Here is a 288,358-nt window from a genome sequence, read left to right as displayed (position 1 = left end):
TATAAAATCATTACTGTGCTTTAAATCATATTTAATGCAAAACAACATAGCCTACAGAGGCGTAATTCGACACCTAAACGAGACGAGAGCCGCGTTTGTCTTTTTGCGTGATTGAAACGCTTTGCATAAACACATGACTGACTTTCATAATGATAATGAATATAATTATTATCATTTGGATGATAAAATGTCCTCAGAACTATCACTTTTTGTTTATTGGCAGGTTATGTCAGTCGCTCGCAGTATCTTTCGGCTGTGCCTCAGACAGTGACTGTGAGTGAAACGCAGGACGGCGGTATGAAGTTCAAAGTTCACCCGCAGAGCGCGAGTCTGTCTCCGGCACGAGGACCAGCGCAGATTCGGTGGATATTGGATAACAGAGTGGTTGATTACACTTGAATTAGGCTACCTGAATGTTTAGATATTTCATTTTTACTTGTTAAATCAGTTTAAATGCAGGCAATATTGTATACATGAAAAAACAGTCTAAAATGTGCTGTATTGCTGTACTCATTGAAAATAAAGGCCAATGTAATGTATAATGGTGGTTGTCTGGAGTACTATTTTACAAAGGTTTAGAGAAAATAAAAAAGTTAATATTACTCATTAATAAAAACAGTTAATATTACTCATAAATATTGTTTTTTTAATGTTTAAATGTTAAATTATTTCTACTCAATTTTATTTGTTAATGTACTAGATGCAGTTACTCAGATTTACTTATTTTTTTTACTTGCATTTACTCAATTCATACAGTATATTTCATTGATTTCACAGCTTTAAAATTTACTCAATTTTTTTGAGTGTAAAAATGTTTCACCAATAAAATTGAGTAAATAATAGTTAAACTTTTTACAGTGTAGAAATATGAAAAAGTTCATAATTTTAACTAAAAATATATATATATATATTGTAAAATGGTTGTAAAGTGTAAAAAAAACAACAACATCATATTATTAAAATAAAATAATGCAAAAATTGTTGTAAACATTTAGTGTTATTACCTCACCATACAATATGTAGTATACCATATAAGTTACCTTACCATATATGGTGAAAGGTTAAAAGACTATATAGATAATATCTGATACCTAAAAAATATATATACACAAACTATGTGTATGGATCAAATACTTTCCGTGACATCAGGTAACATTTTTCCCCCAGTGAAAATATTTTGAAATACAAGCAACAACAAAAAAAACCTCGGACATTTTAAATTTGTCTGATGAATTTACACCATAATGTCATTGAAACTGAAATAGAGTTGAAGTTTAGCTAATAAGCTGACATTTAGTAGGCGTTTCCTTTTCCAAAGATGACTCATTTACAAGGCCCCTCTGGGCATAACAAGTGACTATTTTAAACTTATAAAGTACAGTATCTCATAAGTTTGTTTTCAGGAAAAGTATTGGCTGCAGCATGAAGCTGAAAGTAAAAACGTTAAAGGATAACAAGTTGCTAATTACTGTCTGTGTCAGATAAGCTTTGGTCTAGAATTATTTATATAATTCAAAGCTGAAAATAAGGATAAGATGCAAATCTGTAATTATATGTAGAAAAATGTCCCTTTAGAAAATCATTTATGAAGAAATATGTGCGTGGATGGACATTTACAGAACATGACGAGTGATACGTGCCAAGACCTGCACTTTATACTGATAAACACAATGTTCTGTTTTACCTCTTCAAAAATGTCCAAACACTGCAGAAGTTTTGGAGTAATTTTTTCTGACATTTGAAATGCAGTTTCATAGCATTTGTATTCTTATCTTGCATTATTTTCTGAAGTGAGTTGATAAGTCTTTTGGGAAGTATAATTGCCTAATTTGTGAACGAGACAATTTTCTCCAGATTTCTCTGTGCAAGGATTACAAAGATCAAAGGAACTCTCAGATGTGAAAAGGTGAAATGAATGTTTGATGTGGACTGGGAGAGACCATGAAATGAATCGTCCACCAGAGCAATTTTCACACACTTTCAGTTTATATATATATATATATATATATATATATATATATATATATATATATATATATATATATATATATATATATATATATATATATATATATATATATATATAGCACATTTCATACATGGCAATTCAAAGTGCTTTAGAGAGGAATACAAATAATCACAAAATAAAAGCAAAGAAAATTCAAACAGTTATTCAAAAGCTTTACATAGAAAGGAATTATAATAATCACACTATAGCAATTCATGGAGCTTTACATATAAAAAAAAAGACAAAAAATAAAAGCAGGGGAAATTAAAACAGTTATAAAAGGAATTAAAAGAGATAAATGATACAGTTATAAAATGAATTAGAGTAAAATTAATTAAAATTTAAAAAAAAAGATGATACATAGAATAAACTTCTCATCTGGCAAAACACTGGTGTCTTATTTTGACTGAGATTTCCCCATGAGGGTCAGTATTCTTCTGTGGATTTTTAGTTGGCATATAGATCAATTTTCACTTGCTCACAAATTTGGTCATCAGGACAATCGTGGTTTCCCCCACTTTACAGTACCGTGAGCCCACCAGATTAGTAATCTGTACTAGTCACCACAGTGTTCCCTTGACCGTCATGAGTCAATCCCCCTCAAACTCCACAGATTTAGTGCAAAATAGCAGTTATCAATCAGTGTCACAATTGAGTTCAGTTTAGAACCAAAAGGAAGAATACAGTAGTTTAGAATCAAAAGGAGAATGCAGACATAAAATACAGTGTAATCAGTCGGACGCACAGTGGCACAGTGCTCAATCATTTAAATGCACAGCTAAACAGATGTGCTTTGAGTCTGGATTTGAATGTGACTACTGTAGGAGCACATCTGATCTCTTCTGGAAGCTGGTTCTAGCTGCGGCTGGCATAGTAGCTTAACGCAGACTCGCCATGCCTAGAGTGAACCCTTGGTATTTTTAGTTGATGTGATGCTAATGATCTAAGTGATCTGTTGGATTTATATTCAGTGAACATATCTGCAATGTATTGAGGTCCTAGGCCATTTAGTGATTTATATACCAGTAATAATATTTTAAAATCAATCCTAAATGTAACTGGGAGCCAGTGTAAAGACCTGAGGATTGATGTGATATGTTCATATTTTCTGGTTCTGCCCAGAATCCTGCTTAGAATACACACACACACACACACATACATATATATATAGTAGTCAACATTTGAAGTGGATCAAAACCTTTCATCGAAGGTCTGCATGAATTTTGAACAATACCCGTTTGTCTTAGGACAATTTTAATGAACTTTTTTGATCCACTTCAAATATCAAAATATCTCAGATGTCACCACTCAACAAATTCAATAATGTTATAGGCTATACCAGGGGACGGCTAAATAATATTTTTTGTTACCTTGACTTTCTCTAAAGTTTTCATGTCAGGTATTTTTGCCACAATTAAAATCATTCAGAGCAGCAATCTGAACTTAATGTTAATCTGCTCCTAAGGCATAATATCCTATTACAAAGAGTGATCATTTAAATTATTGCAGAGCCTTGAGTATTTGCAGACAACCCTGAAGAAACTATTTGTTGGCTTTTAGAGTTTTGTTGGCTGAGCAAAGCTCCATCCAGCTGTAAGCACCAAATATTTAGACAAAGCACACACAGACTATCCAGAGCCCACTTGCCATTCTTGCAAGACTTTTAAGACATGATGCCACAAACATTGGTAAATCCAGGTACTATTTTAATCTTAGAATGCAACTTATCTGCAAAGTTAAAATACTCTGCGAACACTACTTTCAACTTAATAGACTTGCATGGAAAGCCTAACGGAACACGTTTTGAAGGAAACATTTGAGGTTGAGACAGTTAGCGGGACTTTTTTAGTCTTTTCTCTAGTGATAAAAAAGGGTTACTTAACTAAAATTTCTTCATGAAATATATAATATTCCAAAATTATTTGAAAGCATGGTGCCAAAAGTCGGTCAGAAATCTTGGAGTAATCTTTGATGACCAGCTGACCTACCAAGACATTGCAAAGACAGCTCGATCATGTAGGTTTGCACTGTACAACATCAGGAAGATCAGGCCTTTCCTAACTGAGTATGCAACACAACTTCTCGTCCAGGCCTTGGTCATTTCCAGGCTTGACTACTGCAATGTTCTTCTGGCTGGACTTCCATCGTGTACAATTAAACCTCTACAAATGATTCAGAATGCTGCAGCACTGGCTTCCACTCACTGCTCGCATCAAGTTCAAGGCATTGACACTTGCTTACGCCTCCCTACCAGAAGCCTACGATCGGTCAATGAGCGACGGCTCGTGGTACCATTACAGAGAGCCACAAAATCACTCTCCAGGACATTTTCATTCACGGTTCCTTGCTGGTAGAATGATCTCCCCAACTTCATCCAGAATGAAGAATCCCTGACAACATTCAAAAGACAGCTGAAAACTCATCCGTGAGCACTTAACCTCTAAAAAAAAAAATTCTTTCCTTTTCCTCTTCCTTTAATCCCTCCCTTGTCAGGCTTATGCAATGTCTGAAACTTTGTATTTTGAGCACTTCTTGTGCTGTTTTGCCTCTTCATGATGACTCGCTTGCTGTATTCCTCATTTGTAAGTCGCTTTGGATAAAGGCGGCTCTAATGTCTAAATGTAAATGTAAATACACCCAGTCTGCACTAGGTCTTGAATGTAACTATGTTGTGAGGTGGTTCAATGTGATTTTATTCGGAAAAAAAAACAAACAAAAAAACACCCCTAAACATACACATCACTGGGGCATAAGCAGATCGTACAAAAAAAGTAAGAATGAGACTGTATGAATTTGTGAGGATTAGTCACCAATTTGCCAAATTGTAAAATGTTATGAATTGTCATGAGATTGGGTTGGCAGGAACCGGAAAAATTTGTTGTGTTTCAGTGAGGCAGTCAGTAACGGCTCTAAACTAAGATTAATGATGATTCTGAATCAAATCGCTAATTTAAGAGAAAGACCGTTTCATGAATTTTTGTGATTGGAGAACCATTTTCACTTACCACACATCATGGCTCACGCGGTTAGTTTTGAACGCAAACATTGATGAGCACCAAAAAAAAAAAAAAAATGAACTAATGATGTACGAAAAATATTGTACGAATTGACACAAATTAATTTTCCAAAAATTAAAATAGTTATGAATTTCCATGAGATTATGTTGTCAGTAACCGGAAAAATAAGTCAGTTTCAGTGAGGCAGTCAGTAACGGCTCTAAACGATGACTTGTGGTTACGGCCCTGGACTGTGTTTGTTGTTTGAAACATTGGCGTGCACTGTAAATATGATAAACTACTGACAAATCACATATGGATACAAACAAAAACGTTACTACTTTGTTTAATTACTACTATTGTTGCAAAGTTTTTAGTCACACTCTGGAGCCCTGATGACAGCAGTGGTAGAACACTAAGTAGCGCTTATTAGTAGTTGTGTGAGATAAAGGGTGAATGTTTTGCAGCTGAGACAGGATGTGATTAAAAAACCCATTTGACAATCTCACTCACAAATGGTCTAGGGAAAATAATGACAATGATGGCATAATTGTGGCAACATGGTGATAAAGGCACTCACACGTCACAACTGATGTTATCGGTTTACTAGTCCTCCTGCTCGTAGGGCATTCTGCCTATGCATGGGATTTAAGATCGGAGTGTGAATATCCATATAGCACCTTCAGTTCATGCAGTTATACCTATAACAAGACATGAACCATCTGTTAAGACAGTGTTCCAACAGAGTCTTGATAACTGTATTTGGGCCAATCAGCTCATGATTGTGCCCTTATTTTAAACATCTCTTAAAATAAACACTCGGACCTTGGGAACACTTCATATAATCATGCTTTTAGAGGCTCAATATTTTTAGCAGCGACAAGAGATTGCATGTTCTCTATGGTGTCTCATTTTGGTTTGCAGTAATTGCAGAGGCAGATTGTCTGTCATGCAATCACATTTGCAGACAATCAATGAACAACTTTTAACAAAACACCATTATAGGCCTAAAACTGTATAGGGAAAGAGACAAGACATCAGAAACCAGAAAAGCACAGCAGAAATCAGTGCCAACCTGTGAAAAAACAGATACTGTACAATCAGTTTGAGTTTCCTGCAGAGTATAGCCGAATGTTACACAGAGTTGTTTCGGATATGTTAAATCTTAGATAGATGAAAGCAGATTGAATTAACCAAATAGTATGAAAATAACTTGTCGTAAGCAGTATTCGGACGGTAATTGTTTCTCATTTAGTAGTAAGGTATTTTCAACATTTACAGGGGCTAGTCAGTGATTTTATTGCCATCAAAATCCAGAATGTCAGTGTTTTTCTACTAACACCTGTGTTAAAAAAAAATCCTAGTTGAATCACCTACTGTTTTTTGACACACTAAGGACATGTGGTAATTTAATTGCCGTCTGAATCCACATCTCTGAGATTACAAGAGATCAATTATAAATGTACTGTTTAAATCATTTTTGACCACTGAGGTACACCGGTTACCATGCTTTTGTGAAGACAGACATGTTCCTGGATCATGTTTTGTTGATCCTGGAACAACTTTCAAATTGTCCTAACCCTATCCCCACCCCTGAACCTAAACCTATCTATAACTTATCCCTAAAATCAGGGGGAAATAATAAGCGAATAACACTGGTGTAGAAGCATGGTTGTACGCCTAAACTTGACATAAACTGTTAAGTTGTCCCTCAAATCCGACTGGTTGATTGGAATGTTGTTTCGGGATCAATAAAGATGTTTATCCAGAAACACAAACTTGGTGAAACTACTTGGTGAAATCACATTCACAGAGCACAGTACAGTAACTGTTGCGCTTTGTTGTAATTTGCATGCATTTTAAAGATGTACACTTTTAAACTAAATATAAAACTACTTAAACTGGTCATTAAAAATGTATACTGATCAACCACTATTCTGAATATTGGGAGGAAGTCTATTGTGGTTACAGCCCTGGATAGGGTTGCAGCAGCCATTTTAAGGTTTGTGACTCAAATGTATGCATTTCAATGGTAACACTATCAACGCCGAAATTAATCTGCAGCAGTCAGGTGGTACAGGTCAGTGCTCTTTCAGTTGTTTATGCTCATTATTATCATAATGTTATTTGCTTTGAGATATGACTTAGTTTAATGCCGTCTCTCATCTCCTGACGCTTTGCAAACTCTGCTGTGTGCGTTCATGTGTTTTGAAGGAGCTGTGGCTTTGGAGACGCTCTGAAGGGAGGGTGGGATCTCATGCTTTTAAAGCTAACTTGCTATTGGTAACCACTCCAAAATTTCCCTACCTTACCTTCAAGTTTGGGTTTAGTGTAGGTGTAGCATATACATACAACAACAAACGTAATTAAACATTTCCAGATTCCATTTGTCTGTTGTTGTTTTTCCCCGCAGCAATCCCTGGACTTATTACTTTGCAAGTGTAGAACTTTAATAACTTTAAAACTGTAATTTTGCAGAAATGTCACAACAGGCACGCTTTTCAAATGACCATGTGTATATATATATGAAGACTTCAGGTGCAAAAGGCTCTATGCGAAGGAGATGTGTTGCACAGCATGAGGCAGATGGTGGTCACACCAGATACTGACTGGTTTTCGGACCCCCATATACAGTAAAACTGCACATTTTAGAGTGGCCTTTTATTGTGGCCAGCCTAAGGCACACCTGTGCAATAATCATGCTGTCTAATCAGCATCTTGATCTGTGAGGTGGATGGATTATCTCGGCAAAGGAGAAGTGCTCACTTACACAGATTTAGACAGATTTGTGAACAATACTTGAGAGAAATAGGCCTTTTGTGTACATAGAAAAAGTCTTAGATCTTTGAGTTCAGCTCATGAAAAATGGGGGCAAAAACAAAAGTGTTGCGTTTATAATTTTGTTCAGTGTATGTGTTAATATTTTTTTCTGTTTTTTTATTTATTTATTTTTTACTTTAATACATAATTTGTAACTTACGCACAGCTGGTGCAACTGTCCCTGTTGTTTAACAACAGTTTCTTCAACACAAAATTACACATTTATTATAGAGTCATCATTTTAAAATCAGTGTTAATAGACATACAATGAGTAAATAATTTCACCATTGATTAGAGCATACAGATGCATGTTGCCCATCATTTGACTGGAAAAATCACTTAGGGAATTGGTGCAGAGTGCTCTTCAAAGAGTTATTACCACAGTATGAAACCTTTCAATCCTGGCAGAAGGTTGAAGTGCACAGTTTGCTTATCTAATCATAAACAGCATGAAGGTCGTTTGTTTAAAGACATCTGTGTGTTATTTGATCAGGGTGAAGTTTTTAACTTTGTTAGTCTAACACCATGTGTTCTGCACTGTTGCGTGTCGCTGAGTAACGCACAGATTGGTAGCCTCTCTGAAACACTGAGAACAAACAGTGATACAAACACTTCTGGAAGGAACTTGTCGAAATCAAAGTAGAGGACAGGAAAAAAACAGCTGTATTAAAATAAATAAAGGTCAGAATTAATGAGCATTTTAGTTTTTTCTTTTTCTTTGCCTTCGCAAAACATCAATTTTTGGATACTGCTCTGCATATTAACTGAATTGAAATCCCTTTCAGCTAATTTATTTAATAATTACCATGTTTGTTTTGATAAGGTCCTTTTTTGAATGATTGCAAGGCTCCTTGCGGTTTTTGAACTAGGGGTATATTAACGCAGTCCACAAACAAGGATACACACACAGAGAGAGAGAGAGAGTTACACACAAAACGCCATAATGAAGTCATTCTGCTTCCTCTCAGAAGGAAGTGTGTTAAACACATTTCATACTTGCACTTTGTGCTACATCTATAATTAAGCTGCCAACGCAGCTGTATTATGCCCAAAGCACTAATAGGTGCTGTAATGTCAGAATCCTACCAGGACTAGGTAATTGAAAGTCTAGAAAACTTGATGACTTTATCACCTAGTTTGACTAGTTACATGTTATAATTGCAATAACTCATTTCAAAGCACAGGAACAGCCAAAGGTTAAGTATTAGCTGCAGAGCATTCTGTCAGGGGGGAGGGGGGAGGGGGAGGGGGAGGGGGGGTGGTACTAAAAAATGTTCACAGTCTAGAATTTACTTACTTTTGTGTTTGTTGTCGTGCAGGCATTGGTTTATGGATTTTCATAATGGAATATAGACACATGGAGAAACTAAAGGAGATAATATGTAAAAATAGTACCATTGTAATTGCTAATATTTAGATTACAGTTATTTCACTTTTTATATGAATTAGAGCAGACAATCAAATGAATTACATGATATGCCAGTTTATTCTTCACAAATATGATATGCTAATTAATTAATAACAAGTAGTGTATATTATTATTTTTCTAAGAAAATATTAAGAAAATGAAAGTGCGTAACAAAAATGCTTTACATTTAGGTGGTATTGAATTGTTAAGGTGTGTGTGTGTGTGTGTGTGGGGGGGGGGGATTCCTTATATCAAAATTATGTATGGGGCAAGCATGATTCAAATTATTATTATTTTTTTAAGTATTATAAAAATGTTGGAAAAAATGCATATATGTATAGGTCTACACATTTTACAAAAAAGTGGGGTCGTTATTAAAAAAAATATTCCAGATATCTAAAAATCTATTCTTGCAAATTTTCACTTTAAATACAATCCTTGGTTGTATGTTTTTGGACTTTAGTGTGTCTGTCCAGAGAAATCCTTGAGTCTCTATTCAGTCCTTGAGAGGACTCACCCCCCAGGGCTCAATCATTACATCGATTACAAAACAGGATTACTGTGCATTCTGTGTCCACATGGGAACCATGGCATGAAACGGAGTGAAAATCCACAGCAGTCCAGGAGATATATACAGCAAAAGAGCTCAGTTGGATATCCAAAAATATATAGATGATGAAATCTGACCTTGGTTTCTCCTTGGGCACATCATTAGGTTTGGTACTCATTATACATCACTGAAAACCCATGCAGGAGAAACCTTAAAAGGGAATACTTTTTGCACGTTTTAATGAATACCTAGTAAGGCATCATCATATTCTCATGATAAATGATTGATGTCACATTATACAAAATGAGAAAAGGTCCTGGCATAGTCATCATTTATAATATTTAGGACTTTTCCCCCCTGTGCAGGTATCTTTATCTTATAAATCACTCTGGTCTCCCTATTCACACATCAACACATGGTAATGAAATTAACAGTCATTAATATAGTAAATATAAATTCTGTGCTGTCAGTCAATGCATATGAACCAGGCATAAGGTCAGAATACTTTAGAACTCTACACAGAATAACAACTATTCAAGCCTTTTTATAAACAGAAAAACAAAGAAACGTGAATGCAAATAAGATAAAACGCAGATGGAAAAAAAATGGAGAGCGAACATAGATTTTAAGAAAAACTGTAGCCAAAAAGAATCAGGTTTTACTTTGTTTTTGCATTCAAAAGCAACTCGGAAAAGTATGTCTAGTCTAGTGCTAGAAGCTGAAAAGATAAAACAAAAGGCAGAAGTAAACCGTGCTTTTGTTGGCTTTGCCCATTTAAAACCCAATTATTCCACTGTTTGAATTAAGATGGGAGATCTTTGCACTGAGGAAGTGTTTCTAGCCCTGCAGTCAAGTGTTCATTTGTGTGGTGTGGGAGACGGGAAATAGACAGCTGGTTGCAGATGATCCCTGCAGCTGATCTGAGCTGTTTGATTTGATCATAGCTGGCTACACAGCATGAAGGACAGAAACTGTGCCTTGCAGGACAGACTATCTTCTTCCTTATCAAAGGAAAGGATACTTGAGGCAGAGTGAAATAGGACATGCCAATACACACTTACATAAGTCCTAAATGTACTTGCAGTACGGAGAAGTTTTAAAGGGTTAGTTCACCCAAAAATGCAGATTCTGTCAGTAATTACTCACCCTCATGTTGTTCCAACCCCGTAAGACTTTCGTTCATCTTCGGAACACAAATTAAGATATTTTTGATGAAATCTGAGAGCTGGATCACTCCTTCACAGGCTTATGGACACTATAACTTGCTGGCCCAGAAAATGTATTAAAGACATTGTTAATATAGTCCAAGTGACTCCAGTGGCTCAATCTTAAGATTATAAAGCGACGAGAATACTTTTTGTGCGTAAAAACAAACAAAAATAACAACTTTATTCCACTTTTCATTTCCTTCTCTCTGGGCCTCAAGTCTTTTCACATAGTGTAACTGCGTAGCGCGCCTGTGTTGCACGTCACCACGTAGGCTCACTATTGGGCGACGCTGATCATGTGTGTGATACGTGGTGACGTGCAACACAGACGCGCTGCGCAGTTACACTATGTGAAAAGACTTGAGGCCTAGAGAGAAGGAAATGAAAAGTGGAATAAAGTCGTTATTCTCGTCGCTTTATAAACTTAAGATTGAGCCACTGGAGTCACTTGGACTATATTAACGATGTCTTTAATACATTTTCTGGGCCAGCAAGTTATAGTGTCCATAAGCCTGTGGAGGAGTGAGACAGCTCTCAGATTTCATAAAAAATATCTTAATTTGTGTTCCGAAGATGAACGAAAGTCTTACGGGGTTGGAACAACATGAGGGTGAGTAATTACTGACAGAATTTTCATTTTTGGGCGAACTAACCCTTTAAAAGCAAGTTTTCAGATTTTCAACCTGCTTTGTATTGTATGTGAGTGGTATATTTAAATAAACAATGTTTACACTTTCTCCGTGTTTAATAGAGATGATTTTCAACCCAATCTGTATTGTTAAAATGTCAGTAGTATGAACAATATTTACTCTTTCTCTGTGTTACCGAGAAATTCATGTTTGTGTGTCAACAAAAGACTGTACTTCCGCATTTTTGTACCCCCGCCCATGGACAAGTCGGACAGTCAAAGGGTTATTAAGTTACATATTAAGATGTTTCTTGCCTGTACGTGACAGCAGTTTGCCTCTTCTTCCTAATTAACGGAACGGCAGTTTCTTTCATTTCCCCTCCCACCTCCATTTGGCCTAAAACACTGTTCGTATTCATTCAGTTTGAAATGTTGACTGTAAACATGGAGGTTTTTCTCATTTTCTGTAGCGGTGTTCTCTTTATATTTATGATTTTTTGCTGCCTTTAGCCACTGCCTGCAACGCCCTGGATCCTTCACTGAAAACCAAAGTAACTCACTCCTGCTAAATATTTACTGTCTGAATTCTTGCACCCGGGAACAATACAAGTCGTCACCACTGTGACTAAAAGTTTGCTAAGAAAGACTCCTTCTCAAGTAATGCTTTAATGCTTTCTGTATTTGTGATGATTGACCATATTATGCAATAAAAGCAAAATCTGTCTGCTTTGACAACTTCAAGACCTTAACAAAAGATGTTCTCTATGCAGGACAGGACCATGGACAGCTCTCCATTAACACACCTGAAAAGAATGTTTTCCCCCAAAAGGAGAAAACAAGGTGTCTTGTGCCATGCAACTAATCAAAACACCAAGAATTGTCACAGGAAGTGTCTCGCTTTGCAAATCATTTAAATACGCAAACAACTCCCTGTGCCGCGTGAACCTGAATTGGCCCACTTGTCTGCGAGTTCCTCTTCAGCAGCTTTCGTAAAGCATCATCAGTATTCAGCTCCCGTTGTTATGCTACGGTTCAGCCCTGCCAATCATGTGCTCTCGGTCTCAAACATCCAAAGAGCTCTCAACATCATGCACACGCTGAACTTACTGTACATAACATTCTCTGCCTCATGAGATGCTGCCTTTCATTCTTGTGCAAGGATCTACCCTGATCAATGGCAGCATCATTCATAAACATAAAACACAGATATACTGCAGAAGAAGTGTGGTGAATGCTTTAATATAAAATCACCAACCTTTAGTATTTACTTCAAAGCCCCAAGGGATATGTCCCTATATATGACTACTTTATTTAGTTAAATTTATTCATCGATCATAACAACAGGTGTTAACCAAAGTTCTGCACAGCAATATCAAAATGACATTTCATGCATGGGGACTGCCAAGACACAAATCCAGCAGTCCCACAACACTGGGGAAATAACTGTGGGGGCTTCACAAAGCCTAACAAGTATTGCATGAATTGATTTAAACAATGTCTCTTGATAGTGAAATAAATTCAAATGGATTTTCAAATGACAATACATGCACTCTTAAGATTGCTGCTCGTTTACAATGTATAAATCAATAAGCCAACTTAATTTCAAATCTTAATTTCAAATCATTGTATTGTAGATGCAGTTATTTGACTTGCACAATCTACAGTAGTTGTTTATCTAGTTTTATTTGATGCTTTGCTTCAAACCCACATGCTAAAACAGTTCGCTAAGTTGTGACTGTTAGAGGTGGGGATAGTTGTAATGGTTCATTAAAAATGTTACAACCAACTCTTTAGGATGATTACAAATATAAATCACATCCCCTGTTAAGACAAAATCATGTTTTTTTGGATTTGTGGTAAAAATGACTCCATCATAGTTTATACGAATGTCTTGTGATAAAAACAATATCCACCTCAACATACAATTTTTTGTGCACATTTATAGAATGTATGTGGATCTCTGCGTTTCCATCCAGTGCTTTTTAAATGATATCCCAAAATTCACATAAAATAGGCGGCAACATACAGACAAACACACACAGTCAGCAATTGTTTTTGTGCTAAATATAAAATCCTAAATACAATACAATGTTTTTGTAACTTTAAATTGTTCACTTTATTCAAAACTGATTATTCTTTGTTCTTCAAAAATATTCTTGCACAAATTTAGATTGTGTGGATCTTACCTCAGCAAATTACCTCAATCCCCAGCCTGTTACAACTCACCTAGTGTAACAACGGAACTATTAGTGTTTGACATTAACTCACATATCTGTGAGGGTGTTGTACGTGTCCAAGTGTGTTATATTTGTAGCAGACAAATGTGGCTACCACTGATCAAATTCACAAACAACCACTGAGTTACGATGCTCAAACTAAAAGTCTTACTTTCATACTCAGTCTCCCCCTAAATCTAAACAAATTTGTGTATGACAAGCAGCACATATCTGAACCCTTTTGAGAAACATCATCTTTTATGAGCGATTCTGTATAAAAAATAAAAAAAAAACGGGTAATTTGTCTCTAAAATGTTACATTTTTGAAGCCAATAGCTACAGTCATTTTTTAGTCTGCAGTCCTGGCTTTCAGAGAAACGGTTTATGAGAACACTGCAGGTCCCTGTGGGACTAACCCAAGGTCAGATGCACTGTGATAATGGGGTTAACGTCGTTTGCAAATTGCAACACGCAAATGCAGAAGAGAAAAATGTTTAAAAATAACCTAAATTTCACACCAGTATAAACCTTTCGAGAAGGTAGTCTATCTTTAAAAAATAAAAATAAAAAATAATTTAATAATAAAATAACCTTTTTTTTTTTTTTTTTTTTTGATATAGCCTAGTGAGGGGAATCTTAGTAAAAGACAACCAAAAACTGTAAATAAATGCACGTTGTCTCTAAACTTTCTTCGAAAACATTTAGTGGCCAAAAGGCAAGTGCGGAACGACGGTTTGACGTCAGGAGCAACGGACACCGGAGAGTGTGCTCAGACACATCTGTCAAATATCCAAACAGTGTGTGTGGGGTCTGGCGCACCTGGCATAATGTTCCCGCGCAGAGCTCCGCATTCACCGCGAGCGCAATGAATCACAACAAGTCTGGCAGTGTCAGCGGTCCGTCCCGTAGCAACTCCGGTTCGGTGGACGAGCTTGTGATAACATCGACTTTCGGGACGCTGCTGTCGGTGGTTTACATCGTTGGAGTTTCGGGAAACGTCTACACGCTGGTAGTTATGTGTCATTCCATACGCTTCGCCACTTCCATGTACATCTCCATCATAAACCTGGCGCTCGCGGATCTTCTTTACCTCTCCACGATTCCTTTCGTGGTGTGCACGTACTTTCTGAAGGACTGGTACTTTGGGGATGTGGGCTGCAAGATACTGCTGAGTCTGGACCTGTTAACTATGCACGCGAGCATCTTTACTCTGACAGTGATGTGCATGGAGCGATACCTGGCAGTGACTAAACCATTGGATACTGTGAAACGCTCCAAAAGCTACAGAAAAGCCATGGCGTGGGGCGTTTGGATTTTGTCCCTCGTCCTAACTCTTCCCATGATGGTCATGGTTAACCAGACTACAAAAACAACCGCAGATGGAGGGGTGAAAAGGATGTGCGCGCCCACCTGGGCACCCCAGGCGTATAAATTGTACCTGACTGTCCTGTTCTGCACGAGCATAATGGCGCCGGGGCTTGTAATTGGTTACTTGTACACCCGACTAGCCAAGACGTACCTGGAGTCTCAAAAGACGTCGGCTGTTAATAAAAGCAGCAAGCGCTCGCCAAAACAGAAAGTTTTGATAATGATTTTCACGATCGTGCTCGTGTTCTGGGCGTGTTTTCTGCCCTTTTGGATTTGGCAACTTGTCCCCCTGTACCACAAGCCCTTCAGTTTAGCCTCAAACACGCACACGAGCATCAATTATCTCGTGGCGAGTCTGACCTACAGCAACAGCTGCATCAATCCGTTTCTGTACACGCTTCTGACCAAGAATTATCGAGAGTATCTTAAAAACCGCCACAAGAGTTTTTACCGCTACACGTCATCGTTTAAAAAGCGCCCACCGAGCTTGTACTCTTTGGGAAAGTCTGCGTCATCCAGTAATCAGTTTGAGTTCAACTCTGAGACGCTTGTCATGGCGCAGTTAAAGGTGATGCAGTGAAGAGATTGTAAAGCTTAACCCGTTCGTGTAAAGGTAAGCATGATTCTTCAGTTAAGTGAACTTTACTGTGCCCTGTACAGTGATATTCACAAACCTCAATTCCATCTTTAAATAATATATGAAAACAGATTAACATTTTTTTCCCTCGTGTCCCTTTATATAGCATATAGGCTATAAAATGTGTTAAAATCAATAAAACTATGTCCTCAATAGGCACACCAATTTTTATACAAAATAGATTTTTGACACACCATTTATTATTATTATTCAGAAGCAAATAATTTATTTTTAAGCATTCCATTTTACAAGCGAACTCCAGTATCCACTTAAAAACTGATCAAGGCCATAACCTTATTTAAACGATGAACAATATGTTTGCAGATAAATGCTGAGAATCCCCCCTCCCCTCCATTCACAAAACAACCAACTCATTCATATTTTCCACTTTAGCTTGAACCTAATTTATCCAGTGCACTAATGCCACATCCTTTGACTTGTAGATGGAAACATGTTCAGAAAAGTGACATCCAAAAGCAGGACTGTCTTGGTTTCAAGGCCTAAGAGATACCCCTGTTGGGTATCACTTCAAAAAAATAACTCTGAATGAACATAAAAAAATCATGGAAAGGATTTCCACATGATTATCTTGCTTTATTTCACCATTATGCAATTCTGTTATTCCAATTTAATGTACTTACGTTGGGTCAACTTAATTTATTAAGGTTGATTAAACTTATTTACTATGGTTGGGCACAGCTTAATTTAATAGTGTCAGCCCAACTAATTTGCAATGTTTTGGACCAACTAATTTACTTAATTTGCATTCAACTTAATTAAATATAGTTGAATCCAACTTATTTTACAGTAGTACAATTACACTAGTTAATAAAGTTGATCCAATCTATGCAATTTAAGTTAGCCTAACAAAAGTGCTTAATGCTGAAAGAAAGCCATTTAATCACGTGGAAATCCATTCCATGATTTAACTATATTAATTCAAAGATTAGCTTTTGAGTGTTCAAAGTTAATTAATTAATTAATTAATTAAATTTAATTAGCTCACTTAAATTAAAACCACTTTGCAAAAGAGGTTTAATGTATGTATAGTGTATGCTGAGTGCCCACAGGCCTAAGCTAAACACAGTAGCCACTCTTCTGCATAATGGTAACCACAAAATTCAAAAACATTACAGAAAGTCCTCTAAGTTTCTAACATACCTGAATATTAAACACTAACATTAACTAACAACATCTTTCCATTTACAGAAAAACACTTTAATCCCTAAATTTACCCTCCTAATGCAGTCCCTTGCAAAGCATGCTGGGAACTACAGATCCACTGCCCAGTTAGTTGTCAACAAAAATGATTCATGTAGTTTTCACATAAATTAAGTAAACTTCAGTTTTAAATATATTAAGTTGATTGAACAATTAAATTAAGTTGTGACAAAATATTAAACAATAGTGTTACTTTAGCTTATTTTAATTAATTAAATTTAACAAGAGGCAATTTTTTTTTTTTTTTTGTTTTGAGTACAGTCCTTTTCCCCATGTAACCTACTTATTATAGTAATTACAATAACTGGGTAATACATATTAACCCTGAACCTAGCTAAACCTAACCTTAACCCATTTAGTTTCCTTATATTACCCAGTACTTTCTTAGGGAAGTACACTATAAGTACACTATAAGTACACTATAAGTACACTATAAGTACACTATAAGTACACTATAAGTACACGCAAGTGCACATACTGTAAAAGAAGTGTGCAACCCCCTGCTGAGATTAAATGATAAATCTAACCAATTCTCTTAAACAACAGGCAGATTTTCTAGCACTTGAAGGTTACATTTGTAACTACAACTGCAGATGTGGGAAGAAGGATCTTTCGACAAGCATGTGAAGAAAACATAAGGCTATATACATCTATCATACATATATAGCCAACACACTACTGGCATAATCACTCATTACAAAAAAAAAAAAAAAAAAAATGTAATACCATTGAATAGAAATATTGCTACATTCACAGTCCAGATAAAAATGCATGCTTTCAGAACTATTAATAAAGTTTATTGTGCCAAGAGTAACGTTTCCCACATATTTCTGGTAAGTCAAAATGCTGTGTCTTATCACAGAAATGTTACATTATTTTTCATAGGGTTGTAATTAAGTGGATGACAAGGTTTTAAATCTAGTGTGGGGGGAAAACAGTGTACAACTCTACAAAAAATAAATAAATATGTTTAATGAACCTACACTTAGATATATCATTGGGTCCATATCATTGCAATAATACACAATGACACTATCATTTCTTACAAAGATACCAACTCACAGTGAGATTCCACATAGCCAATCAACAAATGGTCCACTAATCTGAGACATTAGTGCACTAATACTAAGCACACTGATCAGTAGTCCATTCAGCTGTGCTTGCACACTAAGAAATGAATCAACAGATGATCTGGGCTAAAATTATCTACAAATTGCTTTCCCAGTTCACAATCCATATGGTGGCATTTGCCGCTTAGGGCTAAATTGGCCTGTGCATATTCATATATTTGAACTGAGCTTAATGCATTAGTGCTTGAGGAACAGTCAATGAGTCTAGCATATGTATGGGAAACACTGATATAGAAAAGTGTAGCAGGAGGCTACAGTGACGCTTTACACACAATATTCTTAGCATAAAATAGAAACCACGTAAACTTGCCAGGAACACCAGAAGAAGAAAAGAAAAGAAAAAAAAATACCACAAAGGTCATGCTGATAATCTGTGGTCTTCATACATACATATATATGAAGACTTCAGATGCAAAAGCCTGTAAGTGCCATCTGAAATTATCTTTTTTATCAAGCTTGTATGTTCATGTTCAGTTATTTCACTTTAATGGCAATGAAAATGACCTATTAATTGTCATTAAAGTGAAATTACTGAACCTAAATATACAAGCTTGATAAAAATGCTCATTGTAGAAGAAAATTTCAGATGGCACTTAGAGGCTTTTGCATCTGAAGTCTTCATATATATATATATATATATATATATATATATATATATATATATATATATATATATATATATATATATATATATATATATATATATATATATATATATATATATATATATACACATAATGGTTTTTCAGATCAATAATATCAAGATTAAACGGCAAGCCAGTTGCAGATAATCCATTTGGATGGCTAAGAGAACGAATTCCTGCATTGTTCTATTTTGGTTCTCAATGTCAGGAAGGATTCAACAGTCTTTCAATTGTGTAAAGTGAGGACATATTCACCCACTCCATCTATATCTGGCAGATCCAAGGATGTGGAAGGATAAAATTGATTCTCTCAGTCCCCATTTCTCTGGAGACAAAAGAACTGAAGCCATACAACTGGGGCCTGACGCTTTCGTGCAGTCATCAAACTCAAGAGTGGGATATGACGCTCAGACCAAGGTCATATAAGCAGTTATAGAATTTCTTGAGCAGCTCAAAGTGCCAAGCCTCGTGCTGGCAAAACACGCCGAACATGGTTTATCATGGAAAGATTAGCTCAAAAGTGGAAGAACTGAGTGTGGTGTCAAGAGAGAGCGTATCACTTTACTAAATGACACTTTAGAGAAAGCACTCATATTAAACAAAGCCCCCTTTAATAATAAATTGCACCACCGAAGATTGAAGGCGCCGGTCAAACGTTTCACATTTCCTTTTGTATTTATCAGTCTCTTCAAGAAATTAAATAAATCACAATCTCGCCTTGCATGTTATTGTTGGGCTCTTCAAGTGGGTAGTTATAGGAAATTGAATGACTTAAGAGTAAACGGTGAGGAATGTTGTATCGCCAGAGGGAAGCTTGTGTTGCTGTAGCCATCTATCCAAACTTTCTTGCGAATTGCTTGTGGTCAAACTACAAGCTCGAATGTGTCCTCCATTTGTTTTGTCGCATGATTTAATTAGCAACATCTGTTCTTCAAAACCGTAACACCTACTGGCAAACCCTCTCTTCCAAAAGGCATGCTTATCAGCTGTGATTTACATACCAGATTAAAAATCCATATTGACATCGAAGCAGCTGCCAATAATCAGGCAACATTTTAGCTTCAGGACTCTATTACACATGTAAGAATGTAATGAGATTAACACAGATCCTATAAACATGAAAAAGGTTTTAAAATGATTACAATATCTTAGAATAGGACTACTATACAAAAATTAGCACATACTGTAAGACACTCCTACACTTGCATAAATCCATCTACCTGAAGCCTAAATGTCTATTTATAGCATTAAACATTTTGTCAGTAATATTTATGGGAATAATACTTTTATTCAGAAAGGATGCATTACTGTTCTTTTTAACTTTCTATAAAGAATCCTGAAAACTATGTATTAAACAGCACAACTGTCTTCAACATTATTAATAAGAAATGTTTCTTGAGCAGCAAATCAGAATATTAAAATTCTTTCTGAATGATCATGTGACACTGAAGACTGGAGTAATGATGCTGTAAACTCAGCTCTGCCTTCACAAGAATAAATTTAATTTTAAAATATATTCAAATAGAAAACAATTTGTAAGAGCATTTTACAAGATTACCATTATTTAAAACCATTATTTGAATAAATGCAGCCTTGATGTGCATAAGAGACTTATTTTAAAAACACAAGCAGCACATTTATACGCATGAAGCACATCCAGCATGTTCAACCTCATCATCTCATGCAAATGCAGCTCATCATAGAAAAATATGCAACGCCACAAGATATGGATGGATTGTATTTCAGTCTATTGTATACAGTGGCAATAAATCAACGGTTCAGCCTAGTCACTGAGGGGATCTGCCCTGACACACAAGACTGTGATTGCTGTTGGCAAAACTGACTTGTTTTGCATAAACCTAAAACGAGCATTTTATGAAGAGTCTTTGAACACTTGTTAATATTCAGCCTTACAGTAGCTAAAGCATGAATGAATTAGCAACTGAAAAAGGGGCATTACTAACCAAGAGAGTTATCCAATTAAAATATTGGTGCTGCAACAGTAACAGCAAATTAAGCATCAGACAAAATTCATGAATCATCACATATGAGGAGACTTGGAAAAACAAGGAGCCTAAAGAGACTGCTCTTCCTATTATAATAAAGCTGATGCGTGCATTTGAATAATAGGCATTTAAATGTATAAGCAGATTCAGAATGTGTGTAAAATTCTAGGTAAACATGCTAAGTTTTCCTTCGTTATTCATTAAAATTCACCACAGGTTTTGACAGATTCATAGCATAAGGTCTGAAAAAACATACTATTGAGAAGATTTTAATAGTTACCTATGCTTTACATGAGAGAAGTAACAAACTTCTGTTTTAAATCTTACTTCAACTCACACAACAGAGGTGAAAGCATCCAGTTTTGGGCATTGGGTCTGTAAACCGAGACGCCAATTAACTCAAAACAAGCGTGTTGTGATTGGCTGAATGACCACATGATGTCAGTGTAATTAAATCAAACACACTTGAAGGAGGGAATGTGTTTCCAAAAGCTCATCAGATACACAATACAACATTTCATACAGACATATAAAGTCAACTTTCTCTCCTTGAATATTACAACACACTCATTATCAAAGATATCAAAAAAGTTCTCTTTTAAAACTTCCATTCAAGTAGAAAGACATGTGTGAAGGAATAAAATGTTCTTTTGGTAATCTGATATGTTGATATTTCATTAGAAGCATATGTAGTTTTTGAAAGCAATTCTACAAAGAGCTTTCTTTTCAGTTGGTGACATAAGCAGAGATCTTTGACAATCGGGTTCCCAGCTCCTTGTTTTCATTACATACACCTGTTTAATCATCCCATTTGTGTTGCCTGTCTAGACAGTGATTTAACTAGAATAATATAAAAGATTTTAAAGAGTGAAGCACAGCCAGGAAAGACAGAGTTCAATTGTAAAGAAGCACCTTCCAAACCCAAAAGATGTGTGTCTTCAAAATGACAGCAGTTCAAGTAAATCTCCTGAAAACACCTCTTAAATTAAAAACATAAAGATAGACAAAACCCATTTGAGCACAGAAAATCCCAAACATTTTTCTAATGGGACAATAAGGGGATTTTTTATGCCATGAACCTGACTGTTGAAAGTGCCAGATGAGAGCGTTTCAGCATTTTCCTTTGTTTCCCCTAGGTTTCCTGTCACTCATCCGTCCTTTGAGCCAGGTGGATCCTACGGCAGGGAGGGGTCATCAATGGCATAATCGGGGTCACATGTGAAGGACACCGTAATGGCGTATCGTGTGCCCCAAACGACCTTCTCCACATGGTGGAGGTTCTCAGAACCGGATGAGAAGAAAGATACTCGACCTGCAGGAGATGAAAGGAGAGGGACGATGACAGAGAGAAACAGAAAAAAATGTTGAAGTGATACGCGGAAAAACTGCACACGAAGAATGCTAACATCAGGCTAAAGTCAATCATGATGTTCGAACTCTAAGGATTTTCTACAGACTTTCCCCCCTCATGATTAAAAAGTAGTTTTAAGTTGTATCTGAATTTAAATGTTTGTGTTTGACAATTATCGTTGCATTTCATGTTCACAGTAAATCTGAGTGCTTATGGAAAAAGGTTCCAAAGCCTCACAGTTGGTGCTGGGATAATTACTAAAACATGCTAATTTTGCTTGGTTGGATTGTTAAATTCATTTTAAGACACTACATTTTTAAGAAGCAGAAAGGAGGCCTTTGCTAACCTTGATTTTTATGTAAATGACCTTCATTATGTCTGCCTGGTACTGGCCTTTGTAGACCATTATTTATCATGACAGTTGAACAGAATCTCATTAAATGTTCATGTTTTTTGAAAAAAAAAAAAAAAAAAGACTTTTAAAAGTGGAAATGCATGTGTAAAATTCCATGAATAAATGCTGTATGTTGAACCGCACTGCTGGAGGAATATCCATAATGCAACATAGATCCTGCAAGCTGAAAGAAAGCCAGAGTAAATTGGAAGTATTAGGTGATGCAATTTGAATTCTGTAATGGAAAAGGATGGAAGGAAGATGCAATATATGCGAAAGTGGAGAAAATGGTTGATAAAAACAAGCATTATATATAGGAGTGTCAAAGTATGACTTTGTAATGCACTATTCAACATGTTCAGTCCTGAATTTACCAGGGGATAAAACACAATCTAAAAAAAGTAACTTAAACCCTTTCAGTGATGGAAGCATGGTCAGCTTTAAGTTGTTTGTAAATTATTTCAAGCAACAGAAGCATTAGATTTAAAATCCGATTTTCGAAGATCAGTTCGGACCTGAGGAATTTTGAGGTAAAACAGGTCATTTGAATCAAGATTATAGCATGCATTTGTATTCGATAAACAGACACAAATAAGGAGTTTGGATACAGAGATTGTAACTCAAGACTTATATAAAATTCAGCGACGAGTTTGATAGCTACAACTACTAACACAGCATAAAGCACTGTGGAAAAAAAACTATCCAGAAGTTTTTTAGATAGTGTACTGGGCATTCATATGAAGCAAATCTCCATAGTCCAATAGTGGTAAAGAGGTTGCAGACACCAAATATTTCCTTGCAGTGAAAGAAAATAAAGTTCTGTTTCTGAAAGAATAATAATAATAATAATAAAAATATTAACCTTAAGTTTAGAAATGAATTCATCAATATGAAGCTTAAAAGATAAATGACTATCAAAAAGAATACTCAAGTACTTAGAACTTGCAACACATTCTATGTTTGTTCCCTGGTACTGGGATGATGTAGTATCAGAAAGATTCCTTGGTAGAGCTTTGGAATTTGAAAATATCATTCATTTGGTTTTATCTGTATTTTTAACCAGTTTAAGTTGACATAGACGTATCTGTACAATATCAAACACTGATTGCAAGTATTGAAGTGCTTGTAAAGCACAACAATAAATGGCAGTATCATAAGCATAAAGATGATGCCTAGCATTGGGAATGTTATAACAGATATTACAAAGAAAATAAAATGGGTCCCAAAACAGAGCCTTGTGGGACACCTTTAGAGACTTGACACCTTTTTTGCACGGAACACTGATACAGATGAGACGATTTACTCTTATGAGCCGTGGGCCGGTTCTTTTTTGTGAATCAACACAAAGCAAGATTTGATTATTTTTAGAGAATCAAATTGTATTTATGCCACCTCTAAAAATTCTTGAAAAGGTCAGTTCTTGCATAAATTGTTATAAATCAGTTCTGTTAAAATGGGAAAATTGTTTTATAAATCAATACAGTTTATCTACATCTCATCATTGATTCTCGATTATTAATTGAACAAATTTCAATTAATTGATCCAGTACATAAATTATTTTCTTATGGTGCTATTATTGAGATTTACAGCAAGAGGAAACGAGTATTTTAAACTAGCCACATTTTTAATAAAAACATTCCTCCATAAAATGTTAGATTTCACAGTAAACCATGCAGGTTGAAGCTGGACGGATGTTATTATAACCGCATGCTGCCTCCATGCTAATTAGCCAAGTCTAATTCTGTACACTTCAACTGAGCATGCACAAGGAGACATTTGCTAAACAGGATATTTATGCAAATTACCTCCGTTGCGTCTGCTTTATTCTGACCCTCGTTGACCATTTTTTATTGTAAAAGTTACATTGAATCTCATTAAAATGATACAATGATGCTACACGTTTAAGAAAATGAAACGTTTCTGAAGGAAAGTGTATAATGCCTTAAAACGCAAGATGCCTAAGGACATCTAGAGTATTAGGCTTGGAAATTTTAAGTCCTGATTACAGTGTTTGCATGAAAATTAGAAGAGGAATGATATCAAGCAAGAGAGAAACTGGCTAAAAACACCAGGTTCAGTGATTTAACAAAATCAACAAATTAAGCATGAAAAGCTCAGAGAAGAGCACATGGTTTGTCAGCATGTTGTCATTTAACTTGGTTCACAGGGAAACAATAAAAATGGCAATTATTTCAGAGTTTTTAATGATATGATTTGATTGTGTTTCCATAGAGACGTGTTTAATAAGAATATTTTCTCCACACCAATTAGGAAAAAAAGCTACTTATTATGATCTAGTCTATTTTCTTGGTGAAAATAGTTTCTATTTCTAGTTTGGTAACATTTATTCCAGAAACAATTTTTCTCAATACAATGGAGAAATTGATGTGTCTGCATGTTGTCAGATATTATTCCTTTTTAAAATGTTTTTGAAGCTTAAGTCATGACATATAGTTCTGGTCGGACAATGAAATGACTTGCCTTAAATTAAAGAACTTATTATTGGAATCAATAGGTTAAATGCAAAAATTGATATAAGAGAAACTATAGTTAATGTTAAAACCTTTAAATGCATACTATAAAGTCATAACATGACAGTATCTCACCACTTCAAGGTCTTTTGCTTTTAAAAAAGCATCCCTAAATTTGCACATCAAAACAGTGTCACACATCTTAAACTGCACCCATTTCCTTTTTTCTGCCACCACAGATATATATAAAAAAAAGTCCTTTGTTTTTCCACCTGACAATAAAAAATGCACCTGTTGCCTCCTTTAAACTCCTCAGCTGGTTCTAACCGCACTCGCTGGGCTAAGAGCACGTTGCTCCTCTGTGACTTTCAAATCAGGAGATGCAGCTGTGATCGCACAGGATTCATCCAGCGGCAGGCGTCAATTTTCCCAGTGTGCCAAAAATAAAGTGCTTTTTTCCCCCATCCAATCTCATCTTAAAATATGACGTCATCTTTCACACTCTCCTTATGCATGTATCAGCATCCCCCTTCTCACCTCTGTCCTCCTCCCTCGTGTAAAGCACGGTGTATCTCAACAGGCCAATATCTCTCCTCACATCCATCATGGAAGAGGGAGGTTGATTGTCAGCCTAGTTATAATTACAGCCTGTTTGACAGAGTTATCCATCAGAGTAATAATTACCGTAGTGAAGATCAGGGCTCATCAGCCACACCATATGGATAATCAACGCACCAACAGAGCACACTGCTTCTGCCACCCAGTGAACAGGAACATGTTCCACCTCCTACATCTAACGCACTGTATCTCAATTCATTTAAAACTGGAGGCAGGCATTCAAAAATCATCCCCCTTACTGGAGACGGGGCATGACGGGAGGGAGAAATCCAGAGCTAAAAACACTGGGGTCTGATGAATAATGCATTAAAATGGGTATTTTAAGCCTAGAACATCAGATCATTGACACTGATATGTCAACACCTGGGAAACTTTTGAAACAATTTTTATTTATTGTGTTTCACCACAATTTGCTCTAAAATCTGGAAGGAATCTGCTTCTCTAAAATTGCTCACATTGGTTAAGCGATATTCAAGTCAGGTGATTAAGCTGGACACAGCAGATGTTGAAGTTCATCTTGGTGCTCCAGCTGTCCAGGTTTTATGATTATTAATGGCACCATCTTTTCCAAATTTTAGCATTGGAGTCTGAGATTAAAGTTTTAGCAATTGTGGCTCTTTCATGGATGTTGGCTTCTAAAAGTTCTCTATGGTGTGAAATCAGAGAGAAAGAGACAGAGATAGAATGCCATACTTACTGTACCTCTTAAGCTAATGTTTGCTCTTCACACTTGCACACACGTTAGGTTTCCATGAGCTCATGATGTGCTAAAACTGACAAGATTGCATTGTGTGTGATTTGTTAGATTACTGTGAATGATGAAAGAACACTACCCTAATGTGCTTCCAACTCTTCAGCCCTGTCTGTCTGCCTTAATTTCCTGTTTGTCAAGCTTTGACAGGTACATGTTGAACCACCAATTGTATATATATATAAATGTAAACAAATACTGCCTGATCACTCACATAAACACGCACACATATTTATGTCAGCACCAGTGCTGTTCCACAGGAAATAAAAAACACAAATTACATCTCTTTAATATTTCTCTAAGACTTGATTGGAGATCTTAATGTCTCAAACTGTGTGCATTTCTCAAACTGCGTGCATTTGTCACCTAAGTCTCCTAAAATCGAATCATCTGAGCTATATTCACATTCATTTAACGGGTCAGTATTGTGTTTTATCAGTTGTTTCTGTTGTATTTCTCACAAGGAAGAAGAAAAGACTAATTATACTTCTTGTATTTAAAAAAAAATAATAAAATAATCACGTTGCAAGTTTAATTTAGCAAATGTGGTGAACTTATCTGCTCGGAAACAAATTATCACACATTTTTAAATAAAAGTTACATAATACATGAAAAAATAAGTTCAATGTGCAAATATCAGTTGCCAAAACAAACCAAAAAAAATCTCAGCAATGTACTTGCTAAGGTAAAAATCAACTAGCTGTTCATAAATGCATTATTTATGAATAATGAATTACAATTAAAATTGTATGTATTTTTTATTTAAAAATAAAAAAAGGTGAAGTGCAGTGCATTTAGGGATACACTTTTTCTGTAGTAGCTCTGTGTTGTTTGGACACAATCTTTCTTAGTGTTCGATGGTTTTCGCCAAAGCAAGTCTTACCATGCTTTGTGTACAAAACTGCTGTTCTTAAAAGACCAAACAATTGGGCTGTTAAGGTTGCAAACGCTCCTGCTAAACGGGTTCCCATAATCGTCCTTTTTAGAAGTCTGACAAATAACCCATTTTACCATCTTGTACCATTTCAAACCATTTTCACTTGTACTAATCACTGCTGAACACAACTTATACAACACTATACAATATACAACCTAGAGTATATAGAGAATAAAAAGATAATGGCAATCTTTGTTTTTTTTCCCTGTAGCCTAAATTACATTATTTTTGTTTAACCCCTTTACATGCACGTACAAAAGCATATCTCTTATCTGCAGTCACCTGCCATCTTCTATCACCTGACATCAATCTTTAATGGGTTCAGAGAGCACTCCATGATCAAATGTCACGCTGCATGGCAAAACACCTCTAACTGGCCCAGTGGGGATATGTGGGGGCAGATTTTAAAGTGGTGGTTCTCAACCTTTTATAGGCCAGCGCCTCCTATCCATTATCCAGGTCCCTTATCTGAACGCCCCCGCTGAGAACCACTATTTTTAAGGAAGGAGCCTGACAGTTTCTGTCATCATTGTATGACGCCACCGAGTGCACCTTGGAAAATAGCGAACATTATCCACTCAAAAGTGACAGATTCTAATAAAGAGCTGAAGTGTAAATGAATTCACAGGCACGAGTCAAAATAAAAGCTTCTCCGTGCAGACCAAATAATCAGGCAGCTATTCATGGATGGCGTCATCATGGGACCTTATCAAAATGCCAGGCTGAGAAAACAAAACAATTAGTCCATGCAAAAGATATGTAAAACAAGTCATAAAGAGGTTTTGGAGTGTGGCTGTAATCATTGCAATAGAGGAGAGAGCCATAGCGAAATTCCATATTAATTCATGGTGGCATGCAAAAAGTGAAAATTCTTGCTTATCCTTTGGCACTTCAATGCAACTGCAGAGACACTTACATGATTCAGTAAATGGACTCCAGTGTGCGAAAGAACCTCAGCCAAGCCAATTTAATAACCTCAAAGCTTATATACACTACCAGCAGTGTATCTTCATGACAGATTTATTATCAACTGGTTTTAGTACTTAACCATTGTGTCTTTCTACAGGAAGTGCACTTATTGCGACTAAGTTGCAATTCCCCCTCCCAACAGAATTCAAAGACTGGAAACTTACCATGTTATACAGAACTATCATTCTACATTGCACATTATATGCCAAATTAGGCACAGTTACCAGGCAGAGCGTGACTGATCTTAATTTAAGCAGACGTAACACCTTGTCTGGCAAGAGGTCATTTGAATACTCAGGAGCACAGAAATGAAATAAATTCCCAGTGGTCATTAAATGTAAATCCAACAAGGTAGAGTTTAGCTTTAAGCATTTTCATACATATATTCAATATTTTTAATTTATATTAACGTACCCTGCCATTCACAGGTTTGGGCTTGGGCTTAAGATTTGTTTAATGTTTTTGAAAGAAGTATTTTATGCCCACCAAGACAGCATTTATTTGATCAAAAGTCAATGTAAAAAAAACAAACAAAAAAAAACAGTAATATTATTATAATTTTAAATAACGATTTCTATTTAAATATATTTTAAAGTATAATTTACATAATTTGCAGCTACCAGTGTCATCTGAGTATTATCATCATCAGAGTTGAAAACAGTTTTATTAAATGTTGCATTTTTGTCCAGGATTTGTTGATGAATAAAACGTTCAAAGAAAAAACATTTATTTGAAATAGAATTATTCTTTGTAAAAAAAGTTAAATGATGCCATCAATTACCTATTAATACAAGTACAAATAATTATTTTAAAAAGATGTTAATTTTACCATGCCAATAATCTGAAATTTACATCAATAATTTGAATTATTTTGCCAATAATTTGAAATTTAACAGCCTCAACAGATCGCAACAAATAGATACAACTGAACGAAGATATGATTGAAATCTTTTTTTTTTAAGATTTTCAAGTATTGAGACAGAAACTGTAATCAAATGTAAAATAACACTGCACTTTATAAATAAAATATACATTAAAAATATAGTTAGAAAAGTTTTCTGTCTTTTGTTGTTTGATTAGTGTTATCATAGAGATGGCAGCAGGATATTAGGCTGCTATCACTTTAAGAGTTGCAAAGATCCAATATAGTGGTTTAAAATCATACTGATATGCTCAAATAAATCGACATTTTTATTTTATAACAAGTATCCGATTCCTGACCTCAAGTCAACAAAATAATATCTTCATTTTGGTGAATTTCTCATTAAACATATGCATATACTGTACATAATTAATTTGATTAATCAGCATATCATTTAATTAATCTTACCATAAATTCAATTTAATTTTTTTAAATAACTGACAGCCACAATTTAATCCTTATCTTGCTAATCCTTATAATGCACATTGCATTACTTTCATGCTTTTATACAAATCCAGACAATGTGTGTGATATTGTGTGTATTTACCAGCCCGTGGCTCCACCGTTCTGTTGCTATTCGGGTCCATGAAGACAAACCGTCCGCCACCAAACTCCAAACCATAATCAGACAAGTAGAGCAAAGATGTGTAGTCAAAAGATCCATAAGTCTCCTGTTAAAAAAATGCACATTTTAAACCCCATGAACATTTCTTTTCTGTAAAAACCTCACAAAAAAAAAATCTCAGCATGAGCCTAAAGCACTATACTAATTAAGATGTTTTAATAATCTTAGTTGGATGAGGAGAACCAAATGGATCATGACATGATGTGTAATGGGGTTTTTAGTTGTCTTAAAACAATCTAATCTCTGTTGATTGACAAATGTATTAATTAATTAATTTTTAATTGCTGCAATTTTTAGAATGTAGACTAGTAAAAATAAAAATACAAACATTTTTAAAAAAGCCCTCAAGTAAAACCTAAGATTTCCTGGCTTAACGAAAAACAGTGGTAGAATTTAATGGCATCCCTGGGACTTTAAACTCTGCTCTGTTTTATGAGGGAAATCTCTTTAGTGATCCCAAACCACCCAGGCGTCACTTCTCTGCATGTCGGATCACACTTTTAACTACTTTAATCTAATCTAGGGTTTAAGACTGGCAGTATTCTGGCGACTGCACTTTGTTTCCAGTGGTTTTTCAGAGACAGATTAATGAGGAATATTCCACACACCTACCGCAGAGGGAGTACATTCAGCATTTGAGACGCTTATTTGCTTTTATTATTCTACCAATGCCAAAATATCATCCCACAACCCAAATGGACAAACCCTACCAGCACAGCACATTATCACTTTGGCGTAATGCATTTCTGACTAAACACGAGCTGATTAGAGTGAATTGTAAAATTGTATAAGCAAATGACAGATGATGACGCAATGTGGACAATTACATTTCAAAAACAAACCAATAGGTGCAGCCACAAGCTACAACAACCTTCTCAATCTGTTTATCTTTTTGCCTCTCATGCAACATGAAGAAATCCAAAACACAAAAGCAATTTATCTTCAGTGTAAGCAGTTTATTCCTCTGTGTTACAGCCAAGCACGTAAACCTCGCCTGCAAAGTGAAATGACCTGATGGCCACATTCATAAACGCACAACCAACTCCGAGATCAAAGGTACTTCTAAAGACCAGACATAAATGAACTTGAACGCGTTTTTAAATCCCCTCAAGACCTAATTTCAACAGCTAGAAAGTTATGTGGGAACATTACACAGTTTCAAAAATAAATCATGTTGTTGCGATAAATGTTGCGATGGTCAAATAAAGAATTCAGTTCCTAAACGTGCTGTACCAAACATTGTTTTGGGTGCATATATTGCTGAGCACTTCCATCTTTATGCATGAGAAAAATCTGAGAATAGTCTCAAATATGCTAAAAACACAAGAGCCTGTGGCGTACCGCAAGTTCTGGCCCCTCCCGGGGCTCGTTATGCATGAGTAAGCACGTAGCACTAAAACCCTATTGGAATTGTTGTGATTTTCAAAGATCAACATTCTGCTTTAAAAGTGATCAGGCAGACCGTAAAGTCTTAAAACTTTGAGGGATGGTAGTACCCACACCATCTACAACATAACCAAGGCTGATGGTAGTGGTACAACAATCAAAAATACGAACGAAATCTCTCATAACTCCTAAACCGTCAGTCGCAGACTCGCTTATATCATTGGAATCCTCGGCTCAGTCAGTGGTCATGTGAAAAAGTATGCAGCGACTGGCCACTTGGTGAAAAAAAATAATTAATTTAAATTAAATAAAAAAAAACACGAAAACAGCTTTAGCTATGCAACAGTCATTCTGAATGATTTGAAAACTGGCATGTGGTATCTTTGTCCAAGGTGCCGTGATGGTCTATGAGGACATTCACGCATTTCTAAAAACAAGGCCGCTGTCGGCCAATGAATTTTGAGCAACTGTTACATAAGGTTAGATTCGCTCAACCTCTATAACTGCAGTAACAACTCTCTGGGTCAATAATAATAATTTAAACAAAAAATTGAACTTTAGCATTTGGATAGCTATAACAGGGTAATTTATCAAATGGGCGTGGCCAAGTGTACCCAAAAGTCTATCAATCCTAAACGAAAACTCAAAAATTCACAAAATTAGGTGAGCATATGCGACATATGATTCTAAAGAGGCATGCAAGCTTTAATGGAGATAGGGACTTAGGTGACACTATAACTGTTAAAAAGGTGTAAAATGCTTTATTTCTATGGCAAATCACATGATATTGCTGAAAATGGTATTTTTCGTGTTTGATTTACATAGAACATCCACGAAATTAGGTGAGCATATGTGACATATGATTCTAAAGAAGCATGGAAGCTTATGGAGTTTGGGCCATAGGTGGTGTTATAACTGTTAAAAAGCTTAAAAACTTAAAAAGCTGAAAAAAAAAAAAAAACCTGATAAAAAAACATATTTCCTAAGTAAATAACCTATATTGGCTGTAAATAGTCTATTCCATCTATAATCTAGGATGGTGGTTACAGGCTTAAAACATAACACCTTTTTACGCATGTGCTTAAAGGCTTTAAAGCGATTGAATCCTGATAATTATATAGCTGAAAGCAGAAGTTATGTTATATTGGGCAATTTAGCCCGCTCTTAAATAATACTCTTTTATGTTGCCAGTTCGGTTCTGAAATATTTTTTGTTCAGGTTTCAAGTCAGTCTTTTAGAAAGCATAAATGTCTCATCAATCAGCATGTTTCAGTGCAAATCAATAAATGAACATTACAGTGTGTGATTCATTGTTCCCTGTGATTGTGATTCATGTATAGAATACATCAGTGCAGCATTAAAAGTCTGTGTAAATACAAAGTATATTTGCCACTTTAAAATCAAATTCAACCATTATATAAATGGTTCATGAAGCCGGGCACCACAGGGCTGTGGGGATCTCCCATACGCCAGTAATTGGGGTTGAGTGCCAATTAATTTCATATCTGTAATAATTAGCTGATGCGTGGTTACATCATGAATATAATATTAATGTAGTTCCATTATTCATATCCAAATCCCTTTGTGTTTGATATAAATACTTGTCTAGTGAGGCAAATCTTTAAGTTCTGCTTTATTTCAAGTCACTGAACTAATTTGATGTGAAACGTTATTTATTTATAAATGTCAACTTTGTAATAATATGGCCTATTAAAACTAGTTCAAAACATCTGAGCCCTTGCGCATGGAGATATTTTTGGTCCATGTTCTGAGAGAACCAATGTGATTGGCAGTTTCAGAACACTGGTCATAGAGTAAACATTAGCAGTTCTTTCACATTCCTAGGATATGATTTAAAAGCTAGACGTTAAGCGTTTTCTTAGATGTGCCGGTTACCTTATCAATATGTGGGTGCCAGTACTCATCATGAGTGGTTTTGGCAGAGGTGCTGTTGATGCAAGAGAAGAAGGTGGGCTTGGTGAGGTACATCTGTTTGGAGTCCAGACCAAACGTCTCAGCTATCGCCTTTTGAATTCGGCCACGAACATCCCTGGTTTAAAACAGAGCACATTAAAATTCTTTATATAGTTGCCATCAGCTTGTGGTACTTTTATCCATCCATATCCATAATAGGCATTACAAAAACCACAGATTTTCTAAACAACTAGTTGGTGGGCAAACTATTTTTAACTTGACACATTGTCGTAAAAATGCTAATGGTTTAAAACCTACATGAGTCACAATTCAATGATCAAAAATGTCTCTCTGCAGGTGTATAGTTAAAGTGACAATGACAAAGCTAAAAAGAAAAAGCACATACAATAAATATTCATTTCAAAATTAAGCAAAATATAAAAAATGCAATTAAATAAAGTAAAATAAAAAAATATAATAAAATAAAATAGACCAATGTTGGAATCAACCAATATTTAAGAACTGAATGATTTGCGTTAATAGATTTTGTCAAAAGAAATGCTTCAAACATTTCCACATCACTCACTTGTATAGATCAAAATCTTCTTCTGTAAAAACATCCCTTATCTCATTCTTAAAATACCTGTGGATGAAAAAGCATATGGATTGATTTGAAATAAAAATAAAGACCAATATCAAACACCCCACCTTAAACATTTGTAGGATGGCAGCCATTTAAATACTGCCGCCACATCAAAATGGAAGCATCAATAGATACACACCAAATGTCACAACAAGCGTGCCAACACATGCCAGCTGTACAAGTTAACTGCCAGCACAGTACCAGCCTGTGTGTGGGCACCAAAGTGTAAACCTCATAAAAAGACATGAGGAAAATCTCCAGGTGTAAGAGATGAAGACACGATCTTTCACAATCGAAGCTAGAAAGTCATTCCCATCATTGCCACCATTGATTTCTGCTCAGCTCCTCGGGCACAGGGGTACACTTTGATGTTTACATGAAACGCACCTCGAGAAATCTGATAGAGCTGGGATTTGAACAGATCAAGCAGTCGGTGGAGTTCAATTGTAGACGACATCCTGTTAGATGCCGTATAAATCCACACAGAATACTCACCTATAGATATTAACAAACTGCTTTCCCATCGACAACGCCCCAGAGTGAAGATCCAGGATGGAGGCCTGTACACAACAAAAATGAACGGAATAAAGACAGTGGAAACACTTTCAAAGTGGAAACTGTCAATATTTGACTATAAAAGCCCAGCTTTCCCTAGTGTCTCTGGGTCTGACTCAACTCCAAAGACAACCACTGAGGGCTTGCAACTACCCGAGTGCTGGACTGTACCGCTGAGGTTGTTGTTATTCATGCTTCATCGTAAGGTCAACAGATGGACTCCTCTCAGCCCTGGTATTCCCTGCTCTCTGTCTCCGTACACATCATAAATCATCATGATGGGGCTGATCTGCTGTTAAAAACTCAGCGGGACCCTCTTTTAGTTCACTGGTTACACTCTATAAAAGGCCTCTTTGCCTGGTGAGATCCCAGACTAGGTTTCTACCTGAAAAGTTCATTGTATATAACATCATACAGGTATCAGATATTCTCTTTGTAATCCACTGCAGTTAAAATAAAGTGAACACCTCATTAAAGTAATCCACGGTCCTTCCATAAGAGGGGTTCAAAAGTCACCACAAGTGAACATGCTTAAATTTAGCATTTTTCTACACATGAAATGTATAATTACAAATTATATTACCAGTATAACAATGGGTGAAAGGCTTGAACATCAACATTCAAAAGTTTGGGATCAGTACGATTTTTTTTTAAAGAAATGCATACTTTTATTAAATTGACAGAAAGTGTCAGTAAAGACATTAATAGCTATACAAAAGATTTATATTTCAAATAAACGCTGTTTTCTTATGCTTTCCATTCATAAAGCATCCCGAAAAAATATTAGTCACATTATTAATCAATCAGCATATTAGAATGATTTCTGAAGGATCATGTGACACTGAATTAATGGCTGCGAAAAATTCAGCTTTGCTATCAAATACATTTTAAAATAGAAAAAAAAAAAAAAAAACAGTTTTGTAATAATATTTCACAATGTCACTGTTTTTAGTGTTTAACAAGTTCATCGCCACTCCATGCCACTATAGCAGAAACATCACCAACAAGTCACTTAAGGAAAACAAATCAAACTCTAGCTGCTTAACTATTTCACATAAAAGGATCTTATATTCACTCTAAATTGTTTCTGGTGCATTATTCTACAACATGGTTCAGGTCTCGACACCACATGTACTTATTATCTTTTTAGTATTTTTACCATTAAGCCACAGAGTGATGAACTGGTGAGCTGAGCTTAATCCGTCACGAATGTAAAATGCAATTTCACCACTGGCAATGTCACACGCTGTTCCCATCAAACATACAATAGTTGCTTCCAGAATATGCCACCCACTGAATGTGAATTCTCAAACGCACTCTTAATGAAAGTGCTTTCCTGTAGAAACTCAATCATACCAAACAATATGGTGCCATGACAATGGAAAAGAAGTTTGCTTTTGAATTCCAGCTGAAGTCTCAAACATAGTGTGTACTGCCCTCTTGTGTCCTCAAGCAGCTGCTTCCTTTATAGACCAACATGCAGCAATTTTTAAACACGGATGCAAGCATTTGAAGAGTTTCTACTCACACCACCATCTGAGCCAGCAAGTGATATCCCCCGCTCAGCTAACCTGTGGAATTAGAGGAAACACACATGAATTTATACATGTACACTTCCATTTAAAAGTTTGGAGTTAAGATTTTTTTCTTTTCTTTTTTTAAGGATACATTCAATTGATCAAAAAATACATTTTCAAAGACCCGTTCACACCAATAACGAGAACTATAATTATAACGATAACTATATTAGCATCCACACCACCGGACGATATCATTCTGTTTATTATAAGCACGCTGCAGTTTGGTCGTTTGCCGCTTTAAATTCCCAAGCTCTTTAAAGCAGGACGGATTCTGATTGGCTGTCAGTGTTTTTATCATTCATCAGCTGGAAAAAAAAATCATTCTGAAAGTGATTCCAACTATATAGTTTCTCGGTGCCATTATCTTTGTGGTGTGGACTCTGCTATTCTTTTATATCTAGAATGATTTTAGAACTATATCTTTATCATTGTAGTTATCGTCCTTGGTGTGAACGCGCCTTAATGTTATTAAAGATTTCCATTTCAAATAAATGCTGTTCTTTTGGACTTTCTATACACTTTCAGTATCACGAATTCCACAAAAAATATTAAGCAGCAAAACGGTTTTCACCATTTGTAATACTGAGAAATGTTACCAAATCAGCATATTAGAATGGTTTCTGAAGGATCATTTGACAATGAAGACTGGAGTAATGATGCTGAAAAATCAGCTTTGTCATCACATAAATGTATGAATCCCCTAAAGGAACATAGTAATGAAAAAAAATGAAATGGGAGGAAAAATTATATGTAAATGCATTTGCATTGTTTTTGCAAATGTCCCACTGAAAAACGTACCATTCATTTGCAAAACTTTCATTAAAAAAATAAAATAAAATACTTTGCAAGGGAACAAAGTCTGAGGGAATGCAAATATTTTGAAAGCAAACAAATGTATCGGGGGTGCACAAAACTTTTACGAGAGAACACAAAAGCATTGAAATGTATTTTTTCCCCACATCCCAAAGTTTTTCCAGCACATTGTCCCTTTAGGCGCTCGGTAGAAATAAACTACCTTTTAAAATAAATATATATATTTTTTTATATTTCACAATATTACAGTTTTTCCAAATAAATGCAGCCTTGTTGAGCATAACAGACTTCTTTCAAAAACATTAAAGATTCTTCACGACCCCAAGCTATTGAACGATAGTGTATATATTTTGATGTATGTCTGTGTGAATGTGTACCTTCTAAGCTTCTGTGCCTCCTCCAAAGTCACAACACTGTCTGAAATAGCTCTGCCGCATTTTGTTGGGGTGCAACCTGAGGACAGAATGCATTAGCCGTTCATATCGATTCATTAATTATGACACCAATTAAAGTAACTGGCTCTACGCCTCTGCCAAATTTTCTTTTCAAACTGCATATTCAATGACACATTCAGCGAGGCAGCTTGCCTTGCAAAATGTACTTCGTAATGACTCTGAAATTTATTCCAGCATCCTCTCAAAGAGGAAGTGCTTCTGGTCAGGCAACATTCACAGTGGGGTGTTCAATTCACAACAAGGCTCTAAGTCCAATCAAATCCACATTATACAGTATTTTGGCATAGATTCATATGCCACTTGGTAGAATCCAGTAGGAATTCCTAGAGGGATTTGTAAGACCTGCAGCAAAATGGCTACGGTTGGCTTCTGGTCAATATATTTTCCTGAACATATTGTCTCTTTCCCAGAGTTTATTTGCACCCATCTTAAAGAGAGTGGTATGAACTAGAGCCAAGGGAATGCTTGTTAATTCCAAGGCTTGCTTTGTCCGTGGAGCGTAGAGCTTTTTTGAAGCTGGTGTGAGGTTCGGTAATGAGTCCTATGTGGGAGGCTTCAGACTGTCAATCACAGCTCTGGCTCCTCAACAAATATCTCCCTTCATGATTTACACCGATGGAATGCGCAGGTGCTGGCTTTGTTCGAGCAAAGCTGTTAACTCCTAGAAGTTGTTTGGGAGCAGGTTTCCTCTGATACAGCAATGCCCATTAGTTCAAAGTATTTTCATAAACTTTTGGAATAACTTCTGCGCTCAAGAGGAAAAAAAAATTAATGACAGTTTAATTTAAGTACTTAAATACTAAATACTTTCCCCTCTTGATTTTTACACTAACTGGTCACTTTTTAGATACACCTTGCTTGTATCAGGTTGGACCGCCTTTTGCCTTCAGAACTGACTTAAATCCACTTCTTTTCAAAGGTGCTCTATTGGACTGAGATCTGGTGACTCTGGAGGCCATTTGAGTATAGTGAACTCAGTCATGTTATGCCAAATTCTGACCCTATCATCTGAATATCGCAGCAGCAATCAAGACTTCTCAGACCAGGCAACGCTTCTTCAGTCTTCTTTAGTTTTTTCTGACAGCACTCTAATTTTAGTGAGGCAATGCGAACTGTAGCCTCAGTTTCCTGTTCTTAGCTGACAGGAGTGGCACCCGGTGTGTCTTCTGCTGTATTCCTTCTGCTTCAAGGTTGGAAGTGTTGTGTGTTCAGAGATGCTCTTCTGCAGACCTCAGTTGTAATGAGCTGAGTTACTGTGGCCTTTCTATCAGCTCGAACCAGTCTGGCCATTCTCCTTTGACATCAACAAGGCATTTTCCCCTGACAGAACTGCCGCCACCGGGATACTTTGATCCTTTTTTGGACCATTCTCTGTAAACCCTAGAGATGGTTGTGCATGAAAACTTCAGAAGATCAGAAGTTTCGATTCTCAGACCAGCCCGACTGGCACCAACAACCAGGGGGCCAATGTTGCATAAAATATTGAAGCTTCCCTGGGGGCCGCCATTGATTAGCAGACCCCCACCTGCTGTTAGCATTCCATTGACTCCCATTCATTTTGGCGTCACTTTGACAGCGAATAACTTTACATCTGAGGTGTTTAAAGACTCCATTTGTCCATTATTTATTTCTAAAGAAACACAAAAATGTATAAAAGGCTCCATTACCTTGTATCTTACGTTATGGCCCCGTAGATGCAGTTTTTGTAAAAATAGGCTAACGACTGCGTCATAACCACGCGACTCTGTCGCACAGTAGGGAAATTACCGTATAGACAGGAGGAGAAGCCCCCCCCCCCATCGCAGGTAATGGGGGGGGGGGGGTTCAAAATGACAAAATAATTATTCAGAATACTTAGCAAAAGTTGCTCCTGCTGCTAGCTCATGGACACCTCCTACTCACGCTCTCCGTCTCTGCAAGTTTCGGAAGGGAATGATTCAGATTTCTCTTGGCACAGCTACTAGAAGACAGACGGGTTGCTCATGTCACATCTACGTCGTCAAGTTCAGTTTGAGTCTGCGCAGTACGCTCAGCCATCAGGAAGTGAGTGCTTCTAATTGACTTCACTTTTCTCTGTTGAATCCAATGGGGTCGCTGTGTCCAGTTTATATACTGTCTATGCCAACAACCATGCCAAGTTCAAAGTCACTTAAATAACCTTTCTTTCCGATTCTGATGCTCAGTTTGAACTTCAGTATATCGTCTTGACCATGTTAACATGCCTAAATGCTTTGTTACATTCCTGCCATGTGATTGGCTGATTGGATATTTGCATTAACAAGGACAATATCATTATATATATATATATATATAATATGTATATATGTTAATACACATTATGTATTATATTTTCTCAACAAAAGTAACAATACATGTAAATGCATTTTAAATGTCACAGTTAAAAACTATAAAAATACTTGCAAGGTAGCAAAATTATTGTAATGAAATATAGATTGGATAAGTATACAAAAGACCTCTTCCAGTTCAATATGCAAACAATCTCAATAACATAATGGTTGAAAGGTATGGGCACATTCGATCTGTGTTGGTAATAACTTTGCTCAAGGAAAAAAGTTAAATGACAGTTTTAAGTATTAAAACTGTCATTTGACTTTTTATTCCTCATCATTTCTATATTATAAATTATAAATATTACTTATTTATAATATATAATATTATATTTTCTCTAAAAGAAAAAAGCAACTCAGTTAAAATACAGTGAGGAAAATAAGTATTTGAACACCCTGCTATTTTGCAAGTTCTCCCACTTGGAAATCATGGAGGGGTCTGAAATTGTCATCGTAGGTGCATGTCCACTGTGAGAGACATAATCTAAAAAATAAAATCAAGAAATCACAATATATGATTTTTTAACTATTTATTTGTATGATACAGCTGCAAATAAGTATTTGAACACCTGTCTATCAGCTAGAATTCTGACCCTCAAAGACCTGTTAGTCTGCCTTTAAAATGTCCACCTCCACTCCATTTATTATCCTAAATTAGATGCACCTGTTTGAGGTTGTTAGCTGCATAAAGACACCTGTCCACCCCATACAATCAGTAAGAATCCAACTACTAACATGGCCAAGACCAAAGAACTGTCCAAAGACACTAGAGACAAAATTGGCTGGAAAGGGCTACGGGGAAATTGCCAAGCAGCTTGGTGAAAAAAGGTCCACTGTTGGAGCAATCATTAGAAAATGGAAGAAGCTAAACATGAATGTCAATCTCCCTCGGACTGGCGCTCCATGCAAGATCTCACCTCGTGGGGTCTCAATGATCCTAAGAAAGGTGAGAAATCAGCCCAGAACTACACAGGAGGAGCTGGTCAATAACCTGAAAAGAGCTGGGACCACCGTTTCCAAGGTCACTGTTGGTAATACACTGAGACGTCATGGTTTGAAATCATGCATGGCACAGAAGGTTCCCATGCTTAAACCAGCACATGTCAAGGCCCGTCTTAAGTTTGCCAATGACCATTTGGATGATCCAGAGGAGTCATGGGAGAAAGTCATGTGGTCAGATGAGACCAAAATAGAACTTTTTGGTCATAATTCCACTAAACGTGTTTGGAGGAAGAAGAATGATGAGTACCATCCCAAGAACACCATCCCTACTGTGAAGCATGGGGGTGGTAGCATCATGCTTTGGGGGTGTTTTTCTGCACATGGGACAGGGCGACTGCACTGTATTAAGGAGAGGATGACCGGGGCCATGTATTGCGAGATTTTGGGGAACAACCTCCTTCCCTCAGTTAGAGCATTGAAGATGGGTCGAGGCTGGGTCTTCCAACATGACAATGACCCGAAGCACACAGCCAGGATAACCAAGGAGTGGCTCTGTAAGAAGCATATCAAGGTCTCCAGACCTAAACCCAATAGAGAATCTTTGGAGGGAGCTCAAACTCCATGTTTCTCAGCGACAGCCCAGAAACCTGACTGATCTAGAGAAGATCTGTGTGGAGGAGTGGGCCAAAATCCCTCCTGCAGTGTGTGCAAACCTGGTGAAAAACTACAGGAAACGTTTGACCTCTGTAACTGCAAACAAAGGCTACTGTACCAAATATTAACATTGATTTTCTCAGGTGTTCAAATACTTATTTGCAGCTGTATCATACAAATAAATAGTTAAAAAAATCATACATTGTGATTTCTGGATTTTTCTTTAGATTATGTCTCTCACAGTGGACATGCACCTACGATGACAATTTCAGACCCCTCCATGATTTCTAAGTGGGAGAACTTGCAAAATAGCAGGGTGTTCAAATACTTATTTTCCTCACTGTAAAACATAGCCAAATAGCAAAAGAATTGTAATAAAATATGAATACAAATAGAGAAAGAGTTTGATGATAATATGTAGTATAGGCCTAGATAAAAATATAAAAAGACCAATTGCAGTTCAGTATGCAAATTTCACAATAACATCATCGTTATTGCATGTTAAATTTATAAAACCCAGAAATGCACACCAAAACCAAAGCTGAAATGTTCAATAAAGTTTGCAATGTAGTCTGCACTTTGAGGGGATGAAGCTCAGTCAATGGAAGAACCACCAACATACCTGGGAATAGCTTGTGCTTTTTGTAGTCTTCAGAGCAGTCCACCGTGAACACTCTGGGCTGAGTGAGGATTTCACCTCTTGACACCAAAGTGTGTGTAAAGTCGTCTGTCCATGTAAAATACACCAGGCTCCCTAGTCCAGTGACTCCTGTCAACAGCAACAGCATGGACCAGTTACCTCTCCATGAAGAGGCCTGTCTCTGCGCATTTCCCCTGAATGAACACACCATATAAATACAGCCTGAGAACACAAGTCGCATAAATACAGCCTAAGAACACACAGGCCGATGATGGACTGTCAGGTGTGCATTTCCTTCATTCATTCATTTGACCGTCAATTTGCACAACGAAAGGAACATAAGAAATAAATTTATTTTCCACTATGCAGGGAGTATTCTGCATGTAAACAAGGATTTGAAACAACATCACTCATTATTTTTCTGCAAGGCAAAGTCAATGTGAGCTCATAAAGTTTCAGAAATTGAAAATCATTAACGTTACCTCTTAATTTTCTTTTCAATGGCGCTACTTTCTGGGTTTTTACTGATTACTCGTCGTTGTACAGTCATGTTTAATACATCTACCTGTCTGCGTGCATCAACATAACACGTGTATGGTTTCGTTTCACTCAATGTTTGTACTGAACTGCTCCATACAAGTTCAGAGCAGGTTCAGAGTGAAAGCGCCCGGAAGGACGTCGTCAAACACTGGACGTTTATAGTGTCAAAATAAAAGTCTAGCATATTTACGGTATACAGATCAGATGGCACTCTTTTGTATCGTGTGACGGAATTTAAATTATTTTTATGATTCGAATAAATAAATCTATGTTCGAAGCTTGAAAAAAGGGAAAACCAATTAATTATTACAAGACTTTATGCAGGTTTAAGTCATAGACTGTAAACCTGAGGGTCGGTTTTTTCTTTTTCTTTCTTTTTTTCAAAATAAAGGTTTACCATCTACACAGGGTTAAGTTGTATTACTTCTACGTGTTCTTAATGTTATTGTTTTTATCGGTTCTGTTAAAATCTGAATTCATATTACCATAATATTTCAACAGGCTGCCAAAGGTACTAAATCCAACCCAATCAAATTATAATAGTATTATGGTTCATTCAAATAAACTGTAATATGGAAGAAGAGAAATGTACACTACACACTTATTCACCCAACTACCAAGGTTGTTTAGTTGTTGTTTTATTATAATTGTGATCATTTCTTTAGTGTAATTATTTTTTCGGTCCCATCAGTTCTGTCTGCCATCTTTTAGCAAGAAATACAAAATAATACATTAACCCTTTAAAATAAATGGAACTTAAAAAGTATTCTGCTTTAAGCTTTTATATTGTTATCAAATATAGCAATCTGAGCTACAACTGACTAAAAAAAGGTTTTCCAGTGAATTTAACTCATTTGAGGATCTAATAAATAATGTGGTTATAGTTTTTCTATTTGAAAGGGGTGTACATTAATATTTCTTTATTAGCAACAATATTTTGGGTAATTTTATAAAGTTCTCATGAACTAAAGTCCTTGTGATTTAGTACTTCATCTTAATGTACAGTATTTGATATGAAAATTCCCTAATACTTCATCACAAGAAAACACATTGCATAACAAACGTGCATATACTTCCACATAAAGGGAAATTGCCCTGTATTTATACCCATGTACACATAAGAGATAAGGATAATTTCCCTCAAAACCAGTAAATGTAATCAAAACACTTTAATTAGTGAACAGGCCAACTCATACAAAAATAAAACAGTCACTTTCCTCAAACTGTAATATGCCCTTACCAAGATTTCAATGCTTGAAATGTTGAGCTTTGATAGTGGACATTTGTGGACCATAAAAAAAAAAAACTTACTTTCCAAAGTGTTTATTCTCTCACTAAATTTCCGACTGATCAACGCTAGATCGCCACTACAAATCAATCACAATCACATGCAGGAAGCTCTCAAATCAACACTGGACTTTAAAGTCTTTTAAAAACACCATTCTCCCATAAGAACTTTTATAATTGCACACTAAACAGAATAAATGAGAACATAAATTATTTTTTTGCAAAGGATGTGTGAAAGTATACATTTACAAGAAAATCGATAAGATAAAAAAAAAAAGTACAAAACATTGAATTTTAAAATAATATTGCGAGTATTTAACTTATATAATGGTCTATTGCTGGCAAACTAGAAATGGAGTTTGCATTGAGATACTAATCGGGGGAAACAATTTTTGAACGATAAAAAGAATAAACTTCAGTACAGTGGGAAAATGCTCTTTTAATCAAAGATGACTAAAACCTTTGTATGATTGGGCCATTTAATATAACCAACCTAACTTGGCAAACAGTACACTGTAAATACAAAACCGTAAAGACGGTAGGTATACTGTAAAAGTAAACAGCAAACAATACCCTTGATCATACTAAATTTTCTAGTGTGTGTGTGATAATATGATTGGCAACTGTGCTTATTACAGAGCCTCTTCATTACAGGCAAGTTCCTTTGTATCCCTCACCTACATTAATCAGATAAAATGTGCATCCATAAAATGAGAAAAAAAAAAGATATGCACTACAGCAAACAACCGATGAACCATCGACAACCGAAACCAGGAGTCTGTATCACAAAGTTGCTGTAATTAAAAAACTTTAAATGTAGAAGAGCTATACATTTCTACATGACATTTTAGGATTTTATTGTAGTTGTACAACATTCCCTGATGGCCTGTGTTGGCCGTTGAGAGATACAGAGAAGAACAACAAAAAGGTCAGAAGATCAGAAAGATGAAATTGTCCATTTGAAAGAAAAGAAACATTAAAAACTCTCAACTGGGGAACAAGTAGATCTTGCTCAATGTTGTCCCTTTTTGCTGTGAAAAAAAAGTTCCACATGTTGGCCATACACACATACACACGGGCACTCACACGCATACAACCATTTCACACAGCAGCAGCTTCTGATGTTTATTCTGCAGAAGAAGAAAACACAAATACACATCAGAAACTGGTTTATGAAATCAAACTGAAGAAACCAATTACAGACAAACATTTAACACCTCACCTATGTTAACTTCTTAGCCTTGTTGTACAGTGAATCCACAACTTTGCTCATGTTCTGTATGGTTTCTAGAGCTGCCTCATAAGTCTTGTCCACAGGCGGCTCCTCAAATATGATGAGCACTCCTTCTCCTTGGTCAAGGATGCCTGCAATAGTAGAAATCCAACAGACATATGGTGAATAAGCTTAAGACAACCTTTTTCACTCAAAAACTGTGCGTAACTGAAGTGAATTTCATTCAGAGTTGTGTGACAGTCAATCAATGTTTGCAGATACTATAGAAATGAATGAGTGCCATAAACTAAATCCTATATGTCCATGACCTCTAATTAAAACAGCATTTTTTTTTCAGAGTAAGCTCAAAAAAGTAGATAAAACCAAAATTAAACAAACATTTTGAAGATTAGCCAATAGGCTGTCGATTCATTAAATAAGCCGTTTTATGAATTCAGCACATAACAAATAGTAATACATTCAAAATGTAAAATTATACAATCTACTCTACTGCAAAAATGTGGATTCTTTTAATTCAGCCAAGACGTCAAGCCGTGACATCGATCTTCTACTGGTCACGCGTCTTCACGTGATACGAATTCACAGGTCAGAGTTCACCAAAGTAAAATTTAGAACACAGCGGAATGCAAAACTTTTTGCATGAGTTTGCGGTTCCGGTCTGACGCCATCGCATGCGTATGAATGGAAGTCAATAAAACAAAGTGTGTAGTTTAATCGTACCTTTACAAAATAATCACATTATTGGTACACACGTAAACAGTCAATGAGTCCATCGATCAATCAGTTCCAATAAAAAATACAAAACCTGTCTTAATGGAAAAAAGTTGAGAAGACTGAACACAATATTTGGTAATAACATAGCAAATCGAGAGATTTAAGTAATTTTTTGTAGGCCAGTCATTTTTGACCGGGAACACCACAAGAGGGAAACAAAATACTACCAAAAAAAATATCAAAACATTATAGGGAAGTTTTTATATCCTGTGTGAGTCAAGTCAGTAGGTTTTAGTCCAATGTGATAACATTAACTAGCCTTTTCGGGAAAAAGAATATCCTTTTTGGGTCAAAATGTCCAGAACGTAACATGAAGCTTAAGATATTTTGGCGATATCATGACTCTCATTAGATAATTTAGCTATATAGTGCAGAAAAAAACACACAATGAATGGGAAGAGAGGGGGAATGGTATCGGTACACATCTCAGGCTGAACTTCAGTCACCCATAAGCACTATTTGTACAAGATGTCTGCAAAAACCACTACAACATTTTTTAATTTTTACTTGGACTGGTTGCAACTTTTTGTAATGCTCTGCAATAAAATCGTTTTTTTTTTTTTATGCAAAAAGATAAATGACAAATAAAGGTAATGACAAAAAAGACTAACCATGAAACTTTTTGTCCAGGACCATTTGTGACAGTTTCCTCTCAACATCATCCTGTGGGCCACAACAAATAACAGATAGAGCATTTTTTTTTAGAGATCTTAAATGCTTACATATCGATTGTTTCATGTTACAGTTTGTCATATTTTTGGTTTATGGTGACATTAAAGGCATTGTGATTTCCTACACTAATATTACTTTAAATCTATACACAATACTCTGTATGAGAGTGAAAATCTTCTGAAAAGAAAAGAATAGTTCGTACCTTTGAGAGTTTGATGAGACCAGCTATATGTGTAATCTTGAAAAGAGAGAAAAGGACATAAAAATCATAGTCAAATCTTTTAGAGTTGTCAGAGATATGTATTGGTCCTTTTTAAATAAAATATTGAATTTCTTAAAGCTGCAGTCCATTTTTCCTCTTTGTCGCCATCTCTGTTCGAAATCTGCTATTGCAGTTATTCACGGAATTATCAACTTTACGTGGGTTGTGCCTCGGCACGGCACTGCGCGGATGAATCCAATGTTTTGAGGAGAATGTGCGGCTGTCAGTCGCCGCGCCGGTGTGGAAACTGTCATTCGGAATCACAGATTCTACTTTTTGGAAGTATGACCAATATAAGAATTTTCACCAGAAAATGTCATCTGAACAAGTAAGTAACATCCACTTTTGTTCTGACCAACTAATGAAAAAAAAAGCATTGCAGTAAATCGCGCTGATTAACGATCGCTTATATCACGTCAAACCGTGCAAATTATACTTTGTTCTCAAATTGTTAATGTTAACAACATCAGCACTGCGTGACTACATTTAATGCCCTTCCGATACTTGTCCTTGTTTTCGCATGGGCCCGGTTATAGTCTCTTTTTTCTGTAGCCACTTTTCCGAAGTCTTTTGCATTTTACACTGGTGACTGTCATTTGAACCTTTCTGGATCCGCCATCAAATTGATAAGTTTAATTATATCAAGTGCTGTGAGAAAAGGCTATAAATCTCCACCTCCATCATCCTCACACACAATATAGCCTACTAGCCGAGACTCCTTCTTAAAGGAATACTCCACCGTCTTTTCATATTAAACTATGTTATTCCCTTAACTAAGACGAGTTGATACATACCTCTCTCGTCTCAGTGCGTGCACTCAATCGCTCTGGCGCGCGGCGAAACTTTGTTCACTCAGTTCATTCAATACGGGCCAAGCAGAGAAGCTACTAAACACCTCCACGTTTTCCCTATTTAAACACAGTTACTCGCGTAGTGTAACTCGACCTAGGACGGTGACACAAAACAAAACGTTGCGCTTTTCTAAGCGTGTAAAATGGATAACTATATTGTTTGGCGGAATACCATAGCAAGTGCTTATGAGCACTTCGACTTGGCGGAGTAATATCTTCACTCGTGAAAAATCCTCTCACCGGCCCCCGCTCCCTCCGGTGAAGATATTACTCCGCCAAGACGAAGTGCTTACAAGCACTTGCTATGGTATTCCGCCATACAATATAGTTATCCATTTTACACGCTTAGAAAAGCGCAACGTTTTGTTTTGTGTCACCGTCCTAGGTCGAGTTACACTACGCGAGTAACTGTGTTTAAATAGGGAAAACGTGGAGGTGTTTAGTAGCTTCTCTGCTTGGCCCGTATTGAATGAACTGAGTGAACAAAGTGTCGCCGCGCGCCAGAGCGATTGAGTGCACGCACTGAGACGAGAGAGGTATGTATTAACTCGTCTTAGTTAAGGGAATAACATAGTTTAATATGAAAAGACGGTGGAGTATTCCTTTAATGTGTACAGATGTGATGTAATGACGCAAAGACATGCTCGAATTTCCTGAGGAAATCCACCAGTACCACTGGAATTAAAAACATTATTACAAGCTTACCGTTTTGAATCGAGCTAAGGCAAGCAGATAGTTTTGAACACAGGCAGGTTATGTACTTTTAATAATTAATAATTTTTAACCCAAAAAAAGTTACGGATTGCAGCTTTAAAGTATTATATTTACAATAAATAACTAAATGATGCACTTAAGGCTAAAATATCTATGAAAGACACACACACTACCTGTACTCTGGAAAAAGGCTCAATGACCCGAATGAGGTTCTGTTCCAGCAAATTGTCGTAAAGCTTGGTCAAATGCGTGCTGATGATGGGGTCGTCCCTCAGCTCTTTAGTGTACTCTGTCAGGGCCTTCATGTGTGAAAGAGCAAACAGAAAGCTGAGCATGACTGAGACGACCGTTGAAAAATGATATACAGACATCAGTCAAAATCTCACCTTTTCAAAATCTGCTAATGATCTGTTCTTGCTGGCTTGTGCTATACATCTCAGTGCATCGGTCTGATGGAGAAAACAAAAATTATAGGGCACAACTATAAATGAGCACTTGCCTAAAGAGAAAAAAGATTTGTCAGATGTGTAACAGGTTGTTAAAAGCACAAGGCCAAACATAAAAGCCTAGTGCACAGAAGAACCATGAAATGCCTCTGTAGAGCATTTGTTTGTAAGCAGTCATTTCATCTATAAAAAGACACTGGAATTTTAATGAGCTTACCTGTCGCCCAGCATATCGCAGAGCCAGTTTGCCACTGATCAAGGCCTGTACCTCCTCTGGCCTGGAAGAAAACAATAGAAAATGTCTCATATAATCAATCGATCTAAGTGAACAACTTAATTTCCTACATTTGTTCATGTTTATACCCACAATGCACTCTGATTTCAAGCGTACATCCTATGTACACTTGCTGAATCCCTATTTCCCAAAAATTCAACGAGGAGAGGACTGAGTGTGATTAATTGATTTTTTTTATTTTTATTAATCATTACTTGACTAACATTAAAATATAGAGAGACAATATTATACAGATGATTTTAAAATGAAATGAAATTATAGAAAGTACATTTTTGATTTATATATTATTGTTATTAATAAAATATAGTATTTAGGAGTTTACTCAATTTAATGTGTTTTACAAACAGCCAAGTGTTTTACTAACTTGTGGCATTGTTGTTAACTCACAACACAAAGAAAGAAATGATAATTTAGTGGATGATTTAAAAATATTGGATTTATAAATATGTAGGTTGAGTATTAATTCTAATGTAATCATAATGGTGACCTGAGGGCATCTCTGAGGGCAAAACGCTGCTCGGGAGAGTTTCAAGAACTAAAAATAATAAATATATTTAAAAAAAATACACTTAAAAAAATACACAAATTAAGCATGACAAACCAAATTAATATTTACTGTATTAATATATACAATCGATGAAACCTCAATGCTGGCACAGAGGGATGTATAATTCCATTATAAAGTCATTATGATTGTTACTGCTATTAATATTTTCTAAAGTAAGTTACATTTAAGCTAAAAGTAGTTTTATCACTATGTTTCTGTGACAGCTCCAGCTCTCCGACGCAGTGTATACGTCAGTGTCCGAATTTACTCACTTTATTTTGTTCACTCCTTGCTGATATAGCAGTGGCCTTCACTATTTTTTTTTTCATGAAAGCCACACTGATAGGATAAAGTCAGTAGGAAAGCCAATTTTACCGCAAAGTATCAAAAGTTAAATCCAGTCATAAATACCATGTCTGCTTGTCAATCTGTTATCCCTGAACATACAATATGCAATGCAATAAATAATACAGGGTGAAAAAAAAACAACAACACTTTTTATGATTTAACAGTCAAATTTGTAACCGAGACAAGATGATTTCCCTTAATGATAAAAAACAGGATTCCAGAATATATTCATCCCAGAATATATTTAATGACCTTAAGTTATTTTTTCTACAGTAGCCCATCACCATTCCGATTGATGAATCCATGAGATCCATGAATTGTAGTTTCCATGAACGCTAAACACGTGATCGGGTTGATGTGTGTGTGTGTTTATATTAGGGCTGTCAATCTTCCTCTATAATACTATTCGAATTCCATTCCTTATTTTATTTAATATTCGAATAATATTCGAATATTAAATGCTCAAATTCATCCTATTATTAATATTTACGACATTACACAGTCTTATGGATCGCCAATGCGTGATGTTGATCGGTCTCATATCTTCACAGATAAACCATCAGTTTGTCTGTTATTGCCTTTTGGCGGACAGCTGGTAACTTAGCAGTTGAGCCCCGTGATGAGGAGAGAGAGAGAGGCAGAACATAAGTAATTCTTGCCTGTTTTAGCGGCGGTTCCTCGGACAGATCGCCTAGCTTGTCAGGTTGTAAGTTGTCATAAAAAAAATAACGTATATTTTCCTCTCCGTTTTGGCCTTCCGTCCACAATGAGACGGCGTTTTTATTAATGAAAACGCACTCCAAAGTGGATATATTTGAAGACGCCGTTTTCACGTTGTAGTGTGGACTGAGAATCAAATTGTTGATCTCCGTTACCGTGGAGACATTCCTCTCCGCGACTTTTGACAGTTGTGATGATACAGCGTGGATAACGTGCACAATTGTGTTACGATTCAAAAACTTTATTGTTTATCAGACGAAACAAAAGCGTTTAATTTTCACATGTGTGTGCCAAGGCGGCGACAAAGGCAAGATTGCATTTTTTTTTTTTTAAATATACATAAAAAAGCAATATTCGAATAGGAACTTCAGCATTCGAATAGTATTGATTTTTTTAATATTCGAATTATATTCGAATTTCGGAATTCGTTCCAACAGCCCTAGTTTATATGTCACAAGCTTCAAATCGGAATCAATATTTTGACATGCCGCATACTGCACAAATATACAAAGTTTCCCTCTGTTTGTGCTTAATAACCATTCTCCTACATTAGTTCTTTATTTGGGTTACACTTTATTTTAAGGTGTCATTGTTACAGTATATTATATATTTAAGTACTGAGTAATAAAAAGCAACTACATGTACTTACTATAGGGTTAGGGTAGGATTAGGGTTTGGTTGAGGATTAGTAATTATGCATAATTTACTGTTATACTATGGTAAGTACATGTAACATATGTAACAAGGACACTGTGTAAAATAAAGTGTTACCTTTATTTGTTTTAAACAGCAGACTTAATATTTATCCATTTCTGGTCATAATTCGGAGACTATGAACATATGAACTGTTGTGCCGTACTGTTTGTATTTATCACACAGTAAAAATGCCCCTCCCAGCACTCAAAACCAGTTGTCTGTGGATCAGAATCCGAAACAAGGACTGGTGGGACGTTGTCCTGCTCCACTTCACAGACGCAGTGAAAGGAGAATTTAATAATGACGGGACACTCATTTATATGACACTTCATTCAACAGGAAGAACAGCTAGCTCGTTCCAGGCGTCATATGTCGTCCTTTCAGTTTCGGTTTTCAATCCGATCAAGAGTTTACATGTTCTTTCGATCGGATTAGAAAAGGAATAAACCACCCCTTTCAATTCGATCGAAATTATTTGTAATAGAGCTGACACTCTGAGTTATGTTATAGCCCTACTTGTTTCTAATGCTTTTATGAAATATCTATAGTGACTGCATGATCATATCAAAGCCACAAATTAAAGCATGGCTAGCCGCAGGAGGCGCAATGAGCAACACTGATATAGAGTGCACTCAAATGTCATACACTATATAGGGATTAGTGAATGAGTATACAAGGGACAAAGACACAGCTAATAACTAAAAATAACTCTAGAGAGAAGCATTTTGCTTAATATTATTATATGTTTGCTTAACCTGATTTCATTATTTAATACTTGTTGGAATAAATCTGCCGTGAAAACAAAATTATTAAAGCCACCAAACAAACTGGAATAGAAACAATTATATAATTAAAAAGTCAATATAAAAACTGCATTGTGTGCAATATAAATGTTTATATACAACTCAGCTTCCATTTGTGTTGATTATTAAATAAGTTTGATTAATTATTAAACATTGTTTTAGTTTTAAGTTATCAGGTAATTGAAAACTTAAAAAAATAATAATAATAATTTTGGAGCATCACTAGTTTTTACTGTATTATTGATAATAAATAAATGCAGCCTTGAGGAGAATACACTCCTTTTAAAAACATTAACAAAGACTTACCAACCCCAAACCTTTGAACAGTAGTGTATTATTGATTTTTTTAATACATGCTACACTTTCTGTATTTTAGCAACACGGGTCATTAAGCGTAGGTGATGCATTATGGAGATGGATTGTACAGAGGAAATGATAGCCTAAGTATTAGTTAGAAAGTCGGCATTACATAACAGAGCTTGGTGTAACTAACACAATAACTGTTCTATTATCCTGTGGCCTCCCACACACAAACAGGGATAAAATGCAAGCGGTTATCAGACTTACAAGCTGAGCATGATCTTGCAGAGAAGCATGTATTTCAGTGCAGTGACTGCCTTGGGGCTGTCAATGGAATCGTAGCCCTCAAAAGCCTCGAAGAAGTAAGAATAGGCAGTTTTACAATCTTTTTCCTCAGCTGCATGGATGATACCTGGAGTGAAAGGGCGAAAATGTCACATATCAATAAGTACACGTCCGATCTCAAACGCACTTGTAGATCGCTAAACAGAGAAGTGAGACTTGCCTGACTGCATATCAAGAGCTGCCTGGAGCTTTGGGGGACAGTAAATGGCATTGGCGGTGGTCCTGGCTGAGGTGAGGGCAGCCCTGGCTTTGGGAAGGTTGCTGAGAGCGTGGTAGGTTTTACTCTCTAGCAGCTGGACTTCCACCAGCAGAGCTTTATCATCCATCTTCTTCAGCTCCTGCAGCAACTGGGTGCCTGGGGGGAAAGAACAGATCTTATAATGTTCAAAAATAAAATCAAGTGCATCAAAAAATATATAACAGAGTGCAACAAAAATTGAGATATACAGTAGGGTCCAAAAGACAGAAAGCTCATTGAGAATGCATATATTGCTATTTTCTAATTTAATACAATCATACAAGAATTTGCGCAAAAAGTGATTAAATAAACATGATATTGATCATTTCTTATTACTTGGCTCTGACTGATCTCATTGCAAATACATATATTTTTAGATTATTCTTACCTAGATGAAGGGCTTCCTGGTATCTCTTGGTGTCAAAATAGAGTGAAATGAGCCGAGCCTGACAAAAAATGGCAAGGAATAGTGATAAATTATATAGTTGTCTACTGCTAGTTAAATTTAATTTATTAATTTAATTGAGAATATATACACATTTAAAAAAAAATCTATATTATTAATAAACTTAAAGTAAAAGTAATAAGGCCAACAATTATGTTTTTGAGGTATAAGACAATGCAAAGCTCCAAAAACACTGTAATATATGGAATGGCTTGTTGCTTTTATAAAATGTGTTAAAAAAAAATTTTGGCACAGTAATATACAATTCACTTGATGTCACAGTTCTGCATATTTATGCACTTTTATGGCATCCAGTCAGATCTTAGAGTTTGAACTACCCATTTTATATTAATTGTTGGCTTGTGTATTAGCTCTAATCGTCCTGACAGTTCAAAGCTGATGCTCAGTTTACCTCTAGGGCCTGTCTGAGGAAGGTTCTCTTCTCAGCTTTAGCCCATTCAATGCATTCCAGACACAGCTCAACCTCCTGGCCCGTGGCTGCCTCCATGTCCAGAAATAGATCCAGGAGCGAGCGCACCAACCGCGCTGCCTTTGCCTTGCTTATGGAGATCAGGAAAGGCCTCACAAACTTCAGGAGGCCTCCAAGCTCTTAAAAAAAAAAACATACAGAATGATGATGATGATGATGATGATGTGTCAAAACAAAGTAAAAAATTCCCATAGCAGGCACAGAATCGCCCCAGTATGTTGACCGTCACCTGCAGCTTGTCCCGTCTTGGCCAGGAGAGTGCCCAGCTCCAGGATGCTTTGCTCCTTGACACGAACCGCCTCTTCATCATCCTCATGGACATCCCGTCTCACTGAAAAACCCCCCCCACAAAGTTAAGCGGTAACTAAGACCAACCCACCTAAGCCTCCCAATCAATAGAAAGTAATTGGCCTATAGCTTTTGTACATAAGCCGCGGTTAGAATTAAAGATATCCGTAAAAATATAAAATTAGACGTTTTTTTCAGTCTAACACATTTGATGTCAGAAACGGCTGCATACACACACAAATATATATTCTGCTTTGACATCAAATGTGTTGACTGAAAACTTTTCGCTAATCAACGCATCCCCCTCATCAGCCATTGGTGGAAAAAAAGATAACCCCAACTGCGACCTCATGTCATTGGTTGAGTCACTGTTGCCATGTTGGGCTTGTCAAGGTGCTCAAAATAACAGTAATGTTTCACATAGGTCTAGTTGCTGACTCCTTGTAAGACCTCATGTAACAGTTATGGGTTTTGTTCTTGTTGTTGTAATTGTTTTTATTTGATTTTTTTTTCTTTAATTTTTTCTTTTCTTTTTTGTACACAACAAGGAGAGAAAAAAAGTAAACTTTAAAAAAAAAAGTAAAAAAAAATAAATAACAGTAATGTTTTGATAAGGCCATATTATTTACACTTTTCAGCAAAATCAACCTACAAATGACTAGTTATAGTTTCTCTGCGAATTAAAGAGGGTCTGAATAAATACTTAAAAAAATAATTTAATTACGAAAAACATCGTAAAAATAACAAATTAATTATGTCTAATGATCTTAGGTAACGTTAATTCGTTTAAAACCAACTTGTCATTATGTGCGCCATAAAAAAAAAAAAAGTAATAAAAGGTTGAAACGAAAGAAACTTGGGTCTTGGAGTCGACAAAGATTGACAGACATAAGAGTGCAAATAATCGCCACAAGTTTTTATTAGTCAAAAAGGAACTGATTTTACTCTACCAAACTGCTTAAACTAAGAATGCGTGTCATGACATAAACAGAAAGTTCATATATTTACGAAAAAAATTAGTATTTCAGCAGCCAATAAAAGAAAGAAATCTCAGTCAAAGTTGCGACATCAAAAACAAATGTCAAAGATTGTCTTATGGTTGGTGTGAAGTACGTCAAGTTGATCAAGTTAAGATTGTCAAAAAAAGTGAATCTCGAAATAAAATGTCATCGGTTGAGCTTATTATTAATACAACATTAAGATAAATCCCAGATAAATGTGTTAAAATGCGCCTTGGCCTGGAAGGGTGGCTAATAGTGCAGCTAACTGTCCACACACATCGGGCTGTGTCTCAAAACATAGCTAGCTGCCTACCTAGACAGTTCTTTTAGGGAATCGGGGGCGCGTTCGAACGTTCGAGTCATATGTTCGAGCACGCATTATGAAACCATAACAAAAGCTGTCTTCGTTTTATGCTCGATTCGTAAGTTCGAATGTCACCATAAGGTCTAGAAATGCTGTCTGTGTAGGCAGCTTACTATGTTTTGAGACGCGCACACACACACACACAGTACAGTGAGTCAGCACCGCAGCACCGGCTCATGGTACCTTAGCTTCCTAATAATGAAGCATTAAAGTACGCAGAGTGAAAAGTAAAGTTTTATAAAATAATTTAAACATAGTCTTACCTATTGAATGTAAAATGTCAATAGAAGCGTTTCTGTCTGTGCTAATGAGAGACTGAGCTCTCTGAAACTCCACCACTGCCGCGGCTGCCATCTTCCCTATTCAAAAAATCTCACTGCCCACAAGCACTTGCGACCTCACCCGGAAGTGCGTTCATACGTACGTGCGTGCGTGCGGTGGTAGGTTGGGGTTTGTAGTCTTTTGACCTTTACGTTTTCTAGCGCAAGGTGCAGTACTTAAAACATTTACATCTTAAACATTGCTGTTTCTTTTATTTTTCTCATATGTAAGTTGCTGTAAATAAAAGCAACTGCTACATGATTAAATTGACATTTTTTATTATAATTAATGTAAATATTAATCATAATTATTGTAAATATTATAATTAGGCTATTATTCAGATCATGATTTAATTTAGCAGGCTACCATACTGCTTAGAGAATTTGCTTTTGTTGTTGTTGTTGTTGTTGTTGTTGTTGTTTATGGTCAGTAGGTGGTGACAGACCTACCGTCCATGCCATCGACCATCCTGCTTTGTTTAAGGGTGAAATTCAATGCCTTTTTCTGAATGAAAAATCATATCAAGATTTTCTATAGAGATTTATGTATTTTGAATTTCTTACAAAAGGTGTGATGGTGACTTTTCAAACATACATGGCCTACAAATATAGTAATCAAATCCAGAAGGGAATAGCAAAACATCTGCCTAAACTATCAGCCTGTGTATCAATTATTTGAAAAGTTATGGTGCGTTAAGTCCTCCTGGGATGTTTATGAGTTATAAGGGATTCGGAAGTCATATTTACATCAAGTGCATTCAAGTCACATTTTGTTGCAAATAAAAATAGCCTGACAAGGCTACATATCTATAGCACGTACATCTCAGAGATGTCTATTTGATTTGCGTGTTTTCATCCAGAAGATGTATTTTCAGTTTTTGCTCATCTGCAATACATCTCTAAAGACATTTCCTGTCAGATGTTAAATAGACAATTAGAAAACGTCTTTAAGATGTTTATGATTCAGAATGTATGTAAAACTGACTTTTTAAAGATGTTAGGCTAAGCAGGTGCTTTCCAGGTGAACCATCTAGGAGAAGTAATCTTATTCCGACACGTTCCTCACGCCCCAAACTCGTAAACTCGAGTCTTAAAGAAAATCCCGGGTTTCCCAATCGTATTCATGACTTGTATTTATGATGGGGCGCGTTCAACTCGTAAATAAGATCTGTCCGACATGACTTGTAGCACACCATCAGTCAGTCCTCCTGAGCAACAATGTTATACGAGACCATTTAAACTTAAATAATATTTAAAAATGCATGTAAATAAGTAGGCTATACATTACATTTAAATACATATTAAATTTTAAAAATGTTTATTGGTAGAGGATAGGCTATACATTTTTATAGGCCCCAGCTAAATGTATAGCCTAACCTACTAATGAATTTGGATGCATATCATTATAAATAAATAGCCTATTAGTTTTCTCTTTAGTCTGTGATTTGGTCGAAATTTGTTGTGATTGTCAGGTGCATGAAGGCGGGGCAGTGGAGAAACAGACCACAATGAGGCGCTCGAGAACAAGCTTTCTAATAGCAGGACGCAGTGCGCGCGGCTCTGACAGCACAACATCAACCTAAATCCCGTATCTGCTGGTGTGGACCAATAGCACAGCTTCACAGTTCTCAGCATCACCAACCAAAGGAGACATCCAGCATCCCCAGACCTCTGGAGCGCCCACAGAGACCTCCGACAAGACGGGAAGATTGTTTTGTTTGATTAAAAGCTTATTATTTGATTAGATTTTAGGCGTCCTGACAATCTTGAAATTAAATCTTTTACTTGGTGTGGCCGATTCTGCATCTCCTTGATGCGCAGTTTATCAAGGATAAACCCAGACAGCCATTACTGCGGCTCTTGTTTTGCCAAAGCATCGTGGAGGAGAGCAGATTCCTGTAAGTGAGCTGCATTTCATCGAAGCTTCTGTTAAATTTGGTTCATTGTTGGTCATATTTTCAAGGTTTTACAGTATTTATCGAGGAATTGTAAGCTGGTTTGGTAAACATTTATTTTGTAGATCTTTCTTTCTTATAATTGTATTGACGTGATGATGGAAATCAGTGTCGGTTATTTCTCGTGCTCATGTAAACATCGCAGGGAGGATCTCAAATTTTCAGAACCTTGGACAGTGGCTGACATATTTCAGCAACAAATGCATTATAGTGGCGACACGAAAGTTTTTTTTTTCTTCTTCCTTTTTTCTTTTTCGTTTGTTAAATAATCTACAAACATGCATTGAACGAGAATGAGATAGGCTGTTATACTAGAGGTCCCGTTAAATTCAGATTTACGAACGGTGATACAGTGGGATCAGTATTTACAAGAGAGCAGTAAACACTGGACTCTGCCATGATGGCGATGTCTTTATTTATGTTCATTGGCGGGTTTGAGTTTACTGTGTAAAATACAGGCTATATACGTGGGGTGTCACGTATAAATCAAATGTTTTATTTTAGCCAAATGTAGACTACAGTTGAATACGAAGGATTCGCATGTTATTGTGTGCATGTTTGAGTGCGTCAAGAAATAAAGAATTCATGCATCTTACTTGAATCTACGACACAATGCTTGTATGAGGCCTGTTTTCGACATAAAGAAAACAGTATAGGGTAGTACTGTCGTCACATTTAAAAACACAAATAATGGTCTTAAATCATCTTAAGTAAAAAGGTAATTAGGTTCACATGTTCAGAATAGACTACAAAAATATCAATAATATTTCAATAATACGGACATTTTGACCTAAGATAATTATTTTGCCACTTGAGAAAACGCATTGTCCGATTATTTTAATGTAAACAAAAGGCCAAATTGCCAAGTCAACATGCAGCATCACTATTGGACACTACAGGTAGAATATTTGTAGATGACCAGCTAAAATAAAACGGATCAAATTCAACATCATAAATACAAGAAATATATAATAGCAACTAATAGATCAATAAAATAAAGATAAAATGTACTCATATCATATTAAAAATGCATCTTTTAATCTGAAGAGAGCCTATTGCAACATTATACTACATAGGCCTACAACATGCATGCTGCAATTTAAAAAGTCTTTGATGCTAAAATGTTAAAATCAAAATATGCACTACTATTGCTATCAGAAATGTGCCAGGAAAGTACCAATTTAATATGTATGTTTTTTATTGTCTTACAGGCTTTGCAGTGACAGAGTCCTCATCCATCCAGACATCATTCTTCTTTAAATAGAGCACCAACCTAAATTTGGATGTCTTACAGATTTAACTAGTCTCAGGAAGCAGTGGGGCTCCAGTTTGGCACCTTCTTTAGCTGACCCCTAACCTTGAGATTCAGATAACCCGCTCCCGGAACCATGGGAACCGTGCTATCGCTTTCACCCAGCTACCGGAAGGCCGCCCTGTTCGAGGATGGCCCGTCCACTGTGGGCCACTACACGGCGGTTCAGAACAGCAAGAACGCCAAAGACAAGAACCTAAAACGGCACCCGTTCATCAACGTACTGCCGTGGAAACGAATAGTAGCCGTCTCAGCCAAGAAAAAGGGGTCTAAGAAGGTGCAGCCAAACACCAACTACCAGAACAATGTTTCTCACCTCAACAATGAGAACCTCAAGAAGTCACAGTCTTGTGCAAATCTCTCGTCCTTTACGCAGGACCAGTCGAGTCCATCAAACCAAGGCTCCAAAAACTCCAATAACACGGCTTCCTCTGTCAAGAAGGCGCCTCTTTCTAACTCCAACATTGTTCCCGGGACACCCAAGAGGGTGATTGTCCAAGCCTCCACCAGCGAGCTACTGCGGTGCCTGGGGGAGTTCCTCTGCCGGAGGTGCTATCGGCTCAAGCACCTTTCCCCCACCGACCCCGTGCTGTGGCTCCGCAGCGTGGACCGTTCTCTGCTGCTGCAGGGCTGGCAGGACCAGGGCTTCATCACCCCGGCCAACGTGGTTTTCGTCTACATGCTCTGCCGCGACGTGGTCTCCTCTGAGGTGGCAACGGAGCACGAGCTGCAGGCCGTGCTGCTGACCTGCCTCTACCTGTCTTACTCTTACATGGGCAATGAGATCTCATACCCTCTCAAGCCATTCCTGGTGGAGACCTCCAAGGAGACATTCTGGGACCGCTGTCTGTCCATCATCAACTTGATGAGCGCCAAGATGCTGCAGATCAACTCGGATCCTCACTATTTCACCCAGGTCTTTGCAGACCTCAAAAACGAAAGCCAGAAGGAGGAGGAAAGGAGTCGTCTGCTCATCGGCCTGGACCGGTGAGGAGGCTCTGGAGATGTCTTTGGTGGAACTCTTGTCTGGCATTTTGAAAAAAATGGATAGTTCACCCGAAAATGAAAATTCTGAGAAATATACTCACCCTCATGTCATCAAACCTGTATGACTTTCTTTTTTTTCCCGTGGAACAAAAAAGAAGATATTTTGAAAAATGTCTCAGTGTTTCTTAGTCTTGAGAATCAATAGGGTTGTTTTGGACCCCATTGACTTTAACTGTACACTCTTAAAAATAAAGGTTCCAATGGGGGTTTTCACAGCGATGCCATAGACAAACGATGCTCAAAGAACAATTTTTAAAAAGTGTGAACATTTTTATACTATAAAGAACATTTTGTGGAATGGAAATGTTCAATTGGTGTTAGAGGTTTTGGTTTCACTTTATTTTGATGGTCCCTTTAACACATTCTGTTGACTATAAGTAACATTGCACCTACATGTCTATCAGCTCTCATTAGAGTGTTAGTAGAGCATTAGTAGACGGGTAGGGTTAGGGTTAGAATAAGTTGACATGTAGTTGCAAAGATACTTATAGTCAGTAGAATGTCTGTTTGAGAACCATCATGATAGTTAGCAGATATTAAGCAGAAAGTCTACAAATACTCTAATGAGAGTTAGTTGACATGTAGTTGCAAAGTTACTTATAGCCAACTGAATGTTCAAAAGGGACCATCAAAATAAAGTGTTATCGAAGTTTTCATGAAACCATCATTGCCAATAAAGAACCTTTATTTTTAAGAGTGACGTGGATGAAAACAGTTCTTCAAAATATCTTGTTTTGGGTTCTGCAGAAGAAAGAGGTTGAGTAAATGACAGAATTTTAATTTTTGGGGGAACTATCCCTACATGGGTGGACTAATTAACGGGATATTTTTCAGTGGATTATTCGCATTCATAAATATTATAGGAAGCAAAGGGTGATGCTAATGTTGTTTAAAAGGAGTATTGATTCTTTAGCAATGGCAATTGGGTTATTTTGGACCTGAATAAAAAAGAAAATGCCAGACTTGAGTGGACTAAACGCTCTAAAGTAGTGAATATTTAAAAGCACTGACCGAAAAAGACTTCAAAAGACACAACGAGATAAAAAGAACAACACAACCATGAATGTGGACAGGACTCCAGCTGTTGTCTAGCTGACTTCTGGACACTTTGCACCAAGATCTTTGCCACCACTGTCAATAGAACTGGAGGCTGATTCACTCCTATGTCCATGAAACCGAACACACACTGAATGATAAACACATTGCTGTTGCAAATGATTTGTTACAGCCAATTGCAAAAAGGGAAGAGCGTCATAATGTCCGCAAGCCACAAACAAAGAATAAAGGGAAATGACTTTGAGGCCAGCATTGCACAGTGGCTGTTGATATAGAAGGTGAAGAGAGGTTGTCAGCACATTTGTAAGAAAGACCTACTTTATTTTCATCCATGATACAGAGTTAAACAGACCTCTCCTGTGGTTTACGTCTCTGAAGCTTTTTCATTTTTTAAAACAACTGTATTCATCTGAATGCACACACAACCTGGATGAAGTTAAGTACTTTGAGTTTTTTAAGCGACTGTATATGTGTTTAGGGAATGAAATCTGAAACAAAACAAAAATAGTTTATCTTGCTATGCCTGCTTCGATGAGCCATTGTTTTGTCATTTTGTTTTATACTCAGACTAGTTTCAACAGGGGGCTTCTGTACAGAAAAGCCTGTAAATGTATCAAAAAAAAAACAGTGCCATACCTTTGATGGAAATCATGTAGGTCTAAAAACACATACCAAAGGCGGCAAAGTTTGGAACAGTAGGATTGTCATTAACAACAAGTATCTATCGGAATCGTAATTTATTGTTATTTATTAATTATTTTCACACATTTCTCTCTTGCATTTAGAGATTTTAGTAACGTGTTGTACAAAAAAAAAAAAAAAAGTGCAGAAATTAGTTTGATGGCTACCTTTTGGTGAGAATGAAGATTACGGTTAATGCACATTTGCATTCGAATGCATTATTCATGGCGATAACGTCTTATAAGAGCTTAGTTTAAAACCATTTTCAAATCTGAGAAACACCAAGGTAATTCATCATAGTGACAGACGATCGGTTTCAATCGAGGTTAAATACCTGAAACCAATTTCTCTGTGAAGTACTGTTGGGATGTTCTACATATCAGCACTGCAAAAGCAATCATGAGTGATTATCCCATGACAACACGTGCCAAACACAGACGGCATCGAGCTCCGGGCATTCAATTGGATGAGATGTGGTCTATTTCTGGAGATAAGCAACATATTTCTATCAGATTCACATTAAAGTACCAAACAATATTACAAACTGACATTTGCAGGCATATTGATGACATCAATCAAACTGGACATTGGATATTGGGGGATTGTGTGTTATATGATCTATTTGCCCACTTTAAAACATCTCAGCAGTGCTAAATTGTGCATGCTTTCTTTCAGTAGTTATGTATCTCTTTCTTTATAGTCAAAAAAAGAAAAAGAAAAAAAAGAATGTGACAGTCATATAAGCAACCATTATTATGTCTCTGTTAACTCATGCAAAAGCCTGTTCTTCTCATGATATGAAAGTGGGATGGATGGATTCTGTGCGACTGCTCGCCCTGCTGCATTGCTTTATGTGACTTTACGTGCCAGGAGAGGTTTGGATACAGGACTTGCACTTTTCCGTGAGCTATTTTGTCTGAGGAGACCGCAGGGGGTTTGAGGTTGTGGGGGTTGAAGTAGGTGAGCCCTATTTCACCGCTTGCCTGCTATTATTTGCCCCCAGCCCACAACAAATGTGCCATTTTTTTCACTTGCATCACAGAGTAGTCCTTTGAAACCAAGTAAAACACTTAAAAAAAAAAAGAAGTAAAAAAACTCCTGTCAAACTCTCTCTGTATCTGTTGTGTAATTCTTTGTAGAACTGAAAACAGTGTTACAAAAAAAGGATTGCATGAGCGTGCGAGTGCGTGCGAATGCGTTTGTATCGAAGAATGTGACGTGTGTATGTTGATTTTCTAGGATCAGAGCATGGCCGTGCTTATTAGAGGGTAGGACTCTATAGTATCGGGCTAGAGTTTGACAGGCGGGCGGGAGGGAGGGGTTTTGTTCTTTTAAAAAAGACGAAAATCTGTCGCTGTACATTTTTGCATCTTGTTTCTGCTTATTTTTATTTATTTTTGTACTGTGATGAAAAATAAAATGCACTGATCGTTAAAGATACACCACTGTGTGGTTGTTTGAGGAAGGTAGGTTTCAGCTGACATAAAAAAATAATAATAATAATAATTCTTAGCTGGACTCCAAATTGTACCTAGTCACATAGGTTGTCATGAAAACTGTCAGTTTACCAACATAACATCCTTTTTTTCAATTATGTGGTCTCATATTATCATAGATCGGTTTAGTTAGAATACTCATAGCTTCTTAAACAATAACATTTCCCTACTATAATGGATACCACTAAAACAAAAAAATTATTTACAGTAAATGCATTCTATTTTTAAATACTAACCTTAGCTTAACAGCGGAGTCATAAGTCTGTGCCATTTTAACTACAGTATATAGCAATATAATCATAATGTTGATTAAAATGTCACTTTTTAGACGTCTTAAGACATTTGAGCACATATTCAGGAATAGTTTGTGCCTCTATATCAAAATCTACTATTATTTATAATTATATTATGTGGGTTTTTGAATGAATGAACAAACCCAATTAGGGATTGACAGCATCACAGGTGATACACTGTATATATGAGTCGAAGACCTATGAAAAAATATATAAAAAACATAGAGATTGAGTTGGCCTTTCCAAAGAGGTCTGTTTAGGATGAACCGATTCATTAGAATAGTTGTTTCTTCCCTATAGAGTGGTGCAGGTTTGACGTCACTTTGTAGGCCAATCGGCAGTTAGCATCACACCGGTTCCCTCGACAAAAACCCAATAGGATTTTCCCATAGGCTTTTGAATTATCGTAAAAAACAAGCTCTGTGATCAACAAAAGTTTATGATACTTCCACGTTTTGCCCATCAAGATAAAAACACAGATGAACACAGCTTTTATGAATTTTGAAGCCTAAATGCAGTCATCAGAAGTAAAAAGCTAAAGCTAGGCTATAAACTACTCCCACGTCACCACCACTAAGCTTCCCAGAAAGTTTGAGTTAGAATAGTTTATGAGAGCACAATTATAAACATAACAAGGCTGTAAACGCGAACTGAGCTTAACATTTCGGCGTGATGACGTTTAATCTCCTCGACTGGCTCTGTAGTCCCATTTAGCCACTTGTTAGCCACCGCCTTTTTCAAGACACGTCACAGCTTAAAAAAAAATCACGAGTGGACTAATACTGATGTATTTTATGACATAGAATAAAACTTGAAAGTGTCTTGAGCTTGTGTTCACCAGACCTTATTTCAGCCATTTAACAAAAACCTCATTTAAAAACCCATCGACTTCGGGACGATGGGACCGGAAGTGCTAAAATGCTAACTCGTTTTGACCTACAAAGTGATGTCACACCTGCACCACTCTATTGTGAGGTTGGCTACACTGTAAAAAGTGAACAGTTGGATCAACTTAAAAAAATTACTTCAATTGGTAACACCTAAAGAAATTAAGTTTTCTCAACTTAAATTATCACATTTTTCACGATAAAACGTGATAATTTAAGTTGAGAAAACTTAATTTCTTTAGGTGTTAACAATTGAAGTAATTTCTTTAAGTTGATCCAACTGTTCACTTTTTACAGTGTATATCTGAGGCCCAGTTTACATTTGGATGATACTAAGGGGCAATTTACATGACACCATTTTCACCATTTCACTTTTTATGCGTTTTGGCCGTTAATTTACATGACAACGGCGTTTTGGTGACCTGAAAACGTAAACTTTTGAAAACGGGTTTCAACGTGCAAGTTTTTGAAAATGACACCCTTTTCATCTCCGTGTAAACTACAAAAAAGCAAATCTGTGAAAATGGTGACATCATGCACATGCATATTACTTGTTTAGTCTATAAGCTTTTTTTTTCTTTCTTTTTTTTGCATCATACGGACATCATCACAAGTGGTTATAAGAATTACACAAATCAACACAATATAACATTTTGTCATCATGAACATTAAAGGTTCCTCACAACAGACTCAAGGATTTGTTTTCGAAGCCTTTGTGTTCAAAGGATTTGACATTTTCTTAAAGGAAGTAAAAAGGGACTTTAGAACATTCTAAAACTGGGATTATTGTGAATGGTTCGGGCTTTGGGAAGAAGAAATTTACCCAGAAGATAAAGTAATACTGTAGTAAAAGAATGCGTATATGTGAGCGGGCGCATAGTTTATCTTTACAAAGTCACCGCCAAATACTAGTCTGGCATTCATAATACAGCTTTATTAGTCGTTTTCACAGATCTGTGCGAATGGGGATCATTTTGATAATGTTGTCACCTGTAAAAGAAAAAAAACCCTAAATACAGGTGTAAACAGGGTTTGAATTGGCTTTGCAAACAAGAAAAAATGTTGGGCGGGACTTGATTTTGTGATTGGATCGTAAATGGCCATTGCTGTGATGTCATTTGAGTGACAAGTTGTCCTGCCCAACACATTAGTTTTAAAATAAAATGATGTGTACGGATAAATAAGTTATAATAAATACTGCAATATGCCATAAACATTAGGATTGTGTCACAAGCTTGTCCTGTCTTGTTTTGCACTTGGGTGTTTTGTTGTTTTGAGCCATGTGCTCGTGTCCATTGTCTAGCCCCTCCCATCTTGTTATCTAGTTATTGGTTAATTTGTCCCACCTGTTGTGTTCGTTACCCTCCTTTGTTTGCTCCCCTATTTAGTCTCCTTGTGTCTGTAGTCTTGTGCTGTTACGTTGTCTTATGTTCTTGTGTTTTGTTCTTAGTGTTTAAACCTGTTTAGTATTTGTTCTAGTGTTTTCCCCCACGTGGGAGTTTTGTTTATTCTTTGTACTTTTGTTTGGTTTGTTAATTAAAATCTTACCTTTTTTTCATCTGCATTTGAGTCCTCGTTTATGTTTCTTGATTTAAACGTGACAGAACGTAACAGCCATTTGAGGACTCAGCAGTATGGATTCTCGCGGGCTTTCTCCTACCACATGGGACAGAGAGACTTTTAGAGGAACACGGCTGGTCAAATTTAGGGGAACTCGTGGAGGACGTAGGGGAGGAGATACTAGAGGTGAGCACCGACAGCATTTTCCAGTTTGGTCATTCTCTGACCATGGACCGGCGAGGTTCAGCCCCGAGCGTCTTTCTTCGCCTGTTCCCGTGGTTCCAGTGCCGATGGTTCCAACGCCGGTGGTTCCAGCGCCGATGGTCCCAGTGATCTCGGTGCCGGTGGTCCAGAGTTCGGGGACTCCAAAACGCAGGAGGAGAAGAAAGGCTTCCTCTGCAACTGTTCACGTCCAGCCAGAGACTATTCACATCGCGTTTGCCCAGTCAGAGACTGTTCACGTCACGTCTGCCGAGTCTGTGTCACCGGGTAAGATGGCTGCCACTGAGTCTGTGTCCCCTGACAGAACGCCTGCTGAAACGTTGTTGGATTATTTTTCGACGCTGTTTAAGATCCTGGAGGTTCCCGGGAAGGTTCATATCACGCCTGCCCAGCCAGAGATTGTTCACGTCACGTCTGCCCAGCCAGAGACTGTTCACGTCATGCCTGCTGAGCCGGTGTCCCTGGACAAGATGGCCGTACAGCCGGTGCCTGTGCCTGAGCCGGTGGTGTCTGTTCCAGTCCCTGAGCCGGTGGTGTCTGTTCCAGAGTCGGTGGTGTCTGTTCCTGAGCCGGTGGTGTATATTTCTGGGCCGGTGGTGTCTGTTCCTGAGCCGGTGGCGTCTGTTCCTGAGCCTTCAGTGACCGCGACACTGGCCATTATGGCCACAGCCATGTGGTGTGTGTGGGCTACGCACACACTTGAGCCGGTGGTGTCTGTTCCAGTCCCTGAGCCTGTGGTGTCTGTTCCTGAGCCGGCGGTGTATGTTCCTGAGCCGGTGGTGTCTGTTCCCGAGCCGGTGGTGTCTGTTTCCGAGCCGGAGCCAGCGTCTGTTTCCGAGCCGGAGCCCGCGTCTGTTCCTGAGCCGGAGCCCGCGCCTGTTCCTGAGCCGGTGGTGCCGGAGCCCGCGCCCGTGCCTGTTCCTGAGCCGGAGGTGCCGGAGCCCGTGCCTGTTCCTGAGCCGGTGGTGCCGGAGCCCGTGCCTGTTCCTGAGCCGGAGCCCGTGCCTGTTCCTGAGCCGGAGGTGCCGGAGCCCGTGCCTGTTCCTGAGCCGGAGCCCGTGTCTGTTCCTGAGCCGGTGGTGCCGGAGCCCGTGTCTGTTCCTGAGCCGGAGCCCGTGTCTGTTCCTGAGTCGGAGCCCGTGTCTGTTCCTGAGCCGGTGGTGCCGGAGCCCGTGCCTGTTCCTGAGCCGGAGGTGCCGGAGCCCGTGTCTGTTCCTGAGCCGGAGCCCGTGTCTGTTCCAGAGCCAGTGGTGCCGGAGCCCGTGCCTGTTCCTGAGCCGGAGGTGCCGGAGCCCGTGTCTGTTCCTGAGCTGGAGCCCGTGTCTGTTCCTGAGCCGGTGGTGCTGGAGCCCGTGTCTGTTCCTGAGCCGGAGCCCGTGTCTGTTCCTGAGTCGGAGCCCGTGCCTGTTCCTGAGCCGGTGGTGCCGGAGCCCGTGCCTGTTCCTGAGCCGGAGGTGCCGGAGCCCGTGTCTGTTCCTGAGCCGGAGCCCGTGTCTGTTCCAGAGCCAGTGGTGCCGGAGCCCGTGCCTGTTCCTGAGCCGGAGGTGCCGGAGCCCGTGTCTGTTCCTGAGCCGGAGCCCGTGTCTGTTCCTGAGCCGGTGGTGCCGGAGCCCGTGCCTGTTCCTGAGCCGGAGGTGCCGGAGCCCGTGTCTGTTCCTGAGCCGGAGCCCGTGTCTGTTCCTGAGCCGGAGCCCGTGTCTGTTCCTGAGCCGGAGCCCGTGTCTGTTCCTGAGCCGGAGCCCGTGTCTGTTCCTGAGCCGGAGCCCGTGTCTGTTCCTGAGCCGGAGCCCGTGTCTGTTCCTGAGCCGGTGGTGCCGGAGCCCGTGCCTGTTCCTGAGCCGGAGGTGCCGGAGCCCGTGTCTGTTCCTGAGCTGGAGCCGGAGCCCGTGTCTGTTCCTGAGCCGGAGCCCGTGTCTGTTCCTGAGCCGGTGGTGCCAGTTCCAGTGCCTGAGCCGTTGGTGCCAGTTCCAGTTCCAGAGCCGGAGCCGTTGGTGCCAGTTCCAGAGCCGGAGCCGTTGGTGCCAGTTCCAGTTCCAGAGCCGGAGCCGTTGGTGCCAGTTCCAGTGCCTGAGCCGTTGGTGCCAGTTCCAGTGCCTGAGCCGTTGGTGCCAGTTCCAGTTCCAGAGCCGGAGCCGTTGGTGCCAGTTCCAGAGCCGGAGCCGTTGGTGCCAGTTCCAGAGCCGGAGCCGTTGGTGCCAGTTCCAGTGCCTGAGCCGTTGGTGCCAGTTCCAGTGCCTGAGCCGTTGGTGCCAGTTTCAGTGCCTGAGCCGTTGGTGCCAGTTCCAGAGCCGGAGCCGTTGGTGCCAGTTCCAGAGCCGGAGCCGTTGGTGCCAGTTCCAGAGCCGGAGCCGTTGGTGCCAGTTCCAGTGCCTGAGCCGTTGGTGCCAGTTCCAGTGCCTGAGCCGTTGGTGCCAGTTACACCGCCCGAGGGGTCGCCGCCGCCCTGGCCGCCCGAGGGGTCGTCTCCTCTGTCCAGGCCACCCGATGAACTGTCGTCTCCGCCCTGGCCGCCCGTTGGACTGTCGTCTCCGCCCTGGCTGTCCGTTGGACTGTCTCTACCCTGGTCTGTCCCTCCCGTCCCGCCCTGGTCTGTCCCTCCCGTCCCGCCCTGGTCTGTCCCTCCCGTCCCGCCCTGGTCTGTCCCTCCCGTCCCGCCCTGGTCTGTCCCTCCCGTCCCGCCCTGGTCTGTCCCTCCCGTCCCGCCCTGGTCTGTCCCTCCCGTCCCGCCCTGGTCTGTCCCTCCAGTCCCGCCCTGGTCCGTCCCTCCCGTCCCGCCTTGGTCCGTCCCTCCTGTCCTAGTGAAGCGTCTGGTAGCCGCTCCTTTAGGAGGGGGTTATGTCACAAGCTTGTCCTGTCTTGTTTTGCACTTGGGTGTTTTGTTGTTTTGAGCCATGTGCTCGTGTCCATTGTCTAGCCCCTCCCATCTTGTTATCTAGTTATTGGTTAATTTGTCCCACCTGTTGTGTTCGTTACCCTCCTTTGTTTGCTCCCCTATTTAGTCTCCTTGTGTCTGTAGTCTTGTGCTGTTACGTTGTCTTATGTTCTTGTGTTTTGTTCTTAGTGTTTAAACCTGTTTAGTATTTGTTCTAGTGTTTTCCCCCACGTGGGAGTTTTGTTTATTCTTTGTACTTTTGTTTGGTTTGTTAATTAAAATCTTACCTTTTTTTCATCTGCATTTGAGTCCTCGTTTATGTTTCTTGATTTAAACGTGACAGATTGTCAATTTTAATTTCATGGTGATTTGTATTCAGAACAGTAATAAAGATCATTCATACACATGTTAGATCTCCATCATGAACTTAAGAACTATTATTAAAATACCCACGTAGTGTGATTGCTGTCAATGGATGTGCTATAGCCACGCCCACAGCCGAAAAGATTGACAGGTTCAATTGTCGTCATCAACTTCCCAGCGGCAAACAGCTGCTCTCCCTGGATTTATAGCCATGTGCGGCAAATCAATGAAATAATGACAATATATCAGTGTGATGGAGCAAAAGCCTCGGAGTAGACACTTCAAGGGCATGTTTATTTTCACGAGCAGATATTTGGTACAGCGTTTACTTGATTAAAAAAAACAAACTTATGATAAATCAGTTCTAAGATTTCTATGCATTATAATTAGTTTTTAAAGCTTACTTGTTTGGTTTCCATATAATAATATTCATTTCCGTAAATTACTAATGGTTAATTATTGCATTAATATACATATGAAAAGCTATTTTTAAACAAACACTATAAACTGGATTCCCTTTTTGATTTGGTCCAAGCATTCCAACATTTTAAAACATTTTAAAATATATTAATTAAATAAGAGAAATATAAAAATTAGGCACATCATTTGATCAGATCAGGCTAATAGGTAAAATTACAACAAAGAACATAAAAAATCTGGGAACTGAAATTATTCGGCACTTGGAATCACTGGGGATCATGACAAGAAGAAAAGAAATTATTATATATTATAAAATGGTCATATAGGCTATTGTATGTCTATCACTGCCAGAACAAAGCACAAAATAGGCTGGATTGTATGCAAATGAACAATCATATAACGCCTATTATCAAGGTAAAAGATAATTTACACATTGTCAGTACGTTTCAGATTTAGTGTTTGATTCAAGAAAAATAGACCTTTAAAACTTTTAGAAAATGATGTTAGTCCATTTATCTCCTAGCTTTTAACTATTGAGGTAAGAAACGGGGTTGTCCGACAGTGTGTTCATGCTTTTACTGACACACTTTACCAATCCAGGCTAATAGTCAAGAGAGTGAACAGGGACTGAGGAAGAGGATGAGAGAGTGTAGAGAGAGAGGGACAAAACATAAATATTCCTTCCAATGCAAAAGCATTTTAAAGGAAGCACCTGTTTGAAGCAGACATGAGCAATAAAGCAAAATGGAGATTATGTGATCATCATTCACATGCAGACCGGCCGATCACTTGCTCAAAGAGATATTCTATCTTCGACGGCTCACACAAAACTCGCCATCGAATCCACTTTACCCAATTTTAATCACATGCAGTGGAACATCCCTGACACTGCTGATAGAAGCTTAGTGACATTTTTGGCCACGAGAAACGATCCTAATTAACTGATAAAAAAAGATCTCTAGCTACTAGCCATGAACAAAACAATAAAACAATTATGGGAAAACAAATGTATGCAAACACCTGCTTAGAAATGAAGAACAGCAGTCAGTTTTTAGTTTGGCACTTTCTTTGTCAGTTGCGAAAGCTTCAAACTGGGTCAGACATCTTGGGAGTTTCCACTCAGAACTCTGTTGATTTTGTTCTATAAATCAATACTGCTCTCTTTCTCTCTTATTTGAACACATTTATAATGTGCAAATTCGTAATATCAGAGCTTGCTGTTTGCTGCGTTATTCAATGTTGACAAAATATTGAACTAAAAATGGAACCTAATTGAACAACTGGTTGCCTGTTCTTCAAAAATGATGACTTAAGAGTTTGGAGGATTTTTATTATCTTGTGTTTTTTGGTGACAAATGCATTTTTGGCTCATGTAAAATGGCGACTACTATGAATTCAGTCTTTGTAAACAAAATTTTGAATGGCTTTATCAGTACAGAAATTACTTTTTTTTTTTGCTATAAACCAGTGAGGGTGAGTGGATGACTAAAGGGACCACTATTGGCAGCAGGGTCTATTATTTCATAAAATGGCAATTGAAAATAACAGTCGCCATCACTTCCTGCTCTGTGCCGCCCTATCTGATTCTACTCCAAGAGATGTGAAATATGTGAATAAATGACAGTTCTCCGCCTACCTACATTATATATATAGTGCATACAGTACATTACATAAGCTATATCAAATATGACAGTATCCGTATACAACGTGCTATAAATGACCAGCTATATGCAGAAAAATAGAATGGTTTAAATTACGAGAAAGTTTAACGCTCCTCTAAGAGCAGCTGATGAGTTTAAGGATATGATCAACACATCCCGCTCAAGAACATCTGATCAAATTCAGCAGCAACCACAGGACTGCTTATGATCTGTGCAATACGTCGAGACACAAGCAGAGCTGTTCTTCATCCTGCAAGAGGCAATGATCAAAAACCAACATATTCCCTTTCAAGGAAAAACCTCAAAACACAAGCAAGATACTTTTAAAACCCTTCGTATCCTGTTCCTCATAAATATTACATTTATGATTACCCATCATTTGGTTGTAATGTTTAATAAATACACAGAGCTGGGTCTAGTAAATCATCTCCGAGGGTCTATCTCACTACCTTCCTTGTCTAAACTGAAGTTTGGAATTTAAGGATTAATTAAATTAAATATTCTGCCTTGCCTGTCTTCAGGGAAATTTGGTATGGCTTCATTTCTGAGGTTCAACTCAAAAGTTTTGACTAGCACAAAATAGATACCCTGCTGTCAATGTCCTGTTAAAGGGATCGTCTGGGATCCCCGGCCCTCTAGTTGCCTGGCACTGAGAGAATGTATCCCGATCGGCTCTTGGTGAAGTCTGGCTGTGATTGGTTGATCTTGGTTTCCACAATGACAGTGCACTTCCTCCCATTCATACTGCAGTGAATGGGGCTGAGGATGTTCACCTGTAGCTTCCTCTTCTCACTAGAAACAGAGAGAGAGAGAGAGAGAGAGAGAGAGTCATTGCAATACTCCATATGTTCTTGTTTGTGTTTGGGTCCACAGAGCTCTGTGTGCTTGTCTCATCTGGTTGGCTGTTTCTGGGTGGATGGGCATTTTACACCAGACTGTCTCGCTTAGGGGATCAATGAAGCACAAGAGTAATTGGTTGAGAGCGAGAGTGGCTGAGTTTTTAGAGAACGGTGAATGGAAAACTAAAAGTTCGACTGTAACACACACACTCTGCATTTGAAGTCAATAGATCTAACCACTAAAAGCCTCGCTACACCTAGAAAACCCATTAGCTCCATTTATATATATAGAATTTCCACTCGTTTTTCAACTTGTTTTATTTAAACAAAGCAAAAATCTGGGTTCCAGTGAGGTAATTACAATGGAAGTGAATAAGGCCAATCCGTAAATGTTAAAATACACACTGTTTCAATAGTATAGCCACAGAACATAAACATTATGTGTGTTAACATGATTTTAGTGGAAACAATAGTTTACTAACCTTTTTTTTTACACATTTAACATAAGAATTAAAGTACAGTAAATGCTTTTAGAAAAAATATAAACGGCACATAACAACAAATCTGTTAAGACATTTACTTTTAGTGTAGGTGTTTAACTTAATAAATGTCACAAATTCTATCAAACACGGAGCTTACCAACCAAACCCACAATATTCCTTAAATAAACTCGCATGAAGAATTCTTTAACAATATGAAGGTTTTATCTTTGTGTTTATTATTGTAGAACCAACATCTTCTAAATTAGAAGTCTGATTCAGAAGAGTGACCTTTACCAGGCAGCTTATGTAAGAAATCCTGCAGATGATAAACTCTCCATAAGTTACTGTACCAGCAGGTTGCTCCGCCAGATGTTTCTATGGCAACCCAATGAACCCCATCATTTGGTAAGGCTGCTCCAGTCAACCAGCATCAATCTCTCCTATCATTCACAATCTTATTCAAGGGTGTGCAAACTCTGTATTTACTCATTGTATTAGGTATAAAGTACAATCCCTTCAGCTTCCTGTTGAGGCAGGAATGAAAGGTTAGTCGAATTGCTTGGGGTTTAGTTGAGTTTTGATTGTAGCAGCAGGGAACGGCATGAAGACTGTAGATTTCCCCATACTGAGTCTCTCTGTGAGCCGGTATCTCTCACACAGTGCTGGTCGAGCAGACGGCTCTGCATGGCCCACTGGAAAATCAATTCTTTCCAGCCCTCCTCTCCCCTGTGCCTGTGCCCTTCACGCCAACTGACTCACCACCTTTGAGGCCTGCTCTGCTACCCAGAATAGAAGGAGTATTAAGGGAAGGTAAAAGGGGGAGGGGGAGGGGAAGTGAGCACTCAGGAGATGCAGAGGTAACTGGTAAATACAACTCAAGCCCATTTGTCTAGTGCCAGACAGCATCATGACTGTGTCCGTATATATCTCTACACTTTTGCACGTTATTCTGGGATTCTTCAGTTAGGGGAAATTTCAAATGAAACCAACAAAAGTACTTTTGACACTAAAATCACACACTATGCATGTGTGTGTGTGTGTGTGTGTGTGTGTGTGTGTGTGTGTGTGTGTGTGTGTGTGTGTGTGTGTGTGTGTGTGTGTGTGTGTGTGTGTGTGTGTGTGTTAGTGCTCTCAATCAATTAAAAAAAAAAAAACTAATTAAATCGCACATTTTTACTGCAATTAATCGCGAATGATAAAACCAAACATTTTTTTATATTGTAATAATTTTACATTTAATCTTCAAATTAATTTAGCAACTATATAAAGACAGTAGCCTATATTTCTTTTTATGAAAGATGGCATCACCAAAACCGCTACTGATGTCTCTATGAAACTGATTTTTTCCCCCTCAAATTTAGCCATTAATTATAGTCATTCAGCATTACAGTATAATTGAAAGCTATCATTTTGAACATTTCTTAGGCTTTTAATAATATAACAACTTTTAATTTGAGTGAACTTAAAACAATCCTCACATAAATCCATTATAATAAATTCCACATTTACCTGTGCCCTTCAATATATATGAGCAATTTTTTTTCTACTGGCCAAGTCCGATTTTTAACTTGCCCTGTCAAAATGCAAAAAAAAAATATCGTTTTCATTGTTTTTGACCCATGTAACCTTGTAAACAGTGCTTTAAGATTTTTAGGTAGGTCTAACAGGTAGGATACCCAACATACCTGTAAATTAAATAAAGTTATCAAACTCTTCACTGCATCAATTATAAATTAAATATATATTAATCCTTCTTAAAGCTACAAACATTATTCAAGAGCAATGAGTGGTTTTCTCTGTCTTTTGTTCTTTGATTAACGTTAATCACATACATAACAGCAGTGAGTTTAATAGGCTGCTGTCACGATGCACAAGATGCGGATCTGACGCACATCCTATTTTTTCATACATTTATTTTCTGTACATTTACATACATTTAAGACTTCATTTAACTAATTTAACTGTGCTTGCGAGGATACTCGACAAAATGGGCATTTTATAATTTTGTGTGTTTTTGTCCATTCAACATTGTTTGAAGCGGCTTTCTGTGCGCACGAGCCGTATCGAGTCGAGGTTTTAAAATGATTTATATTCGTTTTTATATTGTTTTTACAATGGGAAACCCTATTTTATTTAATGCAACAAAATTCATCAAGTTTAAAGTGTGACAGTGTCTCCAAATACTTTTGGACCACTTTATAATAAAATGACCATCATTGAAATGTAATGCTTTTGTTTTATATGTACTTGTTATAAACATGGATCCTATCGAGCAATAAAATTGAAATAAATATTTTCTCTCTCAGTGTCCATGAGGTTAGCAGGCCAAAAAAGAGGATTTTCTTCATGTAAAAGAGCCCTTACTGACAATTTCTATTCTACTGCCACAACAGCAGATGCAACTGAGGTTCAGAAAGGTGTAAAACGGTCTCTTACGATCACTATTCTGCATCTGTATTTATCTGCAAAGCAATTTTGGCTCTAGTATATTTTGTGGGTCGAGGAAAGAGGGGAAATGGGAGGAGAGAAGAATGAATGCGTGTCTGCAACATAGTCACGCCCCACCTACAAAAATAGCAGATATGCCCTTGGGCTAATCCGTCTTCACATCCTCAAAAAAAAAGAAAAAAAAGAAGCTAAAAAGTATTATGCTTGCTGTGCACTTGAGAGAAGAGAGGCAGCACTGCAGCATCCTTCACTTCATACCGCCCCACTCCAGTAATCAGACTATCTGCCTTCCTCACACACACACACACTTAGACTGGAAGCACCTTTTTGTGGTTGCTATTATTAAACCTTGTCCTAAGGATAAGAACAGAGAGCACATCTTGTGATAGTGTAAATGTTTTTTTCACCATGATCCTTAAATAAAAATAAAAAAACATGGAATAAAATTAGTCAAATTATACCTCGTTGATTTATTAATGAACAATTAAGCTTTGCTACATTTAATTTTCATTGGCATTTAGTTGATTTTCAATGTGTGAAATCTACCAAAAGGAGCATGACGTTCATTGAAGCGCCAGCACATATGATGAATAAGTCAAGTAGATAGATTACTGTAGAAAATAATAATTCAGCTTCCTCAAATCTCTCTGTGCAGTAAAGCCTGCCCTCTAAAACTACTATTTATCAAACACAAGCAGGAGCTTTAGCTTCTAATATGTATCAGATCAGTGGCAGGGCTTCGTTGCCTCTGCTCTTTTTCACAATTTTAAGCTGTTAAGGAGGAGATTACAAAGTAGGTCATTTAGAAGAACAGGGAGAAAAGGCTTAGCAAGAAGAAATATTGATCAAAGCTGGGGCTCTTCTCAGAGAACAGCAGGCATGAATTCAAAAGAGGCAAATAAGAGTGAGGAGGGGAAAAGAGATAGAAGGATGAGCAAGTAAAAATGAGAGAGCAAAAGAATAGGACAGGGAGGAAATAATGGACGGCAAAGAGGCCAGCCCTACAGGGAAAACTGGAAAAATGTGTCAGGTAAGCTAAAAATGTGCTTCATGTGGTAACATCTAACCCCTTATTTACACTGCAAAAGTCTGTGGCGCATCACGGCTCCTACATGTCCACCGGATCTGAATGCTCGTGTTTATACCATCCTCGACACGCCACGTTTCAGAAGCGTCCCAGAAGTGGCTCTCCACACTGCTTCGCTAAAGATAGGTGCCTAGTCTATTTTTGACTGGTTAAAACAGCTTTTAAAATATCAGCAAGATTTCAAGCTTAACAGACACCTGCAGATTTGCTCACTGACTAAAGACAGACCGTTGTGTTCCAGTAATCAGCAACTGAAGTAACAGACAGCAGGTGTTGATATGAATCAGTAATATTTGGCGGTAAATTTGCTGATAGTGTGCAGATACACTTCCTGTTGAGAGTTCACAGAGATCATAGTGGACCCGAGATTACCTGTGCTGAAGGTTTAGAATCAATAGAATTAAATCTGATGAACAGCAGGTGTGTAGGGTGCAGTATGGACCTCATCATTTTAACATCTTCCAGACTTCTCTCCCTTTTGCTGCTAAGGTTGAGGAAAGCCATTCACTGATTCACAGTAGACAATCTGTTCCTCAATGGTCAAACTACAATAGGACAGATGCCCCATGAAAATCAGCACACTTTATACAAACACCACCCATTGTTATATTCCCTTCTGGCTACTGAGGAACTTCCTAAAAGAATCCCCATGGGAGCTGTATAATCAACAAGACATTTTTTGGGACAATACCCTGGGTAAATATCTGGTCACTCAAAGTCATATAAAAATAATCCTTCCTGACTGGTAATGGGAGACACTTTTTAAAACCCAACAAGCTAATATCATGATATTAAGGCCTAATAGCAGGAAATCAATAGTGTTAATGCAGATTTCCCAGAGCGTGGCGGGAAGCAAGGACAGCTTAGCACTTCATTTGCAGCAAGAGGCTGTTGCTTGATCCAAGCATGACTTACCAAACGTCCAGATAATGTCTATATAGCCATAAAGCTCCTTACTGTCATTCATCAGCTTCTGAACATCAAAGTAGAGCCTCAGTAGAGGATCACTGCAAGAGGGTCAGTGTAGGTGACAAGTGAAAGAGGTTAGTTAATAAGAGATGATAGAGATATGAAGAAAGAGAGGATAGACCGAGGAACTGAGAGGTTGAGTGAGGATGAAGGTGCTATGAGTGATTTCAGGTATTTTGCAAACTCCAAACCATTCTCCAAAACCAAGCTTGATATCAGCAAAATGAATGACAGAAAGAGGTTGACTGGACAGAAGAGAGATCGACTGTTTTTCCTATTGACTTAAAAGGCTTTTTCTTTGACTAATGTATTTCTAGCATATACCCTACCGTTAAAAATTCTGGGGTCAGAAAGATTTTTTAAAAGTTTTTGAAGTGCACCAAGGCTGCATATATTTAATTTAATAAAAAAGAATAGTAAAAAGTAAATTTTAAAATGATTTATTCTTGTGATTGCAAACTTTTCCGCAGCCATTACTTCAGTCACATGATCCTTCAGAAATCATTCTAATATTTGGTGGTAGAAAGGAAACATTTATTAGCTATTATTAACTGTGCTGCTTAATTTTTAATTTGTTTATTTATTTATTTTTGTGGAAACCGTGATACAATTTTTTAGGACTTTTTGATGAATAGAATGTTCAAAGGAACAACATTTATTTAAAACAGAAAAGTAACATTATTGATGTCTTTACTGTCACTTTTGATCAATTTAATGCATCCTTGCTGAATAAAAGCAAAAATTACAAAATGAACAAGCAAATATACCCATTAATTAGCAGATATACAAATTTAAAATTTACTCCTTTTCCTCTTGGAAAACTCGACCAAAGTATTGATGACTCATCCTGCACTACACTGATTTTCATCCAATCAAACGTTCTCTAGAATGAAAATGTACCTCCTTCTAACATCACCTAAAAAAAGACTAGTACGGCTAAATATAGCAATTGTGTGTGCTTTTAAATTAAATTTAATTCCTGTATTTCAATTTAGGAAGCAAACAGGAAGTAAAATGAAATTCTAATTTCATTCAATTCAATTAAATCAAGTAGAATTCAAATATAAATTCATATAACTTAAATAAGTTTAATTTTTAAAATGATGGACTACACTACACTATAATGTACACTATATACATATAGAAAAGCCAAAAAATAACACTAATAACTGTAATAATGAGTATTGTAGCAGTAACAAAAGCAAAATAGTCATAATAACAGCTTTAGAAATAGCATATGTAATTGTAAAAGTAATAGTAAAAATAATAGTAGCAATTACAAAGACAGAAACTGTAATTATGGTAGTGGTGGTAAAGACAGCTACACAAACGTAAATGTATAAGCATTTGGTTAGGTTCAATTAGTGATTGGAGAAAAAATGAGAGGACGGTAAAGAAATAGGATGTGAGGTAAAATGGCTGTGGAGACATTAGATGCAGAGCAGGTGAGAGTCACACAGACATGAGCCAACGAAGCATCCTCCCATTATCCCATCTCTGGCTGGTTGGAACGCAGAGAGTGAAAGAATGTAAGACACAAGGGCAGTGGGGGTGGAGCGGTGAGAGAGAGCGAGTGAGACACAGCAATGCAGAGCTAGCACAGGAGAAAGTAGGTCAGATTCATCCACTCCAATTCAAACGCACACAAGTACAATATCATAGCCATCCACCAACACCCCAACATCCATTTAAAACCCCCAACCAGTTCGTCAGCTAAGCCTTTCCCTCCATCAGTTCAGCTCAGGATGACTAAACACACAAACTAATCCAGCTCATTAGATAGCAAAACAAGCTTAATTTAACAGAGAAACAGCTATTTACTGTACATACTTGATGTATTTGAATTTTCTCCAAAGAGAACTTGGAGAAAATTCTAAGGACAAAGTAGTTGGCAGTACAAAAATACGATATAATATATAAAATATAATAATATATAAAATTATATTATTGTGATATTGAATGTACACTCTATAAACCACAGATTTATTTTGAAGCAACACTGTCCAAAAGTGACCCCATGGGTGAAGTTTCCTCCATGAGCTCATTGGCCCTCATTTATCAATCTTGCGTAGAAACGGGCGTATATATTGGCGTAAGATTATGCTTACACTCTTCTCATCGCCTGATTTATGAAGCTGTGCATACGTTTGAAATTCTGGTGTACGCAATACCTGCCCTTGATAAATGCCGCGGCTGAAATCGATCGTCAGTAGAATAACACGCCCCTAAATATTCAAGTCTCCGCTCCCCCCACGCCCTCATTTTACGCCATGGACACACGGAAGACGGCAAAGAAGAGAAACTTCTTTGAGAAAGAGAAAGTGAAACCAGGGAAGTGGAAAGAAACAAAATTGATTTCTAGATTTTTATTATTATTTTTTATTATAATATTTACTATTAATGACGCTTATTGTTATTTAGAAGAAGAATGTCGTTATTATTATTATTTGTATTATTATTATTATTATTGTTTAAAATAAGAAGAATGGCATTTTTATTATTTTGTCAGTCTGAATTATTTTTTTGGGCCTTTCATTACTAAACCCAGTCCGTGCACACCTGCCGGCCCTAACCCTGGCCTAACCATCGTTTCAAAGAATAGTACAACGGCGAGCGCGTCGAGTATAAACGCCTCGTCCGTTTGGGGAGGTGCGCGCGCCTTCTGCGGAGACTCGCGCTGCGGAGCCAGGCGAAAGTATAAACAAGGCTTGAATCGTCAGGTAAAGCGCACAGGCTCGCAACTGAAGGAATACATATGCCTACAATTCAAATGCTTTGGTAAATTCACACAAATTAAACATTTTAGTCCATGTTGCACAAAAATAAACACTGAAGTTTATAATTACTATGTTGTTGTTGTTTTTTACAGTGGGTCATAATATATTATATCTTTTAGTATGTCAATGCGTTTTGTGGTGTTAGGAATTGTTTTTCTGCGCATTCCCGCACTCAAAACGTGCGTACACCACCTCCTGAGCTGGCGTAGGATTTGAGCGTGCCGTACGCCAACGTCCATATTGATAAATCTCAAAGTCACCGTGGTTTTGGGTGTACGCCAGGTGTACGCTGGAAATTTGGTGTACGCACTTTTGATAAATGAGGGCCATTGTGTTTTCGAGTGCTGTGTACATTCATTGAGCTGGTAATGCTGCATGACTGTTAATTAATTGTTCTGATTGATTGCTATGTTGTGCCTGACAGTGTTTAGTGTTCAATGTTTTATGTCTGGGGTTGTTGTTGCTCCACCTACTGGACTGGATGTAGAAGTGCTGGACAGTAGAGCAATGGTGGTTGCTACAACTTTACCGTAATTGTAATATCGTTACTGTAATCGTAATTTACCGTTACTGTAATATTGTTTATAATATTCTTATTACTTTTAATGCAATGTAAAAAAGGCTTAAAATGCAAAAACTTTGTAACACATTGTATATTAATATCGTTCAAAAGAGGTCCGTAAGATTTAATAATATAATACTTTCATTCAAAAGGATCAAAAGTGAACATTTCTAATGTAAATATATAGTAAAGACACATTTATGCTATAAAACATTTCAAAGAATCCTGGAAAAAAATGTCATGGTTTAAACAATAATATTTAGCAGCTCAACTGTATTCAACATTGATGATGATAATAATATGAAATGTTTCTTAAGCAGCGAATCAGCATATTCGAATGATTTCTGAAGCATCATGTGACTGAAGACTAGCGTAATGATGCTGAAAATCCAGCTTTGACATCACAAGAATAAATTACATTTTGAAATATTTGAAAATAGAAAACAGTTATTTTAAATTTCAATTATATTTCACAATATTACTGTTTTTACTGTATTTTTGATCAAATAAATGCAGACTTCTTTAAAATAAAACTGTATCAACTCCAAACTTTTGAATGGTAGTGTAAATACATTATAAAAACATAAAATATTATAATAAATGTCTCTTATGTCAATAGTGTGTAGAATAAAAGGTTCCACCTGTCTTAAAACTTCAAATTGTGTAAAAATCTAAAGTAAATTGTATTATGAATATTACATGAATATCACATGTATTATACTTCACTAAAAAACAAATGCAGAGGGAACTTTACCACTGAAGCGCATATGTGTGTAAATGCACAGTGAAGATTGCAAATTCCCACTTATTTGTTTCGCTCGGATGGGGTGAAATGAGTTTTCCCTCTGCAGGCTACTGTAAGCGACTAATTTACATACGAATTCCAGTATAATCACTGCAACAGGCAATTCATAGCAGCCTTTACCTTGAAAGGGTAGGCAAATGGAGCTATTTAGAGAAGCATCTCTCTCTCTCTCTCTTACTCATTAGTATTCTAAACCGGCAGGCCAACTAATGGACTAAATATCAGACAGACATGGATCGTCTAGTTGCTATGGGAACTGCATCTGCAGCACCAAGAGTGAGGTGAGGTGAGAAATACAGAGGAAAAAATAAACACATGGAATGAGAAACAGAGCAGTGCATGCAGGTTCAGAGAAATAATGGACAAAACAGCAGAAGGAAAAGCAAAAATGAAGCACTGGAAGGACAAGAGGGGTAAAAACTTGACAATCTGGAGGCTGAAAGAGCGTTCAGCATGAAGCATGACCTTGCTGAAGGACACAGTGATTGGAGCCAGCACCTCAACACAGAGTCACTGGCAACAGACTAATGAGGCCTGAAAAAACGTTCACATTATTGTGTGCATTTATAATACAGCACATTAGGCACAGAGTAGCTTCCTGCCCAGCTCGATGCTGTATCATGCCCGTTTCTCATTACACTGGCGCTAGAACACACACTTAAGCCAGCCAGTGACTTTAGAATTAGAAACCTGATCCCATCAATGGAAGAAATTCACTTATGCCTCTACTCGGAAACTCTTCTCTCAGAGTCATGATTGATTTATAAAAAGAATGAAAAGTGCTGCAGCACAAATAACAGTCTGGACAGAGACACTCTTATTATTGGTATATTTTGTGTTTTCTACACTGACAACATAAGTTTATGGAGATTATTGTAACTTTTTAGAAGAAAGAAAACGATTAGCCAGACTGTAATGTACACTACAAAGCAAAAGGTTTGGGGTCAGTAAGATGTGTTTGGATTAAGTATTTTATGCTCACTAAAAACAGTAATATTGTGAAATATTATAAAAAATAAACTTTTAATTAATTTTAAATTGTAATTTATTGGCAATTTAACTTGTTAATTGTCACACAAATAGAAAAAGATGGTGAGGAAGTGGCCAGAACCACTATTATCCCTGTCCCATCATGCCTTGCAATCAGGTATCAACCTCAGGACTATTGCTGGACTACTGAGGATTGCTGTAAATTCCTCTTCTCTCTCACACAAACACACATATTCAGAGTCTTTGTCTAACAGAGTTACAGAGAAGTGCAGATTTGAATCTGGCCCAGTTTCGTTAATGATGGGATGGAGGTCATTCTGAGGCACTCTGGGTAATAAGCACGCAGAATGTGATCAAAGAACAAACGGGGATCAATAAAGAGTAATGGCATGTGATTTTGCTGAGTTGAGAGATTAAACAAAGAGAGAAAAAAGCAATAAAGCGAAGCCCAGAAGCCAAAAGAGCAAATTTCATATCAGTAACTGCTGATTATTGTGTAAGAGCATTTCAATGACCCTGTGACCTTCTATAAGCATGTCAGTATATAATTACAGTGGCCCCACACTTGCTTTCCTACTGCCTGAAGCACAAGTCTTTGCCCCCCTAATCCTTAACGCTATAATGATGTCAGAGGTTCAGAAACGACACTCACTCAGACATCCAAACTCCTGGTCACTCTCCCAGGAGCTTTGAAACAGGATTTGAGTCCAAAAGGCACCATTCATTCCCTCAGAGAAGTGTTAAAAGGAGACAGACTTAATGGATTCCTGTAGAGAACTCTTTCATTTGATTTCACTGGGCCTTTTAGTTCAAGCTACAGTGATCAATAGAGACAAGGGTCTTCATTCAGATGAGACACTAGCTGAGCTGACACCAACACCTTTGTTTCGAGCCCAATTTAAACAGATTAGACCAACACACTGGATTTGGCATCTCACAGAGGAATTCCCTCTTTTGAAAGAGTTACACAGGCTAATAAAAGGAGACTCAGGACCTTTCTTGCTGCAACAAAGTAGTCAACAGAACCTCAAGACTCGAAATAGTGTAGCTAATCCTGATCTGGGTCTTCACACGTTCTGTTTAGTGCATGAGTGAAGCGCTCCTTGATAACTGTGACAGGATGAGTGACAGCTACGGTGATGCGGACAGATGTGTGCGAGCGTGTGCGCATGTCGGCTAGAGAGTGTGTGGGTGTGTGTCTGTCGGGCTGTGGCTCAAATCTCTTTGAATAATGCTTAAAGGCAGGTGTGATAGCTGGAGCGATGAGGCATTCCCTCTGTAGAGAGAAAGAGGTGCAGTGCTTCCTGTGTGCTGTGCATGCCAATGATGAAGAGCCCGGTTAAAAATAGAGCTGCAGTCACACAATCTTAAATATTTAATCTCCTACATCTCATCCCTGGAAAAGAAGAGAGAAAGTAGGGTAGGATAAGAGAAATACTGAGCCTCCACAGGCAGCATTTTAAAGGGATAGTTACTAAGAAAAAATGTAATTGTCATTAATTACTCACCCTCATGTCATTCAAAACCTGCATGACTTTCTCCAGAGCATTTTTTGATAAATGTATTAGTTTTATTTTCCATGTAACTAATGAACAATCAATGGGAAAGCTTTTTCCTCCAAAGCATACATTAGCTTTGTGTGATGAATAGATGGACATTTACAAATGCAGACTGAATTTGGTTATATAACTAAAACTATTGGAAAAAAATCTGTTAATTGAAATATAGATGAAATTAAATATGAATATTAGATGAAAAATATTAGATAAAAAAAAACTAACTGAAATAATTGAAGTTGAAGCACAAACTACAAACTGGAAAAAGTACAATTAAAACTGAAATAAAAATAAAGTTAACATAAGTAGTAATTTCAGTGTGTTTTTTTTTCATACAAAACATTAAGCTACAGAATACTTCCATGTAAGAAAGTAGAAAGTCATTTGAGAGTTTACGATTTTTGAATGGCATGAGGGTGAATAAATGATGACAGAATTTAAATGTTTGTGTGTACTATTCCTTAAGTAGGATCCCAATGCAAAGGTTGCTCCACAAGACAGGCAGCATAAAAGTAAATGAAAAATGAATGTGTACTTCACTTGAGGTTCAATGCTGCCTAAATAGACAGCAGACAACGAGGCAGCTTACTAAGTTTTGTAACTGGGCAAGAGAGATGCTGGAACAATGGTGAGGATAAACAAAGTAAGTTTCAGAGAAAAATAAAAATGTTGAGAGATAAAATGGGCACTTAGAGAAATAATCCTCTTTTTACATAGATTTCCATTTGAGATATCAGAGACTTTGTTAACAACAGTCTTACTGTAGATAAGAGGGTTATGATTTTACTCGCATATGGCACAGACTTTGCCAGTCAGACTGATTTTCTAAACATGGGATGTTCTTCCGATCTATTAATAGCACAGAAAAAAAACGGTTATGTCTGCAGTTTTACCGTAAAGCCACTCTGGCAGAAAGTCAAACTAGTTCAGTGTCAAACCTCAGCGAAACGTGCCCAGAGATCCAAACTCACTTAACGTCCACATCATGCATAATGGCATAGGTTCGGTATAACTGAAAATAATTTAAACTGACTACTATTTTTGTATTACTACCTCTCAAAAGCTGCTGTACAAGCTCTTTCCTAGATGTCACCATTGAAATCGCAATAGTGAACTGAGAGAGGAAGGACTAGTGTCTCTGCGGTGGCTAGTGCTCAGGCTGATGTGCGGGACAGCAGAGGAGAGATAAAGGTTAAGTACACATCTACAGGGAGAGGAAAGCAGCAGAACACAGCAGCCTCAGAGCCTGGCCTTTTGTTCGGCGAATGGATCACGCTGATGGATGGATCCAGAGAGAGCTTACGGCTGCAGGTCATTAGCAACGAAACGTTAGCAAGGTGTTTTCTGAAAAACACCCTGCTTGGGGGACACAGGGCTTTATTTACAGGAAAAGCAGCGAGGCATCTTTGTAAGGAAAGTCGATATCACACGTTTACATGCACAGTTGTAAAACGGTCTTCATCTATCCGGCCAAGTACACATGATACGGAAGGGCCTTATTTTAACGATCTAAGCGTATGGTCTTAAGCGCACAGCGCAAGTGCACTTAGGGCGTGTCCGAAACCACTTTTGCTAGTTTAACAATGGAAAAAATGGTCAGCTGCTCGGCGCATGGTCTGAAAGGGTTGTCCATATTCTCTTAATGAGTAATGGGTGTGTTTTGGGCATAACGTGCAATAAACCAATCAGAGTCTCATCTCCCATTCCCTTTAGAAGGCAGTTGCGCTCGCACCATGGCGGATTCGCAATTAACATGGCGGAATTTGCAAGCGGAAAAACTGAATGCTTCTCTAGAGAGGAAACAGATCTGCTCATGTGCGAGGTTAATGCGCTCAAGCAGACCATCTACGGGACAAAGGACCCGCCTATGGCGCACAATTCTAACGCGCTCTTTAAATAACAAATAAAATATACTGCGCCGTCTATTTCAGTTGCCTCAAAATAGTAACGCGCCAACAATGTGCCTGAATACACCTCGTTTTCTGACCAGCTCTGAAATGGGCCATGGGTCCATGGGTCCTAGTCATGGGCACACAAATGGGTGCAAATGCATTTGCTATTTAAACTATACATGATACGAATGGAATGGCAGGGTGTGAAAATGATAACTGCGTCAGGTTGAAATTAGCAAAACAAACTTGCATCGCGCCTGGCACTGCATTGTGTCGGGTGTATGATAGGTCCCAATGTGTTTTCGAATATTTGAAGGATTGAATACATGTTGTGCTTCACCTCTGTATTTCAGAGCAAGCCTGAGGCCAATTGTAGTCTGATTAATGTGTATACTTTCTGGACAAAGCCTAGGTCTGTTATTGTGCATGTTTTTAAAGGTTGTTTCAGGGCACTGAAATCTCTTGGCTTTCCTCTAATCTCAGTACATAGACAGACACACTCTACATACCTCAGATAACCTTTTGAGTCCATCAGATTTTTTTCGAATTCATAAGCCATACAGAAAAAAAAAACATCAAAAGGGCTGTTATAGTGTCTACCGCCTGTAGATTTCAGGAAGTGTAACCCCTTACCCATCACAGTATGACACACTAGGACATCATTTAGCAAACATCAAGCAGAACATCTATCTCATTTGGCAGCTTCTTTGAAGCATAAAGTAACTCTCAAATCTAGAAGACACAATTTTTTCTACCGCATCATAAAAAGCCAAAGGGGGTACCAATCCAACAGGGCTAAGCTGGCTGCTCTGTCCTTAAAAGCCCTGAACTGGCTCTACAGAGAAGACAGTGGGTGAATTATTATAGTTGGCATTCTTAGCCTTATGTGCCCTGGCCCTGTTCCCAGAGTCTTGCTATCTCTCCCAAATCGCTCTCAGGAGCGCCCCTTGCTGGTGTCACCTACCTTTTGAAGTGGCTGAGCATGGTCCCCACAAGCTCTCCAATGCGGCTGTCCCCCGCTGGCACCATGCCTTGCAGGCACACGATTAGGTCCCGGTTGTCTTTGGTGTGGAAGACGACCAGCTGGTCCTTCCCAGGGGAAACGCTCACTCCGGTCACCTGAGACAGAAAGAAAGGGTGATGCGAGTTAAAACCGCACTCATACAGACACAGCAGACCAGTGTTCACTAATAAGCCCTGCCATAATTTAGTTCTCATTATCGTCAACCTGCTAATGTGGGCCCAGGGTTTTGGAGGTGCACTCACAGGAAACATTACACATCTGTTGGTACACTGAAGTGTGGGAGCAACTAATAATTTACTGTGTTACAATGAACAAGGTGAGATGCATATTTCCAGAGCAGATGACCTTTAAAACCAGTGTTATTTTAGTATAATTAATATACAATCATAGTATTCATAAATATTTCTTATGAACTTGTATTTTTATATTTTTATTTCTATCCCGCTTTAATTTATTTTTTTATTTCCCTTTTAGTTTTAGTAATTTTAGTACATTGACTGAAACTTTTGGGACCATTTCTTATTTTCATTTAAGTTTAAGTTTTACATCTAATGTTTATATTTTATTTCAGCTTCATTTCAATTAATTTGTAACAGTTTAATATTAGTTAATATTACAATAAAAACTGGTCAAAACAATAATTTAACATGGGACTGGTGATAATTAAAGGGATATTAGATGTTTGAGTGTGGTGGATTGGTGCTTGGGACCTTGGGTTCTAGTTCGCCCATGTGTCAGAACAGACTGCAAAGTTCAATGACTTTACGTTTCTATTATATGCTAAATTAAATAATTACAAATATAGTCAGGCAATGACAAGGACTTAACTTGAAAACACCAAAACTATCATCCATTTCAGTGTATGAATTGAATTTCATTTTCACATTTTTTGTAGGGCTTTAAGCAAAAATGTTAAAAATGGCAAAAAAATCTAGAGATTGTAAAATAAAGAAAATCATTTAAAAAACATTTAAAAGACAATTAATAATTATAATACCGTTGTCTGCCATTTCAAAGTCAGTCTGGTTTAACCACCATACAGGAAGCCACTTTATTGTCATTTGACAAGAAAACCGTGAAACAGAATATGATAGAGCTGTAGACTCAGCAAGTCTCTTAAAAATGTCAGATTTTCATGTCACTTTTTATGACATGGAAAGGCTAGTTCAGGTTGGCAAATGGATAAACCACACAAAAAAAGAAGTGAATACAAGAATTAAAAAATTCATGGAATTTGTAATAAAAAATTTTTTTTTAAAAAAACAATAATTGAAGACGTTTCTGGAAATAAAGATTAGAGCATTCACTTTTCATGGTCACACCACTCAACAATTTTTGTCGCAAACTTTATGCTGAAAATTTCATAAATGTTCTTCAAAAGTGTTTGAAACCAACATGAATAATTTCTAAGACCTAGACTTTCAGACATACTTTTTTGACCCAAATACAACAGCATGCCTCCGCACATAGCTGTTCTTATCCAGATGAAGCACTTCAAAATGTGTGATGCAGTTTCCTTGAGGTAAAATTTCTTTGTCTTTCATCCTCTTTATCTCTCTCTCTCTCCCTTATCCACCCAGATAGGGGCTAGGGTTCAACGAACACAGTCTGGGCTAAAGTAAAAAACAGCTAGGGGGAAATCGAGTGTACTGACTCCCCCGTGGATCAGTATTCCTGGGCAAAAATCACTAGCTGAATAGATTAAGAAACTAAGGATACTCTACCACATCCAAAATCTTGGTGATGGGCACATAGAGAAAAGATGCAAGAGGGCGACAGCTGGTGTGACCAAATTAGGACCGCATTTTAATACAGTCATTATGGGATGCCGGATATGAGCAATTTGTCACTTACAGTATGAGTAAATATTTAAAGAACAGTTACGAAAGACAAATGTGAGCATGACACTGATGACCAGGCCAGAACAGGTTGTGATATCCCGATATCCATATAATGCTAATGGAAATATAGAAACCGGTAGAAAATTAGTCACATTACTACTGACTTCCTGTGTTTGAAAATGATTGAAGGAATAGTAGTGCTCCCACTGTTATGTCAAAGATTTATTAATAAGTATTAGTATCATGCAGTGTGATTTTGTGCACTATAGGCTACATATCTTCTTTTTCCCCTTTTATTATTATAATTTCTAATCGTCATGCCGAGATAAATGAACCAAACAAACAGCATTCAGGAAAATATATAGAATACAAAGAGGTCTATGAAGCGTAAACAGCCTGCAACAGGAGAAAAAGAGATAAAAACAAAGAAAGACCACAGAAGTGCGAAGACACAAGCAAGCCCGAGCAGAAGGAACACACAGAGGAGGCAAATTTGTGCACATGCTGGAACGATACTAGACATCAGCTGATCTCCCCTCCTGCTCCGTCACCATGACAACCCCATCCCCTGGGATGTTGGCATGACAACACTGGAGAAGGAGATGGATGAAGGAGGAGGAGCGTAGCTGAGTTGCAGAGTGGATTGTTTTGGGGGGGGGGGATTAACGTGTTTTTTTTTTTTTTTTTGATAATATCTCTGTAATGTTTTTTTTAGGACATGGTTCCAGCCCAACCATTTAATAATGCAATGAGTGTCCTTGATATCCTTTTGTCTTTGAGGTGCTAGCCGTCATATAAATCATTTGATCAATTTCACTGACCTGTGCGTTCTGTGACACTGGAGCAATAAATAAATGTGAGGGGCAGGAAAGGTTTAGCTTGGCAGTGACCTTTCCCTAATCAAGAGATGATAACTGCTCTTTTCCAGCATTAAAAAATCAGATATTTACCCACCCACATTAGGAAATTTCTTATCCGACACACTGTGCATATAGTCAAAGCAATACAAAAATGCTTATAAATGCGGTATTTGTGTTGAATGACGAACAAAAGAATATTTAACTGAACGCTGTTGATAAATTTAATTGTCACTTTCCCAACTCGCTTTTTTATTTTTTTTATAAATATACATTTTATTCAGCAAAGGATGCATTACATTGATCAAAACAGTAAAGAATTTTTTCTCGTTACCAAAAATTATATTTCAAATAAATGCTTTTGATCTTTCTATTCATCTAAAAGATGCATCACGGTTTCCACAAAAATATTAGGCAGCACAACTATTTTCAACATTGATAATAATAAGAAATGTTTCTTGAGCACCAAATCATCATATTAGAATGATTTCTGAAGTATCATGTGACACTGAAGAAGATTCAGCTTTACCACCACAGGAATAAATTACACGTAAAAAAAAATAAAATAAAAATATTCAAATAGAAAACAGCTATTTTATCATTTGTAATAATATTTCATATTACTCTTTTACTGTATTTTGATCAAATAAATGCAGCCTTGGTGAGCATAAGAGACTTCTTTCAAAAACATAAAATTACCGAACCCAAACTTTAGAACAATGGAATATATATATATATATATATATATATATATATATATATATATATATATATATATATATATATATATATATATATATATATATATATGATTAAAAATATAAATATTACTAAAGCTGATATGTTTACTGATACAATATATTTATTGATTCATTCAATAAAAATAAATAAGTAGCTCAAGCACTCAAAGGTCTAAACCCATTTAAAACTAATCCCCGAGACAAAGGGTTTGCTTGACCTGAGCTATATTTCAAGCACAACAGAGAATTAATTTAGTGTAAAGCTATGTTATGTAAACTGACCATGACTGGAAAGACTAGATGATGTACCAGTTTTAGCACAAGATAAAACATTTTAGGTTTACAGATTAAAACAAACTTTATTAACCCAGGAAGTATATAAACACAATTCATTTTGATTTTAACTGTGAAGAAAATTACAGTACTACAATCTGAATAATCAAATAAAAAATCTTGATTGCAACCATTCTTAAAATTCAGTTGTGACTTTTGATATTGAATAATGTGATTATCATTCTCTTTAAACACCAAACTGTATTTAGCACTCTAAATATGATTGACGGTCGTATTATGCTGCTGTTCGAATGCAACCTATGATTACTTATGTAAGAATAAGGTAAATATTTACATTATAGAGTGGGATGCTCTTCATGGGCTTGTACTGCTTGACGGGGTCCATTTTGTAGAGGTGGCGATCGGTGATGAGCAATGCTCGGTTCTCTGCTTTATTGAAGCGATTGATCTGTTGACATAATAATATTGCATAGGTTAACAACATACAAAGCAAACACCTGCGACTTGAGCAATGATACACATTAACTGTGAGTCAGAGAAGTCTGAACCGATTATAATCAAGGACATACTTTGCGGACATTGCAGGAGAAGAGGATTCTCATGAACTTATCTTTCCTCTGCAGATCACTGGACACCAGAGTAAAAGAAGATGCTGTCCCAGGACTGTCCCTTTTCTAAGAACAGAAAAAAATTGGTGTTAAACATTCTATTTATTTTAAACCACATGTTAATCTCAGACACATTGCATGATTTTAAACACTAACCAGGTAGTTGCCCTCCCAGGCTCTCTGCAGTCCTAGATCTGCTCTCTGCCCCTTCAGGCACTCTAATGTGGCCACTTTAGCCCTGACCTGCATCATCTCCTCTGGAGACAGGTCTTTAATGAGCGTCCAGGCCCACCATCTAAAATGATTTCAAATAAATATCCTAAACATAAGTCCATCACCTGCAATATACACCGTAATTGTTACAGGAATGTACTGTAGCTTCAAAAGTCCATTAAAATATACTGAAACCACACTCAAAATGCTATTCAAAATATAACTTAAACCTGGAAATAAGCAGAAAGTTTTCTGGTTTAAAAAAACAAATGTGAACAAGGAAACAGAGTAAAATGAGTTTAAAAAAAAAAATCAATAATTTAAGAAAAAGTGTGCATGTTAAAGAGGTCATGACATGAGATATCAAATTTGCATACATCTTTTGAAATATAAGAGGTCTTTGTATCATTAAAACATCTTGCAAGTTTCATAGTTTAAAACAAAGCATCTAATTAATAAAGCTCCAAAAAACGGCTCGTTTTGATATTGCGGGATCTAATTATTAGCTTTTTGTGAAGTTTCCTGACAAACCCACATGAGTTTGCGAACCCCAGTTTAAGAAACCCTGCATTAAAGCAAAAGGGGGAAAACCAAATACTGACGAGAAATAGTGGAATTTGTGTTAATTTCAGTTAGATTTTACACTCAAGTTGTTATGCTGATAATATAATTTGTATTGAAAAAATTGCTTACATTTTTTTAGATGCTGTAGGTGCAAAACAAATATATACTGATGAGAAATTGTAAAATTCCCATCAATTTCGGTAAGATTTTATACTCAAGTTGTTATACTGTTATATTTTTATAGAATTATTATTATAATTATTTTTTTTTTTATGATGTAGATGCACATCTGCTGTCTGACTAAAAATCTAAACACCAGGAATATTATTTTGACTTTCAGGCCATTTTCTACATTGTTTTCAGGGTCAGAGCTGTGTTAAAGCTCTAGTGAATACATCTCCAACAAGGCTTTGATCCAAAGATCAATATGTGCTTCAGGCTCAACAGCCCTGTTGAACACAAGAGAGCCTTTCCATCCTTAAAGACCTAGGAAATACACAAGCCAATAGACAAAAAAAAGAACATTTCCTTGTCCAACAATGATAAAGAGCTGAAAGCACTGAAGTGAGTCAGAGACATTACATTGTTATAATAACATTAGGCCAGACCATGTTCCCCGTCACACGGCTGACGTTAATGCAGAACAGCTGAAGCCATACATGACTACCCCATGAGTCACGCAGAGCACCAGTGAGCCTGTCCACTTCCTGTCCTCTGTAACTCTGACCTGTTGTAGATGTTCCTCAGCGCCTCCTCAAACTTCCGCAAGACCTTGGGCGGTGTGGGCCATTTCACATGTTTGCCATGATCCTTCATGCCGCGGACATTTTTGAAGCGCCGGTTGACCTCTCGGATGTACGACTTAACCTTGTATCGTCTGTACGCCCGAATGATGATCACAGCGGCACGCATGCGGCGGTAACGCCTTCTGGCCAGTGTTCCACGCCACACCTGAGTGAAAGAGTGAGATAAAAAGAGTGTGAGTGAAAGATCAAGATTAACATTGTGACCTAATGCAAATATCACAATATCAAAGCTGAAAATGTTGGGCAATCTCAAGGCAAATGCAAATAAAGACATGACAAAAGCAATATCAACAACAGACCTTTACTTAATCATCTTCTGTACACAATTTTTATCATTTTCAACATGGTCAACTAAAAATATTTCTTTTTTGACTGAATTTAAATGCTATTTGACAATAAAATGAAATTAAAAATGACATGAAAAAATGTCAAAAGACAAACAAAGGAAGAAGTTTTTTAAAAATGTATTGTAATCGGATTTTTTATAGCTGTATCTGAACACGGTTCAGATGCCATTCCAAGTATTTCCGCTACACCTCAGGTCTAAATATAGCAATTTTTATTTTGTTTATTTGTGTGTGAGAATACCCCTGGTGTAGATACAGTATATCATGATGCCAAATATAACACATCTGCTCCAGTGTGGGATATAGCTGGACTCTCTAATGATACATATAATGTGATCTGTGGCACCCAAAGTGCATTTCTGAGGATGTAAGGCCAGTTTTAGACATGAATAATAGATGATAATGGACCTCTGGGGAGCTGTTTAAGTGGCTCAGTACTCAGAAAAAAAAAACCCACCATATGTTGAATCCACTTTACATTGACTCAGGTGGGAAGAAGTGAAAGGAGCCTTATGTCTGGCAAAAATGACATCATAAACATGAGGTTAAACTTTATGTGTTGTCCAAAGTTATCAATTCCAATGTCCTTTTCTATAATACTGTCTTAAAAATTGTGGATGCTGCTTTTTGGTGACTTGGACTGTCACCACAGATGCCTAAAGCTTGCATTATACGGTATTCAGTGAAACATTCTGTGTTAAATTAAATTAAATAAAAATCAGCGCTGTAGTGTGGGCGAGTACCCCTACATGGTCTCTAGTCTTTGCCTGTGTGCTAGTACTGACCTCGAGGAAGAACTTGCTTTGAGTTCTGTGCTACTGTGACTGAACCCATTACGTAACTTAACTGTATGAGTAATGCAGAGGAGTGCAAGAACAGCAGGACACATTCATACTCAGCAAATCTGCTACCCTAGGTACCACATCACTAAATTGATGCGATGGACATGATGTGCACTTGTCTCATTTCTAAACACATTTCAATCAATCAGTCCGAAAGAAATGCAGGGCAATTCAGAGAATAACTTATTGATATTATTGATTAGGCATTAATTATAATGTATTACAGAGTACATAAAGGTAAATAGCTTTGCTAATTAGAGGTTGAGGGGTCCATTTCAAATATTGTACAATGTTGCATGTTGCCCAGATTTGGATTATGGGTTTAATACACTTAATCTTTTTTAAACACTTTGAAATTTGCTTTAACTACAATTTCGTTTTTAAGTATATGGAAATTAAGATGATGATGATTTGCAATTTTAATGTCAAAACGTATTTACATATTACATATGGTAATAACTTATTGCATAACCAATTGTTTTTGTCAGACTAAAGTCTGAACAGATGTTTTTAGGCTGTTTCTGTTCAAGGGGGAGAAAATGATTCTGAAATAAATATTGACAACAAGGCATGAACAGTAAATGCATGTAAATTTTATGAAAAAAAAAAACAGTTGTAATCTAAATTATTCAACCCCCATTGTAAATCAGGTTTATTGGCAAAATTGACAGACTTTCGGCTGTTTGCAGTGAACAAATCCAACAAAAGTAATTGAAATTGAAACAGCTTTAAACAACAAATGTTTCAAGTGGTTTCCCCAAAATCAAATGAAAATGCACAATTAATGACTTCTGCAGTCTCAAAATTATTCAGCCCCTTGAATAGAATCCCTCACAACAGCAAAAAACTGCAAAACAGGTGTTGTCTCAAGCACACCTGATGCAACAAATCAAGGGCTTCATTAGTTACACCAGGTGTGCTTGAGCTAGAACACATGAAATATCTGAACTGGCTAGGTTTGTTGAGTGTCACATATTAGACTGCATATTAGAAATATGGCTAAGTCAAAAGAATGGTCCAAAAAGTTTAGAGAAGACATAATCGCCCTTCACAACCAAGGAACAAGATACAAAAAGACAAAAAACGTTGGAAACATAGTTTGCAAGTTCAAAGTTAAAGGAAAAGTGGTTACACTACCTGGACGGGGCAGAAAAAGGAAGCTATCAACAGTTCTCTTACGAGAGGTTCTCTCGTATTGCGTAAGTAGCTTACGCATCGGGAAAGTCTTCTTTCTTCGAGATCTGAAGCCAAAAAATTATCCTTAATTTTGTATTCATTGTCAACGCAGTGCAGCAGCCGACAGACCTAGGCAGGCTGTATAAGCGTGCTCATTGGCTGCTCGGCTGCAACTGCTTAAGCCTATCGGTGAGCGCTATGAACGCGGCAACCAATGAGGGCGCTTCGCGCCCTCCGCGCCCTTCTAACCGTCAGAATGGGCGTGGCCAGCGTGTATATATTCAGCGCTCACAGGCTAAAATTCTGATTTTCTTGTCTTCAGCGACGCTCTTCGCATCGCTGGATCTTGAGAGCCGCCGCCGTTGAAACCAGCGACCAGCAAGCTTAGGACAGCGCCTGAGGAAGCCGGCCGTCTTCGCCGCCTTCAGCCATCCGTGCCTGCTACGCTATCCGGCGACATATCCTTTACATTATTACTGTTTCTGTGTGTACTCTAAAAGAGCACGAGGCGTTTTTGTAAAAACGCCTCGTTTTTGCGGCTCGTGCCGCGCCCCGCTCAGCTACGGAGACCGCCACCTCTCTGCGCTCTCCGACTGGGCCGCGGGCACGCCGCCACCGCACTCTCCGAGTGCGAAGAGCTTTCAATGTCGACCCTGCGGGCTCGACTTGAAGCTTTCGACCAAGCTGTCGCTCCGCCTGTCCCTGCCGGGCCGCGCAATAAGAAGCGCCGCTCGCAGCGACCACCGGAGACTGTTGTGACTGAGGAGCTCGCCGGAACCTCTCCCTCGAGCTCTCTCTCGCCCTCTCCCTCCCGGCCGCTCAACCGCCGGCTCTGCCCGCGCCGCCGCCGCGTCAGGAGATGAGGTGAATGTGATAGATACCCGTACTCTCCCTCTGTTCGAGCCGTGCAATACGCCGCTCACAAGGGATGGCAGAAGCGGACGGTCTCGGAGCGAGTTTCCTCTCCCTCTGTTCGAGCCGCGCAAACTGAGCCGCTCACGAGGGATGGCAGAAGCGGACGGTCTCGGAGCGAGTTTCCTCTCCCTCTGTTCGAGCCGCGCAAACTGAGCCGCTCACGAGGGATGGCAGGAGCGGACGGTCTCGGAGCGGGTTTCCTCTCCCTCTGTTCGAGCCGTGCAATACGCCGCTCACGAGGGATGGCAGGAGCGGACGGTCTCGGAGCGAGTTTCCTCTCCCTCTGTTCGAGCCGCGCAAACTGCGCCGCTCACAAGGGATGGCAGGAGCGGACGGTCTGAGCTTTCTTTACGTTACAAGAAAGCTACTCCGTCCTCGCGCGTCACTGGTGAAAGGGGAACAGAGTGTTTTCGTCCCGCCGTGGCCTGGACTATAACCTCCATTCTCACACATTTCTCAGTCCCCTCTTAAGTTCAGGCGACTGGAATTGTTACTATTGCAGTATACGAGCCTGTTATAAATACACGCTCGCCTGCAAGCAAACGCTGTCACAAGACATGATGACGCTAACCGCGTACTAATGTATTTTCCCCTGTGGCTCAGTGGCGGAATCCTAGACTGTCAAGCTAGAGACCCGGGTTCGATCCCCGCTCTCGCGGCAGTTAAAGTTTATGCTGTTCGCTTCTCCGAGCTCGCGGCCAGTTTTTCTTACATACAGAAAACAAGCCCGCTCTCTCCCTCGTTGGGCCGTGCAGATTGCGCCGTTCAAGGGATGACAAAGCGGACGGTCACGAGCAGCGTTCAGCGTGCGCGCCTCACTCACCGGCGAAAAGAGAAGAGAGTGTGTTAGTCTCGCTACGGCTGGACAACCGCCAATCCTCACACATTTCTCAGTCCCCTCTTAAGTTCAGGCGACTGGAAATATTACTATTGCAGTAAACGAGCCTGTTTTAAACACACGCTCGCCTGCAAACGAACGCCGACGCGACACAAGAGGTCGCTTTTTATATGCTCGCGCTAACTGAAAGCCTATGTGATTCCCCTGTGGCTCAGTGGCAGAATCATACGCTTTCATGCGAGAGACCCGCGTTCGATCCCAGCTCTCGGGGAAAATAAAATTTATGCTGCTTGCTTCTCCGAGCTCGCGGCCAGTCTTTCTTACTTACAGAAAGCGAACCCGCCCCTCGCACCACACCTTCTCAGAGTGCTCGAGTATTTTTTGAGCGTCTAAACACGAGAGAAGAAAAGACGGTTAAATCCCGCAGCCCTGCGGCTGGACCACCGTCGAAGCTTAACGCTCTGTCAGTCCCCGTTGCCACGGCTACTGCAGCTGTTTACCCCGCAGTCAACGAGCCGGTATCTACTCGCTCGCCTGCGCGCATCCGCCGTTCTCACGGCAACCCAGAAAATGTCAAAAGAGCATAATGTCTGGTTGCACGGCTGACGCCGTATGTGTTTCTAGTACAGTGAATGTGCCCACGTTCTGTGCTCACCCCTGTACACAAGCACTATACATCCCGTGTCTCTCACAGAGCCCACTCTCATGAAGCAGGCAAAAGCCGCTTTAGTGTTAAAAGTAGGTCACGTGTCCACTTCTCCGTGCCCACACCTACTCACTGTCCGCTCTGTCACACGGCCTTGCACGACCGGTCATGTTTTAAATGTGAGTCCTGTGCCCGCCCTCGAGCGCTCACACATACATTTTCGCGCCTCACACTATATGTTCCCCGTCCAAAGCCACCGGGACACTGTGTGTAAAACGGCCAGCTATCGCTACGTGCGATCCGCCGTATCTAACCACCAAGAGCGCGCGCGCCGCGCCCGCCCCTGAATGTAACTCCTGTGCCCGCCCTCGAGCGCTCACACATACTAACGAACATTTTCGCCCCGACGCCGCCATCGCGCGTCGCGCCTCACACTTTATGTTCCCCGTCTAAAGCCACCGGGACACTGTGTGTAAAACGGCCAGCTATCGCTGCGTGCGATCTGCCGTATCTAAGCACCAAGAGCGCGCGCGCCGCGCCCGCCCCTCCGTTTCGAGCTCTCGAGCCCGCGATGCGCGGCGATCGGAGCCCGGAGGCCATTCTGCCCCTGGCTGCACACGCAAAAGCGTGGGAAACTATTCCAGGCGCATCAGAACGGGTGCTAAGCACAGTAAAACAGGGCTATACTCTGCAGTTCGCTCGCCGCCCTCCGCGCTTTCAAGCGCGTATCGAGACCAGAGTGAATGGGGAAGTAGCACATCTACTTCGAGCAGAAATACACTTCTGTGCAAAAGGGCTATGGAACCGGTTTCCCCTTCCATGAGCGAGTCGGGCTTTTACAGCCGTTATTTCCTCGTTCCCAAGAAGGACGGAGCACTCAGACCAATTTTGGATCTGAGACGTTTGAACGAGGCTCTTATGAGAAGACCGTTCAAAATGCTCACAACCAGACAAATTCTCGCGCAAATTCGCCCGAGGGACTGGTTTATATCTCTCGATCTAAAAGACGCGTGCTTTTCAGATCCTGATAATACCCCGTCACAGGCCATTCTTGAGATTCGCCTTCGACGGTCAGGTATATCAGTACACGGCCCGTCTGTCGACACAGCGCGCGCGCTGCATTCGACGCCTGGCCGCGTCTCTCCGGCCGGGCAGCACCGTACCTCTCAAAACATTTCAGAGGCTACTGGGTTGTATGGCCTCAGCCGCAGCAGTGCTTCGGCTGGGTCTTTTACGAATGCGCCCGCTACAATGCTGGCTGAATGCCCGAGTGCCTCACAGAGCATGGGCTTCCGGCGGTATTCGCATCAGAGTGACTCAGAGCTGCGTTTCAGCTCTGAAGCCCTGGTTAGCGGCCGACTGGTACCAGCGGGGAGTGACAATGGGAGCTATCTCACACCGCAAAATTATCTCGACGGACGCTTCCACCTCAGGCTGGGGCGCTCTGTTCGAGGGCAAACCGGCTTTTGGCCTATGGTCAGACCGGGAAAAATGCCTCCACATAAACTGTTTGGAGATGATAGCGGTCGAGAACGCGCTCAGGCGCTTCCTCCCATTCATACGGGATCACCATGTGCTAGTCCGCTCGGACAACATGTCCGTGGTATCCTATGTGAACCGACAGGGCGGTGTCAGATCCAGGAATCTGTGCAGGCTGACAGAACGCCTTCTCGTGTGGGCTTACCGCTCGCTGCGCTCGCTGAAAGCCGCGCACGTACCGGGCCACCTGAATGTCGGTCCAGACAGACTGTCCAGGGACAACATTCCCCCGGGAGAATGGTCTCTGCACCTCCAGACAGTCCAGTTTCTCTGGCGCCTATTCGGCAGAGCGGAAATCGACCTCTTTGTGTCGAAAGACAATGCTCAATGCCTGAAGTTTTATTTGAAGAGCGAAGACGCGCTGTCCCAGACATGGCCCAGCCTCCCGCTGTATGCTTTTCCTCCGATCTCCCTGTTGCCACAGGTCATTTAGAGGATCAGAGAAACGCACCACTCAGTGCTGCTTATAGCCCTGCGATGGGAAAACCAAACTTGGTACCCAGAGCTAGTGAGGCTGTCGCACTCACCCCCATGGCCGATCCCGGTGAGAAAGGATCTCCTCTCCCAAGCCGCTGGATCGATCTGGCATCCCCATCCAGAGCGCTGGTCGCTGCATGCATGGGTGATCAACGGATACCCGTTGACCTGTCAGAAGGGGTCGTGAACACGATCACGCAGTCTAGAGCCCCCTCCACGAGACGGCTCTACGCGTCTAAATGGTCGGTGTTTTCTAAATGGTGCGCTACTCAAAACCTGGATCCGCGCGCATGCGGGGTTCCGCGGGTGCTCTCCTTCTTGCAAGAGCTGTTGGAAAAGGGCAGATCCCCTTCCACGCTCAAAGTATATGTGGCCGCTATTACAGCGTTCGCTGAGACGACGCTCGGCCGGGCAATGGGAAGGAATGAGCTCATTATCCGCTTCCTCAGAGGAGCTAGACGGATGAACCCCCCGCGGCCCCCCTCGGTTCCCTCGTGGGATCTGTCCTTGGTCCTGGCGGCCCTAAAGGCTTTTCCCTTTGAACCGCTTGAATCCGCGGATCTAAAGTATCTGTCGCTTAAAACCGTTTTTCTGATAGCTCTGTCTTCAGTCAAACGAGTGGGTGATTTGCACGCGCTATCTGTTAGCCCTGCATGTCTCGAGTTCGGGCCGAATGACTCGAAAGTCATTCTCAGACCGAGGCACGGTTACATCCCCAAAGCGATTGGAACCCCGTTTAGGGCACAAATTATTTCCCTCTCGGCTCTGCCAGCATCCGATGGTGGGGACAGTGATAACCTCCTATGCCCTGTCCGGGCGCTGAGAGTTTACATCACGCGCTCCGCCGCTTTCAGGCGTTCAGAGCAGCTCTTTGTTTCCTTCGGCGGACGCACCAAGGGTCTTGCCGCCTCGAAGCAGAGCTTGTCCAGGTGGATAGTGGACGCGATAGCAGCAGCTTATGCCTCCAAACACCTGCAGTGCCCTCTGGGCATCAGAGCCCATTCCACTAGAGGCATGGCCTCGTCGTGGGCCTGGTCCAGCGGAATTTCTATCCACGACATTTGTATGGCGGCGGGCTGGGCCTCCCCGTCTACATTCGTGAGGTTTTATAACCTGGAAGTTCCTGCCCTACAGGCAAAAATATTGTCAGTATAAGTGACATGTATGCTCTGCCCAGCTCCCGTGTGCAGACTACGTTCATATGCTGGCGCTATTCTGGTAACTACTCAGGGTGAAGTGTTTGACTCAGACCGGCTGATCCGTTCTGTTTCCTATTTCCCGTTACGCGCTGTTATCGGTGCTGGCCCGCGCTGCTGGCCGCCCGCATTATTCTCTGCCGCGTGGGAATTTTTCTCTTCATGTGAGACCGACTATGTCGTTTTCTCCTACCCTTATGAGTGCTTATGTACTGTTTGGGCTCGCTCCGCCGGCCCTACTGTTGTACTGCTATGTTTATAGACCGGCCGCGCCGCTCTATTTCATATGCTGCATGAAGTGCATGTACTACGCTGGCCCGTCTCTCGACCGGCCACATTTTCCAGCAGAGTGTTTTCCCCGGTTCCCCTGGGATTCATGGGCTGGATGCTCGGCGCACACGGCGTTGACAAAGGGTTCCCGATGCGTAAGCTACTTACGCAATACGAGAGAACCTCTCGTAAGAGAACGTACTCGGTTACTAACGTAACCTCGGTTCTCTCTAGAAGAGGGAACGAGTATTGCGTAACCTGCCGTGTCGCGCCACGAGCTTTTGCGCTTCAGACTGCGAAAACCAGAATTTTAGCCTGTGAGCGCTGAATATATACACGCTGGCCACGCCCATTCTGACGGTTAGAAGGGCGCGGAGGGCGCGAAGCGCCCTCATTGGTTGCCGCGTTCATAGCGCTCACCGATAGGCTTAAGCAGTTGCAGCCGAGCAGCCAATGAGCACGCTTATACAGCCTGCCTAGGTCTGTCGGCTGCTGCACTGCGTTGACAATGAATACAAAATTAAGGATAATTTTTTGGCTTCAGATCTCGAAGAAAGAAGACTTTCCCGATGCGTAAGCTACTTACGCAATACTCGTTCCCTCTTCTAGAGAGAACCGAGGTTACGTTAGTAACCGAGTACGATTTCTGAGAAGGCAGGTTCAGAATAACCCTCGAGTGATTACTAAAGACTAGGACTGGGACGATACACCTATCTCCTGATTCGATACTATCATGATACTTGGGTGCCGATACGATATGTATTGTGATTTTTTTTAAGAATTGAACTGGAGAATTAAGAATTACAAGAATATCACTGAACTGAAGGCCATTGCTCATGAAGAATGGGTTAAGATTCCTCAGAAACGCTGCACGAAGCTGGTGTCTGGTTATACATCTCGTTTTTAGCAGGTCATAAAAACAAAAGGGTGTTCTACTAAGTACTAAAGATGCTTGCCATGAAGGGGTTGAATAATTTTGAGACTGCAGAAGTCACTAAAAGTTGCATTTTCAGTTGAATTTGCAGAAACCACTTGAAACATTTGTTGTGTTGAGCTATTTCAATTACTTTTGTTTGATTTGTTCATTACAAATAGCTGAAAGTCTGTACATTTTGTCAATAAACCTGATTTGCAATGGGGAATTAATAATTCCAATTACAACTGTACATATAGATCACACATTCATATAGTGTATATACTATTGTATATACATATAGTGTATGTAGATCTACCTTCCTGCAAAGTTCAGCTCCAACCCTGATCAAACACAACTGAACCATCTAATTGAGATCTTCAGGAACACTTGATAATTAACGTTATGTTTATATTTACTATATTATTTACACACACACACACACACACACACACACACACACAGACACACATATTACAGCATTTTTACTTTGTAATGCAGCGCACCAATCCCATCATATCAAATTAGCAAATAAATATTTATGCTGCAGGGAAAAACAATTCACATATATGCAAATATCCAATTTTACAAATATTCCTAACATAAAGTCAACATAATTTGAATTGCAACCAATAGCAGAATAGCAGAAGGTCTGAGTGAAAATCAGCCTGAGCTGTTCAAATTGTGCTTATGGTAATTTAGAGAGTTAAGGCCAACTGCACATTCACACTGGCCATGCTGATGACATTGGAAATGCTTAAACAGTGGGTGGACAGACGGTTTGGGTTTTTTTTTTTTTCTGAGGGAGAATGGTGGTAGTTGACAACACCCGGGGGAAAGTGGGTAAATCAGGCCAATAACAAGACCTCAACTCACCCCGCCCCCTCCAGTCAGCTTGTCTGATCAGCGTTTAACAAACCCAGCACAATACCGCCTCTCCACAGCAGATTTACACACTCATCAAAGCAAAACTGGAGAAAGCTATGACAAAGAAGTCTCATATAACAAATAACTAATGCATAAATCTTTCAATCAAACCCATTGCTTAGCACTTTTTCTTTTTAACTTTCTTTTAAGGACTGCCAAAAAAATTGATTAGAAAAGAAAGAGTTTGACAGGATAAGATCTATGTATTTTAAAGGCTATAACTGGTGTGCAAACATCATCTTTATTGAGATGAAATAAAAATTATATATAAATAAAAAAGGCTGTTGAATCTCTCATCCTGCAGAAAACAGGACAAAGAAATTCTAGCAGAATCAATTCAGTTGTACCATCAGGTGTCAAAAGGCAATTACAGATGGCTGACAGAATGTGAGGTGACTTATCATTAATCAGAGAGGCAGGCAGGCAAATCCCACAATCCCTAAACACACACAATTTCACACACTGGCAGGACAGAATACCGGCCAGGGTATGTGACAGAGTTAAACGCATACACAAAAGATCCTAACCACAGACAATCCCACAAGACAGTGGGGGAGGAAAATGCGAAAGAGCCATTTTCATAAATCAATAACATGTGCTTGGCAAACTTGACTTGGTGATGGAAGCCTCCATCTTCCCTGTGTCTTCTGGCAGATTGTTGGACAAGTGTGTGTGTGTGTGTGTGTGTGTGTGTGTGTGTGTGTGTGTGTGTGTGTGTGTGTGTGTGTGTGTGTGTGTGTGTGTGTGTGTGTGTGTGTGTGTGTGTGTGTCTGGGGTAGATGTTGGGGTGCTGCCACTTTCTCAGCCAAATAACAGCAAGGCTCCTTTTGCAGCTGTCATTGCATTCATGTTTGACAGCTGTAATATTTATCTAAATTTTATTATCTGAATAAAACTAGGATACTGCTATATTTACTAAGGTGTTGTCAGTGTTTTCAGCATGTTGCTATGTGGTAGCTAGGCTATTTTGAGTGTTTTCTAGCTAGGTGGCTACTTACTATATGAAGTAAGCTACTTACTTAATTTTAATTGTACTTAGTTAGGCTGTTCACATCCTAAGAATGAGAAATTCCAGTGGTGTTTGTACCTTATCTGAGTATTTATTCTGAGAAATGAACTTTCCTCCACTACATTTCATAAAAATATATAATTTCTTGTCATTTTGAAATTAATAAATCAATATGCGAATTTGTGAAAGAGCTTTTTAATGAACTGGTTCACAAATCACACTTAATGATTTATTTGTGAACTGGACCGATCCAATTGCAGCTGTTCTCGAGTCAACAACTGTCTGATTCAATGATACAGTCAGAGTGAATCTCCAGTTAACAATTCACTGAATTGTTTATGTCTGACACAAAATACCAAAAATCTGTAATTCTGCAGTTAGTTACTGACTAGGAGTCCCTGGTAGACAAGATACTGTATCTCAACGGGAACTTCCTGATAAAAAAAATAAAATAAATCAATTTAAAAAAATAAATTAATTAAATAAGTTACTACGTGAAAAAATGTTTTAGTGATGGTTGCCGTAGACATGGTTTGTCTATGAAAATCACTGCACATTTCTCATCTAGTCTTATCTCTAATCTTATAGCTCTTATCTCTAAAGTGGTTGAATTAATGATTCAGTGACACACTCTCTGCCACCTACTGGCAGATGTAATGATGTAACCACCAGAAAGAGAGAAAAATCCCCACCACTAACAGTATAAAGAACAATGATAAACACAAACGTCAACCGATTCCTTGATAATGAAAATGGGGTTGAGGAAACAGTAAAGATATTTTGATAGATGAAAGACCTTGAGCACATCTGAACTGGCTCTTTTCAAGGACAGAATGGTAAAGCACCTTCATTAGATAAAGTACATTTCCATTTCCCACTTTGCCAATGATGCGTGTCCCCATTAACTGTCATCTCGTGAGCCATCAGGATGGGGTTATTGCACCAGGCAAACGTTTCACTAAAACCAACAGTTTTTACATGACAAGTATAAAATGTAAGTATAAGACGCTTCATTTTTTTTATAAAACAGTGTTCATCTACTACTGCAATCAGACACAGCAAAAGGAAGATGCAGCAGTAGAAAAAATCTGAGCACAAACAAACAATCCTAGAGGAGGTATAAGGGATTTATGGGGGAAATATAGGAGATTTATACAAGGAGTCTGACATCTCTGTGCATTGAGTGTTTGTTTGCCTCAGCAGATGCAATAAAAATCCACATTGTATTGTCAAGTCTTAAATCTGTTCTATCATTTCAGAAATTAGTGATATGGGATTTAACTCAGTCCATAAAATAAACAGAGAGCTTCTCTCACAGCAGAAACCACAACTAACATGGCCGATGCTGTGGATGCTGGGGCTTGAACGAATGAAATATTAATTAAAGGAAGGAAATTCATGAATAATGCAGCCACTCAATGTTTGTGTTTTGTACAAGCTGATCCGATTTGCTTCAAATTGCCTCCATTCAAAGATACATCTTTCTGATGAACCGAATAGAGGGTCGTATGGCGAGAGTCAGCATTCATCTTGCCTCTGCCCAAAGGAGCTCGCTGGCAGAGCAGAGCATCCTGGGTATTTTCATCACCTACGGGAGAAGCGCTAAAGCATAACGGCTTAGAAATGGCAGTGGAGTGAGGGGGCGGAGAAAGGCAATGGCACAGAAAAATGGCAGGAGATCTGTGAAGCAGTGGTGGGGTGAGACAGACAGGAAATCTGTAGAAAGTGGGAGGTGAGGAATAACAGAGCATTGATTGGGGGATTGGGGGTTATTTTGGTTTACATCCTTAAAAAAGATGAAAGATAAATGCATCCCCATGTGCTACACACTGAGAAATGAGAGACAAAGGAGAGGAAGCAGACCTCAAAAACCTACAAACAAGGAGATTCATACAGATGAGCAGTAGCATTTTCAAATTGGGTTCATTGGGAGCCTTTGGCACAAATGTAAGAACCGCTGGCAAAACCGGTAGACTTGGCACAACTCAGTCCAGTCTGCCATATGCTGATAAAGGGATTGTGTGTGAAAGAAAGATGATCCAAACCTAAAGACACTCATGCACTCATGTGTACGGTTTCAGTTTTTAGGGCTAACCGTAAGTTGTTGGGTTTTTTTGTGCAAAATAACACATTAGCGCCTGTCACTCACTGGAGATAAACTCTGCTGGGACGCCTGGTTATTGCCAGGAGGTTTGCAATATGATTAATACAGAGACAACATTTCCCCCAAATACTGTTTTTCCCCCTTAGGGACCTCAAGATGAACCTGTTTCAGGATGACACCTCTAACTCCGCTCTGAATCCATAAAACAAGATCAAACAATCCATCTCTGATCCAGGCAGAGCAAAGACTCAACACTTTGATATCTGCATCTGCTCATGAAAGTAGCAGTCTGATGAGGCGTGATGAAAAACCATGTCAGTTTGTGTTTAAAAGCATCTCAAAAATGGGTATCACCTGATAACATCCTCTGAAATAGAGAATCTTGCAACAGGGGGAGTGGTAAAAAAGACAACAACACTCAATGCACAGACAGGAGCTGACAGAATAGATGCTTTGATTTCTAGCTGTCAGTCACTGAAGACAGTAAAGTGAGAATGGGGAATATACAGTAGCGTGCTAAGACCCCCCAATCATTTTGTGTGACAGTGAAATGACACTTGCAGTCAATAAATCTGCCATTCAAAATATGTTCCTGAGGAAAATTAAAAGTAGAAACATCCCTTTAAAAATGCCAGAAAGCACTGTGTTTTGTGTATTTACACAGACACAAGAAAATTCCCTGAGCCAAAGGGATTTTTCGTGCCATATTGTTTTATTGTTGCCTTGTTGTTTTGTCTGCTGTGGTGTGAGGTCTGCTGTTTAAAATTAATGGTTTCAATGAATCACAGGAACTAATGGTGCGGATATGGAGCTGGAGCTGATTAAGAAAATACGTGAGTGTGTGCCATAATGGAGTTTTGTCAAATTCCTGATCAGAATAAATTTTTGAAAACCAGCTGAATATCAAATGAAATACGATGAATGTCTTTTATATTTGGACACTTAATGTCTTAAGTGTCCAAATATTTTTTTGAAGCCACTGAATATAATTTATATAACTGCACATAACAAGTCTCGAACCTTCTGCAGAAAGAGGACGATCCTCTTCACCATCTCTGCTCTCTGCTCCTCCAGGCTGAAGATGGTTCGGGGAGTACGGATGAAAACTTTGGTCTTGCCATAGGCCACGTCATGGTCGAATCCGCAGCCCTGTAGGAGACGTTTCACCGCCTCTTTATCGGACGGCAGGTCGTGATTGGGCCAGGTGAACTCGGAGATCATCTTATACCTGAAAGGTGAAAAAGAAAAGATAATGGGTAAAGGATAGAGAACAACACTTGACAGTCTCATACGGTTTATATTATTCTCAGCATTTTAAACTTCTTTCAGTATTCTAAGTTCATGCAGTTAATAATAATGACATAAAACATTTAAAAAATACATTTATTTATTAAATAGTTTTACATTTATTATAATTATTATAACCTCTCTTTAGCAGGAAAGTTAAATATTTTATAACCAATAATCAAACTAAACAATTCTTTTTTTCAATGTTTCTATAAGGCAAGTCATTTCACTCGGCAGTTATTTCAGTCAAGCAAGCACAGCTCATATTTCTTTGAATGGGGAAACATCAAATTCTCCAAAGCTCTTCACCAAGTTTACGATTAAATTCCATAAATCGAAATAACCAATGAAATGTCAACAACCGTCTCATAATTCTTTTTCCAAACACTCGAATCATGACAAAAAAACAGCATTTTTCACAAGCACGGCATGCATCTCAGAACAATGACTGTTTCTCAGAACACTGACTAAAGGCAGCTGCAGTGACGCAATGACTGTACCAATTGGCGATTGGGTCTTTTATTTAGAAGGCAGGACTAATTTCACCATATTGCGTTTTGAACTTTCTCCCATTCATAGTAATATTAATGCACTGTCTTTGTATATCTAAAGTCTTTGGTAATATAATCTTATGGCTGTAGTTCTTTAGCCTGTTGGCTGTATAAGGTTGCCTAGCAGCAAACAATAGCAACTTTCCGCATTAATATAGGCTTTAAGCACGGGTTGTCCAATCAGAATACATAGTCTGAGCAATCAAATTTTATTACAAGTATTAATATAACACACAGTGAGTCTTTATTTAAGAGAGGTATGAGGCTGGGCCCTTAGGATCAAATCCTCATTTGTCCAGTCTCGCATCTTAAGTAGTACATTATATTCCATGCACATCTGCAGCCTTGACAGAGACACAAATCACTCCTGTGAGTGCTGTTAACACTGCATTCTCAATTAGATGCAATTCAGTCTAACTTCCTCTTAGCAACATACATTTTGTCAACTCAGGTGTTGAATCTCATAAACTCATCAGAGTTGTGGCAAGTGTGTTTCATGGTGTTTTTGGGGACTATTTCTTTTGAGCAATATACAGATGCCTCAGAAAGTATTTGGACACTACTGGGACATCAGATAATGTTTTTTTTCTCAAGGATTCTGGTCCCTATATATCAAGATTCATTGTATATTCAGTGACAAAGTACAATGTATGCTCTACAAACTCAAGGCTATTGAAAAAGACTTCAGAATGAACATGGACTGCATGTCACTGTTACATAAAACCCTTCAGTTATCATGACACATGACTCTGAAGGATGAAAGATTTCACATGTTGCGTAAGATCTTCACAATCTGATTGATCAAACTGTAGTTTCAGATGTCAGTAGCAACCAAAGAGGCAACAGTCTCACACAAGCTGTCATAAGAGCATTGAGTTACTATACATGAGCTGAGACTGTACGCCAATGTGACATTACGCAGAGCATCAATTAAAAAAACTATTTAAACAGAAGATAAATAAATGATGATGTAACGCTTTGAAATGGACACAAGAAAAAGAGTAGGATGGTCACCTCTGAAGGAATCGTGGGTAGGTCTGTCGGTTAGCAAAACCAGCTCGTCGTACCCGGACGTTCTCCAGGAGGCCAAGATACTCCACTTGGTGCTTGCAGCGTTCATGTTCAAACAGCAGCGGTGACTTCACATCATTTGGCTTTATGCAACGCACATAGTATGGCTCCTATATGAACAAACAGAGAGCTATGATGAGTAATTGCACATCTACAGAGTGCAACAGTGCAACACTTTTCCTTGGTTCCAAAAGTGTTTTCCTCATAGAGATTTTTAAAAAGTCTTTGTTAAAGAGTTAGAATCCATGAACCAAACCAACCAGCTATGAGGTGTACCACAATATTAATATATTCAATTTAAAGCAAAAAAAAAATTACAATGATACAAGACTGTGTACTTAATGCTTCAAAGAGAGAAAGAACTACAATCCTATGAAATAGATAAATTAACTATTGATTAAAAGATATTGATTATATAAACAATATATGTTACATTTATTGCAAAATATACATATATATGCAAATATTTAAGAATGCTTCAATGGAGTGGGCAGGTGCTAAAGAGTTTTGTCACAATTGTGTGTTTGGTGGAGATCTTTCTGCAAAATCATGGTTTATGTAGTTTCTCACCAGAAATTTATTATTTAAAAAAAATAAGTTGAAATAATGTGGGCTGGTGGCTTCAAAAGCATATACCATTGATTACCAACCTCGTAGCTCACAGTATGTCTGTCTTTAAAGATTTATAAGTTGTCATTAAAAATCACTTCCCCATGGAGAAAATGAATGTGATTTTTACTTTCAGAAGCTGATTGCTGCAATCAGACTCGCTTTGGAATTCTTGACTCTGACATTCAAATGTATGATTGACCGTTTTTCCCGACTTCCTACATAGCTATACTGACATCATATTGTATGATGTGTCTATTTCTTCTCACATAAAAAAAATAAAAAATTACAGAAATATTTAATGTCCATACCTGCCAACCTACCAAATGCGGGTGGATTTTAGCAGTTGCATGTAATACAGTCACTACTACAATCGTTTACACAAAATGATGTCAAAATGCCAGTCTTGGGGACTGTCGGTAACAGTTGAGAAAGAAAAAGCATGTGTTACAGTATAATGGATCCATGTGTTGGGTCTTAAAGTGACAGCAGCCTAATATACCTGCTGCCAAATTATGAGAAAATATTTAAAAAAAAATCTATATATATATGGCAGTTTTTCCCCATGGTATCGATGTCAGAATTGTGGCCAGTGAAAATGCTGAGTGGCTATTAACTTTGGAAAACCACTAGCCACAGTGGCTGGTGAGAAAAAAAGTTAAAGTCAAGCTCTGCTTATTTGGTAAGATGTCGTGTAATAAGCAGGATAACATACATTAGTCTGTCATTATCACAAAACAAATTCTTAAACCCATACATTATTTTGGGATAATGACTGTCTGACTTTACGTTATAACTTCTATATTGTATGCATTGATCTTGGTCTACACAAAAATGCTTCAAACACACTCACCTTGCTGGCCAGGTTCTCCACCAGAGAGATCATGGAGTTTTTGAAGAGTGTTGCAGCAGTCAGGGGTCGTTTGGTGACCTCTGTGATGCTCAGCTTGCCCTCTGGCCACATGGCTTTTAGCACAGGATTTGAGCTGTAAAACAGAAGGAGAAGGACAGATATAAGTCACAGATGTCGTGTGACATCTGGCAGGTATGTAAATAAGGGACATACTTTATGGTAATACTGACCTGTTGTAAAGTAACCTCTTGAAGTCCTGAAACAAGGTGTCCTTGTTCTTGTCAATGAAGCCCACAACGGAGTAACTGAAACAAAACACACAACCAACTAAAATACACAAACATACAGTACACAAAGAGCTTGCACATGGCAAACTGTCTAAGACTTAAAGGTGAAGTGTGTAATTATTTTTCCAATGGCAACACAAAACAAATTTAAAAAAATAATGATTGTTCATAAACAGGCTTATTTGAACACTCCCCCAATCTGCAAGTGCAATAGAGTGCAACAGTCGAGTTCCGGAAGTAAAAATTCTCTCCATAGGGGAATACATTTTTTAACGATAACTTGTAAACCTTTAGACAGACTTACTGCTACAAGGTTATTAATTGATGGTATATGCTTTTGTTGATGCCATCAGCCCGCATTCTTTTATTGTATTTTCTTTAAAAAAAAAAATGGTATCAAGGACCCGCCCACACTCCCGCTCCCCGCAGACTCATTCACAAGCCCAGTTGTCAATCAATCATGATGTTACCCTAAATAACTAACTAAAACCAAACTTATTAAAAAAACTAACACTTGAACAAACATCAACGTGACACGAACTATCAAAAAAAACAGAAACCAACTTTGGAAAAAATTATTTGAAGTGTAATTTGATTTATTTCTTTTTAGTCTAGCTCGGATCCCATTGAATTACATGGAGAGGGAGGGGTTTATGACCTATATCGCAGCCGGCCACCAATATTTTGGCTTCACTTTTCAGGAAGTGTGGGGCACACTTGCAACTGACACAGAGAAAGCTCTAGCTCCTTAATTGAGAATATATATAATTTTAGAATTCATTCCCCCACCCGTTTCTTTCTTTTTTCACACACACAAAGGAACCTGAGCATAAACAAGACGTTTCAACTTAGTGTTACATCACACCTACACCCACAGAATTTTAGCAAATAACTGACAGCCTGCAATCTGGCAAACCACTGAAGTGAGAACATGAAACTGCATTTACATTTGGAATAAACTTGTTTTTGCGACCAGTGTTTACATCATTCGGACTGACTAATAAGTTTGCAAAATGTTTATTTACCAAACCTTTTCAAATGGAATTCATGCCCAAGGGAAGGATTAGATATCTTTCCACTTAGTTAAGACTTATGTGGGTAACTACCAGTGATTGTTAATTACAGCATTTAAGGGCTTATGGTCTCAAACAACAGAGAGTGCACTTACGCCTCCTCTAAATGTACTTACGCCACATCTCCAGCATAATGGCGAATGCGGAAGTCTCGGTCAAACTCCAGGTTTTTGTCTGTGGGGGAAAGCTGTGGAGAAAGAGATGGGAAATTAGGGTCTTTTTTTAAACAGAAAGTAGACTCGCAAAACTTGGCAAGCAAATTAAACAAGCCTGCACAAAGTGCAGCAGTGTCAGAGAAAGAGCTAGGCAACTCAAATGCTGGGAGGGGGAATCTAACAAACTCTGCGCATATGAAAGATAGATGAGATGCGCTCTTCTATCCAGCATAAAACAGCGGAGCTGAAAATAGTTCAGCGAACAACTGTGAAAGAGATGGTGCCCTTTTAACTACACAATTTAGTTATGAATGGCAAGTGTGCCTACTTAAATTACAGTTATAAAAATTATAGTTCTGACTCTAAATTCTGATTTCATGAGCTGCATTCAAAACTGTAAAATACACACCTGTGTCACTGTCAACATGCTATAATCAGCCATGGGTTATTTTTATTTCTATTTTACCTGCCAGGAGAATTGTTCATTCTTAATCATTTTTGTTGATCATTAGTGTCTTTTGTCTTATTACTGATGCCTGTCCAGTTACTTTTTACTAATTTGAGAAATGAGAAATGTCAAATTAGACCGAAGTATTTGTTTTATATGCAAACTTTTTAAATTCTCCTCTATAGGATAAATTTAAGTTTAAAAAAATATATTAATACTAAAATAATTTGGTATTTATGTGCACAATCTTTTATAACGAAGAATAAATGTCCCCAATACCAAGAATGTGTTTTTCAAAAAAAAAAAAAAAAGCAGCAATGATGCTTGCATGTAAAAATACAAGTATATACACATATACACACATACGTGTGTTACATGTTTTCAATTTTGCACGACAACAACTGTGCATATACTCCAAGTTCCAAGACCCTGTTATCAGTGCCAGATCACTGCCTTCCTTGAGGAGCCTCTGCATGCTGGATGAGGGCAGCTAGTGCAGTTATATAAGACTCAGTGTCATTCATAAAATACAGCAGTGACATCAAAGGCAAGCAGCCTCAGCTCTCATTAAGATACAGAATGCTGCTGATCCACTGTGTGAACAGAAACGCCCATTTCTGCAGATTAAAGCAGAACGGAACAATTACACTCAGTCTCCCTCTAGCCACAATCCGTCACATGCCCACATGCTGGATTAATTAAAGGATTGACTATCAGTAAGTTTAAGTGAGCTTTTGTGTCACTGTCCCCATTGTAGTAGATGCCAGCATCTCTATTCTGTGCCGCGTGCCACTTTATGGGTCTCTGTTTGGTTTGTTTGTGGTGACTCACTCACTCAGCTTATTTCAAATGCAATACAGATAAAATGGCCCTCTAAGGGAAAGGATGAGAAGCCACTATCTCTACCAGAAAGGACAAAACTGAATACTTCAGCCGAAGTGGAAGAGCAATCAAAATCAATTTGAATGGATGGCTGGAACTGTGTTGAAAAAAAAAAAAAAACTCATTTACCCATTTGAAATTGCAATGGAGATTCATATTTGATGTGGGATATCTGAAGACTGCATTTCGGAAGAGTTTAAAGACTTTATGGGTAGTACCCAGACCCAGGCTCCAAACACACTCACTGGGTCTCTTAAAAACATGAAGCTGAATAATTTTAATTAACTAAATGCACTTATTATAGGGTTAGGATTATGTTTGGCTTAGGGTTAGTTATGTTTTTTTATGCTAAGACACTACTTTCAAAAACATTGAAGACATCCTACTGGCCTCAAACATTTTAACAGTAGTGTGTGCATATACTGAACTGACAAGAAAAACATATTTTGAATACAATGCATTATTTTATTCTACTGACTGCCCTAATATATTTAAGTTGCAATTTGTTTTTTATAAGGCTTAACAAAGCAAAATCCAAATCTTCCCCAATACATCCTGGAACCTGCTTAATTAGGACTTAGGTGCCTTGTTCAAGGGTGATAGCTCATGAATCCTTAGGGATTGACGCAAACTCACATCATCAACATAAGAACCACAGTTTGGGTCCACCAGCACTAACCACTAGTCGACAGCTTTAAACTACATGCACTCAAATTCTACCCAGTCCAAATTTACAGTGTTTTTTTTTTAAGTGTTTGATTGTACAGACACATTTAATCCTGGATCCTGCTGATCGCACAGATGCCTCCCGCCCTCCTACCCAAAAGCTCTATTCTCACCCCCCAGGACCACACCATCCTGTCTAACACCTGTGCTTCTCAATACAGAGTGCTGGTTAAGCCAACCATATGGACAGCAATGGCAATGGCACCTGCCAATAAAGCCCAAAATCTGCCATTCACACACAAAGCCAACAGCAGCCAGGTATCCAAATCACAGTGCACTCTAGACGTGTAGATCAAACAGATATAATATAACAGTAAACCGTAAAAACTCATTTGTATTCAAAATGTATTTTAGTTGAAAAAAAAATATTGTGACTGCTTAGATACACAGTAGAAAGAACAATAGGAATCATCAAATGTGGTTCACAAAACTTTGTCTCAGGATGCTCATGGTGAATTTAATTCAGTTCAATAAACAAGAAAACTATAACTGAAAAGAACAAAAAAGGAAACAGTTTAGGTCAATTTAGGTTAACAATAAGGTCCCATTAATGTTAGTTAATGGATTAACTAACAATGAGAAATACATTTGTTGCAGCATTTATTAATCTTTGTTAAAGTTAGTTAATACAAATATAACTGTTCACTGTTTGTCCATGCCAGCTCAGGTCCATTAAATAATTTTAACAGATACAACTTTAATTTTAATAATGTATTAAATTAACATTAATTAAGATTAATAAATGCATTACAAGTATTTGCCATTGTTAATTCATGCTTACTAATGGTGTTAACTAAATGTTAACAAATAGAATACCAAGATCTATTCATAAAGTTTGAATGTTTTTAAACTTTTCTTGTTGCTTTATACTCCAAAATACACAAGGCATAAATCATGGACAAAGATATATGTCATGCAAATTGGCTGCACTTCGAAAGGTCAACAGCAAGCAAGGTCAAAGTTGAAATCGCTTGAACTTTGAGTTGTGCTTGACCAGCACTGCAGGGTAAAGCTGAAGCAGAGTTCAATGCATTGGGCAACACTAATGTGAATCATGTGAAAAGAACTTTAAGAAAAACAACCCAGCTAATGCTAAACCTGCAAAGCTGTGCCCAAAAAAACAGGTACAATGACATGTCAACTCAAGTCGCACTGGAAATTCATATATCAATTACCCAGTAACTTACGTACATTCTAAACGTGTGTCGGTGCTTCACAAGTCACCACGAAAACAATGCAATTACTTCCACTGTGATGGAAACAAGTCACAAACTCTTCCTAATGAACAGTTCTGCAAAAGAGCAGGCCACAGAGGCCAGCAGAGCTCTTCTCCAGGAACAGAAACCGACGGCTAATTGACTGGTTGCTCCGGCCTACACAAGCCTGATCGGATAATGAGCCTGGCCTTGCCTTCACACAACCAGGCATCTATGTGCTCCCATAGCAGCATCCGCTCACACAGCCACACCTGCAATCAGCACGTGATGAAGAGAGGGAAAACAAGGGGGGAGGGGGAAACTGGGATCAAAGAAAAGAACAGGAGAGAGGAAAGAAGCCCCCGACGCATACCGCCAGACAGCCGATGTGTCAGCAAATAACAGTAATTAAAAGCTGATGGGAAAAGAGGCATTTTTATAGCACACACCTGGAAGGATCAAAGCTGTTTTAAAGGTGCAATGAGAATGAGAGAAGCACAGTGAACATCAAGAGACTGTGAGGAAGACATAAGCAAGCTGATAAAGCACGGTGAGAAGGTAAAAGTGGTGGTAAATGAAGCACCTTATTAAGAAGATATGGCAGCTCAAAGATAGATCTGCCATTACATCTGATGTTTTCATCTTAGGTAAAACATACACAGACTGAGGCAAACTCTTTATTCAAGCAATTAGATATAAAAGTGGGGCTTCTGCAGTCAAAACACTTTTACAACTAAAGTTTTTGTCATTTGACATTTAAAGAGGGCAACTTATAGGGTAACTGAAACCATCTCCCGTATACTAGACCACAACTCCAGCAATATTTGGTTTATAAATGGTATACATAGGGCAGGGATATTTGGAATGCTCAATAAGCACAATTAATGCACAATGCACTCATATTGTAGCCTCAGACAGTTATCAGTAATGATTAAACCAGATTTTTAAAAACAATTTAAAAACTTGATTGTTCTCCTCTCCTTCATGTGAATTTTTTTTTTGGGGGGGGGGGGGGGGGCTTATTTAATAGCAGTTTTACAAAAAAAATCTGCATTGTTCCTGTCTGCATGAATATAACAGCTCTAGGCCAGTGGAAATGGGCCTAACACATGCAGAATACAGAAGGACACCCAGCATCCATTTGCAACAACTATTAATATTAAAATGTGGACAAGTTACAGAACTGCAATAACTGCAATAAGTTACTGTCCACAACTGCAATAAACTAAAAATAATTGAGTGTGTGTATTTTGAGTGTTCTCCCCCACTCAAAAATCTATGCCAAAGATAATATGATGTTGCTAGAAATTTGCCAGGTCTGACTTAAATGACTATGACAGGCATAGCCATCCACAAATCATAAATTTAAAAGTCCAAAAATAGCGACTTTATGAAATAATGAACCATTTATCTCATCTTCACTGCTGTAATCTGCTATGCTGTACAGCCTGTGTAGCTTATGGCAGAGCAAGTTCCATGCGTCCTGTCAGGACCAAGTTTAGAGAAAGAACTACAGAGAAAGAACTCCGGTCCACGGAGCATACTTTTCATACTTGAAATCAACCAAGGGTGAAGCTTTCCCTCTTAAACAGAGACTGCAGAGGAAAAAAGCACAGCGAATATCCCCAGTGAAGAAATCGGGAGAGACTCGGCCACAGATTTTTAACAAGCGGCAACCATTAATTATGCTGTTAAAGCGGCCTGCACATTTCAAGTTTCAGAGGTGGCTAGGAAAGACAAAAATGTCCCATTCTGTATTTAATTTGTATTTAGACACACAGCTGAACATATTAGAGAGCTTTCTTTTTCTTTTTGACCCATCCGTTTCTCTTTCATATGCTCATACTGCATGTCGAATTTAGTGAGAGTGGTGTTTACATAAACTGACTAGTTTACTATGAAATGGGTACAGATGCAGATGTTTGTGTTCACACACACGCAGCAGGAGAAAGACACATCATCTATCTAGCTAACAGGCCTAAGATTCCTTCACAGTGAGGAGTAACCCTCTGCATTACAAATGAGCTCTGAAGGACACTTATTATTCCTGCATCCAGGGAGACTTCTGATTATTCACATAGCCTGACACCGGGGCAGACGATGCCTGCTAGCTTTTGCTTCCTCCCTTCGGTGTGAATGCAGCTGAGCTGAGGGCAGATTCCGAGCACAGTTTGATAAAGTAGTACCTGAACTGACCCTCAGCTGGGTCTGTGCCCACTGGAATGCATGATCAACCCATCAGTGTACAGAAATCACGTCTAGAGCTCTGCAAGGTGGGTTATGTTTACATTTGGTTTTGTTTACTGCATTTTTCTATCTTTATCTCGGTGCGTCTCTATCCATAACTCTCCTACTCCCTCTCGCATTCTGACACTTTGCCAAGGCTGTGAGACATCAGTCTCACTAGCTTCCATTGGTTGCCAGTGACATCACCAAAGGCTCAGTAGTGAGAAATACTGGAGGACATTTTTTCACTGACCATTATTGCCTCCTTGTGTTGATTCAGGGTAATGCGTAAAATTCAATTAACATTTCTGTAATACCTAGATGAACTACTGGATTTGCCTAAATGTGCATTATTCAACACTGCACTTGGTACTGTAAACTACTGTTCAAAAGTTTGAGGTCAGTAAGATTTTTTTTTACAGAAATAATTACTTTTATATAGCAAGTATGCATTAAAGTGATCAAAAATGACAGCAAATACATTGATGTTACAACAGATTTCTATTTAAATTAAATACTGTACTTTCAATTCATAAAGAATCCTGAAAAATGATACATAAAGATTTCCACAAAAGTATTAAGCTGCACAACTGATTTCAAAATAGATATAATAATTAGTAATGCTTTTAAAGCACCAAATCAGCATATTAGAATGATTTCTGAAGGATCATGTGACACTGAAGACTGGAGTAATGATGCTGAAAATTCAGCTTTGCCATCACATATTTAAATTACATTTTAAAACATATTAAAATCCAAAGCAGTTCATTTAAATTGTAATTATATTTTACAATATTTCTGTTTTTACTTTTTGATCAAATAAACGCATCCTTGGCGAGAATAAGAGACTTCTTTCAAAAACATTAAAAAAAAAAATCTTACTGACAGGATAAATAGCTTTTATCCAGTTATTGTTATTTTCAATACCTTGCGGCTGGTGTAGTGGGCATGTTTCGCCAGTTTCCCATTGAGAGCCTGCAGGAACATCTCATCCGTCACCTTCCCCACATTCATGCACGCCTCATCCAGGACCGCAAAAATGCCCTTGTGCTGCTGTTCCACCAGATCCACGATGATCTGATTGTTAAAGTAGTCAATCTGTTTCACACAAATCACGACAAAATTTATTTAGTTGCAGTAAAGCTAGATCAATACAAAATTAGTTTCTTTTAGTATAATATAAATAGTGAAGATGTGAAAAGTTTGTGGAGAAACCCACATGCTTCCAGGGGATGCCCTCTCGCTGATACTCTTCCTGTTCTTGCTTCAACACCAGTTGAATGAAGAGCTGCTGTAGTTTTTCATTACAGTAGTTTATACAGAACTGCTCAAAGCTGGACAAAACAAGGAAGATATTCAGGAGAGGCACACTTAAAAGCCAATAAAAATCCTCCTACCTTTATGGAACAGCATATTCTCTCACCTGTTATTCTGAAAGATCTCAAAGCCATAGATGTCAAGGACTCCAATGACTGTGTTCTTCCCATGAACCCTGGCGTCATAGTTTTTCACCTCAATGACGTCATTGATTCTCCCCACAATCCAACAGAAAAGCCGCTCATAAATGGCCTGCGAGTAGGAAATAATGAGTGAAAGTGAACTGTGTGGAAGAAGAAACGTAGATGTGAATAGTTTCAGTCTACCAAGTTTATCTGTCTTGGTAAAGTATTTTATTGAAATTTGGATGGCTACGACAACATTTTTTTCCTCTATAGCTATATGGTGTAAAGCATGATAATTTTTTTGAGGATTCTTTGATGAATAGAAAGTTTAAAAGAGTATTTGAAATAGAACTTATTGTTGTTGTTTTTCCGAGAAAAAAAAAATCTAACTGATTCCAAACTTTTGGTAGTGTGTATGTATATATGATAATACGCATTTAAGCAATTTTATTACACTATATAAATAGTATAATATACAAGAGTACAACAAATAATACAAACGTACATTACAGAGGATCAAAACAATCATCTATCATATTTCGGGCCTGTAGAAGTAGAATTTATAGACTGGCATGAAATTCATATGCAAAATTTTGGTCCAGGTGTTTTATTTACAGCTGGGTTACCACAATTTTGTCTGTCTCCTAAAGAAAGTCTCCCAGAGTCCCAGTTCATACCTTGGCCAAGGCATCACGACCATAACTGGCCTCTTGATGAGTATGCTGCTTGTCAATGACGTCACGACCGGTGGCCACAGTGCGATAGAGCATAGCCTTCTCAACATTCTCCTCTTTGGTAGACAGCAAATCCCCTAGCACTGACACCATCTTAGAGTTCTCAATGAGAGTCACATCTCCATCACTTCCAAACTTCAGATTTCCCTGGAAAGATTAAATAATTCATCAGTCAGGCTATACTAGCTGCAGTTGGTAATCATTTTTGAACAAGCTTAGGAAATACTAAACCAGATGCAAGATGGTAGCCAGGATCTTGTAGACTGTCTGAATCTCCTCAACAGTGAAGCCAATGACTTTCATGGCATCAGCGACAGCTTTAAAATCAGCACTGTCATTTATAGACGACTGCAAGATTGGAAAGAGAATCTTGGTGAGTTACGGTCACAAACAAAATCACTATCCTGATAGATTAAATAAAGTGTAGTTAAAACATCCTCGTCCTGATCTTACTTTTAACAGTACAGTATATGCTATTAATTCAGCTTTAGGGATAACAGAATGGTTGGATGTAGATTGGCTAAAAGCCTTTCATTTAGTGAAGGTAAATCAATGATATCGAAATGGGAGGTCATTAAACCTATTTTTTACATTAAATTTATAGCAGAGCAATTAAAAGCTAAACAATTGCTGACACAGCAACTAAATCCCCAGACTTCCTAAAACAAAAGGACAACACTCGAATCGCTAATTATTCTGGGATGCTCATGGCTAACAGCTCCTGCAGAGTAAAGATGATTTCATTCAGCAGGAACCTTTTACAGCCACAGTTGTGCTGGACAGAGTGTGAAGTTTAGCCAGCATGTGCACCTACAAAAGACTTGGGAACTGGCATGAAATGTTCAAAGCACTTCAGGCTGTTTGTTTCAGACCTCTGTGAGCTCAACAATCCAGCTTGTTCCATGACAACACCTTGTTTGTTGCTATAAATTTGTTTTCGTGCCCACTCATTAAACTCCCTGCAGAAGCAATGGAACAGTGCTGGGTGATCTCACCTCCTGAGTCCTGACTCAACAGGCTATTACATATGAGGCAATTACAAATAGGTTTTAATATGCATCAATGGCTACTGTATCCCTAATCAAATTCCCTGCACAATTATTTGTGATTGCCCCTGCAAAGATTTCATTTTCCAGAGATCCCAAAGGTCTTGAGACTCTTTATGATATCTATAAAAATCCCAAAACATGTATAATATTACACACACATTACCACCCATAATAGTCTCTTTTAATCTGTACATGGTGTAATACCTTTATCTGGCCTCCAACTTTAATGTAGGTATATGCAGTGGGATCTTTCTGAATGTGCAGTGACCGCAGCTGAGCATCTGGAGCTCCTTTCACCAGCTGAAAAACACATTTAAAAGCACTTTTGACTTTCCCCACAGGATCATTTCTCTTGCCTTGATATGGAGGAGCATGTAAATTATAGTCTTGATAATAATGGTTTGTAGAGCACTAACAGACAGATGGAATTTTTAGTCTGATGTTTTGAGCATGTTTTGAAGCAATGGGACATTATTTTTGTAGGGGCAATAAAAGTGAGAAATGATTGGCCTTTGAAGGCTCTGACAGTGGAGTCAAACAGGTTTGGTAGGATTTGTCTGGTGTCTGGCAAAATAAAAAGAGCATATCAACTTCTGCGACGAGTTCTTCACTCACCTGGTAGAAAGAGTGGAAACTCCTCTCTCCTTCCTGCTGAAAGATGACTCGGGACTATGCAAGAAATCAAAAAATAAGTGTTCAGGATAAAAATCATATGCATTTATAATAAACGTAAAAATGTCACAGCTTCTCAAGCACACATATCACGATCAAGCAAGACAAAACTGAGTGGTCTGTGCCTGAGCAAAAAAGTCTGTGTTGTGGGCGGTTGCCAGGGTGTTGCTATGCAGTGATTAAAGTTTTGAGTGTTTTTAACATATTTAGTGGTTGATGCTATGGTGTTATAGCTGGTTGCTAGGTGGCTTCTGTTTTGAAAGAATGATATATATGTATAAAAAATAAATTAAAAAGTGCTCTTTAGCACCCCTAACGTGCTCTTTAGCATCCCTACCTTCTCAAGCAGGTAGTTGTTGATATGGCCGCCAATGGGGTCTCCCTTAAAATCAAAGTTGATATCCATGTACTTGCCGAAACGGCTGGAGTTATCATTGCGGTTGGTCTTGGCATTCCCAAATGCCTCCAGGACACAGTTGGACTTCAGCAGCATGTTTTTTACCCTGCATAAACACACACACTGTTTAAATCTACATTTACAAGCCACTTGTGCATCAGTTCACCACTACAGCTAAACGAGCATCAGTTTCAATATGAGGCTGATGGATCTGATTGCTCCTGACATTTGGTATTAGAGTAAATACACTAATCTGTCTGTGTGAAGCTTTAACGAGCCAGTTTGCATGGCTATATCTGGCTATGTTAGTGTATATAGTATCACCATGTGGTATCCCAGCATGGTGGTTAAGAGCGTTTCAGTGGATGATTTATGGGGCCTGCTGCATGAGTCAGACCACAGAATGCTCAGCAATGGTTATCCTGCCGTACAGACATGCATGACCTACACTGCACATTAGAGGAAGGTGCTCTGCTTAGTGCCTAGTGAAGAGGTCCTCACCCAACTGTTACAAGCCTGTCAGTCATTAAGCGGGACACTTTCATCCATGTAGTGACCATAATAGCTACAACATCCTGTAAAATTCCACTTTGCTTTTGCATTGGGCCTATAGCAAAGTCGCCCAACTTCTTTCGCTTTAGGTATCCCAAAAGCCCCATTAAAAGTTAATTATTTTTAATTATCTTGTTTTAACTGCCCTAATAATTTATTTATTTTAAAGTCATCATTTCTGTTTTATAGGTTTAGCAAAGCAAAATCTTATTACCCTTTAAAATCTGCTAAGTACCCCCTCAAGCATACAGTATGTTACCCTGGTTGGAAATTACTAGAGAATACAAAAACCCCTGTTTTGGCAGAGCTTTAGATGCACTTCCTGGAAAATGTCACACTGATGAACGCCCAGTTTGGAAAGAGCTTTAACCTTTAGCAAGCAGAGAAAATAAACCATATCTACAGGGTGCAATAACAGTGATATCAAATGTAGCACAAAGCACTATACATCTAAAAGTGGATAACAGTTGCAAATGAAGGTATATGCAGAATGTTGCATAAGAGAGGTATAAAGATCTTTATGATTAAATAAACATTAAAAGCCCGACATATTTCTATACTGAGTGATCTGTTTCTCAAGTTACATAGATAAAAAAAGGAATAGTAAAGATTCTTATCATTTATTCATCGAGCTTGACTTAGATGACCCAGCACTATTTTAATCTCTGCCCTACATTTCACTTCTATCACTATTGCTCCTTGTGAAGCTAATTCCAATGCATTATTCATTGACTCACTACCATGAGAAACTTCACTTTCACAAAATTCTGCTTTCTTTTAGTCAGAACTAAGCAAAGATTTGTATTATTATGAATGACATCCACATAAAAACATCAAATACTTGTGAAATGCTCAGCGGTTGTTGATTATAACATTAAGGAGGCATGCTATGCAGCATGCTCTTAATATGACTCTTCACTGCAGCAGCGAGGAGAGAGGAACAGAAAGGCTTTTGTTGTACGTACCTCTCCACCTCTGCTCTTTGGCTGGGATTGGTGATAGCAGCGATATATTGCATTATGTATTTACTAGCCTCTGTTTTTCCAGCTCCGCTCTCCCCTGCAAAGTAAAGAAACAATGACTAATCCTTTATAGATATAATAATACAATTGGATAAAATTAAGTAAATACCATTACAATCTACAATGAAATACAATTCGAGACCACTGGTGAAAATGTCTATATTGCATGCAAATTTGTAAGAAAATACATAAATAACATACCAATTTGAATGAAAAAAGAATTGAAAAATTAAAAATTGTAATATTTTTTTTTTATGTAAGTTGTGATAATGAAAATGTTTTTTTTAAGAAATGAATACTCTAAGAGTTTATTAAATTGATCAAAAGTGACAGAAAAGACTATGTATTGTTAAAAAAGGTTTCCATTTTAAATAGTGTTCCTTAGTGTAACTCTTCACCAGAGAATACTGATAAAATATGTATTCCAGTTTTCACCAAAATATTGAGCAGCAAAACTTTTTTATAAAACATTGACAATAATAAGAAATCTTTCTAGAACACCAAATCATCATATTATTATTTATATATTTTTTTTTTTTATTAAAATAGAAAGTTATTTTAAATTGAAATAATATTTCACAATATTACTGTTTTTAATTATCATAAGTATCAAATACACATTTTTACACTAGGACAAGTCTAGGGGAAAATGTAAGGGTACAAACAAAACAAATATCAAAATATCACTATTCTGAGTTGTTTGGTAAGGCCCTTAATCTATTTATTGTGTAAGACAGTATTATGCTAAACCACAAAAACATGCTTATGGAATTTATTTGTTAAATTAAGACAAAATTATGCTGTAAATAAACAGCAAGTTCCTCTATTTGCCACAAGATGGCACCACACATACCACATATTTTTGCAGTGTAGTCACCACCTGTGGTCACTCTCTGGATAACAATCAATGTTTTCTTATAGAGGCTATATCTGAGTGGTCACCAGATTATTCCCCTTGAGCTATGTGCCCCACCTCAGCATAGTTCCACAGCGTCCAAGACAGAAAACAAACACCATCATCATTGTAGAAATTGTGAAACCACCATATTGTCATTAATCTTTTTCACACAATGGACATGTCTTGAGAAAGCAATTTGCTCATGCACTGAGCTCTATTGTGAGCTTCTTCTCAAGCAGTCCACTGTGACTGGAAAACCACAAACCACGTCAGTGCCGAACAATTCTCATCTGACCACAGATCTAATCACATCATTCCCAGTCATAGTGAGACCCCACAAGAAGACCCCGGAAAGCCTGTATTCCAGTAAGGCCTGTTATTTAATCAAACAGAAGGAAGGCTATTTTTATTATTATTTGAAGATGAAGTAATGCCTTTTTCCCCTTAAATTGTAAGATTACATCTGTGACTGCTCCTCAGAATCACCCATGACTTTGATGGTGAGTCACACTCAAAACACATTAAGACATAGTCTACCTGATATAACAATGCAGGTGTCTTTGTTCCTCCTCTTCATGGCTTTGTACGCAGCATCAGCGATGGCGAAAAGATGTGGCGGTCGCTCGTACAACTCTCTGCCTTTGTACTGCTCGATGGTGTCCCGTCCGTAAATGTTCATGGCACGGTAAGGGTTAACCGACACCACCACTTCTCCAATGTAGCTGTAGATACGACCCTTTTCGAACCTGCAGCAGAAAGACAAGCACATAATTGATTATCTGCAGTCACATTCATGAATATTATGGAATATTTGTTTAACTATGACTTAATAAAGATCTGTTTGGTTTGTGGTGTTGCGGCTTGTATAATCAAATTTCAGTGCCTCGTGTAAAGAAAGGGCAGCTTAATAAATTATCTCCGTCAAGAATCAAAAGCAAATAAAAAAGCACAGGATAGTCAAGGTCATGTTTCATGAGCTGCATAATCTGTTTGCACAATAATAAATCCTGCTGAAAAGACCAGCATGAATTTCCAGGCTGGTTAGTGCTGGACCAGCACCAGCCAAATTGACTAGTCATTCAGACAATACAACGACTATTATATCTCCACATCCGCCCAACTCCATGGTCGCATAAAGCCAAAAGTTGACGTTCACCCTGCCTTAAAAAAGCAGGCTGCTTTGAGCTCCATCCTCAGGGGAACCTGACTTCCTTGTTCTTCCAAACAGACCTGGGTCATGCCTGGTAGAATAAGGCATCCTTTCTTTTCAACCTGTGGGTTTGCCAAGCCTCCCTAAGCTCCATCCTGCCCCAGGCAGTGTGCTTAGAAGTTTGAGGCATGACCTCATAATCTCATACTGAACTAAAGAAGCCATATTATGCCATTTTACAAAGTCTTGATTTTTTTTTTGGGGTCTACTAGAATCAAAAACACATTATTTTTCACATATTTGATATTGTTGCAGCACCTCTCTTCCCAGTCTGTCAGTAACACTCTGTTTAGTTCCTGTCTATGAAGCCCCTACTTTTGAAAAGCGTAATGTGCTTTGATTGGTCGGCTGGACCTGTGTGTTGTGATTCGTCAAACGCTTTGAGATTGTTTCGGAAATATAACGGCCCTTACTATAACCGCGAGTTTCAACACACTAACGCAACTCAACCAGGCTTCGCCCCCTTTTTTGTGTATGCCTTGGGTGGAAATTATTTAAATGATGAATATTGTGACGTGTGTTCCCAGAAGGAAACTCAAGACTACAATCGAGGCATTTTTAGGGAGTTCAGAAACAGTGCTTACTGCTTACTGATAAAGAGAATAACTCCCTTTGGAGTGACGTTCTGCTTTGTAAACTTGCAGACCATTTTCATGCTCAAACAGCAACATTACACACTAAAGAATGTTGAAAATGTAAAAAAGCATAATACATCCTCTTTAAGAATTGCGTCTCAATTAATTAAATTTAAACATCCAGGTATAAGTTGAACAGTTAGACTCAGTAATATAAAGAACTGCTTCAGTCCTCGGGGAGTACCTTACACCCTGTAGAGCAGAAATGTACCATACAACAACATTCACACAAACAAGTCACAAGAAACAGGTCTCAATTCCCTCAGGTCTTCTTACAAATGCATCAAGGATTTATAGAATGAGCAGCGATCCATTAAACAAGAATAAATCACCATGGACACATCCTGAAGCATATTTAAAATGGATTCAGTGAGATCCAAGTGTGCACATGGTGTGTGCATTTTAAACACCCCAAAAAACTCAAATTTTGACAACATTGTCCTTTCATTGCTACAATTATAATGTTACAAAGGACTTCTATTTCAAATAAATTATGTACTTTTGAACTTTCTATTAATCAGAGAACGATGATCAAATATGCATCATGGTTTCCACAAAAAAACATAAAGCAGCTTGACTGTTTTCAACATTGATAATAATAAGAAATGTTCCAGGCATGGCCGTGATGCTTGTGCCTTTGGTGGCAGCAGCCTGTCAGGCCAGCCCTCGAGCAGCACGCATGAAAAGGCTCTTTTGTGCCAGCCTGCAGGGTAAGATACTGCGGTGTACCCGCTCCATTGTTCTTCTGTCAATGTGAGGTCTGTGTGTAAGGAGCACAGGCCAGGACCGCACACCCCTACACAGCAGCCTGCCTCTACTCACCCACATCAGCCCCTAAGGGACAACTAAGTCAACTAATGACAATGCCAGAAGGATCATTTTGAACTATATTTGAGCTATCCATTTTTCTAATGTGGAGAGATTGTAGTGTTCAATTCAGAACCTAAGGATTAAATAGGCAATATCATACATTTTTTAACTTATCTTTTACATCTAATGCCTCTATTAAGATCTGGGGGGGGGGGGGTATTCTGATATTTAATCCTGAATTTTTTGGAGTAAAAAAAGTTCAAGGAAAATGTATTTCACATTATATGAGTATTCCTCAAAATTCAAAGGTACAGTGCTGGTCAGAATTATTTGCCCCCTTGGTCAAATAAATCTGCATTGTTTATCCTTTTTATATTTTATTTTTAAAAAATCTAACCTTTTATTAAATACTTTTTGCAACCTCCTTTTTCCAAGATAAAAGCTCTGAGTTTTCTCCTATAATGCCTAATGAGTTTGGAGAACACCTGACAAGAGATCAGACACCATTCCTCCATACAGAATCCCTCCAGATCCTTCAGATTCCCAGATCCATGTTGGCGCTTCTTCTCTTCAGTTTAGCCCACTCATTTTTCTATAGGGTTCAGGTCTGGGGATCGGGATGGCCATTGCAGATGCTTGCTTTTGTGCTCAGTGTCCCATTTTTTGTTTTGATTTTGATGTTTGTTTTTGGATCACTGTCCTGATGGAAGATCCGAACATGGCCTGTTCTAAGATTTCTAGCAGAGGTTGTCAGGTTTTGATTTTTTTATCTGTTGGTATTTGATCGAATCCATGATGCTAACATGATGTCCAGGACCTCTGGCAGAAAACTAGGCCCACAGCATTAAAGATAAAGAACGTTTGAAAAGTAACTGACACTACTGGAACTTCAAACGGGATGAGTTCTATGGTCAGATGAAACAAAACAATTAGCTTTTTTGGCAGAAAACACTAGATGGGTTTGGTGCATACAGGGATAAAAAAGTACCCCATGTGTAAAATGAAATACTCTGCTGTATCTTTAATGCTGTGGGCCTAATTTTCTGCCAGAGGCCAGTCGCAAACCCATTACGATTCTGAGAACCTATCAGTAAATCTAGCTAATTCCATTGTGTTTCATTTTCATCCAGAGACATGGTTCAACCCTTTAGATTTACCCTGCTCCCAGAGGACAACTGCCTGAAAAAATCCATTGTTGATTGAAACATAATCCAAGCATGCTGTCGGGTGTGTGGGAAAGCACAGAATCGTCATCTCCCATCTGCGATCAGATTATCAGCAACATCAGATAAGCAGGCCTGTGCAGAATCTACTCTTGCTGAAATCAAGATGAAGCTTCATAAATTTACCTTACTTTACTCATTTTACCATATTCACCCCAAAAATCAGTACTGAAAATGCAAAAAAAGTAATTTGTGGTTTAACTTTGAGTCAATGTCCCAGAATTTTCAGTGTGTTTTTGATCAGGCAGGTCAACACAGGGAGATCGATATGAAGTGTTTGAACAGAGGTGGGCTTTAAGGTGGGGTCCAGGTTTTAGAAGTTTTTCCTGTGAGTATAGAGAGATCTGGGAAGGGTAGCAGTGGATGAGGCTCTGTCATCCTTTCCCCTCCATTTCCCAGAAGGCCTATAGGGAGGGGTTGCTGCTGCATGGAGATTAAGGACGTGTGTCAGACAGCAACAGGCCACTTCCTCTAACAGCTGGATCTACTCCACAGGTTGAAGCATCAGCATTTTTGTCCAGTCATTTATTTATCTGAACTAAAATGATGCGAGTGTACCTATACTAGTATTTTTTTAAATACTTATAATTACGTATAATTATAAATACTAAGACTATAATTCAAGGGATAATTTCCTAAAAAAACTGAAAATTCTTTCACCATTTACTCACCTTCATGTTGATCAAAACTATATGACTTACTGTGGAACATTGAAGATATTCTGAAAAAAAGGTTTCTGTTGGTTTTTTTCCATACAATGAAAGTCAATGAGGGAATGTGTTGTTTCACTGACTATCGTTATAAGGACAAAAACAGTTGAAGAAATGAAGTCACAGATTTAGAAAAACATGAGGGTGAGTAAATAATGACAGAATGATTTTTGGGCTAACTATCCCTTTAATTGCTCAATACCTTTTCAATTACTTTAAAAAATACTTTTTTAGTAAGCTAAAAGGTTTTAAAGTCAGAGCTACACCCTTTAAAACACTTGGGTCATCCGAAGTCCTAAACAATAAGAGCTTGACACCAATTTTAGAAAGGGATCACTTGCCAGGCTGAGGATAACTACTGGTTTCAGGCTTGTTTGGGTGGGTCTCTTGTGGTTATTTGCTTGTGGTTGACCAGGGTGGGGTGCAGCCTGTAAATTCCCTCACACCAGTTGCAAGTAAAAGTAAAAAGTGAGAGGAGTGAAAATTTACTGAACTGGACAGTAGTACAGCATAAATAAATGAGTGGGAAAATTTAGAGAAAAAGAAAGAGATGAAAATACGATATGAAAACAGAGAAAGAGGAACACAGGAATATGAACATATAAATGCCTTCACACTAAAGTGTTGACTTATAAGATGGTCCAACTCCAAGATAGTGCATCAAAGCCTGTGTATTCACAACACCAGCAATGAAAGGATAATCTGTTCCTGATCCATGTTTATCCCCTGCACACAATTTACCACCAAGCAATCAGTGTTACTCAGTCCACAGCTTAACACAGAACAAGCACGGAATACTATGACCTGATAGCGAATCGTCCTCTGGACTGTCTATTATGCAACCCCAGAAAGGTTTTGTCTCAGATGTTTCAAAAATTCGTTAGGATAAGAGACGATTGTCAAGAGTTATAAAATGAAAGCACAATAATTTGGGGAGAAATGTGATGAGAAATGTTGGAGATCATACTGAAATCTCACATATCTGATTGGAGACTTTAGCATCTTGGCAAATGGCTCTGAGCATAGTTTGAGACATTAAATCTCTAGAGATAACACATGTGAGATTACTGGGGTCGTTTTCTCAGCACTTACGCAAAAGTCTCCATTTGACCTCCATCGAATCTCACTGATGTCTAGAGGAATAGCGGAGATATGAAAGAGATCAATTGTGATTTGTCTTTCCTATTGGCCTAATATAAGCTATTAGATAAGCTAATAATTAGTTTCATGGTAATGCAGATGATTAATAAGTGGTAAAATAATTTGACTCACTTTGTCAAAATAAACTAATAAATGAACACTTTTATTTTTTTTAAATGCTACAAGTGAATTTAGGACAAAATCTTAATATTGAACTGCACAGTATAAATAATTTATATTAATTTTAAGACTTACATGTAACAGTGTTGGTAAATTATGTGTTGCATTTTTAAAAGCAAACTTTAAGTGAGCATAAGATGACATCAAAGATAATATAAATGTAAAAATAGATGAAATGAGCATGCACTATTAAATATCCAATAGGCCTATATCCCTTATTGTATATGAGACAGCTGCTGTACTCTTGTGCCTTGAATATAATCTTTGAAGCAGTGCAACCCCCACCATAACTCATCTCACACATTCTAAATAAGTTTCTGTGCAACTTTACATTTGTTTGCTGTTTCACACCAACTGCTTCTGTACTGCTGACAATCCTTTAAAGCTTAACACACATCCTTCAATGGCAAAAAATATTTTTCTGGAAAGCTCTTCATTGTCAATGTACTCAATTTGACTCAATCTTGTCAAACTAACCTCCTTTACAATCATACTACTGTGTGCAAGCCTGAATGGAGAAAATGTGTGTCCCACTTGGCAAAGCTTCAAGCCATGTCTTAAATGTGCAGCTTTCACGCTAACTTTCATTAGCTTTGCACTGACTACTCAGGAAATGAGAGCCAGGTGTAAACGTCAGAGCGCGCCAGAAAGCGGTTTTTGAAAGCAGAAAAAGGTATTTGTTATTTTGGCCCACACCCTTCATTGTCTCCCTGAGATCATAGGCACTTTTTTGTTCTCCCATCATGACGAGGGAAAGAAAATGAGGGAAAACGGGGGCATGTTTTGACGACTGTGTTTCAGAGGTCAAGGGTAAAGTGACTAGACAAGTCCCTGAGCCAATCTCTAACTCATCTGAGCTTTTAGCACATGGTTATGATCCCAATATGATGTCACTGAGCAGTAGCAGATGACATGACGGCCAACTTGAGAAGAAAAAAACAGACAAAAAGAGAAGACCAGCCAAACGGAGTCAGACATTACTCAGCAAGCTATTTCAAGAAGTGATCTCCATCAGGGTAAAAAAGAGGCCAGGGATGGAGAGTACAAAAACAGACGAGAAAGAGCAAAAAGTACAGTTAATGAGGTAATTGGCTAAAAAGGAAATGAAAGGTAGAAGCAGAGTGGAAATTAGTGTGAATGTTACACCTGGCTGTAACACAGCTACCCCGACACAGCAGGACATAGACCAGCTCCGAAAATATGTGACTAATCTGTGTGATTGTCTGCATCAAGAACATAAAACACCATTGAAATACTTGACAACCATCTTTGTGTCCAATCTAAATGTTAATAGCTAGAACACATAATATATAATCTCATTAATGTGTCTATGGAATCAAATCAAACCACATCATCGGTTATAGAGGAAATGGGCTTCCAGCAGGGGCGAATACACAATTTGGGAATTATTTAGGAGTCTCTCATGTGCACAAGGAAAAACAGAATAATGAAATTTGGGGCTATGGATGTAGCCTGTTGTAAACATGAAAGAGAAAGAGGTTATGAAGAGGGTGAGGGGTTGATCGAGACTGTAAACCTGTAGGCTATAAACCCTAAAGACAGTGAATGTGAGTGAGAGAGCTCCTCTTACATGCTTAGTGATCTCAGTGACCGCCAGCCAAGGCACACAGTCCACAAATGAGACGTCTGTGGAGCTTGAAGCTTATTCTGGGGGGAAAAAAGGCCAAAAAAGCAACAGCCTTGTTTATGTAAGGCCGGTGATATGTTTCAGATTACAGGGGGTTGTATGGAAATTCTTGAGGGCAGACAGGCCCTTTCTTCACTGGAGAGTGAGAGAAAATCAGGCTGTTTTTTGAAGCCAACTTTGAAGCAGCCTTTTGAGAGACATATTCACCTTTAGAGATTCTTCTTGGAACGCACAGAGCCTTTGACCAGGCAGCAGTGCAGTTTTGGATGCTTGTACTAACCAGGCTACTTAACTAGCTTAACCAGCCAGATCTGGTTCAGCAGGATAATAGAGAGAAAGGGATATGATCTGAAAAGTTGTTCTAATTAAAAATAGGGAACAATCCTTCAAAACAACAGGGATAGAGCTGAACAAAATTAAACAGAAATAAAAAAGTAAAATAAAATAAAACACAATTAAATTAAATAAAAAAAATTACAAAATCATACAGTTATAGAAAAATGGTAGAAAATATCTGCAATAATTTATTGCAGCTGCAAAAATGTAATTATTATTTTCAAATTTTGCTGATTCGATATTATCTTAACACAACCCTGATGGATATTACAATTTTTCCCAATTCAATTCAAGTTGTACTAGCACGCCAATTGCTAAGATGATCAGACCAGACTTAAATTTGCCTTAAAGTCCAACTGAAATCAAAATTGACACTATTTACTTTGTTAGCGCATATTACTAGTCTTGTGGTGAAAAATGAATCCGTGCAAGGTAATACACAGAAAAAAATTTGTTTGCCGTCGTAATCTTTAATCAAAGTCTGAAAAGTTACTTCCGGTCTGGAATGGCGTTCCTTCTCTGATGATGTAGGTTTGACGGCTTGGGTTGGGAAACGCTTAACCACTCCCCTCAAACCGTAAGTCTGTTATGAGCAGAGATGGAGAGGAGGAGCGCTAGAGTGACAAGAATCCACACAAGAATCCATAGCTGTGATTAAGCACAGAAATCAAAGCAGGACAATATGTACCATGTCTTTGGTCAGAGGCTATTATAACATCACAGGATAAATCCTTTGAAACATTTGTAAGGAAAATATTTTTCCAGTGGCATTCTTTCTTCATCTTTTACAATGAGGACCTTTTTAAAAAAAAGCAGTGCTGGTCAAAGTGCCTAAATATATCCATAATGCACTGACCATATAAGGATTTGCAAATGCATCATTCTTTCTTACAGGCCAAAATGTATCTCCGTTGCTGCATCTATCCTTAAAGCAGGGCTCAGTAATTTCAGGATTTCTTCGCTGTATTCTCGCTTTTTGCTCACAGGTTTCTCTCTAGAGCTCCCCCCACAGCTTCGGAATAGATACTTGACAACACTATTGTAAAAACACAACAGTGTTTTTTACAACAGTGTTGTAACACTGTTGTAAAAACTCGTTGGCGATTCTCAGATACCAGAGGCTAGTAGATCAATGACATCAATGCAGATGGGGCATTCTTTAAAACGTCTTCTTCATTCGGGTTCAAACAGCGTGAGGGAGCGCAATAATGACAGCATTTTAGCAGATTTCTTTTGGCCGTAAAGCAATTGTTTACATTGCAAGACCTGATATCACGCGATACTTCCCGACGCGGCGGCCGGCGGCCCGCCGGCTCAAAGTTGCAAGTGCGGATTTTCCTCTCACAGGCACCAGGGGGGTGCGAAACGACCACCATTCAACCCGAAATAAGTAATATAACCATTTCAATGACTCCGAAGCTGCTCAGTTAAGGTAAAAAAGTTAGGTAGTTCACCTTTAAGGGAAATATAACCTTTGACCTTGTTTCTGGCTCTGTGCAGTGCACCTGAGCTCCGAGGACTTTGATCCCTCTGTTTGCTGTGCAGGATGGGAATCGGGTTGCCATGTGTCACAGCTGGACTCCACGTGGCCCTGCTGTTAAGGCAACAAGTGAGGCTTTACAGTTGATATGGGAGAGGCTTAAACTATTTCAGCCAACAGCTTTACACAAATGAAATCATTAAGATATAACATAACTATGACAGGAAGATTAAATTCAGGAACCGCTATTATAGTAAATGTTGTCTTTGTGATCTGCCCCATGAGGAATTTAAAAAAGTGAATTTCATTCAAAGACACATTAAGGCCTGAATTGATTTTTGTGCCTGAGTTTATATTTGTCCAGTGGCACCAGACTGTAAATATGAAACAGAAACAAGGATATGGGCTCAGCTTTCATTATTTCCTGTAGCCCTCATTAAACCTAACCTTAGACCCCTACTTACGGTTATCATCCGGCTGATTTTTCTCAACAGAGACCCTGATAAAAAGCTGAGGAAATGGCACAGATTTACAACCTTCTGCTTTAAAGTTTCCCTCATTCCACTCTATGACCACACAACACAGCAAGTCAATTTTTAAGCAATCATCTGCACTGGACGTGTAATTATTCTTAGGAAAAGGAAAGAAATAGACCCCTAATACTATAAACCTGTAAAACAGATGACTAGCAAGGTATATTACAACAGTGGTTCTCAGACAAGACAAGACAGAGCAAGGTATTTAGATATGAAACAAAGCTTCAGCTTTCAAATTCTTTCAGTTTCATTGTGAAATTCAAACAATAGATACATCTGGGTGCCAGATTGCTGTAGCGCCTCAGAAGCGGCACTTGAACCGATCATCTCTTCCACTTTACTATTAGTCACAGCACAAAATAAAAAAAAATCCTAGGGTATTTTGAAAAAACCAGTACAACTTAAACTCAAACAACTGAAATGTATCATTTCTCATGTAATCACTCAGTAACTTTCAACCATGGAAAGAATTTGGCATGTAACATTACATTTACCCTAAAAGCTATTAAGAGTCCAAATAGCTAGAGAGAAACATACTCTAGAGAGGAGCATTTTGAACATTGCATATTTATTATATTTTTACTCTAATACCGTTAAAAAGTTATTAATTTAACATTATTTTTATAAAAACATCCCTATATGATATCAGATGTTAATTTTAACCTTCAATAGAAATGTACCAGTTGACAGGGCTGACATTGATAAAGAAAGATGTTGATGTATATCCAAATGAATCAATACTGAATTGAACTGAATCAAACTGAATCATTAAATCATTTCCAAGCTGCACTCAAAAGTTGGCAGCCCTGATTCAGAATTGTTTTTGCTGCTGTCTGTGACCCTGCAACCTATTTCTGACTGAACCACTGCATTAGGATAATAAAAATTCAACCATTTGGTCCTTTTTCCCCTCTGTTTTTCACTCTTAGAATACCCACACAAAGGCTTTGGATCAATCAGACCCATTACGCTAGTGTCTGTGAGGGTCAAAAGTTAAAGGTGCAATAGGTGATCTGGGAAATGCTAACTTTAGCCTGCTGGCAGTGAAAGCATACGATCCCACCCTCCCTGCAAATCGCCATCCAAAGCCACACCTCCTCCAAAACACATGAAAGCGCACCGACCAGAAGCGAGACAACCAGAGACAATGTTATTGGATTACATCATGTATCATTCACCGGTGAGAAAACTTTAGAGTACAGTGAGTAACAGTACTAAACGTAAACAACTATTTGCCTGCCCTTCTCACGCTGTCTGCACAGCGTACGGTGTCTGCATGAACAGGCTGCGCAGTGGTATGCAAACACACGTTGACTGATAGTGATAGGGAACACATGCTATCAATTCATTCGAACCGAATGCCATGATTTAACTAACATTGTGAGGTCCTACGCATTCCACAGACAATATACATTTATACAAATACATTTAGACCGCTTAACATTTCATTGCTATCAGAATATGAGGAGACTTTCAACCAGCATAACAAAAAAAATTTTTTTGAGAATCACCTATTGCACCTTTAAGTCTCTAGTCCAGGAAAATGTCCAATAGGAAGAGCAATGAGGCCTCACAAGTTGCCAATGCTCTTTTCCCGAGACCATTCTTCCAGTCACTTCCAGCCACAACAGTAGACCCTTAGGCAAACTCTAGGCAAGGCAAGTTTATTTATATAGCACATTTCATACACAATAGTAATTCAAAGTGCTTTAAATAAAAATGATTTAATAAAGTGCATAGCAAAAACAAAGAAAAAACAATGATTCAAATTTATTTAAAATGTATTAAAACAGTTATAAAAAGAATAAAAAAAGGGGAAATGGATCAAATAAAGGCCAAACATGTGTTGTTTGAGCACTGTGCTGATTTGCTGTGCAATCAGTTAGATGTACAGTGCAGTGCTCATTCAGTAAATGCAACTAAACAGATGTGCTTTGAGTGTGGATTTGAATGTGGCTACTGTTGGAGCACATCTGATCTCTTCTGGAAGCTGGTTCCAGCTACGGGTGGCATAAGAGCTAAAAGCAGACTCGCCTTGCTTTGAGCGAACCTTTGGTATTTTCTTGATCCTAGCTGAGTGATCTGTTAGGCTTATATTCAATTAGCATATCTGCAATGTACTGAGGTTCTAGGCTATTGAGTGATTTACTGTATAAATGAGTTTAGTTTAACCTGAGTCAGAGCGGTTAAACTAAACTCATCATCTAAGTAAAGTGAAAATGTCTATATATATACATAAAGTATACAGTACCACAAAGTTCAAACCATGGAAATTGCTAGTTTGTTGAAGACTTTTTTTTAGACTTGACTTTCTTCTGAATGACACAAGATGTGACAGAAAGCTGAAAGGCACTGATTATCAACTATTTCATCTACAGTATCAGAGCCAGCGTCTAAAAGAATTTAGAACATGGTCTCGGGCAGCACTTGTAATTGTTTTTGGAAATGTGCAGAGGATTGCCAAAAAATTCCCCAAGATCCTAGCGGCAGACAAAACAACACTGCCATATAAAGTCAAGCCCTGAGCACACATCAAATTAAGCAGTGATTCCAGAGTGCCTACACAAACCCTTGTTTCGAAAAAGGGGGCGTTGTGTAAACACAGTCTTGGGCAGAGTTCAAATCGAGCTACAATGTACAGTACGTGCCAGCAGTTCTGACACTTGTTTAACTTTGACACCTCACTGTAAGAAGCTTAAACGCTCACAATTAAACAGACTGACAAAATTGCTTTAAATCTCATGGGTAAAACATTATGTCATTGCATTGAATAGAAAGGTTGCACTTCAACTTTGTTATACAGGAGCTTTTTCAGCAGAGCAACCCCAAGCTGACTGTAAACACAGCTGATTTCACTGGATAAAAGGTATCTACATTATCCAAATTCATCCAGACAAGATAAATGGTCTTTTTGAATACAAAGCAACTGGCCTTCAAAAGGCATCACGTAAAAAGCTATTTCCAGTTCAACAGCACTCCTCTTTAACACTCCAGAGGGCACAGGAAGTGATCTGGCATCACATCGCTGCTGCTGTTCCAGCTGAAGTCCCAGACACAGATGTGGAGACTGAAGACTCAGGAAGCTGGCCTGGTCACACCCTCTGCAAATAACAAACTGCACACGCCATCCCCCAGCCAGGGAGAAAATCAGGCCATTGCTGAGAGAGAGAGAGAGGTGAGAAAAACAGACACCCTGTGCTTTGAGTCACTGGAACCAGTACGCATCTCCTCTCGCTAATTAATGGCCAAGTTGTCTATCCGTATCCGCATGGCATTTGAACAACGGATTCATAATTATATCAGATTACAGCACCGTTGAAAAGTTTTGGGAAAGTAATGTTTTTCTTATTTAGCAAGGATGCATTAAATTGATCAAAAGTAACAGGAAAGATTTCTATCTCGAACTAATTCTGTCCTTTTGAACTTTCTATTCATCAAAGAATCCTGAAAAAAAAAATCTGTCACGGTCTCGCTCAACTATGTTCTATATTGATAATAATCATATTTCTTGAGCATATCAGCATATTATTATCATTTCTAAAGGATCATCTTGCGTAATGGCTGCTGAAAATTCAGCTTTGCCATCACAGGAATAAATTTTATTTATATGAAAATAGTAAAAAAGTGATATTAAGTTAATAATATTTCACAATGTTACTTTTGTTATCCAATAAATGAAACTTATTTCAAAAACAATTTAAAAAATCTTACCAACTGCAAACTTTTGAATGGTGGGTTTAAAAAGGGACTGAACTTTATGACTGACTTAAATTTCAGAGGTATTAACACATTTTAAATTATTATTATGTAATAGTTTATTATGTGATCCAAAAACATCTCCCTCAATTCACAGAAAAACACCCGCAATATCATCAGAACTAGGCTATTACTGGAAAAATACATAAAATATGTAATTCCATGCTATAAAATGAAAAGATTAAAATATCAATCAAACATTTCATAGCTTATTCAGTGCCCTTGCGAGACATCCACACATAGGTCACTTAGTTGACTTTAGAATCATACAATAGATTTTATGCCGTTGTTTTATTAACCATTTACTGCATGCTGAAACCACATTGTCCATCTTATCAGAGCTAGCAAGTCATTTATTTACAGTGTGCTGATGAGGAAATGTGATCCACATAACCAAAAACACAATGGCAGGATATCCACTGCAAACTTGTTTTAACAATGAGGCCAATCAGAGCGGGTGTTACCATGGCCAACACACCTCTGTGGCCATCCCACAGCACTCTGGCTCAGCAGGTGCAGCAAGTTATATAAAGCTATAGATGCAGCAAACACAACAATGCTATGAATTCCCTAAATGTAGACATGAGATGTGTAATGCATTGTTCCCTTGACCTGAAAAACTTTTAAACCAAGTTTATTCCAGATGCTAATATCAGTCAATTAATATATGATTACACTTTAAGATGTTTTGCAAGATGATTTGAGGAACTCTTTCATCTGGCAACGGAAGATCAATGAGAATGATTCAGATTTGCAACCTATTATTAGTTACAGTTCACAATATTAGTAGCCTACAATTCACAAACATAACCAATTTCATCACTAATCTGCATCACCATTTTAGATAGATAGATAGATAGATAGATAGATAGATAGATAGATAGATAGATAGATAGATAGATAGATAGATAGATAGATAGATAGATAGATAGATAGATAGATAGATAGATAGATAGATAGATAGATAGATAGATAGATAGATAGATAGATAGATAGATAGATAGAGAATTCTTTTCATTTAACACAATTGGAATTTTACTTCAAACCCCAAAACAAAGTTTTTGGACAAATACAGGTAAGCTACAACTATAATACCTGGTAACAAGGTGAATTATCTTACCTGAGTTTAAGGTTGGCCATAAACTCTTCCAAAGACACATTGTCCAGAAGAACAAAGTCCGCCTTTCCGAACTCCAAACTTTCGTGTTCTGCCATTTTAACGCGTTAGAAATATAGTAGGCTAATGGAAAAATGTAAAGCTGACTGTTGAATTTCCGACGAATACTCAAGTCAATTCGACAAAACCAAACCGAAGCGATAATGCATTTTCCTGAATTTGTTTACATTTGCCTAGCGCACTATTCGTCGGCTTCTTCTCATGTTATTAGGAAAGGAAAAAAATAAACAAGCAATGTGCGTTAACTATACTTTGTTTTCGTCTGTTTAAGGTTACAGCATTTAAAGCCACACACTCGTCCGTCGCCTGAAAACTTCACACAACTTTTTGAGCCTCCCGGTGTTTGAGTGATAGTCCGCTACATCGAGAGTCGCACCTCTCATCCCTTTTTCCACGAGCTTCACTCGTCTCGCCTAAACACTGTGGCTTCGGTATCCTGCCCGTCTCGCGCAAACTCCTCCCCTCTCGGGCGCGTTCGCGCTTACCTCTATACATGAATGACACAGTTACAAAGGTGGATACATTTGCCGTCGACTATAGCAGTGGTTAACATCAGTCCCTTCTTTTTATTCTTTTTTTCTTTTTTTTTTCTATAGCAGCATACTTGTATTACGAAATCCCACATTATCAACGCTCGGAATTCATACTATTCAGAAGTGAATAATTGATCGCTGAAACACAGATCACAATAGACTTACAGTAAATGGCGAAAAAATGTATTTGTCACCAACTAAAAACGTAAGCTAGGCTACTTGCCACTGTTTGTGCTAGCTAAGAAATAAGTAGCCGACTGTAGGCTAATTAATAAGTTGTAGGTCTACTATAAGCGAATAGATTATTGGAAAAATTACAAGTAGGCTATCTCGTAAATTTACAAGTAAATAAAAAAAGCATATATTCCACGGGATTGCTTACTGATAAAAAACAAAATGTTTGTTTAACATAAAATGCGAAGTTTGAAATCGTTTAAAGGAGTCAATTTGCCAGAGTTAACATTTTAATTATTTATATAATTTGACAATATATATATATATATATATATATATATATATATATATATATATATATATATATATCATTTATATAATTATAACATTTGACTTTGAATTGTGCATAGTTCGAATTCTTTAAGACTATTAGTCATCATCATCATCATCAGTGAGTTTCTAAATATCTCTGGAATGTCCGTCTGTCCTCTAGCCATATAAGGCAATGGATAAAATCCCATTTGAGTGAACTGCTCAACAGTAGCCTAGCTCTGCATAGAACTTCAGTTAATAACAACATATCTGACAATTGAACTAATAAGACCAACTTTACAGGTGCTCACAGGTAAGCACAATGGTGGTTGACCATTTTTTGGTCTGCTAAATCGTTTTCGTCATTTTGTTCATGAGGTAAAATTTGATTTTGGGCTGGCACGTGCTGTCACCGTGTTTGCGGTGACCTCGTGACACAAGAACGTGTTTAAGTTTAATGAGGACTGAGGATGGCTTCAGGTTGCTCTGTGCAGTTACTTGTGGTCCAGTGACATCTTCCCTGATTAAACATAATGAGAGGACTCTGCTGCCCCCACCTGTATCTCCAGGACACTGGGACAATGCTATTTACATAATAAGTAGTTTACCAACCGTAGTTTACCAATAATAGTGTAAAAGAAAACAAAGTTTGTTAAAACAATATATATATATATATATATATATATATATATATATATATATATATATATATATATATATATATATATATATATATATATATATATATGTATATCATATTTTATATCATAATATATATTTTGAAGAATATAAATGTAAAAATCTATATTCTTTTTTCAAAATAGTCTAGGTAATTTGCATTTGAGATGTTTTAATATTTGAAACAAATATTGTTTTCTTTAATTTGCACTATTATTATTGTTATTATATTAGTCAACTATTATGGTAAACTATTTAAAAAAATAACAATTAAATATTAGAAATAATGACAAAAAAAGTTTTGGTTTAGTCTTAAATTCAGACGTTTTATGGCAAAGTATTTTTATAGGGGGAAAAAAGCACTAAGAAATTGGAAAGCACTTTTTGCAATGGAAATATCTCTCAGCAAGACACATGTATTAAAAACTGTTAAATGAATAATAAAAAGCAATGAATAAGAACTATAGCAGGACATTTTACTATTGTATATATAATATCAAACCTAGTTGGTACTATTAAATTGGCCTCCATTTAAACTATAAGGCCTGGTTTCACAAACAGGGATTAGATTAAGCCAGAATTAGGCAGTTCAATTAGGACATTTAAGTAGCTTTTATAAACGTGCCTTAGGGGGGAAAAAACAACACCGGTGTGAATCTTGAGACAAAACAATGGCACTGACATATTTTAAGATATGTCAGTGCAAGTTACTTAAGGTTAAAACAGCTCGAACGTGCATTTTAGTCTGGGACTAGGCTTAAGCCTTGTCTGTGAAACCAGGGGTAAATGTTCATAACTCTGCTCCAGTTGACTTTTACATTCTCTTAGATTTTTCTCACCATAAGTAATGAACCCCCAAAAGCGATGGTGTTGGATGCACTATTGGCCCAAGAGCGGCCACGATTATGGGTCACATAAACCGTAGCACCCTTGCGCAGAGTCGTCATATATGTAGAGAGATTCCCAACTGAGTTAGAGCCCTGAACATTACTATGGGACACAGCCACCCAGTAGTTATTAACAACAAGCCATAGGTCAGTTTCCCCACTTCCCCCAGTCTGTGTGGAGAAGAAGAACTGATAGACGCCTGAAACCGGAGCTCTGAAGATCCCGGTGCGAGAGTCGAAAGCCCCGCCTTGATTCACATACACTTTCCTGTACACGATCTTGTTCACTTTTCCTGTGATGTTGTCCGGGTAGGTGGCAAAAAAATGGATGTTTGCTTTCACTACAGATCACAAGGAAGGAAAATGCTCCATTATTTGTATTAAAAGGTGGATAATTGTAATTATAATAACAACACTTCACAGCATTTGTTAATTAAATGATTATTAATGAAAAGAAATGGCTCACCTCTCATTGGGTTTTTCTTACACAACCAAGTGATTTTGTCTCTGCTGATGCAAGACTCACTTTTTTTGCACTTCCCACAGACAAGTGTGTTAATGTCTGAAAGGATGGTTTGCAACAGTCAATATATACACAATATTATTATTCTTTTTTTTTTTTGCTTAAAGCCTGAGTGCATCAAATCTTACCTGCACAATATGCCAAATGGCAAGCTACCGGTTTGACAAACTTGTAGACGTAGTAGTTTCCCCGACATGCTTTGACTTGAATGGGAGGGGATTTGAACAAACAGCAGTTGTCTCTCCAGTGTCCACACACTTTGCGGGTGACCACTCCGTCTCGTACCCGGGGGTGACCGCCGACGAGCCACAGCGGAGCGTGCGTGCCACACATTTCTTTCCTCACGCACCTCTCAGGCATCTGGATGGTTTTCCCACGGTAGAAGAGACGGTACCAGCCCTTCCACTGGACACGATTGTCACAGACGACATTCTTGGTGCTGTAGTTTGTAGCTCTCCAGGCTTGGTCCAACACGGTATAGTGAAAGCAGGGGTCAAGGTCTGCGCCACTGTCATCCTCACTGGAGCCTTCGGCTCCATCTTCACCCTGGGTGAGGGTATACGGCAGATGGCTGCTGCCTAACAAAGACAAATATATATACAGTATAGTGCTTTATAAAACACACCCAAAAAAAAAAAAAAAAAACTTATATAAGTATAATGTAAAAATAAAGTTGCTGCCTTAAATTTTTAAATACAATCAACTTTGACGTTTAAGTTATTTTAACTTAAATTACAGTTGAATCTTGTATAACTTATAAGAAAAGAGTTGACAATTGCTTAACTTATTTTGATGAGTTAAAGCAATGTAAAAACAGATAACTTACTGATCATATAAATTTTACAGTGTATATCTATCTATCTATTTTTTAAATAAACCATAAAGGATACTTTATCAAAAAAAAAAAAAACTGACCAGTTTGTAGTGATGTCAAATTCATCTCCACATCCGTATCTATAGGTTTCTGTGAACAGTACGGTAATGCCTACAACAAAACAAAATGGTTTATCTCACCGTAGAATTAATTCTTATACTTCAGCCATATGTTGACATTGGAATTCGTGTTATATTTAATTTTTAACAACAGCTTAAATGTTTTTGCAGTCCGACAAGATCCAGTGAGACTGATTAGAATACTTTTTAATTTTTATTTAACTAGCAAAAACTTTAATATTACCTGGCTCAAGGCTTCTTGCTTTTGTTTCATTACTACTTGTTCATGTTTCAAGCTTTCCATCTCCTAAATAAATACACAGGTAAGAGAAATTATGTTTATACCACTCTTCCTTTAGAAATTGAAACATTTAGGATGCCAAATCACTTTAAAAGCACCACTACCTTATACACAACGGCAAGTTTCTCCTGCAAACGCTGGTCAACCATATTCCAAGCTCTGAATGTATACTGGAAGACATTGAAATGAAATAATGTGAAATAACATTTGCACAGTTACTGTACTGCAGTTATTATGTAAGAATATTGTAATGTAATGTTGGTCTTTCACTGTAAAAAGTGAACGGTTGGATCAACTTAAAAAATTACTTCAATTTTAAGTTTTCTCAACTTAAATTATCACATTTTTCATGATAAAACGTGATAATTTAAGTTGAGAAAACTTAATTTCTTCAGGTGTTACCAATTGAAGTAATTTTTTTAAGTTGATCCAACTGTTCACTTTTTACAGAGTTTATAACATTAATTATATTAACCAATTTGATCATACTTACTGAAATATCTCTGTTCTTGGTGTCAGCTGCACATATAACCAGTACCGCAAACACTTGGATGCATAAGGAAAGCATCTAAAGGTAAAAAATATATATGTATATATATATATAAAAATAAAAATATGAAGTATTTCAAATTTAAAAATGGATTTGCTATTTTAATTTGCCTCAATCAAGAATGCAAACTCTTGGGATTTACAGGTAATTAAATTAAGTGACTTTTTTTGTCTTTTAGAAATTCTAAACATTTGAAGCTTACCTTTTCACAAAGAGCAGATCTCTATGCGTTATGCAAGTCAACTATATAAGATATAGAGTTTATATACTGCACCAGTGGGGTTGGACACTACAGCCCTGCAGAAGGAAGTTTCTGGTCAGACTTTCACACCAACATTTTCTTACATGAAACTCTGGTGACACTGTTCACAAATAAGGTGCTAACATGCACATGAAAAGTAGCCACAGGCAGTTTTTGAGCTCATGAGGTCAGCAGAAAATGTTGTGCAAAAATGTATTTGCATGTATGCATGCAAAATATTATTAAAATAAGTTCCTTGAAATAAGTTCAAATGAGTTAAACAAATTGGTAGAAATATGTGCAATGTTAACAAACAAAAACAAAGAAGAAAATGCATTAAAATATGTTTTAACAGGAACAAGGTCAAGGCTGGGCCAGTATTTTTACACTAAACCTTAATCTTAAAGTTTTCACTGTTTGAGCGTTTGGAAAAGTTAATTCGCTTTTTGTGATCGACCAGGTTTTAGTCATGATTTACCAAGTTAGCAATTACTTACTCTCGCATTGCAATTTAACAAGTTATTTGACTGTTATAGATTTTGCCTTTTCAAGCATCATTCTGAAACCACATGACAAGTCATTGGTTATAGCAAAAAACTTTTTTGCATTATCAGCAGTGACAAGATCTTAACTCCCTTTTGTGCAGACACACATTATATTTAATAGCATATCTTTAAAAGCACTAATTTGCTTAATCTAGTACAAATTAATATTGGACTCCTGAAAAATAAATTAGATTACTTTCACATTTAAAAACAGGAAAATTTGGTTCAAAATTCACATGGTGGGAGGAATATGGCCACTGAGTAAGATTTAAAGAGGAATAATAAAGTATAAATGATAGTGAGTATAGTTTCGTGGAAAATGTGCGCTTTGAGTTAAATATGCGCTTGCTTTGACTGGTGGAAATGAAACTGCCAGTGTCTGTGTGCAGGATGCAAGTATCTGCAATAACGAAAGCCACCACTAGGTGGTGACCTCTAATCTATTTTAAAACATTGGGGTTTCACAAGTTTACTGGACAGGAACAAATCTGGTAGAGATGTACACTTTGATATACTACTTTTAAAATCATCACAAACAAATGTTGAATCATATTCACTAGTCTAGTGATCATTATTGGCCAGGGTTATTAACTGAAATATTAACTGAAAATAAAATTAAAATTAAAACCATAAACATATAATTTTGTTACTTGAAATAAAAAATATATCAATATAGTATAAAAGTATAAAAGTATAATCAATGTATTTCAGCTAATTTCTCACTTTTATTTAAACTTGATATAAAAAAACTAAAACTGAAATAAAACTTATTTATAATTTATTAAAAATATATTGAAATATTTATATATATATATAAAACTTTTCAAAATGAAAAAAAAAAAACACAAACAACAAAACTACCTAAACTTTAAAGGAAAAACAGAAAACATAATATAATCAATAATCAATAAATATATAATAAATATTAACATAAACTATAATAGTATCTCGGTGCTAAAATGACACTGTGATATTGTCTTTGTTTTATATTTGTTGTATATTTAAATTCGTATATTATTATGGCACATTGTGTGTGTATGTGTGTGTGTGTGTGTGTGTGTGTGTGTGTGTGTGTGTGTGTGTGTGTGTGTGTGTGTGTGTGTGTGTGTGTGTGTGTGTGTGTGTGTGTGTGTGTGTGTGTGTGTGTGTGTGTGTGTGTGTGTGTGTGTGTGTGTGTGTGTGTGTGTCTTATTTTCTTGTGTACTGATGCTTTGGCGAGATTGTATAAAACAAACATCCCAAACTTAACTGTCATTGTCAAAACAAAATCTAACCGGTTTAATGAATAAAATGGGAGTAATGTGTATCTAATTAAGTGACAGTCCTTATAAATAAATTGAATCCAATCTTTTCTCATCTGAGCATAATATTAGAATAGGGTCAAAAAAACAGTGTGTTTTGTTCTCATTCCTTAACCATTTGGTAATATATTAAAATACTTGGCAGCAACCTCAGCTCGCACTGTCAACAGAGCAATGAGCCGTCGACTGTGTGATTAGATAAGACTAGTCCAGTCAGTACAATAGTCCACCCAGGAAAACAATGTTAATGTTTTGATGTGAAGCACAGGCCCTTTACATAAGCAGGAGACATCAGTAAACCACCCTGGGGAATGACAGGCATGCTAGAAAGAGAACAGCCACCTGGACGATCCCATGTTGCTGTTGTGAACTGTGATATGTTTGCATACATTACTCACCCCCCAAACCCCATACATCTCCACTCACCCGCAAAGCAACATGTACACGCCATCATTTATGGCCTTCTCTGAGGGCTGTACTTTTCCTATCATAGTTCCTGGAACTGCTCATTGCTATACTCGCACGTCTCTGTAGATTCTAGAACATGAGGGTTCAGTCTTTAACAGCTGCGTAACAGGGCACTCTATGAGGGAAGTCATCTGTTTCTGTCTCTTTTTTTAATACTTAGATAATCATGCAGTTATCTGCATCTGAGTGGCTATAAATACAGTAGTGGCCGGAAGTGATGTCCAGCCTAGGAAAATCACCATTTTTTCCAATATTATTACAAATTTGTTTGATTTTGTAAGCATATTGTGTAAATGAGCTTGGAGTCAACTGTTTTATGTTTGATAAAGCAAAGAAACATGTCAAATTGTTCCGCACCATTTTAGGCTTGGCTGTCATACAAAGAAATTATGAACATGCAAAAACAAGAGAGAACCAACCAAATATTAATAGCTGATTGGTATCATCAACATATGCTTTTCCTGTGAGCTTTTGCTCTTTTTTTTATGGGGGGGCATAGTAATGTAAAATTTGCTAATTAAAAAGTTGTTCCAAACCAGAATAACTTTCCCTCAAATGTTTCTGTCCATACAATTAAAGTCAGTGGGGTCCAAAACAACATCTTCTTGACTTTCAATGTATGTACAAAACATCATGTTCAAAATATCTTCTTTTGTGTTTTATTGAAGAAAGAAAGTCATACAGGTTTACAATGACATGAGGGTGTGTAAAGGCCCGTTCACACAAAGAATAATAATAACGATAACTATATTAGAGTCTACACCATGTCACATATACATCCAGATGATGAAAAGAAAGGTTCCAAAACAAAGTATTCAGTTATAAAACAAACTCAAATAATCCAAATGCAATGTAAAAAAAAGACACAAACAATAAGAAACTGCAGTGAGCACAGAGAAACTTAAATACACAGTGATGATGAGACAATGACAAACAGGTGTGATAATTAATGAGTGTCCATGACAACTTAAGACTGGCGGGGAACTAGAGGAAGAAAAACAAAAAACAAAAAAAAAACATAGGAAACAGGGATCTGACAAATGAAAAGTCCATGAAAACGACACCAACACAGATCGTGACAGACCAAAAGACGATAACGTTCTGTTTATTATATTCAAGTTTTATTTCAAGTTTTAGAGCCTTTTAAAATCAGGAGGATTCGTTGGCTAATTTGTTGGTAAACTATTACTTTAAATATGGAAGCCCATTTCAGCCACATGAGAAAAAAAGTACTTTGGCAAATGATAATGACTTTTTTCATAATTATGCTTTACCAAAGCATGTTTTTTTAAGTGGCGAAAATTGGTTTCCATACTTAAGGGTCCATATTAGTGCCTAAAAATATGTGTTAGTTCCATTTTAAGGTTTCTGTCTCAGTGACAAGCTGCTGGATCCCATTTTCTGTAAGTTACTACTTTATCTGAGAGTGTGGAGATGTGAGACATGACAACAACAACAAAAAATACACCATTCAAACATTCTGAATATGTGCTGAAGCTATCTATGATTGCTCAAAAATGAAAAGTAATTAGAAAGGTTATCATATTGATTTATTGTTTACCAAGGCCTAAAACATTCCAGAGGCTCCTGCATGTAAACAAGCTATCCATCTAACCTTATATGGAGTACCTCATTACATGTGCTTTATGGCATGTGATGTATTGTAAGAGGAGCACTTGTTTATCAAGCAGTTAATCCATCCAGAACAGTCTCTAAGGACACAAAATGATCCTGACGGTATTTTCATCGTTATGTTCTATCACTGCACATCTGATTTGCTAGTGTTTCGTCCATACTTGTTGTTCCATTCATGCCAACTCACTTTCCATGTAACCTCTGACCTTAAAAGGTATGTTGTTTACTATGAAATTGAACCTCTGCCTTACTTGGCAAAGGATCAATGTGTAGTATCTCGATTCACACCTGTCAATCATATTTGTCCTCTCTATAATCCATCCTTGCACTAATAAAACCATCAACAGAGTTCAGAGTACTTGTTGACTCATAAATGACTCCCATAAATGACATAAGTGACAAAAATTGTTTATTTCAATTCTATACTCATCATTTGATTTAGATGGAAAACATGTTACAAAAATAAAGTTTAGATTTTCTGGAATAACACGACAAAAACATAAATACACAAAATATGGTCCTTACATGTAAGGTTATATGGTGCAAGTTCAAAGCAGATGGTCAATTTAATACAGTAGGCATGCTCTCAAAAGAGCCGTCTTAAAATTAGAAGCTCTGATTTCATGCTGTATAATATTAGGGTCCACAAATCTGAAAAAGGCAACAGCTGAGCGAAGGTCTTAGAATTGACAAACTATCTTGAGTCGATGAGGTATCTAAAATGCTTCAGCATGTTTAAGAACAAACATGCACAAAACACTGTGTTTGAAATGCTCGGTGCATTTCAGTTGTAAGTGTTTCAAGTTTAAATCAATGAGATAATTGGTACATTCCAACTGATCCCCCTTCAAGCGCCTTAAACTCAAGTGTGAAGAAAATACTAGGGATCACATTGACATATTGGCCACACACTAATACAGATACAATAATGGCCTCTATGATCTCTTTCTCTCAGCTTTTGGCCATTCTGAGTATGAACACTCCTAAATTCAGCAATCAAACTCATTTAATTACAAGTGTTCCTTGATTTCAGCAGTGCAACAGGTTCTTCTATCTAGCACACTCTTACATAAATGACTCATTATAGGTTGCATATAGATTTTTATCACCCAATCTTGGCCCTTAATCGCTGATTTCATGTGCTTTTAAGTTCCTTGGCACAAGCCTGTTGTCACTTTCTGGTTCCAATAACTAGTCTAGACGGCCCTTGTCCGCCAACGCAGGCTTCAGAAAGTAAATTGACTGTCTGGCTCACTTTTCCACACTGGAACGTCCACTAAACAGTCTTCCAACAAAGGATTATCTTGGTACTTTGTTCCACTTTATATGAGTTAGTATGGTCTGCAGGTAACACTGTGACAAAGCCTAGATTCTCAAATAAAAAAATTATATGATATAGTCATGGTGGTGGTGCAGAGGAAAACCAGTGCATGCAACAACTACGGTATTGCTGTGAGACTACACGGCTTCACAGTGAGTGGAGACTTGGGCCTCGGCCATGTGGACGCCATGTCCTTTCCCATTCACTCATGTCAGAAGGCCAGAGAACTGTCCTATTTCCTTCCTGGAGGCTTCATGGTTCTTTTCACTTGGCCAGTCTGAACCTGGCCAGGTCCAGTGGCTCTCGACTGGGAACGCACCAGTCATCTGCCCCGTGCGTGACCTCGTAGTTCCGTCGAGCTGTCTTATTAAACACAGGGAGCCTTTCTACTGAGTCAGTGGATAAAGCCTGAGGGAAAAAACATGATGTAATCTGTTAGACACAACACAAATGATTCTAAGTACTCTCATTTACAACAAGTTCTTAGCATTTTTAAACCTTTAGGGGTGTCAAACTCAGTTCCTTGGGCACTTTCATTCATAAATCCTCTCCTGTGGCCTCATGGGATAGTAAAGTGTCAATCAAATGCACACTCCAGAATCTCCACAGAAGTAGTAGGTTATCCGGGTACTTTTCACCTACTCTTTTGGCGTGCTGTTTTCAACATAGTATAAAGCAGGGAAGGATTTGATTTTGGAAGCAGCCCCAAAAACTTCCGGGCAGGTGTTTTGGAGCTGGTTGGAGCTAAACTCTTTAGGACAGGTGTGGAGTTTGACACGTGTGCTTTAAAGGGATAGTTCCCAAATCTGTCAATCATTCCAAACTTGTCAACATTGGACCCCATTGATTTTTAATTGCATGGACAAAATCAGTTGAAACATTATTTAAACTATCTTTACACAAATAACGGAATGACGTAAATATTGACTTAATTTTCATTTTCTGAAAGTGGACCGGATTTTCAATTTTAGGTGAACTATTCCTTTAAGTAGGTTTTAAATGTACCTTCAGGTGAATGACTGCATCAGTACCATGACCCTCCATAGAGTAGAGCTGGAGGTCACCCTGGAAGTACTTGGCATAGAGTCGAGAAATGGGCAACCCATAACCAAACCCAGCCTGTGGACAAAAGGTGGATAATATTATAAAGAGTCAGTGTTATTTTTTCTTTGATACTTTTTTAGTTTTAGTTATATTTTGCATTATGTTTTCATTTTTATATTTTCCGCTTTCATTTTCATTTTAGTTAATGTTTTGTATATTTCAGCTAATGCTTATTTTATTTCAAGTAACAAGAATATATTTATGGTTTTAGCTTTAGCTAAAAATGAAAATTCTGTGAAGTCTCACCAGGGGAGCCATTTGTTTCTCATCCATCTGGGGTGTTGGTGCTGTGGAGTACATGTAACTGAAGAGGTTCTCCATCTTTCTGAAAGGAACTCCACCACCTCGGTCACTCATCTACAAAGACAAAGAAGACATTGTTAGGATAAAAACTCGAGCACAGATAAAAATTAGGGCACAGAGAGAAAAAACTGGGCAAACAGTGAGAGGGGTGAGATGCAAGACGGACAGACGGGCACTGGCCGTGACTTTGACCCCTGAACACAACTGTTTAGCAAGTGAACGACTGAAATCAGCATTGTCAAGGTAACTAAACAACAAGGTCAGTCAGCTCTCATGTACTGTGTTATGCAACAGCAGGTGTTTCACTGATAGGAAAATGACTGATGGCTGCAGTTACATCAGACTACAATCAATAAGGTGTCAGTGAACTGACAAATTTTTAGTTTAACTCATGAAAGAGAATTTATTGGAAAATGTGCATAATTGACAGTGCATAAAATCACCTTGATAGTGAGGTCCTCTCCTCCTATGGCCACCATAACTTGAATGGGTGGAAGATTACTGCCTTCTTTATGGTTCTCAATGGTCGCCCTCATTGCATTCTGAGGAAGAAAGCATATCGTCATGACAACATTCAGATCTTGCGTAAACAGCATTGTTTCAGGGCAGAATATGAGATGGGCTACAGCTCACCTTGAACAGTTCAAATAGCATATGGTACAGATGGGAAGGCACATACACAATGCTGATAGGCTGGTTCCTATTGTTAGCTGTAAGGAAGAACAGTCACAGTGTCAGTATTGTCAATAGCTGCTAAAACAACTATTATAACTTAGCTCTAAGCTATTATTTATTAAACAAATACTGTAGAACCAATAGATGGAATACATTTAGATATTAAATACATATATATATTGTGATTTTACATGGTATTATTAAACATGAACATTATGATATTGATCAGATCTTACTGTTGAGTTCCTGAAGTACCAGGTCAGGTGAGCAGAGGTAGTACTGATAACACAGCATCTTGGCACTTTCATATGCATCTACATGAAAAATGTGTTGACATAATATATTTTAGAAACATATAAGTGTACGTGTATTGACTAAGCAAATGGGTCACTGATTTTAAATGGTTTGTTAACCCAAAAATGAAACTTCTGTCAACAATTACCCACCCTCATCTTCAGAACACAAATGAAGATCTTTTTAATGAAATCTGAGAGCTTTCTGTCCCTCCATTGGCAGCAAAGCAAATACCACTTTGTCGCTTCAAAAAATTCATAAGGAGATTGTAAAACTAATCAATATGAATTGAGCAGTTTAGTCCAAATTTTCTGAAGAGAACAAGGTCGCTTTATATGACGAACAGATTGAATTTAGACTTTTATTCACATATATTATGGTGTGGTAGTTGCATAGGCTGTCAATGGAGGGACAGAAATTCAGAATTTCATTTAAAATATCTTCATTTGTGTTTCACAGATGAACTAGTCTTACAGGTTTGGAATAAGGGTGAGTAATTGACGTTTTTTTTTGTACAATCACCCACTCATACATGATTGTGGATTTTATCAGATAGATTTTACACACTATACCTTTAACAACGTCTGCAACCTGACAATGAGGGTCTATACTGCCAATGGTATTGGGGTGAACTGGATTTGTGGCTCCATCAAATACAAGAGCTGAAAAATCAGAGAAAATAACATAAATACAGGCGATTTATGAAGCACTGATGCTCAGAGGTATTATTTGGCCTTAATATTGTGCTTACTGTGCTGGTTTATGAGCATTCTGATGGATATCCGGCTCAAGTAGAGACGATCCAGGAAATACTCAATATTCTGATTAGTGACTGGATCTTGACCAAAAACTTCTTTATATTCAATCACACCTTGGGCCATAGTGGGCACAACATCATTGTGCCTGTTTCGGATGTTGACCAGAGCATCCACAAACCTGTGTGCAGAGTCAAGAGTGTCAAAATGTGCAATGAACAAGGAAAGAAATACGAAGTGTACATACTTAGTTTGACAACAAAGCCTATTTTTATAACCAAAATAATTTTCATGACAATAATTAGCCAATCCTTTTCAATTCTTTTTTTTTTTTTAAACTTAACATAAAACACCCTGAAGCATTATACTCATGAGAATGTTTGTAGGAAAATGTGTTTAATTGCCATGAAAATAATGGCAAACAATGCAAAAATCTTGATGGTTGTAAAACATGCTTCTAAATATATTTTTATTTTGAGGCCAAATATAACATGTTTTCATGAAATTTACAGAATTAATTTCTACTTACTCTTCTAACACACTGTGGTCATCTGGACTTTTCTCCAGGAATTCCAAGATATCCATCAAACTCTGAGTATACCTTAGAACACAAAAAAGCAATATGATTAGAATTCATGTCAATAAATGCAATAAAAAAAAATAAAAACTTTGGGAAACAAGCTTGTCCAGAGACTCTTCTGCTAACTTCTTTACAGATGTTTTTGACATCATGTAGGCCTATAGTTAATTTAAGGAAATTATAATTGATACAAACTGCAAATCTGAGATTTCAGTTAAGATAAATGTATTGCACTAAACGGATGCAATTCACAAAAACATTGACCTAATATCTGTGGAAAAACAACCGTTAAACAGTTGCATACCATGCATATTAATGGCAGACTGTTTTGTTTTCGCTATTCCTAAGTTTCCACTCTTCCTAAAAGGAAAAACAAGGGTAAGAATGACGCGTTAAAGCGCGAGGTAGTGAAAGTGGGACAAAGTTCACAGCAGACGAGTGCCTTCTTGAAGAAGTATAGCTCCCACACCCTGACGTAGTATGTGGGACAAAGTTCACGCGCTCTACTACTAAGTTACGTCACACAACTTTGATTTTGGTCTAGTCTCAAGTAGACCGCGGTGTTTTCGGATCATACTAAAAATAAGTAACACGCCTTTGGTAATCTAATCGCCTTATAAACAATCAGTCGTTTCTACAACAATACTAATCTTGGTAGTGTATACAGTAAAATGTATTGTATAACTCACCAGCTGTGAACCATTTGTACAGAAGGTGTGGTAAGTAATCTTTTGGGGAGTAAGTTGATTTCCTTCATGATGTTTGACAGACGTACGGGCAGCTCTTGTCTCAGGAAAGCAAAAGACGTTTTCTCACATGCATTGGTGGAACCTGGACAAATACATATAAAAAAATATGTTTGGCACGCTGGACACACACACACTACACACAAGTGTCATAAATACAGATGAATGGTATGGTTCGGGACTGAAATGTATGCACGTTGCTCATTAGGCAAATAAACAGTCGAATGCATATGCGTAAGCATGGCAGTGGTGCAAGGCAAAGCCAACAGCAGTTAAATGATGCAACAACCAGTCAGTATGAACAACAGTATTGAGAGAACCGCGAATCGGATCTTTCGAATGACTCGTTTCAAAGAACCGGTCCAGAAAATAGATTGGGCCACTAACGTACTTCATCGCGTTTTCTCTGAGGTGCTTTAAAACGTTCAAATAAAACATTATGTTGGAAAATATAGCAGTTTATTGCATTTTTTCGTCGATTAAATTGTATCAGAAGGGATGTTTAATTTAATTTCTTGAGGTCCAGTTCAGTTTGTTTCAGCTAATCATCTCCTAAATGTACACATTTCTAACATTTATTTACATATCCTACCTGATTTTTTTGAGTGTTTTAATAAAATGTTACTTATTAAAAACGGATAAATAAAAACAAATAATAAAAATATGACCAAGTCGAAAAACAATTCAAGTAACTTAACGTAGGCTACGTTTTATTTAGCATTTTTGCTATTTTTAAAGTAATTTGGCTTTCAGCCCATTAGTCCTTGCTTCACTCTAAATACTCTTACTATCCCCTCAGTTCAATTTCAAATTAGAGAGTTGTTGAGTCAGATTTGTAAATGTATCGTTCAGTTATTTTCGTAAACAAATTCAGCCGAGCCGAGTCAGCGGATTCACTGAAAAGATCCGAATCAAAAGAACAATTTGTTCCCGAATCTCATAGTTACAGCTGGTAGAGCAGTATCAAATAATTTCTGCATCAGGTAGATGTAAAATTGCACGAGCAACTACATAGTCATGCACGTAATCATGAATGTAGTGCATTATAATAATAATAATAATAATAATATGCCATGACAAAACTGCCTGTTCTGCAGCATAGCACTTCTATTGGCAATAGACAGCGCATATACAGCTATTCCTTATCAATTTAGGGATACAAATGATTTCATATAGGTTACGAGCAAATAACACAGCAAAAAAAGCACTCACCAAAATCGAGAAACTGTTTCATGGAAAGTGGAGAAGGTGAAAATTTGGAGAAGTGTTCGATGTGATGAGGCACATTGGCCAAAGCAGCATTCTTCATTATAAACCTGACGAACTTCATTTCGATGATTAGTTTGAAACTGAGATATACCAGATATAGCAGCTGCAGAGGTCCAGCTTTATCAATAGCTATGATGTTTATAATGCATCTGATGCCCTGTATGGTCTATCGTCTAAGAGGCAGTTGTTCTTCCAAGAACACTCAACAGCCAATCAGAGTCCGAGTTTCCTATTACTACTCCAGATCCGTCCAATAGCATGTGGAGGCTTAAATAAGCATTCAGTGAGGGACATAAACACGTGTATTATAATCCTCGACCACTGTGTTGTTTGCGTCCTGAAGAAGCACATCTGTTCTTTACATCATAAACTGTAATGATCGTAATGAAAACCATTAAAGCTAAATGAATATGCTTATCAATATCTTAGGTATATTGCGTGAACAATAATGTACGCTACCTTATTAATTTTAGCACACTGTAAAACATTCCTTTGAGAACTTTAGTTTAATTAGGCTACTAATTTATAAAATCAAGTGCAAAAGTTATGCTACAACCCCGTGGTATTAAATTAATTACACTTTGTTCAAGTCATTTAAATTTAATTAGGCCTACTCAAGTTGAATCAAGGTTTGAAAACATTATGAAAATATCTTTTAGGCTAAAACTTCTTTTGAACTTTATTTAGGAGCCCATTTTAGGACATGCAGGGACAAATCAATATTAGAAATAAGATATTGTTCATATGCAAAGTTTTCTGTTTTGAATGGTGAATGTGTGTTTGAGGACATTATGTTTTATGAAAGACTAAGTGCCAAATCCATTCTTGCATAACCAGGACAGTCTCGATAAGAGACAAGTCATGCATATTTCACTCTCTCCTTCCAGCCAGCAGTCAGCTGAGTAAATCAGAGTTCCCCCCCCCCCCATTTTTAATTAGAACTTAGATGTATATAACAAATGTCTATCTTTAAATGCATCTTTAAAAATGAACAAACAGAGATTAGTCTGCAGATTTCCATGTGCATGCACAATTATGGGTTATGCAGTGACTCTCATCAGATGATTTATCACAATGGAGACCTAGATGAATCAATAATTTTTACAGTGTAGTGGCTCTTTCCATGATTAAATCATGACAAATAACGTTTCCCATATGTTCAGCTATACAGCTCCACGCTTAGCAAGTTATCCAAGGCGCCATCTTGTGGTCAGTTTTGGAATATTTTATTTAACCTTCCACCACAGTAAATGGGGAGTAAACCTGTTATTTTAGAGCAAGGGTGGACAACTCTGGCCCTTGAGATTTACTTTCCTTTACTAGAAAGCTGCAGGCAGATATGTTTTCTTAGGGTTGGAGATAAACGCTGCAGGAAAGTGGATCTTGAGGGCCAGAGTTGCCCAGCCCTGTTCATTACATTTGTGGTGTTTCTGTTTGGAGAAAGAGAGAGAGAGATAGAGAGAAAACAATCGGTTAAATGTTATAGTAAAACCATAGCTGTTAAAACACTTTATTTGGCACTAAAGCATGCTATTTGGCTCTATAGTTTTAAAATGCATGATGGAGTACATTATGGTGTACTGTTATTGGCTAAATAATAAAATATCAGTTGCAGTAAATTTATCTGCCTTAAACTGTGTTATCTAAACTCCAAAGCATCTCTCTATGCAGTATGCAGTAGTGATTGTACAGCCATTAAGACCTGGGGACCTGGGGAGAAGAAAACATGCCCAGTGGAAATTTCCTTTATGTTCAGACACGGGTCATTGATGTGCTGTTACGTCTATGAATGGAACAGCCTAGAGCAAAATGTCAAACTCGCTCTCAGGCCATTCCTTAGGAGCTATTTTCACAACAAGTAACAGACTTTTATGATAACTAATTCTAAAGATTTTAACTTTAAAGTTAAGTTACAATATACAGTGGCATGTATTCTCACAGACCCATACAACATGAATAAATGCTACAAATTCTCTGAGTCTAAATATGCATAATTCCTTAATATAAATATGTCAAATGAGTCGAATGCGAGAATACACATTCATGAAGGCAACACCAAGATGACATACTGTATCCAGTGAGAATGTATAACCAGATACTTTGCTGAGGAGCCGTCAAATTTGAAAAGATGGAAATGTATTTAAATCAAACATGTGGAAAACCAATAGCATATATAGCCAAGATTTTGTCTAAAATGTAGGTCACTGCATATTGAAGTGCCCCTATTGCTTTTTCAAATATTACCTTTAATGTCGTGTGTAATACAGCTGTTTGTGAATGTAAAACGTCTGCGAAGTTTCAAATATCAAAGTGCACGACAAATAAAGTTGTCTCCTACAAAAAATACTAGATTCTGAACTGTTGAAAGAGTCATCAGCAATCCAGTCACACTTCCTGTTACATACCTACCTAACAATGTAATAAATTTGCATAATACAGCTTATGGTCTTCATTGGCTGCCTGTGAACGATGTCTACTTTGACCCGCCCTCAAACTCTGTAGCTGTTGCTGAGGCCTGGAAGTGATGTTGACAGGTTGAAAAGACTCTGTTTTCAGTGCTGTGAATCCAATTTGCATGCACTTCAAAATAATAAGGACTTGCGCTGGAGTTGATAGGGAAAAACTGATGCCATCGTTCTCCTCACTGTGTATCAAGCACCGAGGAAGTCTCCAGAGCTGAAATTCAGATATGGTAAGAGGTGTTTTGTCGCGCTGTAAGCGGTAGACCAATCATAATAGACTTGGCCGTCTGACCAATCAGAGCAGAGTGTAGGCTCGCGGAATCTTCGAACTAACTGTTTTCAGACACTTTTGGCTGCGTTCACACTGCAGGCCTTAAAGGGTTAGTTCACCCAAAAATGAAAATTCTGTCAGTAATTACTCACCCTCATGTTGTTCCAACCCCGTAAGACTTTCGTTCATCTTCGGAACACAATTTAAGATATTTTTGATGAAATCTGAGAGCTGGATCACTCCTCCACAGGCTTATGGACACTATAACTTGCTGGCCAAGAAAATGTATTAAAGACATTGTTAATATAGTCCAAGTGACTCCAGTGGCTCAATCTTAAGTTTATAAAGCTACGAGAATACTTTTTGTGCACAAAAACAAACAAAAATAACGACTTTATTCCACTTTTCATTTCCTTCTCTCTGGACCTCGAGTCTTTTTACGTAGTGTTTAAGCGTAGCGCGTCTGTGTTGCACGTCACCACGTATCACACATGACCAGAGTCGCCCAATAGTGAGCATACGTGGTGACGTGAAACACAGACGCGCTACGCTTAAACACTACGTGAAAAGACTTGAGGTCCAGAGAGATGGAAATGAAAAGTGGAATAAAGTCGTTATTTTTGTTTGTTTTTGCGCACAAAAAGTATTCTCGTCGCTTTATAAACTTAAGATTGAGCCACTTGGACAATATTAACAATGTCTTTAATACATTTTCTGGGCCAGCAAGTTATAGTGTCCATAAGCCTGCAGGAGGAGTGATCCAGCTCTCAGATTTCATCAAAAATATCTTAATTTGTGTTCCGAAGATGAACGAAAGTCTTACGGGGTTGGAACAACATGAGGGCGAGTAATTACTGACAGAATTTTCATTTTTGGGTGAACTAACCCTTTAATGCTCAATTCAGATCCGATTTTTTTGTAGCTGTGCATTGTTATTTTGAATGTGGCCAGTATTAGATTCCAGTGTGAACAAATCATGATCCTGAACTGCCCCACATGCTCAAAAGAACAATAAAAAGACTACACAGCACACTGTGATGCGGAAGTAAACACGGAGATGATTACGCATTTATTTATTGTGTGATCTGCTGCAGAACCAAGCGAATTTATGCGCAGGCAATATTAAAATTGAATATGAGAATGTGAAAAAGAGAGCAGTTTTAAACATTTATGATGTTTTGCTTTTATTTAGAGCAGACACATCATGTAATGCATGTAGTAACTTATAGGTAGCCTATGTAAAATCTTTAAAGTGACTTCCACGTGTGCAGAATTGTGATGAATGTTGCTCTCTAGATTGATGTAAAAGTCGCATGAATTTTGATATTACCGTTTTACCGTATTACCGGATTTAGGACCACCTATTTGGAAGTGGCCCAAATCAAAATCACTGTCATTACAAAAACAGACCTGAGTCACATATGAGCAAAAAAAATAAAAAAAATAATCAGATTTGGGCCACATTGTCCTGCAGTCTGAACGTAGCCTTTGAAAAATTACAGTAGGTGATGTGCAATGTATTGAGAAAACTTTTTTTTTTTTTCTTGGATGCATATAAACCTATTGTATTAGACCTCAAAAAACAAAATGAGGAACCTTTAAAATAGCATAATAGGGGCACTTTAATTTCTTGTTTATTGTATACACTACTGTATTAATATACCACATATTCATGCTGTTGAACTGAATATGTGCCACTATGAATCACAATTATGCAGCACGTCTGTCTGATATGACTTATTTTTTTAGCATACTATTTTTCAATGTGCTTGTTTGGGGTCAAACTGATCCCAAAATAAATAATGTTCTACTTTGTGTTAAAAGGGTTGCAGCTTCATAAATATCTCTATAGTGGCTTCTAATTGGGTCAGATGAAAATAAAAGCGTTTTAGAAGGGACAATAACAGGTTAATATACTATATAATGACTATTTCTACTCGCACAGGAGGAGTCTCTCCGAAACAACCAGGAAGTAAAGCCCATCTAAACAGGACATGAGGGTTAGGTATATCGCTGTAGTGCCTGACTCTGTCGGTGATGTTTTCTATTGAATCTTCAGCAGTGGCGCTCAAACTCTCTCTGAATCCTCACTGAGAGCATCTGAACCAACAACAGCAGCGGAGAGCATCAGGCTCATACAATTAACCAGATCTCCTCGGGTGCCTGGCCCTTCACTGAAGACATGTCAGCAAAGGACGGATCTAATCACAGTGAGTGCCTCTTTCCTTATTTTTCATGTAATATGTGTTTTGGTGTTTATGCTCGGAGTATTGCAGTGCGGGTTACATCATTACGCGCTTTACAGTGGCAAACAGCGCACAGCCATGTTTTACAGAGTGCTCTACAAATGTCCGTGTACATGCAACGCAAGGCGACAAGGGAAGCATTGCATGTTCAATATGCATTAACATATTTTCAAATAGCATCTCTTCGTTTGTCTAAATAGGCTATGAAAACGGGCAGTTTTTGAAACAAAGGGAGACGTTTGCGGTTTGACATCAGCATTGCTGCAAGTAGATCGTCAAATGCAACAAAAATAAAATAAATAAAAAAACTGTTCTGGAATGGATAGGATCTTTATGGAACACGGCGAATTGAGATTAAACGACCATGGAAATTATATTTAATGATTTATTTCACGCGATCAATACGATTTGCTTTAATTTTACACAGAAAATAACCAGTCTGTTGGGAGAAATAACATTGGATGATGTGTTTTGTCCCGTACAACACTATAAATAACTTTTTCCTTACTGTAGAGCTCTCACGCATGAAGGATGATGTTCAAGATTACATCCCAACACACAGTTTTGTCATTTATTGGAGGAAAGGTTTATCTTAATATGATCAATTAAATCGATATATGTCGGAAAATATGTGGAAATCAAAAACTTTAGCGATGAATGAATATATCATTGGCATCATCAGCAGGTTCGCTGTGTTGTGTAATGATGAAACAACAATAGTCCCTGCACAACCGCATTATAGTGAGCTGACGTGGTGAGTGATCGTTATAATCCCACTTAATATAATTGTTTCAAAGCATTGAATTGTCCAGTGCTGACAGTCTTTAATTCTTAAACGACTATTGTAAAAGTGATCAAACATTATATATAAATATTTTTAAGTTATGTCCAGGTCGTCTGTTGTGTGGTTTAGCAGACGGTCATTTGTAACGATGCGCTGGACAGCTCCAGGTGCTGAACCGTTTTAAAGAGTGATTGCTTATAAAGGCATTATACATGTAAGATGTACCTTTGATGAAAAGTAATGACATGCCCAGAATTTGGTAGAGCTTTATTTTTTTAAATATCCAGAACAGAAAGAGGAGTAAAATGATTTTATTTTTTATTTTAAAATTTGACTGGACAAAACATTCTTAAATGCTACTGTAATTCACCCAAAAAATAAAAGTCATGTCATTATTTACTCACCCTCAACTGTTCTAAACCTGTAGGAGTTCTTTGTTCTGTTGAACACAAAAAAATATATTTAGAAGAATGTTTGGTAACCAAACATTTCCTGCCCAATTGACTTCCATAGTATGAAAACAAATACTATGGAAGGCAATTGGGGCCGACAACTGTTTGGTTGCCAACATATTTTTTTTTAGATCAACTTGAGGGTGAGTAAATTGTACTGTGAAATATTATACAAAAATACAAAGGATGGATTAACTAATTTACTCACCATGAAGTTGTTTCAAACCTGTATGAATTTCTTTCTTCTGCTGAACACAAAGGAAGATATTTTGAAGAATGTCAGTAACCAGACAGTTGACGATAACCATTGACTTCCACAGTAGTAAAAAAAATACTACGGAAGTAAATGGGATCCATCAACTGTTTGGTTACCGTCTTTGGAGGTTTGAAACAACTTCATGGTGAGTAAATGATGACAGAAGTTTCATTTTTAAGTGAACTATTCCTTTAATTTACAAAGAAAATGGTAAAATATAGTTGAAATGTTTAAAAAAAAATGTATATTACCTTATGATTATTGTATTATTTTAGTGCTAGGTTCGCATGGCATATTAATAATATTCCATAATTTAATGACATATCCAATCTTGTAATATCTGAAACATTATACCTGTACTTATAAGTTCTGGAAACCAGCTGCCAGTTTAACAAAAACAAATGTATAGTGTAGCTTTTGAGTATTGTATTGTTTTAGCGAGGAGTGACGGCACAGTCAAAAGATGCTGTCTGATACATTGTATATTCTGCTGGAATAAGGCTGGAATGTTATTCTACTTGATAAGTTGTCTCTGATCGCTGCATAGGTCTGCTAAACTCATTTGCAATTTTAACAAAACAAACCTGCACTCACAGTGTTGAATATGCCACAAAACAAAGCTTCTGAACAAGCTTTGTTTTTGAAAAGCGTGATTTCCACTGCTGACAGGCATTATGCTTTCTCAGTTGCGCTGCGTATTGAAAAGCGAAGTAGAATGGCTGACTGCATCATGTTTTAGGAATTCCTTGAAAGGAAATATTGGCAAGAAATAACAGTGGACTTTGTTGTTTCGCAGCAACTGCCCTGTCTTTTTTTTTCTTCTTCTTCTCCTCTCTTTGGAGACTTGACTTGATTATTGTGCACTTAATTAGTAGCATCACTTTTTTTTTTTTTTTTTTTTCTGGTGGGAGACTGTCTGCAGGAGTTAATTTAAGGGTCTGACGTTGGGAGGTGAATCACGTTAGCCTCTCAGCTATTCCCAGTCACAAAGCACTTCTCATGTTGCTCATTATTGCAACATGTTATTATGATTTATGCTGCTTTGAAATGGCTATTTTCAGACCTGTGAAAAGCTACGCTGTCTTTTATACTTTGCGTTTTCTTTATTATTATTTTTTATTCACCTATAAGAAAATGTCCAGCTGTGAGCCAATGGAAAGAGTGTGAGATAAAGATCAGTTTGGTGGAGAAACGGCAATCGGCTGAATTTCTGATAAGGGTCATTTGTAAGTGGCAAGAGATGAGCTTTGCCACCCGTGTCTCCTCTAAAAAGTTACTAGTCCTTTACCTCATCTTGCTCATACAAGCAGATGACACAATTTAGTATTGAGCTAAATAACAGCAAAAGGCTAGTTAGAGGTCATTTGAGCTGCATGTTTTATACAAGCTAAGCAATATGTGGTTTTCAACTTGCATTAATTTTTCATATTTTTAAAATCCAAATGCCTAAAAGTAGTCGCAGTCAAGGCTTGAGTGTCTTTTGCTGTACTCCTTTGAGAGTAAAACAGCTTAAATTCGGCATGAAACGGAAGTTGCAATAGTCTTTTCCTCCCTATTGTGACATATATCCTAGAGAAATGGCTTCAAGAACAAGAAATAATTTAGGGCGGGACTTGATTTTGCCCATCAGGAAATGATTGGATCGTTGTTGTTTGCTTATTACTGTGATCTCATGTGATTGACAGGTTGTCTAGCCTTTGCACCGATAAAAACCTCATCACAGAAGAGATGTCATTGCAACTGGAATGGCAAGTTATTTTAATTAAGGTTTATGAGGGCACATGAATAAAAAAAAATAAAAAAAAATAATGATGTGCACATAAACCATTTATAATAAATACTGCAATGTTCCATAAAAGATGAGAATTGTCAGTTTTGATTTCACTGTAAAAAAAAGTTGCTGCCTTAAAGGGGTGGTTTACTGCCTTTTTTCTTTGCTTGATTGTGTTTATGGGCTGCAATATAACATGTCTTCGTGTTTCGTTTGTTAAAAAACGCCTTATTTTTCATAAATTTCACTTTTATTGTAAGCCGCTTCCTCCTCTGTCATTTGAACGACCGGTTGACTTCCTGATTCTATGAAACCACTCCCTCAGAAAGAGGCAATGAGCTCAGATTGGTTAGTTCGGCCGGTGTGTTGTTGTAATTGGCTAAACTGCGTCCGGAATCTTCACGCCCATTACCTTTACGGGCGACAGTTGCATGTGCTCCGGTCAAATGTAATGGTGTCAATATTGCCTCATCAGTTTGAGCCAGAATCAGACCCAGAGAGCGGTGATGAAGAGAGTCAAGCAGAACCTCCGCAAACACGGCTCTTACTAAACGTTTCTGAATGGTAATTTATTTAATTTTATTATTATTCTCTCAAAGAATTTCCATACGCTGTTACTTGAAAATGCTACTGCTGTTTGTTAGCTTTTGAGATACGCTTTCCCCCTGATTAAACATTTAATATAACTGAATACATGACTGAGTAATACCGTTTTTTAAAGATATTGTTTTATTGATAGAATGAACAACCGTTTAACTATTCACAAAGCTTAGTTTACTCAGTTTGTCGTTTTCTTTAGGTGTACATGTGATAGCAGCTGAAGTTTGCTGTTGCGATAATTTTTTGAAGTTTGTACACGTTTGTCTTATACACACAAAATAACATCGAACTAACTAGCTACTATAAACAAACAGCTTTGGCATTGGTTTGCGTTCTTGATCAAATAAAAAAATTACGTCATAAAGTATACATGGAAAATACGTTTACAAAATTTGTACATATTACAAATTCGGGTCCAAAATGTTTGTACGCGTTTGTCATATACTAAAGCCAGCGCTGGCATTTTTTTACATCCTTGATAAAACTAAAACAATACGTCTTAAATAATACAGGCAAATACATTTAAAATGATTAAATCTTACTTGCAGGTTGTGGCCTCTGGTTTTAAAGCTGTAACTGCTTCATGTTGGAGTAATAGTTTCTTGTTGAATCCGACATTGAACTCGTGTAGATTCTGGAAGCTGTCTTCGGTAAAATGCGCAGCACAGAGAGCTAAACTACGATTGTAATTGTCAGGAACATAATCAAACTTAAATTTTAACCATTGTTGACGAACTCCAGCGTCTGTAGGAAGCCTGAACACAGAAGACCTGACAGCTACTCCACTATAACTCCTCCTCTTCGACAGCAGAACATGTTCCGGAGGGAGGGTGGATGTAAATGTATGGGTTAGTTACGTATAAAACCCGGGAAGTATCTCGTTGTAGTCCCATTCGAGACGTTTTTGTAGGCATTCAACTTCCTGATTTTTAAAAGACAATATCTCCGCTTACGTTGAACTTTAAGCGCAGCAACTTTGCAGATACTGTTCATGCACCAACAGCAACATTACACAGTATTTAAAATGAAAAAAGTGAAATAGCAATCAACCACCCCTTTAAGTTTTTAAGTACAATCAACTTGGATGTTTTAGTCATTTAAACTTAAATTACATTAAACTGACTTTTAAAAATGAGTGTAATCTAACGTATATAAAGTTGAAAATTGCTTAACTTATTTTGGTGAGTTAAAGCAATGTAAAAACATGTCATAACTTATTGATCATATAATGTTTTGCAGTGTAGAAATGATGTGGCAAAATCGCTACCATTTAAATGTACTCTTTTGTCCCAGCTGACCCTGACGAAAGAACATTCTGGCAGTCTCTGTTTCTATATCTGCGAAATCACACTGGCAAGCCTCACCCACATTGAAATCTCATTGGTCTAAAATCTTGCTCCTCATAATTATACATTAAACTTCCCCCATCACTTTAGCATGCCCACTTGTAATACACTTACAAAGTACTTCAGCACCCTGTGGACAGATAATCATGATTCATGGCCAAACTAGTATGATTTCATTACTTTCTCCAGTTCTTTCATACCTCCCATGCATAATTTAATGTTATGTTTATGTAAGGTACTTGCAGCCTGGCAAACTTTTGCTTGTGGGCTATAGCAACTCACAACAAGCCCTCCATCAGGATTGAATATTCATGAACGCCTGGGCAGGTCACACAGGCCGATGCAAAATACGGCGGGATTAAAATAGAATGAGTCGTTATGCTCAAGGTGACGTGTTGCTTTTTTCTCCATGGCCATCCTTCAGACGTTTGACAGATCTCACAAAGCTGTCAGAGAATTCAGTTCCTTCTTCCTGCCTTTTGTTCACATTCTCTCTCTTAAAAAAAAAAAAAAAAGTTGCCTGAGGTCCCTCAGGACAGAACAGATGGTAAAATGTTCCTTTTGATCTTCTTTTCAGGTTTCAAGAGTTTTCTGGCTGTCGTGTGAATCACAAACATGCTTTGGTTATTTGAAGACACAGTTTAAGTGCAGAGCATGAATTGGCAATAAGTAGTCAAATGCTTTTTATAGTTATCAGGGCTTCTCTTGCTATCTTGTCTGTGATGGTCTAGCACTGTGTGAATCTTTCACACAGCCAGACTAACAAACTGCTTGTAAGTGACAAGAAAAAAATAAAAAATTCAACAAAACTACAGTTTTAGGGCTAGTTGATGTCATTTGGCCTAACAGACTAGAGAGGTGTTGTCACAGTTGGATTGTTGAAGATTTTAGTGGTTTTCAATATTTAGTTTTAAGTAAATGTTCAATTAAAAGTCATTTAATTTAATTTAACTGTAAATGATTTTGCACAACTGCAATTCCCAAAATCGGCTAATGCTGATAAATTTAAAACCAAATCTCAATATTGACTAATATGATATTGATATACAGTGCTATGCATAAGTTTAGACACCCATGCTAAAGTTGACTAAAAAGAGGAATAAAAAATCATCTTTTGGAAATTGAACTTAATGCCTTAATTAAAAAAATTAGGAAAAATCCAACCTTTAAGGACACCAATTTTCTTTGTGAATGAATAATGTATCGTAAATAAATAAATGTTCTTCCTTAAAATACAGGGTGCATAAGTTTGGACACCCCTATGTTAAATTCCCATAGAGGCAGGCAGATTTTTATTTTTAAAGGCCAGTTACTTCATGGATCCAGGATACTATGCATCCTGATAAAGTTTCCTTGGCCTTTGGAATTAAAATAGCCCGACATCATCACATAGCCTTCACCATACCTAGAGATTGGAATGGTTTTATTTCAGTTAGCCTAATAGCTGGTTTGATTTGCATTGAGAAATGATCTTATGGAAAATACTCCATGCAAAATACTCCATACTCCATACATTTACGGGAATTTAACATAGGGGTGTACAAACTTATGCACCCTGTATTTTAAGGAAGAACATTTATTTATTTACGATACATTATTCTTTCACAAAGAAAATTGGTGTCCTTAAAGGTTGGATTTTTCCTAATTTTTTTAATTAAGGCATTAAGTTCAATTTCCAAAAGATGTTTTTTTATTCCTCTTTTTAGTCAACTTTAGCATGGGTGTCTAAACTTATGCATAGCACTGTATATATACCATTTTCCTTTAATGTTAGCTATTGTTCCTCAGTTACTATAAAGTAACTTTTATATTATGGATAATTATACCTGGGTTGGCTAAGAGTCTGAGTGAGGAGTGTCTGGGTCAGCGATATAAACAAAACCTTTGAAAAACCCTGTTAAAGTATGTTTATGAATTTATAGATATCATGGAGTTGCTTTATTGCTTGGGGATGTGATACACGAAACAATGATACACGTTTAATTATCGTTTTTTTTCCTCATACATGTTACTACAAATAACTATTTGTCGTATTTGTAGCTGGGCCAGAGAAAATGTTAGTTTGCCAAGTCAAAATCTCAACTGGCCCAATCAGGCCTGCAGGAAAATCCTTCTTGTCAAGAGTTAGGCAGTTTTATTCTGCAGTTTGAAGCCTTTCTGCCAAAATTGATTGATTGCCGGATTGTCAAAAGCCCGGCTGCTTGGCAGGAAGCAGTTTTTTCTCATTTGTGAGTACTTCAACATATCAGAGTCAAGCGCATGGAGCGATTTTTCAAAGATGACATCTCCATTCTGCCCTCATCCTTATGCCGTTCCTGCGGTTTGCATTCATCACCGTGTCACGATAATGCTTTGTCCACACACTCTGAATGCGGGTCAATAGCAAGGTTACGGTCATCTGATTGAAGCCCAACCAAATGTTCCCCCACCATGCCTTTGCATTGTAGGTAGTAATTTATCACATAGGAACAGTGAAAGGATATTCACAGTACTTTAGAATGACCTCTGGATGTGGTTGGGTGGACAGAGAGGTGCCCTTTGTATTCTCCCTTTCAAAACGCTGACGCTCTTGCGGATATATCAACTCCCCCTCTCTTTCCATTTCATTCTCCTCATTTTGTTACCTACCTACCCATTTTGTCTTTCTCTGATAGTCCTTGCTTGTTGTGCTCTGTCATTTTCCCTCTATATCCCCACAGTCCATTTCCGTTTATCTTACATAACTAGAATCAGAGGTGATGACCTTCACACTCCTCTATGCAGTGCAGTCACTCTCTGGGAATTGCTGGCCATAAGCAAGCCACAGGAACTGATGTCTTCTCTTTGCTTCCTCATTTGAATCTGACTTGGGATTGTCATTTATGAATGGCATACATACCACAGATAAAAACTGCTGTTCATAATCTGGGGTTTCTTGACTATTAGGTCTTAAGGAAGCCCTTTGTAATTTCTCTGGTTTACGTTCCAATGGCTGTCTGATTTAGATGGCTTGACACAATGGAACGCAACAGTCTAAACTGTCTTTTTGTTTGTTTGTGCTCATTTTATGCTCACCAAGGCGGCATTTATTTGTTAGAAAAAATTATAAAAACAGCAATACTGTGAAATATTATTACAATGTTTTCTATTTTAATATATTTTAAAATGTAGTTGGTTTCTGTGATGCAAAGCTGAATTTCAGTGTCACATGATCTTTCAGAAATCATTCTAATATATTAAAGGAGAACTCCGGTCAATTTTAACATTGAGTTCATTTTATTGTACATTTGGAGTGCTGTCAATACAGAGAACAACTACAAAAATCGGTGTTGCCTACACCGTGTTATTCTATTTTTAAAATTTGCACCCTGTTGACTTCAATGGGGCAAGTACTAAACCTGCTTTTAGGCTCTTAACATCCTTGATGTGTCATTACAAGTGCACAGAAAATTTGAGTGATTCCTTCTGAGTGAACACGAGTGAATCTGACTGCAGTAGATGTGAAAGATATTAATAAAAATGATGTTATTTAAGCCAGCGCAAATACCTGTTTACATCCTGTTTTTCGGTTGAAGTCCAAAGTAGTCGATTGCCGAGTTCACGCGCATGATCATAGGTAACTTCAACTTGCCCCATTGAAGTCAACAGGGTGCAAATTTTAAAAATAGAATAACTCGGTGTAGGCAACACCGATTTTTGTAGTTGTTCTCTGTATTGACAGCACTCCAAATGTACAAAAAAATAAGCTCAATGTTAAAATTGACCGGAGTTCTCCTTTAAGTCATATTATTATTATTATTATTATTATTATCATCAATGTTGAAAACAGTTGTGCTGCTGAATATTTTGTTGAAACCATGATTTTCCCCCCAATTCCTTGATGACTAAAAAGTTCAAAAGAACAGCTTTTTTTATAGTTTTTTTTTTTTTTTTTTAAATGTCATGTTTTATTCCTTGCTGAATAAAAGTTTTAATTGCTTAAAAAAACATACTAATTCCAAACTTTTGAATGGTAGTGTACAATATGTGTGCATAAACCAAAGGTTAGAAAAAATGTATACTTTAAATACAGACCTTCTACTGCAGAAAGTCCCACAAAAATGGTGGATGTCACAAAACGGTGGTTTTGATGCTTTAAAAGATATAAATCTAGAAGCACAACTTCTGAGAGAGTTTTATCATGCTAATAGTCCAACCGATTGTTAGCATGCTAATGCATAGCATTCAAAAGCATTCTCTGAGAAGTTACATCTCTAAATTCATCCCATTTAAATTGTCTCTTTTAAATATAATATTATTTAAAATTAGTTATGGAATTATGAAATTAATAATGGAATAGTTATCATGTTTGCTTTAACTTTAAAATTCTTTGCGTTTTAAAAGAGATTCATTTTGACTAGTCTGCCATCTTGACCCATCCCAGGCCTTTATGTGTGCTTTTGTACTGCATTGCAGGAGGTATGGATTGTGTTGTTGCTTGCATGACCTTTACAACGTATTCAGACACGTTTCTACCCAATGCTTTTAAGGTTCAACAGTCTCCCTGGAAGCAGTTGCTACGTGTTACTGAGTTGCTTAGCATTATTGCCCTCAATAATGCCATGTTGTGGTTGTGATGTCAACCGCAACTTTTGATTTTCCAATTATCAGTAAAGAACGCCTGACTAATGGGTTGCTGTGTGAAAGTGATAATATTCTGTGAAGTGATGGCTTCAGTAGCCCACACAAAGCACAACGCCTTACCATGGAGGCGTAACATAATATACCTATGTATCTATAAACGAGAAGGAGCGAGAAGAGCAGGTGGGGGGGAGGAGAGAGGGGGAGGGTGGGTTTATGAGACGCACATTAGGGTGAAAAATGAATCTAGGGAGGAAGTAACAAGATAAGAGGGGAGAGAAAAGCGGCAGAAGGGAAATGAGGTGAAAGTACGAGTAAGAAACGCAGGACGACAGTGGCAACTCGTGTTTGCTAGACATCGCTCTAGAAATATTATCATTGTGTTTCTCTCTCAAGGAAAACCAGGTTACCCACTTATTTGCTCTCGGTGCCGGACTGCTATAATTCCCCTCGGTGGTCCTAAAAATAACAGTCCACTTTTCCACAGCGTTTCCTCAGTCTTTCTTACTGCCCCTCTGGCAGTGCACATTGTTGACAGAGATGCTATCGGGGGAATGAAATTGTCACTAATAAACTAGCAGACTTATTGGCAACCCAGGCTCACTGGAAATACGTACAGTACCTGTGTTCCCCTGAAAGGTTACCGCTTTATTGCGTAAAATAACGTACTACCTACACTAAACTCTACCCTACACCTAACCAAACGTGAGATTAAAACATTTATTGAGGCAACCATGCCATTTTAGCTTATATTGCAAGTCTTTGAGCTCTTTTATCATGACTTATGTTTCACGGGACTCATACCCGATCGTTTCGCATCACAAGTGCAATCCTGTACCAGGTGAGCTACCAAGCAGGTTTATTACATCCAAAAAACATACATTTGGTTATGTGATGCAGACATCAAAATAGTTTACAAACCATGCACTATGGCAAAAAAGCATTTTGAATTCATAACATACCATTGTGCAAGAAATTGTGCAAAAATAAGTCTTTATTAAAGGTGCATTGTGTAATATTTAGGAGGATCTGTTGACTGAAATGCAATATCATATAACTATGTTTTCAGTGGTGTATAAAGAGCTTACATAATGAACCATTATGTTTTTATTACCTTAGAACGAGCCGTTTCTATCTACATACACCGCGGATCCCCTTACATAAATAGCCATTTTGTGCTGACATGTTTCTACAGTAGCCCTAAACGGACAAACTACTACAGAGCGTGTTTCGTCACTATGTTGTTCTTCGTACAAAGAAGCTAGCTAAAGTCAGCTAATAAAACACTGAAACAATGATATTCGCAATAACATATCGTCTTACTGAATAATTAAGTAAACATAACTTCTTTATTTATCTTTGTAAAGAAACCTCATTGCTTAACTGGCTACACTCTGCTGTCTCAGACGTCGACATCTTTTCCTGCCGGCCACCGTTTCTTCTGTTGGTTGCAATTCGTAACCTCACCACTAGATGCCGCACACACTAAAAATCACACACTGCACCTTTAAATGATGATCTGTCCTTGTAATCATCATTTGTATATAATGGAACAAAAGTTTTTGCCATTTTACTGCCTCTAGGGTTAATTTTACTAGGTATGTAAAGGTATGTTTTTTGAGTTTTGCTGAAATTTAGGTAGAGGCAACCTACATTTCGTATTTCCAGTTAGTCTAGGTTGGTTATTAGCTGTTAGCAGTAGTTTACCACATTTAGAAACAATATCAAGTCTATAAAACACGTAAAAACTCCATGAAGTACAAGCGTATCGGTGAGAACACTCATTTAAACAGCATACACACTGGGATATTTGACTGCACATCACATTTTTGACTATTGATACTGCTTGCACTCGTGATGCAATGGTAGGTTGGGTCTACGGGACATAAATTAAGCCTTTAAATAAAAGGGTTATTGAGTTGTTTACACTGTCATATACAATAAAAGAGCCTGCACAGCGACAGAAAATAAAAATAAAAAAACACAGAAAACCTGCCTACCTTACAAAACACAATCTGCACGTATGTTTACTAAATGCTAAAAATGAATAAATGTAAATGAACAAAGATTTACAATCCAGCACTCCCACTTCCCTCGCCCCTGTAAATTTCTATCCAAATATCACTTCTATCACAAAATAGTCACCAAATATGGAACCTTGAGAAACAGACCTTTCCGACGATGTGTGTTTAATCAAGATTAGAAAAGGTTTTGATTCTAAAGTAATTAAAATAAATTGTGTAATATGAAACCTAACACCGCCCTCTGGGGGAGGAGCCCGCTAAAAGAATTTAAAGTTCCGTTTCCATGGTAACGCAACGTCCAATTTCAAAATGGTTTTCACAGGATGCATTTTTAGCTTATTTGCTTTCGAATGACACCTAATTTATGATGATCACTAAAATATGTGATAGGAACAAAAGGCATTAAAAAAAGAGCGGCCTAGCGACCCTCTAGCGGGACGGTGACATTTAAGGGGTTAAATGTTGTTTGAATGCAGTCTCAGCCTCTGATGCATTTTGCACACAAAACTGGGAAGCATGTGGCAAGCAGTATTCTGATTTTACCTTTTTTTTTTTTTTTTTTTCACTGAACTGTTTCCATCCACATATTTTATGCACATTTTGGGAAAAATCCTAAAAATGCGCATAAAAAATGTATGCGCTCAATTGAGACGGATACATTTTTCATTCGATAAGAATACATGCACATAAACTAGGATCGAAACACATTTATAGAATAAATCCCTCTATGCTCAACAAAAACTCACGTGGCTTAACAGTGGATGTGATTGGATAACTGGACTAACCAGCTGACCAATTTCATTGCACCGCATTTCAAATGTTGGTTTGATCATTGTGAAATGCCTGAGCCAATTGCATTCCTAAACACCAGTGGCCACATGTATAAAACTTTCCGTAGATTTCTATGTAAAAGTTGGACGTACACAGAAAAGTTTTCAGATTTATAAAACCAGAACCTGCTGAAAATTTCCATATATAGAGCTTACAACACCTAGTTTTACTATGCATAATGTCATCTGCATTTCATTTCCATGCATATTCCAATCCATATTGAAAGGTACAAGGCTGAATATGTATGGGTCTCAGTCAGTTTATATTAAGTGAAAAATTGCATAACAAACATTTCAGTATAGAACAGCTTGAATCACCAATGTGCTATTCTGCCATTTTCCTCAGATAAAATAGTCTCTGGTGTTGGCATATGCAGACTACTATATATATATCTATATATTTATCTATGTGTTTATGAATGTGTGGGTGTTTGTTTGTTTGCATGCACACACACGTGCGTGTATTGTGAAATGGCTTTCACGCTTTTTGTGCGTTTTCTGTGCGTGGGAATCCAACATCCAATCCCTGCATGAGTTTCTTCATCTTCTCTACTCCTCGTTTCTGATCTTCATGTTTCTTGGAGTGTTGCACGATCAGCCATTCCCAGGCCCCCTCCTTCACATTCCTCCTTTTTCTCTGAGAGAAACTAATGCCGGAGCAGATGCTGATCACCTCTTCTCTCCACATGCGTGCGTGTGACGTTAGAGCCCGCCTGCCTGCCTCTGATTGTCTCGGGAGGCATTCATTGCAATGTGTTCATCTCTGCTGGGTTCACTGGTGTGGGTGTGAGACCACAACATCCTTTTTGTAACACCCAGTTTAATCAGAGCCAATTGTTTATTTCTCCTCTTTTTCATGTCTCTATACTCCCTGAAACCTGATTTCCAGAGTGAATGCTTTTTAGACATTCACTAGGAGTGTTAAATGTCCTTGCCAAGGACACTTCAGGGCTTTCACTTTGGTAATGCAGTAATACATCAACACATAGAGCGGAAAAACTGACACGCACATATATGAAGGTAGTGCATTCTGCAAGTGCAAGCCAATGTTTTCCGATAAGTCATTCCTCCGCGCACCCCTCCTCTTTGCTGAAGTTGCTATGTGACGGAACAATGAACTAGAACACCTAGTGAACAGAGCTCAGGGTGCTGACTTCTATTATTGATTTTGTATCATCACAGAGTCACTAGGTGTGGAGAGGGGGGAGCTCATTTTATTTATGTGTCAGGACTGAATATATTACATTCATTTTGAATAATGTACCCATAAGCTGCATGCATTCTTCACTTAACTTTCCTCTGTCCACCATCTTCATTTCTTACATACTGGTCAGTGTTGTACTGTATAGATGGACGGATGGAAGGATAACTTTTACATTTAACATATCTATCTATCTATCTATCTATCTATCTATCTATCTATCTATCTATCTATCTATCTATCTATCTATCTATCTATCTATCTATCTATCTATCTATCTATCTGTCTATCTGTCTATCTATCTATCTTTCTGTCTTTCTGTCTTTCTGTGTGTCTGCCTATCTATCTATCTATCTATCTGTCTGTCTGTCTGTCTGTCTGTCTGTCTGTCTGTCTGTCTGTCTGTCTGTCTGTCTGTGATGGATGGGTGGATAGATACATGGATAGATAAAACTTGCACAATCGAATTGTAATTATAAAATGAATTGAAATTTACATAAATAAATTCTCATAATGACTAATTTTTAACTAGGAAAGCAAAAACAAACTAGATAGATAGATAGATAGATAGATAGATAGATAGATAGATAGATAGATAGATAGATAGATAGATAGATAGATAGATAGATAGATAGATAGATAGATAGATAGATAGATAGATAGATAGATAGATAGATAGATAGATAGATAGATAGATAGATAGATAGATAGATAGATAGATAGATAGATAGATAGATAGATAGACAGATAGATAGACAGATAGATAGATTCATCTTGTGAGCGTATACATGATTTTTCAAAAGCACTATTCTTGACTTTAGGAGGAAAACTTTTTAATGAGGAACAAATTACGGAGTGCATCATTAGCGGCTTATGTAAAATGTCTTCTTTAGGAGGTTTTGCTGAACTTTTAATACTAGGGGAGAGGTGGGTTTGTAGTTACATGCCAAAAATGGACAGGAAGATTGAGGCTAACAGTTAAAACCCTGCTGAAAAATACAGCATAAGGAATGGGGACCAGCATGGGAGTGGGGTTTTGCTTGAAAACAGCATGACAATGCTTGTCCACCAGCTAGACCAGCACTAAACCAGCTCTAACTAGCATAAACCAGTCTGGACCAACATGGAATTCATGCTGTTTTATGCTGGATCTTTCAGCAGGGATAAGCTCAAGAAGAAAATCTGGAGGTAGAAAGGTGAAGACGTTAGTGGATGAATAGACAGAGTGAGTGAAAACTAAACCCAGAAATAGGATGATGAGGAGCAGGATAGTTAGAAAGAGAGAAAGGAGAGGTGCAGTATAGTGAGCTGTGAAATTTAACTAAATCTTTTTTTTCTTTCTCCCCTCTCATCCATCTCCAGTTCCACCTACGGATGCAGCACCCACACCTGCTGTGCTTTGCTTTTTCTGTGCTCACCTTCCTATCGCTCTGCCCTGAACACATCACACATGCATTCGTATGTCAGCTAAAACCCTATCAAATGGCCTCTTTGCATTACATTGTTTACATACATGCTACATAACATAATGTTTCAGTGTGAGACACACTCACAAACCTCTTTAGTGCATTATATGCTTCTACATGAGAACGCCACATATTAGCATGGCTATGAACAACAAAAAGAGCACATTAGCTCATAGTTTGTAGTTGTGACTGTGGTAGAATCTATCTCCCTTACTCCCACTCCATGGTAAAAATACACGTGTACTTGCTCTGATTTGCCCACGAGGCTCAACCACAGTCCCTCTGCAACACCCACTCAGTTATGTTGCTACTCGTGCCAACTTGTGCCTGCCCGATCTTCACTCCAAAGTAGGCGTTTTGCTATCAATATGGTCAATACAGTTGCCCAATGCGAGTTACTCACAGGGAGTCTGTTTCTAACTTAGATGCAGTAAAAATGACATTAGTCAGAGAAATTTGACTGTAAAAAAAAAAAAGTTTTGCTTTAAAGTTTTTAAAGCCACTTAATTACTAAAAACTGAAAGGAAAAGCAAAAATATGACTAGATTCTGTAGATGCTAGGTATTTTCATAATGTTACAAATTTAACTAATCAGGGCTCAACAAACACAAAACACAATTTCTGTCACCTTAATGCACATATTTACTCTAAAAAGAGTTAATCAAGCATTTACATTGAGGTGTCTTCAGCACATATTATTCAAAATTTGCATTAAAATACTTCAAACCCAGTCTAGGCTATAAGTTTTATACATACATATACATCATTTTTTATTTATATTCGGTTTTACTGTGAAATATTGAGCATTAAAGATTACAGAATCCTACTAATTTAAATGTTACCAAGGTAACATTGTCTAACTGGCTAAAATAGATTTATATATATATATATATATATATATATATATATATATATATATATATATATATATATATATATATATATATATTAATGTTTTGTGCATTTTGTATTAATAATGATAATAAATTAAGTTACATAGCTATATCACTTATATTAAATGCAAATTACATTAATTGTGTAACTTTTTTTGCAAAGATATCTTAACGTTTAATAAATAATACAAATATATTTCCTTCTGACACATATAAAAGGAAAAATTTAAAAATAATTACATATACAATGGGGCTAAATGTTATCTACTGGCTGGCCATTCCATTCGTTTTTAATTGTTGGGCATTATTTTTTTAAATATGTGCTGAAGAATGAAGGATGTCTTTTTGGCACATACAGTATATTGTGTTTCTAGGTTTTAAAATATGTGATTTTGCTCTTTTATTGTCATCCCATCTCTTGTATCCAATTACATTTTGTCACGCTTGTGTTATGGCTGTTTCTCCCAATAAAGTGTAGGATGCATAGATGTGTATGTAGGCATATTTTTGCGTGTGTGTGTGAAGATACACCTGTAGAACCGCTGTGGTCATTTTATTTTTTTCTTTCATTTTTTATCACAGGCAGTCACACTTCTCCTGCAGCCCTGCTAATCGTCGGCCAAGTGAGGGGCCACAAAGCATGCCAGAAACACACATAAACACCCCACTGAAATAACAGGTGTGTGTGTATGTGTGTGTGTGTGTGTCTGTTTGTGTCTGCACCATGATATGGCATTATAGCAGCCAGATTCCCCGTGACAAAATGGGCTTGAGTCCGATACGACTGTGTCCTGCTGTCTGTATTTGCATGCGGCTTGTGGTAAATGTTTAGGATGACAGCCAATTTCATGAGCAAGTGTGACTGAAGGAAATTATGCAATAGCACTGTCTACAGAAGAGAGTTGGATGCTGGCGTTCCTACATTTTGGATGGTTGGTTTGACAGATTATTAAATAATTCAGAGGGTGTACGTGCTGATCTACCAGTTAGAACATTAGCATCATTTCAAGAAAATGTGATGCCCACCACATTATTAAGGCAAATGATGTTCGTTTCAATCTCATAATGATTTTAGTGACTTTACAATGAGCACATTTAAATGCGAAATAATTAAATGCGAAATAACGCCAAATAATGTGCTTACATATCAATTTGGGTATTAATTCATTGCTTTAATTAAATTTTTTTTTGTCATTTAATAATGATGAACTGCAAACGAGTTCCTGAAAAAATCTCTGTACAAATGTGTGTGTGTGTGAGAGAGAAAGTGTGTGTCCATGTCTGTGCCAGTGCCATTTAGGCCCCAGGTAACAAATGACTTCCTGTGGTAATTGCTCTAATGAAGCAGGGAGGAGAGCTGTGGAATTCTTAATAGGTGTGCGGAGAGTGTAAGTGTTAGGTGCAGGGGAGAGAAAGACAATAGGTGAGATGGAGGAAGATGGGAAGATAGATGGTGAGCTAGCCATGGAAAGACTGTCCCATTTGTCTGTTTTCTCTTGTATCTTGCCAGGGTTTTAAACCCTGACAAATTGTCAGATCCATGTATAATCCATGTGCTTAAATTCTTGTTTTCACTGAGACTGGGATGGCTGTATGTTTGTGCAAGAGAAGCATTCTTGTCAATAGGAAGCAGGGGCATCATGCATCTATTTGTTTTAGGGGGCACCAGTGGCAGGAATAAAAACATTTTAACAACGGACTTGTCTTATGTAAGACAAGTTAGTCTAACAATAGTTTTTAATCAGTGAGCAATGAGACCCATATTGAAATACTGGTTGCAGTGCTGGGTAGTTAATTAGTAACTGATTATATGTAATCTGGATTATGTAATAAGATTCCAAAAATTAAGTACTTGTAATTAGATTGTTACATTTTAAAATACTCGTAATCAGAATATTCAATTCAATTCACATTTATTTGTATAGCTCTTTTCACAATACACATTGTTTCAAAGCAGCTTTACAGAAAATGCATCAGTCCACATTACAATTTAGAGTGATCTGTTATCAGCGGTGACTAAGTTATGTATTTCATAAATGTACATATACAAATCACAGTTAGCTAAAAGAAAAATACAAATTTATACAATGTAATAATTTAAGTACAGTTACTTTCTATTGATTACGTTATTCTCACAATGGCAGTAAATTATTCATTATTCATTGATTCTCCTTACTACTTGTGTTCAGAAGGTCTTCCAGGTTTGCACACACAGACTCTGTCATGTTCCTATCACTGAAAACTGAGACCCACACAGCATTAATCACTGGATTTACAGACATCTATTTTTAATTTAAGAAGTGTATTCTCAACATTGCATATCAAATCTTCTGATGAACACATGCATTATTATATGAATTATAAATCAGTGAGTAATTTAACCATGCAGGCTTTTGTCTTTCAAACTCATTGAAATGTACAAATTCACATCATTTCATATTTACATGCAATGCAGGGATTCACCAACTTTTTTTGTCAGCTGAACCTAATATATTTACTTCAAGTACCCACTTAGATAATTTTTCAAGGCATGTTCACGGTTCTATGATGTTGATGATAATAATAATAATCATCATCATCATCGTAGTATTCATTGTATCAGTTTTAGTAGTTTTGTCCAGATGATGATGATGATGATGATGATGATGAAAGAGTTCAAACAGGTTCAAATAAACAAAAGATTTATTAATAAAACAAGCTCAACTTATCCACAAGTAGAAAGGCTTCGTAACTGTGACTCACTAAAACCATGGTAACAAATGAAGAGCGGGAAACAGGTAACTGAGAAAAACAAACTAAAAGTCCATAATACGAAAACAAAACAGGCAGTCCATTACAGTAGTAATATGTTTTAACTTTATTTATAAAAAAAAATAAAGTCTGAAATATATTATATACAAAATATATACAAAAATGTATTTGTGCTTCACTCTGAAACATGCAGCACATTATATTTTACATTATAATAAAGAATTGTATATTTCTTACTTGTAATATAATTATTTAAAAAAAAAAATTATATATATTTATGAAAAATAAAAATATATATTCCTTTATTAGAATACAGAATATATATATATATATATATATATATATATATATATATATATATATATATATTCTGTATTCTAATAAAGGAATATATATTTTTATTTTTCATTAATCACGCAAAATTGCAGAGAACCTTGACAGCCAGTCAATGCCATTTTTATTGTATGAAAAAGAGCGACATTGAAATTTTCATAACTTATTTTGAATTCCACAGGGAAAAATTGTGCAACCCTATCGGATTGACCGAATGTATGCATGTAATTAGGTGATTTCTGACTGCTGTGTATTAGCCAAACATTTTTTTTTTACTATGATAATCATGCAACTATTTTATCAGAGAAACAGATTATATGGGCATGACACTTCATTATGTTTGTAATAACAGACATCACATGAGATAAGTGCATTGTGCTGCAACTCCTTATGCAGCACACAGAGAAGCCCTGAGTGAGAACACACTCGCATTAATGTAGTGGGTTGGAATGTCTCTAAAGTGATATTCTTCCACCTACACACATTCACACCTTCATCAGAAGAGCAATCTCTCCCCCATGGTCATGCTGCTTAGCCATGCCTGTGCGAATGTATTGGTGTGAGTGGGTGTTTTTCTGGATTACCCTGAAGGATGGAGAGAAAGAGAGGGAGTAGAATACACCCAGGAAGAGGTCCAAGGCTTCTTTGTAGGTTTTTTTTACATTGGTACGCAATTGATCAAAAATAGCTTACTAAGTAAGAAGCATCTGACTCATTTTGTGTGCAGTTAAATCTCCTCACACCTCTGTGGTGTATCAGATGGCCGAGCTTATGCTGCATACATATCCATATTATCTTAATAAAAGGTTACTCCATGTTAGCTATACATGTTTGTGTCCTGCCTTGGTGTTGAGTGCAGTATTGTCTAGTGTGAATGCATGTTGTTGATGACACTGGAGCGATTCATCATAGTGTGGACAGTGGGCTGTGAAGGCAACACACGGGACTAATAGAGCTACACCTTTACACACATGACTGCCTGACACATCATGCATTCAAGTCAAGTTCAATGTCTTTGAGCAGTTACTACAGTTAACAATTGTCCAAAATTTGGAAAGCTGTTCCAAAATATTAGGATGCACAATGTATTGTTACAAATTATTATTATTGGTTATCTGCCAGTATTATAATCAATAATAAAATATATTATTATAAATTATATAAAACTTTATTATACAAAACTAAAAATCTTGTTTAGTTATAGAAAAATAACAATTTAGTAACGCTGATAAATGTAGTCTTTAGCCAATTGTACACTATTATTCAAAAGTTTGAGATCAGTATGATTTTTTATTATAATTTTTTTTTATTAATACTTTTATTCAGGAATGATGCATTAAACCTGATCAAAAGTGGCAGTGCATTTTCTATTCATGAAATAATTCTGAAAAATGTATCACCCTAAAATAGTGTATATTATAATGTTGTGGTGCCTTCATTTACTTGTAGATTTTCAAGTTGATATTTCATTTTTTATTTATTTAGATGAAATCTTATATAATGTTGATAACCATTTAAATACTAGCTTATAATTATTGGCCACAATTGTAATATTACCATTATAAATGTTGTTTGGAAATATACTATTTTTACAACTGTACATAATCAAAGCTCAAATGTATGGATACAAATTATTTCAGTCTAATAACAAATGGGCCAATTACAAAATATTACAAGTATACACAATATTATGTATTGCATTGTTAGCTTAGCAACATGCAAACAGCAAACGATTGCCATCGATTGTGAGTCATATCTCCTGTGTGGTTTGTGTGAGAAGCACTATTTATATGACGCATAGAGTTGCTGCCTATGTAGAGCGCTCTAAATCTGTCACTTAAGAGGTTTCATTTCAGATAGGATGTTGCCTTAAAGACGACAGCTAGGCAGCTCATTAGGTTTCGGAACACAGTTTATATGTACACTATCAATAAAAAATGTAAATTATTGCTAATTTTTGACATGCCCAATTTTCTCTCCAGCAAATTTAATGTCATCGCCATGCTGTATTTGCAAAATTTGCTACCCTGTAGAAGCTTGTAAGAAATGGCAGCTGTACTTGTGATCTCAGTCATTGTTGCTAGGCGGTGATGTCATCCTCTTAGCAGCACAGCATGTACTTGAATCAGGTCATGCCGCTCTGCCCTTTTATGTATCTCTGGCTTTTGTCTTCCTGAATAATTGATGACGTCTTATTGACTGTGGTCGGTCCATATTTCCCCCCCAAAAAATTACCAAACATATCCAGTGTGGTTGAGAAAGGAAATAATTATCCTGAGTGAGGGTGAAGTGAAGCTTATAAAGGGAAGAGCACGCTCAATAACAGAACCATTGAATAAGTGATGAGAAGAAGCGATAAATTATGTTCAAGATGAAAGGACAAACCTCCCAAGGCTGATTAGCTCACATTTTTGATGCACATAAACAACCTTTCTCTTTCTCTCTCACATCTCACAGGTTGAGGATCAGGAGTCATGGAGTCTCTCTTCGGGGGCCAGTTGGGCTTGCTGGGGGGTAACGAGGGTCTGAAAGAAGATGGCTGTGGGGTGGGCTGGTCCGGCTCTCCCTTATCAGAGGATATGTACTCTGCCTCCCACTTCGCCCTCATCAGCGCATACCAGGACATTAAGACTCGACTGGCTGGCCTCGAGCGAGAGAATGCAGACATCAAAAGAAAACTCAAGATTTACGAGATAAAGGTACAAAACGCCTCCAAGGTCCTTTAGCCTCAGATATCAGCAGTGGTCACCTTAGATGTCGGCCGGTGTTGTAACTACCGATAGTGTGGACTGGCATTGGTAGACATTTATTGTCCACATGCTACTGTAGATAAAATAGTCTGTTAAACCTAATTAAAATTTGAAAATGAGTCATTTTCAAATGGCGTTGCCTATCAAATTAGTTTTTACTTTACCACAGTGTAGGGATGCTTAAAGGCCCATTGATGTACCTTTGAACGCGCAGCTTTGTATAATGCGTTGACGTAATTTCCACTGAAACAAGAAGCTAAGGTGGGGCATATTGAATGGCCCCTCACCCTTTTAAAATAGCCAATAGTGTTTAGTTTACCTCACAGACTGCAAGTCGTACTTGACAGCACCATGGAAGCGAATCTGAGCGCTGATGATACGTTGGATTCAATAATAGAGGTGTGAAGAAATTCTAGCCATTTCATTCTTAAAGGAGAACTCCGGTCAATTTTAACATTGAGCTCATTTTTTTGTAAATTTGGAGTGCTGTCAATACAGAGAACAACCACAAAAATCGGTGTTGCCTACACCGTGTTATCCTCTTTTTAAAATTTGCACCCTGTTGACTTCAATGGGGCAAGTTTTAAACCAGCTTAAGCCTTTTAGCCTCTTAACATCCTTGATGTGTCATTACAAGTGCACAGCTAATGTGAGTGATTCTTTCAGAGTGATCGCGGGTGAATCTGACTGCAGTAGATGTGAAAGATATTAATAAAAATGATGTTATTTCAGCCAGCGCACATACCTGTATTTACATCCTGTTTTCGGTCGAAGTCCATAGTAATCGATTGTCAAGTTCACACGCATAGGTTTAGTTACCTATGATCATGCGCGTGAACTCGACAGAGTTCCCGGAGTTCTCCTTTAACCAACGTACAGTTAGAAAACGGAATAAAACTCGAGCGTTTGAGCAACCGAGCACACATCTCAAACCCATATTGCTCCGTGAAGTGTCAACGGTTGCTTTGGCCAGGTGGTATTTATACCATAGGGAGTGGGACGCTTTATATTCTAGAGAGCATTTGATTGGATTTGATTTGATTTGTTTTAATGTTTGTCTCCTAAATGCAAATTTTGTTATTGATTTGGAACACACCAGCTTATTCATAACTTTAAGGCTAACATATTCATACTAAAAGCTAAAAAACGGCCTTTATATATGACATAATCATCCAGTCAAAAGTAGGGTGTAGTAGACATCCTTGTTAGCCCTAAACCCTTTTCTCCTGCCTCATCTCACATTAATGCAGAGACTGTGACATGGTCACAGACGTTGAATATAGGACATTTAATCAGAGTGAAGCAGAGTGGACACACGTAGCAAATGATAATATGGTTACCTCATGCACAGCAGAGAACTGCGCTGAGAAAGAGCATAAAGCAATAATTAAACTAACCACGTCATGTATCAAGCAAGCCTACTTGATGCGGGTAGATGCCAAATGTTTTATATAACTATTGTGGAGTTGCTTTACAGTTTTCTTGTGAAATTATAGTGATCTTTGTGAGTTCAGCAGCTGAATACTGATTTGAGCTTGTCAGAGTTTATGCTAAGCAAATAACATTGAGTTGATTAATGACTGTGGCATGACAGCACTCATTAAGAGCTGTGCCTGCTTCATGTATGAAAGAGCTTTATTTATAGGCCAGCTGACACGTGAGCCGAGCTGTACATGAACAAGTGTGCGTGCTCTCTGTAATTAGCATGTCACGCATCCACATAAAAACGCACAAAGCCACTTATACACACAATGCAAGATGCTCCTGATGCTGTTTAGATCGCTGTTAGGAAAGTAGATCACGTCTCTATTAATCATTAAACATGAACACGTGATTATTATTCACATTTAGATGAGAATGTTTATCTTCCTTGGATTACAAATCAGGAGCACAATGCTTGTGCTGTGCAGTAACACACTCAACAGAGTGTGCAGCTGGTTCATTTGATGTGATCTTTTCGTACGACTAGGTAGGTTGGACAGATTCCAGGTCTCTGGGGAGCTACAGGTTGTAGATGCTCCAGACTGGGTATTTTTAAAGCTTTTTGGGTTGGCCCTGCCCAAACATATGCATGTATACGCACCAAGGATGGCTAGGCTCTGAAGAACAGCTGTTTTTGCAGAAGGAGAGAGAGAGAGAGAGAGAGAGAGAGAGAGAGAGAGAGAGAGAGAGAGAGAGAGAGAGAGAGAGAGAGAGAGAGAGAGAGAGAGAGAGAGAGAGAGAGAGAGAGAGAGAGAGAGAGAGAGAGAGAGAGAGAGAGAGAGAGAGAGAGAGAGAGAGAGAGAGAGAGAGCCTCCAGGGTTCTGCGTTCACTATGGCTCACTGCCTAGTAAAGGGCTAAGAGTGGGGAACAAATGCACACGGCTCTCAAAGCTTGTGGGAGTAAAAATGTATAAGATAAGATCCAGCACATCAGTGCACACAGCATCTACTGATATATATTATAGTGTGTATACTGTATGTCCTGGAAATTACCTAAAACACCATAACAAATACTGCTAAATTGCAGATGAACTTGATCCCATCTGAGGGCAGTAAATAAAAAGGTCTAAAAAAAAAATCCTTTCGGTGTTGCAAATACACTATTGTTCAAAAGTTTGGTGTTGGTAAGATTTTGTCACAAGGATACATTTATTTGACAAAAAAAAAAAAAAAAACGTGTTACAGTAAAAACTGCAACATTGTGTAATTTTATTACAATTTAAAATAACTGATTTTCATCCCTTTGTTTTAATAGAATTTAAAATGTAACGTATTCCTGTGATGAGAAAAATGAATTTTCAGCATCCATTACTTATTATTTAGCCATTATGATCCTTCAGAAATCATTCTGAAATGCAGAAATATAGTACTCAAAAAAAATTGTATTAATTAAAGGTGGTATCAGCGATTTCAGGCCCAAACATAAATGATCACATTAATCTAATATTTCGCTAGCTGCACGCCCCATAAGCATGCTGTCAAAAAACGTCTCTCTAGGTAGCCTAGGCTCTGAGATCTGCACACAAAAACAGCTGTTTTCAGTCTGTTTGGCCAAACAATCAAAACCCAAACAGATAGTGTTCCAACCAATCACTGACAGGGGCGGGTGTTGTGAGATTTTCGCGTGCAGCCGTCATAGGCAGCCGTGCACGAGCGCAAAACCTCACAACACCCGCCCCTGTCGATGATTGGTTGGAACACTATTTATTTTGGTTTTGAGTGATGTTGATACCAACTGTTTTTGTGTGCAGATCTCAGAGCCTAGGCTACCTAGAGAGACGCGGTTTTTTGACAGCATGCTTATGGGGCGTGCAGCTAGCGAAATATTAGATGAATGTGATCATTTATGTTTGGGCCTGAAATCGCTGATACCACCTTTAATGGTGAAAATAGTTGTGGTGCTTAATATTTTTGTTGAAAACAAACTGCTAACTGCTGTTCTTTTGAAATATAAATCTTTTGTAAAATTATAATGTCATTACTGGCCCTTTTGATTAATTGAAATCATCCTTGCTGAATAAAAGTAATAATTTCTTTTCTAAAGAAAGAAAGAAAGAAAGAAAGAATGTATTTATTTTTTGGCTTTTGCCTTTGTTTTATAGGAAAGGAAGGTGGTGAGAGAGTAACAACAAATGTGCTTCACTATACCTATCATCTGGATATATGCCCAATGCTTTTCTTGATCATTTCATAATTGCTTGAGAATTTTCACAAGCATCTGTTAACCGTTGCCAGAGCGCGGGCGCACTGAAGCGTTTTTTTTTATAAATAGTTCAAAGTTACTATCAGATTTAATGTTATACCTTGACAAACTATACATCATTACAAAGATATAAGACTCAAGTTTCAGAATTTGACCACTATTGTATTCTGAGAAACTTATAGCGACAGTTATTTCTTAATTTGTGTCAGGAGTTATGAAATGAAAAAATGAGTCGATACCTTTGATATGAATTATGCGCGTCAGCCGCTTTCATTCATAAAAAAACTCCCGTGCCGTCGTCATGACAGCGATACACAAAACAACGTCCTTCCGGGCTTTTAGCTAAAAAATGTGCAGATTTGGAGAAATATTGATATATTCTCATAGGTTTACATCAGATTTCTATAGACAGGAATAATATTTATTGAATTTATACCCAAATGCGTCGATGTAATCATTATGAGCGTTTGCATACTCTGTTAATGTGTTTTCAATTCGGACCAATAGCCTGAGGGCGCCCTCGCCGCCCTGTGCACAGTATTAGAACATGAAGAAGTGCCATAATCATGTGACAATCCAGGAAGCCTCGAACACACACACAGCTAACAAGAGATCGCGCTGTAACTATGGCTGTAACATGGAGATACAGTCGTTTTGAAGACAATAAACATGTTTGCTATGATATTTGAGTTACTTGTGTTTTTCAATCCATGCCAGGTATTTCCATAATAATAGATTATATTTATAATGTAATGCTAATCTATATAGATAGACTATCATTGTGCAGAACAGTATATAATAGTATATTTTCTGTCTGATTTTTTATCTGAAGCCAAATTAGATCACAGAAAATTATTTAAAATACTCGATTTGCTTAATAAAGTAAGTTTATAAGCACAAACCAGGTTTTAATCTCATAAATTGTCGTGTATTGATGGTATGCTAAGCTAACATGCTAGCTAGCCCTAGGTGCACCTGCCACCTAGAAGTTATATTTTTATTATTTTTTGAATGCTTACTGAAATGTTTCTTTATTCAAGAAATGCATTTAAAACAGTTTAGAATGTGAGGTGAACTTTGAGAAAAGAAATTAGTGACTGAAACCATATGAATAGCATGTGAATAGCCAGTCGTTAGTAACTATAATGCAGACAAAAGAAATGCATATTTAGAGCCATAACCAGGCTGGAGAGGTGTGAATGTGTGCAGGGGGAGACTGAGACTGAATGGGGATCGTTTGCACCACAAAACAATAAAGACAATATACTGCATAGATGGTAAGAAGATGACAATAAATATCAGTAGCATTTTAGCTAAAGTCACATGACATGGTCTTAAAAAACATTTCACTAAATACAGAGTTTTGGACTTATTATCTTAAGATTTTAAACATAAAATGTTTAGACATGTGGCATTAGCTGTAGTACATTTCTAGATTGCTCCAGTGCCAACTTCAATTTTATTTTCATGAGGATGTTTCATAAAAAATAATTTCTAATAACTTTACAAAACTTTGAAGCTATTTATAACAATTTTTGTCATTATGACAATAATTAATTCTACATTACAATAAACTGCCAGGTGTCAGCTTTCAAATGAGATCATACTTGTGCTTTTAGTACAAAGGGTTCATGAACTGTATCTGTTTCAGTTTGGGTATGTCATTTCTTGGGATTTTTCAAAAGTGGGGTTGCAGCTTAACAGGTTAAAAAAAGATCTCTAGACCTCATTTGCATAGAAAAAAAAATGAAAATTTGTGCTAAAAAGAAAGACAATGACTTCATTTAAACAGTGCTACAGTGCCCGGTTAAACCAGATTGTGGGTGGTTGGTGAATATAATGATGGTTTGTGTGCCAAAAGTGGTACAACTGTTTAATGAACTCAAACCCCTGGTTTCACAGACAAGTCTTAAGCCTAGTCCCAGACTAAACTGCATGTTTGAGTTGTCCTACCTGAAAGCAACTTGCAAGGGCATATCTTAAAATATGTCAATGCCATTGTTTTTTCTCAAGATTCACACCAGTAATGTTTTTTTCTAGGGCATGTTTATAAAAGCTACTCAAAAGTCCTAATTAAACCAACGCCTAATCCTGGCTTAATCTAAGCCCTGTTTGTGAAACCAGTCCTAAATGATTCTGTTTAATGGCGGTTTGTGCCTGTGATGACCCGTGTCACTTTTCTTGTACGTGTGTGTAGTTCCCCATGATAAGCGAGTTTGGAGAGGACAGAAACTCCTACTGCTCCTTTGAGCCCAAAGACACAGCGCTGCTCCAGTCAGAGAATGGCAGTCTGCAACAGAGAGTCAACATGCTGACCCTCGAGGTGAGAGGACAAACACATATACACACATACACACATGCTCCTCTTTCTGGACTGTATTTCATCTGTTATTCTGCTCTTGTTATATTGTGATTTGGCTATATTGTTTTGTAAATCTGGATTACACAACACAAAATGGAAAGATTATAGAGTTACAGTAATACGATTAGTAGGGTAATGAAGGACAACTTTTGAATGCCCAGTCATTCATGACAAAGGCCTTACGTAATCTAGACCACGAAGCGTTCGGTTTTGCGTGCCTGAAGCCCGCTCTCAATCGTCTCCCCCGACTGGCTGTGATGTGGAGTGTAAATGGGAAGATCATACTCTCTCTCTGCATCTCTCGGCTCATTGCCTGGCGAAGCGTCTCATTAATTAATGATGCTTGCTATGTGTTTCCATAGCCACCCAGCAGCCTTCCCTTCGTCGAAGAGACAGATTTCTCTTTGTCATCTGTTCTTCTCTCTCCCACACCTCCCTCGCTTTTGCTGACGTTTGATACTTTGTGTGTACATTCCTTATTCTTCCCCTCTATCATCGCTTGACTGTGGATTTCCTCCTTTATTCATGTCTTGTTGTGTTTCATTCTTTACTTTTTTTTTCCCTAACACCAAAGAGCTTTGCAGTCATGAGCTATCGCAGAGATCTAATGCAGCGCAATTGCAAGTAAATAACCCGTTCTGTTATTTTTCTGAAAATAAGCTACTATTATCTGTGAAGCCAAAGGATCATTGCGCAGAGGTGTGTTATATGATAATTGAAGTAGATGCTTATGTGTCTGAAAGTGCTGGCAACGACACAAATGCATTTGTTTCATTTTTATATCAGGTAGAACACCCTCTGTCGATAAATGTTTGTACTCTTTTTTCCTAACCTGTTTCTACTGACAAGCAATTTGTCAGAATGTGAAACTTGTATTCAACATGAACAGTTGACAGAACAGTCACTAGCCCTTTCGCCACTCAAAAGCTTACTTTTTGTTGATCTTGTACATCCATGTTTTTGCCTTGTAAACATAAACTTTGGTTTTCTGTTGCTGATTTGTCAACAGGATATAGCAAAAAATGAAGAATGTCATAAACTAAGGAATCATATTCCATTGTTTTTCAGCAAAAGTGTGTTAATAAAAAAAAAAAAAAAAAAAAAATATATATATATATATATATATATATATATATATATATATATATATATATATATATATATATATATATGTATGTATATGTGTGTGTGTGTGTGTGTGTGTGTGTGTGACCCTGGATCACAAAACCAGTCACAAGTCACACGGGTATATTTGTGGCAATAGCCAACAATACATTGTATGGGACAAAATTATTGATTTTTCTTTTATGCCACAAATCATTAGGATACTAAGTAAAGATCATGTTCCAGGAAGATATTTTGTAAATTTCCTACCATAAATATATAAAACTTTTATTTTTGTGAGTGAATGCAGCACAATCACGAACATAAATGGACAACTTTAAAGGTGATTTTCTCAATGTTTCGATTTGTTTGCACCCTCAGATTCCAGATTTTCAAATAGTTGTATCTCGGCCAAATATTGTCCTATCCTAACAAAACCATACATCATCTGAAAGCTGAATAAATAAGCATTGGTGTATAAATCTCAGTTTCAAAAAATTTACCCATGTGACTGGTTTTGTGGTCCAGGGTCATATATATATATATATATATATATATATATATGAAGAGTTCAGATGCAAAAGTCTCTAAGTGCCATCTGAAAATTTCTTCTAGAATGATAATTTTTATGAAGCTTGTATATTTAAGTTAATTAATTTCACTTAAATGGCAATGAAAATGACTTATTAATTGTCTTTGAAGTGAAATTACTGAACTTAAATATACGAGCTTGATAAAAATGATCATTCTAGAAGAAATTTTCAGATGGCACTTAGAGGCTTTTGCATCTGAACTCTTCATATATATATATATGCACATATACATACACACACACACACACACACACACACACACACACACACACACACACACACACACACACACACACACACACACACACACAGAGACATATCAATTATTTCTAGTAAATGTGAAATATATTGGCACAAAAATAAAAAAGGTTTAAATCAGAGTAAAAATCTGAACTACTAGAAGGGGGAAAAAATGCTTGTTTTTCCTTAGTTGAGCCCTGATATTATTGAAATATAGTTAACAGTTAATACTGATGCTTAACAGTAAAGTATGTGGCAGAAAAATAAATAAGATAAATGCATAAGGTTTAGGTCACAGCTTCCAGCAAGATTTGTATGGGCCTATTAGGAACATATACATTCCATATTAGCCAGTGAAAAAGAAATGAGAATGATTTTAATATATTCTTATACTACACCTGCCTAATACCAAATGTTACAACAGCTTGTCATTATACAGCCTGAGGACAGCCCAACTGTCCTTGTAATTCAAAGCACATATTAAACATACTAAATATTGTTTTGATGAAAATGTAAAAGTGGAAAAAGATTTCTGTGAGGATTAAGCCAATGGAAAGTCAATGCAATGATAGGAGTGTGTGTGTGTGTTCTGCAGCTTCAGAAGAGCAAAGAACGAGAGGAGCAGCTTGAAGATGTCATTCAGGCCTATGAGAAGATCCACATGGAGAAGTCCAGCCTTCAGCGAGACCTGGACAAGATGGTGAGAGCTCTTCTAAAAATTCATTCCCCGACATCCATGCTAAGTTTGGCTGCCGAGCGGATGGGCAGTTGCGATAATTAGCCTCTCCATGTGCTTCAGGCTTTAATCCAACCAGGTGTCCACTTGATTAATCTTGTACTATGCGTACGTCCTAACGAGGCTGTGTGAATGTAATTGAGCTCTTATATTTCCCAGCCAAGCCCTCGTATAAGTGGATGATGCTGGATATCTGTAATCATATTTGCACATTTCAATTCTCAGTTTTAAACACGGGTCTCAAATGGCTTCGAATGGATTGGTACCAAAAGAGTGAAGTTTTGAAAATTGCATGATGCAAGCTTTTGAGCATCTGCGCCGTTCGCCTCTCTGAAACACTCAGCCAGCTATCAGCTGTTAGATCTACATGTCCTCATCTTTTATTGCTGACAAAAAAATTCCACATAGACGCGAATGTCGTGAGAATCTGCATGGTGAAAGTAATGGCTTCTTTGGCCTTGTCTATCTTTTCATCAGTCCCTCTTCGCCCGTGTTACTCTCTGTGCTTTCTCTTTTGGCGTTTCAGTTTTAATATTTTATAATCTTTTACTTTTGTGCTCATCTTTGGCCCTTTCCCTCTCTTCTTTTCTCTTTCTTCTCTCACTCTTTCCCGGTCTCAGACGTCTATGGTGGAGAAGCACGTCGAGCGGATTCACAGTCTAGAGTCGGCTCTGAGGCAGAGAGAAAGCTCTCTGCACAAACTCAACACACAGCTACACAACAAAGACATGCAGTATCTGCAACTACACAGCCCTGACCCGCATAGTAAGTCTTGTTTTGTGTGTGTGCATGCAGATGTTCATTTAGAAATCAGTCAGTGGTCTAGGACATGCAGATCTGTGATTAAAACCGCTACTGTTGACTCTTTCGCTCTTGCTGTATTCACTACATAGTGAATGGCTTATAGGTCTCCCTAAGTAAAGAGTGCATGAAAATGTGTGTATTCGGTCTGTACTGCACTTTCTATGATCTTACGTCACATTTATTTCAAAACAAAAAACTGGCAAAATATTTAGTGGTCTTTTAAAAGTCTTAACCATTTTAATCACAAATCACTGGTCAGGAAATGAGCAAGAATTGCACAAATAATGTAGATAAAGTAACTTAAAATAGCCTTCCCTAACTTGCAGACAGCTTTTTACTGGAAGAAGAGTCAGTGTTGTTCCACTCTGTTAAAGGGATAGTTCCCCCAAAAATAAAAATCACCCTCAAGTTCTCCCAAATCTGTATGACTTTCTTTCTTCTGTTGAACACAAAATAAGATATTTTGAAGAATGCTGGTAACCAGATAGTAGAGGGTAGCCACTGACTTCCATAGCAGGAAAGAAATACTATGGAAGTCAATGGCTACCGTCAACTGTTTGATTACCAACATTCTTTAAAATATTTTTTTTGTGTGTGTTCAACAGAACAAAGAAACTCATACAGGTTTGGAACAACATGAGGGTGAGTAAACAGTTACAGAATTCTGCATGAAAAATGAACTATCCATTTAATGGCTTCAAGCAGTTCAGTTGTTGAAAAATGTCTCCTAGTTCATTTGAGTTTTATGTGAGACCAAATATCCACTGTAGGATTCAAAGGCCAAGGCCAAAACATGAGCCTGATGGACTTGGTTGTCTTTGCAGTGTGGACAGGAGCATTGTCTTGTTAAAAAATAGCATCTGATCCTCATTCCTCTTTAGATAACAACTTTTCATTTGTGGGAACCAAGCCATTCTGCAATATTCTCCTGTATGCCAAAGCATTAAATGTCTTTTTCACAGTTAAGTAGCTCACCAATACCAGCAGCTTAAAAGGCTCCTCACACAATAACACCTCTCCGTCCATGCTTCACTTAGGTAGAGATGCATTTATTATTATATTTCTCACCAGATTTTCGAAGACTCCACTCTGGAGCTTCACCGTGTAACTCATGTTTCATTGAGATTCATCTCTCCACACTCAATTCCCATATTCTGCTGAAAACTTCATTCTGTATTTTGATGTTTTTCTGAGACCGCAATGACGTAATGCATTTGCTTAAATTTTGCTCATATCCTGACTTATATTTTGTGGTTAAAGGAGAACTCATTTTTTTGTACATTTGGAGTGCTGTCAATACAGAGAACAACGACAAAAATCGGTGTTGCCTACACCGAGTTATTCTATTTTTAAAATTTGCACCCTGTTGACTTCAATGGGGCAAGTTTTAAACCTGCTTTTAGCCTCTTAACATCCTTCATGTGTCATTACAAGTGCACAGGTCATGTGAGTGATTCCTTCAGAGTGAACACGAGTGAATCTGACTGCAGTAGATGTGAAAGATATGTATAAAAATGATGTTATTTAAGCCAGCGCAAATACCTGTGTTTAAACTTTACATCCTGTTTTCGGTTGAAGCCCAAAGTAGTCAATTGCCGTTCACGCGCATAGGTTTAGTTACCTATGATCACGAGTTTGAACTCGGCAATCGACTTCTTTGGACTTCAACCGAAAACAGGATGTAAATACAAATATTTGCGCTGGCTTAAATAACATCATTTTTATACATATCTTTCACATCTACTGCAGTCAGATTCACTCGTGTTCACTCTGAAGGAATCACTCACATTTTCTGTGCACTTGTAATGACACATCAAGGATGTTAAGAGGCTAAAAGCAGGTTTAGTACTTGCCCCATTGAAGTCAACAGGGTGCAAATTTTAAAAATAGAATAACTCGGTGTAGGCAACACCGATTTTTGTCGTTGTTCTCTGTATTGACAGCACTCCAAATGTACAAAAAAATGAGCTCAATGTTAAAATTGACTGGAGTTCTCCTTCAAGACAATTAAAAGCTTGGTGTTTTGCCATTTATATATATTTGCTATTAGGTTTATATATCAGCATGTTCATTATTTGTCATTTTATGTGCCTGCCTCATTTGATTTCCACTCCAACAATTGTGTATTGGGTCTTTGAAGTGTCCTTTTTCATTATATATGCTTCACAATTTCTGTCCAGTTTTCAATCTAGCCTAATTTAGTTTTATTTCAAAGAGCCCCTCTCCGATGAAGGACTTCAAACAGACCAAGCATCAGTCCTCTTGTCCTTTTGGTCCTCTTTGTTTTTTCCCCTGATGGCAGTGTTGTGTTGCATCTCTCTCCTTTTGCCTCATTTCCCTTTTCCTTTCTCTCTTTCCTTTCACTGTCTCTTTTTATTCGGATTGAGGTTCAGAAAAGACTCTCACAACAAAGAGACTATGTAACTAAGTGGAAAGGACGTGCGTTCCCTTTCAGGAATCTAAAACATTTCAGTCAAACTCAAAGGCGCTCAACAGGAGTCAGATAATCCCGGAGAACTCAAGTAAATTATGTATTTATGTAAATTGTTCAACAGAGATGTTCTGTAACCTTGTCAGAAAATAATAGAAGAATTATGTCAATTTTGTGTGCATTAATGAATACAAATATTACATGCAACTATGGAAGAAAAAATTAAATAAAAATCCATTTCACTGTGGATTTGGTGTGAGATGTAGGCGTGCAGGGGTGTGTGTTTTCTGCTTGCTTATTGCTGAACTGTCACAATAGCTGCTGGCTCAAGGACTGCTTTTCTATGAGCTGCTGAATCACAGCACCCACGCCGGGGGTGAGGAGCAGGACGCTTTGACAGGAAATAGTTCAGTCTTGTGTTCTCCATCTTCAAGGTTTCTGAGCTACATGGAGTAAAGGACGCATGTAGGGTGACTTTAGGTTGGATGTTGGCCCTATAGGGCAACAACCAAACCTCCTGTCCGGATAAGTTGCCGTCTTTTCCATTGGCTGATGGAGGAGAGAATTTCCCATTACATGGTGTAGACAAACACAAAAGGTATATCTGTTGGTCTCGCTTAAACCTGTTTTGAGTTACAGATGAGGTCAGAGATAGATCTGATGCTGTCAGACAATTTGTCTGCAACATCCTATGTTCTGAGGATGTTTCTTTTGAGGAACACCAGCAATATATCGATATTCATGAAACATTATACTTCACGTTTTTGGTGATTTATTTAATTTCAGCCTTTGATGTGCCATCTATTTTTTAAACTTTATATAACTTTAATAACTCAAAGTTTGAAAATCTCACATTGGCATTCAAATCATTCATATTGACAATATCCCCACACTGTACTGGATTCCCAGATAGCAATGGGGATTCCCAGATAGCAATGGAGATTCCCAGGGGCCTCATCCTTGCTTCAATTCCGGCCCAGTTCTGGCTGGGTCCCCAGCCCAAAACTGGCCCACACGCTGAAAACGGACACAAACAATTACCTCAATTACCCCAGGTGTGGCCCACACCCTGTAAAATGACTCTCATTTATTGATATGGCCCAGGCACTGTAAGATAGATCTGGCTGATTTGATCTTCTTTCTTACATTTATTTGCATACTGAACTGAATTGTGATTAGTCTGTCATTTGCATTCTGAAGGATCCTTTGTGAAAGGCTTTTTACAAATAAATTATTATTATTAATTTATATATTATTTAACTTATGTATTGCTATGAACATGACAGATGTTCAGTTTTATTCATTGACGCAATGTGTTTGGCTTATCTAATCATGACAACTGTCCCATCCCTAGTGCTAGACTGCCCCATGACCCTGCAGAGCTCCCGAAGTCTGGACACCCTCTCTGACCTCAAATTACAGCGCCTGGAGGCGGAGCTAGAGGAGGTACGGCACGAGGCTCAGGGGGCGTGTCAGAGGGAGGAGGAGCTAAAGGCTGATTGTGATAGACTACGGGAAGAGCTGAGAGACTTGGAAAGCAACCAGAGACAGAGGGTCAGTGACATGCACATGCTTAAAGACATGAACTACACATTGTCAGAATAGAGTTTTGACCAAAATCAAACTCTTAGGTAAAAGGTTCAACGGGGTTCTAAATAGAACCCCTATAGGATTCTAGACTCAATTTTAAAATGCCATTTATACCAAAAAAGGTTCTATATAAAGAGAAATGTCTTAAATGTTTGCATAATACTTTAGTGTTTGACGGGTTATTTTAAAAATAGATTCTAGTGAAAAGGTATTTTCCTTAAAATTTAAAATCCATTAAATCATCTGTCAATATAACCAAATTAATTATTTAAAACTAAATCCAAAAGGATCCATGATGGAAACATCTTATAGGTTCTATATAAAAACTGCCTGACAGAACAGAACCATTTAAGGTTCTATGTAGAACCTTTTTTTTTTTCAAATCTATTTGACTGTCTGTGCTTTAACAGATAGAAAACAATGTGATGAGTAATAATAAAACAATCAAAATTCAATAAAAAAAAAGTTGTCTTTCAATTATAGCCTAGTAACTGAATTTTGCCTTTGAATTTAGTCTCAGTTCCAGCAGTGACGTGACCTTTTATGCTTTTATAAACTTGGACTTCAGATTTCTTTGGAATAAATGAATACTTTTATCAAGGATGCACTATATATTGCACTCAAAAAAAATAATCTGTTGTTTCGTAATAAGAAGAAATGTTTCTTGAGCACCAAATCATCATATTAGAATGATTTCTGAAGGATCGTGTGACACTGAAGACTAATGCTGAAAATTCAGCTTTGCCATCACAGGAAAAAATAACATTTTAAAATATAATAAAAAGAAATGTAATTTAAATTGTAATAATATGTCACAATATTACTGTTTTCATAAAAAAAATGCAGCCTTGGTGAGCGACTTTTCAAAAAAAAAAAGAAGAAGAAAAAATAAATTTGTAACCCTTTACAAAAAGGTCTCAGTTATTAACATTAGTTAATGTATTAACTAACATGAACTAACCATGAGCAATACATGTGTTACTGTATTTGCTAATCTTTGTTAACTTTAGTTAGGTGTTCAATATTTGTTCAAACTGATGTTAACAAATACAACTTTTGATTTGAATAATGTATTATTAGTAAATGTTGAAATTAACATTAACAAAGATTTATACATGATGTACTGTAGAAGTGCAGTTCATTATTAGTTCATGTTAACTAATGAAACCTTATTGTAAAGTGTTAATAAGAAATCTTGCTGACCCCAAACTTTTATATAGGTCAGATTGCACATAGGTACTATACAGAAAGAATAAAGCCTGACATGACTGTCTTTTGCACAGGAGGTGAGCTCCACATGTGGACAGTGTGATGTGGAGTGGATAAAGAAAGTTGGAGATGAACAGTAAGTGTCTATTTCCTTGATTAAAAGACCACAGCTGCACATGCTTTTTTGTGGTTTTTGCTGCAATTGCATGGGTAGTTTCCTTTAAATGTGTGGGCCATGGATATGTGCCAGTAGAGGGCAGTATAGCAATTGGCAAGCCTCCAGATCACTTTCACAATCACACAGAAGTGGTCTAAAGTCTAACCGACGCTGAAAAGAATACAGGTGAACTGAAAGTAACCTGTGTTTAAGTGAAATGGGGAGTCTTGGAAAGGAAGGTCCCAGTAATGCCTACATCTCTTTGCACCTCACAGTTTCATACTCTACTCCCCCTCTCTGTTTGAACTGCTGGTTCTTGTAAAAGCCGTGATTTAACAGAAAACGGCCAAAATCTTGCATGCAGTTACTCAGACATTCTTATGCTGGTAGTTTTTTGATGTTTTGTCTTGTTTTCTTACAATGTTCTGGTATCTTTAATTGAAATTGCCATCCCTGCCATCCCCATTTTTTCATAAATGTACATATTATATGTTTTTTTCTTAAGCAATGTACAGATAAAATTTTAGATTTTAATGGTAACTTTATTGATCTAATTTAGTATACTAGACTATAGTTAGTAATAAAAGTATTGAAAATGGATACATTTAGCTAATATTAATGCATTGTCAGCTAAATTTGCTTAACTGCTACAGATTAAATAAAAACTATCTTTAACTAACAGTTAAAATGGTCTTTAAGCATATGGCGCACAACATGCCACTTTATAAACCAGAGAGTGTCACCTCATTGTATAGAAACTCTCAGTTAAACTGTTTTTTAAGTGTGTGTGTGTGTGTGTGTGTGTGTGTGTGTGTGTGTGTGTGTGTGTGTGTGTGTGTGTGTGTGTGTGTGTATACATTGAGATGTTTGGTTTGATATCAGATAGCAAAACTTAAAGTGCTTTATTTACCCAAAAAAATAGTTGAGATGGATTTTTCGCAACTATTTTTAATAATGCTCTTTGGTGTAAGGTCCTTATTTGTTGTGTATTTGTATGGTATTTATCATCTGCAGTGTGTGCTGTGCTGATTAAGTTATTTGGCTGCTTTATATTGAAGTTTTGCTGAAAAATAGAAGATAAATACATATAGCCAACATTTGTTTGCAAAAAGATGAATAATATTATAGATACTAGTTTCAGAACAAAGGTCAGACATCGCTCAAGCAGCCCACATACCCATCCCTCCCACACTAGTTCATCATCATCAATATTCACATAAAAAAGCTCAGATATACACACACACATACACATCCTCCCACCGTTGTTTTTTTTTTTTTTACTTTTTGTACTGAATAGCACTGCAGCTGCTCAACAAAAGGCAAGTCAAGTCAAGTCGCCTTTATTTCTACAGCGCTTTTTATATACAGATTGTTTCAAAGCAGCTTTACAGAGATAACAGGAAAATAACGCAACAAAGTTTGTTTCCAGAAGAAAATAGCGTCACAGTCCAGCTTAAGTAAGCTCAGTGATGTTTCATTTTTGTTCTAAAAAAAGGAAAGGTGTGTGAGTGTGAGTGTGTGTGTGTGTGTGTGTGTGTGTGTGTGTGTGTGTGTGTGTGTGTGTGTGTGTGTGTGTGTGTGTGTGTGTGTGTGTGTGTGAGTGTGAGTGTGTGTGTGTGTGTGTGTGTGTGTGTGTGTGTGTGTGTGTGTGTGTGTGAGCGAGCATGTGTGGAGGTGAGAAAAGAAGTGTTGCACATCATCTAAATCTGCTGTAAATACCTCTTTGATAGATAGGGTCTATCAAATGAGAATGACACTTGGACAGTTGAGTTGTTGCTCAGGCGTCTGTAATGATGGAAGAGAAAGGCAACTCATTATCGCTGAGTACAATGGATGCTCAGGAGCCCAGAGGGCCAAATGATGGACACAATGAGCAGAACGGTAAGAATATCCAATGCTATGGCTAATTGGCCTACAACAGGGGAAAACTTTGCAGATCACTGGTGGTGTGAGTTGGTTAGAACCGATTGGCCTCTGGCTTCTTTTGGTCTGTGGTCTATGAATACAAATTAAAGATGAGCGTCCAGTACATTGCCTATACAGAGGTCAGTTTGTTCTTTGGTATTAAGTAGTCTCAATATAAACACATGCAAGGCATGATTATGCAACTATGCTGCTGGATCTCTTTTATTCAGATATCGTTGGGCCATATGGTTATTTGCGTGTGTGTGTGTGCGTGCGTGTGTGTGTGTTTTGGGTGGGTGGAGGGCTGAGAAAGATTTTTAGTCCTCCACTAACTGAGAGAAAATTGACTAGATGTGACCTTGCACCAGACCGCTTTTTGGCGGCAGCTGACTCATTTCACTCATCTTATTAAAATGCAGTGAACTTCATGATTAGTATTGGCCCCTTCATACATGTTTGACTCTCATCATGTTTTTTTTTTTTTTCTTATTTAGTCATTATTATCATTTGCAATTAATTAAAATATGCATTATAGTGACTTTACATAGACAAAGTGGTAGTTGACCTTTAAAGCTTTTTGAAATTATTTTTAATTTTGCAGTGAGTAGATTAGCTTTTTTATATTTTTATTATTAGAAAGTTAATTTAACACTATGATGGTTTCACATACTATATACTTCTCTGTGGTTCTCAAATTCATGCGAATGTTGGCAGGTTTAAAAAAGTGAGTGGTGACATGTGCCCCCTGAAGCGTAAAAACTGAAATGTCTCTCCTGATATATCTGACACCATCTCAAAAGTGATGAGTCTTTTTAGAATAAAGCGCTAAAGGTTTTTGTGAATTTGGTCTGCACAAAATCAGATAAAGTGCATCTGATGACAAAGTGTCTCTTTCCTTGCATCAAAATTAGTTGGCATGGTTTACAATAAACTTTTTGATGATTATCACAAATGTATCACTCATCTGTGTCAGGCTTATTGTGTGTTTAAAAAATTATCTTTTGAGTAAACAAGATAATATCAATACAGTATTTGATAAAATGATTCAATATTTTGTGAAATGATTATCAATGAAAGGAAAGCAACAAGTTTGCAAGATAAGATGTAATGTACAGTTGACCAGTCGTAAACCACCCTAATTTATTTTATTCTATACAATACTGTTTATATGACTGTTTATCATATAAAAAAAAATTAGACATGAAAAATTGATTATGAGTTAAAGTTATTTTATAATGTGAGAAAAAGGAGACCGCAGAGTGCTTCGAGAGACTACCACAGTTATGTAGGAAATCAGTTGGCAATTTTTGTGATGACTGGGGCTTTTTAGAAATTTTGTTGCCATGGTGAGTGACGGCAGTAGAGTCATATGATTAAAAACTACTCTGTTTTCTTCTCTGGCACAGTCATGCGTTATGTTCTTTCTGGTGGAGCGACACATATCACAGTTAAAAAGTGTTACCAACTGTCATAAACATAATTGTCAACCATTGTTATGTGCTGAAGCATATCACCTATTGCTTTTATATGTCATAAGTGCTGAGGAGGTACTGCTGATATTTTTTATTGTCATTGTCAGTTATATGTGCGGTTTAGATCCAGTGCAGTCCCATCTCAGCTGGTTAGCAGGCGGTCATAGCATGAGATTAATTGCACTTGGTATGTAATGTTTAGTTTTGTAAATAAGTGCAATTTACAGTATGAGCCTAATTTATATAACAAGAATATGGCAATGAGGGTTAAACTTGGTGGTTTTAATACTAAAACTGTTTCTTTTCTCATTCTCTCTTTTTCTCCTGTTCTCTGTACAGAGTCAATCTGGCTTTGGCCTATACTGAGCTAACAGAGGAGTTGGGCAAGTTACAGACTCTGACCTCGAAACAGACTGAGATATTGCGGAAAGCCTCACAGGAGCCGGTTAGCCCAGGTATGAGGACAAGGCATCCATATTATACATTCATTCAGAAATGTATTGATTTGAATAACTGTAACAATATTTTACACAGTCATGAACATACACTATTCGGCTAGAAGAACATAGACACCGTCTAATTACCGGTTTGGCTATCTCATGTACAGATGAAAGAGGTCTGTGACTGAATAAAATTAAACTGGCTTGATCCAAAAATTGGATAAAGCCTGTTTACATGGTTGCAAAGAAGAAATCACTAATTTAATATATTCCCGTATGTGGCACCCACAGCACTCAATTAAGTCCTTTGGGATGATTTAAAACATCGACTGCCAACCTGACCTTACCGGTTCTCAAACATTTTGCCATGTAGTGTTAAGAAGACCTGATTTAGGTAATAATCATATTTTCATACTGAACCTGTAAAACTTGAGAAATTAGAAAATGCCGGACAGTCTGGTTAAGGAGCGACCAGACCCTGAGAAGACAGGATCTTGCTGGAAATTACCATTTGAACTCACCATTTGACACACAATTCACACCTCCGAGTCATTCTAATCTACATTTCATTCCCTCATCCCTTCACCCCCTCTCTCTCATACTCAGATCACCTGAATTCACTGAAAATATATAGATTAATGTGAATGATCATCGACTTTATACATATTTAGGATCATTTGAAATGTCTCAGTGCGACTGGTACAAATGTCTCATTTCCAACCAAGTAAAACACTAAGTTTAGGGATAACTGGCACACAAAGGAAGGTGGTCTCTAGACAAATGGTCTCCTACCCCCCAAAAGGTGTCAACTCTGAATGTAAATTCCCATTGTTAGCAGATGTTTCCATGTGAAAGAAGTTTCTGTCTGTATAAGGAAATGCAACGAGAAGATCAGGGCTTTTCTGTATTTCAGATTAGCCCTCAAAAACTCTCAGTTTTATGTATAATGTTGGGTTTGCATCTCTTCTCTTTATTCCAGAGCATTTGATGTTTTGTGTCGATTATCTTTGAATTGATTATGAAATTGGCATGATACATTTACCTGACATAATAAATTGTTACATTTGATTATTCTAACTGACTGTGACATTATTTTTATTAAAGAGTTAAAAGGAATAGTCAAACATTCGCTCACATTTAATGATGCACAGATATCATTAAAACCTTTTCATTTCTGGAGTCAGATGAAATAACGAGAAAATACATTTTCAAATGTATTGCATTTAATCAAAAAATACTTTGCTTCGAGAAAAGACAGTAAAACGTAGAGACCTTCCGCGCTGGTCGGATGCCGGACTTTAGGCCGATCGAGCGTGAGCCTACAAACCTCTTTTGCAATAGAACCCATTTGTCAACATCGTCGAAATTCAGCACAGTGAACATGTGTTTTTTTTAGCATTGCATGCTTGTTTGCTCATGCTGTATTCCACAAGGAATATTTTTGCTGACGTCTTGATCGTCTCTCACTTTGAGTGTCTCTTCTTTAGAGTTTTAGAACATAAACAACCCCCCCCCCCCTTATCTTTTTAGCACCTCTGCACTCAACCACACAACCATTTTGATATAGGAAACCAGACCAAAAAGCAGAAGCGGATGGGAAAAAAAAAAACCTACTGATTCATAGATAGTAGGACTGATTTTTCGAAATAGCTGATTGCAATCTCGCGATTGCAGGAAGCTCAGTTTTATGCACGTTAGACTTATTATTGAGAGACAGATGCATCTTCTGTACAAGATCTTGTATGCCCGTTACTAGTCAGAAACTTGTGTAGAAGTAACGCAGGTGCTGGGGGTGAATGCACAGGAAAACAATATGAAAATATCTCAAAGAGGAAATGCGAGGGGAAAGAGGAAGTCATTACAGACGTCTATCAGTCCATTAGGGACTGTTTTCTTCACACTGCCTTTCAAGATATTCTTCCGGTAATAAAAGAAACCATGCTAGCTACCTTTAATTTAACCAGATATTCAAACTATGTATAAATTAATTTTACCACATTATTTTAACAGAAACTTCATGTCATTTGCCCATGTTGTAGTTTGTTGTTACGGAAAGTGTATAATCACAATGTGATTTGCTCATTCTGTCTATGTTTATGCTGTGTATTTAAATCTGATTCATCTTATATGTATAGGGTGTGTCTGAGTGAGTTAGTTAACACGCTAAAAAAGCACTTCAGTGTACATTAACTCTTCAGCTTGCACGGGTCATGTATTGTAGGTCAATCCTTGACATTATTGACTGATTAAATTATTTGAAATTATCATATTTTTTCTGTACTTTTATTGTTAAAAAACATTGTTAGTGCGTTTTTAATATAGTTGCTGTGGTTTTAATTGAAATTGCTTAAATATCGTCATGACGTCTTCGTTATTGTTGATATTGGAGATTAAACGGAATTAACGACAGATCATTCCTTCTATATTGTGACATACATCTGAGTGTAATGGATTATAAAAAAAGAAAAAAATTTAGGACGGTGACTTATATTTATCAATTGTTGATTGGGCGTCACACTCCATAATGGCGGTAGATGAATGCAAACTTGCAGAGGGGAGTTTAAGCAAAATAAAGGATTAGAAACGTCACCAAAGAGAAGTCTGTTGTTTGACCAGAAGGTCGAGTTCAAGATTACGAGGTCAAAAAAAATGAAAGAGTAAACCATAATAACATGGATTTAGAAAATAGTATGGTGAGATTTAATTTCATACCGACTTTTAGGAGTTATTTTGTTAACAAGATTAACACTGATCTCAAGCATTTATCCAACGTGGTTATGTTTAATGTCTTACTGCTTATATTTAACCTATAGAGCTTTTTTCACTTTTGTGTTCATCTTCTAGTTCAGCGCCACTCTCCTGTCCCTCACCAGAGGCATTCGCCCGTTCCGCAGCGGCATTCCCCCATCCAACAGCGTCACTCCCCCATCCAACAGCGCCACTCCCCTGTGCCCCAGCGGCGCTCCCCTATCCTGCAGCGTCTCTCTCCGGACATGCACCGTCGCTCACCTCTGCCTGAGCTCAGCGACGGGCCCGCTTCCTATTCCTGCAGACCCACTTCCCACCACCTGAGGGCCAGTTTCCAGGGAAGACGCAGTTACTCTGAAGTAGCCGATCCATCGGCTTATCAACGTCCGCCTCGGTTTACTCTGGACCCGGTGTCCACGCTGCCGAAACCTCGACCTTATGTCGACAGCTACCACAAGCAGAAGCAGCAACAGCAGCAACAACAACAGCAACATGGAGGAAGTCAGCACATGTTAGTTCAAAGACAGAGCTCTCAGTCTGGCGATGGGGGATTGGCTGAATCTCCACGGCTGTCCAGGGAGCTGTCCTTCCACCACTCGGATGTGTCCCACTTGCATTTCGAGCCTCAGCCCAGCCCAGCATCTCTGCATCCATCCCCACAGCCTCCGCAGTCCTCAGAGGATGAGGAGGAGTGGTCCTGCCCTCATCCCATCAGTCCACCGCGAACACTGGGGGTGTCGAGCCCCTCATCGAGCTCCAGAGGCCCCGCCTCTTGTTCCGCTTTCCCCATTCCTTCCCATCCCAACACCCTAAGCTGCCACCCACCTGGATACCTGCATGCAGAGCACGCCCAGTCGTGGCCGTCCATCAACGTGAGTAGCAAATCAATGGGCAGAATAACCATCCCAGGGTCATTGGAAAAACGTGCCTGTGGCAACATTTCTGCAAAATGATATTACATTGCTTCTTGCACATTTCGTGACGCATTGCAAGCGCAATTATGCAGGTGAGCTACCGAGTAAGTTTACTATGTCAAAAAAAGGCAGGCACATGGAGAGCTGTTTATGTGAAGCAAACATTAAAATGTATCAGTTTACAAACCATGCACTATGCTGAAAGGCTTTTGAGGTCATAACACATTATTGTGCAATGTAAAACGTGAAATTAATTGTAATCATAATCTGTGTGAAAATTGCTAAAAGTTATTGGTGTTTTACTGCCACTACTGTATATTTGAGCTGGAAACTGTAGTAAATTGTTTCTATAGGTAAGTTTTTTGGAGTTTAGGTGGAGAGGCACATTTTTCCAAAGAGCCTATGTTGAGAATAACATAAAGGTGAAATGTGAAATTTCTGCATTTGCGAAACCAAACTGAATTACAAATATGTTTTCACACTGGATTCCTTACATTTGTGCAGCATTCAGAATTCAGAATGCTTAAAAAAAATCCATTTATTAAAATGAACTGAAAATATGTGTCATTTTTAACTAGAAACGGAAGGTGAACGGTGGCTTGACTAAGCCATGTCTTAAAGGATTGGTTCACTCCAGAATTAAAATGTGCTGATAATTTACTCACCCCCATGTCAGCCAATATGTTGTTGTCTTTCTTTCTTCAGTCGAAAAGAAATTAAGGTTTTTCAGGATTTTTTTCCATATAGTGAGACTTCACCGGGGTCCAACGAGTTGAAGGTCCAAATTGTAGTTTTAATGCAGCTTCAAAGGGCTCTACATGATCCCAGCCTAGGAATAAGGGTCTTATCTAGGGAAATTATCTGTTATATACTTTTTAACCACAAATGCTTGTCTTCCACTAGCTCTGCGATCCACGTCCACAACTTCATGCATTAAGTAGTCATGTTGGAAAGGTCACACGTAGGCGAAAGTACCAACCCAGTGTTTACAAAGCAAATGTGCAAAGACTAAGTCAAGCACCCTTTACAAAAAAAAGCAAAACAACTATGTCGGATGAGTTGGAGGTACTTCCGTCTACATCACACGTGACCTTTCTTACGTGACTGCGTAATGCGTGAAGTAGAGCATCCTTGCCACTGTTGCCTTTGGCTTGCTCAGTTGGGGATACTTAATTTAATTAATCAATCAACAATACTATTGATCAGCATTACCAAACGTGGATGTTTTACACTAGAAACAAACACTAATGTACTATTTTATTTAATACTGTGAAGCTGCTTTGATACAATCTGTATTGTGAAAAGCGCTATATAAATAAAGTTGACTTGACTTGACTTGACATTTGTGGTTAAAAAGTATATACATTTTTATTTATTTTTTTTAAAAAGCCCAATCGTTTCGCTAGATGAGACCCTTATTTCTCGGCTGGGATCATGCAGAGCCCTTTGAAGCTGCAATTTGGACCTTAAACTCGTTCGTCCACTATATGGAGAATAATTTTGGAATGTTTTCCTAAAAAAACTTAATTTCTTTTAGACTTAAGAAAGAAAGACATGAACATGTTGGATGGCATGGGGGTGAGTAAATTATAAGGAAATGTTCATTCTGGAGTGAACTAATCCTTTAAAGTTTGAAATGCCACCGAAATTTGTTTTCTACTTTGCATACACTTTTAATTATCAAAAATGTATTTCCCAGAATGCCATTGTTTGTCAAATTTCTGTAATTCAGGAAAATCCTTTTCCTGTAATTCCAATTCAACTTCCTGTGGGGTGTGGCCAATTAAATTTAAATTAGATTTTATGATGTTGCTCTGTCTGGCTGCTCTAATAAACACTGAAATGTCCTGAAAGTGGCACAGAGAAACAGAGTTGACCCATTGACAGGTTTGTGCCAGTCAAGCTGGGAAAGAAGATGTTTATTCAATGTAACATTGAATAAAACACACATTTCACCTTTATTGTATCCGTTTTAATGGTGGATTTTAAACATTACGGCTGTCAAACATATCACTGTGCCCTTTACAGCTGTGGATGGAGACCGAGGAGGAGGGTGACGTCAGGAGCTGCCCGTTGTGCCAGCTAATCTTCCCTGTTGGTTACCCTGATGATGCCTTGATCAAGCACATTGACTCGCACCTGGAGAACAGCAAGATCTGACACCCACAGCCACGCCATGACCTTCCATTGTTCCGCAGTTACATTCATCCTTCGCTCCTGGTATTTTTAGCTGGGTGCCTTCATACAGAATGTAGGCGATGCACCTGTGGCCAGTCTCGCAATTTAAGTGAAACGGAGATCAATGATAACCTACACAGCTCCGATATGTAGTGAATGGCTCATATCTCTATATATCTCGCTTCGTTTTAACACAAATTTCTTGAAATTGTTAACTTTCAATTTTGAACACTGTCAGCAATTACATACACCAAACCAAACTCGCTCTCCAAAAAACATAATGCATTATTAAGGCTCTTTTAGCTAATGTTCCCATGATTTTTTACATTATTTATACTTCGATGTGGTCACAGAATGTACTTTGTGTGCCATATTTAGGTGAACTGAGAAGATATGATGGAGCTATACAGGATGAGTATGAGGGAATATAAGACACATGGCCAATGGTTGCATCATTTGAATTTCAGCACTTTATATACGCACTTAATATCCAGTTTACCTTTACCAATATTACTAACACTAAGGCAAAAAAGTAAAACCTTATAGATATAATTTATTTTTTAATACTCCAGGGTTTCGCCCTTATATATATCTTAGTTTGGCAGGACTTCCCTTTAACAAAACTAGATTATTTGTAATTATCTGTAAATTCAAAATCGCATCTATTTTGTTTGTCTTCCAGGGTGTCCGGCTGTACAAAGAGGGAAGATTTTTTTCTTCCCTATAAGATATTCTTAAAAAATTTCCTCTCATAATATACATAATGATTGCAGCTTTGTACACACAGTTTTAGCCAACCACTGACAAAACACCAGTTACTGTTGTTTCTCAAGACAGAAATACTGTGATTTCTGTAGGATGGTTTTTGATCTTTTTGATGTAAATGATTTCAGAAAAATTGCTTTGACAAAATAATATATTCTTCTGATCACATCACGGAGCGCGATCAGTTTTATCCGTTTTTTTAATGTACTGTAAATGTTTACCTGTATTTAAAGCCAATTATATGTATTAACCTGTAAATTCAGCTATATAATATAGATATGCATTTTGCAAGCTCTGATAAGAGCAAATGGATTGCTAAAGATTAAAAGAAAACCATTGGAACTGCTAATTAAAGTTTTGTATTGTAATCAAAACGATAAAGCCACCCAGTTGAATTAGCTAACTATCTTACTTTTCCCTATTCCTCCAGGTGTACCCTATACTTTGTGTTTAAAAGTCTTCTTCAATGCTACTTTCCCTGATTCTGCAGACTTTGTGAAATCGAGGGCACTGGATATGCTACTAACCCAAATACAGAGGAACTAAAATGGGAAAGTGGCACAAAGAAGTCATTGCCGGTGCACACATGCGAAATTACAAAGCCAAAAATAGCGAAGAGCAAAATGAGAAGCTGTACGCTGTCTGTCAAATAACTGGGTGGAGGAGGTTTCATCCAATTGGTCGTCTAATTTTATGTGGTAACCGCTAATATTCTGGAAAATACCGTCCCAGATGTTGTAAATATGAATCGTCTATGATGTCACCATTAACTATTCCATGAAAGACTAACAAACAGGTGTGGATAAACTGAAATACCATCAATACAACCAAAGACACAGTCTGCTTGTTTTTCATTTCTTTTCACATGATAACCACTTAAGGTTATATTGAAATACGGTGCAAAACTGGAACATGTGGGAAAACATTTTTTTTAATGGGTAGTGTGCAGACGTGGAAAGTCACAGCTAAAGTGTAAAGACAATCCATTTCTGCATAATCACACACAAGTTTCCTTGTCTTGCAACCTTGTCCACGAACATGCAGTGTAGATGCAATGTAAAACGTCGGCCACTATTCACAAAGATTCGCTCAGGAGTTATTTAAAGAGCTGTTGCTGTTTCCTTGCTCCTCAAAACAGTGTTTTCTCATGCAAAGGCGAATTAGCCTGAATGCTTTTCTGGATGCTCAAAGTAAATGGTCTCTCTTTTGCCCTGTAGTTTGGTGTGTGACTTTTTTGTGATATTCTTAAATAACTCAGGGGATAAAACTTTGTGAATATGGCTCCTTGACCATACCGGACTAACCTCCACAGGGACAACGTGACAACTCGCCAAACGTATTAAAGAGCTAAGAGGACAATAATGGGATAGAGATATTTTGTCATAGCAACAAGGTTCTGTAAGAAAAGAGGGGGGAAAAGAACATTGAAAATGAATGCATATTGTGTCAATAATTCTTCTGTAAATACTATAAAAATAAACTGGAACATGCACTGATTGGGTGTCTTTTTTTTTTATAGAATGACAACAGATTTTTAGATTTAATTTACAGTACATTATAATCCTGTTTAATTTAATCTATCCTCATGACAATATTGGGAATATCATAACCCATTAGAGTAAAACGTTTTCACAAATGAATGGAGACAATATACACACAATTTAGTGGAAATGTTTTAGTTGAAAAATGTGCTTATACTTTTTTTTTTATAATGTTGATTTGTTGCATATTTTGATTTTGCAATGACATTAAAACATATTACACACACACCAATGAGCCGAAACATTTGAATATCGAGCGAATATCGTTGATAATCTCCTGAAAAGGCTACATATTAAGGTCTGGGTAGATTAGATGGTGAGAAAACAATCAGTTCTCATAATCAATGTGTTTGATGCAGGGGAAAAGGGCAGAAATAAAGATCTGAGCGACTTTGACTTGGACCAAATTGTTATAGCAAGGCGACTAGGTCAGAGTATCTCTAAAATGGCAAGGTTTGTGGGTTGAAGACTGCAGTGCTGAGAATTTACCAACAGTGGTCCGAGGAGGAACAAACCACTAACCGGTGACAGGGTGTTGGGCGCTCATCGATACACAAGGGCAATGATGGCTATCCCCTCTGGTCCGAGTCAACAGAAGGTCTACCGTAGCACAAAATTTAGCTGGGGAAGTGATTGCACCAGGGTACACCATGGGATGACGACAAGTCGGTAGAGGGAATGTGATGCTCTGAGCAATGTTCTGCTGGGAAACCATGGGTCAGGCCATTCATGTGGATTTAAATTTGACATGTGCCACCTACCTAAACATTGTTATAGACCAGGTGCACACCCCTTCATGACAATGGTGTTCCCTTGTGGAAGTGGCCTCTTTCAGCAGGATAATGCACACTGCATTCATTGTTCAGGTATGGTTTGAAGAATTCTGTGAATTTTGTGCAGAGTAAAACTGAGCAGGTCAGTGATGAGTGTGGGGGATTTTATCGTTGATGGATGTGATTTTTACATTTGTGTGCGTGAATGCATGTTGAAACTAAATTGCATGTTGTCATGGCCTCTAAATTCCCCAGATCTCAATCCAATTGAGCATCTGTGGGATGTGCTTGACAAACACCGGCTCCACCTCGCAGACTACAGGACTTGGACAGGACAGGATCTGCTGCTAATGTCTTTGTGCCAGATACCAGGACACCTCTAGAGACCATGCCTCCGTTAGTCCACGGAGCTGTGGACTAACAGCATATTAGGCAGGTGGACATAATGTTTTTGGCTCATCGTGTGTATATATATATATATATATATATATACACACACGTTTACACAACAACGATGTACGAAAAATGGAAACGTTTTTCCTTTGCATTTTTTGCATACAGACGTCAACATTGTCAAAACGGCATCCGCATGACGCCAATGTCTTCACAAGTTCACATTTTTGTAGTTCACACAGAGACTTGCACTTTAAAGCCATTGTCAACACACAAAAAAAATGTATAGGTCTTCAAAATGCCGCTGTCGTATAAATGAATGGCCAAAACGCACAAAAAGTTTTCTGTTTTTGAAAACAGGATCCTTAGAAAGAAACTTTTTTTTTTTCCATTATGCTGTTTATATTCATTGAATAGCTACATAGTGACAATAGAGATGGTTTTCTCAAAGTGCTTTTTAAAACTCTCATCTGTTTTCCTCTAATTCCCCCCACCCCACTTCCGACCCTTTGTGTCATTTCTGTGCCACATGCATACACTCTTTCAGTGAGAGATACACTTCTCTCAAGTTCACAGGATGGCCCGCCCATCCGCTCAAAACCACATGCTCTCCGTGAGCTTAGTACTCTCTCTTTCTCTCTCTTCTTCCTCCTTTTCTCTTTCTCTGTTTCTCTCTCTCTCTTTGCTTTTCTTTTTTGACTCACAAACACATCACATAGACACCTCAAACATTTCAGCAGATGTGGGTCAAATTTAGGTTTTAGGGGTATTAATTAAAACTAAAGCACAAAGGAAAATCACAGCCAAGTTGATTTATGAATTATAATTCATTTGTAACATTACAATAAGTACATTTATTTTACTGTAATTTGCTTTGGGGAAAGTTGATAAGATTCCCCTAAATAGATTTTAAAATTTACCCTTGACTCTGTATCTATATATATGAGAAAAGTGTAAGTGTATATATACTGTATATATATACACATACATATATATACACACACACATATATATATATATATATATATATACACACACATATATATGTGTGTGTGTGTGTGTGTGTGTGTGTGTGTGTGTGTGTGTGTGTGTGTGTGTGTGTGTGTGTGTGTGTGTGTGTGTGTGTGTGTGTGTGTGTGTGTGTGTGTGTGTGTGTGTGTGTGTGTGTGTGTGTGTGTGTTTTTTCTGTGAACCTTTTCTCACCTTGTCTCCATTTGTCTAAAGTTCCTTAGAAAATACTATAGATCACGATAAGAGCTTGCCGTTTGCGGTTAACACAAATATTCCTTCTGACGTGTTTTTGACGTCATCTTCACACGTTTGTTGAGGCCTTCCACAAAAGGAATAAAGGTCTCAAAACTAAACAATTGGATTAATCCAGAAATGTTTGTGAATCGGATCGGCATACATGCATTACTATCACCCTGGATAAAAAAATGGATGAAAAGGATAAAAATGAACATATACTATCTATACACACTACACTCTTAGAAAAAAAGTTGTGATTCAAGAAGAACCCTGGTTCTTGTCTCAGTTTTAAAGAACCAAAAAGGTTATTTATGCCAAACAGGTTCTATATGGAGAAAGCATAATTGCATAATACTGACATTTGGCAGACGCTTTTATCTTATATTGCATTCCAAGGTACACATTTACATTCTTATCAGTTCTTGCTTTCCCTGGGTATCGAACCCAAGACAATGGTGTTGTAAGCAGCAACGCTCTACAGTGTTTGAGCTACAGGAAAGCCCATTATACTTCCATGTTTACAAGCTGTTTTCATAAAATTTTATTTTAAAAAATGATGATAATATTAAAACTAAAGTAATTAATTAAAAATAATCAATAAAATGATCCATGGGTTCCCTAAAAAATGCTCTATATGCATGCCTGAAAAAACTCATTAAGGCTCGATATAGAACCTTTTCTTCTAATAAACATGTTGTTTATCCAAATCTTCTAGTTTATCCATATGTGCTTGTTGAACATTTCATTTCAAAACCGTGGGCATTAATGTGGAGTTGGTCCTACCTTTGCTTTTGCAGGCTTTTTGCAAATCAGTCAAGTTCTTCCACACCATACAGTTCATAATTTCTTTATGGATCTCACATTATACAGAGGCATATTGTCATGCTGGAACACTAAACATACACCTGCTAGTAATGGGTGCTGTTGGTAAATGTTACATCTGTAGATTAAACTTTAATAACTTCCTAGTATGAAACCCTGGAGGTTTTAGGATCAAATTGGCTTGATTGGCTTGCTTGATAATCTAACTCTTCCATCTCAGGACCTCAAAACGCTCTTCTTCTAGAGCTTTTGAGGTCCTTTTAATATTCAAATGTTATACTTACACAATACAGTATGCCTAGAAATAAAGGAAATTTAAAAATGCATAACAAGAGCTGTAAAATATGATTCATGCTTTGTCTTTTGTTTCTGGGCTTTGGCCTGGCAACCCTGGTCAAATAAAGCTACAGTGACCACAAGCTGCAAAGCCGTATCACTGTACATCTGTCTGTTTCCTTAATAGCCCATTACGGAGAACTTAAGATAACAAAACCAATCATATTTAAAGATTGTCATGTGAACTGGTCCCAGGGTCTTTTGGTTTAGTATTCTAAGCATAAGTCATGCATTTTACAGTTTTTCTCAGTCGCTTTGATGCATTTCTCAGATCAGAAATGAAATTCTCAAAACTTGTTCAACCTCTACATCATCTAGTCACTTGTTGTGCACATCATAAAAGCAGTTTTTCATTCTTTTGAACAAGTTGTGATTGCTTTGGTACATTCATGCAATTAATTATGTACAATTGTCTGCGGTTTCCTACATTATCATTGCTAATGCCATGTTGCTCAAAATGTATTAAATAGTTCTCTGTGCAATAGTCTTACCCCTCAAAACATCTAGTCATTAGTTCATTGTATAAGTCATTACAGTTTTTCTCAGTGGCTTTGGTGCGTTTTTCACATCATCCCTAACATGTGCAAAATAATAAGTGCATTTCTCAGAACAATTTGTACAAACTGCAATATACAATAGATATGTTTCTAAAGCTAGTCAGTCACTAAAAATCCTTAGTACATCTTTCAAAAATAAATATTCATGCCAATGATCATGTCAATGTCATCAGAATGATTGTTCACGAACAAGGTCGTCAAAATGTTTAGGCATGTTGTGAATGTAACTGTGTACTTTGACAGTATTACCTGATGTAAACTTAGGCTACAGTTTGGATGACAGTTACTGTATTGAAAATGCACAAGACTGCACTTCTGTATATCAATTTCAACAGTACTATTTACATATTACTGTATGTGGGTTATTGATTGAAAGAGAATGGACAGGATTTTGTTTTTCACAGCTTTTACTAGTGCTACTTTATGAAAGAAAAAACTAATTAATTTACAGTAAGAAAAAGACAAGGGGCACAAAAAAAAAAAACTAAATTAGAAAGAAACACAGGAAACACTCCTAAGGCACAACTTTGCCCGCAGCACTGTTGTCTCTACACATCCAGACGTTCCTGTCTGTCGGCCCACATATTCTCATCCACATCACACCGGATATTTTCCCTTCCAATGCAACGTGGAAAGAATGAGAAAGAATGTGTGGCTGACGATCGTACACCTTCCACCTCCATGCTGAAAAGAAGTCCTCAATTGGGTTAAAGAATGGATTATGGGTTATGAGCATCCTCGGGTGGGTCACAAACCATTGCTTTATGATGTTTGATCGATGGAAACTCATAAATGACCACATACTTTGGCAAATCCTCTCTAAACAGACCCCTCTCATCATCAGGGATGAGAGCCCTGTAGAGAGTCTCTACAAAGTTGAGTAGATGCTGGGTGTTTTATGGCCCTATAAGGGGGATATGGGTTAGGACACCATGCACCGAAATAGCAGCACACATGGTGATATTTACTCCCCGTTGGCCTGGCAAATCCACAGTAGCTCTGTGACCTTTGATATTCCGACCCCGCCTTCTGCATTTGGTCAGGTTGAAGCCAGCCTCATCCACGGATACAAAGTTGTGAGAGGGTTCACTTGATTCCATCTCCATTATACGCTATATCCCAGAACACACAGTTGAATTTGTTTTGGTAAGGAAGAGTGACATAAAATGTACATTTATTGCATGTTCCTTCCACAGCAATGGAAATGTGTGCAGTTTATGCTTACTGTACTATATGTATCACTATAAAATGTTGCTGTAAAGTAGTTACATAGATATATGTTTTACCTGTACATACTGGTACCGTAGCTCCTTACCCGTTGCTAACTGCTAACCCGTGCTAACATCCGTATGGATGTTTTCAAAGACATCGTTGTCTTCTATAATAGTCTCAATGCATTGTTTGCTCGGACCATGGTGCAAATAGCCTCCTCCTGTTGAGGTGTGAAAAGGCGACCTCTGCCACCAGTTTGAGGTAATCTTGCAGTCCTATGTGGGGAAAAATGAAGTAATGCATCACACACTTTCACATAGACAAAAACTTTGCAAACACACATTTTACTGTAAAACATACAGGTGGGTGCATGTAAGGTGCAGTATGTATCTGTATAGAGTATGTTTCTGTATGCTGTGAAATACAAGTGGACTACTGTAATATGAAGCATTGTAGGAAGTATACAGTATACTGCTTATATACAGTAACAGTGCACTGTACATTGGTGGACATACCTGTTCTCTCTTCGAAACATTTGAACTACTGAGGAAACGGTTGATCTCCCAATATTCGGCTGCACCCTTCGACCGCCTCAGCCATTGTAAGGCCATGATTGACAACATGGTCTACAATAGTGGCCCTTATGTCATCAGATATGCGCCTATGTTTTGAAGGGTAAGACTATTCAACAGAGAACCATCTACTATATTTTGATCAATATGACATGAGCAATTGAAAATCTGGAAAAAAGCTAACACTTGTACATTATCAATTGCAATATGTACAAAAGCAATTGCAGTTTGTTCAAAGGAAGAAGAAATTGCGTTAATGATGTGCACAAGTGACTAGATGATTTGGAATTTGCACAAGTAGTATCAATAATTGCACTTTTGATCTAAGAAATGCACCAAAGCGACTGAGAAAAACTGTAACAGAGTGCAGTGTTTTATTGACAACATGACTAAGCATTTTGATCTTGTTTGTGAACAATGACACAAGGACTTTTCATTCTGATGGCACTGATATGTTCATTGACATAAATACTTACTTTTGAGAGATGAACTAAAGATTTTGAGTAAGTTACAGGCTTTTGCAGGTAATCCAATGTGTGGTGCTGTTTATGCAAATTGTTTTGAGAATGCACATTCTTCTTTGCAAATATTAAGGATCATTTGAGAAATGCACCAAAGCGACTGAGAAAAACTGTAAATCAGCAACATGCTATCACATCTCCCTCTTAATCTTGTTTGCCTTTGTATCCCTGTATATCCCACATTTTCCACTAGATGGCCAGGAAGATCAGAAGATTGAGCTCCTTCACAGCTCAACACACAGAACACAGAACAGTAATATATCACTCCAAAACTCCAAGGAATATATATTACTGTAAATATATATCTGATAGATAGATAGATAGATAGATAGATAGATAGATAGATAGATAGATAGATAGATAGATAGATAGATAGATAGATAGATAGATAGATAGATAGATAGATAGATAGATAGATAGATAGATAGATAGATAGATAGATAGATAGATAGATAGATAGATAGATAGATAGATAGATGCACTACAAGTAATGTGAGTTACTTAATCAGATGACTTTTTTCAAGTAACAAGTAAAGTAATGGATTACTTTTAAACTTACAACAACATATTTCAGTTACTTTTTCAAATAAGTAATGCAAGTTACTGTGTTTTCCCATTTATGGACAGAGGCGTTGTGTGCGCTGTGTAAACATGATGGTTATTGTAGTTCTAGACTAAATGTGAGCAGGCATTTTTTTTTTATCTTACTTGCACAAAAACAGATTCACTTTCCTCAAAATGAATAAAAACAGTGAAATGTAAACTATTAAGCAATAATTAAAGGGGGGGTGAAATGCTCATTTTCACTCAATCTCCTGTTAATCTTGAGTACCTATAGAGTAGTATTGCATCCTTCATATCTCCAAAAAGTCTTTAGTTTTACTATATTTATAAAAGAAAGATAGGCTGTAACGAGTCTTTCCGGAAAAAAAACGAGCGGCTGGAGGCGGGCCGTGCGGGCGGTGCTAAAGCTGTGTGCTAACGCACTGAGCTAACAACACACAGAGACATTTGAAGCAGTTTTACTCACCGCCAGGTTCAAATCCACGACCGCGAACCTTTATCATTGCGACTGCTCGATCCTTAAGCATTAGACGATCTGCAAATCCGTCGATCTGGGCTTTGTTTATGAAAACAATCATTTCGAAATGCAGGGAACAAACAGTCTTACACAACTCCGTTTATGCTCAGGAAAAACAAACTCCATCCACTGGTCCCTTAACGCTGGGTTCTTTGGGAATCTGTGCAGGGTTGTCTTGCCCTGGCAACCAAAAACACACTTCTTTGGTGACATTGACTTCCCAAAAGCCGGGCAGAGCGCTTTGATGGCGTAGCTGCTACTGCTTTCGCTCTCTTGCTCTGGTCTACGAGTGCGCGCGCGCACGCGAACTTACCGGAGAAGAGCCCTTAGGACCCATATAAGGAATTCCGCCACAGCTGACGTCACACAGACCCATACTCGAAAAAAACTTTCCGAAACTTGTGACAAACCGGAAGGACAATTTTTGGCACAGAAATACTCCTTCAAACGTACAATTTAATTTTTGAAACTTTGTCCATGTTTAGCATGGGAATCCAACTCTTTAACAGTGTAAAAAACTCAGTATGCATGAAATAGCTTTTCACCCCCCCTTTAAAATGTCAAATAATACAAATATACTTTATGCATTTAATCTCACTTTATTAACCAGTGTCTTTGCCACTGATTTTTGATGATCAAATTCAACCATACCAATAAGCAAAAATGACTTTAGATAAACACACACGTTTGTGTTTATTTTTTTATTGCTGAAGTAATAATTCTTCTTCAATCCAGAGTGGCATGGCGTGAATTTCCATTTCCTTCATTCCTTCCGTCTGAGGCTTATTCATTTTACATTTAGTGTGAAAAGGCATTTACATTTGCCCAAAATAGAACTTTTAGCTTTTTTGTCTTTAAAAAAACTAATGCAAAAGTATAAAGCATTACTTTCTATAACAAATAACTAAGGCAATTAGTTACTTTTTTAGGGAGTAACGCAATGTTGCAACGCATTACATTTAAAAGAACATTTCCCCAACACTGGACTTGACCCAACCAGTCAACCGTCATGGCATAGTTGATTGTTGTGACAACTTTCCCATATGACAACTAGCCCCTGCCTATAATCAAGACTTCCATTATACACACTGAAAATATCAGCTAGTTTCACCGTCACCGTAAAATCACATGTGGCCCACCGAGAAACAACAGTGCAGTAGATACGTGCCGACATTTCCTGCATGTAAAACAAAATGAGGTTGTATATACGCTAAATAAAGTATCAACCAGGGCAGGGATCAAACAGCGGGGAGCAGAAGTGAATCTGTTGGCGCAATGAACCAATCAGGGCAGAGTGAGGCATCGACACAGTGCATGAAGCTGTGACCTGTGTTTGAACTGCTGACCTGTGTAACTCACTCCTATTGATGACGGGACAAACACTACCACTCTTACAACATAACGCTTCAGCGAGCACAGCGTGGCCCTGGGCGAGAGGGACGGAAAGGGGCAAGAGGGGGGAAATGGGAAAGGAGAGGGCAACAGGGTAGCGTTAGTCAGAATGTTAGTTTATTTAGTAGGGTTTTACACTGAAATGAAGACAAAGAGTAACACTTCCCTGCATCTATGGGCCTGTGACAGGGAAATGAGACCAGTGTGTTGAGAAATGTCAGTAAAAGATATTAAGAGAAAGGCAATAATGCGTAGCGTTAATGACATGGAGTCATCTGTTGGGCTATTGATAATTGAGTCAATTATTTTCAGGATCAGTTATTCATCCATGACTGATGTTCTCTTGACCTCAATTACACAACTGAGCACAACAGTGGCAAGAGAGATGTTTAAAGATTTAGTTGTCTTTCCTGATTTGCTCAAAAAACAACACATCTTCTGTATACGGCTTGTATTAAATTGAATCAGTATGTTATGCAATTCACTGAATGCAAGAAAAGTATTTGTGTCTAGTTTTCCAGTGTTAACATCAATAATATAAAATTTACTTGAGAAGCAAAATTATATAAATTATATATATTTCCCTGAAAATATTATCAAAATGAGGTGTTTATGCTTAAAACAAGAAAAAAATACCTACCAATGGGTATATAAAATGTATCCCTTTGAATTATGTTTACTTTTCTGACCCTCATGTTTTCAGCTTAAACTAACTTTATTTTGATTTAAATAAATTGTAGTAATTTTGCTTCTCAAGTAAATGTTTCTTGATTTAAAATGGTGCGATATCCGTACTGGAAAACAAGACAAAAATTCTGAATAAGAAAATACCTGTGCAGTGTGTTACATATAACATTTCATGCTGAAATATTGCACAATGCACTTATATGAAAGAAACCTCCTCATGCTCAAACCTTTGCCCAAGTGACCCCATTTTTTTTGGAAACAATATGACCTCATCAAAGAGATTTGAGGGTTATATTACAGTATGCGTGTCTCTGATTCGCAATATCTGCGAAACATGACAGACACCAACATCATTTCATGTTCACGTCATTGCATAATTTCTTGACCTTAAACCCCCATATCTATGGTTTCTAAAGCAGATTAGAGGTCGGGTCCATAGATGAAATCAATATCTGTGGAAACCATTGTGTTTTCATTAGGCTTTGTGGTTTCACCTTGCAAGTGCATCTTGTGGTTTTTACACCAACCCTCTTTCCTTGTTGGTGGCACACTTATGTTTAGAGAAGAGTTAAGCATGACCATGAGTTTCCACTAACAGAGTGACTCACTATTCCCCAGTCATGACTGCTAAAAGCAGCAGTATTATCAAAAAAGGTTAAACATTTTGAATAAATCAGCACATTTCATCCACATTTTCACCAACTTTTTGCAATCAGCTTGGTGTTTTTGTTAGTTAGCTTTATTTACTCTTGTGACTGGTATCATCTGTCAGGATGCATTTCAGCTCGATGTTCGGCGGACATGCAGCGCAACTTATCAGCGCTCATCATTAGCTGTTGCCGCATGGCAAACGGGTGGCGCAGCCCTTTTTTTCCATGCGGCAGTATCACAGCTCCGATCTGTCACCCTTTGCTCGCCTTAATGTGTGAAAGTAAGACGTGTTGCGCCTATTAGCACTTTCTGGCAAGGCTGGCATGCTGATCTGTCCTCCCTGGGGAGCCAGGCAATATGGTGGCCCGCACCCTGCCAGACAGGGCGCCCACTGTCACTCCACATCAGCTTGACATCAACTGCCCAGTCAGGCGGCTATATACACACACACAAACATACAAATCAAAACGTGATTAATTCCGAGACATGGTTTCAGTAATATCAAATTCAACTCCCCCCAACCCCATTACAAAAAAATGAAATATAATACATAATACATTCACATGAGATGAAGACTCTAGTCATATAAGGAGCCTAATAAAAGGTGTTTTATTCTAAAGCTGGTCGATTTGTGAGGATAAACAAGTTGAGATCACATGACCAGCAAAGTACTGCTCACTTTTGTAATTTTTGTAATGCTCTGTTATTGGACACTTGCGCTTGTTGAATAAATGATTCATGCCTGACTACTAAAAAGATGATTTCTACAAAAAAATAAAAAAACAGTTTGCATGACAATTCATCCATACCTCTAGATGTCACTACGAAGTTGCTTTCACATTAGACTTCGAACTTCACAACGAACAGGATATGGTGTCTACTCTATGGCCTCTGTTTTAGTAAATAATAAATATATAACACATTTAATAAATTAGAAATATGGAAATTATACCTTTTCCTCATGGTAGGCCTACAGCTTGGAAGTTTTTTTTTCAATACTCGTGATTAAGAATTCGTCCCCCCTGCTGTATTAGCTAATTCATGGCTGTGGTTTATTAATTTGAAATTGTAGCCACGTTGTGCCAACTCGTTCTCGAGTTTTAATTGAGTTAAATCATGGCCATGGCCAAATTAGTGTGATGTGGCCACAATTAACTAAAACAAGCGACAAACGAACAAATGAATTAAACTAGGCCAAAAGTTAGTGGGAACTATTTACTATTTTTCTGCATGTCATGCGCAGGCCTCCATACTTAACTAAGTTTAATGCTGAAGACAAATAATACAAATTTAAATAAAAAATCATATTGACATAAACTTTAAACTGTGTACTGTTGATTTACTTAATAATTCTGTGAAAATGCTAGCGCTTTTAAGGTCTGAGTACTACTCCAAATCAGAGTTCATCGTGTTTGAATCAGTGGTGTGAAAAGGTTAAGTACCTGCCAGTGAGGTTGCCGACCCTGATCTCAGCGTGCCAGGCCTCGTCGTGAACTGCAACTGAGCAGAAACACTCCACAGATCTCCTGTAACATTAGTGGGAAAGGTCAAAAGTGGAAAAAACGTCAAATAACATCATCTTCCAACACCATCTGACCTAACGCATCAGGAGTCACTTTTAAAGGCCACAAATATTTTGTGTTCACTGACAGCGTTGCACATACAATTCACAGGTTTTTTTATCAATCACATTGTAGTGCGCGTAATCTCTCTAAAAGATCGGAAAATGGAGTCGTGTGTGGTGATAACGTGACTCGCAGCTGTAAATAATCCCCAAGCATGTCTACAACGTGTTATCTTGTTAATCTGACGTTACACTTCCTTCCAGTGATCCCCAGTGGGCAGGTGAGGTATCATAGCCTGGTGCCAGGGATTGGTTGGTTTTTGACCTGAAATTAATTTAAGATTAAGCGAGCCAGAGGTAGCAGGGATGAAGGGATGCTGGGAGCAGAGGCGTGAGGGGGGCAGGGATGTCTGCCGATCTGTCACAGCTCCACGCCTGGATGCTCAAGTTCATATTAGCGGTGACGAGACAAAGGGGTGACACGTCCCAGCCCGCAGGGGCCGGTGCATACACATACACATACGCACGCGAGACCTCCACACAGACACAAGCGCACACACGCAATCCACTTAAATATTCCTATAGGCCCTCCAGGGTTGGAAGGGTCAATTTCAGTTCATTTCAGCTGCAGTTGTGATTCATGATTCATTGTGATGAACTGAATCTATTAAATTGACCCTAACTGGACACATTCAAAGTCTTAAATTCGTTCAAACAGAAAAAAAATGTAATAAATAACAGGTGGGTGATGCAGCTGCGATGATGTGTTCTGGAATGAAGGAGCTGTGAGAACATCGCATACACACAAACGAGAGTACACACAGACACACACATATCATAATGGTTCACAAACAGCTCGGTTGATGGATAGAGGGTGGCAGAAAGCGATGCCTTAGCATGACAAGATTGAACTTTGGGACATCTCAGCACTCGACAGCTTCAACAAGAAGAGGGCAGCAGGCGGTCACCAGGGGCATTGCTGCGGTCACCGGGGAATGACACGGTATAGGAGAGGGATCTGGAGAAGGAGAGGAGAAACGGAGGGAGGGAAGATAGGAGGCATCACAATGTCACTGTACTGCCAGGCCATGTCAGTTGCAATTAGCATTGGATGTAATTTTCTGAGCAATTAGAGCACTTATGTTGAGAGATCTGGCTGGCAAACAGGAGGTCCTATAGCAGCCATTCAGGCAGTAACACATGCCAGACACACATATTTACTTGGATAACTATTTGAAGACATGACATAGGCATCTATTTTTATTTGATTTTTTTGACAAATTAAAATGACTGCACATGAACTTTAACACCCTAAAAATGAATCGTATTATTTTATTATTCAATAATATCCAATATTCCATTCAATAAATACATTTTAAAAAATTATATATAGCTAATACATTTTAAAAAATTATATATAGCTAGACAGACAGAAAGATTACATAGATAGATAGATAGATAGATAGATAGATAGATAGATAGATAGATAGATAGATAGATAGATAGATAGATAGATAGATAGATAGATAGATAGATAGATAGATAGATAGATAGATAGATAGATAGATAGATAGATAGATAGATAGATAGATAGATAGATAGATAGATAGATAGATAGATAGATAGATAGATAGATTGTACTTAAAGTTGATTGTACTTAAAAATGTAAGGCAGCAACTTTTTTACAATGTATAGATGAATGATAGAATGAAGATTAAGGCAGATTATACATTTGAATTGACTTTATCAAGTCAAGTCACCTTTATTTATATAGCGCTTTTTACAATACAGCTTCACATTGATAACATGAAAATAATACATTTACATTTACATTTAGTCATTTAGCAGACGCTTTTATCCAAAGCGACTTACAAGTTAGGACTAAATTAAGCGAGTCATCATGAAGAGGCAAAAACAACAACAATGCAAGAAGTGCTCAAGATACGAAGTTCAGGCATTATTCAGAGTAGCATAAGCCTGATAAGTGATGTTTCAAAGGGAAAGCAATTTTTTTTTTTTTTTAATACAACAAAGTTTGTGTCTAGAAGAAAATTGCGTCATCGTCCACCTTAAGCAAGGCAGATCAATACTATTGTTGAATACTAAAACAATAGTATAAAATGTCATATCTTTATAAAATGTCTGTATAATTTCTAATATTCTGGTTGTTTAAATGGACCTACAGAGGTCATTTAATAGCAGTAAGTGTGGGTGTGATCTCTGGAAATACTGAGTGGTGATGGATGTGTTATTGTGGGAGTTACTTGTTTTGTCACCACAGAAGGTGCTTTTACACCACTTCCACCTAAATAGGGTCTCTAGAATGATTAGCATCCCCCCAGTACGTCTTCCCCCACGTTCCATAGTTGTTTATTGACAAATGAAATTTCAGAATGACTGACCAAACAGGCAATGTTCCATCTCTGTCATTGCCCACATACGTACAATTGATCAGCCTTTGCTGGAACAACATATTATAATCGGTTTTGAATTCATGAATACAACAATTGCTCACAAGTTCATCTTTAAATATTTTAATTTATTATAAACTCCTCTTTCCAAACATCCAACTGGACAAACAACAATTTAGAAATAGCGGCAGCATGTGAGAATGATGCTTCATTATTATTAACTGAAATATCTTTTTACTTTGGTCGTAATGGAATGAATTTTGTATGTAATTAAAATCTACTTTGACTTTAATTGTTATGATAAAAATGTATTTTGTAATGAATGTTGCATTTAATTATAAAAAACACAAGCAATATAGACTGAGTCACAATAGAGCAAGAACAGGAAGGAGTGACATATAGTGAAAAAGAAAAGGCGATTAAACTGAGCCCAAAAAGAGATGGGTGCAGGGAGGGGGTTCATAAGAAATTAGGTGGTTACACTTTTCTTTCCTACCCCTGAATGCAAGCTTCTACACTAAACCCTGCCACATTCATGCCTCCTACATGCCTGTTTGAGTCAGAAAACACCAGCAAGGGAGATCTGAAGATGTCTTCTGCCATCAGCTGCAATGTCCAAAAGATCCCTCAGCCTCGATCCAGCCTCATTCATTCAGGCTGAGACCTTCATAGAGGCTTAACGTCTACTGGACCAGAGGGTGTCGTCTCATGTCACCCCCCGTGTTACTGACACATGTCTTTTCAGGTCCTAGGCTCATATTCCCTGCTTCATCTGGCCCGTCTGCTCCTGTTGGAAGAACCCACATCACCAGCCGTCCTATTGCCTGGGCCGAGAGCCTCGAAAGGATTTGTCACATTCAGAGTTAACACTTGCCTGCGCATATTAAATGATGAGATGACACAAACACATTAAAGGCCTCAGTCACAGATAGGGATACACAGAGAAACGTAGCTGCAACAAAAGGAATGAGCGGTCAAACAAAATAGAAAAAAATATTTATTATCTATATTTATTATCTTTAAATATCTATATTTTTAATTATTATAAAACACACACACACACACACACACACACACAGTGTGTGTGTGTGTGTGTGTGTGTGTGTGTGTGTGTGTGTGTGTGCAATAATAATTGGGGTTAGTAAGATTTCTTTTTCTTTTTGAAAGAAATACTTTATTAAGAAAGGGTGCATTTTTACTGTATTTTTAAATGCAGCCTTAAGTTAGCATAAGAAACTTTTTTCAGAACATTGAAATCCAAATGTTTGAACAGTAGTTTATATATATATACAGTGCTATGCATAAGTTTAGACACCCATAAAGTTGACTAAAAACAGGAATAAAAAATCATAGAGGCAGGCAGATTTTTATTTTTAAAGGCCAGTTACTTCATATATCCAGGATACTTTGCATCCTGATAAAGTTCCCTTGGCCTTTGGAATAAAAAAAGACCCACATCATCACATAGCCTTTACCATACCTAGAGATTGGCATGGTTTTATTTCAGTTAGCCTAATAGCTAGTTTGATTTGCATTGAGAGATGATATTATGGAAAGTACTCCATGCCAATCTCTAGGTATGGTGAAGGCTATGTGATGATGTCGGGCTATTTTAATTCCAAAGGCCAAGGGAACTTTATCAGGATGCATAGTATCCTGGATCCATGAAGTAACTGGCCTTTAAAAATAAAAATCTGCCTGCCTCTATGGGAATTTAACATAGGGGTGTCCAAACTTACCCTGTATTTTAAGGAAGAACATTTATTTATTTATGATACATTATTCATTCACAAAGAAAATTGGTGTCCTTAAAGGTTGGATTTTTCCTCATTTTTTTTAATTAAGGCATTAAGTTCAATTTCCAAAAGATGATTTTTTATTCCTTTTTTTAGTCAACTTTAGCATGGGTGTCTAAACTTATGCATAGCACTGTATATATATAATTATTAATGGTAAAAAATATATATATATGTAATGTTAATACATATAAATGCATACATAGAAGGATTTTACAGCCAATATTTTCAGCAAATAAAGTCTGTTTAGTCTGTTCCTCAAACAAAACGATTATGAGACTTCAGAAGACTTAGAATATTATGCACTCAAATATGCATCTTTTACAATGCTTTTGCTGCTTTTTTTTTTTTTTTTCTCCATTTTTTTTTTTTTTTTGGAGCTTGACAGCTTCTAGTCCCCATCTACTTTCCTTGCACGAATAAAGGATTGCTCAGACATTTTGATAAACCTATATTGCATTCCACAGAAGAAAGAAAGTCATTTGGCAAATAATGAGTGAATTTTCATTTGGGGAGAAACTTTATTTGTTATCTGGTTTTTAATTTGACTATTTAATGAGATGAATACACCACAAAAGAAGGAAGGAGCTAAAAAGTTTGTTTCCTCTGCCTAGCCACACTGATATCAATAGACGTGTTATTTTATTCCACAACGGCAACCTTTGGTCTATTTCTTCAGTTTGTCTATTTCTCTCTCCAATCTTTGACTCACTTCCTCTCTAACCCCATTCTTTGTTCTCATTTTAAACATACTCCCACCATTCTCTCCCCCTCTCTTGTTCTCTCTTGTCCTCCCTCTCCGTCCTCCCATCTGGACTGATAGTGGTTGTGATGGCTGGGGTGTGAGGCGCTGCCTGGGTCCAGTTCCATTCTGGTCTCACCCACACCATGTGTACCATAGGTGCGTGAAGTATAAATACCGCGCGCCCCGTGGCCATGCTCATCCCAGCAGGACCCTCTCTGGCCCTCTGCCCCCCTCCCCGCTCCCCCTCAGTTCTTCTGTCCCTAATTAGGATCTTGGGCTCGTTAGGGCCAGAGACCCTCGGGCCTGCTGACACAAAGTTGATTCTATCTGACGTAACAAGTCAATGCTAAGGGGATGGATGCTAATTTTAATTAATAGAATGTAAGGGTCAGTTTGTACTAAAATGCTAGTGGAAAGCATAGTGAACAAATTACCAAGAGGTAAACCACAACAACAATCACCATCAAAATTAAATGCCCAGAACAGAGAGCAAAATGCATCAGTCCTGGAATTTGTGACCTCTTGCCAACGTGAGTCTTGGTAGAACCTGTTGATGATTTCCCATAGTTCTTTCTTACAATGAGCTTGCTGTACATAAACTGTATGGTTTAAAGCAGGGTTTTCAAAATGGGGGTTCATGGGAGAACTGCACAGGGGTTTGTCAGTGGATGAAAAGCTAATAATTAATTAAATAAGCTGAAAATCGTCAACATTTATTGCATTTCATCTGCGAGCTTTGAGACGCAAGTCATGATGCTGGGAAAAAAAGAGTTACATGAGTGTAGCAACTTCCATTTTTATTACAGATACAGGAAGTGACGATTTTGTTCTCTTGAACAGATGGGATGGAAACACTGCTTTATTTGCTTTATATGTTTTATGCAATATTTCAACTTTGGATGGAAACATAGCTATTGTTCTCCTCTGCTCACTTGATATTTATGACAAGAATGTGCATGTAATCTATACCGTTTTCATGTACATTTTGAGGTGGTGAGCCACATTAGCGAAAATTGGTGGGCAAAAAATATCTACTGTCTATTGTCAATGTATGAAGCTCAGCTCACACAGAAGTCACACTCAAACCAAGCAACTTTCTGTTGGTCATTATGAAAAATTAATGTGACCAACTTGAACCTGATGTGAAAACAAATATTTCACCGTCAAGCAGAAATCCAGATTGCATGGATTCCTATTGAAATGACTCGATTTCAGCCATGAGAATTTGCTGAACAACAGTAAATGTGACCAAAGAACATGTCAAGATTTTGAAATGAATAATGACATTATGGAGAGTAAATGATGACACCATTTTCATTTTTAGATGAACTATCCCTTTAAATACAGCTCATTCTGATTATTTAAAGGAACAGTTCACCCAACAGTTACATTTGTCATTATTTACTCTAATGTCATTCCAAACCTGCTGTTATTTCTGTGATACACTTTAAGAACATCCACGTTTTTTGGTGAACTATTCTTTTGAGCACAGTGGTTTAGCTCATTTCCCCCTTCATCTCCCCCGGCCCATGAAACCTGTGTGATGAATGTGAGAAGACTGTTAGTATGTGTCCCTATCAGAGCCAGTGTAATGGAGCACGGAGAGCCAGATGACTGTCTCTATGTGTGGCTTCCTAGTGCTCTGCCATAACTTCAGAGTGATGCCAAATACCCATACACAAAAGAAATATATTTCAAATATATTTTCAAAATATATTTTTGGAATATATGCAAATATTTGAAATTGGCCCAATAAATATATAGTTAAATATATGTAAATAAATGTTTACATATATGTTCATATATGTTTTAACTTTTGCAAATTGTTTCATTTGAAATATATTTTGAAATTTAAAAAGTTAACATTTTCACAAAAAAAAAACACATTTTCAATTTATCTTTTAGATACACCACTTCAGCTGTGGATGTGGGCACTTCCCCCGCCCACATTTTTCCTACTGGTCAGGGATCGAACCAGCAACCCTTCAGTTACAAGCCCAAAGCCCTAACCAGTAAGCCACGGCTGCCCCTTTACTGACTTTACTGGCCTAAAATGACATTTTAAATAGGAAATAACACACAGAATGCAGAGTTTTTTCCCCTATTTTTACAGAATTGAATAGGCTACAGTTATTTAATAGTGTGTGTATGCAGTGTTAGACACTGAGTTCTATCTATTGTTTAAGTGTACTTCACTGTTGGAGTGTCATTGTTATACTTGCATCATAAATATTGTGCATATTTTCAATATTTAAAAGACTTCAGGAAAGATGTCAATAAAACAACAATAAATCTAATAATTGCACTTAGTGTTAGGTACGTGCCACCTCATATGGCCTAATAGTCCTAGGAAAGCAACTATCTGTCATTTTACATTGCAGTCATTTAAATGTAAGTGCAGTATTTATTATAGCTGTGTGTCATAATACAGTAGTGAAATATGGTAGCCTATTGTTGTGTATAGGGGGAAAGGTAGAGGAATTACTATGATCAAAATATTATAATATTAATATTTTCAACCCTTCTTTAGCAAGCTAAACATTTTATGACCATATATTTTGTCATATATTTTACATGTTATAAATGTAAATATATTTCACACTTAACATATTTTTGTTATATTTCAGAATATATTTCAAAATGATAAATATAAGTGAACAACAATGCAGATGTATTTGGAATATATGCCACATATATTTTTGACACTTTAAAATATATTTCAATATATTTTTTTCTGTATGGGTAGAGCCCTTAAACTAATAGTGGTATTGTTTTGTCTTCTGCGTCATCTGTTTTCTCAGTATGAGTCGAGATGCTATAAGCTACAGCAGAGCTGCAATTGATACTGCACACCCACTGCAAAGTAATTTAGGCTTTAGAACGAATAGTGATATTAATTAACATGTCATGAAGGGTGAAGGTCAACCCCTCTTCAACCAAACTGACCTTTAACATCACCACCTTCTACACACCTCACATCCTGTGTCCTTTTTAAAATGTCCCTATTTTGCTATTTTAAAGGTTGCTAATGTTGTTTTGGAGGTCTCCTACAATAGGTTTACATGCATCCAAGGTCAAAAAACACTTTAGTGTTTTGCAGAATATACATTGCACATCACCTCATTTGCCAAAGTGTCTTAAAAACGGTTCGTTCTTGGTTCAGTCTCTCTAAACCCCTCATTTCTGAGCCTACTCTGCTCTGATTGGTCAGACGGCCCGATCTGTTGTGATTGGTCGATCGCTTTGAATACAAAACGCCTATTAGCATATCTGAATTTCATCTCTGGAAGCTTCCTCAGTGCTTGATGCACAGTGTTAAGAACAGTAAAAATGGCGTAGGTTTCACCGTATCAAATCCAGCATGAGTCCTCATTCCTTTCGAATTGCATGCAAAATGGATTTGCTTTCGCAAACCTAGAAACAGCGTCTTCTTGACATGTCAACAACACGGACCAAACTCTTCCAGGCCTCATCTACAATTAGGCGGGTCAAAGTAGATGTTGTTAGCGCCAGCCAATGAAGACCATAGGCTGGTATTATGCTAATTTGTTACATTGTTACAGTAGGTGTGTAACAGGAAGTGAGACTGGAATTTCTTACAACTTGTTTCGGCAGTTCAGAATTGATTCTTTCTTTTATTTGTCGTACATTTTGATCTTTGAAACTTTGCAGACCTTTTAGATTCACAAACAGCTATATTACACGCGGCATGAAAGGTAATATTCGAAAAAGCATAATATGGCACTTTAAGGCAACCCAAATGCTTAACATTATGCTTATGCCCTCATCTTAATCACTGTTTCTTCAACACGTCCCTCTTTGCTCTCCACCTTCTCTGTAACATACCCTCCCCCTCTTTTTTCTGACCTAGATTTAGCAGTTGATCCGGACTGGAAGGTTAACCCCTAGAGGGAGCACCTTGTCAGTCCTCCACCCCATCAGTTCACACACAAAGGGCACCCTTTGTCACTTCACATTTCCAGGCTTTCCCTGCCTCACTGTCGGTTCCATTGTTATGGTCACTCTTCCATCAGGCCTTAAGTCTCACCTTTGGCCAAGCACAGGTAAGGAAATCACCTCAAAAACATCAGTCAAACAAGATTTCAAAATCTTGAAATGTAAGAAATGCGCGCTAATTCAAATCTTAAAGGACATTCCTGCACTGCAAACGCTAATAAGTTGGCAGAACTCAAATAATTTGAGGCAATCAGTTGCCTCTAATTTTTTAAGCTCACAAACTTAACATTTTGATTTTGTACCACACAAATATGTTAACTGCAAATTGATTGAAATGTTGACTAAACCGAGTCATACAATTTGATTGCATAAACATCATGTTAACTCAAAACTTTTACAATAAGCTGCTAGCTAGCAATAGCACACTTGAATGTGCCTATATAACTAACAAAGATACTTTCTCTATACATTTGCATGTACTTAAGTACAATTAACTTTAAGTAATACTTGAGTGAAATAATATCTGTTCGGGTTAATAGTGTGCTCTTTACTGTGGACGATTTATTAGCGCACGTTAGTTTTTGTAATCTTTGTTCAAAATGAAATAACTTGTTCTTATTCTGAAACAGTTGTATTCGTATTAACTAATGTTAAACAAATATAAATAAATAAATACCCTAAAAAGAGTATTCCCATTGTTAGCTGATGTTAGATAATGCATTAACGTTAATTATTGGGACCTTGTTATAAAGTGTTCCCAAAAAAAAAAAAAAAAATCTTGTAATGCATAATGACAAACAGGTGTTTAAGAAAGTATAGGGGGTTTTGTTGCACTTTGGTAGAAGACAAAAATCGAAAGGGGCCTTTACGGTATAGACTATGGACTTTTCTGCTCAGAATAGAGCTCTCTCTCAGCTCTCTGCCTCAACTGATATGATCAATAAGTTATGACAACATATGTTTTTACATTGCTTTAACTCACCAAAATAAGTAAAGCAATTTTCAACTTTTCTTATAAGTTATGCAAGATTACACTCATTTTTAAAAGTCAGTTTAATGTAATTTAAGTTTAAATGACTTAAACACCCAAGTTGATTGTACTTAAAAACTTAAGGCAGCAACTTTTTTTGTGCAGCGTATGGTTCATAACTAGCTAGTTTTAAAACAGCTTAAAAAGGAGCCTGCTTGCCATCTATGTAACACACAGTGTGAGTGAGTGGTGCCAGGAGGAGAGTTTAGGTTGGTTATGGCCCTCCCAGGGGTCAGCACCCATCATGCACCGGACCCTAATGCTGCTGATGAGAGAAAGACCGCCCTGCAGGCCTGTAGTCCCTCGAGGAGTGGGCATTCAGCATCAACATAACCTGAGCCGACAGAACAAACACACACACAAAAGCAAGAACATGTACACTCACATACACACAAGACAGGAACCTGACACATACAGACAAACAAGCACAAAGACACACACATATCAAAACACGTACTGCAAGACAAGTCCAATATTACATGACACATAAACACACAGGTTTCTCACTAAAGAAACTCCTCATGCACAGGAGCACAATGAGATTCATGTTGCACACACAGGAAAGTAAACTTTGAAATAGCATTTTATGATCACACACATGTTTGGTTTCCATGACTTTCCATAGACATAATGATTTTTATACTGTCCCTTAACCATATCCCTACCCTAAATACAACCCTCCCAGAAAACATTCTGCAATTTTACAGTTTCAAAAAACATAATTTAGTATGATTTATAAGCTGTTTTCCTCTTGGGGTCAAAAATGATTGGTATTACTATCTTTGTGGGGACATTTGGTCCCCATAATGCATGGTTTACCGGGACCACACACACAGCCACCAAGGCACAAGCTGAAAGATCATGCTCATCATAAAGCAAGACATCAAAATTGACTTCTGCTCTTGTCAGCAGTGTCTGTGAACATGCCCATGGAGCTTGCAGTCTGGTCTCATGCAATAACAGCCCTCAAATCAGCAGTCTTTCCTCACCTTCCCTCAGCACAGCTGCCGTGTGTTAAGCAGAAGGATGCAAACTCCCGCCAGCACCTTCTTCAGGTGTGCTGTACATCAGAGGTGCTGCAAAACACACCTCCGTCAGAATTCCCATGAGGGTCTATAAATATGTCACATCAAAACAGCAACAGAAGACCTAATTAGACTGATAAGCTCATCAAGTGTGATTAGGCATTGGACAGATAACTGACAATGACTTTAATAATACTTTTGTTTTTGTTTGTTTTACGTAAGGGTTAATGCCCGATGAGGTGTCCATTATCAGGTATTAACGGACGACGGCGAGGCGTGAACCGTCCGACGCGCAGCGGAGTCCAGTCGCCGAAGTCCATTAATACCTGACAATGGACACCTCGAAGGGCATTAACCTGCTTATACCATGGTCACTTATGAAAGAAAGAAATTATTAATCAATTAATAATACTTTAATGTGTTTTAGAGTAAAAATCACATCAAAACAGCAACAGAAGACCTAATTAGACTGATAAGCATCATCAAGTGTCTCCGCTGCGCGTCGGACGGTTCACGCCTCGCCATCGTCCATTAGCAACCTTTCTTTCTTTCGTGGATATTTTATCTGTTAATGGACTGCTCTCTCCAGATACTTCAGAATGGATTATGGGTGGTTAAATAATGCCCAAATAAATTATATAATTGTATACTATGGTTCCGGAAGGATTTTTTCCATTCATTTCTCCCATAGGGATAAAAAAAGAAAAGAAAAGGTCTTTATTAAAGCATAATAAGCCATGAACCGAGCCAACTAGCTATGAGGTGAAAACTTTGAAAGGAAGCAAAAATGCAAAGGTACAAGACTGTGTAGCCTACTTATCGGCTTTAGTGAGGGAAAGAACTACAATCCCATGAAGCATTGCGAAAAGCATGATCAAATTAAAAATGATGACCAATTCACTTTCCAATCGCAGTGATTCATGGGAGTGGGCAGAGCTAAAGAGCTATGCCGCATTTAGCTTGTTTCGATTCTCAGATTGGTTTAACTTTCTGTACAGCATCATGGGTAATGTAGTTTTTCACCACTAATTCCGCTGTTAAACACAATCATTTTAAAACTAAGTTGAAATAATATTGGGTTCAAAGGATGCCACAATATTATCAATTAACAACCTCGTAGCTCACAGTTAGGCTGTCTTTAAAGGTTTATAAGTTATGTTAAAAATCAATTTCCATATATGGAGAAAATTTACAGAGCTTTTACTTCTAGAACCGACTGTTGCACTCTGAACTGTTTTAATTCAAATCAAAGTTTGCAATGTGATTCGTCTCTGGTTTTATTGGTCAAAACTCTCATCTGAAGAATTTTTTGAAAAATGTCTGGAGAAAATTAATGGCAAAGTAATAACCTTCATGTTTCCTGCCATTTTCATTTTGTGAATATGCACGTAGTAGTAACTGACTAGTTGCACGTAGCCGCCATTTTGGAATTCGAATCAGCGAGTGTACGCGTAGACACTTCCGGTTTGGCATTACGCCCGGTGCGGGGAACCGGAGAAAGCCGACTTCTCTATTGTAATGTGACGAAATGGTACATAACGGCACACAACGATGAAGTGCTGAGGCTGTCACCCTCTGAAAGGCAAGTCGCCTCTCTTTAATCCTAAAAACAGTTATTGTTTATATTGTTTTATATTGAAAAATATCTCTGTAATGGAACTCGGTCGCTGTTTTCTCTCGCTCTCGCTGACAGATCACCAGAAGTACAGGCGCGCACACTCAAGTTCGAACGTCAACGGTCGCCGTGCACGGAGCGAATTGCTATAATGATAATTACTAATTACTATAATAATAATAATGATGATGACATAATGTGTGCTTGGGTGAATTTTTAAGAGTCAGCAGCACTGTTTTGCAGACTGAAATTGAGTTGACAGTTTTTCTTGTGATTACTGGCCAAACATGCAATCAAAGGTCATTCGGTCTGATGGTACATCACAGACAGTATTTAATTCATCAGCAATACACGCTTGTTTCATGATTACATAGTCTTTTATTCTCATGAAGGGCAGTTGAGATCTTGGGAGAGGCTGCTCTGTTGCATAATTCAAAAGTAAAATCAAACCAGTTGACCTAATGAGTCAAGCTTCAGCACTGAATATTGACCCAGCATGCCTGCACTTATCACTACCCTGTAGGATCCCTTAACAGGGTCTTGACCCTCTTAATTTACACCCGCTGCCAAACAGTCTGCCAGTAGCAAGCATTTTAACCTCTTGAACCCTGCATTGCAAGAAATACATGACCAGAGTTTTCTCTTAGTCACAATCATATACGACAAACAAAATTATTGAAATAAATAAATAAAATACTGAATCTGCCAAATATGCCAGAATGACAAATACACCCCAGCTGAAATATCTTAACTGATTATAATAAATAATACGATTTTTTTTAATGATTTTAATTGAATGCATTTTGTGCGGACACTTTAAAAATAGGATACATAAAACCCTCAAAAAATGTGTATACGTGGTGGTTATTGATCATAACATGCAGTGAGACATCCATGGAAAATTGGCTTGACATATAACAAACCTAATTAGGCTTATGGGACAAGAAAGACAAGTGTGTGTGTGTGTGTGTGTGTGTGTGTGTGTGTGTGTGTGTGTGAGGTTGTGTTGTAAAGTCGAGTAGCTGAAGGGGCTCGCAGGCCGGGGAGCTGAAAGGAAACACCGTTGTGTTGATCTTTAGGAATGCAGCATGCCAGAGCCCATGGCTTGGCTGGCACCAAACCCAAATACCTTGCCCACCCCTCTTCCTGTGCCTGTTCCCCTTCTTCCTCGTCTCTCCAGAGAGCCACTGCTACACTCTTTCTCCCAAACTCTGCACCCCACCCCCTGAAATGGGAGAGCCCTCGTCTCCACTTCCTCTGAAGATCAGCAAGCATCCCCACCCCCCCACCCCCCTCGCCCCCCGCAGCATTCCTGCCCTGGCGTTGCTGTTGCTGGCCGGCTGTCACAACTGGCCGGCCAGAATAGCTCTGTGACGTCTGCTGAGTTACTAGAAAATTGAACTCTCCCAAGAACCCCGGGAACAAGGATACGTAAACGGACAAAATGTATCCGTCCACTTGTGGCCATGCAGTCTCTGACACAGACACAGCTGCCCAGGTGCACCAGGGTCAAAATACACGCGGAGAGATGCACATGCACAGGGTTATATGATGATTCAGTGCCGTTTCTAGACGATTTTATTTTGGGGGAGCCAATTGTGCTTTTAGTGGGGCGCCTTCAATGTCACCTTATGTATGACTACAAAATGCATCCTATGTTTTAATAGGAGGATAATAGAAATACCAAAATATAAAACAAAAATATAAAGTTTGTGTTTACCACACACTGCAAGCATGTGTGAATGTCATTAGAATGACAAATACTATAGTAACACACTTTAAGTGAAAGGGGTCTGGTTTTATCAGCCACATTTGTCTGTGCAAAACAAAATTAATGACAGTGAAAGTTTAGTAATAATAATAATAATACATGAACATACAAACATAGATTTTTGTCTATGTTTGTTGTATTGTTGTAGAATATTAAATTGCATAAATTATATGTACATAGTGTAAAATAAGTATTATATTATATTATATTATATTATATTATATTATGTTATATTATATTATATTATATTATAATAATTTGCACATAAACTCTTTCCAAAATAAAAATTTGATTGATTGATTGATTGATTGGTTGATTGATTGATTGATTGATTGATTGATTGATTGATTGGTTGATTGCAAAATACGCTGTCTTGTAGGCCTACGTTTCGCTAAAAGCTTAATGCTCTGTTTTAAAATAACGTACTCCTATACTAAATCCTAAACCCACCCGATAGTGTAAATGTGACATAAAAACGTCTTTTCATGACTCGTCTTTCACGGGATTCAAACCCGAGCTCTCCGCATCACAAGCACAATTCTGTACCAGCTGAGCTATCGAGCAAGCTTGATATGACAATAAAACCGAACATATGGAGCTGGTTAAGTGATGCAAACTCCAAAATATATTCGTTTACAAATCATGCACTGTGGTAAAAAGTGTTTTGAGTTCATAACATAATTGTGCAAGGAGCCGCGTGAAATCAACTCTTTTTTAATCCATAATCTGCCCTGTAATCATAATTGTGTGTCAAAACGATTAAAAGTGCTTGCTGTTTTACTGCCTCTAGTGTTCATTTCTGTTGGAAACTACGTATTGGGATGTTTTTTGCATTTGAGAGCCTGTGTTGTTTTAGCTGTACAAACCTTGTTATTCTGCTTGATATTGGTATTGGTATTTACTGCTATTTCTTTACATATTATTTTAATGTCTTACTGCACTTTGTTATTCCTCTAGTTATTTACCTATCGCGGCTATGCCGGCTAATGAATCAGAAGTCTTGCACATTCACAGAAAATAGATTACGTAACCTAACCCTAAAAACTTTCCGCATTACAATAAAAAAAGTTTATTTTCATTGTTTTTAAAAAAAATTTACAAATGAAGGACATCCACATAATTAAGTTTGTCAGATTTAGCTCACTTCAGGGTACAAATATGTCCCCAAAATTTGGTTAAATACAGTAGGTACACAGACTATACACAAACATACCAAACCACCCATATCTTTTCATGTACATCTTAGAACATTGTTCCCTACAATCTTTATAAGTTACATGACCTAGAATATGGGACTAGAGTTTTATGCAATCTAATGTCGCTCTCTCTACAAAACTGATAAACTCTTAACTTTCACAGGTTCTTTGATAGTACATTCTGACACAAGGAATCTAAAAGACTCTCTGACCTCAAAGCGCTTCAAATAAACATCCTCACAACAAAAGCGAAACGCTCTCTCAGAGCATCTGAAAGAGTGTGACACCGCAACTCAGCTCGGTGTCAGTAGGAATGATGCATGTTGACTGTAGCTCTGCATTTGTCAGACGAGGTGTCTGTCATAAAATTGGCAAAGCCAGCAGATTGACACTCATTAGCAGGCCGCTGAGAGCCATTGCCCGGGGAAGCAGTGCAGAGAGACCATATCCCACTAAAAATAAATGATTCAAATGATTGGTACCGATAAAACCAGATGAATTAGAAATAGAAGAGAGCTCAGGCAAGACCTCTGGTTGGCAAGCTGTTGTCACATGGAAGGCCGCTTAAAGCCTCCATGACACCCACCACCCCCAACCTCTTAGCGCTGGTGTCAGCAACCCTCAAGCTGAGCCCCCTCTTCCTGCTGCCACTCACAGGCACACAAATACTGTAAATTATGCACGCCTACACACACACACACACATACACATCAATGTCTGCTTCATGCCACAGTTTAAAAGCAGGAATGACCAAGGCCAAATCCTAGAGGGTGAATTGAGTAACACACCCCCTTCACACGATTTTGCCTCCGCACTCTGAGCATACGCCATCATGAAGGTCCTGCCCTGGTCTTTATGCCTAAGTCCTTTGCACTTTACATGGCTTCTCAGACGGAAAGGGCACCTGTCCATCACTCGTTTTGCTCGCCATCCCTAAATTAAGTCATTCATCATTATGCATGTCTCGGACTGTCAATCATTCAATCAATTAGAAAATTATTACAGTAATTTAAGAGTCAGGCCCTCCAGCACAGAAAGTAAAAACAGATTAAAGAAACGTCGAAACTTTTTGTGAATGGTATTATTTTTAATATATTATTCTTTGAGAAGTTATTTCAGTTCCATAGTTTTTTTTAAACTATTATTATAATAAAATAGTTTTACTTTTACTTGTGTAGAGCATTCAAAAGCAATAACTGGGTTTCATTTTAGTTAGGGTGATGCCTTAGATTAGAAAGAAGCTGACCAGCAGTAAAAGAGATAATAAGTCATTTAAAGGGATAGTCCAACCAAAAATGAAAATTCTGTCTTAATTTACTCAGTCATTCCAAACCTGACTTACTTTCTTCTGTGGAACACAAATGAAGATCATTTGAGTAATTTTGGTAAGAAAACACTTTCAGTTTCCATTGACTTCCATTGCATTTTTAGTTGGAAGTCAATGTGAATAGAAACAACAGTAGAATAACAACATTCTTGAAAATATCATCTTTTGTAAATGTTTCATTTTTGGGTGGACTATTAAAATGAAAATGAAAATGAAAATGTTATATATATATTGTGTTGAACAAATCACAAAAAGTAGCACAAAAGACAAAGGCAGAAGTTAAAGAATAAAAGAAACCGCATGTATCATTTCAGGATATGCTCTCTCTTTTTTTCCGAACCCCTAAATGCATCACTGTGCTCTCTGAAGGTCTGTTTTCCCACAGTGATCCTTCCTGGATGTGGACTAAATATCCTGCACTCTCTCTGCCAAAGGGTGTCTGATCCTGTCCAAATGTGGTAGGATTCAAGCCTGTGCCAAGTGTGTCACCATATACAGGACTGAAGGGTCAGTATCAGAGGCTACACTGAAACCAAAGTCCAGGGTCACAACAGGAAAAAACACCACACCCTTCGTTGCTCATAAATCTGTCAAAATGTGTAATGGTTTTGAGGGAAAACAGTTTTATCTACACTGTATATGACTGCATGTCTTTTTTTTTTTAGTCCAACCAATGAAATTGAACACATTAAAACTTAAATATTGAAGTGAAATTAAATCACAACCTGCACTGATAAATGTGTTGTGCTTTTGAGTTAAATGAGTGGCGAAAATTAAAAAAAATTCAGAATATGTTTTACATAAAATCTTGTAGCATTAATCTTTATTAGCCTTTAAATAGACAAATAAATAAATAAATGTTATGCAAATTTTGGCCAGTTTGCAGTAAACAGTTCTGATTGGTCAAATCATTCCTGTGAATTTACTTACGACTTCCCTTTGCAGTCATAAGCCTGTCAAAACAGAGAGAGTGAGATGTATTTCACTTCAGCTCACCATCTGTGTTGTCTGCTCAGCGCTAGCCAAGTCAATCTTCCTATATGGATATTGTATATCCATATTATGTGATAAAATAATTAGAAAATATTATTAGAATGATTATAATTAGTACACAATACGTACAGTGCATCCGGAAATTATTCACAGCGCTTATTCCAAAATGGATTAAATTCATTATTTTCCTCAAAATTCTACAAACAATACTCAATAAAGACAACGTGAAAGAAGTTTGTCTGAAATCTTTGCAAATGTATTAAAAAAAAAAAAAATAGCATACATAAGTATTCACAGCCTTTACTCAATACTTTTTTGAAGCTCCTTTGGTACCCAATTGCCATCTTTACATGTCTTTAGCTCTATCCTAACCGACATTTGCTTGCACATTGCCCAGCAACATTCCATTTCTGCTCTAAGCGCTGATGTTTTTTTTTTTTTACACTATCTATCTCTCCTGTTTTCCTCCTGTCACTCCCTCCCCACATGTATTAAGATACAAAACTCCTGCTCGTATTGCCTTGTTACAGACTATATACAAAAGTGGATTTAATGGGCTTTTGCAGTGATTTATGGCTGTCACGGCTCACCAACGCAAATGAGACTTGAGACTAGCCCACATACTTTTTCCAGGCTACGAGCCAACAGATACAGACAGAGACACACACTATTGCTCATTCATGATTTCAGTCAGAGCAGACACGGTGGGGCACGTCAGATCTCTCATGCAGGTTTTTAACATCTTTAAGAGTCAGCTTTCTCCTGGTCAGTTCCCAAGAGGCTGCTGATTCCGCATTACATGCGATGACCCCTGACTGACAGTAGTCATGACAGCGGTGATGATTTCTTAATGTTCGCCAAGTGGGCGACAGTGGGGGGCCCGTTTCTGACATTGGGGAGCGATGGAAGGGAAAGCGGTCCTTCTGCCAATAAGAGGAAGCCATGCTTTGGGGGGGCGATCATTTGGGGCCTGCGGAGCAAGCTAAAGGAATGTGGGAGAGCTCAGCTGTCTTCTTCAGTCAAACGCAGGCCCTAAACTGCAGATAAGCTTGGCATTTCGTCTGCAGGACTTCTCCTCACCTTCTCAGCCCAGACTGGTGGACACAGTTCTACATGTTCAGGGTGTGCTACTCCTTCCCCATCATTTACTGGAGCAGCATTCCTGATGAAATGCTGAAATGACATGAAAATGTGCATGTGAAGTTATTGCAATTGCCTTCCACTATAACATAATTAAGTGAATATAGTCAGATGTAAATGTGTTTTCTAAACAGCTATTTGGTCATTGCTTAACATTATGTCTTAAGTGTTGTCAGAGGGAGAGACAAATAGTTTCAGAGCAAGTTACTGTATTTTAATTAAAAAAATATGCAGACAAGTAACAATAAATTAACCACAATAAAAAAATTTAAGAAATGCATTAGTTAACGCAAAATTGAAAGTTCTGTCATCACTTAACCACCCTCATGTTGTTACAATATAAAATACATTAATAAAATTAAATTAAAATGTGATGTGTGCATATAGCTATATATATTTATATATTCCGATTTATATTTATACATTTAGACATAACTATACATTTGGATATACATTTATATAGTCAGGCTTATAACTATATCTGGATTTGTATCTATATATTCAGATTTACATTTATTCAATACTTACAATTATTTCCTGTTTAGCCCCTCATATTATGTATTCTAAAAAAGAGCATTATATATATAAATATATTAGCAACATTATTAGTGCTGTCAAATTGATTAATCGCGATTAATCACATCTAACATGAAAATTTATTTATATAATGTGTGTTTGTGTATAAATTATATATATATATCCCCTCCTTGAACTGCTACCTTATTGTGGTGAAGGGGTTTGAGTACCCAACAATCCTAGGAGCTATGTTGTCCGGGGCTATATGCCCCTGGTAGGGTCTCCCAAGGCAAACAGGTCTTAGGTGGCAGGTCAGACTAAGAGCGGTTCATAAGCCCATTATGAAACAAATAAAAACAAGGACAGAGACGTCGGCCGGCATGGTGCAGCCGGAGCCCCACCCTGGAGCCAGGCCCGGGGTTGGGGATTGCATTTGAGCGCCTGGTGGCTGGGCCTCCCCCCATGGGGAGTGACGTGGGACCGCCCTCCCGTGGGCTCACCACATAGTGGATCGGGCGGCAGCCAAAGGTGGGGGCCCTGAGGACCCGATCTTTGGACACGGAAACTGGCTTTAGGGACGTGGAACATCACCTTGCTGGCAGGGAAGGAGCCTGAGATTGTGCAGGAGGTTGAGAGGTACCGACTAGAGATAGTCGGGATCACCTCCACGCACAGCTTGGGCTCTGGAACCACACTCCTTGAGAGAGGCTGGACTCTCTACCACTCTGGAGTTGCCCATGGTGAGAGGTGGCGGGCTGGTGTGGGTTTGCTTATAGCCCCCCAGCTCAGCCGCCATGTGTTGGAGTTCGGGGATAGGTCTCTCGTTGTCGTGTGTGCATACGGGCCAAACGGCAGTGCAGAGTACCGGAATACTTCAAGGATCTCCTCAATTCCACCGACTTGTCTTCCACTGAGGAAGCAAAGGCTGAGGGCTCGGAGATGGACTCGTCCATCACCCAAGCTGAAGTCACCGAGGTAGTTAAGAAGCTCCTCGGTGGCAAGGCACCAGGGGTGGGGGTGGATGTTATCTGCCCTGAGTACCTCAAGTCTCTGGATGTTGTGGGGCTGTCTTGGCTGACACGCCGCTGCAACATCGCGTGGGGTTCGGGGACAGTACCTCTGGGCTGGCAGACCGGGGTGGTGGTCCCTCTTTTTAAGAAGGGGGACCGGAGGGGAGAATTCAGCCGATAGTAGAACCTCGGATTCAGGAGGAACAGTGCGTTTTTTGTCCCGGTCGTGGAACACTGGACCAGCTCTTTACCCCCTCCAGGGGGCTGAAGGGGTTCATGGGAGTTTGCCAAACCAATCCACCTGTGCTTTGTGGGTTTGGAGAAAGCATTCGACTGTGTCCCTTGCGGCGTCCTGTGGAGAGTGCTTTGGGAGTATGGATTCTGGGGCTCTTTGCTAAGGGCTGCCCGGTCCCTGTAAGACCAGAGCAGGAGCTTGGTTCGCATTGCCGGCAGTAAGTCAGACTTGTTCCCAGTGCATGTTGGACTCCGGCAGGGCTGCCCTTTGTCACCGGTTCTGTTCATAATTTTTATGGACAGAATTTCTAGGCGCAGCCAGGGGCCGGAGGGTGTCTGGTTTGGGAACCACACGATTTCATCTCTGCTTTTTGCAGATGATGTTGTCATATGGCCCCATCAGACCAGGACCTTAACCATGCACTGGGACGGTTTGCAGCAGAATGTGAGGCAGCTGGGATGAGAATCAGCACCTCCAAGTCAGAGTTCAGGTTGGTGGAGAGTTCCTGCCTCAAGTGGAGGAGTTCAAGTATCTTGGGGTTTTGTTCATGAGTGAGGGAAGGATGGAATGAGAGATTGACAGACAGATCAGTGCAGCTTCTGTAGTAATGCGGTCGATGTACCGGTCTGTCGTGGTGAAGAAGGAGCTGAGCTGCAAGGTGAAGCTCTCGATTTACCGGTCAATCTAAGTTACGTATATATATATATATATATATATATATATATATATATATATATATATATATATATATATATATATATATATATATATATATATATATATATATATATGTGTGTGTGTGTGTGTGTGTGTGTGTGTGTGTGTGTGTGTGTGTGTGTGTGTGTGTATGTGTCTGTGTATATATACACATACGTACAGTATATATTTATATATGTTACACACATATACAGTCAAACCAAAATTTATTCAGACACCTTCTACATTTCTCACATTATCACAGTTTATTTGCTATAGTTTAGAAAATGGTAATTAAATATGACAAGAGCTCAGAGTTATTAAATCAGTTGATGTTTCACTGGTTTTGGCCATTCTTCTAGTAGACTGTCTCACAAATGAATAAGGTTGAATAGCTGTCAGCTCTTAAATTTAAGTACACAATTAGATAATACCAATTTAGGTCAACCAATTACCAAGCAATGCTTAATTTTGTTCAGTCTGTGGTGTAAAAGGGTCGCATTAGCAATTAATGAAAATACACTTAAGCAAGTGTCTGAATAATTTTTGGTCCCAAATTGTTATAAATGTTACTGGTAGTTCACTGTATGAAGAATTTTTGGGTATAATATGTCACAATTTACTTTATTTTTGCTATTCTCACTTACATAAATGAACTATAGTGTCCTGCACCCCTTTAATAAAAAAATATCAGTTATCTGATGGCGTGTGAATAATTTTTGGTTTGACTGTATATTATATAAACAAACTTTTATGTTAGATGCGATTGATTGCGATCCGACAGCATTTATGATATATATATATACACATATATATGTTCTTTCTTAGAAAAGGTGAAATCATTATCATTTAACTTAAAAAGAAAGAAAGAATGGAATGTTTTGTTGAAAAAATAATTGAAAACAGGACTCAGTTCTTGAACATAATTGATGCACACACAAAAAGTATTTTTACAAAGATTTCTCCTTTTTTTGTGTGTGTGTCTCTAAGAACACTTGCAGTAGAAAGGTCACGTCTGGAGCCCTGGATACGTCAGCATGTGGGTCTCTCCTCGGTGCTTAACAATGTACAACGTAGCGCCTCAAGCTTACACTCAGTCACTGCGTTTATGGAGGTGACACAGGGTTCAGAGGCTGCTTGGAGAACACAAACCCCACAACAACAGCAGATGCACATTCAAAAATGAATGTACATTTGGAAAATCCCTTTTGATGGATGCGACCGCCTCTATTGTAATGTTTAAAAAGTAGGTGTTAACACTCATGTTTAACAGAATGATTCTCTACACATGTTAAGATCGCAAAAATTGCTGATTGAAAGACCTTATGGACATTAACAAGTCTTCTCCCCTTTCCAAGAGACTCAGCATTGATTACCAGCTAATTATAAACGAAGGAAGTGGCAGCTTGTGTGTTTCTAGGGTTGCAGTGGAATACATTTGCACTTCTCCAGGAGATCATGTGATATCGGGTGAGAATTCCGCAGAGCACTAAGTGCTACCTTCTCTACTCATCTTCTCCTTCTCTCTAGTTGTCTGTCTCTCACTCCTCTAACGCTCTCTCTCTACACCTTTTAATTCTGCCGCCTTTCTCACCGTTCCAACGACCCCCCTACCTGCATTCACAGCGGTGGTGCCTCCCAAAAGCCTTGTTTCACACCCAAAGTGGGGATTCAAATTAGCATATGTTGCATTAATTTGGTACCCTTGCCTGACAGGAAGGGCTGACTTGAAGAAACATATGCTGCTATGTCTCTCTAATCAGAGCTATTCACACACTGATTATTAGACATATTGTACTCGTGTCCTCATCCACCTCTACATATTCACAGACAAAGAACACCAGTCAGACAATGTATTCTCTTTGGAGTTCATGATGAAATCACAAATTAATCTGAGTATCACCATCTGAAAGTGCAATAGAGTATCATACAACATTGCTAATGAGTTTACATGGATATCAACTCTTTTTTAAGGTTTTTGTTTAAGGAAAGCATTTTAGATGCTGTGACATTCACTGTTTTTCACCGTTTTGATTTTACTAGTTTGTTTAAATAGCAAATATTTCAATTAATATGAACTCATTAAATTGCTGGCACAATGATTATAATATTATACTTTTAGCTGTTTATAGTAGATTTAAATTTGCATGTTAAACCACAAGACTATTTTGACACATTGTTTCATATGCTAGCATACACAGAATTATTTTATGCTTATTAATAGGAAAATTCTCTTTTATGTTGATGTGTCACTGCAGGACGGAAAGTATTTAAACATACATATTGCAAAATTAAGTAGAGCTCAAGCTCAAATGTATTTTACTTGCTTCCTATTCTGAATAGAAACTTTGGTAACACTTTATTTTGATGGTCCCCCAACAGACATTCTACAGACTATAATAAACTGTGTCAACTCAACTAAACCTAATCCTACCCCTAAAAGTCTACTTATACTCAACCAGTACTCTAATGAGAGTTAGGTGATGTAGCCTAGGTGCAATATTAGTCAAAAGGGGACCATCAAAATAAAGTGTAACCACAACTTTTATAACCATTTCCATAAAATTGCCCATTTGGAAATGTATGTTGTAAGATTCAAAAACGATTAAATCCTAAATTATATTTATTAAAAATATATTAAATCCTCATTTGTCATTTTGATACATTTCAATATGTCAACAGCCACACTGGTAATTTACATACAATTTTACTTAAAATTTCTTAAATACCACTTTAATTCATATTTTAATGCTTATAAACAAAATGTTTGTTCTTGGTATCAACAAAATGATTAAAAAAATACAAGAAACCATTATATACTTATTTATTTGAACATGTAAGAATGCTACTTTATATTTCTAAATAAACAAAATGTGTTCTTCATAAAAAAATAGAAGATAAATGTATTTATTTATTTATTTGATTGAAAATGATACATTTACTGAATAAAACAGGCCTATTTAGGGTATAACGTATTTGTTTTTATAACTTAGAGCAAGTCAAAAATGAAGTAAATAGGAAAAGGAAGTGAGATTTGACATTTAACAAGTGCTGTTTTGATAACGCCGACCGTATAACATGACTGTTGGAGTGCAGGCATGGTTTGGGTCCATAAAAACACTAGGCACGCTCAAGTTTCCGTGGGGCGTCCGACTAGGCCCTATGTCCTCTTCCCTCCGTATCACTGAGACGAGAGCTATGCGCTGCTGTGGAAAGAAAGACCGCAGACAGAAACTGATCACAGGTGCATATAGCTGAAGGTATATTGCTTAACAGATCATCTTTACTGACGGAAAATCTCAGATGTTTAGAAAAAGCATTAACACAGGATGAGTCAGAATTACACTTCACTACATTACCCCACCACATGAAAACTCTCAAGCCCCGAAACTGCAGGATGAAGAAGTGTGATAAAGAAATCTAGCAATCTCTCACGTCACTTTCTGATTGATCATCAACTGAAAAGACATGATTTTAGGAGACTTTCATAAGCAAACAAATGCCAAATCTCATCTAAAATTAAGTCAGATTCTGGTCATATCATTTACATCATGGCACGTCTGCCACTCCCTGACCACAGATATGAATATGACCTCATAAAAATTGCTGCTGGTCTTGTACAATACAATACTGAGGGAACACAATATTCAGCAAATAAGAAGTGAATCATTTGATTGCCTTATATATAAAAGGACAAATTTTGCATACAGACACTGCTCCAAAGAAGAGTTGCGCTAATATAAAATCCCTTCTCCCGCACTTTGTGAACAGAGAACTGCTATTAACCTGTGGCAACTGCGCCAACTAGATCTGAGAATGTGTGGCATTCAAAGCCTCTCCGTAAATGCTTAACAGACTGCAGGGCAGTGTGTTGTGTGCGTAGTGTGATTCGTTTAATTGCTGATACAGTAGATGAGGGCCGCTTCTGCGCACCATTTGTGTTCTGTACCTTCGTGGTGAATGTCGCCTGCGGGAGATCAGCTTAACTAAGGTGGTGGTGGTAACTTCCACAGGGCAGGTGGAGAGTATATCAGCCCAGCCTGGTGAACACGTCACTGGGGACAATACGCTATCATCTGAGGTGTCAACAGCAATGAGTTCAACTGGTGACCTTGTGAATTCACCTTGCTAGGAGAGATGCGGGAGGTGGAATTAGAGAAATGACAGTGCGGAGAGGCAATTGTGTCATACCTGCACTGGGGGGGACACTGTGTGTGTGTGTGTGTGTGTGTGTGTGTGTGTGTGTGTGTGTGTGTGTGTAAAGTTTGTTTGTACGTTACTGGTTTGGGGTAATGACTTATAATGATATGATTTATAACTTAAATGGATATTTTTTCTGTAAAATATTGCCAAAAGCCAGAAAGAAAAGAAAATTCTATGCATAATCATACCTTGAAATTATGTTGTTTTTTAAGTAAAAAGTAGTATATACAAATAACTTAAATGCAACTGAACTACAAGCTAATTAAATAAAATAATAAAAAGAAGACTTATACAAGACTGAATCGCAACACAAGACTAGTTTTAACACTACAACAAAGTGAGGAGAAGACACTCATTTTTACATTTTTAAACTTTTACTTATAAACAAAACATAATTTCAAGGTATGAATATTGCCTAAATAATATTTTATTTTATTTCTGAGATAGTATTTTCTTTAGACATATATATATATATAAATATATATATATATAAATATATATATATATATATATATATATATATATATATATATATATATATATATATATATACTTTTCTTTCTGAAGTAGTATTTTCTTATATATATATATATATATATATATATATACATATAATATTTGTAATATTACTTATTGTAAAAGAACTTTAAGACATAATTTATACACAATTACTAAAATGCCATCAAGTGCCATCATACAGCTGGTAACATCATCATGTAACTTCTTTTTGTACAGCAAATGTCTAATAAAAAAAATCAGAGCACTTATTTACCTTTATGCAGCTTATTTCTGTAACATTTCAGTAAAGATGCTCTTGTAGTGAAGACAAAAATTCTGTGCGCTTGAGTGGAAATGAATGTCTTAAATGTAAGAACCAAAAAGTAAAAATATCAGTTGAAACCGGATGGAAAACGACTCACTCTCTGTGACTGTATCTCTTAGCTAGATCTTCCACATATTATTCATCAACACAAAAATATCTAATGAGATATAATGAGTGCACTATTTTATCAATTATAGGCTATAGGAAGTTTTGTTTTTATTAAAAATATTCTTTAAAAATCATATTGAGTAGGCATATATATGACTGTATATAGCCTATTTACGCATTTATACCCCTAACTAATTAAGTTCACGTATGCACTCAATGAATTAACATTGTAACGATTGTTCAGTTCTATTAAGTGAGTATCAAACTGAAGCCCCTGATAAAAGGGGAAGGCCCGTCCTCGCGCATCAAGCCTATCACGCCCAGTCTAAGTGTAAAGCCCACCTCCGAACCAATTACATTTCGAGATATGGAAACATAGGTTCTTATCATGTGTTTTAAGTCCGATTCCTATTCCAAATACTACATAGTGGTAATGTCTTCAACATATTAAGATAAATCAAAGGGAAGATTGCCCAAGTAGTTTAAAACTAGAATACACTGCGCGCTTTGCAGACAAGCTCCAGAACTTGCAGTTTATATAAAGTTTGTATTAGAGTCTTATTTTAAATGTTAAAGTATACAGACGGTAAACCTATGACACCTCTAGTGAGCTCGGACCGGTGCTGCAGATGGGCGGCATAGGCAGGAATTTGTATCTCAATATGTTGAATGGAACAGACGCGCAAAGTTTCGCCAAAGACGCAGAATTAACCAGCCACCTGCACCGAAACCGCGACTTATCGGACTTCAAAATGGGCATCCAAGACACGAGGTTTTACTACCAGGACTCGATTCCAAACGGACAGGACAGTTTGACGTTGCCGTTCCACGCTGAGCACCACCAAAGTGCGGGAGCGCAGACGGGGAGGTTTTACACACCGGCTCCGCTCGGCAGCTGTCACTTCACCAGCCGGAGCGGGACGGGACATTACGTTCCAGCCGGAGCCGATGCGTATTCTTCAGCCAACGGTAAAGACGTGTACCCGAGCAGCGCAGACAGCTACACGGCTTCTTTTCAGCACGGGTACCCGCGAGCACCGATGTACACTTTACCTGGTCTACAGGTGTCCGGGAAGACACAAGTGCTCCTCAACAACTACCCGCTGTGGGCAAAGTTCCACAAGTATCAGACAGAGATGATCATAACGAAACAGGGACGGTAAGAAGCCTTTTGGTTAGCCACTCTTTAATAGCCTATGTCATTAGCATAGACGTTTGTTTTCATGGCAGATTTTATTTTATTTTTGTGCGTAATTAGAGAGTAAGAAACTGGTCATTCAGCATTTCCAAATGCCCCATTTGAATGTTAATTCCTCTTACTTTTGTACTTATGATTGCCAGCTGTGCCATCCAGGGCAGGTGGGCATGAAATCGAGTCCTTGGCATAGCTGTGTGTCTTAAATTTAGAAGCCTAATTACAGAGAGATCTTTTGATCTAATCCCTTTTTTTTCTACCAGACCGCGACCTGGTTTCACTTTTTGTCCAAAGTAAACAAATACTGTTAGCACTTTGTAAAATTCTCTCACTGTACCTATATGCACTTTGACACAATTTTTTGAAACTGAAATGACCTTATTATTTGAAAGAAATCTGACAGGAGCTTATGAGAACTGGTGATGTTTTTATATTTTATTTAATTTAATTTAATTTTTGATTTAAGAATGTGCTGACCAAACTTAGTTATCACGAGTAATTAAAAAGAAAAAAATATAAATACAAACTCAATATTATGACTTATAAACTACTGTGGTCCCTAGAGAGGGAGAGAAGTTCTTTGACAGGTCAGCGAGCATTCATATCTAAACATGTTCCTGATGATTATAATCTACAGATGTGCAACACTTTAATTTCAGAGCTGCTTTCGAGGCATACGTAACATAGTCATTGCATGATATGGATTTAAAATATCATCTGATAAAACTTTATAATTATTTCTAAGTAGGCCATTATATGTCAGTTTGGTAACGATATTTATCACAGAATCTTTCTAGCATATGTGCATTAAAATAATAATAATAATACTGAAAACTGTTGCACTGACCAATAATATCTAAGCTCATCTCACCTGCCACCATAAAAAAATATTTCTGTTAAAATATATGAGAATTGACAGCATCAGAAATCTAAGTCTAATAGGAGGCTAAGCAAGCGGGGGAGAACGCTCACGCTTTAAGTTCAAAGAGTTATTAAAAATATTTATTTCAGAAATAAAAAGTAACACTTAGAGACTGTATTTTACTCAGTATTTTTCAGCATGCAGAAGATACTATACAATGTGCATTTAAATAGGGTTTTGAATGCAAATCGCCTAACTTTGAAATGAAGAGGTGACAAAATGTTTTTATCTTAATGTTTTAATATATGACTGAATTTCACATTTTACTGCTACAACAAATCATAGCATTATCACTTTAAAAACACTGCTGCCACGGTCATCACTCTTTATTTTATTTTGGACTATACTTTTACGTACCATAAAAAATACGAATCCTACATAGGCTAAATTTTCAAAACAGAGATATGTGTTTATTTGTATTTGTTTTATATTATTATTATTGTTAGTTTGATAGGTTATACACAGATATGCATGCATCTGTGTGTACGGTATAACTGTTTGTGAGTGTGTGAGCACGCTTTTGTAACCTGTAACCTACAGGCAGGGGTCTTGAAGCCTTTTGCAAACCGCATTCAGAATGAATACATGCATAAAGAAAGAAAACATAATGAAATAGCACATACATCATGTAGTTTATTAATGGTATAAATTACAAAGGAATGTTACACATAAAATACTTCGAATCACCCTTGTAGTAACTAAACAGGCTGTTGTGGGAATCGAGTGGCTCATAGATTATTCAATATTTCACGTAAACCTTGTTTGGTTTGATTCATCATTTTTAATGCTATCATGACATTTAGCCTCTGAATCATTACATTTCCTGTTCGTATCTGATCTAAGTGAAGTTATCTTTTCACATTCTAGAAATTGCACCAGTTTGAGTCCATTTATTTAAGTGCACGTGATTTGCTGCGAATTATTATTATGTTCTGTTATATACGGTATAACACGAGGGTTATTTTATTGGTTTTCATTGCCAGTGAGTGTCATAGCTCATGTAATTCTGCCCAAGACAGGAAGTGGAAAAGTAAGGAGGAGGGGGTGGTACGTTTGGGGGTAAAGTTGGTTGAGCACCAGTGAGACTCTGATGGCCATACACATCAGTGGAGGTATAGCTTTGAAGTGCAGGAAATGAAGGAAGGCACTTTCTTCCTCTCTCTCGCTCTCTTTCTCGCTTTTTCTTTGCTCTCTCTCCACTGGTCTGGTACCCCGTGAGCGCAGTGATGCACGTTTCCTCAGAAGTCGAAGTGCAGTCCGAGTCAGGGCTTTGAAATGCACCATAAGACCCACAGTCTAAGACGAGAGCAGAGGTCTTCGGCCCTTTTCAAGTCGAACTCTAAAACTGGCCCCTAACCTCACCCCTGCCACCAGGTTTCACAAACTTAAACAGGCACAGGCCATCAGCTCTAAACATAGATTGGTGTAGGTGAGCGTTGTCTTGCTTTTTTGCTAGTCTGAGAGGCAAATAAAGCAACAAGAGGGTGCCAAATGACACTAATAACGACTGAAATTCATAAAAATGTTACCTCACAGAACATTAGTGGGAGGGATATGAAACTACAGATGTTGTCAAAGATCCATTCCATTGCATGTTCAGTGGTTGATAAATACTAAAGATAAAAAAAATGTCTTATTTCAAACGCATCAGCAACATACTCCTTAAAAGAGGAACTAGGGTTCTTAACTGTTGTTGTCAATATATATATATAAGTCAATATATAAAAGTAATAAAAGACATTCTGGCCTCTGGTGCTTGTATGAAATGTGAACGAGTAGGTTCTTTGTAGGTTTGGTGAAAACCAAACTCTGAGGAGTCATGGGTCTCTGCTTTATGTGTAAATAAAGCTGTCTCTCCGCTTCAGTGGAATCACATGTCTCATATTTAACACCGCAAAAATCTTGAAATTTTCCAAGCATTTGTTTATTGGCTAAAATTGCGTATAGTGAAACTCTTTACTCACACACAGCATTATCACTTTATGGTAAATATACTGCACAATGAGCACAAACCATGCAGCACAGCAGAAAGTTGCACATGAATAATTTATCTGGCCTTCATTTGGCCTCCCTTAAATTGCAGCATTAGGTAAGATAATAAAGATGGCAATTATAAACAAAAAAGTATGGACACTTAAAGGGATGGTTCACCCAAAAATTCCAATTCTGTCATTATTTACTCACCCCATGTCGTTCCAAACCTGTATGACTTTCTGTCTTCCGTGAAACATAAAAAAGATGAAATGACAATGAAAGTCAATAGTGACCAAAGCTGTTCAGCTGTTCAAATATCTTATTTTGTGCGCTGCAGAAGAAATAAAGTAAATGATGACAGAATTTTCATTTTTAGGTGAACTATACTATCCTTTTAATAATGTATGAACTGCATTCTTTGCATTGCACACTGTAAAAAAAATATTTTTCGAAGTTATATATTTAAAGTTGAAATTCAATTTTTAATTCAATGTGCCACTTGCCATTACTTTGAAATTACTTGTGAAATTCACTAGCAAAGTAAATCGTACACCATTTAACCAATTATCTGCGAACGGATGATGCTAGAGCTTTTCTCAGCGCTAACTTCACTTTTCTTAGCCGTTTTTTGACTACTAACAGATTTCAAGGTGCTTTTAGTGAATGTAAAAAGTTCAATTTAGGACAGGTTTTCAATTTAAAGCCTGTCCAACCTCTTTTTGTGTTTTGCTTGAAGAGTTTTGCTTGAAACATGATACTAATATAATTTTATAGTCACTTATAAAGCATTACGACAAAATAAACCTTTGCGATATCAATGCATCGGTTTTATTAAAATTCTTAAGGCCGTCCAGGCTCTGCATAAAATGCAATCTCTCCTCCTGCACCATCAAGGTCTCTCTGTCTGTAGCCTTTGAGCTTTCTTTCTTTCTTTTTTTTTCAACTAACAATCACATCCTGTTTAGCTGCATGGTGGCATGGAGTATGCAGTCTTGCTGCAAAAAGCCAGACCTCAGAAGCAGCAAACTTGTTGAATAGTCACCGCTCACTACAGAACAGATTGATGGCTGTGTACATGATTCCAGCGGTACCCCATCAAGCAGCTCTGACAGAAACAGATGATTTGTGACAGTAGCACATCAGCAGAACCCTGTCGAGATCAAAGGGATCGTCTGTACATGTATCTGTGGTTGCTGCCTGCTCCATTTCCAGCCACTGTTTTTCAGCAGCATGCTACAAACTCATCACTACAGCAATGACAGCTCTCCAACATCAGCAAATATATGGTGGTTTCTGAATGTAACCACATTCACATAATTGCTTGAATAACCACGTAAACATGCTGTGCTTACTGTACATGCCAATCTGCTTGTGTCATGTTTGATATTTTACCTTTACGTATAAAAAACTGGCAGACTGGCATGTTCGCAGAAGAATCAAGACTACGAGGATGACACAAACTAGACCTGAACTCCTGTCCTGGCAAATCAATGACAGGCTCGGGGAGAAAGCCCCCTCACCAGTCTATATCCAGACAGGGTTTTTTTTATTTGATGGTCCCTTCCTGTCTTTTTTACTCTGCAATTTACTCTTCTTGTGCTTAGGGGAAACACATATATGTATGGAAAACTGTATCTTCCTAGAGTCCTAGACAGCAGAGGAGGCATTTTTGTTTGGCAACCACCTACTACCGTGTTCATGGCTCCATCACTGAGTCAAGGAGTGGCAGATAAGTTTCCAAAGGTTAACCTCTAACTTTTTTTTGAAACCTTAAACTCCTACTCATGCAAAAACATTCCTCTCAGTGGTGAACCCACTGGTTTCCCCCTCTCCAGGTACTGATTTCTTATAAATGTCTCATTTTTAAAAAGTATGACAATTTCTGAGGCTCAGTCAGATGAGGAAAGTGACTGCCACAGACGGTATAGTTATAACTCAGAACGAGGAGGCATCGCATGAGCGCTGAATGATACAGAGACGATTCTGGTTTCTGTTTTCACTTATATTGACAACTGATGTGGAAGAAGAAACCCTTCACCTGTTGGATCTCTTCACCAGCACAAGGCCCGACAATGCCAGGGCTCCATCTGAGAATGATGATTGATTACAGCTGCCCGTGGGTGGGCAGTCCGTGCGCTTGTGTTATGCCACCCTGTAGCAAACAAGCGTCATCACGCTCCACTCCTCGATATCAGGCGTCCTTTACCCTTCTTGAAAAGAGAAACTTATTGCAGTTCGAAAAATCTCTTAATTCTCTCTTTCTAAAACAAACCGGTGATTCTTTATTTCATTCCACTCACTGAAGCTAGTGTAACTTCTTGGAAACACAAAATGAAATATTTAGTAGAATGTGCATGCGCTTTTGCATAAAAAAGTAGACAATGACTGTAGAGTGTTGAACTCCGAAAAGTACAAAAAAGTACAGAACATAACATTGTACTGTTGTTATTTGCTGTTATTAGAAATTTTCCCTTTGCTGTAACTCACTGAAACTTTTCACACATTTTTTACATACACATATCGGTTTTTTTTTCTTGTAGAACAAGTCAGACATCATTGGTTCTCATGTGATCACACTGCATGAGATAAATTATAATATAATTTGCATTTGCACTATGGTGGTGGTTGAGGAGAGACCCTTGACATGATTGTAAAGCTCTTTGGGTGTACAGTAGTACATATGAAAGTGCTATATAAATGCTTCATTATTATTATTACTGTTACAACTATTTCATTAAATGTAAAATGACTAAACTTCACTGTTTGTTTTAATCATAAATAGTTGTATTAACATTGTTTTATGGTTAGACTTACACAGATTTTTTTTTTATGTTTTTGAAAAAAGCCTCTAATGTTCACCAAGGCCAGATTTATTTTATACAATAAAAATAATAAATATATATATATATATATATATATATGTATATATATATATATATATATATATATATATATATATATATATATATATATATATATATATATATATATATATATATATATATATATATACATATACAATAAAAATAATAATATTGTGAAAAATTACTACAGTTAAAATGCCTGTTTTCTATTTTAAGATATTTAAAAATGTAGTTCATGTGATGGCGATATATTTTCAGAAGTCAGTGTCACATGACACTTCAGAAATCATTCTAATATTTGGCGCTCAAGAAACATTTCTTATTATTATCAGTGTTGAAACCAGATGTGCTTAATATTTTTGTTGAAACCATTTTTCAGGGTTATTTGATGAATGGAAAGTTCAAAAGAACAGCGTTTATTTAAAATAGATCTTTTTTGAATCAATGTAAAAGTCTTTACTGTCACTTTTAATGCATCCTTGCTGAATAAAAGTATTAATTTCTTTAAAAAAAAATAATAATGTCATGTTACTAATGTTAAAAAGTATTACAAAATCGTTTCTTAAGAATTAGCCTACAATTTCCACAAATGTGTCCAAAATAAACAATTCTATATCCATGTACAAAGTAAAATTTCTATATAAAGCAGAACGAATTCCAATAATGTGACCCCCCTGCTCTTCCAAATAGGAAAAAAAGGTTTATAGTTTCACTCTGAAAGCTCAAAGGCACAGGAGACAGGACAGAGAGTGAGAGATTTTTATAACCTAAATCCATTCTGAGCCATTTACAAATTATTTGGTCTGTATCCAGTTCATGGAATTGATATGATACAGACACAGATATGAGAAGACAACTGCACTTGAGTGTCACCTGACAGGAGCATCCGGCTGAGGGGAAACATACAAGCATGAGCAGTAGCCTGTAACTGTCGAATCTATTGAATGAGAGGCAGCCGTGTAGCATAGACGTCATCTCTGGAGTGTATTAGTGAGAACGAAAGCGTCATAGTATTGGGTGAGGTTGAATTGAAGCCAGCATTGCTGATGTCAAAAGTTTGTTGAATCACAATTGGTGCTAAGGTGAAAAGGCACAGAAACACGGCAAATACTGGGTCTTTTGCAGGAAGTGTGTGCCTAAGTGTATGCGTCTTTGGAAACTTCACCCTATGGGACACACTGACCTCCCAGTTACCTCCTCTCCATCAGTGCACTGTGATCAAAATCTGTCTAGCAAGGAAAACTACAGCAATCAAGCAGATGCATCTCCTAACATGTTTTATTAATAGTCATATTAAAGATTCACATACAGCCTGCTCCCAGTTGCCTCTCTATCGCAATGAATGTGCCCACATAACTATTGCTCACCACCAAATACTCACCCTCATATATAGGGATCATATCAGATATGAATGATTTCTTAATTTATGTGTCAGTCGACAACATTTTTGATGTTTAATTGAATTGAATTAAAACATTTCATAACATTTTTCCATCATCTAGCACAATCTTAGCATAAAGGACAGTGTAATTTTAACATTTTAAACATAATCATTTTTAAAAACCCAATTCCTTAAAGGAACACGCCGACTTTTTGGGACTTTAGCTTATTCACCGTATCCCCCAGAGCTAGATAGGTCCATACATACCCTTTTCATCTCCGTGCGTTCCGTATCTGTCTGACGCACCCACCGCTAGCCTAGCTTAGCACAAAGACTGGAGGTAAATGGCTCCAGCTAGCATACTGCTCCCAATAAAAGACAAAATAATGCCAACATTTTCCTATTTACGTGTTGTGATTTGTATAGTCACAGCGTGTACAACAAGGTCACATGAGACACAGCTACTAACCGTATGCATACTGGGAACTATATTCTCAGAAGGCGAAGCATGATTTGCTCACAGCGCCTGAGAAGCCCCTGTGGTGAGGAGCAGAGAGTTCGCTCAGAGTTGGAGTAAATGACTCCGCCCAAGTAGCAGTGCTTCGCCTTCTGAGAATATAGTTCCCAGTATGTCTCATGTGACCTTGTTTTTTGTAAAACATTTCTTTGCTTATCGCTATTGACGAGAATCACTACATCCCTAATAACTAGTTAAGTCCGTGACCTCAAATCTTTATCCATAACAACAGCATTAATGCATTCCTCTCATCTCAATGTGTTTTCTGATCTGTCTGTCAACAGGAGGATGTTCCCTTTCCTCAGCTTCAACATCACCTCACTGGATCCCTCGGCTCATTATAACATATATGTGGACGTGGTTCTTGCTGACCAGCATCACTGGAGATACCAAGGAGGCAAATGGGTCCAGTGTGGAAAGGCAGAAGGCAACATGCCAGGTATCCGATAGTAATACACTGCCTTTTCCTGGCCACTATCTACATTTAAACCCTACAAACAAGATAAATGTCTTTATCTGAATTGTGGTTTTCACGGTGTGGGTGCTTTTTGAGCAATGCAAGAAAACTTCACACACACTGAGCTGAGTCTTTTTGTGGCTAGAAATGCACGAGTGTTTCTGATACCACCGTATGCCACAATCAAGAGGAACCTATGAGCATGTGGCCCACCACAACATCTTGCACTGCAACTTCTGTTCATGGGAGATTGCATTGTAGTGCTGATGTAAAACACTTGCCATTGCACTCTTAATTGGCTTATTCTAATCAATTCATAAAGTACAATATTTTTTTGCTGGAAATATACTCATACTTATGTCTTTCTTAAACTTAAACTCCTTACCTATCCTTTCCTAAATATGGCATGTACCCATGCAGCAAAAAAATAAAAAATAAATAAATAAATAAATGTTCTAAGAACACTTTGCTAATATTCCCCTAAAGTTACGAAAACCTTACTTCTGAATGTTATCTCGACATTTAAACATTTAAAGTGCCAATAAAAAAATATATATATATTTATTTTTTATATAATTTTGCAAACATTATGGGAACGTTACTTTTGAATGTTCTCTGAATGTTATGAAACTAATGTTTAAAAGAAAAAAAAAACGTTTCAGATGTTCCATGACCAATGTCAAAAATAATGTTTATGTATAAATAATGTTTAACATTTTGAGAACATTATCTATTCTGAAAAAAAATATTGATTACAGTTTCCACCAAAAACATTTTGGTGGACAAGTAGCACAAATTTTTTCAGCATTGATAATAATTAGAAATGTTTCTTGAGCAGCAGATCAGCATATTAGAATGATTTCTGAAGGATCATGTGACACTAAAGACTGGAGAAATGACTGGTGAAAATTCAGCTTTGCCATCAAAGATATAAATTACATTTTAAAATATATTAGAATACAAAATAGTGACGATATTTCACATAATATCTACATTTTGATAACAAAAATACTTTTTTCAGAAACCACCATGTCATTGACAGTTAAATGTGGTTTAAATACATGCATTTTTAAACTGCAATGAGTGTATACATTTTCATTAAACTTTTTTTTTTTTTTTTTTTTACAGGAAACAGAATGTATATGCACCCAGACTCCCCCAACACTGGGAATCACTGGATGAGACAGGAAGTTTCTTTTGGCAAACTGAAACTTACCAATAACAAAGGCAGCTCTAACAACATAGGACAGGTAATATAATAAAAAAAGCAGTCTTATGACAGCATGCCTACTCCTGAGTCATCTATGTCAACATTGGTTGTAGTCAAACAGAGAGTACCATTTGGGTTGAATATATAATCCTTCTGTGACACCATATCATATCTGCACTATTTCACTGACTATTGCATTGCTTGGTATACAGATGATAGTGCTACAGTCGCTGCATAAATACCAACCACGTCTTCACATCGTGGAGGTAAAGGAGGATGGAACGGAGGATCCCTTCCTGACCTCTAAAACTCAGACGTTTGTCTTCCCTGAGACTCAGTTCATTGCCGTCACTGCCTACCAGAATGCAGATGTAAGTCACGTCATCTGAACACATCATGCTGTGGGTTATTTTTTTATTAATCAGATTGCAACTGCACATAACCACTGCTTCCAGCAAACAAAGAGACATCACTGTGTGGGACGACCCAGACGAGATAGTTGTGTTATGTCTGCACATTGAGTCTGTGATGTTTGTAAAGAGTTGTGTGTGCTAGAAATGTTAACAGTGGCTGTAGGAAAGAGGATTAGTGTAATGCATGAATTATTTCGTTACGACAGTGATCTATCAGTCTCCCTGACTGTGCGTCATGTGCCCATGTGGCTTTACTCTTACCCTCTTTCTCTCTCTCTCTCTCTCTCTCTCTCTCTCTCTGCCCTTTCTCCAACCCCTTCCCCTGCCATTTCACAGATCACTCAGCTGAAAATAGACCATAACCCGTTTGCTAAAGGTTTCCGGGACAATTATGACACGTAAGTAAAAGAAAAATTGGTCTCTGTGGAACTATCTGTCTGTCTGTCTAATTTTACAGGTACCTAAATTACAGTTAGGCCTATATGAATTTACAAATCTTTTAAATTCCACTTCCTTACATTTCAATTCGAATTGCAATTCTACATCTTGTTCGCTACCTCAGTTGTGAATTTAAAAGGCATTCTCACTTCAATTAATGGTAAAACAGTATTAAAGCCCCCTGTAGTCAGTAATTGTATTCCTTATAACTCATCTTTGATAACCAAAATTACATATTTAAACGTTTTTTTCCTGTGAATTATTTTTTTTATTCATGCCTTAAAACTGATTGAATGTAGAAGAAGAAATGGAAGAGTGAAGTACAGGCTCGTAAACAAGTCGAGAATGGTAATATGTTTTATGTATCTCTTTCTACAACGTCGGACACATAACGGTAATTAATACGATTAGCCTTTGGCTTGCCTACGTTATCAAACAGCTAATAATGTGTTGCTAATTTTACACAAACCCAACGGGAAGTTCATCATCTCAGAGTCAGACAGCTGCCTTCTAAAAAAATCTGCATCTGTAGAAACGCTTTGAACAAATTAGAATGTCAGTGGAGACATTGTAATATACATCATATACATAATTCACCCGCTATATTGCTAAATGTACCCGATTTTTCATATCAACAGAAAAATATACCAGGATAACCTGGCTTCTCTCGAGACCGCAGTTAATGATATGCGAAACCCCTCCCGCACGTTGACGGGATTGGCTACTAGGTAGTTTGTGACATCAGAAACACCGGCGATTTCAAACCGCGTTTTTGAGACAGTCTTTAGATCACTGCACTTTTAAAGAGAAAATACTCAGCAATGGTGTTGACTTATGAATTTGCACTTGGTTTGTCTTAAAACATATTAAAAACACCACATAGACATATAATCAACATTAAAAACTTGATTTTCATCAATGGGGGTTTTTAACATTAACGAATTAACATTTCAGGAGGGGTTTTGTCTGTTGAAGTTGACCTTTGACCCTCTCTTTTTTCATGTAGGCTGTACGCACCTCCTGACTCGGACCGCCTCACGCCTTCCCCAACCGAAAGCCAGCAGCTCCTTCCAGGCGGTTGTTACCCTCACCAGCCGTACTTGTCTGACCAGTACATGAGTCCCCTGTCTCAGAGTCGTTTCTACAGCCGCGAGCCCGTCAGCATGACCCAGCAGTGCCCCAAAGACCCCGCCGCCAGCCCTCACAGCCGCTGGTACCTGTCCAGCCAGCAGGGGGTGCCGCCGAACCGACTCGACTTCAACGCGTACGAGAGCGAATACCCTTCCAACAGCCTCTACAAACCCTTTCCGCTTCAGACGTCCCCCCACCACCCGCTGAGCTACTACCCTGAAAGCCACTTTGCCTCCGGGCCGGTGTCCGCCGCCAACCCGGGGCCGTGGAGCTCAGGACGTCCCTCAACGCAGTACCTAAATCACCCACACCACAGTAAACCCGGGTCTAGCATCGGCTGGTTCCGAACCGTCTCATCCCCAGCCGCGTCGTCATCTCCCTCAGCAGCGAACTCACGCTTCCACCCCTCCCCGTCGCTCCTCGAGCCCCAGCGCCAGCCACTGCTCCAAGAGAAGTCCAAAGAGTCCGGGGAGGACACTTGGATGGAAGCCCCCTCGGTTAAATCGGTGGACTCTGCCGACTCAGGTCTGTTCGAGGGAGGAGAGAACAAGAAGAGGCGCGTGTCGCCGTATACGTCCAGCACGGAAAATTCCCCTCCCAACCGCAGCGCGGAGACTTGCGAAAAAGACAATTGCAGTGATGCGGGCTACTACGGCTTCTACACCCACTGAAGAGCAACAGTCAGACTGCGCTCCTACTGTCTTCCACCCACCGTCTGTCTGCATGATCCGAGACACAGGGATCAAGCTCTCTGTGATAGTAGCTACAGTGCCAGGTGTTAGCTGGCCCCTCTGTGCTTTGTGTTCCCTGTGTTAGATGTTTGGGGGTCATGTGGAGGTGTTCTGAAGGTCACGGCCGCACAAAAGATGAAGACGATGTGACTGCGCTGAGACAGTGGCCTGGAGACACGGAGACAGACAGACCTGTGTGACTTTAGCAGCTGAAGATTTCACAGCACACCTGCTGACACTCCCCCAAAGGAACTGTCTCTGTCCCCCTCATCAGCCACAGACACGAAAAACACCTCACAAAAACCCACGCGCCACAAGCACACTCGAAAAAACAATCAAATCGTTCTTGTCACATTCTTTAAAGACGTGGACTTAAAGAGATGGTTCACACAAAAATGAAGTCTGTCATTATTTACTCGCCCTCATGTCGTTCCAAACGCGTATGACTTTCTTTTTTTTTTCCTGTGTAACACAAAGAGGACATTTTTAAGAAATTGCAACAAAGTACTTATAAAAGTCGCTAAAGGCACCGTAAAAGTAGTTCATACAACTCATGTGCTACATGTCAAGATTTGGATGAGAAACAGACATGAAATTTAAATCTGGTATCTGCTGTTCGGACATTGGATCTGCAATTCGGACATGGCTTGTTCTTTCATGAACGCACCAAAGGAGAGTCATAGCGGATGAATGACTTAAATTTCAGTCTGTTTCTCATCCAAAGCTATCGTATGGCTGCAGAAAACCTGGAATTTTGTGCACAAGCCTTTTAATCGGTCTCTAAATTACATGAATTTGACTCACTCAATATGTGATGCTTTGGACCTGTAAGCATGTGCTGTTGATCTTCAAATTGGCTTCAGCAATGGTTGCTGTAACATAGCTGTTTTTCAGATTGTAAAAAAAAACTGTTACTGTACAATAATACAATGTTGTCTCATTGTAAACAACATTAGACATTTTCATATTAAACAGATTTATATTTAACCAGGCTAATGTTGCATGCATTTGTGAGCTGCATAACAATTCAGCACAATACATTGTGCATTCGAATGCGAGCCTTCATTACAGTACATTTGTATGTCCAGTCAATCCCAAAATGCAACCCTACAGGGAGCACAATCAATAACCGCATTAAAGCCTAGGCCACTCAGACAACATATGCTGGAAAAAAAAAGAGCCACGATGTCTAACAGACCATGGCTCTATGTGCACCAGCTGGGATTCCATCTTTTAATAGACAGACATAACATGGTTGATAGAATGCATTTCAGTTTTATCAGTTTCTACAAAAATGTTAAGCAGCACAAATGTTTTCAACATTGATCATAATAAGAAATGTTTCTTGAGCACCAAATCAGCATAGTCAGTTGAACTTAACTTAAAAAAGTTAGGCTGTTGCCTTAAAATTAAGTAATAAGCTTCATGGATAATTGAAAAAATTAAGTTATGTGAACTTGACAGTTACACAACTTAATTTTTTCAATTATGCATGAAGTTTACTTACTTAATTTTAAGGCAATGGCTTTCCTAAAAAAAATTTAAGTTCAGTCAACTGATTACTTTTTACTAAGTATATGTGTATATATGTATGTATGTATATATATATATATATATATATATATATATATATATATATATATATTGCACTGCTTCAGATAGAAAAACACAAAACAGGCAGAGAAAGAGAGTTGAAGATTAATAAGTCAAAGGGGGAAAATAGCGTGCAGATTTAAAATGCTATACTGAACCTGTATATATATATATAGAGATCATAGTGTTAGAAGAGTAAATCTTCTAAAGATTCTTCTAAAATCTCTCTAAAGTGTCATAGTGCTGAAAAACAATTTCACTTCTACCACGTACTGTAGAAGTAAAACTGGCAACTTGTGTGAAGGTGATTGTTTTAGACAAGGTCTTGTAATCCTCAGGTTTCATTTAGTTAAAGTCAACGAGTTAGGATAAACGCACTAGTGTCAATCTGATGACCTGTAACAGGACATACTTAAACCAACAGCATCATGTCTCGAGGCGTCGCACATGACTGTATGCAGATAGACAGGGTGGAAAAATGGACACCTGGCAGGGGCTTCAGACGGACTATACATCATCTTTATTCAAACACCATACTAACATGCAGACAGCCCACACACAGACGTCAGTGACACAGAGGAAGAAAGAACCTTCAGTCGAAGCCTATCAGGCACCGCTGGCATTCAAAGGTGAGAATGACCTCAGACAGATAAGTGGGTAACAAGACGCCACTGCAGAAGACAGTGCAGGGACTTCTAGGACACAACGGAAGCCTGTGAGCTCCAGAAAACATCAGAACTGTGATTTTATAGAAGCCGTCTGCATCTTTCAGATCACACATGCAAATATACGTATGGTCTGTGTCCTAATGTGAAACCACCTATATCTACATAACTTGTAAAAATAAAAACAATTAAAAATTATGATTCTTCCTTAAAATTCATTTTCTTCGAGGTGTTCAAGTTTCCGAGAAATTGTAACATGCTGCAAAAACCAATATAGTATCAATGTGTTTTTTTTTTTTTTGAAAAGTCAGCAATCTGACTCTAACTGCCTCTGTATATTTTTCATATATGTATTTTGATGCAAAACCAGTTGAAATAAGAGTAATATGGTTTAGACTGCATTAATTTAAAATGCCATTACTGAATTAAAAAGCAATTGCCAGTTATAATGCTTGGTTGTTTAACGTATACCTTGCAATTTAGATGCTGGGAAATTTGTAATAATTTGAAAGAATTAATTTGCTTATGGGCTTATTAAGGTTAGCTATTAAATGGCTACAAGAGATGATTTAACTGACAAATTTGTACTTTAAAGTGCAATTAAAGTGTTTCCATGTTAATTTAAAAGATGTGTAATTAATGCTCATGTTTGGTTTCTTTTTATACACTGAAATGCACTGAAACGTTTGTTACTGTTGACGTGAACTGAAAATGCTGAAATTGCCTATTGCTGTCATATTAGCAATCACTCCATGTTTTTGGCTGACCCCTGGTGGACATTATGCTCCACATATCTTTGAGAGTGTCAATGGCAAGTCTTTTAAGGAACTTTTTTTTAGGTTACGTTTCCTCTGGCACCATCCTTGTCTGTTGAGTTAAAAGAAACAATTTATAATAATATTACTAATAATAAAAGTGGTGCTCTGTAGTAAGTTTCCTCAGCCAAGCACAATGAGCCTCCGACACAGCTGTTAAAATACTGTAAATAAATGACGTTTTTGATTCATTCTAAATGTAATAAAAGACTCAACTATACTAAATTCATTTTCTTCTATTCTTTAATATTGTACATTTTATTGCGGTTTTAAATAGCTATGATAGTCATTACTTGAAAGTGTATTGATTGCATATTTGTACACTGATTTTCTTTATCCAGGCCTACACAAAATGGTTGTTTCTGATGTCACATTTCAAACTGTGAGTTTAACTCATACTTAAATGCCAATAAATATAATATCATTGACTAAAATTTGAATCTTACATTTGGTTACAAAAAAAGGAGAGAGAAAAAAAAAAAAGTGCAATCTAAGAGTGCCGAGGACAGATTTCAGGAATCGCCTTCAGGACGAGTCAATGAGGGCCTAAATTAGAGTTAATCCATTTACTGCCAAATCCTGCTCAGGTTGAGCCGTGGCTTTGCAAGAGAAATATATCTGCCATATTATAATATTCTGTGAATATTACATATGATCAAATAATCCATTTTCTTTATCCAGACTCTTGCTGTATCCACTGGCACATACGTACTTGAACTGAAAGGTAATTTAACATTGTCCATAGAAATGTGCGTGTGCAATTGTTAAAACTAAACGTAACTCCAGAACTCGCATACATTCTCAATTACTTTTTGGCTTATATTTTATCCAAACTGTCCACATAGTTTCAGTGTCCTCAACCATCAAATAAATAGAAGTGTTCAAAATGTATCCCTCCTGTTGCCGTTTGCTAAAAGCATCATCCTTGCTCAGTGGATTCGGTTTAGTATGAAAACCCTCAGCTATTCATCTTTGCTCCAAAAAATTTCCTATAGTCTTTTAAAAACTGTGCAAACTGGATTTATCACAGGGATTTATTGTCCACGGCGTTGCTGCACTCTGCGTTCTTCACCATAAATCCAGGTTTTTAACATTGGCAAATCCAGGATTCTCCCTGATCTTCCAATATGTTCCATTGTACAGCCAAACGTCCCTTCCCGCGTCATCCAAAGATTTCCTGTAATATGGGGGGGGGCATTGAAACATTCCAGCTCTAATTCTTATGAATAAATCAGTTTGGGAGTTGATGCTTACTAACCTGAAGAAGCGAGGGATGTGCTCCTCTCCTCTCTTGGCCAGAATTTTCCTCCTTTCTCTTTGCTTTTCCTCCACCTCATCCTTCTTTTTATCAGTCTCCTGTACCTTCCCCTCCTCAAGAAGCCTAACAACACAGAGCACACTTAAAACAGATGACCTAAAAAACTTAATATATTTTGTATATCGAAACAGACGATCCAATTATTCGGGATTCGTAAATCATTTCTTATCATCAGGCGCCAAAGACTATGGCTACATCCAAAATCGCAAACTCTCTTGAGTAAGTATTTATTTTGAATAATAAATTACTTCACAACAGCTAAAAAAACAATGTTCTATATGGTATGAATGGGTGTCGTATGAATGTACTACATTCGTCAGGTTGTCATTATCATGTGACCTACAACAAATCCTGTCCTGTGGCCTCATGGGATAGTACAGTGTCCATCATATGCACACTTCAGAATCTCATCGAAAGTAGTAGGTCATCCAGGTACTTTTTGCCTACTCTTTTATGAGTACTGTGAATTCAGACATACTTCTGTCACATGCTGTTTTTCGCCTACTACATAGTAGGGAAGTCTGTGATTTCAGTTGCAGCTTGAGTCTATTTATCATTGTCTATTATATGGGTCTCACCTTTGGTCAGGGCGCAAGCGTGTATCTGTAGGGGGCAGCAGGGGCTTAAGGTCAGTGGTCAGCTCATTCATCTCCATTGCAAAGCTGGAGAAGCCATAGTAAATCAGGTAGTTCTTGGGCTGTGGATCTGTAAGGAAGCAGAGACATCACTGACAACATCTGACAACACAAATGTACATCTCTGATTTACTTGTTCTGTCTGACAGAACAGCCAAGAAATCAGAAGTGACCCCTTTTACGTTCCTAGTGAACAATGTCAACTTGAGTTAATGCAGACCGATATCCAATTTAGCATTTCTGATAGCAAAAGCATTCGTCTGGATGATTTCCATTGGATAAAATACAATTTGTTTAATTTAGAAATGCCTCACATTACAAAAGCAAATTGGTTTGCAAGCAGCAGCTCCTGTATTAAAAAAAAAAAAAATGGAGAAAATACAGCAATACTCACTTGGCTTCCAGATGCACTGTGGATTGGGCAGGGTGTCACAGAAAATCCCCTCATGCCAAAATCCACCAAACCGATGGACGACATTACCAGCCTCGTCAAGAACTTGACCCTGCACTTCGTTTTTGGAACCATCTGAACCCCAGTAACGTGACTGGGAGAAAAAAAAAAAACATTTTCTGCATTTGTACAAAGACTTCACATATATGTACTCAAAATGAATCCAATTTAAACAATCAAAACTGAACACACCTTGACAAATGTGATCTTACAGGTGCAGACCGAACTTTTCAGGTTGCGAATGACGACTTCGCCATAGTGCTCAAGGTATCGCTGCTGACTGAGGACATTGTGGATGCACGTAACCACTTTGTTCCATTCATAGTGGTCCCCATATCTAAAGTACAGTATATCAAAGACCAATCAGAATTCCTCTAAAACATTAGAATTAAAAAGCCATCGACACCAAAGTCAAGCAGATACTTGCTTTTTTAGAGTCACATTCACCATCCCTGTTGGCATGATCTCCAAAGATTTTCCCCAAAACTTGTTCTTCCATCTCTGGTCTGCTCTCAGCATGCGAGATTAGAAAAGAAGAAGAATGAGATTCAAATTTAAACATACAGTACATCATGACATCGCAGAGGCCATAAAACATACCCTGCCAGAAGTTGAAGTTTTCTGATTCTGCATGGCATGCAGATATGGGTGGATGATGGGAAACCTAAATGCAAACACAAAACCACAGAGTAAATAACTGCTTGATGGCAAACATATCTGATGTATGATCAGAAGTGACAATCACTTACCTGCTCACTAATGAAGCGGAAGCCTCTGTCCTCTCTGATACACTCAAACGTCTCTCCCAGGACTGGATTAAATGGTTTGTAACGGTTGCGAAACTGAGCCGTGGCATAGCCAGATATGGCAAAAGCAGCAATATAAACCTTTACGGAGACAAAACAGAAATTTCTACTATTTATAAAGAAATACACCACGTTTGGGGTTGGTACAATTAGTTTTTTGTAAGACATTAATACTTTTATTAAGAAAAGATGTATTAAAATTGGCCAAAAGTGACAATAAAACATTTACAAAAGATTTAAATTTGAAATAAATGCTTTTCTTTTGAATCCTGAAGAAAATAACATATCACAGTTTCCACAAAAACATTAAGCGGCAGTTTTCAACCGTGATAATCAAACAGATTTTTCTTGAGCACCAAATCAGCATATTAGAATGATTTCTGAAGGATCGTGTGACACTGAAGACTGGAATAATGATGCTGAAAATTCAACTTTGCCATAAAGTTACAATAGGAAGCAGTTATTTTAAATTGCAATAATATTTCACAATATTACTGTTTCACAGTATTCTTTTTTTAATGCAGCCTTGGTGAATCTAAAAGACTTCTTTCAAAAACCCAAAAAGTAATAAGTAAAAGAAATTGGTCATTAAATAATTTAGTAAATCATTCCCTTTGTGATTGTTTGAATTACAGTATGCAGTTTTGCTAAAGCTTGTGTAATTATTACCATCCTCTGGTAGGGGTCATCGGTATGATTGGCAGAGTCCAGTAGGTCACAGTATTCCAGCTCCTCACAGAGTCTCTGCAGCAGGCACACAGGTTCATTCAGAGCTGCTGGCATGGAGACACGGGACAGATCCTTCCCTATGTTGTTGTAGAGGATAGTCATCAAACCGACGTGGCTGTTGTCAGGGCAGACTGCAGGCAGACTAGTACGGCGTCCGGTGTTCTTGATGATGTTCGATTTTGGTGGCGCCTTTGAAAGGCTGGCGCGGTACTTGCGAGTAGCCATTGCTGTTGAGATAATAAGAAAAGGCAAAATTTGTAACAAACAATGTGATAGATTACACCAAATGTACACAGTTACCATTTAAAATGTTTGGGGTTGGTACTATTTTTTTTTTAGTTTTTGAAAGTAGTCTATTATGCTCACCAAGGCTGCATTTTTTTGATAAATTATTAAATTAATTTAAAATTATTATTAGAGTTTATAACAGTATTTAAGGCGAGACACGGCAGGCAAAAACATTGTTTTGTTTTCACTGGTCAATTTTGAGATTTTGGGATTTGTCTTCAATAACATATCGTCTTTCAGACTTGTGGTGAAAAAAAGTCAGAAATACTCATTTAGGTCTTTATCCAAATATAGTAATTTCCTTTTTTATCAGCAACCAATCATGAAAGTACAATGGGGCATTTAACTCTAAAAGCGTAATCTCATTGGCTGATATAAATCTTTAAAGCCCGTTTTCTCAAAATGACTTTTCTCTCATACTCCAAGTCCGAAATCTCCACTTCAGTAGCACCTATATACACCAAACTTTCCAGTCTTGTACCTAGTTATATTATGACATTAAGACATTTACAGAGAGATTTGTAAATATATTATCCTAGCCTGATTTATATAACATTTTATTCCAAAAAACATGGCGAAAATAAATGTAAGGCTATTGACAGTATATTCTGATTTACAGGATAACAAAAGTAGTAGGGCTGTCAAATGATTAATCGCGATTAATCGCATCCAAAATAAAAGTTTGTTTTTACATAATACATGTGTGTGTATGGTGTATAATTATTTTCTATATATAAATACACACACATGCATGTATATATTTAAGAAATATTAGCACGTATATACTGTGTATATATATTTATATTATATATAATTTATATTATATATAAATATTTTATATATAAATAACACATTTTCTTAAAATATATATGCATGTGTGTGTATTTATATATAGAAAATAATTATACTCCGTACACGGACATAAATTATGTAAACACAAACTTTTATTTTGGATGCGATTAATCGCGATTAATCGTTTGACAGCCCTAAAAAGTAGATATCCATAAATCCCTCTGTAATTTTTTTCTCATCTAATATGTGAACACAATGAATTTTTTTTTTTTAAACTGGCTTTAACCAATACTCAGATTTAACAAATTAGTGCATATTTAATTAGATAATGCCTAATTTGCATATTTAAACATTAAATTACAGAAAACTTGTAATACATTTTTTTCTCATCTTAATGTTGGTAATCAACTGGGAAAGTTTCATGGTGATATCTGCTAGTTAAAAATGTTACCCTATTCACCTGTAGTGTCTCTAAAGTGTTTTTAAAATAAAATGTATTGCTGTGATGGCAAAGCTGAATTCTCAGCAGGCATTACTCGTTTAATATGCCAACTTATGCTAAAGAAACATTTCTTATTATTATCAACGCTGAAAACAGTTGTGCTTAATGTTTTTGTGGAAACTGCAATACTTTTTTCAGGATTCTCTGATTAATAAAAAAAATCTAAATATCAGCCTTTATTTGAAAGAGAAATCTTTTGTAACATTATAAATTTCTTTACTGAAAATTTTGATTTCGATTTAATGCATTTTTGCTAAATAAAAGTATTAATTTCTTTAATAAAAATGATCTTACCAAACCCAAACTTTTGAATGGTAGTGTATACGGACACCTAAACACCACACTCATACGTGCTTACTGAACATTTAAGTTTGTTTTCACTAACCATGAGCCTCATCAGGCTCTGAATTACTGGATCCGTCACTCAGGCCGGACTCGTCTGATATCTCAGAAGAGCTCGCACACATAAGCTCATCACATGCGTCAAAATACTCCGCCACTGAGTCAGTCACCGAAGGCGCACGGAGAGACGAACTACGGCCTGAGCCAGACTGAGTGAAAGAGATAGACATGTAGGTAGTTAGAAACTGTGAGCTTGATTGCATCATACTGCTAATAAAAATATGAGAGGACAAAAGAGTCTGTTTGGCATGTGAAGTAGGTGAAACCCATCAACCTGTAAACAGAAGAAAGAAGCAGAGGGTGGAGGGGGTGGGGGTGGGGGGAAAGAGACACAAATAGGGAACAGGATGGGTAGGTTCTGGGTAGAATGTGACACACCTTTCTTTGTAGCACAGTACGGAAGGACTCATCTGTGGAGTTGGAGGACACTGAGAGTTTGTGGATTTTGGTATGACGGGAGTTAACATCTAACTAAAGACACACACACACACACACACACACACACACACACACACACACACACACACACACACACACACACACACACACATCTATGCAGTAAAACATAACATATAATGCACTGGAAAAAAACTATTAAACCAGTGGTTCTCAACCGTTTTATCCCACCATTGTACAATATTCAAAGGCCCCATGATTTCTCCAGTTCTTTGTGATTTACTAGATTAAGGAGATATATATATATAAAATAAAAAAATATATATTTACATTTCTTGGCATAACTAGAAAAATTTGTATTCATAAAATACATAAAAAATGACCAAGGAATTATAAGATTGTATTAATTTATAATGGTAATAATTTTTGTTTTCCAAGTCTGCAAATTACTAAAATTAGGCTACCTTATATTTTCTAAACCGGGGGAACCCTGATTCTTCAAAAAATAAATATCTTGATTTTTAGCTTGTTTTGTCTTATTTTAAATCATTAGGGTCATCTTGAGGTCCCCTTAGAAGTTTGCTGAGGCCACCAGTTGAGAATCACTGCATTAAAGCATTTACTAGCATAAAAAGGGGTGTTAGCAGGGGGTGCCCAAACCTGCTCCTGGAGGGCCACTTTAGCTCCAACTTGACAACTGCCTGCAAGTTTCTAGTATGCCTAGTAAGACCTTGATTAGCTGGTTCTGGTGTGTTTAATTGGGTTGGAGCTGAACTCTTTAGGACTGTGGCCTTCCAGGAGCAGCATTGGACACACCTGGTATATAGCACATTTAATAACAAGATGAAAGCTTAAGTAAATCTATCTTTGCATGCTTTCAAGAGAAAGCACTGCACCATGGGCTTTTCACAAAGTAACATAAGTCCTTGTTACCTCAGCCAGGCTGCAGAGGTTGTTGATCTGAGCAGAGGTAGTCTGGTGAAGCTCCCTGCTAGACCAGACGTCCTGCAGGCGTTGGCGCTCCTGAGCGAGAGCCTCATGTGCAGTACGCAGAGAGGCATGGACTGAGAGGAAAAAGACATTCAGAAATACAGTCTAACGCAGCAAATAGGCATAAACTAGGTTTAAAATCATTAATGCGTTACTCTCATACCTCTCTGGGACATGGAGCAGATGTCTTGGTGGAGTTTCTTGCCTTCTGATGAGGTGGGGGCTGGTGGGGTCGCCTGGGTGCTGACATAATCGGGGATGGAGGGGACGGAGGTTCCCAGGTGGGAAGAACTGGTCAGTTGGCTTGATGATAACTGCATTAAAAAGGTGGAAAGAAAAGAAGTAGGAGGAGATGTTGGTATTTAAGGTTATACATCTAAGGCTGTAATCCACCAAATATGTTCAGCATGAAACATTCAGAAGCTATAGGACATTTGCAAAGTCTAAACCACACTATACACTACCATTCAAAGGTTTAGGTTTCATAAATTAATATTTTTATGCAGCAAGAACGCATTCAATTGATCAAAAGTGACATTTAAAGTATAATGTTACAAAAGATTTCCACTTCAAATAAATGCTGTTCTATTCATTAAAAAATCCTGAAAAATATGTAACATGGTTTCCAGAAATATATAAGCAGCACAACTGTTTTTAACATTGATAATAATAAGAAATATTTCTTCATATTAGAATGATTTCTGAAGGATCATGTGACACTGAAGACTGGAATAATGATGCTGAAAATTTAGCTTTGCCATTACAGGAATAAATTACATTTTCAGAAAACGGTTATTTTAAATCCTAATAATATTTCAAAATATGATTGTTTTTTTGATCAAATAAATGCAGCCTTGGTGAGAATTAGAGATTTACCAACCCCACGGTAGTGTACAATATGCAAAATGCAACAGGACAACATGGTGTAATGCTTTTTCTACCTGGTATAATGTGACGAATGTTACAAGGAATCTACAAGAAATGTCTTGTGCCGACTTACCGATTTAGTAATCCCACGAAATGGCTTCATGTAAAAAAGGAGTTGACTAAATTACTGGGGGTTTTAAAGCTCTAATGCTTACTACACATCACAACACAAATGCCTGGCTATTGTATTCAAAAAATAAAATACACAGATCCTTGGGATCACACTGCACTTGAATATGGAATAAATTCCATAATAGTTTCCAAACATTTGTGGAAAACATTGAATAATCCCAATGCCCTGCAATTGGGATTACAATCTTTGCTGTGGGCAAAGATTATAATTGCTCCTAAGACTTTATTGGAAATATCCTAATATAAAAGAAAACGTAAACTGAGCAGCCTCACCATTCCAAGTGCCTCAAATCGAGACAGTGTGCGAGAATGACCCCAAATCTTGCCAGACTTTTTCTTAGGTTTGTCAAGAAGAAGATTCTGTGGGTCAAACACATGTGGGAACGTTTACTCACAAGTAATTCCGGTAAAAGCGTGTCTCCAGCCGGCTCATTTTACAAACCTGCATGCTGATAATCCTCTGGAGGTCTCCGTTATTGACCGCTTGGCCCGACTCTAGAGATTGCAACTTTTGGACCAGCCGTTGTAGCTCATTCAGCTCCATTTGACAACGTGTAAGCTCTGGAAAACAGCACAAATGCTACTCGCCTGTGCTTATGAATTCCTTTATTCCCATTTCAATAGTATTTAAAAATGCAGCAGTACCTTGTGCACAGAGGTCAGGTTCCTGGGACTGTAGCCAAGCTGACACTTTCCCATTAATGGCAGGATTGACATATGGCAGATTTTCACCCACATTAGACACAGACGTGCCCTGGAATTGTGAGATTAATTTGTTACTTTCATCAGACATATAATCAATTAACTCAAAGCATCTATTAGTGTGCATTTACGGGTAAAACCACCATCTGGGACATGATGTCTAATCGCTAATTCTACTTGCTCTTAAATTGTGAGGACACATTCTCCTAATCCCCAGTGATTTAGAGGGCAACGTGAAGTCAATGAAGGAAACATTTTACTCACCATGTCCTGCATGGCACTGTTTTTGTGAGATAAATGACTGCCATGGGACAGGGCCTGGAGAAAGCCATTGTGAATGTGTGCTGCTTCGTTCTTCTTATACATCCTGTGGGCACTCAGCTTGGTGACCCATATGTAATATAAATCTTGAGTCTTGGCCTAGTTAGAGAAGTAAATTGTCTTCAGTTGACATTTTTGGCAGTGAATTGATTTGGTTTATTTATTTGATGAAATACTTAGCATAATCTGTTTGTTGGAGAATGTTCCTATAACTAATTATGGAATTCCAGCTCAGAGATGTCCATAATTTATTGTCAGCTGAACCTCTTTGACCTAAAATTGTTTTGACATTTTTTGTGGATATTTCAATAATTTAACACATTTGCATGTTCATGGTTCCCTGATGTCAGTTATTTTGATGTCAGTGTTTTATTTTGATTGTTTTTTTGTTTTTAATTGTAAATTAATTATTAGCTTTTCATCAACTCATGAACCCCCTGAAGTTCCCTCCCAAACCCCAAGGTGTACATAAACCCCAATTTGGAGTAGATGACGGATGGATGAACTAAAGAAAATATTAGCTTTAATTTCAAGCAATTAATGCCAGCAATACAGTGACTTACCTTCATGTGATACAGATTGTCTCCAGCATCCAGATCTATGCGTCTTGCTTTTTTGTTTACTGACATAACTGCAAGACTGACATCCAGTGAACCGTGCATTTTCCCTTTGGAGAACTGTTGAAAAAGTAAATCCCTGAATGTTTAAAGAGTCTGGATCCAAGATCTGTGGTTGTCGATAAGGGAAAAAATTATTAGCATACTTACATCATGTGGGTTCTTTGTATATCGCAGGATCCCTTTATCCAAGACAAAGTATCTCTGTAAGAAAGTTTAACTTTAAAGTCATTCAAACATTCTTACCAACAACTACCTAAGGAAAAAAAAAATGTGTAACATTTTTCTCATACCTTATGCCAGCCTTTAAGAGGCCACTTTCTCCTCTTCATCAAGTAGCCTTCACAGATTCCTGGAGTGTTCGCTTCCTGCGTGTTTTCTCCAGTGAAGTTTACATCTACTGGAAAGTCATCCATTACTTCCCAGTCTTTAATGTTCTATTAGAAACAGAGTGGAAAAGGCAATAACAGTTACGTCCAACAGGGCGTTTACCCATTTAAAACGTGCTATATTTAATCCCTATGAACAAAACGTAACTATTGAGCTTGTTAAGATGTAAACTTGTCGGTTTGGTTTTCACACCATCTAATTGGACACTTGTGAGGTGTTGAGCAACTGGTTTCAGACACTCAATGCAAGCTTTTCACCTATGTACTTGTAAGGAAAATATTAAGGTGTGTTCAAAAATTAGTAGAAGCAACCTGAGTTTGAGTGTTTACATGTCAAGCATTGGTACAAACCAGCCGTGAGTGTCGCGAGGATGCTGTGCTGCTGCTCCTGGAATGAGTGGGCTTATTCCAGCCACTAGACAACTTCTCCACACCACCTGCCTGTGAATGGCCGTGGTCCACTGAAGACACGTGGGATTCCATTTTTAAAAATGTCTTCTTGTGCACTTATTAGTCGAGCTTGGTGTGAATATACGCTCCGCTAGAGGCTCCTTCTCATTGTACACTAAAGCACAATATGTCTGCAAAGCAAAGATTTTTCATTATTAACATGTTTTTTTCATTTATTGCTTAGTCAGACAAGCACTTAAGGGAAAGTTAATTGTATACTGTATTTTGCAAAAGAGTTGGGTATAACCTGGGTATTAATTTTATTCAATTTTATACTATTCAAATTATTCAATTATTTAATTTGGCAAATAACATGTTGTCTTTGTGATATTGTGTGTACCACACAGTATATGAAAATACATAATTGCCGTTATATTTTACGTCTGGTTTTGTGAAGTGAATGCCGAGGGTAGAAACACAGTCATGGCAAAGGTAACCAGCACTGTGACAGTAAATAAAAACAGAAGCAATATAGTGTCCAGAGAAAACTCATCTAATTCTGTTATCTAACAGTAGGGATCTGCCTTAGCCAACACTTCCTGGGAATTTAACGTCTGCCCTTTACTAGATCACACTAGTTCATTTTACTTATAAATAGGCTACTTTTCAAATGGCTTAGCACACGAAACACAAGAGAGCGTACAGTAATGCAAAGCAAGGAAACAAAAACAATACTCATTATTAGTATGGTGTAAGGAAACACCATTGCGGTGTATGCTTAATTACATGAAGAGTTCAGATGCAAAAGCCTCTAAATAAGTGCCATCTGAAATTTTCTTCTAGAATGATAATTTTTATCAAGCTGGTATGTTTAAGTTCAGTAATTTCCCTTAAATGACAATGAAATCTATTTTCATTGTCATTTAAGTGAAATTACTGAACATAAACATACGAGCTTGATAAAAATGATCCTTCTAGAAGAAAATTTCAGATGGCACCTGAACTCATACTGATATATTATGTAAAAAAATCTTTTTCTGGATATAAGCTGAATGGAATGTCACCAGAGAGGTGTAACAGAAACTAAACCTGTTTAGTAGAATCGTATATTGTCTTGACAACTCTGACAAGCTCATACCTGCCCATTAAACTAGAATGAGGGCAAATGAGGCGTTTTGTAAACAGCTAAATTAGCAGATGAGTAAAACTATTTGATTACATAATTGGCAATATTCATACATAAAGGTAAGCGTAATTTGAACTACATATTCAATAATGAACTAACAATATTGCTGTTGATAAGTCTAAAAGATTGTTTTAGATTCCCTTTTATGGAAGGCATATGTGCAGTAACACAGGCTCATGGATAGTAACCTCACACATCTAACAGTCCCTACGGGACAGGCTTAGCGTCATTACGATAATTGGCTTTGAATATCCCTTTTTAGCAGCCTTTAGCTTGAATAGCTTTTCACCGTGAGCATGATGACAGGTCACAGTAAATATGATGTATAGCAGCAGAAAAACAGCATGACGTAGGCCTACACGGTTTGAATAATCATAAGAACATTGTAGAGATTTTATTGTAATTTATAAGAACTGAGCATGCTTTTAAAAACTGTTAAACAGATATGCAGATTTAGTCAAAGTGCCATTCCAAGTTGTCTACACCAGGATACGTAAAGCACCATCAAGTGTGTTCCGAAACCAAACAGTGACCAGTACAGAGTAAACATTTTAAGTGTAAATATGATTAACTCCACAAAATTTAACTTTAAGATTTCTGGGCTGAGAAGAAAACTGTAGAGTACAGTGTTACTCTGTTTACCAGTCAACACATGAAATATATAAAATGCTTCTGATTTATACAGAAACCATTTTTTTAGAGACTCTTATGGCCAAATTTAGTTACCATTTGATAACTAAACAGAATGTTGTTAAGTTTAGTGACAATATGTTACAATGTTAACATGGAACAATGATTGTTAGGCTACTGTTTTTATTATTGCTTGATCTTGTGATTTGATTCCGATCTTGATTCAATATCGATTTATTTGGATAAATATTAGGTACAGTAGATACATGTTAATTTTTCTCAAGAAAAAAAAAATATCTCACCTAATGCTGTAAACATACAGAGAGCCCTGTCAGCTGGTATTATTATTAAAGGTTAAAAATAACAACTCAAATTAAATATAATTTGGTTTTTACTAGGCTATAATAACAGCGTTACAATATTTTAATGATAGAAGTAAAAAATATAATAAATATTTATTTTTATAATATAAAAAATATAAAAAATATTTAAATATTTTATTTATTTGTCCAGCCAACTAACATGCTATCAAATGGCTTTCCTGGGGTAGCCTAAATGTAACGTTATGTGACACATTATTGTTCTTCAGCTAAATATTGACCTCTTTCCACAGTCGAAAAACACTGATTGATCGGTATTATGTATGAGGCATAAACATTTCGCTAAGTTGTACTGTATCTTTCAACACACCTATTGTTAATTCGTGTTTATTTACTACTAACTAGTATAAAGAGTAAGAGATGTTCAGTTCACGACCACGATCTGTCACGTCACATTTACAAGTGCAAAAACACTATCATGAATTTCGTAATAAAATTGACAGAAAATTGACAGGTGTCAGTGTCCTCCAGCACCCAAACCAAACCTATATTAATTAATTTATTTTGCTGAACACAAAGTAAAATGTTTTGAAGAACGCTGTTGATGGGCCCCATTGACTTCCATAGTACAGACTTCCATCAACTGTTTGATTACCCATATTCTTCAGAATATCTTCTTTTGTGTTCAGCAGAAAAAAGAAATTCACACAGGTTTGGAATACTTGAGGGTAAATTATGACATAATTAAATTTTTTGGTGAACTATCTCCTTAATGCTCAAGTTAAGTTTACCATTGCACTGATAAAGGCTGTGATTCCACACAATGAATACAAAAACTCACTTCAATATCAGACATACAAGTCTACTGTGCTACCAATCACCAGCATTTAAATCCACAAAGTTTCTTTATGTACTGTAACTCATGCTCTTACCTGAGGTTCCTGCTCTTGGCCAGCGTGTGGTATATTTCTGAGTGATTCTCTCTAAGCGTCTGAGTTTCATGCTTCCCCATTTGCTCAAACGTGCTTTACACTAACTGGCAGGACAACCGGTTCAACTACTTTCTACTAAAACACAAGAATTCAGATATTCCGTGTGCATGCCAGAGGGATGTATCACGGTCAGCTCCCAAACTATCCTCCACTGGTGACTGACCATCCAGCAAATCCACCCAAGGCTCCAGGCCAAATCATTATCCGCATTAGTCCTAAAAGCTGTCGGCATTACAGGCATGTCGGAGGAACTTTACTGACAGCCAGCCATTCAGATGCATTTAAAGCTGAAACTCTGCCATCTTTACTGAGATGGGATAATCAACAATTTACTAAATTTCAAGTGGGTAACTTAACCCCTAGTTGGTTCACGTATATTACATTTTATTTATAGAGCGGTTTTACAAATTCACACGATTTTTACTGAAACAGGATCAATTGTAAACCTGACCTAAAAAACACACAGCAGTGTCAAAATCTAAAGAACTGAGACAACCGTGGTGAACCCGGAGTTGTATCAAATAAAGGAATAAATTCCCTACATTAGCATGAATTGATCCAGAGATTAGCACTAATCAGGATCCATGACCATAAGCTAGTGTTTATTTTGGCACTGGCAGTACAAATGCATGTTTTTCCTGGCTTTTTAACTTCAAGAAATCAGTTCAATGCCCTTTAATGTGTTTAAATTTACAGAGGCACTTAAATACTGGCGCTGCTTATTGAAATGAATTAAATAATTCATTAATTAATTCAAATAACACTTTTGGGGAGACCGGGGCTAACGTTAGTTGTCACACTTTTTTTGTACCACTCCGGATAATATTTCTAAGGTTTCTTTTTAAAAGTCAATTTCAGTACAGTTACATACCTTGAAGACTTGACAACAAAAATCTGTTGCATTTCCACCGTTGATGCTCATTGATTTATGTCGGCATTAAACGGAAGTTGCAATGGCCTTTTCTTACCTATTGTGACGTGTATCCGAGACGAGTGAAACGGCTTCTCGGACAAGAAATAAATATAGGGCGGGACTTGATTTGTCCACTGGGAATTGATTGGATCGTTGTCGTTTGAATGACAGGTTATCCCGTTTTGATTAAAGATTACGAGGGCACATGAATAAAAAATGATGTGCACTGATAAATCATTTAGAATGTGCTTAAATATTCCATTAAAAAAATGTTCAGACGTTTCACACTTTTTTTGTGGATATTTTGTGACATAATGCCAAGTTATATGGGTAAATTGTCACAATGGAACAACCTGCCATTAAATAGTCTAAGGGTTAATGCCCTTCGAGGTGTCCATTGTCAGGTATTAATGGACGACGGCGAGGCTTGCCTCCACCGAAGTCCATTAATACCTGACAATGGACACCTCGAAGGGCATTAACCCGCTTATACCATGGTCACTTGCCAAATAACACATTTTTAGAACATTAGTTTATATATTAATTAGTTTTACAATCGAAATCTAACGTTTTTACAAACAATAACTTGGTTTCCCTGGTTACGCCTGACGGTTTATTTACTAGGTGTCCTCTATCACTTTTTAATGGACACCCTGCAGCCAATCAGAATCGAGTATTCACCCAGACCATGGTATAATGGCTTTTAAGCAACATCTTCTCAGTTTCAATCATTGATAGTATACATAGTGAATATTGATATTTATAAATGCTATAAAATTACAAAATATGAGGTAATTATTTAAAAAAGTTTTTTAATAGGTGTTTGAAACCAGCATACCAAAAAAATAACTGCTAGAGAAAACAAACAATTTGTTTACCTACAACTATGGCATACAAATGACCAAAATGCAACTTTAAATAATATCATTTTATTATGCACTTTGTAAATCATACACAGCTGTTCATCCATGTCTATTTGTAAAATTCAAGCAGCTGCTTCCTGTACTGTAGAAGCATCTTTATTTGTAACAGCATTTGTGGCATCCCCAGAGCCCTGCTGTTTGACATACTGCTGAAGGAGGGCAGAAAGATGAGCTGGATGGTGGCGTAGCATTGAGACAGTCTGTGAGGTCATCAGGGTTAGTGCACCAACTAGCTCACCCTGGATAGTGGTCATAGACGGGAGTTTGGAGAATTTGAGAATGCCTTGATACGAGAGCAATGTGTTCTCTATGCAAGCACCTGAAAGATAATGTTTCAGAAAGCCTTAGTTTTAAACAATAGCAACTTTTTTTGAAGGCTTTTATGAATGCAAGTTCATATGGCACATTGACTCACCTAACAGGACCATCTGAGGACTGTGCCTCAACGCTTGTAGCATCTCCTTAACTTTTGGCTCTTTACTAACAAATATGACAGTCTGGCCGACAAATAGAGGCAACATGTTACTGTAAATGCTGTTGTTGAGGAAAGACCTCGCCACCTGCAAAGAAACACAAATAAAATGTCACACAGCAGTAGCTCACATCTCAACAGTGGTAACCATCACTAAAGCTTGGCATTACCTGGTTTGGAAAGAACTTGATACTGATATTGTGTCTTTTCAGTTTGTGTTTCAGCTGCAATAGGTCCTCTGCATTGATTGCATTGTTTTGGACCACAGCAATCATCTTACACTCCTTAAACAATTTTTCTAGATCTTTCCGCAACAGAACTGCCAGAGTACTTTCCTAAAAGAGAAGTGAGTTGATATATACATTAATGGAACACTTATACATTTTACTATATATTTGATAAATATTGTATATTATAATACATATTATATGTTGTTATTATAGTACTTTCCGCTTGTTTCCGCCACAGAATACTCATTTTTTTCTTCTCGCAACTGCACATTTATATTTCACAATTCTGAATTTATAACTCACAATTGTTTGTTTACATATTACTCTTTTCTTGAAATTCCAAATGTATGTCTCACAATTTTGAGAAAAAAAAATATATAAAGAGATATAAACGTTCAATTGTGAGTCACAATTTCCCTTTATTATTATTCTGAGCCAAAAAACAATCTTCCAGAATGGGACACTTAAAATGACACTCTTAAAAGAATTATATTTATAATATAATGATAATATAATATTAAAGAGTTAGTTCACTACTTTCATTCATCTTCGAAACACAAATGAAGATGTTTTTTAATGAAATCTGAGAAATTTCTGTCCCTCCATTGACAGCCTAAATTCAATCCGTTCATCATATGAAGCGATCGAGTCTCTTCAGAAAGTTTGGACTAAACCGCTCAATTCACGTGGATTAGTTTTACAATCTCTTTATGAACTTTTTGAAGCGTCAAAGTGGTAGTTGCCTGGACTGTCAAAGGAGGGACAGAAATCATTCAGATTTTAATAAAAATATCTTCATCTGTGTTTCGAAAATGAACAGAAGTCTTACGGGTTTGGAATGACATTAGGCTGAGTAAATGATTACATAATTTTTGGGTGAACTAATCATTTAAGTAACTACTGCAATGATCAACCTCTTCGATCTTTCTGACTCGTGGAGCCAGAGCAGCAGGAGGAGCTGCAGGTGTGGGGGGAATGTACTCTGTGACAGCCAACAGCTTCTGCTTGAGAAAGTGTACTGGCTTTCTGTGACGAGTGACAGCTTTGGAGCCGTGACGAACACTTTGGGTTAATGGCAGCCATCCTGTAGGTTGACATAATATGAATATTGGTAAGAATAACATTAAGGCTACTATATAAACATTCATAGTCATAATGCGATATGAATGTAAAGGATGCAACAAATCATTCATGAGTGTCATGATTAAAATATCACGTGATGTTCTCATGATAACAAATCCATATTGGCAGTATGCGCTCATATCATCATGCTAAATGGGGAGTGATATATCAAATAACATTATGTAAACAGGACAGAGGTGAACACACAAAAGCACCTCAAAAATGAAATTGCATAGTCCCTGATAGATGATGCTGTACAGTAACACAATAATAGCTCCATGGTGTCTTTCAGCTGTAACTTTACAATGGAGTTCATAGTTTAAATGTGGTTGTAAATGGTCGATAACTGCTTGTTATGTATGGTATTTCTTTTTTAGGTCAAACTCAACACTGCAACATCAAAACAGAATCTTACCCGCTTTCGGGAGAAGCCTGCCACACAAGGTCGCTGCCATCTTTCTTGATCCGGATTTGACGTAGGACAATTTTGTTGTACCGTGCCTACAAAATAAAAGTTGTTGGCTGTTTTATCATAGACATAATAAATGAGTATTTTATATGTCTATGGTTGTTCTGGTCATGTTTGAAAAAAACTTAAACGTAATTTTACCCCAAAATCTATTTTATATGTTTGCTAGTTTTTGTTGTTGTTGTTGTTGTTGTTGTTGTTGCTAGTTTACACAAATATACAAAGTAAAAGTTACTTTTTTAAATCGTTAAGGCTATTTTTGAAAATGTCAAATAATAATCGAATATATAATTAAAGATTAAATGTCATGTATCTATATATTTATTTTATTCATTTCAAAATTTATTTATTTTTACAAAACTGAGTTTTCATAACGTTTACGTAAGAGCATGAACGTGGTGACGCAGGTTTGGAGCTGCAGGCATGAGACGTCTTTTGAGCTTCTGCTCGTCTAGGAACATCAGCAACATTGTGCAGCTTATTGAACCTGGTGTTGCCTTGGCAGTCCGAAATCCTCCGTTATTTACCTCGTTTTTCTGCAGGGAATTTACGGACAGCGGCACCAACATGGATCTGAGTAACATGAGAAAGAGCTATAAGAGCGATCAGGAGGTGGGAGTCATGTTTTGGGCTTTGACGGGTTGTTATGTCATGTGTATGTCCATGACCTCAGACCCTATTCTAAAGAACTACTGCACAGAGAAACAGTGCTTTTTTTATATACTAAAAGGCTAACAGTAATTTTCTGTATTATTTGTATAAAACCTTATTAATGTGATTCTAAAATATTGAGCATTTTATTCATGATCTGCAACTGACTTTTAGGTGCTTTGCAAACGTTTTTGAAAAATGATTATTGATTAATGCATTGACCTTGTGCATTATCAGTTGACATTGAAAGGTCGACTTCCATCAATATTTTAATTAAGATAATATGGAGAGAATTATGAGAGAGTAAATAATTAATTTAAAAAATATAAACGATAATTATGTACACATCCTATTTCTTAATTTCATCGTACAGTGTTTTGAGGAGGATCAGCTTGCTTCTTTAGATCCAATTAAGCAATTCGGCAGCTGGTTTGATCAAGCCACTACATGCCCTGAGGTGGGGGAAGCCAATGCAATGTGTCTTGCAACAGCCACCAAGTAAGAATATCATTGCAGTTCATCAGTATATGCAAGTATATAGCTTGTATTTAATAATGCAATAATTCACTAATTCAGTTTCGCCCAAAATGCATGTCTCTTGTCTCTTCTAAAGGGATGGTCGCCCCTCTGCACGCATGGTCCTTCTGAAAGGCTACAGCGAGGAGGGATTTCGCTTCTTTACCAACTATGAGAGTCGGAAAGGTTCAGAGCTGGTGAGTCTTTAAAACAATATTTTATTTAGTAAATGTCCGTATGGATTTACCTTTGCATCTTTGTGTCTTTAAAATTAACTCTTTATTTCAATCATATAGGACAGCAATCCCCATGCCTGTCTTGTCTTTTACTGGGAACCATTAAACAGGCAGGTGAGTGTTTTTTTCTTAAAACTCAGACATAACAGATCATTAGAATATTATCTTTTGTTTTAATATTTCTCCACAAAAAAAAAAAAACATTCATTGTAAATGTAGTCTTGGATTTTAGGACCCCATTGTATTTTTTGTAATGTGAAGTTTTGTGCACAAACAGATCCGCATTGAAGGCGCTGTAGAGAGAATCCCGTACGAGAGTTCACATGAATACTTCCACTCAAGGCCCAAGAGCAGTCAGATCGGTGCTGTTGTTAGCAGGCAGAGCACCGTAATACCAAGCCGACAAGTGAGTATCACTTTCAACTATCCTATAGTATAGACCTATGTAGCCCTGCCCCTTTTCACATGCACCCATTGTGTTCTGTCTTCCGATTTATATTTCCACAGTATGAAGGTAATATCTTACAGATTTATGAATGAGCCGCTCATTTGAAAATTTTCCCAATCTACTGACATTTGTCATGGCTATGACACTTCACTGGCTAATTACTCTTAGACAGCGATGCCATAGATATATACAGAGCTACCGCAAAAACAGACGTTCAAATAATCTAAAGAAGATGCCGCACTTGTTTCTCTGGTGCATACGGTATCCAACATGATTGTTGTGAACTAAAACTATTAAACACATTCATTTTAATTGAAATACAGCTGAAATAAAATGAAACATAAATATTAGATGAAAAAATAACTAAATTAAAATGAGAAATATTCTATTGGCAACCAACTGAAAAAAAGTGAAAAACTGGAATGAAAAACTAAAACCATAACCCAACTTAAATTAAATTAAACCTAAATGGTCATATTTATTATAAATTAAAATTAAAATAAATAAAAAAATAGCTATAATTACCTGTAAACCTATAAAAAATAAAATCTAAAAAAAATCCAACATATTTATAAAAACTATAATGGTATCTAAATAATACAAAAATAACAAGGACACAATCTATTTCAGCGTTCAGCTAAACGTTCAAACACCTGTTTTATTGACCAATTTTTTTTGTGTGCCCCTTAAAGTACCTGAGAGAAAAGAATGCAGAGCTTGAAGAAAAGTATAAGGACACGGATGTACCGATGCCAGATTACTGGTGTGTAATCTTTGTTTATTAATTCAAAATTTGTTCAAAATTCAAATTCCTGTTGTTATTTAAACCATTTTTTTTGTTTATTTTATGATCATCATCATCATCATCATCATCATCATCATGGATATTTTTTTTTTCTGCAGGGGTGGATACATTGTGAAACCCTCCCTGATTGAGTTCTGGCAGGGTCAGACCAATAGATTACATGACCGAATAGTATTTGTGCGGCCACAAGAGGGAGAGACTGAGCTGGGGGATATGCAGCATCAAGCAGAGGGGGGCTGGATATACCAACGCTTGTCGCCTTGATACTGCACATGCTGTGAAATTAACATCACCGTCTGTGACATCAATACATCATCATTACTTGAAAGCAACTGTCATTTAAAATGCCACCAGGGCATTAACTGACTTGTGAAGACTTACTACTCCATATTTGCCTACGTTCGTATTGTCTTAACCAAAACCTGAAAGGAGATTTTCACTGTAAACATGATTTTGTGAATATAAATCATGTGTTGCATTAGAAATAGTGCTTTGTTGCAGCGTTTGTCATTAAGCCTTCAAAACGGTCCCACTTAATAATAAGTGTATTTACTATGTACTAACGTTTAAATTGAAATGAAACCTGTCCCTAACGTTACCCATATCCTTCCTCTAGCAGCAAAAAAAGTGCAATACATGCAATAAACACACGTTGTACCTAACAAATGTGTATGTAAGCACATTGTAGTTAAAGACACCTAATGTAAAGCGTGACCAAACTGACCTCAACATATTCTTAATCTATTACTTGCAAGTGCAAAGTCTGATGTAATGTTTATTAATAATTGAAAGGCACAGCTGTACTTGCAGCCTTAACTGTAGTACATAAACTTTGGACTTCTGTCACAACAACAAAAACATCCCAACATGTTCCTCGGTTTGTGCATCATTAATGATATACAACAAATATTCTGCTAGACAAATGTGTCAAATAAATGTGTCAAATTTAATGTTGCCCTAAAATAATTGTCCATTTGGATGTAATTCTGTAATGACTGGTGACCTTTTCTGTAAATGTAAAAAAAAAAAAAAAAAAGTAGTAAACCTGTTTAATTTTTACAGCAATGTTCATTGAGTTTTTTGCCAGAAGATGGCAGTGGAATCAAAACAACTTGTGTTTTTTTTCCCTACACTTTTTAACACATCTCAGCAATGTCCATAAAAATCTTTATTTAGCATATTTTACCAATAACCTTTCAAAAATCGCAGTAAACAATAGACAAGTACAGATTAAACAAGGCAAATTAAAGCTGTTAGTGGTAGTTGGAGAACTTATCTCTCACGTGCTGTGACTCTGGCTGTCCATGCACCATTTGAAACCCTTTTTATGATAAACTGATAAAATCAGAGATAAAGTCCTATGCACAACTGATGTTCAACCACAAAAAAATAACATAAAAACACGTCATCAAGTGCTAATCAAAGGGCACAGCAGTACATTAAAATGCAAGCTAAACAACAGTCTGTTTCCCACGTTTGTTGCTAAATTTACATGTACATTTTTATGAACAATTTAAAAATGAAAGGATTGTATGAATTATAAACAAAAGTCAGTAGAGTTGCGATTTCTGTGCCTTGTCAGGTATTTTAATTGTCCCACAGTGAAAATATCGTATTTTATGAGCACTGCAATATATTTATGATTATGATTAGTAGGAAATATAAACTTTGTAATATTCATCTCGAGGGCTGCTTTAAATTAAAGCACGGGCTGTAAAAAATATTAATTTTCTGTTCCAGTATCTTCGCTGCGTCAGTAACTCCGGGAATTTACAAATAAAAATGAGTAAAAATTAATGTATGCAGGTATAAACAGTCCCCAAATGGTATGCTTTGTCTGGGTGGGTGTTATTTTTCCACATGGCTCTTGTCTGTCCTAGCAGTTTCAGGGAAAAGGCTTGCGTTTTCTGTCAGACTTGCGCGAATCTTCTTCTTCTCCTTGAACCGCCCAGAATGGGAGACTTTGACGTGACGGCCCTTGGTCCCAGATTTATCCACTATTTTTTCCAATCTGGCATCCAAATTGTTGTCTGCAACATCATTGCCCAGGTCTTTATTTGCATTGTTGGTGCTTATGTCGGGCGGTATTTCATATAGGACCTTCGCCTCTGACTTCTTTTTTCTTAGGAAGGTGAGTTTCCACCATGCAGGGTCGGCCATGACAGGTGCGAAAGGGAGATAACCTATAACATAAATGCAGATTTGTTAGGTATAGCTAGAGGTAAAGGATATTATGATTATGATGATATCATATATGCACTGATATGAACATTTTATATATATGAAGACTTCAGATGCAAAAGCCTCTAAGTGCCATCTGAAATTTTCTTCTAAAATGAGCATTTTTTTCAAGCTCGTATGTTTAAGATCAGTAATTTCACTTTAATGACAATTAATAGGTCATTTTCATTGCCATTAAAGTGAAATAACTGAACATTTAAAATGTGTATTTTTGTTTTTACAAAGTAAGCATTCTTGCTGTTTTTTTTTTTCTCTCACACATTATGAAGTCTTTGTAGTATAAATATTGCTACATTTTAGAGGGTTCCTTGGAAGGGAATGAACATATAAGGTAGCTAGAGGTAAGAGATGTTGAGGAATGTGATGGAATATGAACTGTGAGTCTGCAAGCGGCTTAATTCTCCAGTGCATAGCACAACACTCTCATTTATCACCCAAACTCGCAGTTTTTGCCCGATGATGTGTTTTTATGGATGCAAAAACAGCATCAGAACTTTAGCATAAAGGCTTATTTGCATACTTAAGCACATTGTAAGCAGCAACATTTTCTTTGTGAGGTCAAATGTGTGTCTGTCTTCTCATCCAGTGATTAGATTAGAATAACACGAGGACACCTGACTCCGCTGCTCAGCTGTTTAATTAATGAAGAGCACCACTGGATCCCCTGTCACTCCCATGAGATCTGAGATGCACCAAAATAACATTGCAAGAACCAAGACACATGAGCATCAACTTAATTGTCATTTTCGTGTTTTATCCCACTCTGATAGAGTATAATTTATGTAATATTGGACAGTGCATAGCTTGTATACATCACACAAACCATGTACAATGATTTACCCATATAGCAACCAGTGTAAACACAGGAGACTCGCACACCTGCGTACAGGTAACAGTAATTCGAATGACTGGTATGGGTGTGACATCTGGTCCCTTAGCAACATTGTCATAGTCATCATTAAATAATGTATTAAAGAATGTGCCATGGTTTGCAGCAGGTTTTATAGCAATGGTGTGAGATAAGATTTCAAGTATCAGAAGGCTAGTAAACACACCCTTCACTTGGCAGTTGCCACCTCATATACTTCAAAGTTTCTGGTAGTATTACTCATCGAGGGTTCACGCAAGAAAACAAGACAGCGTCTCCATGTGAATACTTTTTGAATTCCATTAAAATGTGACAAAGCTCCTTTCTCACATCAGGGTGGAGTTCGCTAAACATCAGATGTATAAATAGACATATATATATATATATATATATATATATATATATATATATATATATATATATATATAGAGAGAGAGAGAGAGAGAGAGAGAGAGAGAGAGAGAGAGAGAGAGAGAGAGAGAGAGAGAGAGAGAGAGAGAGATATATATATAGATATAGATGATATAGATATGTTCATATCAGTGCATCCCTAGTAGATTATATATACATATATAATCTATTCGGGATGCACCAATATTAACATTTTGGCTGATACCGATAACCGATAATTCTTTATATTTGAAAGCCGATATCCGATATAT

General features: G+C 37.7%; 12 protein-coding genes across 14 annotated transcripts; 5 read left to right on the top strand and 7 right to left on the bottom strand.

Annotated features, from left to right (window-relative positions):
• Nucleotides 1-14,628: 14,628 nt before the first annotated feature.
• LOC308707085 (urotensin-2 receptor) lies at nt 14,629-22,727 on the top strand. Its single transcript, XM_081393203.1, has 2 exons — nt 14,629-15,815; nt 21,977-22,727. Exon 1 carries the CDS (start codon nt 14,700-14,702, stop codon nt 15,780-15,782), a length of 1,083 nt encoding a protein of 360 aa, XP_081249329.1. The 5' UTR covers nt 14,629-14,699; the 3' UTR covers nt 15,783-15,815; nt 21,977-22,727.
• ogfod3 (2-oxoglutarate and iron dependent oxygenase domain containing 3) lies at nt 20,317-42,499 on the bottom strand. Its single transcript, XM_081393204.1, has 9 exons — nt 42,292-42,499; nt 41,792-42,003; nt 37,148-37,223; nt 35,906-35,948; nt 34,318-34,382; nt 33,766-33,822; nt 33,162-33,315; nt 29,802-29,925; nt 20,317-22,152 (listed from the first exon to the last, which is right to left on the bottom strand). Exons 1-9 carry the CDS (start codon nt 42,357-42,359, stop codon nt 22,016-22,018), a joined length of 936 nt encoding a protein of 311 aa, XP_081249330.1. The 5' UTR covers nt 42,360-42,499; the 3' UTR covers nt 20,317-22,015.
• A 1,004-nt stretch (nt 42,500-43,503) lies between these two features.
• Nucleotides 43,504-55,906, bottom strand: psmd11b (proteasome 26S subunit, non-ATPase 11b). Its single transcript, XM_081392331.1, has 13 exons — nt 55,733-55,906; nt 54,046-54,147; nt 53,739-53,935; nt 53,270-53,327; nt 52,804-52,998; nt 52,566-52,710; nt 48,807-48,867; nt 48,530-48,592; nt 48,317-48,442; nt 46,519-46,554; nt 46,256-46,307; nt 44,859-45,001; nt 43,504-44,766 (listed from the first exon to the last, which is right to left on the bottom strand). The coding sequence occupies exons 1-12, from the start codon at nt 55,821-55,823 to the stop codon at nt 44,859-44,861; spliced, it is 1,269 nt and encodes a 422-aa protein (XP_081248457.1). The 5' UTR covers nt 55,824-55,906; the 3' UTR covers nt 43,504-44,766.
• Nucleotides 55,907-59,132: 3,226 nt separating this feature from the next.
• On the top strand, nt 59,133-60,047 carry cdk5r1b (cyclin dependent kinase 5, regulatory subunit 1b (p35); the record flags this gene model as incomplete). Its single annotated transcript, XM_081393723.1, has 1 exon — nt 59,133-60,047. The coding sequence occupies one exon, from the start codon at nt 59,133-59,135 to the stop codon at nt 60,045-60,047; it is 915 nt and encodes a 304-aa protein (XP_081249849.1).
• A 9,738-nt stretch (nt 60,048-69,785) lies between these two features.
• Nucleotides 69,786-139,679, bottom strand: myo1d (myosin 1D). Its single transcript, XM_081392279.1, has 22 exons — nt 139,082-139,679; nt 124,835-125,043; nt 123,343-123,436; nt 121,766-121,931; nt 121,372-121,425; nt 120,961-121,056; nt 119,939-120,055; nt 119,651-119,854; nt 118,955-119,100; nt 118,751-118,865; nt 118,459-118,629; nt 112,015-112,085; nt 110,769-110,843; nt 110,539-110,671; nt 109,020-109,186; nt 107,188-107,395; nt 92,890-93,113; nt 91,542-91,680; nt 91,347-91,451; nt 91,112-91,225; nt 86,986-87,140; nt 69,786-72,406 (listed from the first exon to the last, which is right to left on the bottom strand). Exons 1-22 carry the CDS (start codon nt 139,174-139,176, stop codon nt 72,250-72,252), a joined length of 3,015 nt encoding a protein of 1,004 aa, XP_081248405.1. The 5' UTR covers nt 139,177-139,679; the 3' UTR covers nt 69,786-72,249.
• A 1,464-nt stretch (nt 139,680-141,143) lies between these two features.
• On the bottom strand, nt 141,144-144,393 carry LOC308706685 (uncharacterized protein). Its single transcript, XM_081392473.1, has 8 exons — nt 144,232-144,393; nt 143,973-144,047; nt 143,584-143,649; nt 143,423-143,485; nt 143,161-143,230; nt 142,374-142,823; nt 142,189-142,284; nt 141,144-142,063 (listed from the first exon to the last, which is right to left on the bottom strand). Exons 2-8 carry the CDS (start codon nt 144,045-144,047, stop codon nt 141,660-141,662), a joined length of 1,224 nt encoding a protein of 407 aa, XP_081248599.1. The 5' UTR covers nt 144,232-144,393; the 3' UTR covers nt 141,144-141,659.
• A 4,218-nt stretch (nt 144,394-148,611) lies between these two features.
• On the bottom strand, nt 148,612-155,477 carry pdk2a (pyruvate dehydrogenase kinase 2a). The gene is made up of 11 exons (XM_081392472.1): nt 155,210-155,477; nt 153,941-154,082; nt 153,201-153,272; nt 152,668-152,852; nt 152,489-152,578; nt 151,859-151,936; nt 151,581-151,657; nt 151,391-151,489; nt 150,891-151,001; nt 150,546-150,659; nt 148,612-149,948 (listed from the first exon to the last, which is right to left on the bottom strand). The coding sequence occupies exons 1-11, from the start codon at nt 155,325-155,327 to the stop codon at nt 149,805-149,807; spliced, it is 1,230 nt and encodes a 409-aa protein (XP_081248598.1). The 5' UTR covers nt 155,328-155,477; the 3' UTR covers nt 148,612-149,804.
• Nucleotides 155,478-159,957: 4,480 nt separating this feature from the next.
• Nucleotides 159,958-209,131, top strand: tbkbp1 (TBK1 binding protein 1). The gene is made up of 10 exons (XM_081392555.1): nt 159,958-160,209; nt 182,009-182,250; nt 188,184-188,309; nt 190,881-190,985; nt 191,642-191,786; nt 195,611-195,810; nt 197,130-197,191; nt 200,929-201,044; nt 203,874-204,649; nt 206,720-209,131. Exons 2-10 carry the CDS (start codon nt 182,026-182,028, stop codon nt 206,849-206,851), a joined length of 1,887 nt encoding a protein of 628 aa, XP_081248681.1. The 5' UTR covers nt 159,958-160,209; nt 182,009-182,025; the 3' UTR covers nt 206,852-209,131.
• A 38,874-nt stretch (nt 209,132-248,005) lies between these two features.
• On the top strand, nt 248,006-261,803 carry tbx21 (T-box transcription factor 21). The gene is made up of 6 exons (XM_081392590.1): nt 248,006-248,740; nt 256,719-256,873; nt 258,020-258,141; nt 258,314-258,472; nt 258,851-258,912; nt 259,959-261,803. The coding sequence occupies exons 1-6, from the start codon at nt 248,211-248,213 to the stop codon at nt 260,752-260,754; spliced, it is 1,824 nt and encodes a 607-aa protein (XP_081248716.1). The 5' UTR covers nt 248,006-248,210; the 3' UTR covers nt 260,755-261,803.
• A 1,096-nt stretch (nt 261,804-262,899) lies between these two features.
• On the bottom strand, nt 262,900-278,797 carry osbpl7 (oxysterol binding protein-like 7). Of its 3 annotated transcripts, none has more exons than XM_081392050.1 (22): nt 278,771-278,797; nt 274,636-274,865; nt 274,189-274,332; nt 274,046-274,099; nt 273,842-273,955; nt 273,222-273,377; nt 272,901-273,009; nt 272,698-272,816; nt 272,529-272,615; nt 271,360-271,510; nt 271,140-271,270; nt 270,189-270,281; nt 269,794-269,959; nt 267,767-268,053; nt 267,041-267,178; nt 266,892-266,955; nt 266,719-266,797; nt 266,484-266,628; nt 266,235-266,385; nt 265,784-265,910; nt 265,146-265,268; nt 262,900-265,064 (listed from the first exon to the last, which is right to left on the bottom strand). In XM_081392050.1, exons 2-22 carry the CDS (start codon nt 274,765-274,767, stop codon nt 264,956-264,958), a joined length of 2,679 nt encoding a protein of 892 aa, XP_081248176.1. In that variant the 5' UTR covers nt 274,768-274,865; nt 278,771-278,797; the 3' UTR covers nt 262,900-264,955. The 3 variants fall into 3 exon arrangements, with proteins under 3 accessions (XP_081248176.1, XP_081248175.1, XP_081248177.1); XM_081392049.1 differs by having other exon boundaries at nt 278,674-278,793; XM_081392051.1 differs by lacking the exon at nt 278,771-278,797 and adding an exon at nt 277,743-277,768.
• A 719-nt stretch (nt 278,798-279,516) lies between these two features.
• mrpl10 (mitochondrial ribosomal protein L10) lies at nt 279,517-281,959 on the bottom strand. The gene is made up of 5 exons (XM_081393306.1): nt 281,878-281,959; nt 281,255-281,424; nt 280,281-280,445; nt 280,054-280,198; nt 279,517-279,957 (listed from the first exon to the last, which is right to left on the bottom strand). The coding sequence occupies exons 1-5, from the start codon at nt 281,915-281,917 to the stop codon at nt 279,701-279,703; spliced, it is 777 nt and encodes a 258-aa protein (XP_081249432.1). The 5' UTR covers nt 281,918-281,959; the 3' UTR covers nt 279,517-279,700.
• Nucleotides 281,960-282,000: 41 nt separating this feature from the next.
• Nucleotides 282,001-285,970, top strand: pnpo (pyridoxamine 5'-phosphate oxidase). The gene is made up of 7 exons (XM_081393305.1): nt 282,001-282,543; nt 282,956-283,080; nt 283,196-283,295; nt 283,395-283,448; nt 283,612-283,740; nt 284,475-284,545; nt 284,686-285,970. The coding sequence occupies exons 1-7, from the start codon at nt 282,355-282,357 to the stop codon at nt 284,849-284,851; spliced, it is 834 nt and encodes a 277-aa protein (XP_081249431.1). The 5' UTR covers nt 282,001-282,354; the 3' UTR covers nt 284,852-285,970.
• Nucleotides 285,971-288,358: the final 2,388 nt, after the last annotated feature.

This window comes from Scardinius erythrophthalmus, assembly GCF_964197995.2.
Source record: "Scardinius erythrophthalmus genome assembly, chromosome: 18".
NCBI classification, from domain to species: domain Eukaryota; kingdom Metazoa; phylum Chordata; class Actinopteri; order Cypriniformes; family Leuciscidae; genus Scardinius; species Scardinius erythrophthalmus.
This window is presented reverse-complemented; position numbering and strand designations above follow the sequence as displayed.

What these genes read in the sequence shown, in the direction of transcription:
- LOC308707085 (XM_081393203.1), top strand. Translation starts at nt 14,700, where the DNA reads ATGAATCACAACAAGTCTGGCAGTGTCAGCGGTCCGTCCCGTAGCAAC.
- ogfod3 (XM_081393204.1), bottom strand. Translation starts at nt 42,359, where the DNA reads ATGACTGTACAACGACGAGTAATCAGTAAAAACCCAGAAAGTAGCGCC. An exon ending in GAAGATTTTGATCTATACAA is followed by an intron (nt 33,316 to 33,765) that starts GTGAGTGATGTG and finishes GTTTTAAACCAG; the next exon opens with GGATGTTCGTGGCCGAATTC. An exon ending in GGCACCCACATATTGATAAG is followed by an intron (nt 29,926 to 33,161) that starts GTAACCGGCACA and finishes TTTTTTTAACAG; the next exon opens with GAGACTTATGGATCTTTTGA.
- psmd11b (XM_081392331.1), bottom strand. Translation starts at nt 55,823, where the DNA reads ATGGCAGCCGCGGCAGTGGTGGAGTTTCAGAGAGCTCAGTCTCTCATT. An exon ending in AGCCTTTTTCCAGAGTACAG is followed by an intron (nt 46,555 to 48,316) that starts GTAGTGTGTGTG and finishes TCTCTTTTCAAG; the next exon opens with ATTACACATATAGCTGGTCT. An exon ending in CCTGGACAAAAAGTTTCATG is followed by an intron (nt 45,002 to 46,255) that starts GTTAGTCTTTTT and finishes CTACTATTGCAG; the next exon opens with GCATCCTTGACCAAGGAGAA.
- myo1d (XM_081392279.1), bottom strand. Translation starts at nt 139,176, where the DNA reads ATGGCAGAACACGAAAGTTTGGAGTTCGGAAAGGCGGACTTTGTTCTT. An exon ending in TGGCTACCATCTTGCATCTG is followed by an intron (nt 119,855 to 119,938) that starts GTTTAGTATTTC and finishes TAATCTTTCCAG; the next exon opens with GGAAATCTGAAGTTTGGAAG. An exon ending in TCTCCTGCAATGTCCGCAAA is followed by an intron (nt 91,226 to 91,346) that starts GTATGTCCTTGA and finishes TTATGTCAACAG; the next exon opens with ATCAATCGCTTCAATAAAGC.
- LOC308706685 (XM_081392473.1), bottom strand. Translation starts at nt 144,047, where the DNA reads ATGCTTTCCTTATGCATCCAAGTGTTTGCGGTACTGGTTATATGTGCA. An exon ending in AACTTGCCGTTGTGTATAAG is followed by an intron (nt 143,486 to 143,583) that starts GTAGTGGTGCTT and finishes GTATTTATTTAG; the next exon opens with GAGATGGAAAGCTTGAAACA. An exon ending in TAAGAAAAACCCAATGAGAG is followed by an intron (nt 142,064 to 142,188) that starts GTGAGCCATTTC and finishes TGTGATCTGTAG; the next exon opens with TGAAAGCAAACATCCATTTT.
- pdk2a (XM_081392472.1), bottom strand. Translation starts at nt 155,327, where the DNA reads ATGAAGTTCGTCAGGTTTATAATGAAGAATGCTGCTTTGGCCAATGTG. An exon ending in GACCACAGTGTGTTAGAAGA is followed by an intron (nt 152,853 to 153,200) that starts GTAAGTAGAAAT and finishes CTCTGCACACAG; the next exon opens with GTTTGTGGATGCTCTGGTCA. An exon ending in AGAAACAAATGGCTCCCCTG is followed by an intron (nt 150,660 to 150,890) that starts GTGAGACTTCAC and finishes TTTTGTCCACAG; the next exon opens with GCTGGGTTTGGTTATGGGTT.
- tbkbp1 (XM_081392555.1), top strand. Translation starts at nt 182,026, where the DNA reads ATGGAGTCTCTCTTCGGGGGCCAGTTGGGCTTGCTGGGGGGTAACGAG. An exon ending in AGCGAGACCTGGACAAGATG is followed by an intron (nt 190,986 to 191,641) that starts GTGAGAGCTCTT and finishes TCCCGGTCTCAG; the next exon opens with ACGTCTATGGTGGAGAAGCA. An exon ending in AAAGCAACCAGAGACAGAGG is followed by an intron (nt 195,811 to 197,129) that starts GTCAGTGACATG and finishes TCTTTTGCACAG; the next exon opens with GAGGTGAGCTCCACATGTGG.
- tbx21 (XM_081392590.1), top strand. Translation starts at nt 248,211, where the DNA reads ATGGGCGGCATAGGCAGGAATTTGTATCTCAATATGTTGAATGGAACA. An exon ending in GGCAGAAGGCAACATGCCAG is followed by an intron (nt 256,874 to 258,019) that starts GTATCCGATAGT and finishes TTTTTTTTACAG; the next exon opens with GAAACAGAATGTATATGCAC. An exon ending in TTCCGGGACAATTATGACAC is followed by an intron (nt 258,913 to 259,958) that starts GTAAGTAAAAGA and finishes TTTTTCATGTAG; the next exon opens with GCTGTACGCACCTCCTGACT.
- osbpl7 (XM_081392050.1), bottom strand. Translation starts at nt 274,767, where the DNA reads ATGGAATCCCACGTGTCTTCAGTGGACCACGGCCATTCACAGGCAGGT. An exon ending in ACCTCTGCAGCCTGGCTGAG is followed by an intron (nt 270,282 to 271,139) that starts GTAACAAGGACT and finishes GTGTGTCTTTAG; the next exon opens with TTAGATGTTAACTCCCGTCA. An exon ending in GTGAATGTGACTCTAAAAAA is followed by an intron (nt 266,629 to 266,718) that starts GCAAGTATCTGC and finishes ACTGTACTTTAG; the next exon opens with ATATGGGGACCACTATGAAT.
- mrpl10 (XM_081393306.1), bottom strand. Translation starts at nt 281,917, where the DNA reads ATGGCAGCGACCTTGTGTGGCAGGCTTCTCCCGAAAGCGG. An exon ending in GAGTCAGAAAGATCGAAGAG is followed by an intron (nt 280,446 to 281,254) that starts GTTGATCATTGC and finishes CTTCTCTTTTAG; the next exon opens with GAAAGTACTCTGGCAGTTCT. An exon ending in TCAAGTTCTTTCCAAACCAG is followed by an intron (nt 280,199 to 280,280) that starts GTAATGCCAAGC and finishes GTTTCTTTGCAG; the next exon opens with GTGGCGAGGTCTTTCCTCAA.
- pnpo (XM_081393305.1), top strand. Translation starts at nt 282,355, where the DNA reads ATGAGACGTCTTTTGAGCTTCTGCTCGTCTAGGAACATCAGCAACATT. An exon ending in GGGAACCATTAAACAGGCAG is followed by an intron (nt 283,449 to 283,611) that starts GTGAGTGTTTTT and finishes GTGCACAAACAG; the next exon opens with ATCCGCATTGAAGGCGCTGT. An exon ending in CCGTAATACCAAGCCGACAA is followed by an intron (nt 283,741 to 284,474) that starts GTGAGTATCACT and finishes TGCCCCTTAAAG; the next exon opens with TACCTGAGAGAAAAGAATGC.